The sequence below is a fragment of the Phocoena sinus genome, chromosome 11 (genome assembly GCF_008692025.1).
Source record: "Phocoena sinus isolate mPhoSin1 chromosome 11, mPhoSin1.pri, whole genome shotgun sequence".
Taxonomy (NCBI): domain Eukaryota; kingdom Metazoa; phylum Chordata; class Mammalia; order Artiodactyla; family Phocoenidae; genus Phocoena; species Phocoena sinus.
This window is the reverse complement of record NC_045773.1, coordinates 72,813,539-73,097,920: the sequence shown is the minus strand read 5'-3', so window position 1 is coordinate 73,097,920 and position 284,382 is coordinate 72,813,539. Positions and strand designations below refer to the sequence as shown.

At 48.0% G+C, this 284,382-nt stretch overlaps 10 protein-coding genes and 1 non-coding gene across 20 annotated transcripts; 5 read left to right on the top strand and 6 right to left on the bottom strand.

Moving 5' to 3' along the window:
• Positions 1-93,156: 93,156 nt before the first annotated feature.
• CDC5L (cell division cycle 5 like) lies at positions 93,157-136,872 on the bottom strand. Its single transcript, XM_032648872.1, has 16 exons — positions 136,689-136,872; positions 133,946-134,049; positions 132,369-132,530; positions 131,431-131,558; positions 129,925-130,024; positions 124,282-124,500; positions 122,053-122,197; positions 120,532-120,720; positions 117,226-117,374; positions 114,880-115,042; positions 112,687-112,851; positions 111,345-111,425; positions 109,979-110,221; positions 107,183-107,380; positions 94,597-94,809; positions 93,157-93,582 (listed from the first exon to the last, which is right to left on the bottom strand). The coding sequence occupies exons 1-16, from the start codon at positions 136,731-136,733 to the stop codon at positions 93,478-93,480; spliced, it is 2,409 nt and encodes an 802-aa protein (XP_032504763.1). The 5' UTR covers positions 136,734-136,872; the 3' UTR covers positions 93,157-93,477.
• Positions 136,873-142,556: 5,684 nt separating this feature from the next.
• On the bottom strand, positions 142,557-194,811 carry SPATS1 (spermatogenesis associated serine rich 1). Its single transcript, XM_032650179.1, has 10 exons — positions 194,692-194,811; positions 166,311-166,396; positions 165,197-165,366; positions 157,666-157,813; positions 153,533-153,657; positions 151,815-151,976; positions 147,306-147,426; positions 146,064-146,126; positions 143,379-143,494; positions 142,557-142,923 (listed from the first exon to the last, which is right to left on the bottom strand). The coding sequence occupies exons 3-10, from the start codon at positions 165,321-165,323 to the stop codon at positions 142,895-142,897; spliced, it is 891 nt and encodes a 296-aa protein (XP_032506070.1). The 5' UTR covers positions 165,324-165,366; positions 166,311-166,396; positions 194,692-194,811; the 3' UTR covers positions 142,557-142,894.
• On the top strand, positions 183,533-183,637 carry LOC116762952. Its single transcript, XR_004352379.1, has one exon. It is a non-coding gene; the product is annotated as a U6 spliceosomal RNA (small nuclear RNA).
• Positions 194,569-206,940, top strand: AARS2 (alanyl-tRNA synthetase 2, mitochondrial). 2 transcript variants are annotated; one of them, XM_032650178.1, is made up of 22 exons: positions 194,572-194,986; positions 195,623-195,814; positions 196,362-196,507; positions 196,712-196,879; positions 197,422-197,566; positions 199,713-199,858; positions 200,061-200,169; positions 200,544-200,582; positions 200,659-200,770; positions 201,225-201,358; positions 201,811-201,955; positions 202,192-202,364; positions 202,488-202,601; positions 202,700-202,840; positions 203,532-203,669; positions 203,769-203,878; positions 204,031-204,139; positions 204,437-204,559; positions 204,809-204,919; positions 205,496-205,579; positions 205,693-205,803; positions 206,247-206,940. In XM_032650178.1, the coding sequence occupies exons 1-22, from the start codon at positions 194,744-194,746 to the stop codon at positions 206,409-206,411; spliced, it is 2,958 nt and encodes a 985-aa protein (XP_032506069.1). In that variant the 5' UTR covers positions 194,572-194,743; the 3' UTR covers positions 206,412-206,940. The 2 variants fall into 2 exon arrangements, 1 of the variants encoding a protein (XP_032506069.1); XR_004352341.1 differs by lacking the exons at positions 203,769-203,878; positions 205,693-205,803; positions 206,247-206,940 and having other exon boundaries at positions 194,569-194,986; positions 205,496-205,526.
• A 10,230-nt stretch (positions 206,941-217,170) lies between these two features.
• TCTE1 (t-complex-associated-testis-expressed 1) lies at positions 217,171-225,122 on the top strand. The gene is made up of 4 exons (XM_032650414.1): positions 217,171-217,447; positions 218,443-219,011; positions 222,877-223,326; positions 224,913-225,122. The coding sequence occupies exons 1-4, from the start codon at positions 217,171-217,173 to the stop codon at positions 225,120-225,122; spliced, it is 1,506 nt and encodes a 501-aa protein (XP_032506305.1).
• Positions 225,123-228,624: 3,502 nt separating this feature from the next.
• On the bottom strand, positions 228,625-233,737 carry TMEM151B (transmembrane protein 151B). Its single transcript, XM_032649592.1, has 3 exons — positions 233,612-233,737; positions 231,052-231,492; positions 228,625-229,821 (listed from the first exon to the last, which is right to left on the bottom strand). The coding sequence occupies exons 1-3, from the start codon at positions 233,735-233,737 to the stop codon at positions 228,688-228,690; spliced, it is 1,701 nt and encodes a 566-aa protein (XP_032505483.1). The 3' UTR covers positions 228,625-228,687.
• Positions 233,738-239,436: 5,699 nt separating this feature from the next.
• Positions 239,437-246,293, top strand: NFKBIE (NFKB inhibitor epsilon). Its single transcript, XM_032647682.1, has 6 exons — positions 239,437-240,050; positions 242,389-242,491; positions 243,187-243,409; positions 244,618-244,706; positions 244,801-245,040; positions 245,724-246,293. Exons 1-6 carry the CDS (start codon positions 239,674-239,676, stop codon positions 245,787-245,789), a joined length of 1,098 nt encoding a protein of 365 aa, XP_032503573.1. The 5' UTR covers positions 239,437-239,673; the 3' UTR covers positions 245,790-246,293.
• A 1,320-nt stretch (positions 246,294-247,613) lies between these two features.
• Positions 247,614-251,382, top strand: SLC35B2 (solute carrier family 35 member B2). The gene is made up of 4 exons (XM_032647680.1): positions 247,614-247,760; positions 248,260-248,453; positions 248,621-248,775; positions 249,821-251,382. The coding sequence occupies exons 1-4, from the start codon at positions 247,750-247,752 to the stop codon at positions 250,757-250,759; spliced, it is 1,299 nt and encodes a 432-aa protein (XP_032503571.1). The 5' UTR covers positions 247,614-247,749; the 3' UTR covers positions 250,760-251,382.
• A 2,090-nt stretch (positions 251,383-253,472) lies between these two features.
• HSP90AB1 (heat shock protein 90 alpha family class B member 1) lies at positions 253,473-265,921 on the bottom strand. 3 transcript variants are annotated; one of them, XM_032647671.1, is made up of 12 exons: positions 265,529-265,921; positions 257,708-257,854; positions 257,173-257,379; positions 256,911-257,070; positions 256,628-256,761; positions 256,214-256,522; positions 255,630-255,795; positions 255,229-255,419; positions 254,968-255,115; positions 254,578-254,846; positions 253,959-254,292; positions 253,473-253,848 (listed from the first exon to the last, which is right to left on the bottom strand). In XM_032647671.1, exons 2-12 carry the CDS (start codon positions 257,852-257,854, stop codon positions 253,739-253,741), a joined length of 2,175 nt encoding a protein of 724 aa, XP_032503562.1. In that variant the 5' UTR covers positions 265,529-265,921; the 3' UTR covers positions 253,473-253,738. The 3 variants fall into 3 exon arrangements, with proteins under 3 accessions (XP_032503562.1, XP_032503561.1, XP_032503564.1); XM_032647670.1 differs by lacking the exon at positions 265,529-265,921 and adding an exon at positions 259,211-259,446; XM_032647673.1 differs by lacking the exons at positions 257,708-257,854; positions 265,529-265,921 and adding an exon at positions 259,165-259,169 and having other exon boundaries at positions 257,173-257,205.
• SLC29A1 (solute carrier family 29 member 1 (Augustine blood group)) lies at positions 263,767-282,034 on the bottom strand. 7 transcript variants are annotated; one of them, XM_032647676.1, is made up of 14 exons: positions 279,192-279,267; positions 276,936-277,040; positions 275,740-275,821; positions 273,743-273,824; positions 273,426-273,628; positions 273,182-273,321; positions 272,779-272,913; positions 272,581-272,678; positions 272,354-272,432; positions 271,833-271,930; positions 271,259-271,367; positions 270,925-271,010; positions 270,300-270,499; positions 269,285-269,973 (listed from the first exon to the last, which is right to left on the bottom strand). In XM_032647676.1, exons 3-14 carry the CDS (start codon positions 275,766-275,768, stop codon positions 269,862-269,864), a joined length of 1,371 nt encoding a protein of 456 aa, XP_032503567.1. In that variant the 5' UTR covers positions 275,769-275,821; positions 276,936-277,040; positions 279,192-279,267; the 3' UTR covers positions 269,285-269,861. The 7 variants fall into 7 exon arrangements, 6 of the variants coding, with proteins under 6 accessions (XP_032503567.1, XP_032503570.1, XP_032503566.1 ...); XM_032647679.1 differs by lacking the exon at positions 279,192-279,267 and adding an exon at positions 278,869-279,107; XM_032647675.1 differs by lacking the exon at positions 276,936-277,040 and having other exon boundaries at positions 279,192-279,277.
• A 1,698-nt stretch (positions 282,035-283,732) lies between these two features.
• Positions 283,733-283,987, bottom strand: MYMX (myomixer, myoblast fusion factor). Its single transcript, XM_032647669.1, has one exon. It carries the CDS (start codon positions 283,985-283,987, stop codon positions 283,733-283,735), a length of 255 nt encoding a protein of 84 aa, XP_032503560.1.
• Between the last annotated feature and the right edge of the window lie 395 nt (positions 283,988-284,382).

Genomic DNA, 284,382 nt, shown 5'->3' with positions numbered 1-284,382 from the left:
CATGAAGCTTGGTTCTAGAAAATAGCTACCTCATTCATGCAGTAGATGTCTATTGTTGCTAAAGGGATGAATGTTCCTGGTTCTTTTTTATTTCTTTTTCTTTCATTTTTTTTTTTCCTTTTTTCTTTGTTTCTTTCTTTTAATAATTTTTTTGCTGCACTGCACAGCCTGCAGGATCTTAGTTCCCCAACCGGGGACTGAACCCACGCACCTTGCAGTGGAAGCGTGGAGTCTTAACCACTGCACCGCCAGGAAGTCCTGTTCCTGATTCTTTGGTGGTGCAAAAGTGAAGTAGACTCAGTCCCTGCCCTCAAGGAATCTGATAGGAAATGAGACTCAGGCGACACTGCCACAAAACAAGGCAGATGTGAGTGCCGGGGAGACATGTGGAGAGCTGGGTCAGCCAAGGTCCAGCCACGGACCCACACCCTAACCGGCACGACTGACTCTAACCCATCGCACACGCACAGTCACACCACAAGCAGGTGTGGAGGCAACCAAAGGCTGACCAGGATCCCCCGCAACGAGGAGAGCTTGGGACCCTTCACCACCACCACCCTCATTTCCTGCTCTAGGATATTTGCACAGATGATCCATGAGGTTTAAGTGAAACAAAGAGGGAAATGAGCCCCAAAATGGCACACGTGTGTGGATGGGGCAGAGCAGGGTCACTGCTGTGGGGTCGTGTTTTGGAAGGGGGAGGAGAGCCGTGTTTATGGGTTGATGATATGGTTAAGAATGCCACTGCCACAGCAGGGCACCCCAGGTCCAGGGCCATGATTGATGGGCATATTTGTAAGCTCTGGGCTGCAGCATGAGAGCATAGGAAAGCACCAGATTTAGAGTCAGGCGGCACTAGATTCAAATGTGAGCTCTACCACTTACTGGCAGTGTCCAGCAAGTTGCTTAGCCTCACTTTTCCCACCTGTAAAATGGGGTTTACAATGAGTATCTGCTTCACAAGGCTTGGGCAGGTGGCTGCCTAACTCAGCCTCGCATAGAGTGGGTGCACGGTAAACGTTCCCTAACCCATCCACTCTTGCCCCTCGACAAGGGCACCTTTGGGTTTCTTCAACTATAATATCGAGAGAGTTGCAATGATGGCCTCAGAGTTCCCACTCCATGATTTTTATGCTGTCTGCTACCAACCCGAGCCCCTGGCAGGCATTCCCAGAGGTTGATGGACTAAACAGACATGCACTGCCCCAAGCCAGAAGCTGTATCCACTCCTCTGTCTGGTGGAACAAGAGACCCAGCTGTCCTCCCAGAGAGCAGCCGAGGACTAGAGGGCAAGATGGCAGCCAACAGAAGCTTAACAGCAGAGAAGTGAACTCGGGGGAAGGAAGCTGAGGGCAGAAATGGCAAAGCCAGATCTGTGTGGATAGAACCCCCAGAGCTCACAAAATCCATCCCACTTAAGACCGCATTATGCCCTTCAGAGAACACAGGCTACTTTTAAAGACCTACAAAAGCTAGACAACCCCTGACCCTATCACTGTAAATTACCAGCCATGCTGTCCTTAAAAGTCAGAGACAGAGAGAGGAAAAAAAAAGTAATTGGTCTATAGTTTCAAGCTAAAATATCCAAGCCTCAGGTAAATGGACAGCTCAGGGTTTCAGCCAGGACCCTCCAGGAGCTGCCTGCCCTCCCCATGAAGGGCCACAAGTTACTCAGAGGACCCTTTGCTTAGTCTCCCTCCTCTGGCTCCAGGCTCACTCGAGATGGTCAACAGCTGTTTGCTATTCTGAGTGGAGAAGCCTTTTATATACTTGACGACATATTAAATCATATCTTAATGATGACTGGGAAGACTTCTTGTTACAGCTACCGCATGGATAAAACGTGATGGGCTGTCCAGCACTGATGTTAATTTCATCTGGGCTGTGGACATGCGGGCACATGGCAGAAATTGAACAAGTAAAATCATTTGGTTTTTAACTTTGTCTTTAGGCAGAGAGACTATTTAAAAAAATGTACATTTCTTGAAAAGACTAAAATGTTAGAAGCAGCCTAGTTTGGGGTGGTGGAAAGGTAGGTGGATTTCATTCCTACGTATTTTCTAAATTATCTACCATTGAGCGTGAATAATTTTTACAACCTGGAAAAGAGAAATGATGTATTCTTCCAAACACATGTGGGTTCTTTGAGCAGGCCGTTAGTTTATACCTGCTGAGATTTTAATTCAGGGCTGTTTTTGAGATGGTGGTGAGACAGAAGTAGCAGAGAAGCTAAAGGAGAAAAGTCCAGAAGGAAAGGTAGCAAATTCCCCAGCAAGCACGTAGTGGGCACACAACAATGATTTGCAGGAAGCTATTACTTGCCCAGTATGTCTTAAACTCAAAAAGCTTCCCTTTATCTCAAGGAAATAGTAGTTGGCAGACAGACACAGCGTCACCTGAGGAAGCTTTAGAAGGAGCGATGTGTGTTAGAAGGCCTCTGACTATTCCTTTTATTTAGTTATTTAGTTACTTAGTTCCATGGGGTCTTAGTTGCGGCAGACAGGCTCCTTAGTTGTGGCACATGGGCTCCTTAGTTGTGGCATGTGAACTCTTAGCTGCGGCATGCGTGTGGGATCTAGTTCCCTAACCAGGGACCAAACCCGGGCCCCCTGCATTGGGAGCGCGGAGTCTTACCCACTGCACCACCAGGGAAGTCCCAAGGCCTCTGACTATTCTTACCGTCGAGTTAAAAATTGTCTCTAGCTTCTGGAGTATGACTCAGGTTTACGGGGATATCCACATTTGCATGGGATAGAGGAATCCCCCAAACATGAATGCACTCTCCAAAAAAACACGAGCTACAGAAATGTTGATAATAAAATGTTAAATGAAGAAAGCAAGTCATAAAATTCTATGTATACTAGGATCACAACTACGGAAACATTATATTCATAGAGACAAGGTCTCAAAAAAGTCAAAATAGCTGCTATTTGGGAGTAGTTGAATAATAGGTAAGATTTTTTTTAAGTTCTTAGTGTAACTGTTAGCCATTCAGGGGTTTTAGCCAACACTTTATGAAACATTTCAAGCTTACAGCAAAGTTGAGAGAATTTTGGGCTTCCCTGGTGGCGCAGTGGTTGAGAGTCCGCCTGCCGATGCAGGGGACGCGGGTTCGTGCCCCGGTCTGGGAGGGTCCCGCGTGCCGCGGAGCGGCTGGGCCCGTGGGCCATGGCCGCTGGGCCTGCGCGTCCGGAGCCTGTCCTCCGCGACGGGAGAGGCCACAGCGGTGAGAGGCCCGCGTAACGCATAAAAAAAAAAAAAAAAAAAAAAAAGTTGAGAGAATTTTACAGTGACTCCCCATTTACCTGCCACATAGATTCTGCCTTTAATGCTGCTTAGTTTTTAAACTATTTAAATTGTTTTAAATTGTTTTCCATTGTGTGATATTTGGCATTTACATTAACATGTGTAAATTATAAAGCCTAATTATAAAATGAACACCTACGAACCCATCACCCGACTTAGGAACCAAAACACCACCTTCTGTTTTGCATCTCCCCGTGTGCTCTTTCCTGTTCCCAATCCACTTTCCTTCCCCCAGGAACAGACGTGTCCTCAACTGTGGGTTGATCGTCATCCTTGCCTTTCTCACAGCTGTTGCATGCATCTGCGCTGGCTGGGTCACGCTGCAGTAACAAAGCAGACTAACATCTCAACTGCTTAACTCATCAGCCAAGGTTTGTTTCTGGCTCAAGCAGAATCCACTGCAGGCACAGCTGGCTCTCCAGGACAACTGTTCCACATCCTTCACAGTCCAGGATGCTTGAATTTTCAGTGCCACCATTTAAATAGGAGGCTCCCCCAGGATCACCTCAGCAGCAAGTAAATGCTTCAGCCCAGGAGGGCATGTGCCTCTTTGACTCACAGCCTATTGACAGAACTAGTCACATGGGCTGAGTCCACTGCAAGGGGATGTTCCCATGTGCCTGGGAGGAAAGGATAACAGGACAGGGGTCAGCTCTAGAAATCTCCATAGTACCCCCAAGGAACATATGGTTTACTTTTTGCTTGGGTTCTCTTAGTTTTTGAGCTTTACCCCTCAAAAAAAAGAAAATATATATATATATATTTATATATTTATATTTATATTTATATATAATAAATTATATATATTTATATATACATGGTATACAGTGCTCTGCGATCTGCTTTTCTCATTCACTACCATGTCTCTAAGATTTCTCCATGTTATTGTTGGTAGTTATATTGTCATTCATTTTCACTGGTGTATAATATTCCATGGTGTGAATACTATATCTCAATGTTTCGTCCATCCTTCTATAGGAACACTGGAGTTTCCAGTCTCTTCCTATTACAACAATACTGTCAGGGACAGGGTTTCCGGTGCTCATCACGCTCAGGAGTTTCTCTGGGGCACAGGTTTTTGGGTTTTTTTACGGCTAAATTTTTTTTTCTTTTTTTAAGCAGAGGTCTTCTTAGAAGCCCATATGATTTAAATTTATTTATTTATGGCTGTGTTGGGTCTTCGTTTCTGTGCAAGGGCTTTCTCTAGTTGTGGCGAGCGGGGGCGACTCTTCATCGCGGCGCACGGGCCTCTCACTATCGCGGCCTCTCTTGTTGCGGAGCACAGGCTCCAGACGCGCAGGCTCAGTAGTTGTGGCGCACGGGCCTAGTTGCTCCGCGGCATGTGGGATCCTCCCAGACCAGGGCTCGGACCCGTGTCCCCTGCATTGGCAGGCAGATTCTCAACCGCTGTGCCACCAGGGAAGCCCAACAGCTAAATTTTTTAACATGAAGGAAAAGAAAACAAAGAGGCAAAAGGTGGGACACGTTGCATTGGCATTTTTCCATTTTGCAAAGGGAGGTTGGGACACAGGATTATTTAAAGGGAGAAGAAAGGAAAGGCAGGCAAATGCCAGGGTGCAGAAAGATCACAGCTTTTTATGTTCCTCTTTAACAGGCACAGGTTGGGCTGAGGAAGAGTAAGTCAGAGATTAAATCCATGTCTGCATAAAACTGCAGTTTACAAAGAAGCAATAAATGATGAACCCACGCAGCTTTCTTTCACACAATTTGGAATTTTTAAGGCAGTGTTTCTCAATGTCAGGATGTCACCATTTCAAGAGACAACCTGAGTTCTCAGAAGATTTCAACGTGAAGTTAATTTTCATTTGCTTCCATTTTGAAAATAAATGCCATACTGTGATCTTTTTTTCCTTTTTTTACTGGAGGGAGGCATGTCTTGGAATCAAAGAAATAATGACAAGGTATTTCAACTCTCCAAAGATTGGTAATCACCAGCATATGGCCCTGGAAGGAAATAAATGAAGCAGGGGAAATAAGGCCATTGGTGACCAATTTTGACATGGGCTAAGGGACAACGCTAATCACATAAATTATCCTACCAGGTTCCTAGTAGGATCCCTCATGTTGGCAAGAGACTATGCCCTTGAGGAAATTTGTCTGATGTTCAATTTTGGCGGGTAGCAGGAAGAATCTGGCAACCCACCTCTTGAGAAGTCAAGAAGGAAACTGAAAGCAGTCCTAAACAGCTTTGGAGTAGATGGCCGATGGACAAATTGGATGAATGTTAGCAGAAGTCTGGGAATCTGTCACCCTTGGTTTTGCTGACAAGAAAGAAGATGGGCTGGGTCTTAGCACTAACCTTAGAAGACCAGGACACAGAGTTGGCCTCTGACCGAGGGCAGAGGAAGAGCTTCCCGAGAGCTTTCTATGGGAAAGGAAAGATGATCAGCTACCTGTGAATTAGTAGCAGCCATACTTGTAATTCAATGATCAAGAAATGGGGCTCTATCAAGATGAAACAGAAGTAGACATATTGTTCATTGTTGCTGCTACTAATGGGGCATTTCTAAGAGTCATCCACTGTGCACTGTTTCCTCATTTCTCAGGGCAAGCCAGTAAGGTAAGTGGAGTTATCACTCAGGCTTCTTGGTAGCAAGTGACAGAAGCCAGCTCCGGGTGGTTTCAGCAGAAAAAGCAGTTTACCGAGAGGATATTGGGCATCTCGGACAATTTCAGGGAATGTTCGGAAAACGGGAAGGAGCCAGCAGAAGCCAGGAGCTGAGTTCAAATCATGAGCAGCTAATGCCATTGCTGGATGGGTATGCCTGGTGCTGCGGCCCTACCCCCATCCGGAAGAGTAAATGTGGCCGCTGCCACTGTCTCTGCAGCTGACGCTGCTAACTCATCCTCCACCATCCCCGCCTCTGCCTCACATGTCCCAGATTCAGAGTTCTGGGGGGAAGGGTGGGCTTAGTTGAGCCTGGGGTACGTGCCAATGTCCTGAGCCAGCAGGTGGAGGTGGAGGCTGGCAGCCAGCAGGGAGAGGCAAGGGGCTGCCTTTTAAACTTTCTTTCTTTGAAGACACCTGCTTCCCACCCAGACCCAAGATGGGGAGAAATTCCCCAATTGTAGGAAGGATGTTCACATGCCGGGCAAAGGCAAAAAACTGGCAAGTGTCCCCCAAAGTAGGAGTTACTGTTATCCTCATTTACAGATGAGGTGTCCTGACATTTCCTGTCGATGCGTCATGACTGTGGTGATTCCTCACATCTGTATCTGCATCAGGCAAAGGAAGAAGTAAGATGCCCCCAAGTTAAAATGAGGCAGTGTGTAAATTGTAATGGCTAACGTTTTATGGTGCTTTACCAAGTGCATTCATCTATTTGGTTCACTTAAACTTTATCCCCCAAAATCCTTACGTCGACCCTGATAGGTGCAGAGGGCGGGCGTGCTGGTCCTCCCATTTGGTACATCAACACTGAGGCCAGGTGAACTCAATGACTTACTGTGAGTAGAGGCTAAAACTAGATATTTTGACCACAATCTTGATGCATGTGGTTATTTAAGTACTTGGTTGATTTTTGTTTGGTGTGTTGCTCCATTTAATGCTTTTAATGGTTATGAAAGCAGGACTTCTCGCCCTTTAATGTGCACAGGAATCACCCAGGGATCCTCTTAAAATGCAGGTTCTGATTCAAGGTCTGCAGTGGAGCAGAACATGCATTTCTGACCAGCTTCCAGAGAATGCTGATGTTGCTGGTCCAAGGACCACGTTTTGAATAGTGAAGACTTTTAGAGGGGCTTCCCTGGTGGCGCGGTGGTTGCGAGTCCGCCTGCCGATGCAGGGGACACGGGTTCGTGCCCCGGTCCGGGAGGATCCCACATGCCGCAGAGCGGCTGGGCCCGTGGGCCATGGCCACTGGGACTGCGCGTCCAGAGCCTGTGCTCCGCAACGGGAGAGGCCGCAGCAGCGAGCGGCACACGTACTGCAAAAAAAAAAAAAAAAAAAGACTTTTAGAGGGTTAGTGATAAGGATGACAAGGAGTACATGTTTAAATCTGTATCACACAACTGCTATATTTTAATAACTTAATGAAGAATTATTTGTGGTGTAGGTGAGAATTTTATTTCTTCCAGGTTTTGATCTTTTGTGTTATTTCTTGATTAATTTAAAAAATGGAGGCTTGACAGTGCAAGGTATTGCACAGATGAAGTGGTTCTTGTTTCATTAATGTTCTGGTCGAGAAAGAGGCGCAAGCAGAGGGTGACACAACAGCTGGTGGGGCCGGCCAGGTTTGGAAATGCAGCGCTACTGCTCAGAAATCTGCCGGTCATCAGAGCGGGAATTTCACAGATAATGTAACTCAGCATGCAGGCTGAGAAATTCAGAAGCAATTCTCTCATCTCAAAAGTAAGCACTCCTGAAAAGTTTATAAACACTCAATATCCCTGCATGGAGAAACACAAATAGAAGAGAGGAATAACAAGACAGATTTAAAAAACCTTCACAGGGAGAAACAAAAGCCACACAGCTCTGAGGGCCTCCATCAAGCTTGAAGAAACAGCTGGACAAAACCCAGCTGCCTTATTGGAGCCAGGTAGGTCACCGATAGCCCTGCAGAATGAAGGTAAGTGAACGGACGGAGACAGTTGAACAGGAGATGAAAACAATGCAAACCTAAAGAAAGCAGAGGAGGGTTAATAAAAGCGACGTCTCCTCGTGAAAGTAAACAAAGACAAAAAGGGAAAGAAGAAAAGAGCAGCCAGATGCAAGGTTTGCCTGAAACCGCAGCAGCGGTGGCAGAGCCGGGAACATCAGCTGGGGGCACGAGGAAGGGCTGCAGATTAGGAAAGGGGAGTTGACACCACCCAACCCTCAACAGCTGTGTTTGGGGACAGGGGACAATTATTAGAAAGCTATTTTTGTGTTTTCCTTTGTCTCTCGGAGCCACCAGCCGAAGCTCCACGTATGTTCAACTGTTTGGGGGCCTGAGAAAACAATGCTGATTTCACCAAAACGCTTGAGTTTTTAAAAATAAGAAAAGAAAACACCCTTCTAAAGCTTCCACGAGTTTCAGTCCTTTTCCAAAATACATATTTCTTTGCAAAAGGATATTACTCTGCAGTGTGGTTTGTTTTTCTCCTCTCTCTGACTAGATTGCCGCGTGTTTACACATCCAAGTAAGAAAACACGGGTGGAATATTTTTACATCCCTAAGTTGTAGCCTTTGAGGGTGGGGAGCATGCCAGGTCTCACCGTTCGGAACAGTGCCGTCCATCACAGAAAGGCTATCCTTCCCCCACAGACTCCAGCCTCCTCAAAGCGCCCCTTCCCACTGCATGACCCACACCCTCTCCGACTCCGCGAGGTGTGACCCGGGCTCTCTGGATGGCCCTCCACTCAGTCCTAAAGAACCAGCCACCTTCCCTCTCACCCTGGGCCATTCTCTTCCCTCCCATTCCCCGTCCTCCTTCTGTGATGTTCTCATCACCCTTCTTGGTCCGCATTTAGAAACGGTAGATTTTTGCCCCTACCAACTCATCCGCAAGTCCTGTAAACCCCACTCATGTTCTTACTTTTGGCTGCATTGGGTCTTCATTTGCTGCGCGCGTGCTTTCTCTAGTTGTGGTGAGCGGGGGCTACTCTTCGTTGCGGTGCGTGAGCTTCTCATTGCAGTGGCTTCTCTAGTTGCGGGGCACAGGCTCTAGGCGCGGGCTTCAGTAGTTGCAGCACGCGGGCTCAGTAGTTGCACTGTGCAGGCTCTAGGGCACGCGGGCTTCAGTATTTGTGGCTCGCGGGCTCAGTAGTTGTGATGCACGGGCTTAGTTGTTCCACGGCATGTGGGATCTTCCTGGACCAGGGATCAAACCCGTGTCCTCTGCATTCGCAGGCAGACTCTTAACCACAGTGCCACCAGGGAAGTCTCCCCCCCCAACCACTGATGTTCTTCAGATTTAATTGCTCCCAGTCTCTGCCTGTAGGTCAATACTGATGGGTGTTATTGTCTAGATACTTCCTCATGGGAAACTTCAGGCTCTTGTCTCAAGGTGTCGGGGGGAAGAGCTCCCCAGTGTAGCCTATGAGGGTGTCATCCATGAGCATCCTATGGGGTGTCATCCTATGCGGTAGGGGGATGTCCTCACACACCATGGGGGGGGGTGCCCTCCAAGTCTCTGCTCAAAGCATCATTCCCACCTGCCCATGCTTACCTGCCTCTTATTCAAATCCTACCCATCCTCAAGGTCCCCCTTAGGAGGTAGCTCTCTGAGCCAGCCATCGAAGCTTAGTCTCCCCAAGACACTATCCCCCGAAGGTGAGTTCCAGAAGCTTGTAACTCTGGGAAAGTCCAGAGCTCACCTCACGCGAGATCCATGTGTAACTGGACACTGTGGCGTCAACAGTCTGAATTGAAGAGTCTCACATCTGTACTGCTGGGGCTGCCTGCTCTGTGCTAGACCCACCTTTGGCCCTCCAGGTAGGAGGCAGACCTGGGAGGGAGTCTTTCTGTGTGTGGCCCCCAGATATTTCATCTTTTCTTGGCTGATCACCGGGGAGTGGGAGGAGAGGGACTACAGACTCGGCTTGATCTCCAGGGAGATGGTCAGGTGTGGTTATGTTAGACACTCTGGTTTTTCCTTTCTGAAATCCCATCAGACTGTAGAATAGCATGGTCTACTACTGACCCATGTCCACGCTGTCTATCCAGCACCCACATCCTCCACTAATCATCCCATGACCCTAATCCCTACAGATGTCTCCTGTCTATGAAACCCTAGAGCAGGAGTAGGCAAACCGTAGCCCACAGGCCAAACATGGCCTGCCATCTGTTCTTTTAAATAAAGTTTTATTGTAACACAGCTACACTCATTCATAGCCATTGCCTGTGGCTGCTTTTGTGCAACGGTGGCAGAGCTGAGTAGTCACAGCAGAGCCCATATGGCCCACGAAGATCAAATATCAAAATATTTTCTATCTGACCTTTATGGGAAGAGTTGTCCAAGCCCCGCCTGGGAGCATCTTCCATCACAATTTAACACTAAATACTTTGTGGTTTTCTGTGTAGTTATCTCATGTCTCCAATAAACACTTAAGAGCTCTGAAAAGCAGGGATGACATATACCATGTGCTCCGTTGTTTCTCTATCCTAAGAGCTTGGCATAGTGATGGTAATAACAAATACACAATTATTAAATAGCTGTGTCAGAATGCTTTCCCCTTCAGGTCAGAGAAACACTCTCTCAGACTCACTTAAATAATCATGGTACTTCAGAACCATTTTATTTTTAGATTCCATATATATGTGTTAGCATACGGTATTTGTTTTTCTCTTTCTGACTTACTTCACTCTGTACGACAGTAAAGCAATTATACTCCAATAAAGATGTTAAAAATAATCATCATCATCATGGTCCAGAGGGAGGGAAGAGGTCAGTGGTGACAGATTCAGCCCCTCAACCCAAGTTCTTCTCATTTCTCTGCTCTTTCAGCAGCAGTGCTGGATGCATCCCAATACTATTTCCCCTCATGGTCTCAAAATGGCTGCCAACAGCACCTGGAGCAACATGCTTCCCTGTTCACATCCAGGAAGGTGGAAGGAGAGGGCCGGTGGGACAGGCTGCTATTTCCCAGAAGCCCAGGGCTTCTCCCCTGGAGTCTCATTGACCCAAATTGGCTCACACCTGCCAAGTGGAGTGGAATTAGCACGACTGACTTAGGCTGCCTAATCACCTGGGTGCAATGGATGTTGGGGAGTCAACCACAGGGTTCCCACAACTGAGACGACAAAAATCGCCTTGTCACATCTTCACGTCCCAGTATACAATGTTTTGAAATATTTCAAAACCAAAGCCAGATTGGAATTTAATCACTAAAATGGTGATTTAATCACCATTTAATCACAGAATGTATTTTGTGTGTCACCTGCTCCTCATGGCATCATTAAAACTGTTGTGAACATTCACTTAGTCCTGTGATTCCCCAACACACGCAGGCTCTACCTTCTGGAATTTCACCTAAGATGACCCCAGAACATATATCCACATATTACACATTTATATTTCAAACCCAAAACACCTAATGCCAATATATTCTATTAGTAAACTTTTAAGTTACTAAGCCACAGAGATTTCCCCCCAAGACTTTCATTTCTAGAACATTGAAACAGGACCCTTTGCCACACCCCAACCCTGCAGCTAACTGGGATTCCAAAGGACCCTGACAACCATTTAAGGTCAAAGGAATATACCTGATACATCTATGAATGAAATGTTCAGCCTGCTTTAACATTCTGCTAACTAGCTCAGATGTTTTCCAGAAGTTGCTGGAATGTTATTTCATCATACAGAGAAAAAAAGAAAGGAAACAAACAAAAAATAAAATAAAACTAATAATTCCTTCCAGAAAAGAGCAAAAAGGGCAAGCCCACTACCACTTTGCCCCCCTGCATAGAAACACAAAGAAACACGGGGCCATGGCTTTAATTACACTGCTGCCCTGATTTCAGATTCATGCCAAGGAGGCTGTGGATTGGATGACTGTGAATATTCTGTCCATAAATGGTCAGTGAGGCCATGACCAAGCATTCATTCCCCTCAAGGAAGAACAAGGACTCACAGATAACAAGCCTGCGGTGAGTAAACGAGAAGCCCTTGCCAGAATGTGTTACACAAGATGCTAAAAATCTACCTAGAGGCAGCCATCTCGCCATCAGACACAGGCCCAGACTGAGCTTGAATTTTTTCCTAAAAATCAGGCAGAGCTGACATGTGCAAAAAGAGGGGAGCAGAGCTGTGCTGCTACACGTAGTAACATGTCAGTGGCTGGGCCGGATGAATTACAGGCTGGGGACCTGACAGTGGTCTTCTCACAGGGGAAGGGCATGAACCTACCTCTGAGAGTCATTCCCCCTCTCCCAGGGAAGCCGTATGTCTACCACCCCCAGTGAGGCCCCACTCTGATGAGGGGGCAGAGTGCTATTAAATTATGTCACTTTGATATAAGGGTCTCTGTCTAGAAATTCAGTGTTGACTCATGGCGGGCTTGGCTTGAACAGTATTGAGAGGGGCCGCCTAAGTCCCGTGGGTAGGTCAGCCCAGGTCTGGACTCCCGTGCAATGATGACATTGCTGCTGACGTAAATAATAAGTGTGATTTATTTGTCCAAGTTCCCTATTCCAGGCGGGAATGGCTTGTGGGGCTGATGACCTGCAAACTGCAAAGCAGAAAGTTCAGGGACTGATTTATGGAGAAAGTGAAGAACCACCTTTCTACACAGAAAACAACGAAGGGCCTCCAAGGCAAGGTCTTGTTCTTATCAGGCCAGCTTGCATCTCCCAGAGCCTGTCCTACCTGTAAAGGGAGGAGGCAGATGACCACAGAATCACTTTAGACTCTTACAGGTGCACAGCGCTCGCCATGATTCCCCCAGAACTGGCGCTAATATACCGACTGGGGACATCCCCATCACTGTCACCATCACCCACCGCCATCATTGTCTCTGGCACTCCTGTCGCCACTCTGATGACCACCAGCATTGTCCTCACCTTCACCATGACCCTGCCACCACCGTCATCCTTCCTGTCCATCTCCCATGACCACTGGCAATACCACTGTCTTTTCAAAACCTCCACCACAGCTTCACCGCCACCTTCACAATTCCCTCAGTCCCTTTGGAGGGTCGTAAATCATCTGACTTTCTCCAGTATGACTGAGCTGAGAACAGGCCATTCCAAAGAACGCAGCCCAGAAGAAGCAAATACATGTGTTTCCACTTCATTTCTTAATGGGTTCACAAGCCTTCATAGCATTCCCTACTAGGCTACAACTCACCATAGCAGGAATCGTATGGTTGTGGAAATGATACTCTTTTTATTACATTCATGTTGATAGAGGCTCCAGGAATCAAGACTATACACCCTCCGTGGGTCTCTCATGTTGCTAAGGCCTTCTATTGGCTCTGGGCCCATCGACCTCCCTGGGTTGTAGAGATGGAGTCCTGACCTTTTCTGGTACCCTCTCCTTCTGCTAGCGCAGGTCATTAACTCTGCAAAGCCTAATGGTGTCATTCATGTACAGGAGACCTCTCTGAGTTGGGAGCCCTTCCTCCCTAGGGATTTACTAAAGTTATACCTAACTACCCACCCTCATTACCAATGTCCTTCCCGCCATATCCATGACCGGTATTCTCATCTTCACCACCGTCACGTCACCATCAACACTGATATCACCCGGACCAACAGCGTCCGCAGGAAGGTTAAGTTTGAAGCTGCACCAGGCACTCTGCTAGGTACCTCACGGAAAATTTGAGAATCCTAGTTTCTAGAAGAGTGGTCCCCAAAGAGTATTCTTCAGAAAATAATCCCAGGAGACAGGCCATATGTAAGATGGAAAAAAATTCCAGTACCAATTGAGTTTGGGAAACACTGCATATTGACAATGGACTTTCGCATATTAAAGGCTCTGAAAATTCCTTCAAGACAGATATCTATTTAAGGCTGTTTGACCCAATATTTCTCAAGTATATTTTACCACTAAATCATGTTTTCCATCTAACGTCTATTAACGTCACACTGAACCTTTGCTCCACCAAACACACTTTGAGAAGTGCAGCTCTAAAAACTTAAAACTGGGGACTTCCCTGGTAGCGCAGTGGGCACATGGGTTCAATCCCTGGTCCGGGAAGATCCCACATGCCGCGTAGCAACTAAGCCCGTGCGCCACAACTACGGAGCCTGCGCTCTAGAGCCCATGCTCTGCAGCAAGAGAGGCCACCACAATGAGAAGCCCGCGCACCGCAACGAAGAGTAGCCCCCGCTCGCCGCAACTAGAGAAAGCCCGCGCGCAGCAACAAAGACCCAACGCAGCCTAAATAAATAACTAACTTTAAAAATAAAAAGCTTAAACCTGTGCAGGCAGTGGTGACACGGACACAGATGTACTCATGGGCCACCAGTGTGGATCCTTCTCAGGTGTACATTCTAGCACCCAGTCCCAAAACCTACTCTTCCAGCCTATTCCAAAAGGGTAACCTTCCCTTAGACCCTGGGAGATGGGGGTCGTTGTCATCTCGGCCTCCACAATATTCACTGTGTCCTCTGAGTCTCTTATGAGTACACGCATTATTCATCTGTCCTCAATACACCCAATTTCCCTTCCCAGATTTAGGACATCCCATACCTCTGTATGTGCATTTTCTGGGGCAAGAAGTAACTAAGGAACATTTCACTGGCAGCTGAACCTCCACACAGCCATCCCCAAGTGCAGGTCCCCCCAGCCTCCAAGTCAGGAGAGACTGAGGAGAGTTCACAGTCCAACCCTCAAGGACCTAGAGGCCCAAAGAGGGGTGAGGATCACAGGGCTCACAGTGGCTGCCACCCTCCCCCATGTCCTTCTGGCACAGCAGTGGCACCCCCAGCCCCAGTCCAGAGTAGGGGCTAGTCTGGGATGGTTTTCCATTGGCCCAGGATGAAAAGAAGAGAAAAATGCCCCTTTAGTAGATCTGGCATAAAGCTACATGCATTCAACGCAAAGGGTGTCTTGAGATTGTCCATCCTACTTTGAGGGTTAAAACATCTATAAATAAGGGAGATATTAGATGATGGGTATATTAGTTTCCCAGGGCTGCCATAACAAAGTACCACAAACTGGGCGGCTTAAACTACAGAAACTTGTCATCTCACCGTTCTGGAGGCCAGGAGTCCAAAATCAAGATGCTGGTAGGGCCAGGCTCCCTCTGAGGCGCTGGGTAGAATCCTTCCTTGCCTCTTCCCAGCCTCTGCTGGAGGCCAGGAATCCTTGGTGATCTTAACTTGCAACTGCATCAGGCCAGTCTCTGCTCTGTCCTGTGTCTCTGTCTTCACATGGCCTTTCCTTTCCTCTGAGTCCAAATTTCCCCTTTTTATAAGGACACCAGTCATATTGGATTAGGGGCCCATTCTACTCCAGCATGACCTCACCTTACACTTAACCACTTATATCTGCAATGACCCTATTTCCAAAAAAGGTCATATTTGCAGGTACCAAGAGTTAAGACTTCAACATATTGGGGGCGGGGTGAGGGGGGTTCACAATTCAGTCCATAACAGTGGGGTTTTTTCCTAGTGTCCTTACTGGGCAAAAGAAAACGCTGGCAGGTCCTTAAACTGAATCAAGATGTTTGTTTGCTTTCTATTTATTTTTCTTGTCTTATAGGTGAGTGAAATCCCACCACCTGGAAGATATAGGAGGGAACATTGTCCTCAGTATCCAGTCTCCCACCTCCTCACCCCACTTTGGCTGGGCCCCCGCCCAGGCCTCACCCTGGGTAGGTTGATGCTTGAGGCCTTGTCGGCCAGGTGAGCGAGGGAGCCCTCTTGTCCACTCTGGGCCTCGCTGGGCTGATAGCTGCCTGGCATATTGTAGGTGCTCAAGAAAAACTTGTGGAATTGAACGGAATGGAGCTGAATTTCATTTTCCCCATTTGCATTTCATTTATTTGAGAGGTCCTCCGGCTCCCTCAAACCAAGCCGCTCTGCCCACCTTCCCTGTGAGGCCCCCTCAGCTCCAACTCCCATCACTTTGCTCACTGTACCTGGTGCTTAGAACCTTTTCCCTTCCTCTGTCTGGGCAAATTCCAGGCACATCTGAAAGACCAGTGTAATGCCTATACCTCCTCCACAACCCTGCCAGCCTCCAGAGTCGAGAAGCTCCGCCCCAGGCTTTTGGGTCCAGTCCTTGGCTTGGGCTGGCAGCTACCTGCTTATTAAAACAAAGGTTCTCTCCCCTTTGCATAGGAAACACGCCGATGGACAACCCTAGAAACAAATGTTAGCAGCAACATGGATGCAACTAGAGATTATCATACTAAGTGAAGTAAGTCAGTAAGAGAAAGACAAATACCATATGATATCACTTATATGTGGAATCTAAAATATGGCACAAATGAACTTATCTACAAAACAGAAACAGAGTCACAGACATAGAGATCAGACTTGTGGTTGCCAAGGGGGAGGGGAGGTGGGGGAGGGAAGGACTGGGAGTTTGGCGTTAGCAGATGCAAACTATTACATATAGGATGGATAAACAACAAGGTCTTACTGTATAGCACAACAATATTCAATATCCGGAGAGAAACCATAATGGAAAAGAATATTAAAAAGAATGTATATATTTGTATAACTGAGTCACTTTGCTGTACAGCAGAAATTAACACAACATTGTAAATCAACTATACTTCAAAAAAATAATAAATTAAAAAAAGGAAACAAATGTCAAACACCACTGTATTCTCCTTACTCCTCCCCCAGGCCCTGGGGCACAATATCATGGGAAAAAGCAGGAGGCGTGGCTTCAAGCAGCCTTGAGCTCAAATCCAGCCTCTGCTTCTGACTAGCTGTGTGATCTTGGTGAACGTCATGCCGTCTATGAGCCTTATTTGTAAAATAAGGCTATGAAGACTGCCTTGTACATTGCAGACACAAAGATGCAACTCTCAGCTCCCCCGTCAAGGACACATTACTGCCCCTGGTTCTGGGAGTACAATTAGCAGACAGCCCCTAGCTGTTGGCACCTCAGAAGCTGGCTCCCTAGAGAGAGCTCTCGCCCTTCCCCAAGGTCACACCCTTCCCAGGACAGCCTGCATCCGATTACAAAGCCAGATGGGGAGATACAGGCCCAGCCACTTCGGCCCAGCGCTGGACACTCTTAGGGGGCAAATCTTGCTCTGTGCTCCCACCAGGCCTGTGTCATAATTCACCTACTTCTTCTGCACATCCTGCTTGCCTGCCCCTTAATCCTAATCCCTCATAAACATCTTGTTCCCCAAACTCCTTCTCTACATCCGCTTCTGAGAAACCAACCTGTTACAGAGTTTGTGAACTACAATTTATAATCCAGAAGCACCCATCACCCTGCCTGACACATAGTTGGTGCTCAGAAACATCACTCCCCCCCTTGCCCACCCCCCCATCCCCCCAGTCCCCACCCCCACCAGTGAAGAAGAAACAGAAGGCTCTCCGGGGGCAGTCTGAGTTGAATCTCTCTAGCGGAATAGGAGAGCCTCAAGAACACCACATGCCAAGTTCCCGGGGAGGCTGGGCAGGCAGGGCCCAAAGACATGCAGGGCCCTCTGATTAAAGAGACAGAAGTGGATTCAGATGGCCAGGAAATATCGAAACTCACCACCACAAGGAGTAGCCAGGGAGAAGTGGAAATCTATACGCGGAGTTAATGTTTTCCAGCTCCTGCAGACACTGCTGCCCTGCAGACTTCTGCTGTCTGCCCGGGAGTGGAGGGCTGCTCCACTTTGAGGAGTTTTTCCTATAAAAAGAGCCCCCTGGCTATTATTCTTTGCAGTGTGAAATGGAAAATTAACTGGATGGGTTTCACGTGAAGCAGCAAGTTGTTAGAAACGGTTGGAGGAACATCTGAGCTGAGAACAAGGTATGAAGCAAGTTCTTGGGGCTGCAGAACTAAAGGGAAGAGAGGAGAAAAAGGAGGAGCATGTGGATCTGACCTCATGTGCCTGGTGCCCGAGTCTCCTTGGCATGAGAAGCTGAGATCTGATTGGTAACAAGCCCTTCTGCCCCACTTTTAAGATTCCCTTTGCCCTCACATCAACTCTCCAACCTGAACAACGTGTAGGGTGGTTTCTATCAGAGACCCAAAGGAGTGTGAGTGACCCAGGCAGAAGGCACAGCTGATATGAGCACAGTCTTCAGAGCCGGGCAGCCCCAATCCAGCCTCGGCTCTGCCACTTTGTAGCTGTGTGACCTTAAGCAAGTTATTTAACCTCTCTGGGCCTCAACTAGCTATTATTGTCTTTATTATCATGGTATTCTTGCATCAAGAGTTACAATCTCTAGGCAAAAGGATGAACATGGCTGGAAACAAGGGCAAATAGTGTGCTCTGCCAAAACCAGTACAGGCCAGGCTGCAGCAGTCTAGGTGGACTTCATGAAGGAGGTGGCATTTGAGTGGGACCTTGAAGGGCAGGCTTTGGATGGATGTGGGAAACAGAGAGGAAGCGGGGGGCATAAAATATTCAGATGAAACCATAAAGACAGGAATGGGTGTGAGAATCTTGTGAGACAGAGAAGATCCTGGGGAACCACAGATGCAGCATCTGCTCACTGGTTCTGAGGATTCAAAAGCGAGTGATACAAGTCTGAGGGGCAAGAGAAGTGAACCTTCTGGGTGAATCAAGGTTCAGTCAGGGAAACAGAGACCCGCAGAGGACAGAGAGGTAACCTGGATTAGCAACATCCAGGAACCAGAGTCAGCCAGCGGGGGCCGAGGCCACGGAGGAAAGGCAGACCCTGCCAAAGGCTCCACCAGAAGAGAGTAAGAAATACCCCGGCTTCGTCCCTCCTCGTCCTCCAACCTCCTGCCATTGCCTCCCATTGATGAGACCTGACAGAAGCCATAACTAGGGAGGGAGCCTGGGAAACGTGGTTTGCAGAGGTCAACACCCTGTGGGGTGCAGCAGAGCAGAGGAAGGCACAGACAATATGGTGACGACCCTGACAGAAACATTCACAATTGCCACAAGAGTGCTTGGCAGGGTGACCACCCAGGGCTGAGGGCTTCTCAGAGGAGGCAACACCTGAGACCAAGCTGCCAGAGAAGACATCAACAAGGAGAAGACAGGGAGTCTCTGTGTCAGGCCAGGAGCAGCAAGTGGGCAGCCTAGAGGTGAGCAGCCATGGCGCCCAACATGCCAGGTGGGGCATGGTCCCAGGGAGGCGGGGAGGTGGGTGGAGGCCAGAGGCCAGAGATCTTCCTGCGGCACCTGGGCCCAACCCTGAAGCCTCCTGGGAGCCCTAGAAGGTCCGAAGCAAGAGTGGCCCAGTCGTGCCTGTGTGGCCATCACACGCTGGCCACACTGAGGGGCCGGGGAGTGAAAGGCTGGGGGCCCAGGGCTGCACTAAGATGCTGAGGTGGGCATAGGGGAAAGGAGCTCTCGGAGATGTTGCCGAGGTGAGAGCGCCAGGGCTTGAGGGGCAATTGGATGGCAGGTGAGGCAAGGGTTCACGTCAGGGTGACACCCCGGCTTCCTACCTGAGCACCCAGAAGCCAGGGTCTCTTCACACAGCACCTCACCTAACCTTCACATGCCTCTGAGTTGGTCGGTATTGTGATTCCCCACGTCCCAGGTGAGACAATGAGACTCAGAAGCGGGGATTTACCTGTTGGGTTCACCAGCCAGTAACATACATGAGGCCCTAGAACAGGGGCTCTGAACCTGGGCTTCGCGCATGTGGAAAAGTACACCTTTCTTCTAATTTCCACCCGAAGTTTAGCATTTCCTTCCATTACAGATGTGACCACAGACACTGAACGGCACCTGGACTTCGTCGCCGTAGCCGTCTTCCTGTTTGCACACCACACAGCAGTCCTCACAGACTCTCAGACACTGTCCATGCCCCTCACGCCTTCAAAACTCAGCCCTTATGACCTGCCGCTGGATCTGGTCATTTGATGCTGATGGAGCACAGACTGTTTCAGCACCACGTTTATAGATATTTCAGTACAATCGGTTTCCTTTGTAATCCTTTGCTTTTATCTTACGCTTTTGAAAATACTGTTCTGAGACGCATCCATACGATCCTCGCTTCACCAAACAAAGAGAAACCTGACCTAAAAATGGGCTCTTTGCACAACTCCACCGTTCCTTAGCTAACGGCCCATCAAGGTACCTAGAGGGTTAATGTATGGGGGAGAGGGCTGCCCTAATGCCCGTAAGGCGCTCAGGAAAGAATGGAGAACTTTCTTATTTTATTTCAGTTAACACCACGTGGATATGTCAGCTTCATCCCCTGCTTTTTCAGCACGGCCCATATTTGTCTTTGTCAGGCCCTGGGTCCCAGACCGGGGCTTAGGCGCCAGGGCCACAGAACCCAGGAACCCCTCAAGTGTATGGCCAACCTCCTACAGCAGCCGGTGGGCAGGGGAGGCAGAGGAAATGGGAGGCTTTGAAACTCAGAGCCTGGGGGACCCCATCCCAGGGCTCTGCCAGCAAGTGGGGAGCAGGTCAAGCTGGGCTCCCCCTGACTTAGGGTACTCAGGTCACCACCCGGTGCTTCCACAGCTGCCCACGAGGACCCAGTGACTCTCCAGGTGCCCGCCCTGAACCGCCTGCACCCGCCACGGCTCTCACTGTCGCTCTTCAGGACCAAAGGCATCCCACCTGGCAGCCAGCTCGCGCTTTCCCCTGGCAGAGGCCAAGGGGCTGCGAAGGGAGCCTTTGCCTCACATCTGACTCCCCCAGAACAATGCATCTCTGTCCACAGCACACTTCCCTGCAGAAGGGAAGACTGATGAAGGCTGAGCCCCCCACCTTGTCACCACGACTCCAGCCCCCTGTGGCCTGGTGCCACCCAGCCCCATCCCCCTTCTCCAGATCACTTCCAGAGCCCCGAGGGGTTCCCTGGGATCCAAGACCCAGCAAAGGGGCCCAGAAAGGAACATGATCTTGACGTTGCAGGGTCAGAGGCCCAAACGAAGGCAGACAAAATGTGAGTGCCCAGTGGAGAGTGGCCCTGGGCAGGAACCTGAGGAGGAAGCTAGAGTCTGTGAGTGTCATGGGGCAGCCCCGGGGGTTCACGAGGGCTGCGGGCACCTGGATAGACCATGCTGCACCTACCGACCCTCTTCTGTGCTCCATGCTAGAGGCACTCACATCACTGTGTCATCACCATCTCTGTCCCAGCAATGGCTGCAAGCCCCCAACCCCATGCCACACATGCTTTCATCTGAGCCCGTGAAAAGGGTGGAGGAGCAGAGAGTGGTTCATGCTCCTGGGGGAGCTGGGACACTGTCATGTACCATTCAGATCCCCCTTTGAGGAGAGACTTGCATCCTCAGCTGCTGGGAGCTGTCTCCTCCAGGTTGTGCCCTTTCCAGGCAGCCCACATCCATGACTGATCCATCTGGGGTCCTGGGAAGAGCCACTTCAGCCGAAAGCAGGTCTACCACAACCAGGCCATGTGGCTGCAGGGCCCCCCTGAGGGGTCACTTGCTTTCTCTCTCTGCCCATGCCTGCCTCCCCCTCCTGCCCGATCCCAGGCACCCAGGGTCCTCCTTACTCAACATCCTGCACACAAACTTCTTCTCAGAGTCTGCTTCCCAGGGAACGCAGCCTGCAGCATCCTTCCCCAAAGAGGTGGCAGCAATCTGCATGGCGTGCAGGGACCCAGGCAGGAGATATACACCTTGGTGGCTGCTTCCACTAGCAGCTGGCATCCGCATGCTGAACGAGAAGTGGTCCCCACTTTCTCAAAGCTGTGTTTAGTGGGCAGCCAGTGTTTAAAGGTCAACAGTAGGCCCGTTCTGGGGAGCACCAAGGGGTACCCAAAGGGGTGAGGGGTGGCTTCCGTAGGAGCTGACGTTGAACTCGGCCTTGAAGGAGGAGAAGAGTCCACAGGCAGAGCAGAGAGGGAGGCACAGGGTGGGGTCTCCCACCCCAAATATTTGCATCATCACAGATGCGTAGAGAAAAGAGGCCTGTTCGGGAAATTGTGAGATGATCAGGGAGATGCTTCCAGAAAGGCAGGCAGAGACCAGACCATGAGGGTCTTATTCAGACTTGACTTTCTGGACACTAGGGAGGCTTTTAGAAGTTTCAAGCAGTGGAACATCAACACCAGGTTTGTCTTCGGGGAGAATAACGAAGGTGGCAGAGACACCTGGAAGGTGAGAACCCCGTCATCAGAGGGCTTGAGGGAGAACCAAGGTGGCTGAACTCAGCAGTGGGGGAGGGGTGTGGGGTTTCGCAGTGACTGCTGATTGGCAGTTTAGAAACGGGAAGCCTGGGTAGGAGCCCTGCCCCTTTTTCTAGTTCTGTGAACTTTGACATCTTATGACCACATTGATTTCTACGTTCTTTCCCTCCTCAGTGAATGTCCACCTCGCAGCACCGCGGTAAGAAGCAAACTCAATGATATATGCAATAATGATATATGCGATAATATACGGCTTGCAGGAAATCCTCAATGCCTTTCATTTTCTATTTCTTTACTTTCCAAACAGGATTTTTTTCATCCCAGGCTACTGATGAGGAAACTGAGATGAGTTTATAATCTAGAGACTGAGAAACCAGGCTCCTGGCCTGCCCACGCCCGCCATGCCCCACTCTGCCCACTGGGCCCCCATCCTCACTGCCCGGGCCAGAGGTTAGGGTCCAGCAGACCCCAGAACACACTCAGTTCAGTTAGGAAACGGTCACACCCCAGGAGGCGCCTTCTGGTCTGGTCTGTAGCCCCAGAGGGTGCAAAGATGGGAGGGTTTATGGGCGCAGGTATTCAGAGGGTGGAGGGGGAAGTAGGGGAGGGCGGCTCCTGCCACTGCCTATCACCAAGTCTGGGAGTTAAGGGACAGGAAGGCCCCACAATGAGAAAGAAAAAGGGGAGAAATTAGAGGCAAAATGTGAAGTTAATAAAAATACTTTATTCAATCAAACTCCAAAAGCAGCTGCAGCCCTGTAACGGCAGCCAAAGCCGGGCACTCTGATTTTTCACTTTGGTTAATTACCTAATGGTTTGCAGGGCTCCCTGCTACTTTATGACTCCCACATTTTTCTCTTTCTTCTCTCCTCCCACCCCCACCTTCCTGCTCTGTTCTTCCTTCTCCGGAGTCTACCTTCCCTGGAAACCAGCTTTACCCAGTCTCCTCTTTGTCAAGGGGATGCTGAGTCATCAATGGGAATTTTCTGGACCTCAATCTGTTCTGATTGAGCAGGTGCCTCCGGGGAGCACAGAGAATTACAGATCTGGGCCCTGTCTCTCCAGAGTTGGTGTCGAGGTGAGGCAGTCTCTCACGCGCACACCAGGTACCGAGAGTGAATACACCTCCGTAACCAGCCATGCGGTGAGGGCTCAATGCATTCCGAGGGGCAAAAGGGCATCTTCAACTCTGACTGCAGCAATGGACACCATCCTGGAAGAGCTGCTGGCCGTGCTGGGTGCTGTGGGATGTGCTGGCCAATGGAGGAGAGGGCGGGGGTAATGTTCTGGGAGGACCGAGCAGCTCTCGTAAAGAGGCCAGGTAACAAGATTGCATGTTGATGGGGGCAAGTGGGAGCCGGCACTAAGTACAGGCTGGTGGTCAGAGGGGAGGCCAGAGCAAAGAGATCTTTAGCCAGTTCACCCTTGCAAAAGGAGCCAAACCACCAGGCTGGAAATGGAGCTGTGCCGTGCAAAGCGTTTGGGTCTCGATCTCATGGGCAACAAGAATAAGATATTGTCTTGGGCTGGGTACTTCTAGAAGCAGGGTTTGAGATGAGGATTTTGGTGCAAGTGGTTTACTTGGGAAGTGATCCCAGGAAGCATCGGTAAGGGAGTAGGGAAGTAAGACAGGGAAGGGAAGGGGTATAGTAATGAGCAGATGGCCGCTGAGGGTATCTGGGGCTCAGTGCCACTGGGACCTCTGAGATGCTGAGTAGGACATGTCTCAGAGTTGTCCCACCTGAGGGGCAAGGGAGCTGGGGTATTTATACACCACTGGCATCAATGGAGGGCTGCTGCCTGGAGTACAAATACCCCAGCATTTCCAGCCCAACCCTCAAGCAGCAAGTCACGAGTGAGTGCTGCAGCCGGCTGCCGCCAGCACATGGGAATGGTGAGTGCCAGGTGCTGTGGGCAGAGCACCAACTGTGTCCCTACAGATGCAACCAAAGGGAAATTCAGCTCTCCTTACGGCCCATGATACCAACACGGTCCTGTGAGAGGCTGGGGGGTGGGGGCCGGGAATCCGAGCTGAATGGAGAAATGCAGACTCCAGAGATATGGGAAGGAAGAGAGGAAATTCCTAAACAAGAGTGACAGTCATCTTTTAAAAGGCCTGAACCATTGGTGGAATGTGCAAGATTGTCATGGAAAAGACAATTTGTGATCGGTTCAAAGAGCCCAGGTTCACCCCTCCCGTTTCTGCTCAGTGGATAAACTGAGGTTCCCCCTTCTATGTACCAGGTGCCATAATGAATACAGAGATGCAGGGACAGGATGCAGAGCAGAAAGGGGGTGAAGATAAGCTGCCACCAAACCAGAGAGGACATATGTGAGGGACCGATGAGCTAGGAGGGTGCTCCACACCCAGCACGTGCGGCTCAGACATGGGAGCAGCGGGCGTGGTGGTAGGAGCAGGGTTCAGGGCACATTCAGGAATCAGCAAGGGGTCTCGAAGCAGTGGCGGGAGCAGAGGCCACGTGGAAGGGTGGAGGAGGGAGACGTTGGTGGAGTAGGTGGGACCAGCTTGCAAAGAGTCTGGAATTCCAGATCGAGTACCGTGCATTTAATTCAGAAAACAGAAAGAAGTTGAAGGTCAATTTTGGGGGGGGGTTGTTAAAACAGAGAAGAGACAGGCTCAGCTAGAGACATAGGGAATTGCTTAGGGAGTTCTAGACTGCAAATGGCTTCACCTCCCACTCATCTGGTCAATGTGGGTAAGTAGGGATTTATCTCCAGTGGAAGCCAGGCCAGGGCAGGGAGGAGGACATGAGCAGAGATGGAGATGGCCATACTCTGGGGCCACACGCCAGGGAGGGTTGACCTACAGGGGAAGGTCTTTGCCCCCTCGGAAAGTCCAGGTGGGAGTGGACACCATGGTAGCAGAGAATGAGGGCCGGGGGTTGGGGGGCGGGGGGGGAGCGTGCTGGGGAGAGGGTGGGGAGCGGCCCCCAGGGAGAGCTCATCAGGCCCACAGTGAAAGGAAGTCAAAGTGTGCAAGGCCTAGCGAAGGGTTTCAGGAGCAAGGACACCAGACCGGGCAGGAAGGACGGACTGAACCAGCCCGGGAGAGATGTGTGAGTGACACCTCCCACTCCCTGGAGGGAACTATTTCTCTAAATCCAGCTGTCAGCCTGAATACCAGCTCCCTCTAGCCCTCCCCATCGAGCACCTTTGGGCAAGGCCTGCCCCAGGGGCTCTGGCTGGGCCAACAGCCAGGCTCCGACCAGCACATCAAAAACCCACCAAAGATGATTAGCATCTGGATTTCACATGACATTCCTCCCCATTTACTCCTTCAGGTAACCCTAAACCTTAAGATGTCTACATTATTATGCTGAAAGCGAAATCCAGTCCTTTCTAGCAGCAGGCGGATGCTTCCCAGGGAGCGCATAGGCCGGCGAGCAAGGTAATAGTTACCAGATGCAGGTACAAACCCTCTGCCTACCCAGGTCAGCAGCCCCCAGACCCCATCTGCACTGATGTCCACCTGCACATACCTAGAGGCGCTTTATTCACATGAGGAAAGCTGGGGCCTAAGGAGCACCCAGTTTAGTACATGATGAAGTCATGTTTAGCTGTTGCTATAATCCTTCAAGGCCCTGATGTGGCCAGAGGATCCACAAATGTGACCTCTGGAAAAAACTACCTCTAAAGTATATAGTGTCATCCACTGGTTTAAAGAGTCTTGTTTCTTTTGTTTTGTTTTTTTTGTTTTTTTTTTTTGCAGTACGCAGGCCTCTCTCACTGTTGTGCTGTGGCCTCTCCTGTTGCGGAGCACAGGCTCCGGACGCGCAGGCTCAGCGGCCATGGCTCACGGGCCCAGCCGCTCCGCGGCATGTGGGATCTTCCCGGACCGGGTCATAAACCCGTGTCCCCTGCATCGGCAGGCAGACTCTCAACCACTGCGCCACCAGGGAAACCCAAGAGTCTTGTTTTAAAAAAAAAAAAAATTTAATATTATTTCCAGACCCCAGGTATAAGACAGAAGGGGAGGGCCCCTCCAGGAGGGGCAGAGGTAGGCTCCACGCCCACTCAGCAGGCCCAGAGGCAGCCACTAAGGAGACTCTGACACAATTCCCTGCATGGCTCAGAGAGAAGAGGGAGTTGGTAGTGATCGCACAGTCGGTTAACAGCAACCCGAGAACTCAGACCCAGGACTCCATGCTCCTAGTGCCAAATTTCTTGTTTCTACCACCCAGCCCTACCCAACCTCCAAACCAGGCCACTGAAAAGTCACATCACGCTGCTTTCTTCCTTGGGGTCTGAGAGACTACAGAGCATCCAGAAAGAACCAGGTTTAAACGCAACGGATGTGACAAGTGGCAGGTACAGAAATGTACACACACCGTGCCTCCAAAATCAGAAATGACCATCATTTCTTAACCACACCACTGATTGATCGCTGTAGTTTGATGTTTCCCTTTTTCTTTACTATCATTATTATTTTTAACAGTAGTAAAATTCATGAACCCTCCTCAGTCTTTCCAGGAAACCACCTTATCTCAAAACTGATGTCCCTTCAGTGATTCCCACTGTCTTTCACCTCCTGTGTCCAGCTGGTCACCAAATTCAGACAGATCTTTAAAAATAGCTTTCCCCCATCCCCCACCGCCATCCTGGTTGCTGCCCCGGCTCAGCTCCTCATGTCCCCTCAGAAGTCGCTTCAGCCTCCTCCATGGCTCCCCACCCTGCCTGTCCTGTGCCCAAGATTGGTGGCTGTCCCTTGAGGCATACAGCAGTGTCTAAGTACCAACAGGAACTTATGCCTCCCACCCTCCCTCGAACTCTGGGCAGCTCTCGGCACTCCTAGGACGAGGCTGTGCTCTGCAGGGAGAGCTGGGGACTCCACTAGGTGAGGTAGGGTCTCCTCCAGGATGTTAAATTCAAAAGGTGTAGGCACCTCCTGCCCAGAGCTCCCCTTAATACCCCTTTATAGCCCATTCATGGTTATCTCAACCAAGCCTTCTTGGAACTGTCGCCTGCTTCCAGCCTAAATGTCTTGTCAAGGTAGTAAGTTCTCAACATTTACTCTCACATCTGTGTTAAAATTGTCCAGAAACCATAAACAAAAAGAAAATAAAACCCACGGAATGTTTTGCAAACAAAGCAACCAACAAGAGATTAATCTCCAAAATATACAAACAGCTCATGCAGCTCAATATCAAAAAACAAACAAACAACCCAATCAAAAGAAATGGGCAGAAGACCTAAATAGACGTTTCTCCAAAGAAGATACACAAATGGCCAAAAAGCACATGGAAAGATGCTCAACATCACTAATTATTAGAGCAATGAAAATCAAAACTACAATGCGGGGGCTTCCCTGGTGGCGCAGTGGTTGAGAGTCCGCCTGCCGATGCAGGGGACGCAGTTTCGTGCCCCGGTCCGGGAAGATCCCACATGCCGCGGAGCAGCTAGGCCCGTGAGCCATGGCCACTGAGCCTGCGCGTCCGGAGCCTGTGCTCCGCAACGGGAGAGGCCACGACAGTGAGAGGGCCGCGAACCGCAAAAAAAAAAAAAAAAAAAAAAAAAAAATACAATGAGGTATCAATTCACACCAGTCAGAATGGCCATCATTGAAAAATCTACAAACAATAAATGCTGGAGAGGGTGTGGAGGAAAGGAAACCCTCCTACACTGTTGGTGGGAATGTAAGTTGGTACAACCATTATGGAGAACAGTATGGAGGTTCCTTAAAAAACTACAAATAGAGATACCATACGATCCCGCAATCCCACTCCTGGGCATACATCCAAAGAAAACCATAATTTGAAAAGATTCATGCACCCCAGTGTTCACTGCAGAACTGTTAACAATAGCCAGGACATGGAAGCAACCTAAATGTTCATTGACAGAGGAATGGATAAAGAAGATGTGGTACATATATACAATGGAATATTACTCAGCCATAAAAAAGAATGAAATAATGTCATTTGCAGCAACGTGGATGGACCTAGACATTGTCATACTGAGTGAAGTAAGTCAGACTAAGACAAATATGTGATATCGCTTATATGTGGAATCTAAAAAAACTGGTACAAATGAACTTATTTACAAAACAGAAATAGAGTCACAGATGTAGAAAACAAACTTATGGTTACCAGGGGGGAAAGGGGGTGGAGGGATAAACTGGACGGTTGGGATTGACATATACACACTACTATATATAAAATATATAACTCATAAGGACTTACTGTATAACTCAGGGATCCCTTCTCAATTCTCTGTAATGACCTATATGGGAAAAGAATCTAAAAAAGAGTGGACATATGTATATGTATAACTGATTCACTTTGCTGTACAGCAGAAACTAGCACAACATTTTAACTCAACTATACTCCGATAAAAATCTAAAAATAAAAAAAAAATTTTTTTTTTAATTGTCCAAACCCACCTTCTCTGAGGTTTAGGCAATGCAGGGTCTGGGTGTAGCTGAAGGTCCTTAACTCCAGTGAACAAGTTCATAGCCCCTTATCCATTCCCTTCATGATTGTTTCCACATCTGTAAAATGGAGATAAGTAGCAGCTACCTCTTAGGATGACTGTGGGGCTAAATGAGAGTAGGCATTCTAAGCACCAAGCGCCGATGCCTGGCCCAGGGCGAGTGCTCAATAAATGTTGCCTTAAAGAAACAGCACTCTGGATGCCTGTAAGACCAAAAAGGAAAGAATATTAATATTTCTTGAACTTCGCTACTGGCAAGGCATGGTGGCAGGTGTTCTCATAAGTTATGTCAGTTCATCAGCTCAGCTACCCCTACGAACATTTTTATCCCAATCTTTACCATTTCATAAACCAGGAAACTGAAGAACTGTGAGGTTTCTTGCTCAGAATTTCTAAATGAGTCAGACTTCTTTGGGTTGCAAATGATTAAAGCCAACTTGACCAACCTTACACACAAATGGACTCAATGTTTCCGAAAATACAGCTTCCCCCCACTGTCTGAAAGTAGTGCTAAAGCAAAGAGGCAATTACCTTAGGACTCATCTTGCTAAGGGATGCACAAAATAAATCAAGATAAAACACAGATGCTCACAGACAGTTCAGAGTTATGGCAGCTTGATGCTTAGATGCTGAGTGTAGTGTCCGGGGCAGGAGCTTGGTAGTGCCACTACCACTGCTTGGGGTGCATGCTGCCTCTACAATGCTGGCTGAAAAACAAACACTGTACACTATTTTTGCTTTTCCCTTTTTTCATAATAGCAAAAGTCCTCTTCAGATTTCTCTCGGTTAGCAAAAGCAGGTACTAATGCTTTGCTTTCATAAAAGCAAAGTCATGTAAAGTGAACTTTCAAAAAGCAAGGGATACCTATACAATCAAGTGTCTAAGAAGCAAACCACACATGGAGTGGCAAGGAGCAGCAGCCTGAGAGCAACAAGAAGCAGTGGCTCAGATACCCCAGGCCTCTCTCCCCACCTCCGGTCTTTGCTCTCACTGCACGTGGCAGGAAGTGTGTCTGCCTACATTCCCTCATGGCTGTCAACCACAGCCTTGGCCAGCAGAGGACCGACTCCATTCCTCAGCTCCAGTTTCAGAAATCCCAGGGAAAGACTCTGATTGGCTCAGCTTGGGCTAGATTCCCGCCCCTTAACCAATCAGCTGTGGCCAGGCAGGGTGTGGTCATGTGAGATGTGCTGCTTCCCCAGAACCACCTGATCAGCCTCCAGAAAGGGAGTGTGCAGCTCCCAAAGGACAGGGGCATGGGGCGGGCCACAAAATAGTAGCACATTCTAGTTTCATCGCCAATAAGTGGAAGAGTCTGGATTTATGCCCAGGTTTGTTGGGCTCCAAAGCCCACATTTATTCTCTGACGCATGCTGCCTCTCTGAGACTCTAAATGTCTACTTCTGTATTAGGAAATCAGACTTGGTCAGTCAGCCTCTCCAGAAAGTTAAAACAAATTTACTGACTAGGCAATAATAGCCATGGATACTTCTGGCATCCAAAGTCAGATGAAGGATGGCTCTAGACTGGGAGCCATGTTGTCCATCTTCTATTTCATAGTCATTGTTATCACCACCTCTATGACCACCTTTTTTTATCACCTTTTTTACTAAACTCTGTCCTCAACCTGGCTGGAAAGTGCGGGTTTCTGGCTAATAGAGAATTTCTTTAGGTATTATATTTAGGTTCCCAATTTTCTAAGTATGGACATCATAGATTGCTAGTGATATGAAGAGATCTCAAAACTATTGAATATCTCCTTCCTTCTCATTTTACAGATGAAGGAATGATGAAAACAATGTTCCCACAGCTAGTTGGTGGAGAGCTGGACTGCCATCCAGGTCTCCTCGTTCCTGGTCCAGTGCCCTCTCCCACTCTGTCTTTTTTGGAACACACTACAACACAATATTGTATTGTATTATAATTTTGTAACATAATTTTGATAGAAAATTTTATTTTTAATGATCCAATAAGCACTTCTGCTTTTAATGGTGGAACAAATCCCATAAATTCCTAAATTTCTCGTAGAAGTTCATAACATTCTTCACCTCCTGGCCTTACCTGAAACCCTGCTGGCCTCTGAAAACATCACTTCCTTTGAGCCCTGTCAAGTAAAAACCATTCATCCTCATACCTGGTGGACCAGAGGCTTGTAAGTGTTGACAGTTCTCCATGGGTCCTTCATCTTATAGCATGTCTCGCCAGCAGAGGCATTGACTCCCTTTATTCTGGACTTTCTTTTCAAGATGTTTGTATAGAGACCAAGCTTGGAAGATATAGATAGTGTCTCCCTCCAGAGCAGAGGGCAGGCCAACTTACTGCTCTTTATAAAAGAGTCAGTCTTTAAGCTCAGGGTTCCCATAACCCACTTCATGTGCACGTATCACTTGACCCTCTTTGCATCACCCTGTAGGAACTGAGGCTCAAAGAATCAATGCAAGTGATAATCCTCTGGCTACTGATATTGCTGTGAGTAATAAACTGTCCTTTGTCTCTGACCCAGGAGTTTCAAGTCTTCTGCCAGCATCCATGAAGCTGTGTCAGTCCAACTTAGCTTGTAAGTGGTGTAAAATCCCAGACCCTACATAGTTCTTGACACAGAGGTGAAATCCATCTCCTCACTCCCCAATGCCACTTCCAGATCACTTCTTCTCCGCTCCTGTTAGAATTCCTTGCTCCATTATGTACCAATCTCATTTGGCCAGACTACTCTAACTCTCTTCACCTCTGTCATCTAATAACCTTCCTCTCATCCAGTGGCCTCCTCACCCCAAGTCCTGCCATAATTCTGGATGAGTTCACAGGTCACATGAACAACTATCCAACCTCCAGGCCTCTCAGTTCCCTCATCACCTCTGCTCCTTTGAATGACTCCTGCACTCCACCTGAGCCACGTGCTTCCACTGGCCACGCTCTGGACAATGTCAACACTAGTAACTGCTCTGCCTCGGAAGGTAGATCATTCTCTATTTTGATTATTCTCTATTTTGATCAAACAGATCATTCTCTGATTTGATTACTGTATTTTTTAATTCTAAGAATTCTATTTGATTTTCAAATCTGTGTCATTTTTATGGTTTCCTGTTCCCTGCAGATATTTTTCAGCTAATTTTTAAAATTTCTTTAAACAAAATAAGCATACTTTTAACAATCTGTGTCTGATAATGATAATATCTGAAATCTGTGGGTCTGTTACAGCTATGGGTTGCTCATGGTATCTTATTTTTATGTTATTTGGTTATCTTTGACTGTGTGCTAGTCATTATATTTGAAAAAGTATTTGTAGAGAATATATATCTGGTAACCTTAGTCTAGAACCAACATTTAATCCAAAGTCAAGGTTTGAGTTTCCCTGGACCACCCGTGTAGTACAGATCTGAGCTGCAAGACCATGTAAGAGTCGGTTTAATTCAGTTCACCTGCCTTAAGGCTTCTTAGGAGGCCCAGCTCATAATGGGGAGAGACTCGTATCAGACTCCGCACTTCCGTGCTGCCTTTGACTTCAATTTTGTCACAGATAAAAACAAAGGTTCAGATTTGCTAAAGTGTCAGATTCCCTCAGGGCAAGAGCAGGTTCTGTGCTCACGTCTCTGGCTTCTTATTTTCCTTAAGTGTTGGCCTGGTAATTCCTTACAATCTTGTCTTTTCTTGTTACTTTTAAGAAGATGTTTTTATATTTTATCCAGCATTCTTGGTTGCTTTCAGCAGGCAGGATAGTCCAAAAACACTAACTCACTGTTACCTGGAACCAAAGTTCTAATAGCCCATTCTCTATCAACAATCACCTATTTCTTCTAGTACTTTTCCTCTACTAATTTCGTAGCATCTGTTTTTAACTTCATTGAGACCTCTAGACCTTTGGCTACTTCATTCCTTCTAATATATCAGACCCTCTGTCTCCATTCCCTTCTTTATACCATGATTCATCACTTCAGCCTCTGTCTTACAAAAACTGTTAATCCTTTTGCCCCATTTTCCTTCCTTTAGATCTACCTGGAAAAAACGAATCCCAGATTGAGGCAAGCTTCTCTGCGTTTATACTCATGCTGCTGAATACTTCTGGGGAAACCCACCCAACCACTCGTTTTGGTGCTACTCTTCTCTCCTGGTCCCTGACAACAGCTGGGCCCCCATCACCGCCCAGTAGACATCCTCTATGACACAGTCGGCCACCGTGTCCAGCAACTTTGTTAAAGTTTCCCCTCTCAGAAAGCCCTTCACCTTCTCCTCACCCCCCACACTCTCAGAAGATGCTCACACCTCCTGGTTCACCCAAAGCATCTTCCCATTCCTCCACCTCTGGTTTCTTGTCTGCCAGCTCATCTGCATCTGTGTCCACCCTTGTCTCTTTCTCATCTGCTTCACAGGCAAGGTTCTCCTTCCTCCTAAGGCTCTTCCTTCCACCTGGCTCCATCTCCTTCCACCTTCTAAGGAACCTCAGACCAATAACTGCTCTCAATCCTTTCTCTTTTCCAGTGGCTCCTTCCCACCATCCTGTAAACACTCTCAACTTCTTCCTATTTTAAAAAGGAGCTCTTTCCTTCAACTCTACAGTCTGTCCAAGGATGTATTCTTGGCTTTGCTCTCCCAATATAGAGTAGTTACTACCAGTTCCCACTGCACCCCAGAATTATAGTCTGTTTCCTTGTATTACAATTTCTCCCGGAAAGATGAGTTCCTTTAGGGCTGGGACTTTGTCTTAACCAGTGTTGAATCCCCAACATCTAGCATAGAACTTGTGGGAGGAGCTGAAGCATAAGCGGGGGTCACTGTTAGGCCCAGCAGCCCACATTAATCTCTGTGTACTAGTTACCAGGGAATTCTGCTTTGATGGGAGGCCAATTGGCCGAGTGCTAAATTTATAGCATTACTGATGCTATGTAATTCTTTTCAGTCTATGGAAATTCTGGCTTTATTTAGTTAGTATCTAATTTGCGGGTTAATAAGTCTTTGTCTGAAGGTCTTGGTGCACAGTGCAGGACTAGGATCACCTTTCTCAGACTCCCCTGGGGCTTGGGGTGGGGGGATAAACGTGTTTTGAGGCGCTGACTCTTTGTATAACTTACAGGATCTCAGTCTGGGTATATTACTCATTAGGGTTTATTTACCTTTTGTGGTGGCCTAGAAAAAGCCAAGCTTAATGAAGTGGTTAACAAAAGCCCCTAACATCATATTTTCCACAGAGTTCATAAAAATATTGACAGTGGACTTTGCTGGCACATTGGGTCTTTCAAAGAGATGAATAAAAATGATAGTAGGTACACCGATTTGGTTTTTTATAAAGCCTTCATAGCAAGAAGGCTGGTGGGCTTTATTCTCCATGACAGCAAGTAAGCCCTTCCAATGGATGATGCGTAAGTTGGCCGCATGGCCTTTGCTGTGCCACTTCCCCTCTCTGGGTCTCAGTTTCCTCACTATAAAATAAGGATCTTGGATAAAATGAGCTTTAAGGTTGTGTGTGTTTCAGAATGGAATGATACTATTCTTTCTAAGTTCATTCCTAGGACAACAACTGCCTTCGCGTTAAAGGGAGGGACAATGAGGAATATTATTTTTGTCTCTCAGATGCCCCACAATCAGCAGAGATGGCCATAAAGTTGAGGGAAATGGTGATGGTCCTCAAGACCCAAGTCCCATGCTGTCAGTAGGCTTTCTTGGTTCCAGCCTTCCTGGTTTACAGCCTGGCTTGCCCCAGGGCTGGCTTACATTGAACCTTTTCAGATCCCCTCACTTCCTGCTAAGGTGTCCTTGAGAGCCTTCCCTACAGACTCCTTGGTAGGGAGAAGAGAGAATGATCAGAGATGCCTTAAACCTCAGTGCTGGGTAAACCTTAGTGATCATCTGGACTGTGGTTTTCAAAATCACCTGAATAAAAGGTCCTCAGATGGTGATAATGATGGTGACGATGATGATGCTTATGATGGAGAAGGAGGAGAAGGGAAAGGCAGAAAAGGAGAAGTAAGAGGAAGAAGAAAAGAATGAAAAGAAGGAGGAGGAGACAAAAAAGCTGGTGTCAGTGATGATAACGTTGGTGATGATGATGACGATGATGATGATGAAGGGGAGGGGAAATGGTAAGATGATGTCAGTGATTATGCTAATTTGGATAATGATGATGTTGGTGATGACAAAGGTAGTGATGTTGATGCTGACGCTGACGATGGTGATAAAGACAGACCACTACAAAATGGCGTAAAAAGTAATAGCTGTTAGGCGTGTGTATCAATTAGTATGCATTTGGCTGCAAGTAATAGAAGTCCTAATTGTTGGTGGTTTAAATAATAAAGATTTTAATGATCTCACATCATAACAGCAAACCTTTATGCAGTACGTACTGCCTGCCAGCCTTTGTTCTATGTTTTCTTCAAGGGAAGTGCTGTATGGTCTCCATATTACAGATGAGGGAACTGAGCCTCAGAAAAGTTAAGCGCCTTGCCCAAGGTCAAGTGAGTGGTAGAGCCAGGACTTGACTGGTTCCAAGGTGGTGTGGCCTCGGGGTCTACTGTCTCCTGCTGCTTTCTCATTGCAGGGCTTGAGGTATGGGTTCTTGGTTAGATAGGAGCTCGGTGACGTCAGGGTGCTGAGTCAGTGTCTCTGTGATTCCCTTGGCCTTCCCCTCAAGGTTACCATAGCTCCATTGCCTCCCCCCACTACACGACAGCTTCAAGAGCAGAAAGCTCGGGGTGGAGGACACAAGGCTTTTCCTCACACTACCCTCACCTTTTACCAAGAAGAAAAATCTCTTCCCAAATCACCCAGAGAGTTCCCCTTCCATCTCATTAACCAGAACGGGGTCTCACGGCAGCCCCACACCAACCCCGGCAAAGGGAAATGGGGCAGCCATGTATAGCTGGTTTCAACGGAACCATTTTTGTCTCTGAGGACTAAACATGCTGTCACCTGAATACAACTGGGCTCTGTCTTCTGGGGGAAATGGGGATGGATGGTGGGTAGATCCCACTAGGACTGGCACAGCATGGGAAAAATGGCAAGAATATAGCAAATTGCACTGAGTGCTATGGAGGACCCATACAGGATGGTGTGGTAGATACTTTAAGAAGGGATCCCATTTAGAAGAGTCAAGCAAGACCACCATGAGGAGGTCACATTTAAACTGAGACCTGGAAGGTGAGAAGGAATTAGCCGATGACCAAGTGGGGAGAATACTGCAGGCACAAGGGACCATTTGTGTAAAGGTTCTGAAGCAGGAAAAATGATTCAATTATTTAAAGAATCCAGAGAAAGCCAGTGTGCCTGGAACATAGGGAAGAAGGGAGAAAGCTGAGGGCCAGAGCAGGCAGGTCCTGTGGGCCATGGTAAGGAGTTTAGCTTTTCTCCCAGGAGCAGTAAGAATCTACTAGTGGGCTTACGAGGGTGGTTAACAGCCGGTCCTTGGGTAGGAAGGAGAAGAGGTTGCCTTTCAGAAGGCAAAGGTGCCAAGTAAGAAAACAAAGGCCGAAAGTCTACGTGGGATGGTGTCTGAACGCTAACCAAGGAATTATTCACAACGTGCTTAAACCCTCCAAAGGACACAGGAACTGTCATGTGGGCTATTTTTAAGCTGTGTGTGTATGTCTGTGTCTGTTCCACAAAATCCTTGGAATTTTTAAGCACTAATAAAAAGAAAAGATACTGAGGAATTTTAGGAGACTTTAAACAGCTTTCACAATTCAAAACCACCCTCAAATCCAACACCCACACGCTTCCGGATAAATGTCAACTGCAAAGCAATTCATACTGAAGCCACACCCAGGTAAGAGGAGGTGGGGGGTCAGTTGAGCGTGCATAGCCATTCACAGACACCCCGACAAGGCAAGTGACAGGGGCTGGGTGCCCAGAGAGTAGCACAGGAAAGAGACTGCCTCTCCCCAGCAAACAAGAGTACTAAGTCCTCCACCCCATCACGTATGGAAAGTTCAGTGAGAGTTTGACGGTATTACGCCAGGATTTCTGGAAGCCAAGTGAAAACGACCTTGAAAATAAACCACATGCTGCTGCTAATTAATCTTAGTTCCTGGCTCTTTCCAATCAGACCCTGAACTATAATCCATCTTCATTACACTTCTTTTAAAGCAAAAATGGTGCATTTCCGAAAGTCTAATTAAGGAGGGAATATTATAAGGCCTTGGGTCATAACTCTCTTTCTGTCACATGTGCACGCGTCTGCTACACACACACACACACACACACACACACACACACACACAAACACACACAAACACACAAACAAATGTTTTTTAAAACCCTATATGGCCTGTTTATTTCAATCACAAGCAAGCCACTCCAGAGCTGAGGGATGAATGAGATAGCCAAGCTGGGTGCCATCATAGTCGTGTCAGCCAGTGGCCCTCCCTACTCATGTCCCCACCTTGCACACATCTACCACCATATTGCTGCATACACACCTAGTGGGCAGCCATGGGCTCAGGAAAGGAATGCCTGCCCCCAGCCCCAGGGGATGAAACAGGGTTAGTCTGAGCTGGGAATGGCAATCCAGTGCTCTTTGACAGTGGCTGGTTTTAAGGTGACATTTGATCAACTTCTTCTGACAAAAGGAAAGGTCTTTTGGAGGTTTCTGGGAAAGATTCTCCTCCATGAGAAAAATGATGAACGCTGAATGTGGTTGGGTGTATGAGGGTGAGACGCTTTTCTCTGTAGCAGCCAATAGAGTGAAAAACTAGTGACCACAGAGAGGAAAGTTTCCGACTTGTGTGGACCTCCCAAAGACATGACTTTGGGAGTTTGGAGAACTTGGGGGAAAAGTGTTGGGATCAAGTCATGCTGTCTTTGAGGATTTGTCTGGTTATCATTGTCTAAATCCAAGATTTTGACTTGGGATCCCAAGGAAAGGTTAGAATGGCCTAAGACTCATCTTTGGGTTGGACTTCACATCGTGGGTGGGGACCAAGGTCATGTTTGAGAGTCTAGTGATAGGTGTTTCCCAGCTTGGGATGGGTCCTTTCCACTGACATATTCCTCACACCCATTTCCATCACTACCCTCACAGCCCTAGATGAATCATAAGGTAGATTTGCATTTTCCCAATTGTTTATGATTAGAGGGTTCCTACAAGCCTCTCACAGATTTTATTCATCTAACCCCATGTACCTATTGACCCTTAAGGAGCCTCTGAGATTTACTGAAGTCTGACTCTCATTCACTCGTGCCCTGTCCACCTGAAACCCAACTACCCCTTCCTATCCCCTACTTATTGCCTCAGTTCCTATCCGTCAAACCCTGGAAGAACCCCTGATTCCAGTCCTAGTGTAAATTACACCAACAATTACACATCAAGAAGAGAGATACACCAACCCTTGAATTTCCTGCCTGGAAAATTTAACAATGCATCCAGATGATTCTCCCTCATCACATGACCAGCTCAGCCCAGAGCTGGTTTATTCACATTAAAAGAATATACACCATGGCAGTTTAGAAAGTGTCGAAGATATCTTCTTAGAGACCATATTCACACACATATATTTGTGTGTATTCACATGCATAGTGTGGGAATCTTCAAAGCCAGGCAGGAGAAGAGGGCTGTTGAGCTGTCAGCAGGTTATATTACAACTTAAAGGAACCCCTCACTATACAGATGAGAAGCTAAACCCCTCACTATACAGCAGAGAAGCTAAATCCCAAGAAGGAAAAAGTCTTAGCCAGCATCCCAAAGCCCCATGCTTAAAATAAGTGAAAACAAGTGAGTTAATAGTGGTGTTAAGGATGCTGGTTTCCTGTGTAATAAAGTGGTAGGAATGACTCTGTACACTACCCATACCCAAGGTCAAGCCTGGCTGTTGTGGTGGAATTTCACAGAGCACCATAGACACCTCTTGGGTGGCTCCCTGGAATGCCCCCTTCAGTAGTGGACACAGCCAGACATTTCAAGGTGGTGCCCAAAGATCATGCTGTGTTACATGATCTGGCCACAGCTGACTGCCCATGGGAGGATGCATGACCCATAGTGGATCAGAGACATTCTGCTTCCCAAGAATTTGACATCTGTATCAGCACACATGGGCTGGCGATCTTTGGGACTGGGTGGTGTTAATGGGAGCCCACCAACAGGATCCAGGAACTCCAGCTGCTGAGCCATCGGGGGCAGCCGCATTTCATTCCAGATCTTAGTTGTTCAAGTCTTCCTTTGATTTGAGAGGTATCCCATAGTCCCTCTAACAAATTATTGTTGTTCTTTGCTTAAGCTAGTCAGAGGGGATTTCTGTGGCATGCAACCAAGACAGAAAACAAAACAAGAGGAAAAAGAAGCTTAACTAACAGAACGACAAGCCTGGTGTTCCACAGCTGTCCCAGTTTGCTGCTCCATGGACAGCATGTCTGAGAGTTCCATGAAGCTGAACTAAATAGAGTCACAGGGCTTTAAATCCCCCAGAGCTATTTACTGGGGCAAAATTAATTAATTAAATGAATAAGGCTACAAAGCATCACCAACCCAATGTTTTAAAGAATATGTTGGGTTTTACTGAGAATATTTAACGCTGTACATAAACATTGTCCCAAATGGATGACATTTTTGTCTAGACAATGATTAAGCTTAGGAGGCAGACACTGGGGAATGGGTCATCTATTCAGAGACCTCAGGCCAAATGTCTGGACTCCAAATCCAGGGTTCTGTCCCTGTCCCAAGCACTGCAGACCCCCAAGTTAGGAGACTGGATCTCTGATCTTTATCCCATCACAAACTCACTCTCTAGCCAGAAACAAGCCATTTTGTCTCTCTGGAAACAATTTCCTCCTCTGTAAAATGGGAGTGTAGAAATCAATTACTTCTAAGTTCCCTCATAACTACAAAATCCCCCAGTTCTATTAAACCAGTCATCGGAAATCTGTTTATTCATATTTAGGCACTGATTCCAAAAGTGGTCCTTCTAGAGCTCATTGAATGGGCTATGTCTCAAAATATAATGATCTTAGGTTAGGTCTTTGTGGTCGCCAGCCTCCAAGATGGCCCACAGTGATCTTTGCCTCCTACTATTCATGCCCTGTGTGGTTTCCTCCCTCACTGAATCACAGTGATGTGTATGACTATGGCATATTGTGGAGGGGGATGGGGTGTGACTTCTGAAGCTAGCTTATCCAAGGCATTGTGGTTTCCTCGTTGGCCTCTTGGATTGCTCATGCTGAAGAATGTCTGCCGCCATTTTGTGAGGGTGCTCAAGCAGCCCTGTGGAAAGGCTTCTGTGGAGAACTGAGACCTCTTGCCAACAGCCAGCACCAAACGGTCAACTGTGTGAGTGAGCCACCCTATAAACAGCTTCTTTAGGTGGCTGCAGCCTGATCAACACCCTGAGTGCAGCCTCATGAGAGACTCCCAGTCAGAACCAGCCAGCTCAACCACTCTCACTTTCCTGACCCACAGAAACGATAGGAGATAATAAATGTTTATTGTCAGTTTAAGCCACTTAGCTTTGGGGTAATTTGTTGCCCAGCCAAAGTAACAAGTTTCATCTCTAAAAATTTATATCTGATTCATTTGATGTGAAAATAAGAAATTCTGATAAAGGTAACAATAATGATCAGATGGTTATGGTATTTTTTTTCTTCTAAAGGTCTGAAATGTTTACAAATATCTGTCACAATTTTCCCTGAAAGATTGTGGGAGGCAGTAGGTACCCTCCCTCTTGCTACCTGCGAAATCTGTATATTGCTTTTAAATTGTAGTAGGTTTGGTCAAACATCGATAAGCTGATGGGTACCTCAGGGTTCATTATGTTACTCTCTTGACTTTTGCGTACAATGAAAGAATGCTACGCTCAGAAAGATTGCTAAACCTTTACTAAAGTGAGTGGGAGAGGGAGAAGCCACTGGCGGTAGGCCTTGCTATCCTCCCCATCTTCATCTTCTCCCCTCTCTGCTCCAGTCTCACGCTTCTCCAGCTGCACTGGCTTCCTCACTATTCCTTGAACACACCAAACTCACTCCCTGATCTTTGCACTGACTGTTCCCCCTGCCTCCGACAGAGACCACTAGCTGTCCACCAAAATCCATCATCCCCTCATTCCCGGGCACATGACTACATTTCCTAGGCTCGCTTGCGGTTGGGGTGACCATGTGACCAAACTTACTGTGGTGGAACATGAGCATAAGTGATGTCTGTCATGGTCAGATTGGCCCATAGAGATATCCCATGATGCTCCTCCAAGCTCTTTGACCTTCCGGCCAATCAGGATGGTGATGCCTTAGAAGTCAAAATTTGTAGCCGATAGAGCAGTCTGGGCCCCTGAATGACTCTATAGAGGACAGCCATCCCATCAGCCTGAACACTCATCCTGCAGGGTTATGTGAGAAATAAAGACACTTATTCTTTAAACTGTTTGACTTTGAGGGTCTATTTGTTATATCAGCTCAGCCTATAAATAACATTATATGATTATAATTATATAGTTATTATTACAACATTATAACTATCCACATTGCTCATTCATTTACATCATTTAGACCTGCTCAAATGCACTTGCTCAGGAAGCCTTCCCTCTCAACCCATCTAAATTGGCCCCTTCTCTAAAACTAAAAATAGAGCTACCATATGATCCAGCAATCCCACTCCTGGGCATATATCCAGAGAAAACCATGGTTTGAAAGGACACATGCACCCCAATGTTCATTGCAGCACTGTTTACAATAGCCAAGACATGGAAGCAACCTAAATGTCCATCGACAGATGAATAGATAAAGGAGATGTGCTACATAGATACAACGTAGTATTACTCAGCCATTAAAAAGAGTGAAATAATGTCATTTGTAGCAACATGGATGGACCTAGAGATTATCATACTAAGTGAAGTAAGTCAGACAGAGAAAGACAAATAACATATGATATCCCTTATATGTGGAATCTAAAAAAAAATGATACAAATGAACTTATTTACAAAATAGAAACAGACTCACAGACTTAGAAAACAAACTTATGGTTACCAAAAGGGAAAGGTGGGGGGAGGGATAAACGGGGAGTTTGGGATCGACATATACACACTACTATATATAAAATAGATAACTAACAAGGACCTACTGTATAGCACAGGGAACATTGCTCAATATTCGGTAATAACCTAAGTGGAAAAGAATTTGAAAGAGAATAGATACATATATATGTACAACTGAGTCATTTTGCTGTACACGTAAAACTAACACAACATTGCTAATCAACTACACCCCAATAAAAAATTAAAATTTTTAAAAGTAGAAAATAAAATAAACTGGCCCCTCTCCAGCCTCTATCACATTACCCGGTTTTCTTTTGCTAAACAGCATGTACCCCTACCTGAAACTACACATGTATGTGTTTAGCTGTTCATTGTCTGTCTGCTCTACTAGAAGGTAAACTCCCTGAAGGCAGAGACTCTGCCTGTATCCCCACAGGGCCCAGCACAGAACAGGTGCTTGCTCAGTAAATATTTGTTGAATAAATACAGTGGGCCACGTTGGGAACCTAAGCTGGGAGGTCCTGAAGCATAAATAAACTTAACCAGTTGGTTTCCAAATCTTGGGGCCATGTCACCTCGGGATACTGTGCTTATTAAAAGCACAGTTCCTGGGTCCCATGCCCAAAGGTTCTAACCTGTCGGCTTCAGGCATGGGGTAGGGACAAAACCTCTGTGTGTTTATGTGTGACCCGGTTTGACAGTCGCTGCTCTGGCTCTGGTCAGGATCTGGACGTGCCCCTCAGAAAGGAACTCAGAGCATCCACACAGCGGAAAGGAGACAGCCTCCATCAGACCTCCAACGGCTGGGGGAGACTGAAGATGACCACTTCCCAGGAAAAAGTGCTCTTCACGGGCAAGTGGGCATGTTATTTAGGATACAGATTTGGCTATGATGAACAGAGGCCTCACCTAGCAGAGCTAAACATCATGGTCAATGGTGACACCATTTCTCTCTGAAGGAGAAGTCTGAGCTGGGATGGCGGCCGTACTCATCAGGGCCCAGCCTCCTCCCATCTTGTTGTTCTGCCATCTATAGAATGTGGCTACCACTCACAGGGTCAGGAAAGCTCTCCACCATGCCCACCGTGTCCATCGGAAAGGCAGAGGGGTATGCCCTCCCTTCCATCTAAGGACATGATCCAGAAATTGCTTTTCCCATATTGCATTGGCCAAAACCTGGTATACGGATGCACCTGGCAGGGAAATATCATCTCTGTTCTGGGCACCACAAGCCCAGCCAAAACTTCTCTAACAGCAGAAGGAGGGAGTGGAGATTAGGGAGCAATTAGCCTTCTCTGCCACAGAAGCCACGTGGCTGCTAGAGGGAAGCCAAGCGAAGGTAGTTGCACAATTACAGGCCTGGGAGTCAGACTGCCCATCCAGCCTTAAGCCTCTGCCCTCGGGTCTCAGAGGCCATCGGGGTGACAGACAAGCAAACAGTGAAACACCTGAGTGCACCATAAATGAACTGAAAGGCCTCTGGAAGCACAGAGGACCGTAGACTGACTTACACTGGGGGTTGGGAAGGCTGTTCCCCAAAAAAAGACGTTTCTACTGGTCCCAAACGGGTGAGTGGAAATTTGTAGGGGAGGGGGCCGAGCAAGCAAGAACCCCACAGGGGAGAGGCCGAAACAGACAAATGTCAAGAAGTCTAGAAAAGCCTGGGGTCTTCGGGAAAGAGAAATAAATTCTGGGTTTAGATCCCAGGGAGCTTAGGGGAACAGGAGATGGGGCTGGAAACGTAGGTGGGCCCAAACTTGATAGAGGCCACATTCAGGTGCCGGGCTGCCTGGGAGTTCAAATCCCGGCTCCCCATTTACTAGCTGTGTGACGTTGGCCGTGTTGACATAACCTCTCTGAGCCTCAGTTTCCTCGTCTACAAAATGGAAATAAATAATAATCCTTCATCCTAGGCTTTCATGAAGATTCAGTGAGTTAATACTGGTGGAAAGCTTAGGAGAATGTCTGCAGGTGCTGAGGGCTTTTATTATCGCCCTACAAAGGGATCTGCTTCATCCTCAGTTTCTTAGTAAATTCCCAGAGGGGAGTCTCAGAGATTTTGGCGGGACTGGGAAGAAAACAGAGAAGGGACTTTTTCCTCATGCTTATGTCCAGAGCATTAAAGAGCGTGGTCAACAATATGACTCAGAGTGAGGAGATCTGGAGAAACCCAAAAGGAGGGGAGTGGGGACAGTCTCCCCCTTTATCCCCAGAGAGCTGGGTGACTTCTTAGAGGCTGGTTTCCTCACCACCTCAAGCTGCTTGTGCCTGTTTTGTGAAAGAAAGACTATCGGCCCAAACAAGAGTGTGGCCCCAACACCCAGCCAGAGGAATCCTGGAGGGTTCTGCTGCTAATTGTACAACGTGAGGAAGACTCCACAAGGACGGACAGTGGGTGTCTCTTCACTTGTCTGCTTGATTTTTCTGCTCACACCTGACCAAAGCTGAAAGGCTGGGAGCCCTGGCTTTTGGTACCTTTGCAGGGAGAGAGACAAACCAGACAAACTGGCGGCTCTGAGGTGGGCATGGCGGAGGGCAGTGCCCTCCCCGCTTCCCGGTGCAGAAAAGAGCCGGCTCTGAATCCCACCTCCCTAATGCACAGGTATTGACTGAGCCCACGCAATGCGTTGGCGCCACGCTTCAGGGCCTCATGGGTTCTCGTTAGGGACAGACTGGGATGATGCAGCCAGCAGGTAATCAGGGAAGGGAAGCTGTTTCGCATTCAGCACCCAGCAAGGTGATTGTCCCATTACTCAGAAAAAGGGAGCTGTAGCTGGACACATCTTCTTCTTCTGAGGTGGCCGTCCTGGTCACCTGTCCACGGGGATCCAACCTACCAACCCACGAGTCGGCTGACCAGAGACAGCCTCAAAGGCCATTTCCTACAGAGGCCAGCCTGAATGGCACAGAGGATGGGCAGTCCCAGGACACACAAATCCCCACCAAGGCCATCGAGTGCCGGCTCCAGCACTTTTCAGAAAGACCTCCCGCTTGCTCCAGGGTGGGCAAGGGTTCATCCCCCTGAGAGATCGTAGCACTCCATTGCACTCTATCACCGAGTTTTACAACAGGCCAGGGAGCAGGCCTTCCACGTGTAGCTCTCCCTGACGAGCAATAAAAAACGTCCAAACACAAGAGTCGGATGTGCTGTACGTTAGGAGTTTTCTGTCTGCCCTCAGCCTCTGAGTGTCCGCCAAGTCCCATAAATTAGGCAAACGTCTCAGGAGCCACAGAAGACTTCCCAGCAGCCAGAGCAGCACATCCAGGGAACAGGAAGAATAAAAGCAACGTCAGCCTGGCCTCGGTGGAGGAGAGTTGCCCATCCCTGAATTTCCCGAGCCTCCCTCAGGAGGATTTGGTGCCACTTCAAAATTCTCCAGGATAAAAAAAAAAAAAAATTCTCCAGGATAGTGATTCTCAAAGTGTGGTCCCGGGCCAGCAGCTGGAAATGCACATTCCCAGGCCTCCAGCATCAGTGACTCTGGGGCTCAGACTGGCAATTTACGTTTAACAAGCCCCTTTAACCAGCCCTCCAGGTGACTCTGACGCCCAAGCGAGTTTGAGAACCAGCGCTTCAGAGGTTTTCCTGTGTAACTGAAATCAGCGTGAGGCCAGGAGGAGGGCGAGCAAGAGAGATGGGAAACGTTAAGGAGGAGCTCCTTTTCAAGGCCCTGATAGCCAGCGTGTCATCATCCCGGCTCTGGGTGGCGATAGTATATAGATGGCCAGAGCTTGTAGGGATGGTCACCGGAGCTGAGTGGGGGCATTTGGAGCCCAGGAGAGGCGGTGATCTCTGGAACCAGACTGCTCACAGCCCGGAGAAGGCTGGGGAGGCTAAGCGGGAAGGTTACTACATAGGGACGGCTGGTGAGGCCGGTAGCAGGGAGGCCACCTGGGGAAGGTCAGGGACCCGGCGGGGCAAAGACTCATCACCTGTGAACATCCATGGGGTAGCCTACCCGGGCCAGGCACTTCGCCCGTTATCCCACTGGATGCCCAGTGGGGGAGGACAGCAACCATCGCCCCACTTAGCCAAGGAGGAGCCCAAGGCCCTCAGAGGCCCGTCATTCACCTCAACTCATCCAGAGGTGAGTGGCATTGCCAGTTCTCCATCATCCTTGCCCACTGCCCCTGGGGTGACGGCTGTGCGGAAGGGGCGGAGAGAGAGTGCCTGTGCCGGGCAGAGAGAAGGTGCAGGAAGGAAAGAGGGAGACTCCCAGGCTGTCATTAAGGCAAAACCTCCAGGTCTTTCTCGTGATGGTTTTCAAGAGCCTTTCCTTCTCTCCACAAAACGCTGCCAGCAAATCTCATGTTATGGCTTTTACAACTCTTGTTTCGGACGTTGAACGCCTGCACAACAACTGTTTCCCTTCCCTTTGCTTCCTGCTCAATCAGTCCTCATCCCCACAAGGCCATGTGGACTCCACTGAGTTCCCGGGGGAGGGAAGCACAGAGCTGGAAGGAACCTTAGCGACGACCCTGTCTAACCCCCTCATTTTATACACAGAGAGGGAAAGTGACTAGCTCAGGGTCACACAGCAGATCGGTGATGAACTCGGGCTGGAGTCTGGACCAAGCTCTGTCCTGCAGTGAGGGACACATCCGACCTGGCACTGCTGCCCATGGCTGTCTCCATGGACCAGACGGGGTTTAGCACTCCTCTTCTGGGTCTTTTTATTATTTTTTCTCTTATCTCACTTGTGTTGCGTTGTTGTCGACATCTTTTCTTCTGAAACATGAGCTATGTATTAGTCAGCATGGGCTTATTCTGTGGTGCCAAGTAGCCCCAGAATCTCAGGGCCTTCACACATGTAAGCTTGTCCCTCCCTTCGCCATCCCTCCCCAGTGGGAAGTGGGTATTTCATCAGCCCAGAAGGAGAGAAGAACCAGACACGATTGAGTCCTATTAACTGAACCAGAAATCACTCACTCGCTGCTGGAATGTGTGAATGAATGAACAAATGAGACAAAATAAGAAAGGGACTGAGAGGACAAGGGAAGGATGGCCCTGACTCTCCTCTGTCTCTGATGTCATTTAGTCCCTCCTCTGCTCCTGGCTCCGGGCACAGAGCTCCTAAAACCCTGGTAATTTTCTGAGTGATAGCAGCATCTTTTGTTCTCACGAGGGGACTCTTAGTGCTCTCCTGGGTGCAGGCTGAACCAGAAGGACCAAGCTGTTTGAAGCTGGGAAATTTCAGCCCCACTCCTCGTCGTCTGGAGTGGGGAGAGGAGCTAGAAACTGAGTTAATAATCAATCATGCCAATGTGACAAAGCCTCCATTAAAATCCCAAAAGTACAGGATTCAGAGCTTCCAGGTTGCTGAACGCATGAAAGTGTGGGAGGGTGGTACACCTGCCTGGGAGAGGGCGTGGAAGCTCTGAGCCCCCTCCCATACCTCGCCCTATGTATCTCTTCATCTGGAACCTTTACCATATCCTCTATTATATGATAAACTGAGAAACATAGCTAAGTGTTTCCCTGAGTTCTGTGAGCTGTTCTATGACTGAACCCAAGGAGGGGGGCCGTAGGAACCCTGATTTATGGTGGATTGGTCAGAAGCACAGGTGACATCCTGGACTCCTGGCTGGCATCTGAAGTGAGGGCAGTCCTGTGGGACTGAGCCCTTGCTTGTGGGATTGGATGCTAACTTCAGGTAGATGGTATCGGACCTGAACTGAATGGTGGGACACGCAGCTGGTGTCAGAGAACTGGAGGGTGGGGAAACACCCACACATATGGTGAGCAGAAGTGTGAGTACGGCAGTAGCGGAGAGTAAAGGAAGAAGCCTTTTTCTTTACAATAGGTCACTTCCCTTCCCTGGGCTTCCATTTTCTTACCAGTAGACTGATACAGCCGGACCATCAGAAAACAAGCCCTAACGCTCTGAAGGTTCACAGCCATCCATGACCGGGAAGAAGCCGCGGGGTGGACTCCTGCCAGATGAGTATGCAGTTGGGCTTTTACAGGAGCACGTATAAGGATCTGCATTGGGGGAAAATGACCCAAACTCTGTGTCTTGCAGATCCTGTATTAATCATCGGTTATGATTCAAGAATTCCTAATGATAATGTGGCCAATATACTCTTTGCCCCGAAGGCAGAGGTTACTTGAAGGGGTGCCAGAAATTGGAGCCTCTCCTGACCCAAGTCCCCAGGGCAGTCGGGTCTGGAATGCCTCCTGTGCAGGGAGAGAGCTGGAGAGAGTGCAGGGGAGGGCACCGTGCCTTCGTTTACTGCAACCCCTGCACTTTCTGCCCTTCCCCCTGCTCCAGGACCCAGGGAACCACCCGTGGGCTACGTCCATGCCCACGTGTCCTCTGGCCTCTGGTTGGGTTCAGCCCGTGCGAGGCCCCAGCAGGAGCTCAGAGGACAAGAGAGAGTGAGGCTTGGTCCCTGTTCAGTTTCCCTCCCTGGGCCATTGCCCTGGGCTGGTGATGTCACGCTGCTTCTCCAGACAGCTCTCCTTCCCGGCATCAGTAACTGCTCCTTCCCCTTGGGCCTCAGAGTGGTAACAGCTGGCCTGTACTAACACAATCCCTATGGCTCCTCTACACCCACATCTTTGCACAGAAACCCTCCTCCAATGTCCTATTTTTAGCGTGCCACCAGTTTCCTGTGGGAATGTAGGGAAAGGTCACTGCTGATGCAGGTGTACTAAAGAGTGGGCCTGCCAGCCTGGAGGGGGAAGGGGTGAGGAGACGGCATGAGGGTCTGCCGAGCTAGAAAGGGCTGATCCTGGGGCTCACAGACTTGCTCCCCAGACCCTGGACCATGAGATCAGGGGGAAGGCTCCCATCAGCAGAACACAGTCCTGTGACAAATATGAGAAGGTATCATGCAGACAGCCCCCTTCCCTCAGAGTTGCCCCTCCCCATAACATCAGCTACAGATGGTCTAAGGGGCCATGTCTGGCCGTACAACCCAGCCCTCCCAACCTCACGGCCAGCCCTGGACCAGGCACGGACAACTGGCACAAGGGGGCCAATCATATTTACTCCATCTCAAACTAGGAATTACAGACCCAGCCACTGAGTCAGGCAGTAACCAACAGGTCTGATAGGATACACTCTATCACCTGGCTTGTAAACTTATAAAAGTGATCACTCTAGAAGGTGATAAAGACCAAAACCATAGAAGAAGGGATGGATTTGGAGTCTGGGATGAGCAGATGCAAACTATTATATAGAGAATGGATAAACAACAAGGTCCTACTGTTTAGCACAGGGAACTATTTTCGATATCCTGTGGTAAACCATAATGGAAAATGATATGAAAAAGAATGTATATATATGTATAACTGAATCACTGTGCTGTACAGCAAAAAATAACACAACACTGTAAATCAACTATACTTCAATAAAATAAATTTTTAAAACTAAAAATATAAATAAATAACTTAAATTTTAAAAATGACGAAAAACATAATGCAAGACAAAATGTTAGATATATCCAGGACCATTTACTAGAAACAGATTTGGATTTCACCCATGTCCTTTTATATACACAATAAAAATATATATAATATTTTAATATTATTTTGTATATTAATGTACATAACTACATATATAATTTCTCCCCAGCCTTTCCAGAATAGATTCTTCAAGCAGCCAGTTGTTGGAAGTGAATGGGAGTGTGGGAACAGGCCCTCAGGTTTACCGAGCACTGTTCTGCACCAGGTTCAATGCCATGTGCTGTACATAAATGTTATTACTTAGTCCTCACAACCCCCTGAAAGTGACAATAATCTCCCTCATTCTGGAGTTCAGAGACTGAGGCTCAGGCCCTGGGCAAATGGTTTTTGAGCTCCTACTATGTGCCCAGCACAGGTCCATGTGTCTGTGAACAAAGCTGACCAAGTCCCACCCCCACGGAGCCCACATTGCAGTGAAAGAGGGACAAGAGCTAAATACCTGGACCGTGTGGCCCCTCGGCTGACACATGTCATGAGAAAGCACGTGGAGTGGCAGAGAAGGGGCATGGGGTGTCTGTGATGGGGGGCGGGCACAGCAAGAGAAGGGCTTCAGTGGTGCCAAATGAATCCGGATTGCACGGAGGTGAGCATGTGAGCCGAGCATGTGAGCCACACAGTCCTCTGGGCAAGAGTGTCCCAGCAAAAAGGAGCTGTAAATGCAGGGCCTGAGGCCGGTGGAGGAGCAACAGGGAGGCCAGTGCATCTGGGCCAGAGCTAGCGAGGGAGGGAACTAGGAAAGGATGTCAGAGGTACAGGGGCCAGAGGGAAGCGGGTGCCATTGGAGGATCCCCGCAGAGGATCCCTCTGTGGATCCTCTGCAGGATCCCTGGGGTGGCTGTGTAGACAGTAGACTGAAGGAGGCAGTTAGGAGGCTGCTGCAATAACCCAGGGGAGAAATGAAGGTGCTGGCTTGGGCTAGAGTGACGGCAGCGGAAGTCATGGAAAGCGGTCAGATGCTGGATGCAGTTTGAAGACAGATGCAACAAGATTTGCATACAGACTGGATGTAACTGTGAGAGAAAGAGAAAACTCAAGAATGACCCTCAGGAGGTTTTGGTATGGCAATTGGGAAGAGGGTGGTGCCTCAGCTACCCACTGCTATGTAACAAACTACCCCAAATCTTAGTGGCATGAAACAACCATTTGTGTTGCTCATGATTTTGTGAGTCAGGAGTCAGGAAAAAGCTGGCTGGCTAGTTTGTCTCTGCTCCATGAGGTCCACTGGGCGGCTGGGGAAGCGGCTCCACCACTCAGATGGCTTCCTCACTCATGCTGACTGCTGTTTGTCTGTTTGTCTGTCCATCTGTCTCTCTCTCTCACACACACACACACACACACACACACACACACACACACACACACACACACACCATGGTAGTCCCTGGGGAGGCACACTTCCTACATGGCAGCTGCCTTCCAAGAGCTGTGAACTAGACTAGGCTAGTAAAGGGGTATGCCCCAAACTGACACAGTGTCACTCCCACCCTATTCTATTACTCAAAGCGGTCACAGGGCCTGGTCCATTTCAAGGGGGTGAAAAGTTAACTCTACTTCTTGATGAAGGTCACATTGCAGAAGAGCACATGGGATGGTAGATATTACCGTGACCATCTTTGGAAAATACGATCTGGCACGGATGGCATTAGCATTTTCTAAGATGGGGAGGGCAGCACGGATGGATGGAGCCCCTGCTGCCCTCCCCACACCTGCCTTTATCCATCCACCGGCCCATCCATCTGCAAGTCCTTTAGGGAACAACCAGGACTCGGTAGTTGGCCTTTCAGTGGCTGAGCAGTTTCAGAGACCTTTCATAGCTTTCCGTTGGGGAGGACAGGAGACAGAGATGAGAAGGGAGACCAAGACTGCTTCCTCCCAGGCAATGTCAGGCGCTTTGTACTATAGTTATAATAGACCCTTCTGCTGGCTCCATCCAAGGCCCCAGTACCAAGGTGTTGTAAAAAAAAAAAGGCTCTGAGTCAATGAGAGGCAGCTGGCTGAAGCATTTCCCAGTTTCTCATATGACTCATAAACTTGTTACATGGTGAGGAAATTCCCTGAAAGCTTTTTGGCAGTCTCGTCCAGTCTGACCAGTAGCTAAGAAACACATAACCTTCCAGTTGAGAAAAGGAAAGAAAACACACAAGGCTTTGACACAGGGCTTAAATGGAGGGTCACTTTTAAAAGCTTTCCTTCCACCGAGTTCACAACACCTTTCTGGGACAGATCGGAGATTTATTAGGAAGTTTGCAGTTAAAACCAGACTTGAAGCGGTAGATGGATCATGGGGAGAGGCATGTGTGAGTGTGTGTATAAGTATCCACATGCCTTAAAGACTAAGGCCTGGCTGAGGTAGATAAAAAGAGAATTAGTGCCCTGAAAGGCCTTTCTCCATTTGCTGAGAATGCATGACCTTCGCCCCAGACACACAGATGCCCAGCCTACCCCTCCTAAAGTCAGGGCCGGGACAGAGCCAGATTATGAAGTCAGCCCCACCTTTCCTGTCACTGCCCTCACAGGAGCACTGCCCACTCTGAGGGCTCATATTCCAGCTGGTAGAGAAGGCACCAGTCCCTTTACCCAGGGCGTAACTTCAGGCAAACTGCCTCACCCATTTGTTAGAAGCCAGGATGAAGGTTACCTTGGGAAAGGAGGGTAGTGCCCAGGAGGGACACAAGGGGGCGTTCCTGGGGCACTGGTGACGTTCTACGTCTTGTTCTGAGTGGTGGTCATCAGATGTGTTCACTTTGTGCTAATCCACCAAGATTTTCAATCAAACCTAGTGACTCTTTTAACGGTTTTTTAAGGCAAGTTGCATGCTACTTGACATCTTAACAGCACGTGGGTCTGTCAACCGATCTCTGCTCCCAGCTTCTGGGACAGAGCTTTCTCCATGTGTATACTTCCATTAGAAGTTTATTTTTTTCAATTACCTTTTCTACCTGCTCCTCAATTTCCTCACCTGCAAACTAGAGATAGTCATAAACACCTCTTGCCTCATGGGGGTGTGGCGAGGATTAGAGATGGAAAGTGTCCGGCACAATACCATCACATAGTAGACACTCAGTGCCTGGTGAAGCTACAGGTGACAAAAGGTGTTCATGTGTTGATCTCCTGTGATAGGACAGGATTGTCACAATAAACCATGGCGTCCACTGCCCTACCCTCTCATCCACTCCCAACCATTAACCCCAAGGTGTCTGTTGGTTGTTTGGCATTGGTATTATTTTCAGGGTTAGATTTTCAGAATTAAAATTAGTAGGACAATTAATAGGAATGAAGAAAAATTAAGGGTTTGAATATATTGGCTACTTAAATTGTATTTTAAAAAAAAAACGGGAACCATTGAAAACCCAGTGGGTGTTGCTAATGTTGGATAAGAAGCAGTGAGGATAGTCTTGTGGAAAGAATTCCTTGTACAAAGGCTTGGAGATAAGGAGGCAAGGAAGGGCCTGGAACACACACAGACAGAGGGGGAACATTAGTCCGAGCATCAGCTGATGGGCACGAAGGTAAACAGGTAACCCTACCTTTCCTGGTACAGAATTGGATTTCCCCTGAAGGCAGTGGGAGAGACTCTGGGTTTTAAAATAAGTGTCAGGGTTGGAGTTGCACCTCAGAAGGAAAGCAGGGTGGTGGGTGAAGATCGCGAGGAAGGGGCAGGATCAGGAGATGCTTAACTCACTTTGTTTAAATTGTGATGACATAGGCGTATAAAATTTACTATCAAGTGTGCAGCTCAGTAGTATAAGGTATATTCACATTGTTGTACAACCCATCTTTAGAACCTTTTCATCTTGCAAAACCAAAACTCTATACCCATGGAACAACAACTCCCCATTCCTCCCTCAGATCACTTTGATAGGACTTGTTGACTTACTGGATGTGGGGATAAGAAGGAGGGAGGAGCGAGGGGTGACTCCCAGATATGGGGGTTAGAAGACTGGTGAAGTGGTGGTGCCATTAACCACTTCCGGGGATACAGGATACTTCGGTTACCTATTGATAATAAACCACCCCAAAACTTAGTGACTTAAAACAACAAAGATTTATTATTGCTCAGGATTTGGAGGGTTAGCTGGATGCTTCCTTTGCTGGCTTGGTCTGGGCTCACTCACTGGGCTGCATTCAGCTGGAGGGTCGGTTAGGCTGGTTAGCTGGCCTCACTCGTGAGCCTGGCAGTTGGCACTGGCTGTCAGTTGGGGCACCTCAGTTCTCATCCCCCTCTCATCCTCCAACAGGCTAGACTGGCTTCCTTCCATGGCAGCTGGATTCTCTTAAAGTCTAGGCTTCAGAACTCTCGCGTGCCACTTCTATCACATTCTATCCATCAAAGCAAGTCACAAAGCCAGCTCAGATTCAGGAGGAAGGGAGCTAGATTCCCCTTTTGGATAAGAGAAGCTGCAAAGAACGTGTGGCCATATTTAATCTGCCATATAAGAGGAGGACCAAGTTTAGCAAAGAAAATAAGTTTATGGTCATAGGGATAGAAGAGAAAGTGAAAATTAACTCAAAGGAAGAGATTTCCCAACCCAAAGGGAACCATAACACTTAAAGGAATTTAAAAGATAGATGGAAAAGATGGACCCAAGGAGACACGACGAGATGGCCAGAGGAGTAGAAAGAACCATGGGAAAGCTCTGCCCTAGAAGCTGAGAGGAGAGAGTTGTTGACAGAATCATATGCTACCAAGATATTAAGTTGCATGCAGTTTGCCTTTAAAAAAAGAAAAAAGAATTATTGGACATGGTGATTGCAAAGACCTTAATGATCATGTTGAGAGACTTTGGGCAGAGTATGAAGAACAGATGCAAAACTGCTCTGGCTGGTGAGTCTGAAGGCGCCGAACGGTTCTTTGTATAAGTACCCAGGACACATCACACCCGTAAGTGGAGATGCTGAGCTAGAATCTTCTGGTAATAGGATTCTTCTTCTCCACCCCATTGACATCAGGCTTGTGACCAGCTTTGGCCAATAGGATGTAAAGAGTCATGTGTGCCACATCTATGCAGAAGTGTGAAGAACCACACGGGGTGCCCCCATTGCTCTTTTTCCCCCCACCTTGAGAACAGCAGGTCCCAGATGGAGGCTGTTCCTTCAGCCTGGATCCCAGAAGGAACAGGCAGTGTGACAACCAGCCTGCAGCTGACATGGAGGCTATTACCGTAAACCACCAAGATGGTGCGGGGGTTTGTTAACACAGTATAACCCAGCAAAAGCTGACTGATACGATACTCAGTAAATGTTCATGAAATCCTGTCAACTCAAGAGAAATTGATGAGAGCCCAGAATTGGGGGTACTTAAGTAGAACTGAGGTGATGATCAGAGAGGGACCCCAGAGAAAGGAACATTTGTCCCAAACCTTGAGGTCTGGCCAGAATTTAAAGAAGAGGCACGGGTGATGTGGTGTGATAATGTCCTAATAATCAAGACCACGGATGACTGTTTTTTTTTTTTAATGTTGTAACTCCTGCAGAAAAATTTTCTAGCTCCTACGATTCCTTGTTTTATAGCATGCTTTGGTTCTCTCTTGAAATACGCTTCAAAAACCTGTCACAGCAAACAGGGGCTGCGGAAGAATGGCTTGACCCAGCCACTCAGGGGAAGGAGTTCCAAGTAAAAGTGGAGTTTCAGAGCAGAGAACATAAAGAGGGATCTGAAAAGAGCTCCAGATTGTTGCCTGAAAAGCTATTCTCCTTTTTGAAAAACAGACATCTGACACCCACAAGACACTCATCCATAGAAGCTGAGCCCCCTTCAGAATGTGGGCAATTAGGGCCTTGGGGGGATGGGAGGGTTGGTTGACAGGGCTTCCCATGGCCCGGCTGACAGTTTCCCTCTCCCTCCTCAGCGCCTAGATGGCTTCAAAACGTAGCAGGAAAAGGCAAGCTGTGCCCAGGCTGGGGATAAACCGTCTGGAATTCTGAGGCTGAACCAAACCCTTGGAACAGAGAGTATGTTCCAAGGCCTTGGGTGAGCAGGCTTGGTGGGGGTGACTGTGTGTGTGTGTGTGTGTGTGTGTGTGTGTGTGTGTGTCCGTGCACACATGCACACACATTCAATTTAGCAGAGGAAGTCAAGGCAAATAGTTTAATCACGACCATCCCTCGGGGCAATTTGGAATAATTTTCTCATTAGAGAATATAACGTGCAGCATGACTAATGTTCAATCAGACAGTAGCTTCCAGCCCCCTCGCTCACTGCCATTACGCGGTCGGCTCTGATTAATGGGGGAGGGGTGTCTGTCTTTCCTCTGGGGCTGGGATGGTGGCTAGAGTCCAGTGATGGGGAGGGGAGAGGGGAGGGAAGGGGAGATCTTTTTTCAAATATAAACATGAGAAATAAAATAATGGGACCTCTCAGGGCTTGAAGCAGACCTGATTAAAGCTGGAAGCAGCGTCACCCCTGGGGGACCAGGATGCTGGGGCAGGGCTGCCATCTGCAAACTCCGCCCCGATGGAAGCAGAGCTGGGACCCTCCCCTTCTCCCTTTGCCCTCGCTCTTCCTCTCCCCTGCCCACGCTCTCCCTCTCCCCTGCCCACGCTCTCCCCCGGCCGTCTCCCTGCCTCCCTCACTGTTCCCAGGCCTCTCCTCCTGTCTTTTTCCCATCCACAGCATCCCTTGCAATGTCTACTCCTGGCCACATGGTGCCCACTGTCTGTTTTCCGGTCTTTCTTTCTGTCTCTGCCTCCCCTGGCGGAGTGCACGTGTGTGCGTGTGTGTGTGTGTGTGTGTGTGCATGCGCGTGTAACCTCTGGGCCCATGGCTGTTCGAGGAAGCCCAGCTTCTGTGCTCTCACTTCAAAACTGCAGCCCAGGACGTTCTCATTAAAAGAGCTCTTGGGGATTTTCTAGAGCTTTGCTCCCCCAGGTGTGGTCTGTGAACCAGCAGCATTGGCATCACCTGTTGCTGGTCAGAAAAGCAGATGCTGGAGCCCCTCCTAGGATCTACTGAATCAGAACGGGCATTTTGTCAAGACCCCCCGGGAATTCGTGTATACAGTAAAATCTGAGATGTGCCAGCCTCACTGCCTCACTTCACAGGAGATGCCTGAGGCCCAGAGTTACACAGCTCACTGGAGTTAAAGACTGTCACAGCCCCAAACCCAGGACGCCTGATTCACTGTAGTCCACGCCTCCACCGCCACAAAATAAGCAGCTCTGTTATTGTCGAGGTGCCTCTCATTTAAGATGACCAGTTTTCAAGTGTCTCCTTCAGAGATCACTTTAGAGAAGGTTTACCCCCTAATACAAAAGGGTCCCTCACTTTGCAGGGGCACCTCGGAGGTTTGGAGTTGGGGAGAGTCTCTAAAATATTTACACTCTGCAAACATCCCTGTTCTCCAAGAGCACTAAGTTCTGGGCATTCAGAAGACCAAATAACGCACACATGTTTTGACGCACCTATGGGGTACAGCAAATGCACCCATTTTTAGGCCATGACACAGACCCATAGAAAAACTCAGAGCTTGGTTCTTGCCCCGAAGAAACATTCATTCCCAAGGTCTATCACCTTCCCCAAGGTACACCAATGCCTCAAGTCAGGTGGGGGATTCCCCAGGTGCCACACACACTTGTGTGCATAATTAAGCCCATTTACACACACACACACACACACACACACACAGAGTCAAATAAATCAAATAGAGCCAGAATGGAATTCCTAGGGCAGATACACAGTTAGGCAGGCAAGACTTCCATGAAGCTAGAACCTTTCAAAATCTGGAAGTTGCTTTGGGGCAAATTGCCTCCTTCCAGCCCCAGTTTACCCAGTGTAAAAAGGCAGCAGGAGGGAGTCATTCATGATAGTGTCCTCTTTTCTTCCTCCTGGGAGTAGGTTTGCCGAAACACCAGTGAGACAGCAGCAGAGACGGAGCCCAGCCACCCCATCTCGGCTTTTCCCCTTCTCCCTCCTTGGCCCAAATGATTGACAGGTGATGGAATCTCAATTTATACCAAAGAGCTGCCAAGACCAGCACAGAGCCAGGCCCAACGTCTAACCTAAATCCTACAAAATCAAAGCGGAGGAAGCCGAGCTCTGGGGTCAGGCAGACCTGCTGGATCCCCGTCGGCCTCTTCCAGCATGGAACCGCATGTGTTCCTTGGCCTCACCAGCCTCGTCTGTGAAAGAGCAGCATCAAAGGGTGGGTGAAGGCCATAGCACGTGCCTGTGTGCATGGACCCCAGGAGGTGCTCCCAAGGGGTTGTTGGCAAAGCGGAAATACTTCAGAGCCCCTCTACAACTCCAGAGCCCCAAGGCACCAGGCCCAGAGGTGCAGGTAGACGCTGGGGTCTGCTGAGTGTTGATTGCCGTTAAATACTGCATGAGGCCTCAAAGGTCCGCCAGGCCTCCCCCGCAGCTGGAGCCTCACCTCCCAAGAGTCAGGGGCACACAGGAACTATCAGTGCCACCCCAGCTCCTGCAGGTTGGGGTGGGAGGTGGGGCATCAACACCAATGAAACCACTCCTGCCCACTGGCTCCCACCGAAGCTGCTGGACAAGGCCCCAAGTTCAAGGCCCAAGTTCAAGGTGCAAAGGTCATGGGGAGCACCCATGAGGTGAGTGAGGTTGGCTCCGGTGCTCCCACTCCCTTCACGTCCACATCTTTTGGGCAGACACCACCCACTGCCAACACCTCACACTCTATCTGCAGCTGCCCTCCCCTCAACATCCCCACCCAGAGCCTCCAGGCCCCGCAGGTGCCCAGACGCCCACCTGCACTTCCCAGGGTGCTCAGTAGCGCTCAACACTCATCAGCGACTAGAGTAACCCCCAGCTTAGTGAGGGACTGACCTTTTACCCGCCTCACTTAAGATTATTACCCCGAAGTCGCAACTTAAAAAAGCAGTTCAGCCCTAAATGGAGAGCAGGTGCAGTGGGAGGCCAGCGGGAAAGGCGGGCGGAGCAGGCAGGGTCCATCAGGGACATCAAGTCCGCAGCTGGAGGTCGCTACTCAGGCTCTGAACAGGGCAGGGAAACAGTCCTCAGGGAGAAGTGGGCCCCGCCCCCAGCCCTGCTCCCACGGGCGGCATGACTTTGAGCAAATCCCTCCCCAGTGTGAGCCTTGGGCTCCTTTCCGTTCCCCAGGGAGGGACTAGCAGGTCACTGAGAGGCCACTCCCCCACCAGTCCTTCACTCCTCACATCCTGAATCAGCTGGGCTATGAGCTTCCCCCCAACGGTGAACCCCCCATGGGAGCTCTGACGTGGCTTCCAGGGTCCCTTTTTCCCTCCTCCCTCTGAGGTCCCCATCCACGCAGTGCTTTCAGCATCTCCCCTCACAGACCGCTCCCAGGAAATGATGGTGGGGAGCACAACCGTCACCTGGACGTGGGTGGCTTGGTTCAACCACCATCCCTCCCAAGGGTCCAATCTCTGATTTTGAAGACTAGATGAAATGGACGATGTGAGCGCGACTGACTCTTGAGTTACCTCCCCCTCTCCAGGGCAAGGACCCTGATTCCTTCATCTTTGCATCCCCTACAGCTTCTAGGGCCATTCCTGGCACATGATAGGAGAGCAAAAGACATTTGCTGGCTGGATGGCTGGCTGGATGGCTGGATGGATGGATGGGTGGGTGGGTGGGTGGGTGGGTAAGTGGGTGGATGGATGGACGGATGGATGGATGGATAGATGGATGGATGGATGGATAGGTGGGTGGGTGGGTAAGTGGGTGGATGGATGGATGGATGGGTGGGTGGGTGGGTAAGTGGGTGGATGGATGGATGGATGGATGGGTGGATGGATGGATGTGTGGTCCCACGGCTGGGAGGCTGCAGCAGGCAGGCTGGCAGGCAGAAGACAAAGAAGCATTGGCTGCCAAACCCAGCGAGTGGTCAGCCCCCCTGCGGACAAGGCCTGGCAGTTGGGCCCAGTTAAAAGCTTTGAACAGCATTCTGTTCAGGAATCAATATGGAATACTTGCCATTAAATCCATATCAATCATTTTTTAAAAGGCCTCTTTGCACAGTTAGGGGCACCTTTGCTGTCTGAGGCCCTAGCCATCTTCCCTGGTTCAGCTCTTCAAATCAAGCTCTGCAGGCACAATGGTGAGACACAGGAAGACATAGGAAGAAGGAACTCGGACAGGGGGTGGGGATCGGGGTCCAGCAGCCACCGGCCTCCTGGGCCCACCCACGTGGAGAGGCCCGAGTGGGATGCAGAGCTGTGGCATCTGGCTCAGCCCTGGTTCCCCACTCTGGGGAACCTCAGCGTTCTGAACTTGCTGGCCTCTTGGGTCCCTCCTAGCTCTGACGCTGGGTGCGCCATGGGTATGTCTGGTCTTTTGGTGCTTGCAGTGATTATGGTCAAAGTGCCCACCAGCCTGGAGGTCGATGACGGCCCACACACCCCAACTGTGTCCCCTCGACTCCTCCTCTCCCCCTTAAAAAGCCTCTGGACACTTGTGATGCTAACTAAACAAAGTCTTGCTGCTCAGGTGTGGTCCAGACCATAGCATGGGCACCACCTGGGAGCTCGTTAGAAATGCAGAATCTCAGGCCCTCACCCCAGACCAACTGGATCGGACTCCCCATTTTAACACAATTCCCGCGGCATGCACACACAAAGAGAAGCGGGGCTCTAAGCCTCTCTGAGCCCTGGAGGAGACGGCCACGAGGATGTGTATTTGAAATACAAATTTAGGGGCTTCCCTGGTGCCCAGCAGTTAAGACTCTGAGCTGCCACTGAAGGGGACGCGGGTTCAGTCCCTGGTCAGGGAACTGACATCCCACATGCCACGTGGCACGTCGAAAAAAAAAAAAATACAAATTTAAGTAGGCATGCTGCCTGGTTTTATGTTATTTTGTTGTTTTGTTTGTCTCCTTGCTAAATCTGGCCAATCTAATCCCAGAACAATCTTTGGATGAGCAGGTAGTGAATATGTCATTATCCCTAAACCGCCGAGAGGAAAGACAGGTGCAGGACTGTCCACTGTATTCACACTCCCACAGCTGGTGAGCGGTGGGGCTGGGACGGGACCTCAGGTTTCAGATTCCAGCCTGCCCTTTCCCCACACCGATAGCTCCCCATCTGCCCCTGCACAGAACTTACGAGAAGTAAGAACGAGACGGAAGAGAAAGGGATGCACCCAAACTGTTGGTGGGTGCTTGAAGTGAAACAGGAAGGCTGTGCTTTTGTCTCACACACCTTCATAGAAGATTGGTTCTCCTTGGGCAGGCGCTGCTTTTGTGATTCTTAAAACGAAGGGAAAAAAAATGAGCAAATGCGCTCCGTATTGGTCAGGGGCAGGAGGTGGGTGCATTGGGGGAATGGAACCCAGCACAAGGGAATGAGCTAAGTATTTCAAAGTCTCCTCTGGAGCTTTCTCACACACCCGGGAACTCAGCTCAAGGAAGCAATCAGACATGCAGACAAAGATTCCTTTATGCGCAGCCTGTACAAACCACGCTTTCAAAAAATATTGAATGTCACGGGAAAACACTCATGATGTTCAAAAGGAAAAGGACACCGAAGTGAGTGCGTGGCACTCCAGGCAGAAGTGTATGTATAATGCTAGAGACTGGAAGTTTGCAGAAATGTTCAATGTGGTTTTTGGAGGAAGGAAACATTTATGGTGATATTTTCTTTCTTTCTTTTTTTTTTTTTTTTTGCGGTACGCGGGCCTCTCACCGCTGTGGCCTCTCCCGTTGCGGAGCACAGGCTCCGGACGCGCAGGCGCAGCGGCCATGGCTCACGGGCCCAGCCGCTCGGCGGCACGCGGGATCTTCCCGGACCGGGGCACGAACCCGCGTCCCCTGCATCGGCAGGCGGACCCTCGACCACTGCGCCGCCAGGGGAGCCCCGTGGTGATATTTTCTTAATTCTCTAAATGTTCTGAATGAACATAGAGCCTTCAAGATTTTTTGAAATAAAAGTAAAGACACTTGAGTCCCACCTCAGATAGACTAAACCAGAATCGCTGAAGGCTGTGAATCCTAGAAATCTGGACTTTTAAAGCACTTGGGTGTCCTCCATGTCTCCACCACGCCAGTGCTTTAACTTGTCACTAATAATCAAAGGCCGGAAGAGGTCCAGCTCCTGCCTGTGCAAGATTCAGGCCACCCGCCTCATTCTGCCCCTCCAGAAGGAAAAGCTGGGTGGAGAGGGGAGCCCATGGGCGGGGAAGATCACCTCCCAAGCAAATGCTCACCAGCAGGTGACTTCCTCTGACTTGAAAGAAAACAGAGCTCTTTGGCCCTATGGAAATCACTCTGCAAATGCAATGGAAAACAGGGCCTTGGAGACTGCCGCACAGCACGCCCCTCCCCTCGCTTGGAAACACAGTTAGAGCCAAACAGGTGGCACCACCCCGTGTAACTCAGAGTCTTCTCTACGATTCACACATCGCTCTGCCACGGGGCCACCATTCTGTGTTTTCAGTCCAGGAGGCCCTTGTGCTTCAAAAGAGGAAAGGCATTTGCACATCTTCAAACTGAGTCAATGATTAGATGGTCTGGAATCACTGGAGCCAGGGGTCTAGCGGCACCTGGACAGAAGAGGAGGCGGAACAGGCCAGCTTGGATGGCTGAGAGCAGGCTGACCTCTGAGGTCTCCTCCCACCTTGGCATCTCTTCCCCCTCCCCTGCCCCAAAGTGCCCAGAACCCCCTCCTGCCGGTTCCACCACACCTGGGCCCCACTGAACGTCTGTTTAGCCACAATTCCCTCTTTTTTTTTTCCTTTTTGGCCATGCTGCGAGGCTTGCAGGATCTTAGTTCTCTGACAAGGGACTGAACCCAGGCCCTCGGCAGTGAAAACGCAGAGTCCCAACCACTAGGCCCCCAGGGAATTCCCCCAAATTCCCTCTTCCTTAATCAATCTTGTCATCCAAACTTCCAGCCCCTCAACAGGCAGGACTCAACTACCTACCGAACAGAGAGAAAATGATCAGATCAATTCACGTGAAGGTGACAGACCAATGGACTGACCCCTATGAGCCACAGGAAATGGATGAGCCACGGAGAGAGGCTTGGCTCCCAACCCTCGGGGACGCCTGTGTCTCCCGGAGAGGTTGGGAAGAGAGCAAGGTTCTTCAGGATAACTTCCTCCATCTAGAAAGGATGCTTCTTCCCTGGCCGCCTCTGTGAGTATCAGCAGACCTGGAGCCCTGAGGAGAGACTCACGGGGCAATTACATCAGCACAGGACGCCTTTGTTTTGAGCTGAGGCTGGTTTTCCCACAAGCGACTGAAATAAATTAGAGCGTTTTCAACGAGGGCGGTTGAAAGCGGCACTCTTGGAAAAATCTCAGCAGCTGCTCTTTATTGGATTATAACTAGGAGCAAAACACCCCAAACCACACAATCGCCTGCAAAGGGGGGAAAAATCAAATCAAATGCAACATTGTTGTAGGCTCTGGAAAATGTTTCCCCAGGAAAGCCAGCTTGGGAACCTGGTCAATGTTCTCTAGCTGTGCTGTTTGGGGAGACAGACACTGCTCCTCGGGGGTCAGACGCAGTTTGTCTACACGTAGGCGGCCAGAGACACCGACAGACAGCCACACACAGGCGGGCTGGAGACGGCGGACAGGCGCCCCAGTGCAGGCTGCCACCACGGGGTGCACAGAGGCCCCAGGAGAGGGTCCCCCCTGCAGGGGCGGCCCAGCCCGAGACCCAGACACACCCTCTTTGCCAAGAGGTCTTTAAAAATAGGTGCAATCACCCTGCTTGTGGGGTGAGCAAATCCCATCGGGCCCTGGAAGCCAGAGGTGGGTACATTCCCTATGAAAGCCCGTGGAGGTATTAAATCCATTGTTGAACAGATGGCTGGAGATGGAAAGAGGGAACACTCGTCTGGGAGACCAGAAAGGTGGGTCGTTCTAACCCTGAGACTACCTAGCTCTATGAGTTCAAGGAAGTCATTTGCGTTTCTCTGATCCTCAGTTCTCTCATCCAGAAGATGGGTATTATCATATTTGTCCTCCTTCTTCCAGGGTGGGGGAGGAGGGCTGTTCATAGGGGATAGAAATGAGAACAGTGGTTGTCTGGGGGCGGGGCGGGGGAGGAGGGGATGGGCTGGGGTGGGACAGAGGGAACTCGAGGGGCTGAGACAAACGTCCTGTATCTTAACGGGTGGGGGAGCATTCCTTGAGTACATGCATTTGTTAAAATTGGTCAAAGTGTACATTTAAGATCTGTGCATCCCACTACATGTAAATTATACCCCAGTTTTTGAAGATGAGAAGTAAAACTGAACACACGAAGGCTACCATAAAGGAAGCTCTATTGGCCTGCTGTGAATAGGACAATCTCAAGCAAATAAAGTCTCACTTCGCCCTCGGATAGGAGATTATTTTGAAGTTCAGGTTCAATAGTTTCAGAAAACACATGTGTTTGTGTCTAGTTCCAACTGGCTTGGTTGGTATTTGAGAAAAAAACATTAGCTCAATTCAGAGTTCAGTCGAAAAATAATAATATTTGGATTCGGTTTTGGGTTCGGTGAATCAGGGCAGTGTTTTTCCAATTTGGGGGTCATGGTTCGGTTCAGTTCAAGTCCTTGTTAGAACAGCCCAGCATGGGGCTCGGCCCCCTGGGACACGGCCAGCCTGGCCCCCTAGCCATTGTCCGCACAATTTCAGCCCTTCCAGATCGGCATCAGTCGAGTGAGTTCTTTCCAGTCTCCTCCCTGAGTCTTCCAAAAAGTGAAACCAGAACTGAGGAGGAAAAGAAAATAGCTAAATTTCTTGGCTATGTAAAATCAAACTTGGTCCACACTCTGGCGCACATGCATACATGGGCAAGAGGCGGGAGCTGGCCCCTGAAATGCTGCCACCCACCAGGAAAAAGAAAAAGTAATCAGGACATCCGGGCAGTTTATGCCCTGGCCACTAGCTGGGCGGGAGCTGCTGTGCCTTTTTGCAGGTGGCAGAAGAACCCGGGGGAGGGGTGTGTGACTCCCGCAGTGCCCTAGGCAGGTCTACACAAGCAGTGGGCAGGCGTGAGAAGTCCGCCCAGATCACCCCAACCACAGCGACTGGCTCCTTCCAAGCCCCCATTGCACCCTCTGTCCCCTGTAAGTCCCAGCAGGCACACATGCGGGGTCAGGAGCTTCTTCTTCAGACTTGACATTTCTGCTTGAGAGGAAGGCTCCCAACAACTATTTCCAAGACTCCCAGCAGGAACAGACACGATGGGCAGAAGACAGAGCTCAGGACATTGACAGAGGTCTCTCGGGATGCCCTGTATGTGGTATGGGAATAAATATCAGGGGAGCCTACAAAGGGCTACCTCCCCACCTGGCCTCTCTTGCTGCCCCCTTCTCTCCAGCCTGGCTCATCCCATCACATCTCGACCACAGAACAATGTCCAGAAGCCCAGGCCCCTGCCCACCTCGTCCCCCACTGTCTCCACCTTGCTCCCTACTCTCCAGGCAGCCTGGAGATTTCATGCCTCCGTGCGGTATTCCTTTGTCCAGGAGACCCTTCCTCCTCATCTTCCCGAATAACTTCTCCTGAGTGCTTCCCAGGCGGAGTTGACCACTTTGTGCACAGAGGGGAGACAGGTGGAGAGAGCATCGCCCAAGTCTCAGACAACTCCAGCTTCACTCCTATGCCCACTCATGCCCGGCACTCTCCTCCTTTCTGATGAATTCCCTCCCAGAGGGCTTTTCAGTCCCTGACACAAACAGGCTTCTGTCAGCAAGACCACCATGTACAGTTGTGCAGTTTGTACACTGCACAAAGGCATCCAGCGGCGGGGGCTAGTGGGGACTGAACTCCACTTGCGAACTGTGCTGCTGAGAGCTGTGCCCACCCAGGGGGGACCCTTTTCTCTAATTCTCGCCTGCAAAGGCAGTAAGTAGCAGCCACACGCAGATTCCAGGAGCAGAGGGTTGACATCTTGGCCAGCTGCCTTGATAAGCCTGTCACTCATCCTGGTTGCGGTGACTTGCTGAGGGGACGGGAGAACTGGGGCTTATCTCTGTAACACTAGTCCTGAGCACCGCACCCAGCCTGGGCAACTGCCGGCTGACAAGAGCTGGTTCTCGGAATGAATCCAGGACCGTGGGAATCACTTCATTTGGGTTTTCATACTCAGGTTGAGTGTTTTTCCAGCTTCTCTGTCAGAACCTGATACCATTTCGTGACAGGCTGTGAAGGTGGCCGATGCTGTCCCTGCCTGCCCGCAAGGGAGACCACAGCGAGCTTCCATCAGGATCTGCTCCTTCCTGCCCACTCCAACCCCACCCAGCTCAGCCAGACAAACTCTCTTCCCTGTGCTCCCATACCCGGGGCCTGAGCTCACTGGGCTTGGGGCTTTTATTCTTGTACTAGAAGGTACTCCAGATAAATGTCTGGGCTCTAGGGAAGGTAGATGAAGTCACCAGGGCCTTCTTGGTGGTGTGGTCTGGACTCTCTCCACCTGATGGTATCAGGCCTGTCAGCCCAAACGTGCTCCCTTGGCCTGGCCTCCTGTGTGCTTTTCTGCTGCCTGTGCCCTGACCGCCAGATCTACCCAAGTCCCATCTCCCGCCAGTTGCCAACGGGCTGCTTCCCCCAGAACTCAAAACCCTTGAGGAGCTCCTGGGCTGCCGCCCCCACTCAGGCAACCACCACCGCACGCATTGTAATTATCTGTGCCCACGACCCACAGCTGCCTACCGTCTGGGCCTCACGGATTGGCCTGGGAAAGCCACTGCTCAGCTCCCAACCTCAGAGGCATCAGGAGACAGCGGCAGGGGGGCGGGCGGTGCAGCAGACAAACACACATCAAGTGGACCTGCGTTCAAACGTCAGTTCCTCCCTCCCCATCTGAGGGTTTGGGTAGCTTGTTGGGCCCCTTTGACACTCAGTTTCTTCTTCTGTACAATGGGGATGATAATACAACCACCGACGTGGAGTAAAAGAAATAATGTCTAAAAAGTGGCTGGTACCCAATTAGGATGACCAAGTTTTTCCTGCTGCCCTGGGGTTTCTGGGGTTTAGCACCAAAGTGTTGCATCCTAGGAACCCCTGAGGTGCTGGGCAAATGGGACAAGTGGTCACCCTACAACCCTATTCAGGTGAGCTGCTTCCTCTTCTCCTAATATTCAGAGGAATGGCTGAAAACCTGAGCAAGACCCTTGGTGCAGCCTCTGGAGTAGAGAAAACCAGGCTGTGGGGGAGATGGACTCAGCTCACTAGGCCTAGGCTGGGCCCCCTCTTTGTTACACTTGCTAACGCCCCTTCAAGTTATCCCACCTGCCTGTGGGATCATCAAGTCCAGAAGAGTGGTGCCCCCCATGGCCCTTCATCCGTGCACCCCAACGGCTCCCCAGGGCAGAGCAGGCAGTGGGGCCCTGGGAGCCAACTCCTGAGTGATGATGCCACACGCGAGGGCCAGCCTGAGTGAAGTCCTCCTCCACCTGCAGCTTCCCAGCCTTTTGGGGGAAGGAGGAGAGAGCGTTACACTCTTTTTCTTAGGCAGAAATTGTGGAGAGTGGGGTTGGGAATGGTGGGGACAGGTTTCTAACTCTGTCATTTTAGAAGCAAACCCTGCGAGGCTGGCACAGAGCAGCTTGATCCTGCGCGCCCAGCCCTCCGCTGGGGCGGCAGTGACACCTGCTGGCCGGGGCCGCGGTGGCTGCGGGCTCCGTTGGCCTAATGCAGACGCTCGGCAATTCCTGGGGGCCACCGTTCACTGCCCCAGTGAGCCTCCCCTGGACCCTCGCTGGCCACAGAGGGGAGGCCGGGCCTGCCTGACCTCCAGCCCTGTGGCAGAAGCGTGGCCGCAGGCCCTGGGGTGAGGATGCCCCAGCCAGGCAACTGGGCTGGAGATGCTCGCGGAGCCATGGCCTCGCGGCCTTGGAGAGGGAAGGACCACTGGCCGAGAGGTCCAGCTCTAGGGGGCGGGGCCTCCCACAGCCTTGAAGAGAGGCTGAAGCAGCGGACCCACCTGCCAGCCTTGCAGCCACAAACACCCTCTCCCCAGTTCACCCATTTCCTCTTCAAAGCTCCCCCAGTGCCCCTAGAGCACACCGTTTCTCCCAGGACATTCTTCATTGTGATGAAGAATCTGCGCTGTCTCTGAGTCTTCACTTTCTCTTTGTCTCAGTTCTAGCACTCATAGCTGGTTTTCTCTTCAGGGCTTCCTCCAGAAATTAGTATTTTGGCCGATCATGAGCACGCTGGGAGGGTGTCTCCCCGGGTGCAACCATGAAACCGTGTGGAGGTGGGGACACCCACCATCCGCTGCCTCCCGGGTGGCTAGGTGACCACTGCCCACACTCCAGCCCCCCGACAGCAGCTGTTCAAAGATGAGACCTCAGCAAAATCACAGGCCATCCCGCGTCTCCGGGGTGAATGATCGATACAGTATGCTGTTCCCATTGGACAGATGGGGAAACTGAGGCTTGGGGCAGTGAAGTGCCTGGCCCAGCATCTCGCAGCTCACTTCCACTGCTCTATGCCAGGCTTCAGGCTCCTGGAAGAAGTCATAGACGTGTCTGGGAATGCCATGATATCAAAAAGAAAAACTGAACACAACCCTAAATGCTTATCAGTAGGGGGACTGGTTACATAAATAATGCGTACCCACTCAATGGGATACTGTAGAATACTATGCTCATCTTAAAAAGCAGATCTAGGGCTTCCCTGGTGGCGCAGTGGTTGGGAGTCCGCCTGCCAATGCAGGGGACACGGGTTCGAGCCCTGGTCTGGGAGGATCCCACATGCCATGGAACAACAAAGCCCGTGCGCCACAACGAATGAGCCTGCGCTCTGGAGCCCGCGAGCCACAACTACTGAAGCCCATGCACCTAGAGCCCGTGCTCCACAACCAGAGAAGCCACCGTAATGGGAAGCCCATGCACCAACAACGAAGAGCAGACCCTGCTCACTGCAACTAGAGAAAGCTGCGCAGCAACGAAGACCCAATGCAGCCAAAAGTAAAAATAAAATTAAAAAAAAAAAAAAAGAAGTAAATCTAGGGAATTCCCTGGCGGACCAGTAGTTAGGACTCGGCACTTTCACTGCTGTGGCCAGGGTTCAATCCCTGGTTGGGGAACTAAGATCCCACAAGTAGATTTATATATACATTTATGCTACTTTCTACACACACACACATATATACACATATATATGCAGATTACAAAACAATATATTATCAGTCAAGGTCCTGCAAAAGGAGGGGGGTGATTTGAGGAGAGTTTAATAAAAGAGTTTCTTTATGGGGTTTAAGGGATGAGGAAGCACACAGGGGCCAGCAGCCATCCCTAAGGATGAAGGGTGAGGGAGGAAGCGGTTATGGGAATCCGGGAGGGGAAGCTGCCTGACAGGAGTTCTGCCCCACAGAGCAGCTGATCTGGCAGAGAGGGTGCCGGCCAGGGAATAAATATCCCAGCGGCCATGCCCGTCCCCTGCAGAGGCAGAGCAGGGGGGCAGGGTGGGTGGGCCTGGAGGAATGCTCAGGAAGAGACCCACGCAGGTTGCACACATGTGAAAATGACCAAAAGGATACCCACCAACGAGATAAAGTGTTAAAGAGTGTTCATCGTGGGGGGAGGGGGCGGAACTGCAGGAAGTAGGGGAAGTGACATTTTGACCTTTTACTTCCTATGTCTCTGTATTTGAATTTATAACAACTGCCATATATGAAATGTATAATCGCCAACGATAATTAAAATATTGCATTTGGGGAACAGCATATAGACCCACGGGAGAAGGAGGGTAGAGGTCCCACCTGTCTTCCCACTCCGACCACCCTCATCCCTCCCTGCTCAGAGCTCCAGTCGGGAGGACTGGAGCTCAGGTTGGGCTGTTCTGGACGGTTCCACTTCAACCAGGCACGTGTATCCACGGCCAGAGAGCAGCCACCACAATGTCCTTGCCAACAGCCCAGCGCTGGGCACAAAGGGGTGCCTGGTAAATACGCAGTCATGACAGACGGAACGTGCCAGCTCCCTGTCACCGTAGGAGTGACCTGGGCTGTGTGTCATTAACTTCGGAGCCCTCCTCTCTCGGGTGCAAAGATTGATGGAGGTCTTGCTCACCTCCTGGGGCTGCCGTGAATTGGAAACATTCTGAAAAGGCAAAAGCACATGTAAACCCAACGTGTCAGGAGTAACACACTTGGATTCATGCACCTTTGCGAATGCTTTTCTTTTCATTATTTTTTTTAAAGTGTGTTTAAGAAGAGTGATCGCCTCTCCTCATTTCCTGCCCTCTCCCCTTCACAGGGGCAGAGACGTTTCATTCAGGGTTGCAGATTCTGTTTCCGTCTGGGGGAGGCAGGCCTCCGGGGAATGACCCCCTTTAGGAATTTATACCGGCTGGGAAATATAATCCAGTGTTTTCCAGCCATCATTTAGCAAATAGTTGTCATCAGAGTGGTTCCCTCCTGCCTTCCCCGCCCTCCCACCTTACCCCCTCCCAGACCCCGAAGGACCGACTTGGTGACTTCGTAGTTATGAACAAGCAAATCTGCGAAAACTTAGGAGGCCTCGGCTGAACCGAAACGTTTTTCAAAGAAACACTTTCCAGCCCAAGAAAGGTAATATCCTGGAGGGCTGCCCGCCTTCCTGCAATTAACTAGAATACCACCCAACGGCGCTTTTGTTGGCTACCATTTCCCATGGAAATACCTCAAATGCTTTTCCTCCTGGTGGTTGAGCAACTAGAGACATGGAAACAGACAGCGGCCCTAAAATGGGACCTTTGTCTCTTTCCTGTTCAAGCCGCAGAAGGGCAGCCGGGACCAGCAAGCCCTTCTTCCACCACCCGCCGCAGCCCAGGCGCCTGGGCAAGGGGCGAGGGGCCTGGCTCCCGGGTGGGCTCTGGAGGCCAGGGGCACCTGGGAGGGGAAGGAGGGGAGCGGAAGGGGCACTGTCTTGAGAAAAGGCCGAGGGTTGAGACTCTACCCAATGTGCATTCAAGTGCAGCCCCACCAGAGAGCTACCAGCCCTGTGACCTTGACCAAGTAACTGCACCTTCTAAGCCCCCAAACCTCCACTCCTCCATCTGTTAGTTAAGTGGGGTTGTTGTGGAGATTAAATGAGGTGACGCTTTGCAAGTTCCTGACATGCTGTAGGTGCTCATTACACCCTAGTTTTTATTGCATTCTCTGGGTTAGAGCATTGCCCTCTCCTGCTGCCCTACTGTCTCCTTTGAAAATACAAATGCTCCAGGAAGGGATAACCTTGGAGGGTTTCCAGCAGCCTATCAGGAAGAGTAAAGGTGATGGTGGTGCCAGTCAGGGGAGCCAAAGGCGACGTGTCTGAGAACCAAGCTGCAAAGCAGCCTATCTCCTGCATTAGGGCCAGAGGCGGAGAGGTCCCCCGGGCAAGCTTTGGGGCACCTGAGCCCCCTGGACACCTACAAAATGCCCTCTCTGGTGCAAGGGCTGCAGGAGCCTGCTTGTCCCTTGGCCCAGGTGTCTGCACGTGCCATCGGAGTTCTACCAGTAATGAGGTCCAGAAGGGGAGCTGGTGTGGAGGTCATGTCCCTTCAACTTCACACCTGCCCTGCACCTCCTTCCAGGACCCCAACACCTACCCACTGCCTCCCTCCCAGACTGTCCCCTCCACTGGTCTGCAACAGCCCTGACGCTGCGTTATGGGCTCCAGGCCTCTCACTTCCACCAGGCCGGCCCTTGTCCACCCAGTGCAGCCTGACCAGTCCAGTGAGGAGCCCTGCCCAAGTGATCTAACTGCAATGTCCGTACCTGAAATGACAGCACTAGCTGTTTATTTCCTTAAGCAGGAAATACACTTTTTCTGAAGGATAGTTGATTTACAGTATTATATTAGTTTCAGGTATACAGCATAGTAATTCAGTATTTTTACAGATTATACTCCATTAAGAGTTATTACCAGATAATGACTATAATTCCCTGTGCTGTACAATACATCCTTGTTGCTTATTTATTTTGTACATAGTAGTTTGTACCTCTTAATCCCCTATCCTATCTTGCCCATCCCCACTGCCCTCTCCCCACTGGTAACCACTAGTTTATTTTCTGTATCTGCGAGTCTGTTTCTGTTTTGCTATATACATTCATTTGTATTATTTTTTAGATTCCACATATAAGTGATATCATATAGTATTTGTCTTTCTCTGACTTATTTCACTAAGCATAATAATCTCTAGGTTCATCCATGTTGCTGCAAATGGCAGAATTTCATTCTTCTTTATGGCTAATATTCCATTGTGTATATATACCACAACTTCTTTATCCATTTGTCTGTTTCAGGTACACATAATAGTGATTTGATATTTATATACATTACAAAATGATCACCATGATAAGTCTAGTTACCATCTGGCACCATACAAAGTTACTATAATATTATTGACTATATTCCCTATGCTGTATATTACATCCCTGCAACTTATTTATTTTATAACTGGAAGTTTGTACCTCTTAATCCCTTCGCCTATTTCACCCAACCCCCTACCCGTCTCCTCTCTGGCAACCACTAGTTTGTTTTCTGTATCCATGAATCTGTTTCTGTTTTTAAAAGTACAATTTGGTCAGAAAATAACAGATTTACTAACTGAACTGCATTTTTTATTCTGTGTGTGTGTGTGCGTGTGTGTGTGTGTGTGTGCACGTGGGTGAAACCAGGCTATAAACTGCTAACCTTTATAAATCCAGCATCTGGACTTTTGTCAGTTTCTGAAAAGCAAGTTAAAATTGGAATAAAAGAAGAAATGTTTGCTATTACAAAGCAAAACTTTGGATATTCATGTCCTTCGGACATCTTCAAGGAAGGAACAATTCTGAGCCCCAAAGAGAAAATAAAACAGCTGGGGGCTGAATGAAAAAGGAAGAACATCACACACCCGTCAATCACCTGTCTTGTTGTACAGAAAGTCAAGCATAGTCAAGTTCAGACAATGGGGAGCAGAAGCGGCCACAGAGATAGTGGTAACAAGGGAGTTGGGGGACACAGGAAACAAACCAGAGTGAGGAATTTTGAAGATAAAATTACCTAATTTGCAATTTTAGCAAATTGGTTAAGAATGCTGCTGGTGCCAAATGACACCTTAGTAGATTTGTTTATGGTGATTTTTGTTTAAAGATGTTGCACAATTGAGGCTTTCAAAAATGGTTTGGATGACCCAAGTTTTCTCTTTCTGGAAATTTTTTAACTCAATACAAACAAGTACGTATAAAGAAGAATAACAATCACTCAAATTCACACCACCCTGAATTAAGAGCTGTTCATTTTCACGGGGAATAAATACGAGGTATGATCATGCCTACCCTGCTTTTATTATGGACCCATGACAAGGCAGCTGTATTTAATAGTGCCCAGCTATACTGGTTGGAAAAAAGTTGAAGTTCTTACATGTTGGTTGGTGAACAGCCCTCGCCCTGGGCCCTTCCCTAAAACTCCTGCACCTGTCTACAACCCAGCACCTAAAGAGTTAGCACCTGGCACAGCCCGGGGCCCCAGGACCTAGGTTACTGTCCCACTGGCCCTTTGAAGCTCCTGAGTGTAAGATTCCGTCCCCACGTACCTCCTTGGCCACAGCAGCCTGGACTCCTTAGCAGTGATGCTGACATCCTGCATGGAAAAGACCATCCTTCCACCCCAACTCCCAAAGACTGTAGAGGCCCCTGCCCACTGCCGCTCCCCTGGAGTCGCCCTCACGTGGCCACATGTAGGCACTGCAGCCTCTGCAGGACTGACACTCAAAAGGCAGGAAAACAGGTGGGCAGCCAGCAACAGGGACCATTGGTCAAATGCTGCCATTTCCGAGATGGGTCACCTATGTGACAGGAGGAAGGGATACAGGATGGCCCGGACCTGTAGAGGCAGTTCAGGGCCAGAAGCCACTCGGAGTATAGGTCCCTCTTTCTTTTTTTTTTTGCGGTACGCGGGCCTCTCACTGTTGTGGCCTCTCCCGTTGCGGAGCACAGGCTCCGGACGCGCAGGCTCAGCGGCCATGGCTCACGGGTCCAGCCGCTCCGCGGCATGTGGGATCTTCCCGGACAGGGGCACGAACCTGTGTCCCCTGCATCGGCAGGCGGACTCTCAACCACTGCGCCACCAGGGAAGCCCCAGGTCCCTCTTTCTGTAATCCCTGTTGAATTTCACCTTTTTAATGGAACACCTGTTCATCCACTGGCATTAACAATCTTAATTTAATTAATAAAAATGAGAGCTGACACTTACATAGTACTATTTCACTGACAGGCACCATATTAAATGTATTGTACTTTATTGAGAACAATCCACATCATCGTTATCATCATCCCATTTTTACAGATGAGGAATCTGATGACAGAGATAAGTGGCAGAGCCCAGGAATCAAAACCAGGCAATCGAGCAACAGAGCCCATGCACCAGGCGAGCATGCACCCCCTCTCAGCCACCTGAGAGATTAGCCTTGACCTAACTAGACATGACATTTCAAGGACCGACTTTCAGTGATTTAGTCAACAATAGAGATACGGAATGTGTGGAAAGCTCGGATAGCTTTATAAGGCCTAGAAGATGTTTAATTGCTGTTAGTTTAGCAGAGTCTGAGACGAGATCAACGCCATTTATAATATCGTTGACATTCGGAAGGATTTTCCACTTACTGAGGCTACAAGTTACCTAATGACTATAATTTAAGAGGGAAATTGTTGGAAGAGCTTGATGCCATTTCCTGTATCAAATCATGGCCCAGACACTTGCATCATTTCAGTAGGTCAACCACACCAAACAAAAGCTCACACCAACAATTCCTATACATGAACAAATCATTTAGAAATTATCTGATTTATCTGACGAATCAACATTTGTGCTACCACTTAGAGAATAAAAGAGAATATATTTTTAACTTTTGATGTGTGTGTATATATATGTATGCCTGGTTTACATTATCATTCCAGTTAAATATTTGTGTATCAGCTCCTAGTCCTACCTAATGAACAAGTGGGTTAGATTTTCACAAATGCTTCTTGCTAAGTGTATGACTCTGCATCCCATTTTTCTCAGTAACTTCTTTCAATTGCTGCACAGCAATTCCTCTTGAGACATTTCCACATCCCATGTATCCCTTCCCCACTCATGCTTCCAACCCTGTACACTTCTCCCTGTGCACAAGCTGAAGAGCTTCTCTTGGGTATAAATGCTGACATAGAATTGCTGGGCCACAAGATACACACGTTTTCTATTTTACCAGGTTCTGTGGGGTCACTCTCTCCCACCTTCAGTGTCTGGAAATTACCATTTTTCTTTTTATCCTCATCAATACTTGATATTGTTAGACTTTAACTTTTTCAGTCTGATGAGTGGAAATGGTATCCCAATGTTGTTTTTTTGCTTTTTTTGTTTTCTTGGGGTTTTTTTGCGGTACGCGGGCCTCTCACTGTTGTGGCCTCTCCCGTTGCGGGGCACAGGCTCTGGACGCGCAGGCTTAGCGACCATGGCTCACGGGCCCAGCCGCTCTGCGGCATGTGGGATCCTCCCGGACCGGGGCACGAACCCGTGTCCCCTGCATCGGCAGGAGGACTCTCAACCACTGCGCCACCAGGGAAGCCCCCCAGTGTTGTTTTAATTTCAATTTCCCTGATTACTGGTTGGGCACATTTCCTGTGTATTAGCCATTGAGATGTCCTCTTCTATAAATTGCCCAATCATATTTTTTTCCCATTGAGTTATTTGTCTTTTTCTTTAATTGAAGGAGTTCTTTATGAAGTCTAGTTACCCATCCTTTGCCTCCTATATATTGTAGATTACAAATTTGTTCCTTGTCTTTTCATTTTTATGTGATATCTCTGGCCATTCTGAAAATGACATCAAATTGTTCTTTCCCTTCGTGGTTGGAGAGTGGGGTGATAATCTTATTTAACAGCACCTTCCCTTCCTAAGTTCTTAAAGATAGTTTTCTATTTTTTTCTAATAGCTTCAAAACTTATTTTTCATGTTAATTTCTTATGGCATCTGGAATTTATTTTTTGTGTATGGTATGGGGTAGGGAGATAAGGCAAGGAGACCCAGAAGGGAATTTTGGAGACAAGGTGGCAGCCGCAAAAAATAATAGTATGAATTTGATTTCTGCTGATTCCCAGTTCCCTGGAGACTGGAGCACTGGGTGTCGACAGCTCTGTGGGCCCAGGACACAGTGAGGATCAGCAGGGCCAGAGTGGGGTTCCCTGCTGAAGCCTCCACCTGCTTTCTGCTCTCCCACTGTTTCTTACTTCTCTCCATGTATTGACTCGGAGACAACTATTTCTGCCTTCCCACACCTCAGGGTGATAGAGGTCCTGGAGTACTTCTTTTACTCATCGGCTTCCAATTCTCCCCAAATCATCCCCCTTTGAGCATCTTCGATGGGGCCCAGGATTCAGGATGGAGTAAACTCCCTTGGGTACCACAGGTCTCTGGCCCACGTATGCTACAGAACCAGGGATGGAGCCCAGGACCGGCAGAGCTGGGGCAGTGCGGTCACTCCCACGGGCGTCCCTCATCCTCCAGACCCTGGTCCCCCACCCTGCCTCTAGAATCTCCTGCGCTTTTCTTTTCTCTTCCCCAAATTCCTCTTGTTAAACACCAGCTCCTCTTTGGGGACACATTTTGGACCACCTAACCCCCCCTCTCATCCTCTTCTGTCCCCTGTCCTCTTCCTTCTACCCCCACCCTTGCATCTGTCCAAAGCTGTTCTTAATACAAATAAAACCCACAATAGTCCATAAAAAAATAAATAAAAATAAAAGTAAATAATAGTACAGAAAAAAAAAGTAATGACATGAAAAGCTTTACCATATTATACATTTTTTAAGCCAATTACAAAACTGCATGTATATTATTATTGCACTTTTATTAAACTATACGCATTGAAGGATAGATCAGGTCATCCTTGGACTCGTCCTCCCTCCTGGTGGTCCTCATCTCCCCTCAGTGTTTCCTCTCCCGCAACCTTCTCCCAGGATTGGTCTTTTCTAGTCTCTGTGAAAAGAAGAACTGCTCCCCTAAGAATCATCCTTTGACCTTCTGAATAATGGGATAGCCAGTTTGCCTGGGACAGTCAAGTTTCCCCTGATTTCTCAACTATTACAAGCACCCCTCCTCACTCAGCATATTTGATACCCACAGTCATCATAGTTTAACACACCTCACTTTTTACATATTAAAACATTGATCTAAAATTTGCACTTATCAAATTTTGCACTTATCAAAATTTGCACTTATCAAACAGTGCAAATGGTGAGCTGTAAAAATATTACAACTCACCATCTGCACTGTTTGACTGTTTAATTTTTGAATACAAATAAAAATTCCAAGTGGTCACAGTGTCAGAACTGAGCTGGATTGTAGGACACCCAGTGGGTGTCTGGAGAATTGGAGAACAGGCTGGTGTTGGGGGGCAAACTACACATTTGGTGCCAGAAATGTAAGTAAAAACAGTGCAGAAAGAGGGAAGGGCACCCCGTCTCATTTTAAGAACACATCTCTGACATTTCTGCTTCCTCCCCTCTGGCCAGAACTGAGACACACAACTTTTTTATATGGGCTTGGAAAACTGGCTATTAAAAGTGCCGAGAATGTTCGCTGAGAGAACGGTAGTTATTTTGGAAAAATACAAAACAGGCTTAGAGGCTAGGCCATGTGTAGGAAGTTTGGGGCTTGTAACTTTGGATTCCTTTCCTAAGAGACGTGGAGAATTTATTCGTAAAGCAAGCGCATTAGCCAGGATTAAGTTCAGCTGTAACAGAAAACCCCAAAATAACAGTGGTTTGGTTCTGTATCCCGTTCCTGACTGTATGAAAGTGATAGTTAAACCTCCCTTGACTGGAGGGCCACTGTGTACCGGGCGAGGTCCCAGATGCTTTACATTTAATCTTCACAAGACCCTATAAAGGAGCACCCCACTTTACAGGTGAGAGACTGAAGCTCAGAGAAGGTAGGTAACTTGCCCAAGGTCACACAGCTCCTTTGTGGTCGAGCCTTCATGAATCCAGAGCTCTTTCCACTCAGGGGACAACAGGTGCCACCCTCACATCTCCCCCATTAGCGCTAAGGAGGGAGGGACAACACCCAGCTTCCGTGCAGTTGACAAAAGCGCACTTTCCCAGACTGGCTTTTCGAACATATGTGTTAATGGTTGAAAACTAAAACTGAAATGTGTTTCCACACTCATTACCACACTGCTCTGTTCATTTTTTTTAATCCCACAGAGCAACATATTTTGGTTGTGCCTCTGGTTCACCAAGTACAACTAATCAGCACATCCACTCACTCAGACAGAAACCAATGCCAAGGACATGGCGGGTCAAGACACCAGGGACGGTGAGACTGCAGGCGCTCCCAGCCTCCCCAGCCAGCCCCCTTCTCCTCCACAGACCACGCTGCAGCTCCGAATCTGGTGTGAGGCTCTCTCTAGGTTCTTTCTCTGTGAGCTCCAGTCAAGAGGTCATGAAGAGCCCAGGAGGCAGGGAAGCCTTGCAGGTGTGGGCACTCGGTGTTTCACCAACCACACCAACCTGACTCTCGAAACGGTCCTTCAGGAGAGCAGACACAGCCGCATTTCACACAGAGAAGTTCAGAGACATCAAGTAACTTGCCCTAAGTCACACAGCCTAAAAATAACAGAGGCAGGACTCAAACCCAGGACTTCTGACTCTGAGAACAGAGCTTGATCCTGTTCCCAGGAAGTTCCTCCTCAGTGCTTCCCCTTTTCCCACTCCCTGTTGTCAAGTGATAATTTCCAGAGTGAAGGCTTATCCTGCTGGTATGGGTGTCAGAGGCGGATATCTGGTATTTGTAGACCAGAGGCACCTAGAGACAAGAAGAGGAACAGAGAAACACACAGAGACACAGAGAAAGAAGCAGAGACAGAGAGACAGATTGAGGGAGCAGTCTTCATTCTGGGCAGAAGACACGGTTTAAGAAGCTTATGATCTAGCTAAAGAGCAAAGACACAACACAGGAAGGAGGACTAAAATACAAGAGACCAAGCACATGTTGGCACCATGGGTGACAGAGGAGGGCTGAGTCGGGGAGGGTGGGCTGGAACTGGCCTGGCTGGGTGTGGACAGAGCCCAGTAGGAGGATGGAGGGAAGACCAGCCCGGAGCAGGGTGAACGGGGGAGGCCCCTCCGCCCGAGGGTGCAAGGCTGCACAGTACTCCTCAGTATGGGTGTTGCCAGGATGCATGGAATCAACTGATGGACATCTAGGTGTTCCCAGCTTTTCACTTACAGAATGTGTAATGGATTTCCCTTATGTTGAAGGATAAATCCCCCAGGAAGACAGGGATTTTCCTGTAGGAAGACAGCCCCAGGGCTGCTCTTCTGTTTCTTCCCAGCTCAGGGACATGGTAATTTGTGCCCTGATCACGTATTTGAGAAAATGTAGAGAAATTAAGGTTTACAGACATATTCTAACCTTTTCAAATGTACCGGGTCTGTAAACTCCACATTGACTCAAATATAGTGGACAATCACTCTGTCTTTTATGTGCTTTGGGAAAATGTCCAAGTTTTCAGATGGATCGGTATTTGCAGGGCTTGTTTAAAAGGGTGTGAGGAGGGCTTCCCTGGTGGCGCAGTGGTTGAGAGTCCGGCTTCCGATGTAGGGGACGTGGGTTCGTGCCCCGGTCCGGGAAGATCCCACATGCCGTGGAGTGGCTGGGCCCGTGAGCCATGGCCGCTGAGCCTGCGTGTCCGGAGCTTGTGCTCCGCAACGGGAGAGGCCACAACAGTGAGACGCCCGCGTACCGCAAAAAAAAAAAAAAATAGGGTGTGGGGAGGACATTGTCCTCTCGCGGTGACCTCCACAACCCCAGGCACAAGATGGTGAAGCAGGTGCAAGACTGGGAACTGGGTGGTCACAGATCAGGGCTGGACCATGTCGGCCTCTTAGACTGTGTCACAATCCCAACCTTGTCTTTCATTGTCGATCCTGACTTGGACATCCCTTCTCTCATCCACTTCAGTGTCACTTAGAAGTGTGTACCTGTTTTCACAGCATCTACAAGATGTGATCTCAGGTGAGTTTGAAATATGTTGAGATATGCTATGAAAGACCAATGTACATTAATTTAAAAAAAGACCAGGTGTAAGACCACAAAAACAAACAAAAAATACATTTCAAAAAGCAGGACGAGTACAGATAACTCTCTAATCACAATGCATGAAACTAGAAAGTAACAGCGGAAACAGGAAACTGAAAAGCAATACAAAGTTCAAAATTAAACAAAAAGAAACAAACAAAAAACTATACCTGGATGGAATATTATTCAGCCTTGAAAAATGAAGGAAATTCTGACAACATGCTATGACATGCATGAACCTTGCAGACATTATGCAAAGTGAAATTAGCCAGGCACAAAAAGGCAAATACTGTAGGATTCCACTTGCACGAGGCATCTAAGTGGTCAGATTAATAGAGACAGAATGTGGAGTCACTGTTTCCAGGGGCTGAGAGGAGGAGGGGACGGGGAGTTGTTTAATGGGCTTAGAGTTTCAATTTTGCAAAATGAAAAAGTTCATCTTGCATACTGCACAACGTGAATATACTAAACACTACTGAACTATACACTTGAAATGGCTGAAACGATACATTTTGTGTTATGTGTATTACAAAAAAAAAAAAAAAAAAAAGACCAGAACACAGGCATAGGATTATTTCTTAGACGCTGTCTTACTTATACACAGGGAGAAAAGAAAAAAAGCTTCCCCTTAGTGACAGAGAAAAAAATGCAGGACAAGGTGCCCTGAATTTTAGGCAGGAAATGTATAGACACATTTTACATGAACAAACTCTTACCTACCTAAAACGTTGAGCTGTATAACAATGCAAATACCTTTGTGTTTTAAAATATCATTTTGCTGAACTGCCAAACTAAGATTTTGTGATGCAAAACAGCCAGCCTCAGGGTTTGGTTCAGACCCGTTAAAACTGAATCACAAAAGCAACACTAAACTTCTACAATGTCATATTTTAATACAGTTTAAGAAGCTCACTGATGCCATGTTCACCCTGAGTTTTCTTCTAGAGAGGATAATACGCACATTATGGGAAGTGCATGGAGGCAGGAGTGTATGTTTTGTTGTTGATGCTGTTTAATTTTGTTGTTGCTGCTTCCTTTAACCACATGAGGATTCATGAAGGCTTTCATCTTCTCAGCCCGTATGCAATTCAGAACTGCACAGTTGCTCTCTCCAGCACACAAGCACACAGCCTGTCAGGGACAGACAACGTCCTTGTATAAGGAGATCACTCGTGTTACCAACTGTCCAGCGTGACACAAGGCAGACAGCAACACTGGTCTTCTGGCTCTGGGCTCCGTATGTGGCCCGCGGCTCCTTGTCACTCCAAGAGGAAATGGGCACAGATGCCCCTTTTACTTCCTGCCTTCAAAGCACCAGAGTCACAAGGCACACTTACCCACCCAGGCCTAGCGAAAACCATGCAGTCTCTCAGGCCCCTTCTTGTGCAGTTCAATTTTGCATTAGAAATAAATCACTACATCTTAGCAGCCAACATGCCTTACCACCCGACATGACTTTCTAGAATAGCACTGCCCGACAGAACCTCCTTGAGGGTGGAAATGTGGCTACTGAACCCTTGATACGCAGCTAGGGTGAGTCAATGTAAATTTCTTTAGACTTATGTAAATTTGATTAATTAAAATGTTCGTCGTAACAGCTGCAGGCAGCTAGTGTCCATATCGGACAGCACAGTTCTAGAAGGAGCAGCACCTTTCTGAACCTTTATTTTTCCTTGGATTTGTCTGCGTCTTTGTCAAAGTACAAACATAGGAACTATGGATACAGCAAGAGCCCTTGTCCTCTCCATCCTCGCCCCCAACTCCCCCTGCCCTTTCTACCATTCCCCCTTCCACCCAAGTTCTCTAGAGGTTTCCAGGACCAAATATTATTTCTAATAACAGAGTTTTCTCACTCCAGTTATAATCACAAATCCCTCTGGGGAGAAAGTCTTATAGCGAAACAAACGGCCTATCCAAAGGTTTCAGAAAATTACTTTTGAAAAACTCTTTGGAGTGGACTACGCAGGGAAATGAAGTAAGTATCAGGTTGGTTTGAGTAAGTTATCACATATGCCCCATGAGCTTCAGGGCATGTTTTGAGAAGGTTTTTCTCCCTGCTCCCAAATAACGGACAAATTGTTGATATAACGAGTGATCGAAGGAAGGGCCAGTTGGCAGCCTTTGGAGCAGGAAGGCCTCTGCAGGGAGGAGAATATTAATCAAGGTTTCCCGAGCACGGGAGCAAGCCGGAGAAGAACAAGCTTCTCCTTCATGTACAAGGCAGCTCCTGGGGACAGTTCCAACACAGCTTCCCAACTTTAATGTGCACGCACGCCTCCCGGAGAGTCGTGTTAGAACGCAGATTCGCGTTCAGCAGGGCCAGGTGGTGCCAAAGATGTGGGTGCAGAGACCACACTTTACATAGTGAGCCTCTAGGCCTCGATGCTCCTGAAGTCCACTCAGGACATCTGGCAGGCGGCTGCCAGGGCCCTGACTCCCAGCCCACCCCTGCCTGCCGAGGGCTAGTTTCTCTTGAAATGATCATCTTGGAGCCTGTCTCCTAGGAATTCAGCCCCACTTTATAAACTCACCTGCTGCAACCAGAGATCAACAGACCTTTTCAAAGTTGACCAAACATACAGGACCAAAGCCCTGAGAGACCAGTGGGAGGCAGCAGTCTTGAGTGAATGCATCTGCTCCACAAATTCAGACTAGCCCACAGGGGGTCTGCTCTGAGGCCTGAGGGTCAGGGGGGTACCCGTTAGCACAAATCTAAGCTCCATCCTCCATTCTAGTTTCATTGATAATGACATTGGTGTTTTCCCTCATTTCTTCTTGTTCCCTACTACTGCTCACTTAATTCAGCCTTAATTCGGGATGAAATTGGTATAATCTGCCCTTTCAAACCACTTTATCTCCATCTACAAAATGAGGAAAATAGGGCACCCATACCTCTCAATTTCGTGAGGATTAAGCTAGCGCACAGAGGGGTTTAGCACTGTCCAAGTATGACAGATGCTTACTAAATGCAAGGTGTTATTATAGGTTATTTTATGATGTCTGTTCCATGAGTAAGTACAGACTGGGGGGCTTCCCTGGTGGCACAGTGGTTAAGAATCCGCCTGCCAATGCAGGGGACACGGGTTCGAGCCCTGGTCCGGGAAGATCCCACATGCCGCGGAGCAACTAAGCCCATGCGCCACAACTACTGAGCCTGCGCTCTAGAGCCCGCGAGCCACAACTACTGAGCCCGTGTGCCGCAACTACTGAAGCCCGCGTCCCCTAGGGCCCACGTGCCACAACTACTGAGCCTACGTGCTGCAACTACTGAAGTTCACACGCCTAGAGCCCGTGTTCCGCAACAAGAGAAGCCACTACAATGAGAAGCCCACGCAGCACAACAACGAGTAGGCCCAGCTTGCTGCAACTAGAGAAAGCCCGTGCACAGCAATGAAGACCCAACACAGCCATAAATAAATAAACAATTTTTTAAATTATTAACCAAAAAAAAGTACAGATTGGTCTCCAATAACAATCTCTCTCTTCACCTCCAGACCCAATGCCCGCTCGGTATTTCCACCAGAAGCAAACGTTTCATCTTTTCTCCAAAAATCAGTCTCCCTCGCCTTCCTGTCAGAGGTGCCATCACTGTCCCTCTCAGAGGCAACTAACCCACAGCCATCTTCTGTCTCCATATCCAAGTACAACACTTTTCAGTTCTACCTTCACAAAGCCTCTTGAATCCACCCTCTTCTGTCTCCACTGCTCACATCTTGTCACCTGTTCTTGGACTCCTGCAATCAATACCTTCTCACCAGTCTTCCTGCCTTTGCCTCTCTACTTTCCAGCCCCATTACAGGAACTACCTCCAGGTCAATCTTTCCCAAGCACCACTGGAGGTTTCAAAACGATCCCGATACATAGTTCCAAAGACTTTTTTTTTTTTTAAAGCAATGGAAGCATAGTTGCAATAAGTGCCTGACTTCCTAGGGGAGTACTTGGGAAAGGGCCACACACATGTATCCTGATGCTTATGAAATTACTCCACAATCACTGTGGTACCTTACAGCCACGTCGCAGGCACAGTTAGAGAGACGCAGATCTTCACTGCCGCACCCATACTCAGGGAGTTCCCTATAGTAGCTCAGTCTATTGAGGGAGACTTAAGTCTCAGGTTGGATGAAGCTGTTTCTCAGAGAGCACTGGTTTTGTTTGGGGTTTTCCCTTTACATATCTGCTGTGGTTTTGTCATCAAGCAAAATCATTGCTATTATTTCCTCATTAACTGCTAGGGATTTTAGGACCTAGTATTATTTTGGAATTCATCTAGTTCACAGTAAGTATTTCAGAAAGAGCAAGTTCACTTGAAGGTAGTGATGACACTTGAGGATGAACGTGCTCTATTTTTCCAATTTGAAGGGCCAGTCGTTGGTCCCTCAGTTAAAAGCAACTCCTCCATTCAACCACTAGATGGCATTTGAGCCCTGGTGACAGAGGAGTCAGTGGGAATTTGGAAGAGGTAGGCCACGACTTCCTTAACCAACCATAACAGGCCTGTCACTTCAGAACTAATTCTTATTAAAGGCAAGAACAAAACACTTGATTACCATCAAAGCAAGAGCGGAAAATAAAACCACAAAGGTGACGGGGAAAATAATTCCACACAAGAGTCTGTAAGTCATGAGGCTCCCTAGTCCCACCCTCTAGTTCCATTCCCCCTCCTTCTGAAAATGACAGATTCTGCAGGGTAAATGCCCCCAAATCCCTCTAGTTTAGTGCCTACTCCCACCTGCAGCCTCATCACTGCTAAGATCCCCACCTTCCCTCTGAGCTCAATCCTGTAAGTACTCAAAGGCAGTTCATTCACATGGGCTCCTCCTAACTCACCAAGCAGAGAAGCAGCTTGCTCCTGCCACCCCAACGGCTGTCATTCCCCTCCCACAAGATCTTATGAACCAAGTCTGAACTCTGGGGGCAGACACTGGATACGTCTATGGAGATTAAAAACTTCTAGATTTCTCAAGAAAGCACACAAATCCTAAATCTGAACAGGTTTTCTTGACCTCTCCCTCCTCAGGTGAAAAGAGGTTTTTTTGTTTGTTTTGTTTTGTTTTTTTAATTCGGCCACGCAGCTTTCGGGATCTTAGTTCCCCAACCAGGGATCAAACCCGGGGCCCAGCAGTGAAAGCAACAAGTACTAACCAGTGGACCGCCAGGGAATTCCCTCAGGTAAAGAGTTTTAAACACAAAACTACAGTTGGCAAACCTGACCTTTTTTATTGGTGAGCAGGAAGTTCTCCTTGGAGTAATCAAATAACCATCACCCACATATTTTGAACAGTTCTGCTCTCAGTCAGATATTAAGTTTCTTTGCAAGGGCTACTCTGGAAGCAGAGAGTAAATTATACATTTAATCTTCCAATTAACCCATCATACACCTCCTAGAGGCAAGCCACATACATCATTTTTAAAATCTGGTCCAACTTCTGTTTTTTAGCCACTTCATTACAGCAGGACAATCTTTGAGTACATTCAGCCAAATGTTCTCAGTGGTAGAGAGGGGCGGGGGCAGAACATCAAGTGATGTTTGGTGGAAAAGGATGACAATTGCTTTTCCATGAATTCAAAGGTTACCAAGGTTACCAGTACAAGATATACTCCCAAGATGTAGAAAGAACCTCCATAATTATTCATGAATCAAAAAGGTAGATTCATGTGTTCCAATAAAATTTTATTTACAAAAACAGGCATGGGCCATAGTCTGCTTTAAAACAAGCCTCAAAGGATTGTTTTAAAGTAAATTAAACGTAAATTAAGTAAATTAATTTTACCTTATTAATTTTACTTTACTTTAAGTAAATTAATTTTACTTTACTTTAATTTTACTTTATTAATTTTACTTAAATCTGCAAGTAAATTAACTACCTGCTAGAATAAAGCCCAATACAAAGAACACAAAAGCCAGCAATGTAACATTAACAATGTATACCATCCTTTGTAGGTACTAGACCTACAAAGAACTGGAAAATGACCTTCTGAGAGAAAAATCAGTCAATAGAAATAGACCCAGAAATGACAAATGATGGAATTAGCAGATAAGGACATTTAAAAAGCTATTATAGGGCTTCACTGGTGGCGCAGTGGTTGAGAGTTTGCCTGCTGATGCAGGGGACGTGGGTTCCTGCCCCTGGTCCGGGAAGATCCCACATGCCACGGAGCGGCTGGGCCCATGAGCCATGGCCGCTGAGCCTGCACATCCAGAGCCTGTGCTCCGCAATGGGAGAGGCCACAACAGTGAGAGGCCCGCGTACCGCAAAAAAAAAAAAAAAAAAAAAAAAAAAAAAGCTATTATAGCAAACTATTACATATAAAATGGATGGAAACAAGGTCCTACTGTATGGCACAGGGAACTATATTCAACGTCTTCAGATAAACCATAAAGGAAAAGAATTTAAAAAAAAGTGTGTGTGTATATATATATATGTACACGTATAACTGAGTCACTCTGTTGTACAGCAGAAATCAACATAACATTGTAAATCAACTATACTCCAATAAAACGATAAAAAATAATAAACTGATGCATTTTCCAATCCAAAAAAAGAGCTATTATAAACTTTAAATGGAGTATAAACTACAATAATATTGAATCACTATGCTGTACACCCGAAACTAATATTGTAAATCAACTATACTTCAATAAGAATTATATATATATTAAAAAATTAAAAATAAAAAGCTATTGTAAACATAGCTCTTTATGCTCAAGAATGTAAAGGAAAATACGAATACTGTTAGAGGAATGATGTAAAATAGAACACAGTGGGGGCTTCCCTGGTGACGCAGTGGTTGGGAGGCCGCCTGCCAATGCAGGGGACATGGGTTCGAGCCCTGGTCCGGGAAGATCCCACATGCTGCAGAGCAACTAAGCCCGTGCACCACAACTACTGAGCCTGTGCTCTAGAGCCCAGGAGCCACAACTACTGAGCCCGTGTGCCACAACTACTGAGCCCGTGTGCCACAACTACTGAAGCCTGCGTGCCTAGAGCTTGTGCTCCGCAACAAGAGAAGCCACCGCAATGAGAAGACCACGCACTGCAACGAAGAGTAGCCCCTGCTAGCCGCAACTAGAGAAAGCCCACATGCATCAATGAAGACCCAATACAACCAAAAATAAATAAATAAAATTTAAAAAAAAAGAACACACTGGAACTGCTAAAGACAAATGAAATATCTGAAATGAAAATTTCACTGGAAAGGAATAATAAAAAATAGATACTGCAGAAGAAAAAGATCAGTGAACTTGAAAGACTGCAGTAGGATTTATACAAGATGTGGAACAGAGGAGAAAAGGAATAAGTTTTTAAAAGAACAGAGCCTCAGTGACCTGTGGAATATCAAGCAGTCTTAAGAGACATGCCTACCACAACATGATAAAACCCACCGTAATTGTAAGGATAGAGAGGTCAAAAGTAAAAGGACAGAAAAAGATGCCTATTGACATAGTATCAGATAAAGCAGGCTTCAGGACAAAAAACGTTGCCAGATATAAAGGACATTTCACAATGACAAAAGGGACAATTCAACAAGAAGACATAATAATCCTAAATGTGAGTGCAGACAATAACAAAACTCCTGAACGGAAAAAGCAAAAACCGACAGAACTTATAAAGCAGAAACTAACACACCAGTGTAAAGCCATTATACTCCAATAAAGATGTAAAAAAAAAAAAAAACTGACAGAACTAAAAGGAGACATATATGCAAATCCACAACTGTAGTTGGTGATTTCACCGGTATCTCTCTCAGCAACTCACAGAACAAGTGGAGAGAAAAAAGCAACTAAGTATATAGGAAACTTGAGCTCTACCAATCAATGTGACCTAACTGGCATTTACAGAACATTACAGCCTGCAGAATACACATTATTTTCAAGTGAACAAGGAGCATTCACCCAAACAGACCATATGGTAGACCATAAAACAAATTTCAATAAATCTAAAAGTACTGAAATCATCCAGAGTATATTCTCAAACCACAATGGAATTAAATTATAAATCAATAACAAAAAAATTACAACAGTGTTTGGCAGTAGAAATATAATGCAAGCCACACACGTAATTTTAAATTTTCTACTAGCCACATTTTAAAAAGTAAAAACATGGGCTTCCCTGGTGGCACAGTGGTTGAGAGTCCGCCTGCCGATGCAGGGGACACGGGTTCGTGCCACGGTCCGGGAGGATCCCACATGCCGCGGAGCGGCTGGGCCCGTGAGCCATGGCTTCTGAGCCTGCGCGTCCGGAGCCTGTGCTCCGCAACAGGAGAGGCCACAACAGTGAGAGGCCCGCGTACCACAAAAAAAAAAAAAAAAAAAAAAAAAATAAAAACAGGTGAACTTAATTCTAATAATGTTTTATTTAACCCACTATATCAAAAATATTCTCATTTCAACCTGTAAGCAATATTTAAAAATTGAGATATTTTACATTTTTTCCATACTAAGTCTTCAAAATCCAGAAAGTTACTTAGAGCACAACTCGATTTAAACCAGGCACATCTCAAGTACTCAACAGTCACATGTGGCTAGTGGCTACTAGACAGTGCAACTCTACATAGTAGTTTAATAAATATGTTAGAGCTGGTAATTTTAACACCCATCTATAATAAGTTATTGCATTTTTCCCCCGAAAGGAAAAAATCTTGCCTTGAGACAGACTTTTGAAATATTTAGACCTATCTTAAAAAATGTTAACACATCAATCATCAAGGTTACCAATTTGTCTTCAGACTTTTACTCCCTTTTTTCACTCACCCACTATCCCAGTGGGCAGAACACTTCCCAATTTTATCCATCGTTCTCAAACTTAGCTACCACCTATTCCATGAATACCTGCTGGCTACTTTGGGGTTCTCCTGTTTTTACGTCTGTCAGATGCCCCACTGCCTCCCTTTTATTTTTCCTGCACAGACACTAGAGCACGCAGGTCCTGTGCCTGTTGGTGGTTTATCCCCACCCCCTCATATTTTGGAGTCCATGCGGATAGCTTGTCGTCTAGTTCTTAAACGTGTTGTCCAGGGGTTTTTAGTTGTTACATTTTTATGTAGGGAGTAAGAAAATTCAAAAATCTAAAAGATATTCCAGCCATCACCATCATTCCAGAATTTGATTTTCTAAACATATGCATGTATGACTGATAAAACTAAAAATTTTAAAGAGAGAATATTGTCTGCACTCCCCTCCTTGGCTTTATTTCTGACTCCGAATGTGGAATAAAGGGGACACAAAGAACGATACTGCCGTGTGATACTAGAGTTGTGACCTATAAACATTCCTCCTTTACCAGTGACACATTATTAGGCGCTCTCAGCAGAAGGGCACTGGAGGGGCACTACAAGTGGAAGGGGCTTCACTCCCGGTGCTGGTGCTTTTCCTTCTTGCTCCTAATGCATCCTTGTCAGCATGTGGCTTTCTTGCCAGCGGGAGGTTCTCCGCCAGCAGCACACACTCTCTGGAATTTTGCTGGCACCTCATGAAGCACCTTTCCTTCCGAGGGTCACAGGCACCCCAGCAAGTGACTTCCTAGCGAGTTTTCCTGACACGCTGCCTGCCACCTTAAACTGTGGCACCTCAGCAAACTTCTCCATCCAGTGGGCCACACCACAGTCCTCAATGAGACCTGAATATCAGCCTTGGGGGGAGAGGAGAAAGGGCTGTTTCAAGTTTGTTCCTTCCTTGGGGACTCTCTCAGTCTACAAGTAGTGGCTGCTCCCTACATCTGCTATTCAGGTATTCTTTAGAGATGTCTGCCCCTTAGTGGTTAATCCCCTGCTACCTAGTTAATAATTCTTCATATTGAAACTTCCCTGTTCAAATTACTGGTATTTCTTTCTCCTGAATGGATCCTGAACCTTAAATGATAACACAAATCATTTGTAAAATTTACAAGAGGATGTATTTTTTTTTTGAGGATGTATATTTTCTAAATCACTAAGAAAATTCAAACCAGGAAATTACAGTCCATTTAGGAAATGAGAGAAATCAGTGAGAAAGCATAAAACATAATCACAGAAGATCAAAGTCAGTAATTAACATAAAAGCAAATGGATTAGACTCCCTATTAAAATGCAAATACCCTCCAAATGGGTTGAAATATAAAATCCAACACGACGTACTGTTTAAGAGACAACTAGAAATTATATGAAAGTTAAAAATAAGAGGATAATTTATCAAGCAAATACAAACAAAAAAGAGGAGAAATATTCTAATATCAAAAACAGTAAAATTCAAGGCAAAAATAGCAGATAAAGAATAACTTTAGACTAATAAGTCTTCGTTATGAATTGTACCTAACAGACACAAGTATTTATATACTAAGTAACAGCATCAAAATATACAAAGCAAAAGCTAGACGGACAAGATGAAATTGAGAGAAATAACTATAATAGGAGACTCTAAGACAATACTATTACTCTATGGTAGTTTATTAAAAAAAGAAAGAAAACAAAAATTGAATTAAAGTGGTTGAATAGATAGATACACATTCACCTCTATCCCACACAAATTGAGTAAACTTTCATTTAAAACACCCATAGAACACTCTTAAAAAATGCTAGGCCCCCAAACCGCAATAAATTCTTAAAAACAGAAACCACATAAGCCATATTTTCTTTCAAGGTAAAAATCCTACAAGTAGCAAAAAATGAAAAAAAAAAAAAAGGCCAACCACACAGGAATTCTTAAATACTCTTAGTTACTGAACCAAAAACTTAAGACACAAAAATAAACTACTAGAACAAGACATATTAACATAGCTCGGACGTGAACATATTTGAAATTAGAAATAACCAAAAACCTTCAATGTATTCAACTGTATACAAACAAAAAGTATCAGACTCAAAAATACAGGGAGGGGGGCTTCCCTGGTGGCGCAGTGGTTGAGAGTCTGCCTGCCGATGCAGGGGACGCGGGTTCGTGCCCCGGTCTGGGAAGATCCCACATGCCATGGAGCAGTTGAGCCTGTGAGCCATGGCCGCTGAGCCTGCACGTCCGGAGCCTGTGCTCCGCAACGGGAGAGGCCACAACAGTGAGAGGCCCGCGTACCGCAAAAAAAAAAAAAAAAAAAAAAAAAAAAAAAAAAAAATACAGGGAGAAGAATCTAGAGCAAACAAAGGAAATAACAAACATAAAATGAGAAAGTAATACATTTTAAAACAAAATCACAATTGATAAATCCACAGTTTTCTTTTTTTTAAGGGAAAAAAAGATACCTTTAGCAAGTCTAATCAAGGGGGATAAAATGGTAGAACTAAGATAAATTTCTTACAACTTAGAAGTAGCAAGCTTAATAGAAAAGAGACTTTTTTATTCTCTATTAAAATTATCCAATGTTAAATTTCAACAAAATGAGAAGTTTTCTGGAAAAGTATAAACTTAGTAAATAATAAACACAAAAGGAGATATACATTTTAAAACAAAAAATTTTTAAGTTACTTAAACTTAAAAAGACATAACATACTAATTAATAGCCACAACAGAAACTGGTAGTTATCAAAAAGTTATTTCCTAAAAGGAGTCTGAACTCAGAAGTTTTATAAGCATGGTCCTTCAATTCTTCATGGAACAAATCACTCCCATGCTATAACTGCTATATTAACTGTTATACATAACTACAGAAAAATATATACAGTTATCCTATTCACTTTATAGAGCTAGCAAAATCTGTATGTCAAAACTTGGATGATAGCCCAGAAGACCAAACTCACTCATGTAAAAAAGCAATTTTCCTAAATAAAATATTAGCAAATCAAACTCTACAGTAGCAATAGGGCAGTCACATTTTAGGAGAAATGGATTCCAAAGGACATCCCATATTTCAAAACTAATTTTCCCAGGAAAATAAATGTAAAGATAGAGGATGCATGGTTGGAGAGCGTAAGTCTACAGTCACTGTAGTGTATTTTTTTTCTTTGAGGCTACTTTTTCTTATCTCACCGTTATTTCTAATATTGATAATCTCAAAAGAGAGCTCTCACTCATAGTGGTGGTTTCTTTTGGCTCTTTATCACATTTAATTTCTGCCCCAAATTTACTGAAACTTGAAAGTGCTTTTGAACACTAGTTTGTATACCACCACTGAATGAACGCCTGTAAGAGAATACAATAAAGGTGAATGTTAAAACAGCCACCCAAATTGCTCTCAGAGGGTGTCGGTAAAGAACCCCGAGGCATTACAGGACACTGACAAAGGATGGCACATCTGTTTAGCAGTTAAAGCTGCACTGCTAAAAGGCAAAATCATGAGCAGTTTACAATTGCAGAAAGACTGCCAGGTTCAAAACGATGAAATTCTTGGTCATTTTTTAGGATATGGGTATGTGCATTACTTCAAATTTCAAAAACAAAGTGACTCTTTATTAATATTATTTGATTGGCTATTTTTAAACCTTATAACTCAAGTCTACATACGAAGCAAGTAAACTGTAAATCTTTAAAAAAAAATTTTTTTAACTAACTGACCTGATTCCAGGAGTTCAAAGATGGTTTGATGTTGGAAAATCTATTAAAGCATCATTAACAAATCAAATGAAGAAAAAAACACACACAAAAAATAAGATCATCTTAATGGATACCCAAAAACTATATCTGACAAAAAGTTCCAGAGCCATTTCTAATTCAAATTCTTTAAAATCTAAAAATAGAGGGTATTTCCTCTCTAGATAAAGAAAAGAATACCTGACTCAAAACAGCCAACCTATAGGTAAAACACTACTGACACACCCATTAAAATGAGAAATAAAACAAGAAATGTCCACTATCACCATCGTCATTATTTAACATTTCAGCCAACAAAACATGCAATAAAAATTAAATAAAACTATTAGAAGAAACATTATCATTAACCATAGATCAAAGTATTTCCTAAAAATACATGTGAAATTATTGAAAAAAGTACTAGAATTAAGTGACTAGATACCTGGAAAACGTAAATTTATAAAGACTACAGATGAGACCACAGAATTATTACTGCTCAAATTCTTCCAACCTGTCTCCATCAGGACTGGCTCTATCCTAGTTTGAGTCGCTCTTGTTGTTTGCCTGGATTACTGCATCAGGCTCCTACATGAACTGGCTTCCCTACCTTCAGCCTGGTGAGACATTAACAGTAAAGCCACAGGATAAATCTGATAATAGTGTCATTCCTTTGCTAAAATCTTCTCACAGCTTCCCATCATAGTTAGAATAAGACCCAAATTCCTTACGACAGCTTCCTATATGGCCCTATCCAACCAGGACTCATACAAATGCCATTGTTGACACTCTAATCACACTGTCTTCCTTTCTGCTCCTCAAATACACCAAAGCGGCTTTGTGCTAGTTCTTCACTCTGTCGGCACTGCTCTTCCCTGAAGCTCACAAGGATGGCTCCTTCTAAGATGCCAACTACATCTCCTCAGAGAGCTCTTTGATCATCCAACCTACAGCAGCCACCCAGGCACTATCTCTCATCACCCTATTTTAATTCCCTCCACTAAATCTAAAGTTCACAATCTGATACTTTTCCCTGTATGTCTGGTATTCCTCCCACTAATGTCACCTACATGGGAGCAAGAACTTTGTCTTAATAACTGTTCATCTCCAAAACTTAAATAAACGCCTGGTGCGTAAGAAGAGTCGCTCTTCTTCCCTGAATTTTCATTGTCTATCATTCTCAAGAGACTGTAAACTCCACAAAACAGGAACTCTGCCTATTTTTAGTCACTGTTCTATCTCCAGGACTCAGACACTGGCTATATAATCAATAAATATCTGACGAGTGAATGAGTCCCTCCATCCCCTCCCCGTAATCCCTAGCAGTCTAAGATTAAGCAAACTTTCTGGTGAGTCCAACATATTACTGGCTTATATTGAACTGTAGCCAACTAACGATTCCATATGAATTGTTATAAAGTTAGATCTTCCCACCTCTATGCATTCCCCAAATTCTACACTTGTGTGACTGACTTGTTTAGATAAACAAGGAGCTTTAATAAAGTTTGATAGTACTGTTGAAATTAATCTTTAAAATGCCTTTGTCAAAAAAGTATTTACAAGAAAATAACAGGTCAAGAAAAATTAAATCTTTTGAGTCCTAATCCATGAACTGTGTAAGTAGCTGGGAAGAGAAGAGACCTCCCTAAAGTTATACTGAAAAAAACACTGAGGTATTAAAAAGTTAATCTATCTTGTCAAGGTATAGAGAAATGACCATCCTATGCAAAAATGGTCAAAACTAACAAAGCCACAAAAAGATTGCCTCTTAAGGATTTAAATTAAGATACTGGATCGCCATTTTGATCACCCGAGAGTTACTCATTAAATATGACACAGAGTACATACTTCCTGGTTTGTGGGCACTCTAAGTATCTAATTACTTCAAACAAAAGGCTACATTCTCAATTTTTTATATTTGTTTTTATTCGAGAGTTTACTCACAGGCAGCAGTTTAAAATCAGGCTTTTAAAATTAAAGGCCAAAACTAAAAAAAATCTGCAAATATGACACTTTTAAAAGAATGACCGTCTTAATAATTTAAACCCTAAAATGTCCTGTGGAGTTAAAGTCTTTATACATAAATGTGTAAGACTGATATCATTTAAAATAAACAACTGAAAAACCACAGATGGTGGGCAAATTTGTCAATGAAGATAAACATCAGTATCAGCCTTCCAGGGTATGAACACCAGCAATTAATTCATCTTGTGAGAGAATATGCTTCAGAATTTGGCCTTTAAAGTCTCTTTCTCCAGCAGCAAATCAGCATATCTATGCTGAAGTTCCTTTTCTCTTTCCTGTTGTCGCTGAACATCTTCTTTTAGACACTTGAAGAAACAAAACCATTAAATTATTTTTTCATATGTAAGCACAATGAAAATTAAAAATATCTTATGGTACTTTATCACCTTACAAACAGCTGAGTTAAGTCAACACTTTCAAGAGGTAAGTATTCCCCAAAGAGAAACAAAAATAGTAACTACTTCTGCTATAAAACCAGTCCTGGGGCTTCCCCAGTGGTGCAGTGGTTGAGAGTCCGCCTGCCGATGCAGGGGACACGGGTTCGTGCCCCGGTCCGGGAAGATCCCACATGCCGCGAAGCGGCTGGGCCCGTGAGCCATGGCCGCTGAGCCTGCGCGTCCGGAGCCTGTACTCCACAATGGGAGAGGCCACAGCAGTGAGAGGACTGCGTATTGCAAAAAAAAAAAAAAAAAAAAAAAACTCCTCCCCAATAAAACCAGTCCTGTGGCCATTCTTTGATTTGGTCATACAACTACCATCTTGTTATAAAACCTCTGCTGCTATCTCAAATAAACAAGCTATTATTGTCCTATCAATACCCACAAATGCACTTAAATAAGCCCTGGCTGCCCTTTATCTGGGCAGGGGCTATCATGCACACTTGGCAAATAAAGTTAAACCAAATCTGGCCAAAGGAACTTGATGCTCTGGGATGACTAGCTACTGATATATTCCCAGCATCCTAAATTACAAAACAAAACGACACTGGTTTAATGTACCTCAGAGAGCTATATGAATGGGATGCAATTAAATTTCGGGGGAAAAAAATCACAAGGGTTACTTATTCCATTTCACAGTGCATCTATATACAAAACAAAAAATTGGTACAGGAAAAGCCTGTGTATCCAAAACTGGCCTGGTCTATCCACCTACACACAGGCAATTCTAGACTAGAAAGTCAAAAACTTTAGGCTCTCATTGAAAAAAAGCCAGTCAATGTCAACTGCAAAAGACAGCCTGCACAGGAAAGGAAAAGAGGAAAGCCCTGATTATTCTTTGGAGCTCTCTTTCTAAGCAATGCTGCAAGCCAATAACGTTACCTCTAGCCTCCGGGGAATAGCAGAATCTTCATGTTTCTTGAGTTCTTCAAAAGTGCGTAACTCCAAGTAAGCCTGCTCAATTTGGTCCCATAAGTCATTCAACTGTTTCATGAGCCCCATTGCACGAGACTGGTAACCCCCAAGCAAAATTTTCATCTTCTTTTCCATCTTTGCAGCTCTCTTGGCTTCTGTCGTCATGTGACCCCTGTTTATCTGGGGGTCGGGGAAGATTCACATCAGCACACATGAGAAAAGCAGGCTAAATAACAGGACTAAAAAGGCACAACTGGTCATCTACTACCTCAAAGCAAAAGTACATTAGATGCAATCTCTAACAAATTACCCATGACATTTTTCACAGAACTAGAACAAATAATCCTAAAATTTATATGGAACCATAAAAGACCCAAAATTGCCAAAGCAACCTTGAGGAAAAAGAACAAAGCAGGAGGCATAACCCTCTCAGACTTTGGACAATACTACAAAGCTACAGTAATCAAAACAGCATGGGGGCTTCCCTGGTGGCACCATGGTTAAGAATCCACCTGCCAATGAAGGGGACATGGGTTCAAGCCCTGATCTGGGAAGATTCCCACATGCCGCAGAGCAACTAAGCCTGTGCACCACAGCTACTGAGCCTGCACTCTAGAGCCCACAAGCCACAGCTACTGAAGCCCACGTGCCTAGAGCCCGTGCTCCGCAACAAGAGAAGCCACCGCAAGGAAAAGCCCGTGCATCACAACGAAGAGTAGCCTCCACTCGTAGCAACTAGAGAAAAGCCTGCGTGCAGCAATGAAGACCCAACGCAGCCAAAAATAAATAAATAAATAAATAAATAAATAAATAAATAACAGCATGGTACTGGCACAAAAACACACATATGGATCAGTGGAACAGAAAAGAGCCCAGAAATAAACCCACACACTCACGGTCAATTAATCTTTGACAAAGGAGGCAAGAACATACAACGGGGAAAAGATAGTCTCTTCAGCAAGTGGTGTTGGGAAAGTTGGACAGCCGCATGTAAATGAATGAAGTTAGAACACACACTCACACCATAATAAATTCAAAATGGCTTAAAGACTTAAATATAAGACATGACATCATAAAACTCATGGAAGAGAACATAGGCAAAACATTCTCTGACATAAATTATACCAATGTTTTCTTAGGTCAGTCTCCCAAGGCAATAGAAACAAAAGCAAAAATAAACAAATGGGACCAAATCAAACTTATAAGCTTTTGCTCAGCAAAGGAAACCATAAACAAAATGAAAAGACAACCTACTTGCAAATGATGCTACTGACAAGGGCTTAATTTCCAAAAATATACAAACAGCTCATATAACTCAATAACAAAAAAACAAACAACCCAATCAAAAAATGGGCTGAAGACCTAAATAGACATTTCTCCAAAGAAGACATAGAGATGGCCAATAGGCACATGAAAAGATGCTCATCATCACTAATTATAAGAGAAATGCAAAGCAAAACTCCACCTCACACCGGTCAAAATGGCCATCATTAAAAAGTCTACAAATAACAAATGCTGAAGAGGGTGTAGAGAAAAGAGAACCCTCCTACTGTTGGTGGGAATATAAACTGGTGCAGGCACTATGGAAAACAGTATGGAGATTCTTCAAAAATCTAAAAATAGTTTCCATATGATCCAGCAATCCCACTCATGGGCATATATCCAGACAAAACTATAATTCAAAAATATGCATGCACCCCTATGTTCACAGCCGCACAATCCACAATAGCTAAGACACGCAAACGACCTCAATGTCCACGGACAGATGACTGCATAAAGAAGCTGTGATACATATATACAATGGAATACTACTCAGCCATAAAAAGAGTGAAATAATACCATCTGCAGCAACATGGATGGACCTAGAGATTATCATGTTAGGTGAAGTAAGTCAGAAAGAGAAAGACAGATACCATATGAGATCACGTACATATATATGTAATCTAAAATATGACACAAGTGAACTTACCTACGAAACAGACTCACAGACATAAATAACAGACTTGTAGTTGCCAAGGGTGGGCGGCGGGGGAGGGAGGGATGGACTGCAAGTTTGGGATTAGATAAACAACAATTCCCTACTGTATATCACAAGGAACTATATTCAGTATCCTATGATAAATCATAATGGGAAAGAAAAAAAATACATTAGAGTTTCTTATACTTCAACTACCTTAATGCAAAATTAGGCTTAAGGGCTTCCCTGGTGGTACAGTAGTTAAGAGTCTGCCTGCCAATGCAGGGGACACAGGTTCGAGCGCTGGTCAGGGAAGATCCCACATGCCGCAGAGCAACTGAGCCCGTGTGCCACAACTACTGAAGCCCGCGCACCTAGAGTTCCTCAACGAGAAGCCACCACAATGAGAAGCCCACGCACCGCAAGGAAGAGTAGCCCCCGCTCACCGCAACTACAGAAAGCCCACGCGCAGCAACAAAGACCCAACACAGCCAAAAATAAATAAATTTTAACAAAACAAAATTAGGCTTAAGGAGGGTTTCTCCTGCACTTGAACAGTTTTTACAGGTTAGTCCCAAATAAATTATTCATAATAACATCACCCATGATTCAATCTCAAAGAAGGCTTGAATTTCACAGTATGGGGAAAACTAACCTTTACCTCCAAAAATAACGTTTGCCATCATTAATCTGCAACAACTCTCGGACTGACAGCAATGTATCTTCACCATCTGTATCTCAAAAATGCACTTCTATATATTATACATCGACCACATTTTTAATAACTGAATAATATCCAATCAATGTACCAAAGCTGTGATCAAAACATAACCCCTTCAGGGGCTTCCCTGGTGGCGCAGTGGTTGAGAGTCCACCTGCCGATGCAGGGGACACGGGTTCGTGCCCCGGTCCGGGAAGATCCCACATGCCACAGAGCGGCTGGGCCCGTGAGCCATGGCCACTGAGCCTGCGCGTCCAGAGCCCTTGCTCCGCAACGGGAGAGGCCACAACAGTGAGAGGCCCGCGTACCGCAAAAACAAAAACAAAAAATAAAAATAAAATTAGGTGAAAAGAATTTAAAACGTATAAACTCAAAAGAGGACTGGAGAGGGACAATTAGCAGAAGGTTTCAACAAAACTCTAGAGCTGACGCAGAAGGGCAGAGAAAGCCCCAGCTTAGAGGGTCCAAGGAGAGACCTTTGAGAAGGGAGATGTGAGATGCAGAATCCCATTAGCATAACGCCTTCTCTAGGTGTACAGTCTACGTCCCACAATGTTATCACTTCATCATGATCTGCAAATGCTTGTTTCCAACATACAACACTTAAAATTGTGAGGTCAAAGCCTTAGGGATAATTATTAAATCTGTGTTAATTTCTTTGTATTTATCTGTTCCTCCCCCACCCCCCTCCAAACTGATTCCATCAAGTGACTTCTATAAGCAATCAAAACTAAGTAGTTTCAGGATAATATATACCCAAATGATATTCTGTAATTCATAATAATGTAACTGAGAGCACCCTGTAACAAGGGAGACAGTGTGACAATATTTTTTCTGAAATACTAAATGTGGCGGTGGGGGGGGAGATAAGCAGAAATGGTCCCATGGGAAAATACTGTCAAATACAAAATATTGATAAGAAAGCTCTTCATAGGATGTTTTTCTAAATATTTAGGAACAACATAATCACCAAAAGAAATATATAGCTTTCCAAGATAACAACTTTGAAACATGCACTTCAACGCATTACGTCTGATTTAAAAACAAACATGTCAATCTCAATGCCTTTTTTTTTTTAGAATATGTAAGAACACCAAGAAACACAGTGTTCCCCAAAATATAAAGTACACTTCTACTAGAAAAGTAGTACTTCATACCTATCCATCTCCAGCTTACTTTATTGAAGTCAAAGTCAAATAAGTCTAGGGCAAAAAAAAAAAAAAAAAAAATAAGTCTAGGGCAGAGGCGATGGCAGGGAAGGGACACGTTGCATGTGCGCCTTAAGAACATGAGATGGATCTAAAATTAATTTACATAAAGCTCTTTTAAAACAATTCCTATCTTCAGCATTTTATAAAAGTTAATAAGCTTTTATTCCTCTGCAAAGCACTTGAAGACTAAATCCATGAATAAATAATGTCCTTTATAAAAGAGCCATTTTCCTCTCACAGATAACAAATCAAAGTGAGTTCCACAGCAATGATCTGTCTTCTAAGAGTCAGGAAATACTGGGCCAAGTCAGCAGCACAGTGGAGTGGAGAAGTGAGTCACTCTTTCTACCCAGCACGGCCACCCAGCTGTTTTGAGTTGACGTAGGTTATTTAACCTCTGCATTTCCTTTTCCCCATCAGTAAAATGGCAGTCATTGCTAAAAGTTACTATGAACCCTAAGATAATGTGCAGAAAAGCCCTTAGCCGCCCAGTAAGTGACATAAAGTAAGCAGTCAACAAATGTTAGCTCTGATTACAATTATTATAGGTACTACGAGTTTAACCATTTTGCTCTCCTCTCTAACGGACCAAGGGACTATGGATGACACTTTAAAACCCTCCTTTAAATTCCGACTTTAATTTTAAAAATGATGGAGATCCCCTTCCTGGGACTAAAGCAAGGAAAAACAGCTGTTTCTTCTTGTAAGTGAGCCGTTTGCCTCTCGAGGACCACCACACCAAGTAACTGGTACTGGAGCACATCTTTTTAAGCTAATGCTATTCAACCCCAGCTAAACTTTAGAATTAACCATACAGCTTTTAAAGTCTACCGCTGCTATAAACCCAGAGACCCTTATTTCAATGGTCTCAGACTACTGTATTTTTAAAGCCCCCAGATGATTCTAATAGGCAATAAGGATGGAGAATCCTGTTTCAGCCACTGTCATTACAGAAGCTAGGTGTCAGCTGTTCTAACTAGACCTACCAAAAAGTCCTCATTCCCAGTAAAAAGTGAACAACTAAATCCATAAGTTAGTTGCATCAAGTTCCTTACACTATAATTCAACATGTTCCAAGAATACCAACATTAGATATTCTAATCACATGTGGATTCGAATACACATTCCAAAAACCTTAACAGCACAGAATTTCAAATTAATACATACTTTTTTAAATTAGTCATACAAATTATCATTTTTATTGGTTAAGATAATTCAGTTAGCTATTGGAAATCCAATTTCCAATTTGGTATAACAGCATAATACGCTCAGAAAGTGTTTAATTAGTCATCAAGGCACATTTATCTGGGAGTTACCTCACCTCACACAGTTGAGTCATTTATTATTCCCAAAACACCAAAGATTTTAAAACTGCAAAGTTGCTAATGTCAACAATTTTATTAATGCCAACAATTTTATTTCATTTAGCTCAAGCTTTATTAACGTCTTCTGGCTCAAATATTGTGCTAAGATTCCAAGCAAATATGGAAATAGATTATACCAAAAAATTAAAGTACAGAAAAAAATCAAAGAGCTATATAAGTTAGTATAAAAATATAAAGAAGAAATGGAATACAGCTTTTAATATTCAATTTTAGCTTACTTATCTTACATCTGCCATCTGATCGTTAAAACGTAAAGGAAGATATCTGCACACAGTACTTTGTAAAATGCTCAACCTATGACTGCTCGATACATTTTAGGAGGAAAAAAAACTAACCTATAACGTCTGGCCTTTTCCTAGCCGATAAATCTCAAGCACGAAACGCACATGCATGTATGGAACAGAACTACCTTAAATCAGCCCCAACTGCCCCGCCCCACATTCATACACAGAAACAACATTAAAGTCCAACAGAGTATAAAAACTTATTGTTTAAAATATGCAGAATTGAGGAGAACCAGACTCAGGTTTAACCAGATTAATACTTCTAAGCCCTTTTAAAAACTACAATTAAGCATTAGCAACTGCCCTGCGGGACAACTTATTTTGTACAAAACAGGCTTAAGGAGCTTGCACTGCCTCTTACAGCTGATTTACCAAAAGTTCTTCCAAAAAATGATTTTCAAACCACTGCATTTATAGCTGATTTACCAAAAGTTGTCAAAATCATTTTTTTCAAATCCTTAACTGCACTTAGAGATGATATACTTTAAAGTCTTCTTAAAACATCTAACGAAGTTAGTAATGGAATTAGGATTAAATACTCTGTTCACGTATCACCAGACAAGCCCCCCAAATATGATTATAATGGAAGTTTGTGCTTAAATATGTATCAGCACAAAATTTCTAATAATCTTAAATGAAGTTCACTATAACTATTAGGATTTTAAAGCACGACAACACTTGGTATAATTAAAGCTGACTACATCCAAAATGAAAGCATAAAGTTCAAGAGGGGATGAATGAGAATATATCTAATACAAATGTGTAGGGGGACCAAGTTGACGAATTTCATACATCATAATTCTGTTTTACAATATGATGTCTGGAATTTGTTTCAAATAGTGGGAGAGGGAGAATAACATGAAATAAGAGTGGCTGTCATAGCTGGGTGACAATACGTGAGGACTCATTACACTAGTCGACTTTGGCGTGTATTTGACAATTCCCATAATAAAAGGTTTTTTAAAATTCAAATTCAATATCTACTCTAAAGGATAACTATTTTGTTAAGACCATACACCACAAACCATGGAACATCAGTACAATGAAACATAATGGAGACATTAAAATTTATAAGTATGTCAACTACTTCAACATAACAAAATGTACATATGAAATGTTAAAATGCACAACTGTGTAAAATTCACTTATATTAAACAAAATCTGAGCCTTTAAGTATTACTCAAACCTCTCTCCTAAAATTGACCCATGTCTCATATTTCAGACATTCATCAAAATTCAGAGAACAGAAAACTTACCCAGCCCGTTATTCAAGGTGAATAACTTGATAAATATCAATTTAATCTAATTTAGCTAACACTAAGAATGATACGAACCTAAGAAAAATGGGAGAGAACTCCTATTCACTAAAACTTGCCAACTGCGAGGCACACAGTATCTCATTTAATCTTACATTGTCTCAAACTCTCATTTCCATGAGACTAAAAAACTATTACACACCAAATTTTACAGGTAAGAAAATTTGAGACCCAGAGAGGTTAAGTAACTTACTCTAGGCCACAGAGTCACTAAGAGATGAAGCTATGCAGTTGTGTCCCACTTGAAAGTCCAACACGTTAGGCTACACCACAGCTAATAAACCAGATGTCCTCCCTGCCTCAGCCCCTGAAATGCAAACATGCCTGAAGAAAGTCAAGCTGTGGGGCTAAATGGCTTAATGTCACCACACAGTTCACTGAAAAACAAATTATTCTAGAGACACATAAACAAGATCTCAATTAATGAATCTGCCCATCATTCCTTCCCTGATTTAGACATTAACCTGTACGTAGGCCACTTATAAGAATTTTGTTTGACACTGGAGAAAAGCATTTCCCCCGCTTATATTTTTTAATTCCTAATGCTTTTATTCATAACAAGCTATAAAACTATAGGAAAACAAACATCTCAGAAATTTTTACGGGCAAAAAAGGTTATTTAACAACTTTTTAAGAAGTTGAGCACAATATAACTAGAATAATTATTTACAGATTTCACCATAGCTAATCCTTTGCAACAGACTTTAAAAGAGAGCAAGTGATTTTTTTTTGAATGATACTTACAATATTATACTATTAAATGATCCCAATTTAGTTTTAAAGGCCTTCCATCTTTCACCCACACATAGATATGTGTAGATGTTCATATATTCATCTTTTTCTATCATATTTAATCTTATACATACACACACCGCAAGATGTTTAAGGTGATTGCATTTGAATGGTAGGCTTTTCTCTTTATTTTTTTTTTATTTAAAATTCTCTACAAAGTACAGTTATTATTTTTAGAAAGAAAAAAAGCCTACAAATGTTATTTTTTAAATGCATAGAAGAGAAACTGTCTAAAAAAGACTGGCCAGAGACCAATGGAAAACTGATGGTCCCCAGGAGATGAATCAGTAGAACCATAAGTGTTTCCTCGGGTCATTACAAAAGGGGGCTGTATGGGACTTATAAAAGTCTAATTGTTACTTTCAAACTCACTAAGTTTGTTAAGGTTACTAAGCTTAAGTAATTCCAAAGTAAACACATTATCCTTGGGTCTCCAATACTGTCTTCAGTTAAAGTCTGTTACACTGAGGTTCAGAAACATTAAGAGCATCCCTTACTGAAATTCTTGCTTGGGGACCCAGAATATAACCTTATACCACTAGAAAAACAGGTTTCAGGATACCTAAAATAAATATAGTTAATGGCAGCTCCACTTCCTAGTCCATCATTCCACAATATGATCCTATAGCAGTAAAGATGTGGTTCAGCCACTGAAACGTTTGCAAACAAGAGACCATGAGCGACTCTCCTTTAATCTCTATACTGTTCACTAGCATTAAGTTTTAGCAGTGAACCATCTCTGTATTGATGAGATGCAGGTCCAATTCAGTGATTATTGTCAGCATCTATCAGTTAGCAACCATCAGACTGCATCCCTGCAAAGCAAGCTAAGCAATAAGGCAAAACCTTACTAAACACATCTCCAAGGACAGTAATGTACCAATAAAGCAATGCCGAGAGCATTTTACATTTGCATAAGTTAGGAAATGAAACTCAAAAACTGCACGAAACAAATTCAACTCGACGTTGAGGCATAACAAAAGCAACACGGTTGTATCACAGGAGATCTCTGGTCCAGCTCCCAGAGTTCTTGCTAGAAACAACCAAGAAATCTGTTAATGCCTTTAAGGGTCATGGCAGAGGGCAGAACTTAAGGATGAGAGCGTTCCAGAGTACTGGGGACTTGTCTCCTGCCACCGCATCCACCCCCCACACACATACACTCACCCACAAGGGAACATAAGCGCAAACCTGCTGAGATACAACATATAATCCCTCCACCCCGAACTGCCCACCAACTTAATCCTTACCCTAAGTTTTCAACTCTTTAAAGTATTAAGGGAATTTTTTTCCTGTGTAAAAATATCTAACTTTATAATGAAAATCACTGAGAAAATGAGATCCATTGTGCAGCCAATTTTGCTGAAATATAACCATTCAGTAAAGTCAGGGGTCCCCAAAAGAGTTCTACAAATACACTGAGAAGGATTTTAAATGTGTTATCTGTGTTCTTTAAGTTACTTTATTTCCAAGAAGTCAATGTTACATAGTATTTCTTGACTAAATTGACTGTGCCAGTAAAATACAGGGAGAAGTATTACCTCTGGACCTAGTTTCCACCTCTAAGGAAAGCCTTTTTCCATTTTTACAGCTAACATGACAAAATCTACTTTTCAGCCAAACTTCCTCAACACAGCAGTTTAGATACTATTTCAAATACTATTAAATTTAATGGCAGGCCTAAATTCAGACCTCTCATTTCACTTTTGCACCTACTGGAAATTATTTCACTCAAAATAATTATGTCTTCAGACGATTTCCTATTTCCACTTAAAGTGGAAACAAATTAGAACACTTCAAATTCTATTTGCACTTCCCAAATACAGTAATGACTCATTTATCTGGCATCGGAAAATGAGGTTCTTCTCCATTTATCTGGAAAACGCTTAACGTGAAGTCCACAAGAGCACAGAGCTCATCTGCCTCGTTCCCTGCTATATCCCCAGGGCCTAGTACAGGGGCTGGCACAGAGTAGATGCTCAGTAACATTCACTAAATGTGTGATTAAATAAAGTACTAAAGCTTTTTACTTTTAACCACTTGATGAAAATTTTTCTACAGTTATAGCCATCCCTCTTTTTCTGTTTTTTAAAAACATAACACTGAACAGAAATGAAGCTTTTCTTATTAACTGCGGTATCACTATAAAGAGTAATCACTCTACCCCCCTACCATATACCCATAACACCCTCAAAGCTATTCAAATAACAGGGCATTTTGCTGCCATATTTAAGTGGCCTCAACTTGCTATGTTTTTATAACTTTTCCTTTTCTGATATTAGGTGTCATTTCTGTTTGCAACTGCTGCCTTATTTTACACACAAATGTCTGGTAAGGTCCTGAAATTAATTCTACCTCCTAAGCAGAATAAAATACATGGACTTGGTTACAATTCAGAAGCCTTTCCCACTTACTTCTGACCTGCAACTACACTGATTCTATTTATTTAACAGACTCCTTGTACCACCCACAACATTCTACATAAAATCTGAGATGGTTCTACTAGTTTTAAATGAGTATCTTACGGATTTTCGGTTAAGTTCTAAGTTTCAAATATTAATCAGGAGTAATGGCTCGAAGACTAGCTCCAATATAAACCTCGGGGCGTATTTTTTTAATCCATTTAGGAGACACCAACCACGACAAAGCTGGATTTCATCTTGCTTGATATGCTGTGATAGGGTCATAATTTAGATTCACTGTTCCAGAGTTCATGGCAGCAAAACTCAAACACACTGGCAGCCATGGTGTACTGTGCTTGCACAGCAAGGCATATCTCCCTGAACCTAAGAGTGGAAGGATAATTTAAGTACAGCCTTTAGTTTATATAATACAACTGGAGTTCCTTCCCCACAACAAACTTTGAATAATGTTTATAATTTAGCAATCAACTGAAATGATGAAAGAATTACCACAATTGAAATAAAATATTTATGTATTTCAAACCAGGAGAATTGTGTCTTCAAAAACTAAAATAAGCTAAGACAAACCTAGTTCTGAATTAGGGAATGAATACAAATAAAATGGGGGATTTGTTTATTTGGGTTTTTGAGTCTCTTTTCTTCTTTTTAAAGACTTAATGAACTTTCATTTGAAATAAGCATAGTTTACTAAATTAAAGGATTTGATTACATGTTCTTTAAAAGTAACTAGTTGGGTAAACATTAAAGCAAGTTATCCAGGAGTCAAGAAAAGAAAAATTACTTCAGACTGTTTTATGAATATTCTTCCAAAATCACCAATCCTTCAGCAAAAATAGTTCAACAGAAGATTTCAGTTCCTGGTACTGAACTGAACAAAGAGAACCACATGTTTTTAATGGTTGCTCATAAACGACCCAAATAAATCTCCAAAAGAACAGCAGTGGTTCTCTCTGTATTTTTCCCTTCAAAACTCACAAGACCAATTCAACATAGAAATAAAAATTACTGTACTTTATGGCACCACTCACTTTGTGACACATTTATTTGCTGTCATGAAAGTTAGTGCCTCAACAAAGTAAATGAGATTTAGGGAAAAACTTTTTTTTATATTTTAAATAGCACAAAATGTCCTTACCACTTGAGGAAGAAAGAGTTTACCCACCTCAAATGAGATTTTCAAACTAAGTGAGAGACCTAAGTATTTATGTATAAGTGTTACAGGAAGCTTTCCAAATAGCTTTCCAATCAATTATGATGCTGACCTTAGATCAGAATTACACTGCTAACTACCACTTATAAGAAATGAAGCCTGCGTAACAGAAAATATAACTTAAATTTAACCACTGATGTTCTTTTTTAGTTTCCCTGACTGTGAATTAAAACACAGAGCAACAGCACACCCTGCTGGAAGTTAGTAACACAGCTAGAGGAACCAGCAGCACTGGATTTGCTAAAATTTCACCCAAGATGAGAATTACTTCAGAAAGTCTGATTTCCCACTAAATGATAAAAGATGTGCACAGGCATTACCATTAGTGTCTATACATGTGACCTTAAAGGTAAAATCAAAAATGCTTATTTTAACAGGATATCGCTTTTTCCAGTTCATTTCCCTAGCCCCACACAGCCCCAAACACCCCTAAGTGATTTTACTATTTTTTTATTTTAACCCCAAATAAAAATATTTCCAAATCTACCTTCTGCAGAGAAACTGGTAATCACATAAGCGGAATTTGAGGCCACTTTGATTGCCTGAAGCACCCCTTTCTCCTTCCCATCCCAAGATATCCTGGCCTCAGAAACATCCCTGAAGACCACCATTAAGAATTCACAAGGCAGCCTAGCGGTCTGTGAACCACAATTTACATACCATTGGCAAAATGCATACACAGATTCTGGAATTCAAAACATGCAGACTACATTAAGAAACCACATGCCATGAAACTCCCATCTAGTATGTTTCAACATTTTCATAGACATGAAAAAATCACAGAAGCCATTGTCTGGATAATCCAGCTCAGTGCTCTCTCTGTAACAAACTGACAGGAACCCGAGGATGAGCAGAAAGGTACCAAAGTTCTGTAAGTGTGCCCTTCTGGCTACAGAAAGAAAGCTCCCTGGTACACTGAGAGCCCCCCTAGAGAAAACTGCATTGCTCTTGTAGCACTGCTCTACACTCTTCTGAGTGACCAGTGTTCACTTCTTGGCTCTTTGCCCCCACATCTAGAAGGTTCTGATTGACCTGTGGTCAACTTGGAGGGCACTCTTCATCACAAAGGCCAGCAGCTCTGAAAACCCAATGAAGAAGGCCAAGGAAGATCAAACACTTCAGTGTAGTTTTTCCTCAAGAAATTCGAAAACAATTACCTTAGATCTATTTTTCTGAAGTTGTCTCCAGTGGTATTATCTGGTTCATTATTTCAATCAAAGTACATTTAAATTAGAATTTTAAAAGGATACCAACCTCAAGCCTCTTTTCCAGTGACTCAATTCTGTCCTTTTTGCTAGCTAGGTTGGCCCGTGTGTAGCGGCTCTGCCCAGGAAGATATAAAACTTGACTGTAGCATTCTTCCCACACCTGGTTATAAGCTTCACTTGAGAGTTCTCCGTGGCTCATACCTTGTTTTACCACTTCCATCTCCTGTACCAGAACATCCTGGGCCTGTTCACAATAATAATAATAAGCTTGAGTACTAGAGATACCTGCCATCAACAGAAATAAAAGACTAGTTTTTACTCCTCTGGGCAAAGACAATGAGCTCTGGTTAACTGTTTTTTTGGAAGGGGGTTATAATACCTAAGCAAAATTAATTAAGAAGCCTAGAAGTCAATGCAGGTTGATCTGAAAAGCCAAGCATCCATGTATCATCCCTGATAATGTAAACGTCCTTTGCCTTCACTCATTAAAATAGCAGCTACCATTTCTCAGATACCTACTATGTGCCAGGAACAGAACTGAAAAGTTTTACCTACTTTATCTCCAAACAGCACACCACCCTTACAAAGCAGTCACCGTTAACCTCACTTTAAAGCTGATGAAACTAACGCTTAGCGAGGTTAAACCACTTGTTCAAAAATACAACACTAGTAAGCGGACAAGGCAAGGTCACACCCAAGCCAATGCTTGGGCACCAACGCGTGCGGGTTCGCCTCCCACTCTACCATCCCCCGCTATACTCTGGACTTCCCAGTATGGTGAAGGGGAAGTAGGCGTTTTTTTGACACCTGCCTTTTTTCTCATCTGAAAGAATGCCCCTGCCATTGTCAGAGAATAAGACTGGAGGCACAAATCAAATCATGATGGATCACAGACCAGCTTCTGTTCACTAGAAAAGATGAGGTTTAAGATGACAGAATGGGGATGGAGTTGGACAAGCCTGGGCTCCAATCACAGATTCAGCATTTAAGTAGCTATCTGAACTTGCTGAACTTCTGTGAGCCCATTTCTCATCTGTAGAGTGGAGATAATACCGAACATGTTTGTTATGAGAATTAAGTGACACAGTATACACAAAGAGCCAGCCCGACACCAGACACACAGACTCCATGAACATACCACGTGAACTTTTTCCAGCCCTTTGCTTCATGGCTCATGAAAAACTGACAATTACTTTTTGTGCTTTATAGAAAGCTTTCAATCACTCCAGGAACATCAGAAAATAAACACAGGCCAAAATACATAAAGTCAAGATAAATAACCAGCATATGAAAAAATTTAAACAAAAAAATGGAAAATCAAGTCTCTAGAAGATAAAGAATGGATACTTTTAAACAATACCTCTTAGGGGAAATAATGGAAACAAACCAATTTTAACACACTTAATGAAAATCGGGCACTGTACCATCAGAGAAATGGTATTTTGCTCTGAAACTGTACACAGTAAAAATTTACAAATTCAGCTCTTATAATAATTAGGAGAGAGTACAGCTAAGTTCTATTTAAACCATCCCTAAAGAATCTGCTAAGTAAATAGCTGCTTCAAATTCTTCGGAACAAAGAGGACTATAGATAGATAAATAAAATATGGGAGGATATTTAAACTACTGTGTAATCGTTTCAAATAATTCCAAAGCACTACTTACATTATTATCAAAATATTTATTAGAATTTGTCCCTTATAGAAGCTCTATTAGCAACAACGTGATCTTTATTTCAGGTTTCCATATATACAATAAATTTAGGAAAATTTATTTCCTAAATTCCATCTTCCCCTCATATTTTCACTCTAAAAAGAGGAAACTGTTCAAGCATCAAGTTCATTGTCTAATTCTCACCCGGTTCAGGGACTGAATGTGCCTGCCAAAGTGCAGGCACTCAAGAGGACAGCTTCCATGGCACTTACTAAAAGGCAGCAAGTCAAAATTACTCATGAATCAGGGGCAAACAAACACAAATCTAAACCCTCCTTCCTTTCTCTATCTTCTTTTTAAAAGTCCTATAATAAACATGTATCACGTATGCAATAAGAAAAAGAGAAAGTAAGAAAAAGAGAGGAGAGAGGGAAAGTGCAGGAGAGAAGACAGACAAAGGAACCTTACCGGTTTTCTCCCAAGTTAGCCCATTCTAATGGATGAGTCCATCTCTGCCCCTCAGGGCGAAAGACTAAAGAAAAAAGACTTTTAAGCTAATGACCACTCTGCTTCCAACCATGAAACTAACTCTATTATCTTATGCCACTGTACAGGTTTCTAGTCAAAATCACAGCTGTTTGCTCTGTCAAAGCAGAAAGAATAAAATGCATATGGAGGAAGAGGCAGGACAGACTTTAGACAAGAAAACATTTCTTTCCTTATCCAAAGGCGTAGGGGGAAATCATGTCAGGGGAATGAATTCAGTGAATATTTCCTTTCTGTGAACAGGTGAAGGATTGAATCTGTAAATATTTTTAACATATTCTTGTCTTTTCATAGTATTCTAAATAAGTGAGGTTTAAGTATAAAGGCATTCCACCCTATTCAGAGACAGCAGAGTTAAACACAGAAAATAGCAACTGTAGCAACTATCAATCAGGCATACACCCATGAGACAAGAACACCAGTGCCATCAAAGCAGTGTTTATCTGATAAAGGCCTGCCACTGAACACAGGAAGGGGTGGGGGGATGGTATGTCCTTTGCATAACACTTAATATGAATATTTATCTCTTAACCATATATTTCAGTTGCTTATGAACATCAATAAGGGAAAATGTTAATGTCTGTCCATGATACATGGTATCTAACAAATACTCAAGTCTTGAGACAGAAATATTCAATGATACCTTTTTCAGGTCTTCTTTGGAAAACTTTTCATAAGTGTTATGTTCCAGATAGGCAATGTGCTCTGCATTATTGGTACCAAATCCTATAGTTTTTCCTTTTTTATTTCCAGATGGTTCATAAGGGTGATGTAGAAGGTCATAATGAAGCATTGTGATCATTTCTTTTTTAATTAGTTCTTCACTTTTCTGTAAATCTGTCAGAGGTGGTTCTACATTTAAGGGTCTTAGAATAGTTTCATTTACCTAAAATTTTAAAACAAGTACAATTATTAAACATGTCACTGCAACATACTAATGTTATTAGTTCTACTAGCATGAATTAAATACAGGCACACCTTATTTTACCGGGCTTCACTTTACTGTGATTTGCAGGCAGTGTGTTTTTTCACAAACTGTAAGGCTGTGGCAACCCTGCGTTGAGCAAGTCTATTGGCACCATTTGTCCAACAGTATTTGCTCATTTTGTGTCTGTATCACATTTTGGTAATTCTTGCAATATTTCAAAATTTTCATTACTATTCTATTTGTTATGGTGAGCTGTGATCTTTAATGTTACTACTGGAAAAAGATTACAACTCAGGCTCCGAAACTTAGATGATAATTAGCATTTTTTAGCTGTCAAGTAGTTTTTAATTAAGTTACGTACTTTTTTTTCAGACATACTACTACTACACACTTGACAGACTACAGTTTAGTGTAAGCATAACTGTTACACGCACAAGGAAACCAAACAATTCGTGTGACTTGCTTTACTGCATGACATTCTCTTTACTACAGCGGCCTGGAACCAAACCTGCAATATCTCCGATGTATGCCTAAAGCAGTCTTACATTTTCAAAAGAAATTATTTTCCTTTATTCTTCAAAATTCTTATTTGGGGGCTTCCCTGGTGGCTCAGTGGTTAAGAATCCGCCTGCCAATGTAGGAGACACGGGTTCGAGCCCTGGTCCAGGGAGATCCCCCAGGCCACAGAGCAACTAAACCCATGCACAACTCCTGAGCCTGTGCTCTAGAGCCTGCAAACCACAACTACTGAAGCCCGTGCACCTAGAGCCCATGCTCCGCAACAAGAGAAGCCACCACAATGAGAAGCCGGCGCACCACAACGAAGAGTAGCCCCCACTAGCTGCAGCTAGAGAAAGCCCGCATGCAGCAGCGAAGACCCAATGCAGCCAATCAATCAATCAATTTATTTTTAAAATTCGTATTTGTACCAGTGAAGCATTTCAAAGACTGGATCTGGGAACTGCTTTACTATATTCCAGAAAGTAGATGAAATGTCTTTTTATAGACTTTATAATATAAAAAACATCAATCACATAAAAAGAAACTTAAAACTTCCTAAGCCAGAAATTCTAATACTTACTTCTGATGGTCTTGGCAGATCTTTCTGGACAGCTTTGTGCATTCGTTTCATTTCCTTTACACGCTCTGCATCTCGTATGGCCTAAAAAATTATTTTAAAAACCATTTTTGCAGCTATACAGTATTTGACACATTTCAGTAAAGCTGAAAACACTTTAGTCTATAAGAATATGTATGTTCAAGAGCTAAAGCTGTAGGAATCTGTGTTAAGTTTGTAGAAAGGCAATATAAGGCCACTAAAATTAATCAGCCTATTCATTCTCCTATTACAGTAGAAACTAAGAACTTCCAACGTCTACCAGGAGCATTCTCCAGATTTACATGGCTCCCTCCATCAGATAATCATTCTTTTCTTGTCTAAATCAAATCCTAAATGTAGAGGGGATGCTTCCAATTATCCCTCCTGCAACACAACCTTTCCCTTCCACCTCAAAAGCTACTGATTTTTAATTTAAAAAGCCAGCCAATGAATGTGTTGTTTCCTGATTCTTAAATTATGAATAATGTGGGTTAACACATTAGAACTTCAAACCAGTTCTGAGAGTAAATGTAACTCAAAATAGCTAAGAGAACTAAACACATAAAGTATTATCATCTATTCCCCACCAAAAAGCACATTCATGTGGTTTCCCTCTAAAATGATTTCCATTGATGCCATTCTCACTCCAACCCTGGGAAATTATTCAGTTTCTAAAACCATCCTGAAATGGACTGCAGCAAGAATGTCTGAAGTGGGTCACATGATCTCAGTTTTAGTTCAAGTTTCACCAGTTTCCAGCCACAAGACCTGAGAAAGTTAACTTAATTCACCTGAGCCTGTTTCCTCATTTCTAAAACGAAGCTGACACCTATCCTACTTACATCACCTGGTTGTTATGCACAAATGAGAAAGTAATTAACTAGAAGATATATTAGTACAAGGTGTTACTAATTTTATTCTGACCCAGGGTACATATCCAAAGCCACATTTTTTATTAGTTTACACTGATGAAAAACCATTTACTCAACCAATGCAAGATGTACTTGTTTTTAAGACTGATAATAACATCTTTTCTTGGCTAGAGTGAAAGCAATGTCTAAAAGACTACTTATATGTATTTTAAAGAAGCATAATGAATTTGACAGAGGATATTTAAATGGCTATCCATATAATTATACATTTTAAGAATACCTATCAAGATACCTAAGTATCTTGAAGTATTTAAGAATACCTATCAATATACCTAGAACTATGTGAGTGAATATTATTAATGATGTAAGTAATTTTCTTCAGTGTAATTTTTTTTTAATACCGAAAAAACTTTTAAGTAGAGATCTTGAGACATGTAGCAGTCATCACCCACCTGCTTCCGTGCGTCCACATCGGCAGCATCTTCAATGTAAGTATCATCTATTTCACGGTCTTCCAGTTCCTTCTCGGCATTTTCTGGTAGAACAATTTCAAAGTCATTCTTAGGGGCAGGAAGGCCCAACAACCCTAAACGGAGGTGTTCACGAGATTCTCTTTCCTGTAGAAAAAAATTGGTCCTTCTCAATTCATACACATTAAAATATGCAACTAATATTGTGTAAGAGTTTCTAAAAAGTAATTAGCTTAATTTTAATTCTAGAAAAATGACCCCTAACTTCAGAGTTGAAACAAGATTTCGTTTAATTTCTATCTCCATTTCTTCCCTACCTTAAGACCAACCATAGGGCTTCCCTGGTGGCGCAGTGGTTAAGAATCCGCCTGCCAATGCAGGGGACACGGGTTCGAGCACTGGTTTGGGAAGATCCCACATGCCACAGAGCAACTAAGCCCATGTGCCGCAACTACTGAGCCTGCGCTCTAGAGCCCACAAGCCACAGCTACTGAAACCCGTGCGCCTAGAGCCTGTGCTCTGCAACAAAAGAAGCCACTGCAATGAGAAGCCTGCGCACCACAATGAAGAGTAGCCCCTGCTAACCGCAACTAGAGAAAAGCCCACGTGCAGTAACGAAGACCCCAGCCAAAATAAATAAATTAATTAAATAAATAAATTTATGAAAAAAAATGAAACCTTTAAAACAAAAAAAAGGACAACTCATAAACTTTGATTTGTGGTCAACAAATTTACTCTGGGATAATCTAACAGAAGGTTTGAGAATTATCTCTGAAGGAGCAAAAAAAAAAAAAAAGTCCTTTAGGATTTCCATTTAAGGATTTCTGAAATTTAACAGCAAATGAAAAGAACAAGTTCAAAGGTAAATTTGTCCTTGGACTAATAAAACCTAACCTGAAAAGATGCCTGAATTTGTGTGTGTGTTTCTTTTCCACGCAAATACTAGATAATGTGAAAGCCAAAGAAAACAGTTCATACTTCCCAAGAGAAAGTGCCTGGTACCCAAGTTTTCCCCAGTCCATCCTCAGCTCACTTCTCTCATTCCCCACTGCTCCATTACACGTATGCTAGGTGGAAGGACCAGATGAGCTGCTATGACACAAACATGCTCCAGGTTCATTCATGTTAACGGCCTCCATCTGGGACAGCCCCCAACCCTCCTCTGAGCATACCTCCTCAATGAAGGTTTTCCTAGTACCCACCCAACAAATGTGATTATTTCTCTGGCCAGCCAAAGCATGTTGGTTTTCCTCAAAGGGCTTATTTTATTCATATATTACAATTATTTTTGGACCTGGTTTAGTACTGCCAATCTCTCCAGAGCATAAACTTCTTGAAGACAAAGGACATCTTTACTCAACTTTAGATTCCCTGAAGTGTCCAGATCCGTGCTTTGCACACATTAGATTCTTCATTTGTTTAATTCTTATGTAGCCACTCAGAGTCGGCATTACCTGATATCAATTTGGGCACTAAAAAAAATTCTCAAATAACCAAATCTATACATGAAGGTAGAATTAATTTGTAAACCAGAAGCAGACCATCATTGGAACTCATTTTTTTTTAAAATCTCACAATGATCTTCTGTGGCATAAATAAGAAGGCTCAACAGTGACGTAATAAAAGCAATAACGAGCAGAAACAAAACTATAACTCGTATAATTAGCTTTCTACATCACCTTGCAAAACATACAAAAGAAAACTTCACTAAGGTTAGCAACAAACATCAAATTAACGTGGCTTTGAGATCTAGACTGTCCTTCTAAAAGTGTAATGAAAACAGAGGAATCAGTGTTCAAAATCTAATTTATGAGGCATTCGAAACTCAAAACATTTTACAGAACTAGGAAAAAAATTAAATGTACCATTCAAGAAGGTAAAGTATTAACTAGTAAATGATAAAAATTAAAAATTACAAAAGATATAAGGAGCATTACTATCAGCATAATCATTTCTGAAAAATATATTAAGAATAAGAAAAAGTAAGCAATAAGACCATAAGATTTCCCTTCTCAAACCCTACAAATCATGTTGCTTTTCTGGTGTCCGCAGGTGTACAGAATCTTAAGGTATATGCGATACACACTGATAAGGGGAAAAATTTTAATTTGGTACCCATGAGATATTTTTTTTAAAACTTTTTTTAAAGAATACTAAAAGGGAATTGACATGTACCATCTGCTTCACATAAGAGGGATCACTGTAGTCTGCCATTCCATCCTCGGGATTAATGTTTAACTTGTCTCGAAGAGGCGTTCTACCCGGGGTGGAGTTAATAACTGGTTTGGGAGTTGTTCCACTCCGGGGAGTCAGGCCTTCAGATCCATGAGAAGGAGTTCTATAAAGACAGAAATTCCAATTAATGAAAGTGCCAATTTTATTTGGATTGTGCTTTCAAATGTTTTTCACATAAATTATTTTACAAGGAAAACAGAAAAGAAATAAAGATTCCAGAAATTCCATCTCCCTACCTGGTTTTTAGTTAGACCTCGAGGTTAAAATAAAGCTTTGGTTCAGCTAACTCAGTATTTACACAAAGTATATTTATCTTAATGACTTCAAATAAAGTCATTACATCTGATATTTTCTTACCTTATTAATAACTAGGTCCACCAAACATTTTTCAACCTTTTTTTAAAATAAATTTATTTATTTTTATTTATTTATTTTTGGTTGCATTGGGTCTTCATTGCTGTGCACGAGCTTCCTCTAGTTGCGGTGGCTTCCCTTGTTGTAGAGCAACGGGCTCTAGGCATGCAGGCTTCAGTAGTTCTGGCACGTGGGCTCAGTAGTTGTGGCTCGTGGGCTCTAGAGCGCTGGCTCAGTAGTTGTGGCGCACGGGCTTAGTTGCTCTGAGGCTTGTGGGATCTTCCTGGACCAGGGATCGAATCCATGTCCCCTGCACTGGCAGGCGGATTCTTAACTACTGTGCCACCAGGGAAGTCCCACAACCTTTTCTTGACACATCAGGGTGGCTGAGAACACACAGTGGACAGACAGGTTGTCCACCACACTCAAGATCCCAAATGACTCCTTTCGAGTTCAGTATTTTCAACTTAACATTTGTCTCCTCCCTGCCTGTAGCTGTTGGCTATCACATCATCATCATCATAGATGTGCATACCTGAAGTACTTCCTTCCTCTATATTTTGTTTGGAAACCAAACACCAGGCTTTTAGAATCACATCTAAATATGAATAGCTCTGAGTCAGATCTAAGAAACTCTCTAAGGAATAAAAGCCATAGACTTTGCACCTTATAGTTTAATTGTTCAAAGTCTTTTTCTTTTTTGGTTGATTACTTCCTGTATCTTGGCTGTGTTCCAGACAGGTGGTGCTGCCAGAGAGTTGTTCCCAGAGGTGAGGTGAGGTGTTACCATATAACACATGGTCCCTGCCCTCAATGAGCTTACAATCTAGTTGAGAAATGAGACACCCATGGGGAAAAAGAGATTAGGCTCTCTTGCAAGCCTTGCAATTAAATATTATATAAGGTTTTGGGTGCCAATGTTTCTTGATCCTGCTGTTACGTGCAATTGTAACAGTCTTCATATACTTAACAACCAGTAGGAGGACATATTTTAAAATTAAAAGTAAACCCTAAATATTTCTAACCTTAAAAGCTCAAATTCCATTTTAATACAAATTGCTTCTATAATGTTTGTATCTTAAAATTTTTTCTTTAAAAACAGTAGCTTTGGGGCTTCCCTGGTGGCCCAGTGGTTGAGAGTCCGCCTGCCGATGCAGGGGACACAAGTTCATGCCCCGGCCCGGGAGGATCCCACATGCTTAGGAGCGGCTGGGCCCGTAAGCCATGGCCTCTGAGCCTGCGCGTCCGGAGCCTGGGCTCCGAGACGGGAGAGGCCACAACAGTGACAGACTCGCGTACCGCAAAAAAAAAAACAAAAACAAAAACAGTAGCTTAAAACAAAAGAAGTATAAACAAATACTGAATTCTGAACTCCAGTTAATGATATACACAACTAGGAAGCGTTTAGGGTGAAATGGACTAATACCTGCAACTTGGAAATTATTAAAAATAAGACAGATTGATGGACGGATATGTGATTAAAGCAAACACTGTAAAATATTAACTGGAGAATTGGGTGGTGAGTATATGGATGCTTGCTTTACCATTCTTTCAACGTCTCTGAATGTTAGAAATTTTCATAATAAAATGTTGGGGGAAAAGCAACAGTAATACATACATAAAAAGGCTTAGAATTTTTATAAAATTCACCAAATCATCATTAACAATGGATTGATCTGCTCTTTTAAATCAGATTAAAAGTATTCAGAAACGAGGTGATAGCACCAGAAACCCTGAAAAAAAAAAGAAGCTCCATTTGGTATTTGACTATTTCCTGGATACTATAATGTTATTTGCTACTATGAGGAGAAATTAAAAAGCAAGTTAAACACTTATTTCCATTCTCTGCCAGCATTTCTAAAGCAAACATGTTGTCCAAGTCCTCGGATTCAAGTTTTTCTAAAGCAGAAAACAGTTATTTATTTACAATACCTGAATGGGGTAGAAAGAACTGTGTTTGGAGTCTGTACAACCTGCCGCTGTGGAGTCACACCTGAGAAGTCGCTCTCGTGCAAAGGGGTGTTAAGTCCACCTTTTAATGGGGTGTCCACGTTGGTCAGAGCCATGAGGTTTTGGGCTTCCTGATTAACAAGAAGGTAAAGAAGCACGTTTTAACAGTTTAGACAGGAGAGCAAATTCCTCTCTTCTTGTCCTACTACACAAATCTTGAAACAGGCAGAATTCTTATACATTTTTCTCAATGAAAACCAAGAGAGAAAACAAATACTGAGCTGTGGCAGAATTCAATACTTCCATTCCTTCTGTCAACCTAACATTAGCATGCCAGAAGTTCTGGAATAGGGCTTCCCTGGTAGTGCAGTGCTTAAGAATCTGCCTGCCAATGCAGGGGACACGGGTTCGAGCCCTGGCCCGGGAAGATCCCACATGCCGCAGAGCAACTAAGCCCATGCGCCACAACTACTGAGCCTGCGCCCTAGAGCCCACGAGCCACAACTACTGAGCCCATGTGTCACAACTACTGAAGCCCGTGCACCTAGAGCCCATGCTCCACAACAAGAGAAGCCACTGCAATGAGAAGCCCATGCACCACCATGAAGAGTAGCCCCCACTCGCTGCAACTAGAGAAAGCCCGCGCGCAGCAACGAAGACCAACGCAACAAATAAATAAATAAATAAGAATTCCCTAATAAATAAGTTATAGGGATGTAATGTATAACACAGGGAATACAGCCAATATTTTACAGCAACTTTATATGGAGTATAATCTATAAAAATATCAAATCACTATGTTGTACACCTGAAACCTATTCAATATTGTAAGTCAGCTATACTTCAATAAATAAATAAATACATTTTAAAAGTAAAACAATTTAAAAAGAAATCTCCCCAATAAAACATCCCAGCCAGTTCAGCCCACAGGAAAGTCTGGAGTCAAGGGGTCCTACCCACACCCAAGGAGTGTCTAGTCAGCTTTTAATTGCCCTACCCTTATTCCCTAGACATAGGCAAAGAACAAGATCAAAAGATATTCGAGGGGCTTCCCTGGTGGTGCAGTGGTTGAGAGTCTGCCTGCCAGTGCAGGGGATTACGGGTTCGAGCCCTGGTCTGGGAGGATCCCACATGCCGCGGAGCAACTGGGCCCGTGAGCCACAGCTGCTGAGCCTGCGTGTCTGGAGCCTGTGCTCCACAACAAGAGAGGCCGTGATAGTGAGAGGCCCGTGTACTGCTAAAAAAAAAAAAAAAAAGACTGTGCAGGAAAAAGAAAACTTATAAAAACAAGAGAAAACCATTATTAATAGCCTCAGAGGAATAAAAAGATATTAATTAAATGAGACATTTAAAAATTGAACACATTTAAAAAAGAGCTCTTAGAAATTAAAAATATGACAGTAGAAATTTTAAAAAAAGATAAAATTCAGAAAATCTCCTAGCAATGAAATCAAAGTCAATTAAGACAGAAAACCAGAGAGTAATAAGTAGCAAAATAAATTAATGAAAGGGAAGAAATTTTTTAATTTTCAAAATAACTTCCCAGAATTGAAGGCCATGAGTCTATAGAATTAAAAGACCCACCAAGTACCTAGCACAGTGGTTAAAAATAGACCCACATCAAGAAACACGCATGTGAAAAAGAGAAGATCATATAAGCTTCCAGAGAAAGAAAAAACCAGGTTTCCTATTAACAACCTGAATGGCACAGGACGTATCAATAACAACAATGAAAGCCAGAAGACACTGGAGCACTGCCTTCAAAACTGTGAACAAAAACCCTTTCAATCTGGAATTCTATACCCTGTTGTACTATCAATCAGATAAGAGGGTAGGACAGTTATTTACAGATATTCAAGGTCTTAAAAATTCCATCTCCCATGAAACCTTCCTCAGAAAGCTACTGACAGATACACTTCACCAACAAGGGAGTCAACCAAAAAAGCCAGAGACATGGGAGCCAAGAAAGAGGAGACACAAGGGACTTTCTAGGGTGACAGTGAAGGGAAAGCAAGAGAACAAGCTGTAGCAAGATCTAAAGAGTAATCAGTCCAGACTAGAACATTCAGAAGTTCTGGGAACGACTTCAAGTGTTGAAAAAGGTAAGAATACCTAAAATGTGACCAGATTACAGGAGATTTACAGTTAGTATAAAGTCCAGAACTGAATTTGTGCTAAGTAATCAGAAAATTTAGCAACTAAATAAAACAAGTATTAATTCAAAGAAAAACAAAATACTGTAGAGTAATTATAAGGCATTTTGTGGGTCAAGTGCAGTTTGACCCACAGTTTACGTAGTGAATGAATGCAGTTTACGTAGTCATAAGGTAAACCATAAATATGGAGCTAGCCAAAATTATGATTAACTATAATGGAAGATGGGAAAATGGAAAGCGTGTGTATGCACAGTAGAGGCAGAAGGTGTGAGAGAGCCAGGTGTTCAAATCCTTGGTGGAAAAATGCCTAAAACTGAAGAAAAACCAAAATGTAACAAGTGTCTTAGTAGTAAGGTGGTAAAAACAAAGAGCTATCACTGGTACCTCTAGAGCAAGCAATGAGGGGCACTGTTTTTCTTACAAAGTCTTCCAGGACTACTTGACTCCTGAATCAGTAGTCAAATTATATTTGACTATTAGAAAATTGAGATGTAAGAGTGCTAAAAGACTCAGTAGTATTCCGTTAGGTTTGTCTATTCTCAGGCATGCAGACACCCTAAAGAACACACAGGGCTTCCCTGGTGGCGCAGTGGTTGAGGTCCGCCTGCCGATGCAGGGGACACGGGTTCGTGCCCTAGTCCGGGAAGATCCCACATGCCGCGGAGCGGCTAGGCCCGTGAGCTATGGCTGCTGAGCCTGCACGTCCAGAGCCTGTGCTCCGCAACGGGAGAGGCCACAGTAGTGAGAGGCCCGCGTACCGCATAAAAAAAAAAAAAATAGAACACACAGAGCTGTACACCCTATGTGCTAAGGAGAGAGAGGGAAATAGTACTGAAGGCAGTCTATGCCAAGCTAAGTACAGAATCACAAGGAAGCTTTAAAAATTACTGACTACACGTGTTTGATTTTTTTTCCAGGACTGCTAGGCAATGTGAAATTTTTAAATGCTATGCTTTACTGACAGGATTTAGCTTCCCTACTACAGAAATCTCTAGCAGCTATGCATTCAGGACTGCTTCAAACTGCTTACCCTAAAACACACAAAACCAAACCATTTATAGTGTTCTCCTTTATAATACTTTTAAGGATAATAAACAAAGTGAAAGGCTCACTCTACCATATGGCAGCCTACCTGCAGAATTCTGTCCTGGGAAGCTGGTGTTCGTGGTGTTCTCAAAGCGATGCTGTTGTTGGTGACATTGTACTCAGACAAGAGAGTACTGGAAGCCGAGTTTGTTATGCCAGATTCCTCAGCAGTTTGACGTGCAATTTCACTTGCTTGGCCTACTTTTACAACTTCCTGGAGTTCTGCATCTGAAATCTAAAGACACAGTTATCACAGTAGCAATATTTTAACCAAGAATAACACAGCTTAAAACTTCCACATTCCAGAAGATGAATTGCTGAAGCTGTGTGATGAGTACACAGAGGCTCGTTGTAGCACTCTCTTTACTTTTTGTGGGTTTGAAAATTTCCATAATAAAGTTTTTAAAAGTCTTCCCTATTTAATGGGGGGGGAGGGGGGCAGAATTCCATATGTGACATAGAATCAAGCTGCAAATACTGAAATTCCTTTTCAGTATTTCCATACTGAAATTCTTTCAAACCAAAATATTTATAAATCAAGAACATAAAATAATAGTGTTTATACAGAGCCATTTATCAATTAGGGGGAGGGTGGGCACTAAAAACCAATTAAAATATCACACAGAGTCCACAAGGCCACAAGATCCCTAAGAAAATCAAAAGGTGTTATCCTTGTAATTTTACCAAACTAAATATCCTAAGAACTAAAAAAAAATTACAGGCAAAATCTCAGTTTAAGAAATATAACTACTACGAATAACAGCATCTAACAAAATTATTTTATGTTTATGCCCAAGGATTTTGTACTGATGCAGCCAGGGCACTCATTTGCAGAGAGAAGCTGTTCAAGCCTCCTAAATCCATCCCTCTGCTCCATTTAACTGTCCAATTCTACAAAGCTGTACTCGTCAAAACAAAACAAGAGCTTATTCAAAATCACCATGCTTCTGACCAACTATAATTCAAAGGAACAGAGCCTATGATGAGCTGAATGAATTTTCTCTTCTCCACAACTCCCATGTTGATTTTCACAGCTATTGTCTCAAAAAGAGAAGGAGGGGGCTTCCCTGGTGGCGCAGTGGTTGAGAGTCTGCCTGCCGATGCGGGGGACACGGGTTCGTGCCCCGGTCTGGGAAGATCCCACATGCCGCGGAGCGGCTGGGCCCGTGAGCCATGGCCGCTGGGCCTGCGAGTCTGGAGCCTGTGCTCCGCAACGGGAGAGGGCCCAACAGTGAGAGGCCCACGTACCACAAAAAAAAAAAAAAAAAAAAGAGAGAGAAGGTGTGACACAACAAAACATTCCCTAAAAGAAAGTGGCCTGAAATCCACAAGGCCAAATACCACCTTTATCAGCTACAAAAAAGAGGTCTGGAGCCCTAGCCTACTGAAAAATTGCTAAGAGCTGACAATTACTTACTAAACCATCATATGAGCAGTTCAAGGCCTGATATTTCTTAAAGGTACCAAGCACCCAGCAAAAGCCTGGCACATAGGCCCGCAAACATTTGCTGGATAAATGGTAAGCATATGAGTTCATACAATGAAAAACCTGCTTTTATCAGATTACCTGAGGGGCAGGTAGTACTAGTTTGCTTCTCTTTTTAGTAAATTCAGAAACACCACTAGTTTGAAGAATTGCTGACGGTAAATCAGATTCTTTTTTCCTTTTCAAATGCTGCTTGTCTTTTTTTCTATCTCGTCCTTCTTTTTCACTGTCATGGATCAAGGTGGAGAACAGATTTTTTAAAGTTACATATAGGCAGCAACATTAAACGCCATATAAATAGTCATATGCTCTGAACGAAATAATCCCATTCCTAATAAAATTATGACAAAAAAGACAAAACAATATACATTAAGTTGTTCCCTACACCATTACCTACCCACTATACTCAAGAGGAATGCAGACTTAGAATATCAATAGAATTACTAAGAAAATAAGATATACTAAGTAATTTAAGCACTAAATATTAAAACTATGTAACTATAGGGCTTCCCTGGTGGCGCAGTGGTTGGGAGTCCGCCTGCCGACGCAGGGGACACGGGTTCGTGCCCCGGTCCAGGGGGATCCCACATGCCACAGAGCGGCTGGGCCCATGAGCCATGGCCGCTGAGCCTGCGCGTCCGGAGCCTGTGCTTCGCAACGGGAGAGGCCACAACAGTGAGAGGCCCGCGTACCACCAAAAAAAACAAAACAAAACAAAAAAAAATCTATGTAGCTATAAAGACTATTATAAGCAAAATGTTACATATAACATGAAAAGAAAAACATAAAACTACTCCTATATTTGACTATGTTCACGTAAAAATACGTGTGTGCACATAGGAAAATGATAAAAGTATACAAAAACGGAAACAATTAAATGAAGGGAACAGAATTAAAACGTGAGTTTTAAAGTTTTCCTTTAAAACTATTCTTCAATTGTTTGCTATGATTTTAATTCATAAATTTTTTTAAAGGATATCTAAGTCCTGACAAATGACACCAGAAAGTTGTTAAGGTCTAAAGCCAGGCTCAAGGCCATCTTTTAAAGGACCAGGAAGGCCTTCTCCCCCTCTGCATGTCATCCTTTTCTTCCATCTAGTCTACTCCTTCCAAATGACTATTTTTTCTTCAATCTCTTTATTTGTAGAGGTTACCTAAAGCAAGGTCCTAATTTGAAAAATAAATACAATGGAGTACATCCAAGAAAATCCTGTTTCACAGTGACTGACATCTGTTGTTTACTAACAATTCATGTCAACAGAAATGGAAGGCCATTGGGGGAGTACTAAAAATCTCTGACAATCCTAAAAGGTTCTCCCCACAACATTCAGATATAACAATTTAAAACCTCTAAAAATCCCTAGAAATAAACAAAATCCTCTGTATTCTAAGACATTTTAAAAATATACCTACTAGGGCTTCCCTGGTGGCACAGTGGTTAAGAGTCTGCCTGCCAATGCAGGGGATACGGGTTCGAGCCCTGGTCTGGGAAGATCCCACATGCCACGGAGCAACTAGGCCCGTGAGCCACAACTACTGAGCCTGCGCGTCTGGAGCCTGTGCTCCGCAACAAGAGAGGCCGCGACAGTGAGAGGCCTGTGCACCGCGATGAAGAGTGGCCCCCGCTTGCCACAAATAGAGAAATCCCTCACACAGAAACGAAGACCCAACACAACCAAAAATAAATAAATAAATTTATAAAAAAAAAAAAAAAAAAAATATACCTACTAATCGCCATTAAGTGAAAAGATTTTAAAATGCATTGGTAATGTTTTTCCTTTTAATTTCATTTTAAAAAAAACAAGAGGGAATTCCCTGGCGGTCCAGTGGTTAGAACTCACCACTTTCACCGCTGGGGCCCAGGTGTGATCCCTGGTCAGGGAACTAAGATTCCACAAAGTCTCATGGCACAGGCAAAAAAACCCAGAAAAACAAGATAAGATTTTCACTAGAAAAAAAACTAAGAAGAAGCAGACCAGATTTTGACAGATTCCTTCAGGCCATTGGTAAAATAACTAACCTCTTCCCAAAGGTACATTTCGTAAATGTTAAGACTGTGATTCTGAGTAGACAGTTCACTAAGAGCCAAGCACTGACATTTCAAGAGCTTCGAACAGTGTTCTGTGCTAAAAGCGTTACAGCCAGGGTCACTGGTTTTCTCAGAAAGGTGAATCCATTCAATAAGTAAAAGCATTATGTAAACCACATTGTGCTAACTAAGAAATATCTGGCTCTGACAAGGATAATACTTGGCCCTCCATAAAATTACTACTATACTTTTCCATTTATAAAAACAGAAAGGCAACTTACGATCTCAGCTCCCCATCAAGATCCTGTTGTCTTAACTTTCTGAAATCGGCATCAAGAGCCTGGTAGTTTTCCTCAGAAGTATCATAGAAACCAAGAGCAGGCTTTTTTTCAAATGGGATTTCAGCGTTATAATCAACTCCTCTCTTCTTTTTTCTTTTCTTCTGAATTTCTATGCCAGCTGCTCGAAGTTCTCTTCTCTTTTGGAGGGCAGCAAGACGCCTGAAGAAAGAGAACACAAATCACCTTCAAAATCATACACCATTGGGAAAGGATGGCTCATCCATCAGAGTTAAGAAAACTACCCGGTCACTTGGGGAAGAAATATTTATTTAAATCCTCACTTCACACCGTTCACCAAAATCAATTCCAGTTTTGATTTAAAGGTACACACATACACTAGAGCAAAGAGAAAAGCCAGAAGGAACTGTAAGTAAATATGTATCCAATCTCTGGATGGGAATATACTCACTTAATATAAATTAAATAAAGGGTGAAAAAAACAATCAACAGCTTTGAATTTTAAAATTTATATCCCTGTAGCACCATTTTTTAAAAACCATAAAACAATATTAAAAGGCAAATAATAGGAAAAAATTTTGCACTTAGTATTAGGAATGGTTAGATATAAAGAATCTAAGCAAGTTTTTAAAAAATGTACCCAAGGGAAAGGAAGAACAAAAGGAAATAAACAGTTCACTAAGGGAAAAAAGTGCAAATAGCTAAAATGACAGAGTGTACTTTAATAATCAAAGAATCACAAATTAAATCAAGTACCATTTCTACATATCTAATCAACAGCCTTCAATTTTTGCTTTGTTTTAATGGCAAGGGTGCAAACAGTGGACAGTCTCTCACAATGGTAATGAGAAAGTACAGTGGTATAGCTTTCCCCAAAGAGAATTTGGAAATACACATTAATACCCCTAACTTTTTTACATTTTTAACCCAGCAATTTCACTCTTCAGTCTTAGCCTAAGGAAATAAATAGGGACATGTACAAGGCCTTAACTACAAGACTGGTTACCAAGCACTGTTCAGAAAAGCAGATAAACAGACACAACCTAAACATCCAACAATAACAAATTAGTTAAAATAATTTATAACACAGCTATAAGATAATATTATATGGCCATCTAAATAACCTTTAAGAAATCTGTAGGGCCTTACCTTGTGGCACAGTGGTTAAGAATCCGCCTGCCAGGGCTTCCCTGGTGGCGCAGTGGTTGAGAGTCCGCCTGCCGATGCAGGGGACACGGGTTCGTGCCCCGGTGTGGGAGGATCCCACATGCCGCGGAGCGGCTGGGCCCGTGAGCCATGGCCACTGAGCCTGCGCGTCCGGAGCCTGTTGCTCCGCAACGGGAGAGGCCACAACAGTGAGAGGCCCGCGTACCGCAAAAAAAAAAAAAAAAAGAATCCGCCTGCCAATACAGGGGACACGGGTTCGAGCCCTGGCCTGGGAAGATCCCACATACCGCAGAGCAACTAAGCCCGTGTACCACAACTACTGAGCCTGCGCTCTAGAGCCCACGAGCCACAACTACTGAGCCCACGTACCACAACTACTGAAGCCCGCACACCTAGAGCCCGTGCTCTGCAACAAGAAAAGCCACTGCAATGAGAAGCCCGCGCACCGCAAGAAAGAGTAGCCCCCGCTCGCCGCAACTAGAGAAAGCCCATGTGCAGCAACGAAGACCCAAAGCAGCCAAAAATAATAAATAAATAAATAGATATAGATAGATAAATAGAAAGAAATCTATAGCTAGATAGATAAATAGAAAGAAATCTGTAAATCTACTCTGACATGGAAAGATGCTCAAGACACACTGCTGTTTAAAACAATGTTACAAAGTTTACATGTTATGGAGCAACGTGTAAAATTATATGCATATCTATCAGTGAATACGTGCATGGGGAGATGTGAAGGATGTTCACCCGAACAGTAACAGTGATAATCATAGGAGGTTGGAATTTCATTTTTTACTTTTTCCTTTGTACTTTCCCAAGATGCTATAACGTTAATGATTCAATGATTAGAAAAGCTATTCAGAATATTAAAGAGGGGAAAAATCAAATTATAAAACAGTATATAGGAGCAATTTCACAAACCCACTCCCCAGCAAAACTGACAAAAATTATTAAAAAAAAAAAAAAAGTTAAGTCTCTGGAAGGGATCCTAAAGGAGATACAGCAAATGAAGAAACGTTTATTCAAGAAAATCTACAAAAATTTGATAAGAAAAGTGAGAGCCTGCAGTATTCAAATCAAGACCCACTCCCTCTTCTCTTCCCCCGTCCCAGCTCAGGGAGACAGAAACTCCACTCCACACTTGGTGCAGCCAAGAACACGGGGTTCTCTCTCCGCTCCAGCTCCCTGGCTTTCATTCCAGTAGGGGCAGGACAGCAGCATTTCTCATCCTGCCTCCAGGAAGCCACTGCAGAGGCTAAGTTCAGACAAGAGTGACTGAGAAGGAGGGGCTTCCTTCTTCTGCCCAGGGGCTTTACCTTGGGCACAGTGCTACTGGGAATACTGGAGCCCAACCTGGGCCTGTGGGATGAGGGTCAGGGTTAGGGGACCTGGGGCTGCTGCCTACCCCCACCCCTGACACTGAACACACTCAGCTCCTAAAGTGGGTGTGTCACTCAACGACAAGTACATCAGTGCTCCTGGATAGAACAGAGAATTCCAAACTCTCCCCAAAGAAACTGACTTCATTTGCAAAAGGAAATGGAGACATTCAGGCCTCAGGGCACTCTCAAAAACAGTGGAAGTCTCCATGAAAGGCAACTGTGAAGAAACCGACAGATTCTTTGGAGATGCAGCTAAACTGCAGGCCCACTAGTTTGCCAGAGAGAATCAATCTCTTTCGAAAAGTGGGAGAAGCCCTCCTGGGATGAGAACAACTACCAAACACTGACCTCAGAAACTATCCCTTCAAAGGAGCGAAGTTTGATTGGAACACTTTGTGGAGCAATTTATGCCTCAAGCCATTGTTGAAAACAATACAGCAATAAACTGGCAATTAGTAGAGTTTAACAGCTGGGTGTAGCCAGGGAAGAAGATGTCAAAGAAAGTCCTGTCAAAACCACCTCATCCCAAGGCGACTGTGAGCACACCCAAGACTGTGTCCCCATGAGGAGCAACAGCAGAAGCTTCACATTTCTGGGTGAGGAATGGGAGAACAGACTTCACTAAAATAATCCAGCTAGTCAGTAAAGGAGTAAGTAAGCAAGCAACAGTAACAAGGAGTGGATGGGGGCAACACAGTACCCAGAACTGCTACAATATATCATCCAAAGTGTCCAGTTCTTAACAAAAAAAGGTGAGACATGCAAAGAAACAGGAAAGCATGACCCACACCAGAAAATAAGCAGGCAAGAGAAACTGCCTGTGAGAGCAACCAGATGTCAGCTTTGACAGACTTCAAAGGAGACATTACAAGTACGTTCAAAGAACAAAAGGTAAGCACAATTAAAGAAGGAAGGTAGGATGAAAATGTTCATCAGATAGAGAAAATTAACAAAAATAAATAATTAAAAAGAACCAAATGGGGCTTCCCTGATGGCGCAGTGGTTGAGAGTCCGCCTGCTGATGCAGGGGACACGGGTTCGTGCCCCGGTCCGGGAGGATCCCACATGCCGCGGAGCGGCTGGGCCGGTAAGCCATGGCCGCTGAGCCTGCGCGTCCGGAGCCTGTGCTCTGCAATGGGAAAGCTGAAACGAAAACTTCACTAGAACAGATTCGAAGTAAAGAATTAGCCAAGATGAAGACAGATGGATAGAGATTATGCAATCCAAAGGAAAGGGAAAAAAAAAAAAAGAATAAAGAAACACGAACAGAGCCTCACAAAAAGGTGGAACACCATTAAGTGCACAACATATGCACAGTACGAATATCAAAAGGAAAGAGAAGAAAAAGGAGAACAAAACACTGGCTGAAAATTTCTCAAATTTATTGAAAATCATTAACCTACACATCCAGGAAGCTCAACGAACTGCAAGTAAGATAAACATTAAGAAATGCACAAACAGAAACATTATACTAAAAATGATGAAAGACAAGGAGAAAATCTTGTAAACAGAGAGAGAAAAATGATTCATCACTTACAAGGGAACCCCAGTAAGATTAACTTCTCATCGAAATAGTCTATACAGTATGATTTAATTTTATACACATGTTGCTGTATGTGTAGTACACATAAATGTATGTCTATATTGAGAAGAGAAAGGTTTGAAGGGACACATTTCATAAGTAATTTTATTCTTTAAATAAAACAAAGACTTCAAACGACATTAGAAAACCTTTACAATATAATGCTAAGTGAATATAACCAAGCTATATAGCATTGTATCAACCATGCCCCAAAAAGAAAACAGTACAATACTATATTTTGTAGGAAAAGTGTTATTACTTTTATAATCAATAAAAAGCTTTAAGTTATAAAACATCTGTAATTTAACATTTAAAGTAAATAGTCCTGCAGTACATTCTCCATACACACCAATCTAGTTAATGACAAGATATATGCACAAGTTATAAAGATGTTCTACAAGAAAATCTACAAGAAAGTGTAGGGTAAATTTAAATCTGGAAAAATGTATTTGTTAAAGCAAGCAATACCAACCATACTTGGAGATTTTCATATATATATCTGTCATATCCCTGGGCCAATCCACATGGTTAAAAGGCTCAAACAATTTTGGTCCCCAAACAACCATGGACAAAAATGGAAAAATGAGTTTTTTTACCTTACTCACATTACTTAACCCTAAATAGTATACGGAACAGAAAGGTGACTAAGACCCAGCAGAAAATTTAGAACCTCCTCTTAGCTTCTGTTTACTGTCCCAGGCCAGTCATACTCCCATCACAAGTAACTATTCTGGGCTATTGGTTGTCCAGCTATGCCAAAAAGCATCCTCTGGCATAAAAGAATCCTCCATCCCAGGATCTGGCACTTCACAGCCATTACTGGGGAAACCATCAACACAATGCTAGTTATTAGGTCAGGAAGTATCAATACTTCCCAGCTTAGGGACCAAAAAAGGTAGCTGTGGAGGCTGGGGAGGCTATTCCAATGCCTGAATTCCAAAAGCTAATAAGCTCTTATAAAGTTCAAGTTTTCCCTTTAACCACTTCATCTGGGTTTCTAGGCCATTAGAAATGATGTCAACCATGGATCTAACCAAAAGGGAGGAGAAAGTAGAGAAAACCTTGAGCAGAGGGCAATACTTAATTCCACTCACTTTTTAAATACAAATTTCTATGACAGCCTAAAATGTGGTTCAAGGCTCATTAACTCCCTCCATGTTCAGCTGAGTCTCCTGTTTCACAGCCGTTGCCTGCCCAACGCTAATCAATGAGAGTAGCTAACTGGCAGTCACACCACAGTCCCAGAGCCCCGTGTGTCCTCCAGCCATCTGATGCCAAGATGGCTACAACAAATGAAGCTCCCCCATGCTAACAGTTCAAATCCAACACACCAAGACATACATGTATGTCTACACCCGGGCATTACTTCTGCCATGTTGGAATTAGACAACTCTAGTTATCATTCACCCAACAGGGTTGATAAATCACACAGTTTTACTGGGCCTAAGGATGCATAGACTAATTTGTTCAACTATAGATGGAAAACGACCATACCTTGCTTCTTCCAACTGTTTCTCCCTCGCTTTCCTCTTGGCTTTCTTTCCCTGAGTATTAGCCAGGCGGGCTCTAGCTTCAGAAAGCATCTCCAATTCATCTGCAAAAATAAAGAGAACAAAAACTAACTTCTCCAACAGAAGCAAGGTGAGAGACATACCCTCATTTTCTCATTTTCTTACGATGAGAAAACCCATCAATATCGTCATTACATGGTGCAGCACGAAGGAAACAGCTCTTGGGTTTTTAAGTCAGAGAAACCTAAGTTAAAAATCGTGCCACCGCTGGACAGTCATGTGACTCTGGATAATAACGCTTCACCACGTATAAAATGGGAACAACAATTCCTACTTCACAGGGATGTTGAGAAGAACTAAGGGAAAAGAAATAGGTCAAGCATCTAGCAAATACTCATTAAACAGTGGCTATCATTATCATATCCTTCATTATCGTCAACTATCTGGCACAGCACGAATTGTGAAATATTGTAAAAACTACTGTTTAATTATAAGGGAACTGACAATCTTCACTATCATTTTTCCTTCATTTTTTTCCTCAGAACTATTTCTCTCCTCCAGTATATTTTCCATAGCTCCCCAGAGGAAAACAAATTTCATTACTGATACCTTAGAGCAATTCCTACACAAGGGTGTCCAATGAAATCACAAGGGAACTTTAAAAAACAAAAAAACCCTCAGATTCCAGGATTACCCTCCATTCCCCCCGCCCAACTTACTGACGCAGACCTCCTGGGGAAGCCCTGGTACCTTTATTTTTTAAAGTTTGCCATGTGACAGTGATGCAGCCAGCCTAGCCACAGTCTGCCTTTGGGAACAACTACCTTCAAACTTTTAAATTAAAAACTCAACAAATATTCACTGAATGCTTCACGACAACCCTGTGAAGTAAGATAGATATTATTACTCTCCATCTGACAGGAAAGAGAACCAAAGTTCAGAGAGATTATATGACTCACCTAAAGTCAAATAGCTAATAAGTGGCAGACATGGCACTAAACTAGATTAAAATCTAGCTCCTCTGATTCCTGAGTCAATGTCTCAAAAAGGCATCATATGTCTCCCTCATGGTATTGTAGTGTTGCCCTTTCAAGAAGATCAAACTTCCTGTCTGAAGTCAAAAAAGTAGTTAGTAAGAGCACTGGATCCCCAAATCCTGACTTGTTGCCTCTCTCCTCGGAATAGAAATGAGAACACAGAATCCTCAAGAGCTTACCTCTAGCCACCAGGAAATGTCCAGTGATATCACACTGCTTAACTTACTAAATGAATCGAAACATCAAAAGATAAAGGGACATTATACAAAAAGAGCAATTACTCTATGATAGAAGGTTGGACACACTTGGAAAGATACTTAGAGTAACAACTACAGACAGAACCGCAATTCGAAAAAGTCAGAGGAGTTTAGAAAGGAACTAAGAGAGTTAAAAGAAGGCCTGAGAAGTCTATGGTTGCCAAGGAAATAAAGTCCGCACAAAAATACACTTACCCTCATCCATATCAATCGGATCAGGCCGTGCTGGTTTTGTTTCTGGATTTGGATCTATTTCTCCAGGTTTAAGTTTTCGTGGATCATCTGTTGTTTCCTCTTCATTGTCTCTCTGGGCAGCTTTATCCCTAGGAATGAGCCCAGAGTAATCAGTCACACTACCACCCGTTTAGTCTTAGAAATACCAGGTTCCCTAGTGCTGGCACCCTTTTCTTTGAAAAACCCAACGGATGGGCATTAACAAAAATAAAGCATTTCTACTATTGCTTCACCTGAAAAGAGATGGTTTTAAATTTCTAACTTCAGTGTTTCCATTTACCATGAAACAGGATCCAAGCAGCTCCCTAAATCACAAATGCAGCAGAGCCACACAAAAAAACTTTTAGAGAAGAATCAAGATGTTCCAATGGTTAACTCTCAGCAGTATGACTATGGGTGATTTTTATTTGCTTTTTCACTATTTTTTTTCCCAGATTTTCTATGATGAACATGTATGATTTGTATAACTTTTTTTTTTAGTATTTATTTATTTATTTGACTGTGCTGGGTCTTAGTTGGGGCACGCAGGATCTTCGTTGCAGCATGCGGGATCTTTCAGTTGCAGCATGTGGGCTCTCAATTGCAACATGCGGGATCTAGTTCCCTGACCAGGGATCAAACCCAGGCCCCCTACACTGGGAGCATGGAGTTTTAACCACTGGACCACCAGGGAAGTCCCTGTATAATACTTTTTAATTATTTCTTTAAAAAGTATATAAAAGGAGACATAATCTTGATCAACCACACGAGACTTGGAATATACAATCCAATAGCTTTAGCTCCTCTGGCTTTATTCAGATCTGTAACTAATGTTTAAGGACAGAAAATGCTAAAAGTGTATTCAGCCTCATTCAGAAGATATACACACATTTTAATACTGCTTTTGGAAATTCACTTACAGAAGAAATTCATAGTGTTCCAAACACTGGGCAGCTGTTCTTCCAATGATTGGAGCAATGGTCCTCCACTGAGTTGGCATCAACTTGGCCAAGTGCAAGAGTTTTTCCTCTTCTTCTCTGGACCATTCCGTTTTCTTAATGCTGGGATCCAGCCACTCATACCTATTAAAAAGACATCATTTTATACCTTAACCAGTCACCCAGCATGAATATCCTCCTTACGTATTAGACATACTGGCTTCTAGTATCTGAAAAATGCAAGCTAACTCTCATCCTTCAATCACAAAAGCTGGTTTTTTTTTTTACAACAGAATATTCCCTATTTGGTTAAACTTACCCCATTCCAAATACCCTATCTCACTAAATTCTACTGTATCTTAATTATGCAAGGTTAGTAATGCTTAAGAAAGGTAACATGACTGAAACATGATCATATGCCTTCCTTCTCAACTACCAATTGCTTCCATTCATCTTACACTTTATTAGAGGTTTTGCATTTATAAATAAGACAAAACCACCTCATATTTTCATAGTGTTTCTAGTTTTCATAGTACTTTCTGGTGCTTTGACTTGATTCTTACAACACCTTGGCTTACTTCTTTTAAGCATTTGACTTATACTCACTAAATGCTTTTCAAAATTGTATTTGTTTGGTGAGTTTTTTAATTTAAGTAAAACTACTATGTCATCTCTGTCTTTCCTCATGCTCCACCTGACCCACCTTTTCTATCCAGTCTACTGAGCTGGATGAGAGGTCTGCAAACAATATATAAACCTTACCAAACAAAGCGGCAGGAGCTTAGCTCCACTAACAGAACCAGAAATCAGAGCCACTTATGCAGGCTGAGGACCATCTTCCTCTTTGTGGGCCAATCTCTACATTCTGATCCTTTCCCCTACCCAGGTGCCCAGGAAATTAGGTCACTCTTATACAATCCAAAATATGATCCTAGTACCACATGGGTCAGGGCTGGGGCCAGATCACTCATGCCAAAAATACATGTAAAGAACTTAATATGTCCACTACCCTGTGACTTAAAAGGGGGCACCACAGATGTAATGTTGGGTTATGTTATATTCTGGGGAAGCAAATATACAATGTTTCAACGATTCATGAGGAAACTCAACCACTGTAAGCTAGCCTAGAAAAGTAACCATTATTTATCATTTATTTCTTTGGGAAAGTAAGTTCTAAAACAATCCACTTAGAAACTTTTGGAATACAATCCATTTATAAGCTAGGGTCCATCTGTACCTAAAAGTCGTTTTATTTCATGCTTCACAAAGCACTCTCAAACAACATTAACTCATTTGAGCTTCACATCTCCATCAGTTAGGGCCAAGTATTATCCCCAGTTGGGAGAAAATAGTGGTAGGAAAGAGGGGCTAGAAAATGGCTTGCCTAAGATCACATAGGAAGCAAATGACAGCTAATTCTTAAATCTAAATTCCCATCTCCCACTCCGTACTTTGTTATATCACAATGCCTGCTTTCTTTGGTAAGGTTCAAAGAAATGACATTTCCCTCATCATAATTAAGGTCATTTTGTGTTTTCCACTCATTAACTGGTACGTACCATCTGGCTTTGCACTGCTTTGCTGATTTTCTATGCAGCAGTGAGGCAATCCTAGACCACTGGTTTTTCCCATATTTCATTACCGCTGCCTTCAAAATTTCATCCTAAAAATTGTTGAAGAAAAACAGTGTATTCAATCACAAAACTCCAAGTGAGAAAAGACAAAATTAAAATTAACTCTAACAGAGCTGTGCTATGGAGAAAGAGATATCAACACACACATATATCCTAGATTTAAAAAGAAAGTACAAAACTTCATTACAATAATTTAAAAAAAGCAAGCCAGAATCAGTGAAATGCAAGAAATTAAGAACTCCCTTAGAGGGATTTCCCCAGTGGCGCAGTGGTTAGGAATCCACCTGCCAATGCAGGGGACATGGGTTCGAGCCCTGGTCTGGGAAGATCCCACATGCCATGGAGCAACTAAGCCCGTGCACCACAACTACTGAGCCTGCGAGCCACAAATACTGAGCCCGTGTGCCACAACTACTGAAGCCCGTGCGCCTACAGCCCGTGCTCCGCAACAAGAGAAGCCACCGCAATGAGAAGCCCGTGCGATGCAACGAAGAGTAGCCCCCGCTCGCCGCAGCTAGAGAAAGCCCACGCGCAGCAACCAAGACCCAATGCAGCCAAAATAAATTAATAAAATTAATTAATTTTTAAAAAAAGAACTCCCTTAGAAGGACATCCTACCCTCCCTTACACACAACCCCTTCCCTATCCCATCCAGTAATTGGGAATGGGTACAGTGTGTGGCTGTTATTCTCTTCAAAGGAATATGGCTCATTCATTTATTCATTCATTGAAAAAACATTCCCTGAACACCAACCTTGTACCAGGTCTTGTGTACTTAGGGAAAGAGAATCAAATAGGACACATCCAGCCCTCAAGAAGCAAGTCAAGACTCAGGTGAATCCAATGTCTAACCCAGGCTTCCTGCCTCCGGCTTTCGAATAGCATTTTCTCTTCAGTCCCATAACCCCAACTCTGACCCAAGAATCCACATCTCAGGTCTAACCTAAGAATTAGTATTTCCCCCGAAGTCACCGGCCAACTCTGTCTCCAGACTCCCCCAGTCTCTAGACACTATTTCACCAGGGCACCCATTGCAATATGGAATTCACCAATCCCAGGAGAGCCCGGCAAGCTAAATCACAGACACCAGGGATATTAGAGACATAGATGAATGCTCTTGGGGCATTTTACTTTTAGGCTTTTTTCCACATTGAACTAGAGCTACATGCCTCATACATGAGCCACTCCACACCACTCCACACCGTATCATCACAGACTCAAAGACTGCAGGGCTTGGGCCACATCATAGGAATCCTGCTGTTACTTGATTTTTGTACATGTCTCTCCCACAGAAGTCATCTCTTCTCCAACTTAAACAGCCTGGTTCCCTCTGTGCAAGTTGAGGCAAGGTTCTCACTGACTTTATGTGTAACTTTGTTGCAGTACTGCTATACTTAATCACATCTTCAAGGAAGTATATACAACAATTATCTATTCTACTAGATCCATTCAGAAAAATTCCCCAAGCAAATTTTGTTTGGTACTGTCCTAGTTTCTAAAGATACCAAGATCTGGTCCTGCCCTCTTGCAGTGCTGTCTACTGAGGAAAAGAAATAGCAACTAGCACTTACTGCAAGATTACTATGTGACAGACCCTGTTCTAAATGTTCCAAATGTAGTGACTCATTTAGTCCCCAAGACAGGTAGGTATTATTATCATCCCCATTAGAAAACTGAGGCTCTGAGAGGTTAAGAAACCCTCCCAGCATCACACAGAAGGATGTGATGCTTGCAAAAAGACAAAGCAAACTATAACAAGTGGATGAAAGAGTTGTCATGGGACCACTGGGGGTGCAACTACTTTTTACAGGATGAACAGGCAAAAATTCCAGCAGAGTTTCTGTACTGGTTTTTGAAGGAAGGTCAGAAAGATGCCAAGCAGTAGGAGGATAGTCCAAGAAGGCATAAGATGTAAAATGACACAGAGCATGAAAAAATACGGTGTTCTCGGGAAACTGACAAATTCAGTGCACTATGAACACCAACTCCACTAAAACCTCGTTTCTATTTTACTCATTTACTGTTCTCTGGCTCACCAATGGCATGATCCACTACATTTCTGGAAGAAAAGAGACTACTGAAGGCCTATCTGGCTTCTATCCAAGCTGAAGCGGAATGACAGGAAGACACAGGCCTTGGGATCTGACGGGAGGGCGGACAAGTTATGCCTTGATCACAGATGACCGCAGGGATGCGGGCATAAACGGGCACTTTGAACCTGGCACTCAAACCGCTTCCCGTCTGCAAGGAAGTCAAGAAAAAAACAAAGTTGTCGCCACAGCACTTCTTCATTTTTGAATATCAGAGAGAGGCACGATGCCTGGGCTGAGGAACGGGGGTGCCCCGAAGACCGACTCTAGCGGTTATCCTAGCTCCCCCACCACAGTGAGTTCCACCAGGGCAGAAGGCGCGTCCTCAATTCAACAAATGTTCACTGAGGGCCTAACGAGTGCCCGGTAGGTAATCAAATGGTTAAATCACAGTCCCCGTCCTTCAGGTGCTCAGATAACGTAGGACCGGGCACACGGTAAAGGCCCCGAGGTTCGGCCTCGCACCGCCCCCCACGCAGACCCCGCAAGCAACCTCCCCGCCTCCCCGACCTCCGCGCGCCTGCGCACCAGCAGCCGGAGGAGCGGAGGGCAGCGGACGGCGGGAAAAGGGAACTTACCTCAGTATTCCTCCACACGCCCCCCTTGATCATAATTCGAGGCATCTTGGCGGCGGGGTGTCTCGGCAAGCGGCCGAGTGGAGCTTCTCAGAAGTAGTAACGGCGCTGCGGCCACGGAACCCAAAGCCGTCACTTCCTCCAAGCACAACCTTCTGCTTTGAAGAGCTCTGCGCAGGCGCAAGGCGGGGCTTGGGGTTGGGGGAGGAGTAGCAAGTCTCGCGAGAACTCGAGTGACGGAAAGGAAATAAGTGCTTTGCTGTTAAAGCTCTACTCTAGGAAGACTGACAGAAAGTCATCAAACCACTCTAAGCCTAAGCGCCCTACGCCGCACGCATGCCCAAAAATAGATTGGAAGAAGCCATGGCTCTCGCGAGATATCGGCAGTGGCTCTTGGCAGAGAAAGTAGTGCTGGGGTTGGTTGTGACGTCACCTGGTGGCAGAGAATAGGAACGTGGCGCGTGTAGAGTTTAAGCCCAGTTGGTCTAAAAAGAACTTTGTTAATTTATTAATTTAGCACTTTATTAGGCATTTAACTGATAGGAATTTATTCACAGAATACTCAGGAAAACGCAATAGCTTATTTAAGCCTAAATTTCCTAACCTGGAGGTAATAATAGTACCAACTTCGTAGGGTCGTCTTAAGGATTAAATGAGATCATAAACCTAGCATAGTATCTGATACATAATAAGTGATCACAAAAGTGGCAACTGTTACTACAAGAAGCGCAACCCCAAGTGATCAGTGGTTGTCTCAGAAATCCACAGAAATGTCATGTCAGAGTTTTTCATTCATTGCTATTCAGTCTGTGTGGATTAATAGTAGAGAGTTACCATCGATAGGTACTGGTATTAGACTCGTTCTGGGTTGAAATCTTGGCTCTCTCATCAGCTTGGGTAATAACCTTGCTGAATCTCAGCATCCTCATCTGAAAAGTGGAGTTAACAATTCATACCTCATAAATTTGAGGGACAAATTAGTTGAAAGATACCTAAAACCCAGTGAGGTAGGGATTGCCAAACTGCCATTCCACCTCCCCATTACTCACTTGGTCTCCTTCACCATTCAAAAACATCTCTTTGGAGCCAGCCCTGGAAGGCATGAAAATGCCTTTCTCTTTATAGTTCTTCATTTCTCCATTTGCCTCTTCTGAAAGAGCTACAGAACTTTCCAGTTATATATATATATATATATATATATATATATATATATACTGTTTTTCCTTGAAATGGAAAATTGTAGCAATAAAATCACTAGTTTGTTGAGAGGACAGTGTTAGATTATGAAGAACACACAGATGTGTGTGTTCTGGTGACAAGCCATATTTTCTGTCTCTGGACGGAGGTCCAGAGATAATGCTTCTCTGTAGAATGTGTGACCATTACTTCCTGCCAACCCCACCCCCAACATGCACTCAGCTACAGTGGTTACAAGTGTCTCTCTCTCTGTCTCTCTGTCTCTCTGTCTCTCTCTCTCTCTCTCTCTCTCTCTCTCTCTCTCACACACACACACACACACACACACACACACACACACACACACACACACACACTGGCCATTTGATTGATCTGATCAAAGTTGAACCAATTAAGTCTCCTCCCCAGGAATTTTGACACTGAAACCTAGAAGAAGCCAGTCTCTCTGCTGGCCAATGAATCTCTAACATGTGAAGCCCAGGAGTTGCCTGCCACCATGTTTTGTACAACGTAGACTAAGAAAGGAAGAAAGCAGGTCCCAGGTGCATTGAGAGGAGCAGAGAGGAGAGTACAGAAAGACAGAGGTAGGTCTTGGCTGCACCACTGTCCCTGGATCCAATATGTTCCTCTGTCCTTGGTGCATCCCTGTCCTTGAGTTGTTGTTGTTTTTTTAATATTATTTTACAATCTACTGTTTTCTTACTTTTTAAATTTTATTTATTTATTTTTGGCTGCATTGGGTCTTCGTTGCTGCGCGCAGGCTTTCTCTAGTTACGAGTGGGGGCTACTTTTTTTTTTTTTTTGGCTGCGTTGGGTCTTCATTGCCGCGCATGGGCTTTCTCTCGTTGTGGGGAGCAGGGGCTACTCTTCATCGCGGTGCACAGGCTTCTCATTGTGGTGGCTTCTCTCGTTGCAGAGCATGGGCTCTAGAGCGCAGGCTCAGTAGTTGTGGCGCACGGGCTTAGTTGCTCTGTGGCATGTGGGATCTTCCTGGACCAGGGCTCGAACCTGTGTCCCCTGCATTGGCAGGAGGATTCTTAACCACTGTACCACCAGGGAAGCCTCCTGTCCTTGAGTTCCAATGATTAGTTCCCCTTTTGGCTTCAGTCAGTTGGAATTGGGTATCTGTTATCTGTAAGCCAGATTCCTAACACATCCAGAGTTGAACCGGTCCTCTCTGAAGAGCCATTTCTTTCTTTTTTTTTTTTTTTTTTTTTACGGTACACGGGCCTCTCACTGTTGTGGCCTCTCCCGTTGCAGAGCACAGGCTCCGGATGCACAGGCTCAGTGGCCATGGCTCACGGGCCCAGCCGCTCCGCGGCATGTGGGATCTTCCCAGACCGGGGCACGAACCCGTGTCCCCTGCATCGGCAGGCGGACTCTCAACCACTGCGCCACCAGGGAAGCCCTGAAGAGCCATTTCTGATCTAACATTCCAAGAGCCCATGATGATGGCTTCTCCTTCCCACTCAGCACCACCTTTACACCCCCTCCATGTCACCTTTTCACCAAATAGAAAAAGTGACCCTTCCTCAAGACACTTTATTGACACCTGCTGGAAAATTGTCACAAAATACTGATGTTTTGAAAACAAGACACTTACTACAAGAAAATTAGCTCTCCCATGCCTGTGATACAAATTGCACCCCCTTAGGGGCATGCGTTTTACAACCTGCCCATTAGGACAGAGCAGCCCTGTCAAAAGTCCCCCAAGGCACCCTTGAACACGCAGACTGCATGTCTAATCGAAATTCTAGTTTCCATCTTGTCCAGTTTTTTACCAACAAGAAACTGTGCAGGGGACTTCCCTGATGGTCCAGTGGTTAAGAATCCGCCTTCCAATGCAGGGAATGCGGGTTCGATCCCTAGTTGGGGAACTAAGATCCCACACGCCATGGGGCAACTAAGACCACGCACTGCAACTACTGAGCCCGCGCACTCTAAAGCCCGTGTGCCACATCTAGAGAGAAGCCCTTGTGCTGCAACTAAGACCTGACATGAACAAATAAATAAATAAATAAAACGAAACTGTGCAAGAAAGGGCTAAAATTAGAGTCAAAAGCCTGTGACAACACCAAGGGATGGCGAGGAGCTGGGGCTAGCCACCCTCATCATCTTCATCATCTCCCCAAATAAGGATATGGAATTTAAGTAGAAATATTGCGCTGCTTTGCAAATACAATTTCAAGACAGGTCCTCCAGCCCTGCCCACATCCACCAGATTGCCACCCATAAGGCCCTCTCCCATTTAGAAACTCCTCAGCTAGTGTTAGGAAAAACTAATATCTTGGTGTCCAGTTACTACAAAATGGAATTCCATGCACCCTAAATGCTGGTAATTCATACCATAATGCTAACCATGGTTAATCATCTAAATTGGCTTGAGTCTCACCTACTGATACTCCCTTGTGGTGAGTCCAGTTGTAGCTTGTAATTTTTTTTCTCAGGTACCCATCTTCATGGTTGTTATTTCTGGGGAGTCCCCTGTGCCCTGGGGTGGGGAAGTGTTCCCAAAGAGACTATGCTTATTGTCAGGCCCCAGAGATTCAAGAGTGTTTGTGAGCTCATTTCTCAGTTTAGGATCAATATTCCAATCAAGTCATTTACAACTAACCCTGCATCCACAGGGCACAGGCTTGGGATTTACATTTCTCACAGGAGACTTTTTTTTTCCACACTCACATACCAGACCCCAGACTCATAAGCCCAGTTGCATACTGGACAGTTCCGCTTGGGTGTGTCACAGGTTTCTCAAATTCATCTTCCAAAAATTGAGCCCTCAGGAATTCCCTGGCTGTCCAGTGGTTAGGACTCCACGCTTTCACTGCCCAGGGCCCGGGTTCAATCCCTGGTTGGGGAACTAAGATTCCACAAGCCTTGCAGTGCTGCCAAAAAAAAAGAGCTGCCCCTAGAAAACCTATACTTCTCCAGCATTCCTTATTTCAAGGGATAGCACAGGACTGGCGTGTATGGTTGTGTAAAGGGTTCATTGCATAAGGGAAAAGTGGGGGCTGAAATCTAGCTTGTACATTGCTCACCAGGCAATGCGTCCACGGGACTGTGTCCACCAAGAGAGCATCTTTCTCTAGGTGTATGAAGCCACCACATGGGCTAGACACTATATGTTGCCCTGGCAACAGCACCACCATCCACCTATTGCCACTTTTCCTTCCCCCATAACTTCCTCCCACCCACATCCAAGTCATTCCAGAGTCTTGCCAATTTTATCTCCTAGGTAGCCCTCCAATCCATCTCCTTTGTCCACCTGTGCTGTAAGTTTCCAGATCGAGCAAATTAAAATACCAGTTAAATCCCAGTAAAATTTGAATTTCAAATAAACAGCAAGTGAATTTTAGTATAATTGTGACTCATGCATTCCTTTTGTCCTCCCTTTCCTAGAGAACCCTGGTTTTTCCTCCAGCCCACACTGCGCTCAGCCAATAGAACACATTTCTAGCCAGATGATAACTCCCATGCTCACACCATCATCACTGGAAGGTGCCCTCACACCCTCTCTGTACTTGGTAGAAACATACACATTTCCTCGGAAAACAAGCCATTGGGATTTTTGACTTCTTTTTTGATATGAGGCAGGGTCCCTCCATGTGCACCAAGAAATGTTTAATTTGCATGTATTTCTTACAAAGTCCAGGTTTGGGAGCCTCAGTGTTGACTCTTCAAGTCAGTAGTGGCCGCCCCATCCCCCAGGGAGGCTCAGGCCACAACCCCTCCTGGAGTTCCCCAGTGTTGGAAGGACAGAAGGCATCTCAAATGGGCTCCCAGTCCTTCCCCAGAGTCCACTGGGAACTTGGCCAGTAGATGTGCTAAATCAGGGTCAGAGCTCCTTACTGCAAGGGATGGGGGCTGTTCAGTGCGTTTCAGGCCCAGACAGGAAGAGAAGTCGCAGGGCATAAAGATGTGAGAGGGGCCAAGGCAGGGGGCAATGTGTGGCCAAACCAGCCAAGGTCAAGGCTGGTCAAGGGAGAGGAAATGAGTCCAAAGACCCAGTGGAGGCGGCAGCCCTGGTCTCATCAGGGGCTGGGCAGGACCAAGTGGTGCCCTGCACTCAGATGGGCACTCCTAGATGTCCCAGGTGTCAGCCCCGCACAGCTATCAGGTTCTCAGTGAACCACAAGATTACCCTTGACCTTAGGAGATACCTACTGAAGTATATAGGTATGTAGGAGTAAAGGGTTATGATGTCTGCCGCTCACTCTCAAATAATTGAGGAGGGACTTCCCTGGTGGCGCAGTGGTTAAGAATCCGCCTGCCAATGCAGGGGACACGGGTTTGAGCCCTGGTCTGGGAAGATCCCACATGCCACAGAGCAACTAAGCCCGTGCGCCACAACCACTGAGCCTGCACTCTAGAGCCCATGAGCCACAACTACTGAGCCTGCGTGCCACAACTACTGAAGCCCGCGCGCCTAGAGCCCATGCTCCACAACAAAAGAAGCTGCTGCAACGAGAAGCCCGTGCACCGCAACGAGGAGTAGCCCCTGCTCGCCACAACTAGAGAAAGCCCATGCACAGCAACGAGGGCCCAACGCAGCCAAAAATAAATAAATATATTTATCAAAACTGATAGTAATAATTGAGCAAAATAATAATAGTAATAATATGAGAAAAAGAGAATGTGTACAACTCTGGACAAATGTTAATTGTAGACTCTAGGTGAAGAATATGTAGGTGTCTGTTTATTGTACGATTCTCGCAACTTTTCTATCAGTTTGAAAGTTTTCAAAATATAAACTTAAGGGAATTCCCTGGCGGTCCAGTGGTTAGGACTCTGCACTTTCACTGCCGAGGGCCCCGGTTCAATCCCTGGTCGGGGAACTAAGATCCCACAAGCCGGGCAGCGCCGCCAAAACAAAAAAGTTAAAAGAGGCAAAACACAGTGATTCTGCATCCAAGTCAAACATTTGATTTAGAACAGTCGCACCAACAGAAGCAATTAACAGGAAAAGGCTCTCCAGAGGACAGTCGGTGCCTGCTTCCTGGGCCTGTTCCTGTTCAGGATTGTCTTGGAAAGTCCAAAGAACCTGTGGATAGAGGCACGGAGTTAAAGGCTGTGCTCCATTACAAGACTAACAGTTCTCAACCACACAAGGTGACACACGGCCATGACATCTGCCCAAGGGCCATCTCGGGGCAAAGGGCACCATCCACTCTGGGAGAGGCTCTCTGTCTCTCTCGTCTCCACTGTGAAGCCTCTCAAAAGCCTGCTCTTCTGGGCTTGCCTCCAGTTTTTATGCTACATTTTTTTTTTTTTTGGCGGTACATGGGCCTCTCACTGTTGTGGCCTCTCCCATTGTGGAGCACAGCCTCCAGACGCGCAGGCCCAGCGGCCATGGCTCACGGGCCCAGCCGCTCCGTGGCACGTGGGATCCTCCCGGACCGGGGCACGAACCGGTGTCCCCTGCATCGGCAGGTGGACTCTCAACCACTGCGCTACCAGGGAAGCCCTATGCTACTTTTTGAAGGTTCTTTTACCCACCAACAGGTAGCAAACTCTGTAGCAAGGGGACCGCTGGCTGCCAACTGTCAAGCTCTTCAACTTCTCTTATCTCATTCTTCAGCTTGTTGGCCTTCTCCTTCACCCAGAAAGGCAAGCTGTGGGAAGAAAACAACACCCTGAGTTGAGTTTGTCTGATGCAAAATTTACAAACACCTTCAGCAGACAAGGCACTACATCCTCCAAAAGTAAGAAGGCCTCCCATGCTGCAAGGAATCAAAATCAAATACCGTGTTAGTCTTCACCATTTGCCCCTGCCCCAAACCCAGATCTCTTTTGTATCCCTCTCTACCCAAGACGTTGACCCCAGTAGCCTGCATCACCTTGACTCCTCCCTGCCCCCACCTTTGAGCTGGGCTTGGCTAATGGGAGGCACCAACAGGAGATCAGAAGGTGGAAAGACAGAGGTGTGGGTATGTCTTATTGAGCTCCCGCCCTATCTCCTGAGGTACCCCAGTTCTGGAGCCGCTGTATTCTCCTCTGCCGCAGGTCCTTTCAGACAGCCCTTCTCCTTCTCCTGCTGCTCTATGAACCATGGGCCCTCCTCCTGCTGTTCAGATCTAGGAGCAGTAAGAGCTTCCCACTGGCGGGAGCCCCTGGGTGCTCCGCCCTCCCATGTGAGTTTCCTCAACCTGCTCACACACTGGTAAACAGTCCTTTCATTAAACTGTCTTCAGAATCCCACCTGAGTGTGCCTTCTGCTTTCTGCCGGGACCTCAGCTAATACAGACACCCAGCGTCCCCCCAGGTCTGTTGAGATTTGAAAGGGCATATGCTGGGCTGCAGTGTGTGGGTTCCGAGAGGTACCAGGAAGTGAGGTTCCTGGGATGAGTCAGAGCAGAAAGACGAAGAATGTTTTCATCTTTTGGCAGCTAAAATTTTCATGTTTTTAGGGAGAAGTGCATCACGATTGAGAAAATACCCTGATAAACCTGCTGGAGTATTACCACACATAGCAATAGGTGGGAGTAATGGTTATCATTTAAAGCTGACAACCCAATAGTAGAAGCCCAAGTAAGAAAAGAAGGACGACAGACTTCCCTGGCGGTCTAGTGATTAAGACTCTGTGCGCAGTGGTTAAGAATCCGCCTGCCAATGCAGGGGACATGGGTTCGAACCCTGGTCCAGGAGGATCCCACATGCCACGGAGCATCCAAGCTCATGCGCCGCAACTGCTGAGCCGGCACTCTGGAGCCCGCGAGCCACAACTACTGAAGCCCGCGCGCCTAGAGCCCGTGCTCTGCAACAAGAAGCCTGCGCACTGCAACAAAGATTAGCCCCCGCTCTCTGCAACTAGAGAAAGCCCGCATGCATCAGCGAAGACCCAGCGCAGCCAAAAATAAATAAATAAATAAATTTATTTATTTGAAAAAAAAGAAATCTATAAAAAAAACAGTAAAGATAGAAACACACTAATATTGGGACATTATAACACAACAACTCTTGGTCCAAGTGGACAAAATGAGTGGACAAAAATGAGTAAGAAACTATAGGGACTGAACAGAATAATCAATAAGATAAATCTTCTGGGTATGTATCTAACTTCGCATACTGATGAAATAGAATGTACTTTCAAATGCATGCTGAGAGAGTCCCAAAATCGAACGTATATTAGATCACAGGGAAAATTTTGATAAGTTCCATAGAGTAAAAATAATAAAAACAATATTTTCCGATCACAAGGTGATAAAAGTAAAAATGAATTACAAAATAAAAACCAAAAAGCTCTCCTACCTGGAAATTCAAAATCTCTCTATTAAGGAATTCTTTAACCAAAAGGAAAGTACCAATGGGAACTGCAGAATTCTTCAAAAAATAAGGATAACCTGCATATCAAAATGTATAAGGTTCAGAATGGAGCTGAGCTAACATATAAGATCAGAGGAATGATACTTCCCTCAAATACAGAAATACTCCAATAGCTTGCTCTCTACCTCTTCAAACTCTAACCGTCCTCCCTGGCTGCACTCATTTAAGCATATGCCTTTCTTTTCTTCTTTTTTTTTTTAAATAAATTTATTTATTTATTTATTTTTGGCTACATTAGGTCTTCATTGCTGTGCGCAAGCTTTCTCTAATTGTGGTGAGAAGGGGCTACTCTTCGTCGCGGTGCATGGGCTTCTCATTGCGGTGGCTTCTCTTGTTGTAGAGCACGGCCTCTAGCTGCGTGGAACTTCAGTAGTTGTGGCTCTGAGGCTCTAGAGCGCAGGCTCAGTAGTTGTGGCACACGGGCTTAGTTGCTCTGTGGCATATGGGATCTTCCTGGACCAGAGCTCGAACCCGTGTCCCCTGCATGGGCAGGCGGACTCTCAACCACTGCCCCACCAGGGAAAGCCCTGTCTTTTCTAACAAACTCTTATGTTTTGGAAAGCAGCGACCCTGACTTTTTGCGCCACGTCAAACCCCTCACAGTGCACACCTAGGACTACACATGGCATCTGGTATTTGTCAATCATACCTGTTGAAGATGTGAGCAGCCCAGCTGCCAGACTCCACAGACACTTGACCTTCGAAACCAAAAACCCTCCATTCAAACTGCCTCACCCACCTGCTGGGATTCAAAAGGTCCCTACGTGTTAGGTGTCTATGAGCTCCTCCATAGGAGAAAATAAACAATTGATATTTTCATAAAGATAGGATAATATGAAACATGCTGAGAGAACTCACTTGGGAATTTGTGGAAGAGGCTCAAGTGGAATAAATGTATCAAATTTCTTTTCATAAGGCATTCTGAAAAACAGAAAAGGCAACCATAAGATTGGTATGGTTTCTATGGCAAAGAGATCAATGCATCATTGTGTTCAATAAAATGTCTTATTTTCTGGTTTTAATTGTTACATATGGGCTTCAAAACTGTTAAGGGCCATAATTCTTATTATTTTTTTACCATTTTTAGTAAACATCATTAAAACAAACATGATTAATTTTTGTTGAGGTATAGTTGATTTACAATATGTTTAAGGTGTATACATAGGGATTCACAATTTTTAAGGGTTATACTCCATTTATAGTCCTTATTAAATGTCAGTTATATTCCCTGTACTGTACAATATGTCCTTGTAGCTTATCTATTTTATACATAGTAGTTTGTACCTCTTAATCCCCACCTCTGTCTTGCCCCTCCCCCTCCCACTAGTAACTACTAGTTTTTACCCTGTATCTGTGAGTCTGTTTCTGTTTTGTTATATTTACTAGTTTGTTTTACTTTTTAGATTCCACATATAAGTGATATCATACAGTATTTGTCTTTCTCTGTCTGACTTATTTCACTAAGCATAATACCCTCCAAGTTCATCCATGTTGTTGCAAATGGCAAAAGTTTCGTTCTTTTTTACAGCCAAGTAATATTCCATTGTATACATATACCACATCTTCTTTATCCATTCATCTGCTGATGGACACTTAGGTTGCTTCCATATCTTGGCTATTGTAAATAATGCTGCTATGAACATTGGGGTGCACATATCTTTTCAAATTAGTGGTTTTGTTTTCTTTGGAACATGATTGATTTTTTAAAATATTTTTAATGTACTATACCAACTGTTTTCTCTTTTAATTTAATGACCCTCTATTTCTCCTCAATGCTTAGTTGCAAGTACAAGTCAATCCAAACAGTAGTCACTAACCAACAACCTGATTCAGTATGAAAACTGAAGTCTTCATATTTGTTGATAATAACAGGAACAAAATTAACAACGACCTTTTTGTAGTCAAGATCCTGTGTATGATTTCAATTACACATATGTACTTGTACATACACTAAGGAACTAGGTACAGATTTTTTTAGAAATTCTCACCAAATATGTCTTGTTGAGATTCACCCCTTGTAAAATATAATTTATATGTAGTGGAAAGAAATACAATTCCTTTAAAGTTAACAAAATAACCCTAGTATTAACATACACTTACATTGAAAAATTCCCTGGTGGGAGAGTTGATCCTGCTTTGTGGAAGCCTTTACTCTGTTCTGGATATGTATATGGATTATCTCCTGGAGTTACCTTTGGGATTCCATTCCTGGGATCAATAACTGTGAATGGTGTTTGAAAACAAAATCATAAAAAGGGCTGAAGATGATCCACAGATTTGCTGTAAGAATTGACATGACAATGGAAACAGGATAATTTAGTGTTTTATTATGAGGTACATATAGGTATCTTAATGTTCTGTTTGTGATTGTCTCGCCTTGAGGAGATGAAAAGTGTGAGCCTAAAATTAAATTAAAATTAAAAATAAATTTTAATAAAAGAGATTTAAAAAAACAAATAAAGTGCGAGCCTATGTTTGAGACATTTTTTAAAAGGTGCTGTTGGGCTTCCCTGGTGGCGCAATGGTTGAGAATCTGCCTGCCAAGGCAGGGGACACGGGTTCGAGCCCTGGTCTGGGAGGATCCCACATGCCGCAGAGCAACTAGGCCCGTGAGCCACAACTACTGAGCCTGCGCGTCTGGAGCCTGTGCTCCGCAACAAGAGAGGCCATGATAGTGAGAGGCCCGTGCACCGCGATGAAGAGTGGCCCCCACTTGCCACAACTAGAGAAAGCCCTCGCACAGAAACGAAGACCCAACACAGCAAAAATAAATAAATTAATTAATAAAAGGTGTTGTTATGATTACCTCACCCTGGGAAAGAAGAATAGCTTAGGTTTGGATGGGATGTTTTGGTTTAAAATGAATGGTGAATCAAAAGTATCTGAAATGATTAGCATGAACTCTGACTTGAAATCTTTTCATTCCTGAACATTAGTGCACTTTGAATCCCTGAATCCCTCCGGGATTAGCAGCTGTAATTGGGGCTCTGCCTCTCCGACTGGGTCTCAGGAGGAAATCAACTAATAAGGGCTCTGCTACTCCTGCTGACTCAAAGACTAGGGTAGTGTAGCAGTAGGAGGTGGCCTTCCTGGTGAAGAGGAGTCACGAAAAAGTCTACTGATGCTGAGCAAACACTGCTTCCTCAGCCCATGCTCTGACACCCAACCCAGCCGCTTCCAATGCCCCAGGAATAAGTAACTAACCACATGGAGTCAGCCTGGTACAGGATGGTCGTTTAAACCTGCACCTCTTACACCAGATGCATCTCCTAAGGGAATAATCCTGGACTGCAAGACTAACCACCTTGGGATCAGAAGCAAGGATGCATGGCTAGAAGCACAACCTCCTTCTCTGCTCACACACCCAATGAACAGGACCCTCTTTTCAATTTTTAAATGCTTGTTTTGATATTGTTCCATTCACCTGTACCCACAAGATACAAGCCAAAGGGAGAGCTGGGGAAGATTTTTAATAAGCTGTTTGCTACCTGCCCAGATTTCTTTAGCTAACTCAGAAAAGCCATCTGCATAATTGGTGGAAGTACTTGAGTTACTGGAGTACTTGATTTTTTTAATTTTCTATTTTTTACTCTTTCAAAACCCTTTTCAATAGCTAAGACTCTTCAGCTAAACTTTTTATTAGCTCTTAAGTGCAGGGAAATAACATCAACTACATCTGTACCTTGAGTGCTTCCTGAGGATGAAATGCTGAGGATTCAAAGCAAGGAGAGTGGAGTGACCCCTATCTTTTGAAACCCAAACCAGGGTACTGACAAGTAAAGGTCAGGTGACAACAAGAAGTGGTGAGAAGGGCTTGAACTGTGAAATCAGTCACGCCTGAGTCCAAATTCAATTCTGCAATTTCTAGTTCTATGCCCTTGAGCAGTTTAACTTCCCTAAGCCTTAAAATCCTCATTTATAAACTGTTTATTTCAAATGTCTACTTTGCATAGCTATCATGAGTACTGAATGAGAATAACCTGTATACATAATCAGCACTCAAGAAATGGTAGCACTCTGTTTGGGGAAAGTATCCTAGGAACTTGTTTGGAAAACCAGAGCTTTTTGAAGAATGCACTAACCATTCTGTCTCTAGACTGCTCTTCTAATCTACAGATCCTGGACTTGAGCTGCAGCATTTCCAGCATCCAGCCAACCCTTCAGACTGGTCCCCACAAACCAAATTAGCAAGAGCCAATTCCTTAGTATCTATCCAGTGGCTACTGTTTGTCCTGAATTCAGTGGTTTTTGTATATTGACAGACTCCTTGGTTTGTCTCAAGTCTGAAGTCAAGGGGAGATTCCGTCAGCAACCAAGGACCTCTCTGTTCAGTCCTGAACAGGTTTTTCCTTCAATTGCATGGCTTATCCCTATACTTGTGCTACTAAATGTATAAAGGTATAATCTAAGTTGTTTAATATATATTGTGCAATGTTTAGTATGTTGCACCCTTAAAGCTATCTGTCCATTTATCTTTATTTCAAAAATATGAACATAGGGCCGGCATATACTTCTGTTCCATGTTTAATGGTGAAATTTAAACGTCAATAAATAAAAATAGTATACCCATGTAATGCTTAAAAAAAAGAAATGGGGACTTCCCTGGCGGTCCAGTGGTTAGTTAAGACTCTGCGTTTCCACTGCAGGGGGCTCGGGTTCGATCCCTGGTCAGGTAACTAAGATCCCACATGCCACACGGCGTGGCCAAAAAAAAAAAAAAGAAATGGTAGCAGTTGTTATTATTATTTGAAACCAGGACTAGGCTAATACCACCCGCATCCCAATTTTTTTTTCTTTTAATCTGGAAAATTCAAGGTTAGAGAATAGGGAATCTTATCTAGTTGGGGAGAAAAGACAATAAAAACAGTAAAGGGAAGGAAGGAAGGAAGGGAGGGAGGGAGGGAGGGAGGAAGGAAAAGGAATAATAAACACAAAATTCAGGACAATGTTTACTTTCGAGTTAGGAGGGAAGTGATGGGTTAGGGTTAGGATTTGGATCATCATGATAATCTCATTTACTTTTTTTTTTTTTTTTTTTTTTTTGCGGGTACGTGGGGCCTCTCACTGTTGTGGCCCCTCCCGTTGCGGAGCACAGGTTCCGGACGCGCAGGCTCAGCGGCCATGGCTCACGGGCCCAGCCGCTCCGCGGCACGTGGGATCTTCCCAGACCGGGGCACAAACCCGTGTCCCCTGCATCGGCAGGCGGACTCTCAACCACTGCGCCACCAGCGAAGCCCTCTCATTTACTTTTGATACGTACTTGCAGTTGGCCCAGTTCTGGCCAGTGAGATACGAGTGGAAGGAAGTCTCCCAAGGACCCTATGGGAAAACTTTTCCTTCCTTCTAAAAGGGGAAGGCAACAAGAGATTTTCTTCTTTTTCATGTCTTGAATATAAAAATGATTCTTGGAACTGCAACAGTTATCTTGTGACCATAAGGTGACAAGCATCAAGACAAGAAAATCCAACACTACGAAGAATGGTAACACACACACAAAAAGAAACAAAACGAGCCTACATCTTTGATGACATCACTGGGCAACCAGACTATATAGGTCACCTAGATGTCAAAGCTTCTTGTTAATTACATAATAAATATCTTATGATTTAAGTCTGTGATAATTTGATTTTTCTCTTACTTATAGCCAAGAGCATGCCCAAGCAATAGAAAGCTAAACACAATCCCTTCTTGATTTTTCTCAGTTGTTTTCATACATAAACCAGTTAAATAAATCCTTCCTGGGAATTCCATGGCGGTCCGGTAGTTAGGACTCCGTGCTTTCACTGCTGTGGCCCGGGTTCAATCCCTAGCTGGGGAACTACGATCCCACAAGCCACGCAGCGTGGCCAAAATTAATTAATTAATTAAAATTAAAAAATAAATCCTTCCTATTCTACCCTATGGCTGCATCTCAATTTGGAGTGGGAAGTCAGCCCTGGTCCGGGAAGATCCCACATGCCATGGAGCAACGAAGCCCGTGTGCCACAACTACTGAGCCTGAGCTCTAAAGCCTGTGAGCCACAACTACTGAGCCCACGTGCCACAACTACTGAGCCCACGTGCCACAACTACTGAGCCCACGTGCTGCAACTACTGAAGCCTGGGTGCCCGGCGCTCATGCTCCGCAACAAGAGATACCACCGCAATGAGAAGCCCACGCACCACAACGAAGACCCAACGCAGCTGAAATATAAATTAATTAATTTTTTTAAAAAAGAATGCACTTTAAAAAAAAGAGAATCTAAAGTACAATTTAAATGCAAATGACAGGCAGCATTTAAGTAAAACATGAATTATTTTCCTCGGACTTCAGTGGAGGTTTCTATTAATAAGTATCTGAGAGAACTTATCTGATGACTTAAATGTCACATTAGCATTTTATGAAATCCAGAGAAAAACAAAAATGTAGATCAGCATATGTTGTGAGTTCTATGCCAAAAAGTGCAATCTACCAACCATCCCCTTCACTTTCCTATCTTCCTGGCTGCACTTGGGTGACCTGGTGACCCCGCAGGGCTGCCCCCAGCCACGTGACGCCGGGCCTGCAGAATCATGACTCAGGAGTATTTTTGAACATTGCACAGTTAAGGTCCAGGAGGAAAACATTACCATATTTCTTCCTCCCAAAACACTTGTCCATCGTCCTCTCTGATAGAGACCTCCTGTTGCCGAGGAAGACCCCGTTAAAGAAACACTGCTTTCCAACATGGTAGGTGTGGATGTTGCTGCTAAGCCTTGGGTAAAATGTCCACTCAGGACGCTGCCCATCTTCTGCAAGACATCAGAAATCCTTCCATCAGCACTGTTCCCAGCGTCACAATGTAGTTGGATGACAAAACACTGTGAACCGCCCCCCAGGCACTATCTGGCTATAATGTGTATAACGTGTATAATTCCTTGGTTCTACATCGAGGGCAGTGTCAGACTCTGTGGAACTAGGCACAAAAGGCAGGGAAGCAGGAAGAAAGCTATCTAAGAGGGCTCTCTTTTTTTCCCTTTTTACCCTCCCCTTCAAAAATAAAGCCAGTTTTATGGTTGGAAGTGATGTATGGGTTAGGAAGCTCAGAGACAGTTTTACAACCACCTACAATCCAACCTTTCTCTAATAAGTGTTTAGGAAGAACAGAATGCCCATCAACCAGGGAAGGGCTGGAACACCCATGGCATCTTAACCGGATGATACATGGTGTTGGCAGCAACAGTGGCACATGCATGCACTACAGTGACACAGGGAAATGTGTACATATGATTTTGACCAAGGAGAAAGGCTGCTGTGAGACCTTAGGCTAATTACTGGACCTCTCAGTGTCTCTGTTTCCTCATTTGACCCTTTTCCTGTAAGATGGCTAAAGTGATTTTAAACAATAAAAGATCTCCTGACAGCTCTAGGGTTGCTTAAGAAACTCTTGTGCTCTTTGGTGGCCGAGAAGGAACACAGGCTTTGGAGGCAAGCAAGTTTGGGTTCTAATCCCATCCCTTCATTTCCTAGGTTCGTGTACTCGTATGGGTGACTGAATCTCTCCAAGCCCCAGTTTCCTTCTGTGTAAAATGGGTAGGTCTGTATTAGCCACATAGGTCTATATGTTTTTTGTTTTTTGTGGTTTTTTTTGCAGTACGCGGGCCTCTCACTGTTGTGGTCTCTCCCGTTGCGGAGCACAGCCTCCGGACGCGCAGGCCCAGTGGCCATGGCTCATGGGCCTAGCCACTCCGCGGCCTGTGGGATCTTCCTGGACCAGGGCACGAACCCGTGTCCCCTGCATCGGCAGGCGGACTCTCAACCACTGTGCCACCAGGGAAGCCCCGGTCTATATGTATTGACAAAGAAAGAGGTCCATGATCTATTTACTTTGAGTGAAAATAATTTGTGTACTATTTTCTACTAGTGAAAATAATTTGTGTATTATTTTCTACTAGTGAAAATATGGTGGTATATTACAAGCAATAAATATATATATACAAACATACATATATATAAACGTATACATACATATATACATTTCAAAATTCTCAAAGAATATATATCAAACTCTTCACAGCTATGGGGTAGAATGGGAAGATTATTGGAGAATATTGGGGTGTGGGTTTTTATACTCTACATACTTATTTATTGTTTTAGTATTTTGCTACAGTACATTTACGGTTTTTACATAAAAGCATTTTATTTTTGCAAAACACATAAAAATAGTTGCCCAGCAGAGTTGTTGTGAGAATTAGAGATGAAGCGTTGAATGCCTGGCACCTAATGGGCCTTCAGTGAATGGCACCCAACAGTATGGCAGCCTTCTGCAAAGACCCTGGGAGTGGAGGACGACCTGTGACTTACTCACTTGTCTGCAACTGAAGCAGGCTGAATTCCTGGCGATATTTATCCTTTCGGGCTTCAGGCAGTGAGGTTTCAGAGGAGTGATCAGAATGTGAGGAGGAGGATTTCAGATCCAAATCTGCAGCAGGGCTGGAAAGGAAGCAGAAGGATTAGATTCTTCAATGTGCTTAAATTGGAAGTTAGAAGCTGATCTTACACTAGAATTCCCCTCATCTATGAGAACTAAGACTACTCCTCGATAAAAGTCCATGAGCATATAATTTATATAGTCACAATTTGAGGGGACTGAAATATATTCAAAAGGTGCGTGCTTAAACAGTTTAGTGTCCAAAAGTTAAATATAGAATTATCGGGGAACTTCCCTGGTGGTCCAGTGGTTAAAAATCCACCTTCCAATGCAGAGGACGTGGGTTCGATCCCTGATGAGGGAACTAAGATCCCACATGCTGTGGGGCAACTAAGCCCGCGCGACGCAACTAGAGAAGCGCATGCGCCGCAACAAAAAGCCCATGCACTGCAACGAAGAAAAAGATCCTGCATGCTGCAACAAAGATCCCACGTGATGCAATTAAGACCCAACGCAGCCAAATAAATAAATATTTTTTAAAAATTATCATATAACCCAGCAATTCCACTCCTGGCATATACCCAAAAGAACTGAAAACAGACCCTCAAACAGATACTTATACAAGAATGTCCATGGCACCATTACTCATAATAGCCCAAAGGTGGAAATAACCCAAATGTCCATTGATAGATGAATGGATAAATAAAATGTAGCATATACATGAATGGAATATTATTCAGACATAAAAAGGAATGAAGTTCTGATATATTCTACGACATGGAAGAATCTTGAAAACATTATGCTAAGTGAAATAAGCCAAACACAAAAGGATAAATATTGTATTATTCCACTTATATGAAATACCTAGAATAGGTAAAGTCATAGAGACAGAAAGTAGATTAGATTAGAGTACCAGGAAATGGGGAGAGGGGAGAATGGAGAATCATTGCTTAATGGGCACAGTTTTCTGTTTGGGGTGATGAAAATGTTTTGAAAGTAGTAGTGATAGTTCCACAACAGTGTGAGTATAACTTAATGCCACTGAATTGTACACTTAAAGTGGATAAAGTGGCAAACGTCCTGTTACATAATTTTTACCACAATTTTTTAAAAAATGAATGATGCGAATTCCCTGGCAGTCCAGTGGTTCGGACTCTGTGCTCTCACTGCCAAGGGCCCGGGTTCAATCTCTGGTCAGGGAACTAAGATCCCACAAGCCATGCGGTGTGGCCAAATAAATAAATATAAAAATTAAAAATGCGTGATATACTGATACATGTTACAACATGAATGAACCTTGAAAACCTGAATAAAAGAAGCCAGACACCAAAGACCAGATACCGGTGATTCCATTTATATGAAACATCCAGAACAGGTACATCCATAGAGATAAAATATAGATTAGTGGTTTCCAGGGCTGGGGGGATAGGGGACATGGGGGTGACTGCTAAAGGGTACAGGATTCTTTTGGGGGGTGACAAAAAATGTTCTAAAATTGACTGCGGTAATGATTGCACAACTCTGAATACACTAAAAACCATTGACTTGTACACTTTAAACCGGTAAATTATATGGTATGTGAATTATGCTTCAAATAAAACTGTTACCAAAAAAGATACGTTTTCAATTAATTGACTGGAAAGAAAAAAATCAGTCAGTATAAAGAGAAGAGGCAGAAATAATCAAAAACAAACCTAGACTGAAATGGCTGTAATAACAGAGCATTATGTTTAGTGCCTAACTTCTTGGCAGTTAAAAAGGCATACAGCAAACTATTTTGAGTGTCAACAGAAAAAGCAATCACTTCTGGTCTAAGTGGCCTTGCATTTGATAGATGGCCTTGGACAATGCTTTCAGATGTAGTTAACTGTTATCAAGTCATAGGATCTTTTTTCATAATATTACATCACCCTGATATTTGAATCGTTTCAAACCAACTTCATACTGATAGTCTTGTTTGCTCCCTACAGACATCCTGTGATATAGGTGGGGCCAATAGAATCATTTCCATTTGCAAGGGAAGTGGGCCCTCAAGGCAGCTAACGATAAAACACACCCCAGACAGAGGCAGAGCTGGATCTCCAGGTTAAGTCTAGACTATGTTGCCTAAAAGTCATAAAGAACCCGAGTTCCATAACTCACAAGTCTTGTATAGCTCGATCTCTACTTTGGTTTTTTTTAATCTATTTTATTATTCTCATTATTATTTTTAATTTATTCTTGGCTGCGTTGGGTCTTCATTGCTGTGCACGGGCTTTCTCTAGTTGCGGCGAGCAGGGGCTACTCTTCGTTGCGGTGCACGGGTTTCTCATTGCGGTAGCTTCTCTTGTTGCAAAGCACGGGCTCTAGGCACACCGGCTTCAGTAGTTGTGGCGCGCGGGCTCAGTAGTTGCAGCTTGCCGGCTCTAGAGCGCAGGCTCAGTAGTTGTGGCACACGGGCTTAGCTGCTCCGCGGCATGTGGGATCTTCCCGAACCAGGACTTGAACCTGTGTCTCCTGCATTGGCAGGCGGATTCTTTTTTTTTTTTAACATCTTTATTGGAGTATAATTGCTTTACAACGGTGTGTTAGTTTCTGCTGTATAACAAAGTGAATCAGTTACACATATACATATATCCCCATATCTCTTCCCTCTTGCGTCTCCCTCCCACCCTCCCTATCCCACCCCTCTAGGTGGTCACAAAGCCCTGAGCTGATCTCCCTGTGCTATGCAGGGCTGCTTTCCACTAGCTATCTATTTTACATTTGGTAGTATATATAAGTCCGTGCAGGCGGATTCTTAACCACTGCGCCACCAGGGAAGTCCTCGATCTCTAGTTTTTAATAAACATATCTACACTAATAACTTTGAACTTTTGAAGTGTGCAGATAGAGCAAAAGTGCGACAACTCAGAGTCCCCCTCCCAGTTCAAAGCGTATCATAATTTTGACACTGGGGTGAAATATGTCTCTTCTAAATATTTTTTATGTATTTGTGTTTGCCAAACTAACTGTGTAGAAAAGATTGCAAGGATAAAGGAAACTTTCCGAAAGAACTTTAGAAATATCCACCTACTTTGTTTTACTCAACAAACATTTATCTGAGTACATTTTGTGGCAGACATTGCTCTAGACACTGGGGATCCAAACAGTCCCTGCTCTTGGGAGCTTAGGCTCAAGGGGAAGAGGACATGGACAGATAAACAGATGATTGTGGAAGAGTGGGTAAATGCAGAGTTGGAGAAAGCAGGTTTTGCAAAAAAGTAGTATAATATGATATTAATGTAAAAAATAAATACATACTTCTATGCATAAGAAAGAAATCAATTTTTTCTCATGCATATAAAAAAATAAAATGTTAACATTGATTCTCTAAGAGATAAGATTATTGTGACTGCTATTTTTAATACTGTTTTTTATATTTCAAAATTTCTACAACGAACTTATATTACTTTCTTTATAACAAAAATTGTTAGAAAAAGGTTTTCAAAACATTTGACCATAAAAGAAATATAAACACAGCAAAGTACAGAATACTTTTTTTCTAAATACAGTTTTACAAATAATTTTAAGGCCAACATCCACGAGAAGAAATAAAGTATGGCCAGCCCTTACCTCCCACTCCCCAAAAACCATCTGTGTGTCCCTTTCCCCGAGAGGTAACCACTATCCTGACTCTGACTGTTATGGTAACCATTTCTTTGATTTTCTTTAAGATTTACCACCTGTGTATGTATGTACGTATTCCCAAAAAATATGTAGTTTAATTTCACCTTCATAATAGCCAGCACTTGCACAGCCTGTATTGTATGCCAGGGAGTCTTCTAATCTCTTTACAGTGTATGTATTACCTCATTTAATCCTCACAACTGTGAAGTATTACCCCCATTTTGCAGATAAGAAAGCTTCACCAGGGAGGTGAAGTAATTTACCCAAATTCACTCAGATGCCAAGTGACAGAGTAAGATTTGAACCCAGTCTGGCTCCAGAATCCATGCTCTTGCCAAATATGTCACACTACCCCTCAGACTGTTGGCCCCTGGTCAGAATTGACCCCAGCATTTACAGCTCTTTCCTGGACCCTTACTTACTCTGGGTGAACAGACCCTCTGCCGGGGCTGAAAGGCCCACTGACGCTTAGACCTGTTTCAATAGAAGATGAGAGGCTGATACTTCTGCCAGAGGACATTATGTTGGCAAAGCATCCCTTAGATTCCAGAAAATCATTGAGTTTAGTACCTGCAACACATAGACATCACCATTTGATTACATTCATGAAAAAGCTCCCACTTTATCTTGTTTCCTAGATGATAAATAATTTCTTTTTAAAAAATAACATTTGTGGGAGTTCCCTGGCAGTCCAGTGGTTAGGACTCAGCACTTTTACCACCATGGCCCACGGTCAATCCCTGGTCAGGGAACTAAGATCCCACAGGCTGCATGGCGTAGCCAAAAAAAAAAAAGTTTGAGCATTTACTGTATACTTGAGATTGTGTTAACATCTTCACACATTATCTCATTTAATTCTCATAACAACACACAGACAGAAGTATTACTTATCCTTCCATTTTACAGATGAGAAAACTGAGGCTCAGAATGTTGAGCAACCAAGACCACATAGAAAATAAACATGTTGGCCCAGGTTGGATCACAGCTCCTATAACACTAAAGTCTAAAAAGGCTAATTTCTGTGTTAGATTGCTTGCCCCCCGGCCACACAGCTCACCTACTCTAACTAAACTAAGTGGAAGAAAGAAGGTCTGAATTGAGCTATATATCACTGTACATTGTACTGAGCATCTCAAGAAAATTCTCCAAAGGATTTATTCATAGAAAGACTAGCGAGTATAGCTGGTGATCACAATCCAAAGAACTGTCTTCAGAACATCTATGGGTTCCCCTCCCACCGCAGTGTCATCATTCTTTTATATCACATCTTCCCCACCAGACTGTGTCTTATTCATCTTAGTAGCACTCAGAGCAGTGCTTGGCACAAATAGATACTCAATAAGTGTTTGAGTGAATAAATGGCAAAGCATTATAACTCCCCAACCACCCACGATTACAAGTCCTGAAACCCAAGGACAGTCAGATAGAGAAGCACACCCACTGTCTTCACTCTGCTGTACTATAACTCCTATGCGAAAGTCGATCTGTTCTCTCCTCCCTTTATATAGGTGTGTGCGTTGTCCAGTCACTTAAAAAAAAATCAGATGACTGGATATTGCACTTCTTTATGCACACCTTCAGAGAGCACAGATGCTCCATAGATAAAATGTAAGCTCTCGGTTACAGGAGAATTTTAAGAAACAAGAGTCGGACTTCTCTGACTCTGGAGTACATTTTTAGACTGACTGCTGTTCCACCTACACAATATCATGATTCACATGTATGTGGCATATGCCAGGCACCTGGGCAAATTCCCACCATCTGTCAGAGGAACTGACCCTTAGCCAATTCTTTATTCGTTTCCTATCAACGCCCTCTCAAATTCATCTATCAAGTGAATCATATTTTTTCCACCTTTGTCAAGTCCCAACCCTACCAACAAACCCTTTACTCTTAAGAGGACTTCGCCTGTGACTCTACAAAGTTTAATAAAGGCCAGCTGAGCTACTTCCTCCCCTCACGATACCCCCATCCTGGGGTTTCTCAGGGTAAGGACTGTTGCATACAGAGTTAACAAAAAAAAAAAGACGCGGGTGGGGGAAGGAAGATAAAAACAAAAAGAAAATAACAAAAAATATAATAAATAATTAAAAAATACAGATTCCCAAATCCCATTACAGACCCATCAAACTGGAATCTCGTGTGCTGAAGCCTGGGAACTCACATTTTTAATAAGTCTCCCTCTACCTCTTAGGCTCATGCTTGGCAGTGAACTTCCTCCTCTTCAAGCCCAGTTCCATCACTGCCCTGCATTCTATCCTGTCCCTCTTCCTGACTCCCTATATGTGTCCAGTCATGAAAATCACCTTGAGGCACTTGTTCAACATGCAGATTCCAGGGCTCTGACCCAGACCTACAGGGGACAACCCGAGAATCAGTATGTTTAAGAAGCACCTCAGGGGACTTCCCTGGTGGCACAGTGGATAAGACTCTGCGCTCCCAATGCAGGGGGTCCAGGTTCAATCCCTGGTCAGGGAACTAGATCCCACATGCGTCCCGCAACTAAGAGTTCACATGCCACAACTAAGGAGCCTGCGTGGCCCAACCAAGACCCGGTGCAACCAAATAAATAAATAAATATTTTAAAAAATAAAAAGAAGCACCTCAGGTGATTCTCAGAGCCAGCCAAGTGTGGGAAGAGCTGCTCTGGAACATGGCACAGAGCCTAGAGCAGCCCTCAGTACATGAGGGCCAACTGGTTGCTTGAGGGGTGAGTAGCTGGGACGCAGTGGAGCCCAGTGGAGGGCAAAGCTGTGAAGAGAGAGCACAGGTCCGCAGCAGCCCCGGACACGGAACCACAAATGTGGTGTCAACGAATACAACACAGACCACACTCTCTGACCACAATGCAATACTATTAGAAATCCATAATAAAAAGACAGCCAAAAAACATCCATAAGCTTGGAAACTCAAACCACACCTCTAAATATTTCATATGATAGAAGAAAACATAACGGAACTCATGAGGTACTTAATGATCAATGACATATGTACAATATATCAAAACTGTGGGATTCAACTAAAGCACTAATTAGAACCTAGAACCTTAAATGCATAAACTGTATTTTACTGAATGTAAGACATTGTAATAATATTACTATTCTATGTACCACAAAGAACAGAGGCTGCCAATTACATCATGACACATGCTTTATCACTTAGGACTTTTACTTAATACGTATTGAAGCACCATTTCAGACTTACTTAGATATAGATTTTAATCACATACCACTCATGTGCATATTTAAAGAAGGAAAATATAAGCAAAATCAATTGGTTAAAGGGCTTCCCTGGTGGCGCAGTGGTTGGGAGTCCGCCTGCCGATGCAGGGGACGCGGGTTCGTGCCCCGGTCCGGGAGGATCCCGCGTGCCGCGGAGCAGCTGGGCCCGTGGACTGTGGTCACTGGGCCTGCGCATCCGGAGCCTGTGCTCCGCAGCGGGAGAGGCCACGGCAGTGAGAGGCCCGCGTACCACAAAATAAATTAATTATTTAATTAATTAATTGGTTAAGGCGTTCTTAAACCTTACATTCAAAAGTCTGATTACTGAATCACTTTTCAACTCAACCCCTAAAGGTCACATTTTCCACCTAAACTGACCTCACGCCTGCATTATTCAGTGCTCATCCAGCAAAGTTTATGACAATTACTTCACATGGGCTACTGGGCCCACAGCACTGGTAAGACCAATCCAATTTCAGAGACACAAACTGTGAAAAATATCTATCTTACAAGTAACAGGTTATAGTGTTAAAAAACAAAGATTCCAAAATTAATGACCTAAGCTTTCAACTCAAGGAATAAGGGGAAAAAAGGCAAACATCTCAAAATGATAAGGAAAGAAATCATAAAATAAAAGCAGAAATGAATGAAATAAAGAAGATTATCAGAATTATGGCTTCATGGAAAAACTAATAATGTAGATAAAGTTCAAGAAAAAAATCTTAATACAAGTAAACAGTATAAGAAATGAAAGAGAAGCCACAATTACAAATAAAATAGAAATAACTTTACCCATAAAGAAATTGAGTACGAGAAATATCAAATAACTTGCTCAAGGTTACAGAGCAATGGAGTATAATTTATAAAATGTAGTTTAGTGTTACTGACACACACCCTGACAGATAAATCAATAGAATAGCAAATGTAGATAGAATAAAATTTTATGTGATAACAGTGGCATCTTATCTCAGTGAAAAAAGGATAGATCATTCAAAAAAGATTGCTGGAACAACTAATTAATCATTTGGCATGAAAATAAAATTAAATCTCTCTTATCTCAAAATAAATTCCAAATGAATTATAAAGATATACCTGAAAAATGATAAGCGAATGTTTACATAATGTCAGAGTGGGGAGGTTATTTCTAAGAAAGATATCAAATACAGGCAAAATAAAAGAAAGATGCATAGATTAAATACATATACATTTAAAACTTCCATAGCAAACTCTAAACTGGGAGGAAATTTATAACATACACAATAAGAAAAAGAGTTAATAATCATGGCAAAGTATGAGTTTTTTAACATTTGTAAGATGAAAATAAATACCCAAGAGAAAAAAATGGGCAAAAGACATTATTAGGTAATTCATTAAACACACACACCCAAATAGCCTATGTACGCTTGGAAAAAAAAGTTCATCCTTACATTAGTAAAAGAGCTGAACGTAAAATGAGATACTATTATTCACTATCATTTTGCAAATACCCACAGCTGGCACAGCTTGGAGAAATGGCATTCTTGTACATTGCTGCTGAAAATATCTCCATCTCACTGAAGAGCAATTTGGCCATTTACATCCTCCAAAGCCTATGAGAAGTGCCTTTTTCATCCAAGGTTCTACTTCTAGAAACACATCTATGAAAAAAGGTGTGAAATGTATGTATAAGGATGCAGAAGGGATCCACACATGTGGAGAAAAAATAAGATCAAGAGCAGAGATGTCTTCTAGGTTGAGACCTGTATGTCAGTTCTGAGTTACTTATCATAGCATTTACTTATGATAGTATTTGCCCAGAGGTTTTAACAGGGGCTGCCTTTTCACAGCCCGGAAACATTTTACATTGTATATCGGCCACTAGAAGACAGGAGAGCTCATCAAAGCAGGGATTGGCTGCTAGGGATGGTATCAGAGGGGGCCCCTCACAAGATTTTGGGGTTTGTTTTTTTAATTTGAGGGGCAAAATGTAAATGTATTATGCGACCTTGAGTAGCATGCATTGAAATCACATCTACAAATGTAGCCTATTTCTTTGTTTGCTTAGAAGTTTCGTGCTGGCAACACTCTAGAAAGTGGCCTGTGCTTGCTATAAGAGCAGACTTGTCTGACCCACCAGGGCGGGAAGAGCAGTGGCTCTGCTCAAATGACACATTCTCTAGACCCAGCTGACTTCCGGGTCTTCCTAGTAGTAATTCAGCCTCAAACATGACCTAGAGACACTTAAGCATGACCTCAGGCTGCCCCTCCACATCTCCTCAGGTAGGAGAAGAGGACTGGAAATGCAAGTCTGAACCCACCCATTCTGAAACTGATGTTCCCACTGTGTAGAGTAACATCGAGTTACTTTCAGCAAGTCAATGACCTGTCGTGCCCAGCTCCCATTGCGTATCCCACCTCTCTATCTAGCACTGTAGGCTGGGGTGAGCTACTGTAACCTAAGGAACGTCCTTCTCAAAAGGGTCACCATTCATCTTGATAATTGTTACTCAAATGCAATTAAAATCCAGTGAGTCATAAGATAGAAAATCCTAACAAGTCGCTAAAACTCTATGAAATACGAAAAGATGGTCCAACCTTAAGGACCAAGAGAAGGTTCTGATGACTAGAAAGGAATCAGAAAAGAAAAAGAAGTTTAGAAGAAAGTCTGTTTCTGGGACTTCCCTGGTGGTGCAGTGGTTAAGAATCCGCCTGCCAATGCAGGGGACACAGGTTCAAGCCCCGCTCCAGGGAGATACCACATGCCGTGGAGCAACTAAGCCTGTGTGCCATATCTACTGAAGCCCGCGTGCCTAGAGCCTGTGCTCCGCAACAAGGGAAGCCACTGCAATGAGAAGCCCGCACATCGCAACAAAGAGTAGCCCCCGCTCACGGCAACTAGAGAAAGCCCACGCGCAGCAAGGAAGACCAAACACAGCCAAAAATTAATTAATTAATTTTTTAGAAAAAGATAGAAAGTCTGTTTCTTCGGTAACATCTGTGGAATTCACGATAATTATTTCCATTTCTTTAGGCAGGAATAACACCTTACATAACCAAGGCTCTTTCACACAATTGTCATCTCAGTAGATTTACACCATAGCACTGTCTGGTGGGGAGAAAATAATACAGCAAGCCAAGTTAGCTTAATGTGGGTACTCTTTAACCAAACACTCAGTTTCCCATCCCTGCTTATCTGCTCAACAAACAAACTAAAGATCTAGGATGATGGTTTTTAACCCTTTTTTGGATCACAGACTCCCCCAAGAATTAATGAAAGCAGTGGGCCCTCTCTGCTGGAAAAATGCATATATCCCCACAGTTATGCATTCATCCTTAGCTGGTTCATGGAGCCCCTTTCCTTCCTGAAGCCCGTGGGCTCCATGTGAAGCTGAGCTCAGATGTGGTCTCCTAAGTAGACACACCTACCCAGCAGAAAAAGAAGCCATGGATCTTTGGTTAATGTGGTCTGGAGATCTCAGACGCTGGTGCTCTTCCAGTACCCCTAACTCAGAAACCTGAAGCCCCTCCACCCACCCTTAAAACAGCAGGTCCCTCCTTTATCCCCCTGGTCAACCCGAAAACTGCAGGAAGGTCTGGAGCTTAAAGCTAGAATCCCAGAACCTTTTTCTCCTTGCTGAACTAGCCACGTTGGGCAATGAATGGCTCAAACTCCTACCGCTCTACTGGCGCCCGCTTGTAGGTGGGTAGTAAATCATACCTCCATCCTCTCCCAGCACTTACAAATTAAGAGATTACAGACCTGGAATACAGGAGACCAGAGACCAAGCTCAGATCTGATGGGGCAGACACAGAGCATTCTACAATCCCTTTTTGCAGCATGAAGGCCACCCACCTATCTGTACTCACTCAGAGGTTTTCTGAGAGACTGTGGCTGCTCTGCTCCATGGCACTGTTCTCTGAAGGCAGATGCGCTCCCAAACATCCTCCTCAGCCTTAAGAACCAATCATGCCATCCATTATTTAATTTAAACCTTTCATTAAAGTGTTCATAATTTCCACCTGAGTTGTCCCATCCAATACACAATGCCACAAATCTAATATATGAGCAAAGAAAAAAAAAAAGAAGAAGAAGAAGAAGAAAGGGCCTGGGCTTTGAAGACCGTAAGACTCATGTCAAATCCCAGTTTCACCGTTTATTGACTGAAGCACTGGGCAGGTCAAACCTCTGGCCCCCATTACTCTTTGTAATATACCTCTTGGCTGTTAGGAGATCCGGGGAGGTCATTTATGAAAGCTCTCCTTTGATGCTGCTCTCTGCCTTATCAGATCTTCAGTTAATACAGACAGTATTAATACAAGAAGTTCTTTCTACATGCTCCCAAACTAGCCTCCTTTTAAACTTCAACAATGTCTTCTTGGGCTTCCCTGGCGGCGCAGTGGTTAAGAATCCACCTGCCAATGCAGGGGACATGGGTTCAAGCCCTGGTCCGGGAAGATCCCACATGCCGTGGAGCAACTAAGCCTGTGTGCCACAACTACTGAAGCCCGCGGGCCTAGAGCCTGTGCTCCGCAACAAGAGATACCACCGCAATGAGAAGCCCGCGCACTGCAATGAAGAGGAGGCCCCACCCACCACAACTAGAGAAAGCCCACGCAGCAACGAAGACCCAATGCAGCCAAAAATCAATAAGTAAAATAAATTAATTAATTTTTTAAAAATGCCTTCTCACTCTAGTGTACTTGGATAGAGCAACCAAATCCCACCCAGCCCTCCTGATTTCTTAAACTCAACTGTATCTCCACTCTCCTGTGGTCATGCCAGAGTCTCCTTTCTCTTGAACCTTCTCCAGCTCACTGCTGCAGATCGCTGTGTAGATGGGGGGGAGTTGACAGCCCCGTGGACAGTTTCCAGTGTCCATGGACGGAGCTATGCATGTGTCGGTTTTAAATATTAAAAGCAACCTGGAGACAACGAAAAGACCTTTGTAAGAAAGGCATCAGTCAAAACAAACAGAAACTCCACGGGCCATTGAAAGTCAGGCGGGCAGGGTTGGCCTCTTAATAAGAGCTTCCCTCCCTCAGATTCCCTGATTGGGCGCTTCCCGGTTTGGATGCCCGCCGAGCTCCCCTGGGCTCTCGCCCCGCCCACCGAGATGGGCCTTCCACCCCTTTCCCCAGGGGAGGCCTGGCTCTACGCTCGGAGACCTCCAAGGAGGATGCAGCCGACATCAACGCACCAACCCCAACCGGCAGCCGAACTGTCGAACGCCAGGCCGAGGAACCAAGAGCCAAGGGCAAGAGGGACGCCGCCGCCACCTGCTCCTCCAGCGGCGGCGCGTTCTGGAGTTGCCAGGACACCTGCCCAGCAACGCGAGGCCGCCGCCTCCGGCCAGGCTGGGCTTCCCGGTCCTCCTCCCTCTGTATCCCGGGGCTCTTTGGGCCTCCGCACGTGATGGAGTCATTTGAAGGGGTTAGAACTAGAGTCTCCAGCCTTGGTGGGGCGTCGTGGGCAAGGACCGCTGGAAAAGCGGCTTGGTGTTTCTGGATTTTTTTTCTTTTCTTTTTAAGAGTTGTGGTTCTTCTCCAGGCAATTTTCATTATCGGGACTGTAGCCCCTGGTGGCAGTGAAGGATAAGCCCTCCACAGAGCTTGCAGATGCCCGCTTATAATTGGCTTGGATTAGACAAGATCACCTGCCACTTCAGAGCGCCTTTTCTGGGCCAGGCTCCCTGGTGGATGTTATCTTCCTTAAGCAGCCAGCTGCATTTTTCAAAATAGAAAGCTGAATTTGAGCAAGGGCTTGCTCAAGGTCACCCAGAAAGCTGAGATTCATTTCCAAGTTTTCTTATTCCAAATCTACCACTCTCTCCATCATACCAATTTAAACTTATCTTACTAATACTTACCAGCATGTAATCAATCGTGCAGGGAAAGATTTTTTCTCCAAGTCTGGTTTAAGTCCCTCAATTCAAATTCTGGCCTAATTCCTCCCCTGGTGGAGTGAAAAAAAAAAAAAAAAAAATCAGACTGTGTTTTTATTTTTAATAATCTTTTTAGTGACTATAAGAAAATTATTTACTGATTATTACAAAAAAGTGGTCATTGTAGAAATCTTGAAAAATATTAAAAAATATTGTTAATACTCATAATCCCACAATCTAGATAAAACACTTTTTTCTGGATATCTATTTCTGTATAAGAAATTGCCCCGAAATTGCTTTAAACAACAACAATCATTATTATCTCCTGATTCTGGGGGTTGGCTAGGCTAAGCTAGGCTATTTCCATTTGGGGTCATGTGGTTGCAGTCAGAAGGTGGCTGGACCTTTCTCACTCATATGTCTGGTGACTTGTGTTGACCATAAACTGGGACCTCAGCTGGGGCTTTAGCCATATCACCTACGCATGGCTTTTCCATGTACTTCTTCACAGCATGGCATCTGGGTCCCAAATAGGAGCATCCCAGGAGAATCAGGCAGAAGCATCCATAGCCATGGATGTAAGGAGAGGGAACTTTGACTACACCTCTCACTGGGAGAATCCAGGTCACATTGTATGAAGAGCCTAGGGGGTGGGGGACCTTGTTGTAACCGTCTTAGAAAATACAACTTACCACACCACTACTAATATTTAGGAGTTATTTTCTCCCTGTCCTTTTTTCTATGCACATAAGTGTTTCTGTTTTTGGTTTTGTTTTCGTTGGGGTTTTTTGTTTGCTTGTTTGTTTTTGGCTACGACACGCGGCTTTTAGGATCTTAATCCCCCAACCTGGGTTGGAACCCGGGCTGGGGCAGTGAAAGCTCAGAGTCCTACTGGACCGCCAGGGAATTCCCAACATATATGTTAACATAAGTGGAATTTAACTACATATACAACTTTCTAGAATGCTTTTTAAAATATCACATTATGTCCTGATGATTTCCTCTTGTTAAAGTTTTTTTTAAAACCACATTTTATCTGTTTAATTATCCCATGGTAGAAGAGGTAACATTTCTAATAGAAGTGTTAGCTGGGCAACAGCGTAGTTATTAAAATGCTGTAATGCCAAGAAGGCAGAGATTTTTGTCTGTTTTGTTCCCTGCTACATACCAAGCACCTAGCACAGTGCCTAGCACATATAGACACTCAATAACCATTTGTTTAATGAATGTATAAATGGGTGGATGGATTGTTGATTTAAATGGCCTGAGCTGAGCCCCTCTCCTATTTGCATCCTCCTGGAAAGAAAGAGACCAGGCCTCTAACCTGCATCACCAGGTTTCAAAACATCAAGACCTGTTGGTCTGGGGATTGTGGGGCAGCCGGGTAGATTGCAGGGCCGAAACTCTCTCTCATCCTAAGTGTCCTGCGTACTGCGGGCTCGTAAACCTTCCGTTACTCTGCAGATTTAAAGCCTCCCGGGACACTATGCATTCATCCGTTGGGCAAGTTTTAGATGCTTCCTGCGCCTGGTCGAGGTCTGGCAGGGCACGGGAGTCACCTAAGGGGTTCTCCGGGCGGCGGAGCCCCGGAAGCCTCCCACGTGCGCAGCTGGACTGCCCGGGTTCGGCAGCAGACGTGAGGGTTTGGGGTGCTCGATGCGTCCAGAAGCCTGAGACCTCCTGAAGCTCCCGGAAAGGCCTGCTGGTACAGCCTGGAGGGCGAGCGCCATCCGGCAAGACGGGCTTCTCCAGGGTCTCCCACTGGCGTCTCCTCTTTTGGCTGCGCCCCCCAAACCAAGCACGGCGTGGAGGTCACCACGGGACCCGCGTGGGTACAGAGGGTTGACGCAGTAAGTGGGGCCGATCCCGGGCCCCCGAAATCAACTTGACCTTCTTTCGGGCTGTAGGGCCCTCCTTGCTGCTCTGCAATCTGGGATACTTCCGTGCCGTGAGCTGGGTCTGAATGAGCCGGGGGAACTTGGGACTCTGCGGCCACCACTAGCACAAGTAGGGTTTACGTGTCTAAGTACGATGTTTTTCTGTTCTTGTTTTTGTTTTGAAATTGCTGTTTTTGAGGGTCACAAGTGGTTGCATATCGGCAGTTTCAGGATCCAACCTAATCGTAAAAGCCAAACGCTTCTAGCAGGTTCCATGGCAAGGTGAGAGCAAGGTGAGCTGGACCTTAGCCCCACTGACCCCTCTGCCCTGCGGAACCCCCCTTCTTGTTTACTGATTGGGGGCTCAGCTCTGAGAAGGGACAGCAGAGTGAGGCAGGTGGTGGAAGCCGGTGGACCCCCGCGGGTGTTGCAGGCACCGAATCGGGAGGGTCCGGACGTTGTCGTTCTTGCTTGGCCTGCTGCGATTCCAGACCCTTTAGAGCACAGAGTGAGGTAGCTGTAAGAACTAGGTGTCCGGGGATTAGAGGAAACCAGGCAGCAGAGGGGGAGTGATATCAAATAAACTCTACTCCTGTTCCTTTCGGGTCTTAGCAGAACAGCGGCGAGAAACTTTGAGCCTAGAAGGATGGCATTGTTTGATAGCCGGCAGTCAGGGACACCGGTAAAAAGCCTCTTGTGTCTGGTAAACCTCAAGAGTTTCAAGCTAAATTGGGGGGGGGGTCTTAAACATTACCTCTCCCCCCAGCTGCACTGCAAACAGCTCAAGTATGGGAGCCTCTCTTCCCCAAGGTGAAGAGTCACCACAAACCCTCATTTGACATGCTGTCCCATAAACACACACCAGAGGGCAGTGTAATCCAGGACATGGGAAATAAAATGTGATGGGAGATTTTCTACTGATGCCTTCAGGCGGAGGCATCACAAGCCTCCTACAAAGCGGGCGCTGGGGAAATGGGTGTTCAGTGGATTACTGATGCACCATCGTCTTTGAAAACCTTCCGTGGTAAGCAGAGGGGGCCTGGCAAAGATGGACGAGAGGGAGCATTAGTACCTCAGAACCTGTTACCACCACCAGCTCCCAAATGCTCAAAGGGCCGCACCACCAGTTCAGGTCAGGAAACAGTTACCAAGCACCTCCTATGTGCCAGGCACTGTGCTAAGGGCAGGGATTCAAAGGTGAGTAAAACCCAGTCCCTTCCGCAGTTGAGCGCCTATGATGTGCTAATCTCTTTACATTCATTATCCCATTTAACTCTTACAATGGTAAAGTGTTGTAAGAATCATCCCCATTTTACAGATGATGAAAAACAGACTCAGAGGGGTAAAGTACTAGTCCCATTAGTAACTGGCAAAGATGGAGTTTAAATCAGCTCTCTCTAGATTCAGAGGCAGGGCCCTCACTACTGTGAGCATTCTTTTTTTTTTTGCAGTACGCGGGCCTCTCACTGCTGTGGCCTCTCCCGTTGCGGAGCACAGGCTCCGGACGCGCAGGCTCAGCGGCCACGGCTCACGGGCCCAGCCGCTCCGCGGCATGTGGGATCTTCCCGGACCGGGGCACGAACCCGTGTCCCCTGCCTCGGCAGGCGGACTCTCAACCACTGCGCCACCAGGGAAGCCCTGTGAGCATTCTTAGTATGTGCTCTTATAAGGTTATTGAGAGGATTAATGAATAAACACAACGTAAAGCGCTTAGCATGACATGCACACGTTAAGAAGCCAGTAAGTATGCACTTTTGTTAAGAGCATTTCCTTCTATAACTGATTTCTCTAACTATGAAGTACCAGCTCAAATCTGATGCAAGAGGAGCTGAACAGCATCCGGCCTGTTCTGTTGGGGAAGGGGTGAGGAGAGAAAACAGTAGATGCAATTTTTCACTTCTGCAAGTTGTTTTAGAGCCAGAGGCCTTTGGGAAGGGGTCAGGTCATCCCCCCTACCCTGCTCACACTGCACTCTGTGAGGAGGGCTGCTAAACCCCCTCATGTCCCACTCCCACTCAGGTGTTGAACCAGGACCAGGGACAAAGAGCCTTCTGAAGCACCAGCTTTAGGAAGCAAATGGGGAAGACTTCCTCCTGGGGTGGATGGGCTCCACCACACAAACTCAAAGAAAAATGTAAAAATGTCTGGGTTAGGGAAGCCAGGCAAATCTAGGAAATTCTCCCCAGGAAAAGGAGGGTGCAAGCCAGAAATGGAGCAAATGTACACAGTAAACTCGGAAAATAAATTCGAGTTAGTGTTCAGAGGGACTTCCCTGGTGGTCCAGTGGTAAAGAATCCACCTTCCAAGGCAGGGGACGCAGGTTCGATCCCTGGTTGGGGAACTACGATCCCACGTGCTGCGGGGCAACTAAGCCCGCGTACCACAACTACTGAGCTTGCACACCTCAACGAGACAGCCCGCGTGCCACAAACTACAGAGCCCACGTGCCACAAGTAGAGAGAGAAAACCTGCACGCCACAACTAGAGAGAAGCCCGCACGCGCCAACAAAGAGACCGCGTGCTGCAACTAAGACCCGACACAGCCAAAAACAAAATAAAGATGAAAATAAAGAAAATAAATATTTTTTAAAAAGAATTTAGAAGAGAAAAATCTTAAAAAAAAAAAAAAAAGTTAGTGCCAGAAACCAGTGTGAGGAAAAATACCCCAGCTGATGTTGTGATAAAGGTCATGTGATCCATTTTATAAAACATTAGGTGTGACAGAGAGGTCACCTAGCTCATGGTGGAAAAGCCAACTAGAAAATGGTACGGCCACAGCCCAAGCTGGTGGTGAGATGGGGTGTCCCGCTCAGCTTTGCCCTCTTCCCCTTCAGGTCCACCTCCATGCTTTTTTTCCCTACAAGCGTAAGAATAAACAGACTTCCCCGAGAAAAAGAGAAAAAATGAAAACAAAAGCTGGGAGATGGGCTGACGTGGTATGAGGACCAAGGTAACCAAAGGTGGGAGGGTTGCTTTCTGCTTAGAGGATTGCCAGGGAGAGTCCAGGGCTTGGTCAGGTATCATAGTCCATTTGGTGGGACTCCTACCTTTACTAAATATCTGGGCTCAAGGAAAATAACATATGTCCATTTCTTACTCAACACCAGATATCCGTTCTCCTTTCAAAATGGCAGTACGGTTACTGGTATTGATTTATGGAGGGCTTACCCTGCGCCAGGCATTGTGTCAGATTTTCACTCTCGCTTACTCACATGACAGTCCTGTGGGATGGGTAATATTCTTCTTTCCATTACCTCCAAATCTCAGCCCAGAGAAGTTAATTAACTTCCTCAAGGTCAAAAGACCTTACAGAACCCAGCTCACACCAGGCATCTGCGTTTTGGAGGGCTGGTTCCCTGTGTTAATAACTGGTTAGAGTTAGGGAACATCCCAGCTAATGGAGCCAAGACACACTCAGCAGAGTTCTGTCTTTAGAGCACTCATTTTTTTCTTATTCTTTTTTTTTTTTTTTTTTGCTGGTTTATTTTTTATACAATTTTTAAAGGTTACACTCCATTTACAGTTATTACAAAATATTGGTTATATTCCCCGTGTTGTATATTATGTCCTTGTAGCCTATCTACACCCAATAGTTTGTACCTCTCACTCCCCATCCCTGTATTGCCCCCGCACACTGAAAACCACTAGTTTGTTCTCTGTATCTGTGAGTCTGCTTTTTTGTTGTATTCACTATTGTCATATTTTTTAGATTCTTTTATTGCTCCATTGATACAATGTGACCATAAGCCCAGGTAGACCCCAAAACTGGACATCTAGACCCTGTTAGGAATCAAACTTATACTCCCTGGAAACCTCTCAGACATTGGCAACACTGAACAAAGACAGCAGAAAGGCCCAGCGCTCACCAGAGGCATAGGGTGTGTGTGTGTGTGTGTGAGCGCACGTGCACGCACTGCTCCTTTCCCACCACCCGTCTGAGGGAGCTGCAGCTGCAGTATTCCTTTCCTCTCGTCCACCTCATTCTTCTTCTTGGAGGCCTTTCCCCACTTGCTCTATCCTCAGATCCCACCACCACTTCCTTCCTTACTCATACGTCAGCCACCTACTTCACTTACCCTTTTTCTCTCTGCTTCTGCATTTTGGTCTTTGTATGAGTCAGCTATTGCCCCAATAATGCTCCGTAACAAACTTCCCCCAAACTCAGTGACCTACAACAAGCATACATTCTTATCACCCATGGATCTAGAAGTCAGCTAAGATCAATCTACTTCAGGTTCAGGTCAGCCTGGCTCCAGGGTGTCCCTTAGATTCAGCTTCACTCCACAAGGATTTGTCTCATTCTCCTGAAATCAGCAGGAGGCATCCTGCTGAACATCCCCAAGGCATGTTCTTCTCATGTCAAATGGCATAAGCACAAGAGGGGTTGAGTGAATTGGCACACCATCCCTTCCACCCATATTCTGTTGGCCAAAGCAAATTATAATACATGAGAAAACTCAAAACCATTGAAGTGGGGACATGTACTCCATCCACACCAGCGGGGGATAATACAAAGTCCCATGGTACAGGGTGTGGATGTGTAATTCAAGCACAGGGAGGGTCTGATGAATTGAGAATGGTCATTTCATCCAGTGAATTTCACGTCCATCCTCGAGAGTTCCACCAAAACAGCCATGGGGTTAGGAGGCTGCTGGTCCTTGTTACCGCACAAGTGAAGGGAAAAACATCTTCCTCTCCAGTCATCTCCAACGCCTATAACAAACTGTGGTCCACTTTTCTGACACCTGTATCGCTCACTGGTTCACTCTATGGGGCTTTGGAAAGAGCAAGGCCTTGGCTGCAGGACTGCCCACTTCCTCCAAAGCAACATGCTCGTGATGTTCGTGCTCTGAAGTAAGGAATGGACATGTCCTCTCATCACACTTCCATCTTTTCAAATTCCTATCCTGCTTTTTTGTTTTCCAGAAATGTTCTAAACCAGATGTGCCTTTCTCCCGGATGCAACAGGCCTTGAAGAGTTCCAGATGTTCCTTCCTCAGCTAAACAGGATTCGGATTTAGGGAAGGGGTCAGGGCAGGAAAGAGGTAGAGCTGCATACTTAACACATTTTTCTTTTAAACAGACACTCTTGGATACAAAGCCCTCAGATTCAGAACGCAAGTCTTTCAGAGCAGAGGAAGAAACATTCAGAAATCATCATTATTGGAAGGCAGCATCCTTCAAACGTGACTTAGATTTATTCTAAAAGACGGCGTTCGTATCACCGACGAGCACGTAACGAAATCCACTTATTACTGAGGCGGGCAAGGGAAATTAACTGTGAAGTTGGCAGCTCCTATTACACGGAGGCCGTGATCTGACACTGAGACATCAGCTGCATAGCAGTTTCTCATGGTGACGACAGAAAATCAGAGAAAAATCCATGAGAACAGTCTTCGAGGCACCATTGCTGGCTGGGGACTGTCATCACACAGGTGGACATTAATAAACTTACACCAAATGAAAAGAAATGGGAGACAGATGGTGTCTGGTCTCAAGGCCACAGCCAGTCCACTTCATATTGAAAGTCCACGGACATATAGGAGGTCCCTGGAATGGTCAAATTTATAGAGAAAGAAAGTAGAATGGTGGTAATGGGGGCTGGGGGTCAGGGGATGGGGTGCTGTTCTTTAATGGGTATAGAGTTTCAGCATGGGATGGTGACAAAGTTCTGGAGACAGATGGTGGTGATGGTTGCACAACACTGTAACTGTACTTGAGAATGGTTAAAATGGTAGATGTTATGTAATGTATATTTTACAATAAAAATAAATGTTTTTAAAGTCCATGACCACTGGAAAATCCATCTAGCAGTTCACCTAAGTGCACCTTTCTGCACCTATGTTATACTTCAGTGACTTTTAAATTTTTTTTTATTTTTTACACAATTTTTAAAGATTACTTTATAGTTACTACAAAATACTGGCTATATTCTCTGTGCTGTATAGTGCATCCTTGAGCCTATCTTATACCCAAGAGTTTGTACCTTCCACTGCCCCACCCCTATATTGCCTCCCCACCTCCCCACTGCTAACCACTAGTTTATGGTCTGTATCGTCAATGACCTTTATATATATGTATGTATGTGTTTGTGCGTGTGTGTGTGTGTATATGTCTATATATATTATATATATACGTATTTTTTGTTGTTGGTTTGTTTGTTTGTTTTTAAATTTTGGCCGCACCGCCTGGCTTGTGGGATCTTAGTTCCCTGACCACGGCAGTGAAAACGCCAAGTCCTAACCACCGGACCACCAGGGAATTCCCTCCCATGACTGTTTTAAACAGCAGAACGATACGAGAATGAGAGAGAGAAATAAGTGCAGTGAAGACAATGAAATCAGGTAAAACAACAGAGAATGAAGCAGAGAGAGGCAGGGCTCAGGACACAGGGCTTGCTAAGGCTATACAATGGATTTCATTCTCTCTCCTAAGAACATCAGGAAGCAATTTTATCCTTTTTTTTTTTTTTTTTTTTTCTGGGAGAAATTAGATCGAAATTCAAGTACTTAGTGCAGCATGCTAAACAGTTACCGCTCCGTATATTTATCTATTATATCAAAGAGGACAATATTAACTCATCCAGGATAAATCAAAGCCTTCTCATTTATAATTGAAATTCCATTTCAGCAAAATTCAAGGGCTTTTTGCTTAGGTATTTTATTTATTCCATTTTTAGTAGCTTTTTAAAAAATCTGGTCTTGTTTGTTTTTTGCGGGGAACGGTTTGGCCACACCACTTGGCTTGCGGGATCCTAGTTCCCCGACCAGGGATCAAATCCAGGCCCTTGGCAGTGAAAGTGCTGAGTCCTAACCACTGGTCTGCCAGGGAGGGAATTCCCTAAAAAATCTGGTCACAAAGTTTTGCATGAAAAACAAATGTGATCAATCTTTGTTAAAAGTTAAATTAAAATACTGACATATATATATGTGTCTACAGATGTGTGTATATACATTTATACATGTCTATGTATGTGTATGTACATGTGTGTGTGAAAGAAAACAATTTTCCTTAAAATAAAATTATAGGCAATTTTTTTTCAGTTCATGAGCGTAAACTGCTGGCATTTGGCTTTGACTTAGGGCTCAGCTAAAATCAGGCCCAGGTCTTAACTTTGGGGACTGGAAAGGTCAGCAAAAAGTTTGGAGTGAGACCCCAAGGAAGCCAGCCTTGAACCACCATTCAGGGAAAGACAGTTCTCATGACCGCCCTACTCCAAGTTTCCTTGCTTCTCCGCTGTGTTCTGCAACTCACCCCTCTGCCCTATCATAATCTGGACTCTTTTCCGGAGTTAATACTGTCTGGGGAAAAGAAAACATCAAGCGTCTCTCAGGCATCAATATTTCTGCAAGACTGCTCTGAAGTCATTAATTACTGACTTTCAGTCTGCCAAGTGCCTTCCAATACCTTTAATTTATCATCCCCAAAGTCCCCTGCTCGGGGAGGGGTAATATCATCACCCACAGAACTGACAGCCAGACTGAGATAATTGGTCCATCGTCTATCAGCCTATCAGCCTGTCGTTGAGGACAAGAAGGAGAGAGAGAGAGAGAGAAAGAGAAAGAGAACGAGCGCTGACCATGCTTCCGTGGACACTGTTTTAATTCCTCAGGCTCCTGGCTGCTCCTTCCACTTTTACCACTATTTAAAGATGAAAGAAAAGATACTCAGCTGAAGACCCTTCTGATTCCTGGAAGGTATATCCTAGGGAGTATCTTTTAACCCACATCCCAAGAGGGCACCATAACACCCTAAAGTTTGCTAGAATCTGGGAGGGATAAATTAGGAATTTGGGATTAACAGATACACACTACTATATATAAAATAAACAAGGACCTACCGTATAGCACAGGGAACTATATTCAATATCTTGTGATAACCTATAATGGAAAAGAATCTGAAAAAGGATAGATATATGTACATATATAACTGAATCACTCTTGCACACCTGAAACACTGTAAATCAACTATACTTTAATAAATAATAATAAAGTAGAATTAAAAAGTTTGCTGGAATCTGTCCCACGGATGAGGGGAGCTTGGAAGAAGGAAAGAAGAAAGGGGGAAACTCAAGGTGTCAGTTTCATGGGTCACATTTCTCAAGGCCTCTGGATGAGCTTTTCCGCCCTAACTTCCATAAAACACAAGTACTTGTCTCTTTAAGGAAAACCTAACCCTGCCAAGAGGTGGAACAGCGGCCAGCAAAGCTTCCGAATAAGAGTCTTCTTTGATGTCCCAACTCAGGACGGGGTGTGTGCCCACCAGCGTTGATCACTTTTTATATCCATGTGCTCATCTGTCTGTGTTCCTGCACCCCCCAACCCCCAACCCTGACTGTCAGCTCCCTGAAGACAAGGACTCTATTGGCCTTGCCTGGCACGAAGTAGCTGTTCCATAAATATCTGTGGAACTGAACTGAATTTACATATTCTGCTTATCACATCAACCAAGTAGAGTATGCTCTTTTTTTGCCAGCATTTCGAAAGTTTCTGGGGATGTTTCCAAATAATTAAAGTTGCTCCCATTAGGCCTCAAAACTTGTTATCGTAACACTTTCTAAAATGCTTTGAATATTTCCTTGATTGTTAACAAAATACAGCAAACGTTAACGTAACCTTTCCCTGATGCCCTGGGTGTATCCATCGGCTTGTGAGTTTGGCTGCTCTAAGAGAGATTTAAAACAGCTTCAACAAGAGAGCTAGTTTCTCTCGCATGTAACAATGCAGCAATGAACAGTCCAGGGTACCCGTGGTGACTCCACAGAGTTGGAGACCCAAGCTCTTTACATCTTTTGCTATAATCCCTGGGTGTTTCCCTGTCCCCTGAGACCGCATCCCAGCCCACGGAGAGGAAAGGCAGAAGTGCAGAGCTTCTATGACCTGGTACATCTCACTTCTGCTCCTGGCCCAAGGGCTACACGGCCACACCTAGCAGTATAAGACCCAGCAGCATGGTCCATGGAAAAGCTGAGGGTTCTATTACTAAGACAGAGAAGGGGAAGTTGAATAGCAGGGACAGCTTAGAGTGTCTGCCACAGTCATCTTTATAAATTGAATCATGCTACTCTATTGTGTCTGGTGGTTCCTGCAAGGACAGCTGAAATGTGCAGGACTGACTGCTAGTAAGGACCAGACCGCTTGAGGTTACTGGTTCTCTGTTCCTCAGTCACCACCAGCCCACGAGTCTGCCTCCTGAGGTTATGCATGTGCTTGCTTCTAGTGGCCCCACTCCCTAGTCTGCAGAGAATTAGAAAACCAAATCCAAATATCAGAGCTTTGTAGAATTATATGTGCTAAACACACACACACACTCAGATGGGAGGTGAGTAGAGGTGGTTAATAAGCTAGGCCCGGGAGCCTGGTTGCGTGGGTTCAAATTCCTGCTCTACCACTCACTGTCTGTGTGACCTTAACCAAGTCACTTAACCTCTCTCAGTTTCTTCATCTGTAAAATGGGAATACTAATAGTTACTTATTTTGCTGGGTTGTTATGAGGATTAAATAAGTTACTACACAGAAAGCATGTTACCTGGCATACAGTAAATGCCCAGTAAGGGAGAGCTACCATTGTTAATATAAAATAAGTTACTGATTCCACAGACCAAGGGAGTGTGGCAAAGACCCTCCTTTGAATTGAGCCTTTTGAGCTTTATGGCAGCACCTTCACTGCTCAGAGGCTCTCTTCCCTCACTCTCAGGCTCCGGCCTGTGTCCCAGATGGCTAAAGCCGCTGGAAGCCAGAGGACCAGAGAAATGGAGTGTCAGTGTGAATTGGAATCAGCTTGAATTTTGATATGTTTTATCTCACTCACATCCTGCATACATTTTTAATGGCATCTCAAAGACGAGGGCAGTAAGCTGACAGCAAGTGCAAATTGCATTAATGTTGGGATTCCTAATTCTGTGTTTACTTTTCCACTCTCCAGACATCCTTACAGACAGACAGTGGCCCCATTTCAGGAAGGGATAATGGTAATCTGTGTTAATTTATTAAATACTTATTGCGGAAAGGGCTTCTCATATGTCTCTAGACCAAAGCCAGAGTGACTATCTCCATCCCTAAAAGCCCAAACGACAAGAAAGAAGGAAGCCGCAGGGAATTCTGATGCTCTCGCGAGTGAGCTGATTTGATTCCCAGGAGGCACAGCCATCAGACGATGCCGGCCTTTGCAGCATGTGTTCTAGAAGCCAACACACTTCTGCATCTCCAAATCGCACATATAGGCAGGGGTCTGCCCATATACCTTTGCGAAAGGGTAAGGGGGTGATGACAAACTTACCTGTAGAATACACGCACAAAATACAAAACAAAGCAAAGAGGGGAGTTTCCTGGTGATCTAGTGTCTAGGACTCAGTGCTTTCACTGCCAAGGCCTCTGTTCAATCCCTGGTCGGGGAACTGAGATGCTGCAAGCCATGTGGCGTGGCCAAAATATAAAAATAAATAAAAAAGCAAAGAGAAGTAAAACCAATATCAAAATAATGCACCTTGATGGCAGAGCCATGTGCACAATACTTCGTAAGACACAGAGTCCCTGATGCTCACGGTGTAGCTCACGGTGTAGCGCTGGTCTTTGTAACTGAAATTCTGATTAATCAGGGAATGCCAAAGCCTTAACATTTCCCATTTTGATGTGTTCCAAGGCACTGGAGAGCATTGTCTCATGTTATCCTATATCCTCTCTTTTTACATTTTATTTACTCATTTTTCAATAGGAAATGCATTTATATAGCTTGCAAAATCAAAAACTCTAAAAAAGTATACAAGGAAAGCCTCCCTCCCACTGCATCCCTGGTTGGGACAGACCCCACCTCCATCCACTCCTGGCAGAAACCACTGTTCTTCCTTACGTATATCCCTTCCAGAGCACTACAAGCAAATATGGATGTGTGGGTTTTTTCCATCCTTTGTACACAGCAGTAGCATACAATCACACTATTCTTTTCACTTTTGGAGATGTTTTCATAGCATTACATACAGAATTTCTTTAGTCCAGACACTCTCAAGGAAGGAAAAAACACTCCACAGGAACCACTGCCCTTGGTCAACTCTGATAGGAGAATGGATTCTTTCTCTTTTTAATTGAAGTATAATTGACTTACAATATTGTGTTAGTTTCAGGTATACAGCAAAGTGCTTCAGTTATACATATATTTTTTCAGATTATTTTCCATTATAGATTATTATAAGATATTGAATAGAGTTCCCTGTGCTATACAGTAAATCCTTGTTGCTTTTAGATATTTTAGGTATAAGTTTGTTAATCCCATACTCCTAATTTATCCCTCCCCCCCTTTATCCTTTGGTAACCATAAGTTTGTTTTCTATATCTGTGAATCTGTTTCTGTTTTGTATATAGACTAATTTGTATTATTTTTTTGGATTCCACGTATAAGTGGTATCATATAATACTTGTCTTTCTCTATCTGACTTACTTCACCAAGTATATTCTCTAGGTCCACCCATGTTGCTGCAAATGGCAATGTTTCATTCTTTTTTATGGCTGAGTAATAAATATTCCATTGTCTACATACCACATCTTCTAAAAGACAAAAACTCTAATTCAAAAAGATACATGCACCCCAATGTTCATAGCAGCAGTATTTACAATAGCCAAGACATGGAAGCAACCCAAGTGCCCATCAACAGATGATTGGCTTGAGAATGTATTCTTAATTGTGCAGCCCCTGGGAAAGCTACCCAGACACTTCCCCCAGGGAGCACTGTTGGCTAGTCAAGCGCACTGCCGAGCCACAGGGCTGGGCTCCTTGACACACTCTCCATATGTCTTACCTGCCTTTCCCTCCCCTCACAGCACCAAATCATCTCAGGCCCATGACACAACCCTATCACTCACAACCACGCTTAAATGAAACTACTTAATCTTCAGCCTTTTTACAATACACATGCTCTTCTTCTGAAATTAGAAAAATGTTAATAAATACTACTTTTTAAAAAAAATCAGTATCTAAATGATGGTGCTCTGTTATACATGGCCTGCAAGTTTTGAGTCCTCTTCCCCACTGTCTAAAATGAATACCTCTCAATTCATCCTATTTCTGATGCATTTCACAGCCAGTTGCAAATATCAGAACGCTTTAGCCCTAACCAGTTCAGCATGCGTATCATCAACTAGATTCAATATTGCTTTAGTTTTTTTAAAAATTATACACCATAAAATGTTTTTAATTGAAGTATAGTTGATTTACAATGTTGTGTTAATTTCTGCTATACAGCAAGGTGATTCAATTATACATATATATACGCTTTTTCATATTCTTTTCCATTAAGGTTTATTACAGGATACTGAATATAGTTCCCTGTGCTATACAATAGGACCTTGTTGTTTATCCATTCTACGTATACTAGTTTGCATCTGCTAATCCCAAACTCCCAATCTATCCCTCCCCCACTCCTCTCCCCTTTGGCAACCACAAGTCTGTTTTCTACGTCTGTGAGTCTGTTTCTGTTCACCATGAAATGTTTTGACATGAGTTTTGACAAACACCTACAATACCTCGGTTAGCCAAGGTAGTGATGTTGTACACTTTTCTACCTGCCAATCAGGTAAAGAATGCTCTGCTAGGGGCTGCAGCTGAGATGATGAGAGAAGATCCCATCAGATTCAACATTAGTGGTAAGTAGAGTCTTGCTTTAGCTGAAACCAAAAATGCATTTGTAGGAACAGAGTGCACAGAAAAATGCCACTCTCCAAGGTATCAAAAATGGTTCCAGGACTTCCCTGGTGGCACAGTGGTTAAGAATCTGCCTGCCAATGCAGGAGACACTGGTTCGAGCCCTGGTCCGGGAAGATCCCACATGCCGCAGAGCAACTAAGCCCGTGCACCACAACTACTGAGCCTGCGCTCTAGAGCCCGTGAGTCACAACTGTTGAGCCCACGTGCCACAACTCCTGAAACCCATATGCCTGCAAGAAGAGAAGCCACCGCAATGAGAAGCACGCGCACCGCAACAAAGAGTAGCCCCCGCTTGACGCAACTAGAGAAAAGCCTGCACGCAGCAACAAAGACCCAATGCAGCCAAATCAATAAATAAATTTATTTTAAAAATTAAAAAATAAAATGAAGGGGAAGGAGGAGGAATCATTCTTTAAAAAGAAAACGGTTCCATGTATCAGCTGGGAAGGGTAAGTGAGAGGCATGAAAAACTCATAGGATTAAAATCCAAACAGAACCCATAGAGATCAGAAACCCTGAAAAGGGTCTGACTTAAATAGTCTGGGGTACTTAACAGGTTATTTATCTCTACCATCACCTTTTCTACTTTCTTAGCACCTCCTGCCCCCCAACCACAGGTTATTTTATGTACCTCTGACTATTGCTACAGGTGGCATGCAAAGGTGTGGTTAAGAAGTCATGGAAAGACTTCCCTGGTGGCGCAGTGGTTAAGAATCCGCCTGCCAATGCAGGGGACACGGGTTCGAGCCCTGGTCTGGGAAGATCCCACATGCCACGGAGCAACTAAGCCTGTGCACCACAACTACTGAGCCCATGTGCCACAACTACTGAAGCCCGCATGCCTAGAGCCTGTGCTCCGCAACAAGAAAAGCCATCACAATGAGAAGCCTGCGCACCGCAACGAAGAGTAGTCCCAGCTCGCTGCAACTAGAGAAAGCCTGCACGCAGCAACAAAGACCCAACGCAGCCAAAAATAAATAAATAAATAAATATAAATTTTTTAAATAGTCATGGGATAATTGACTTGAGATGTCACAACCTAATCCATTGTGTCATATGAAGAAAAGATCTGTTAATAGAAGATGCATGACGTCTAGAAGCATAAGGTCTAGAAAGGAGAAGACCAAGGGTCAAGAACACAAGAGTTGGGACCTCCCTGGTGGTCCAGTGGTTAAAACTTCACCTTCCAATGCAGAGAGTGTGGGTTTGACCTCTGGTCAGGGAGCTAAGATCCCACATGCCTCGCAGCCAAAAAACCAAAAACATAAAAAAGATGCAGTATTGTAACAAATTCAATAAAGACTTTAAATATGGTCCACATTAAAAAAAAAAAAAAAAACTAATGAAAAAAAGAATGCAAGAGCGTGTCTCCAGCTCTGTCCAGGGGATGGTATATGCTAAGTTTGGCCCAGGTGAACATTCCAGTTGGATTTGCAGGCATGCATCTGGCCACCCGAGGTCAGTGATGTCAGCCACTAAGCCATCATCCTACTTACTCCCCTGGCTACCTTGTTCTGCTCACCAAGGACGCTTCTAAGACACTTGTTCTCATTCCCATGGGAGACAGAATGCAATGGCCATCTGCCTCAAGTGTCTGATCCACTTGGCAGTTCCATGTCTCCTCGTTCTGGCTTGTGTAGTAATCGCCTGTGAAGTGGGCCAGCATGATCCGGGCACGCTCAGTTGTTTTTTTTTTTTTTTGGCCGTGCCACATGCCTTGCAGAATCTCAGTTCCCCAACCAGGGATTGAACCCGGGCCTCCACAGTGAAAGCCTGGAATCCTAACCACTAGGCCACCAGGGAACTACCCAGATATTTTAGTTTCTGGATTTGCAATCCTGAGAACCAAACTGTAAGCCCTGGTGCTATCATGTCATTTGGAAATCCTGCCCAATCGGCCAGCGGACTTCCGCTAGCTCACATTGCTATCGTGACTCTCTATAGCTTTAAGTGCCTAAAACAATAGGAAAACCAGTAATATTTGTAATCTCCTTGTCCATATGGAAATTCAAAGGTGGATTCTAATTACCTTCCCTCTTTCCCACTCTTCATACCTGGTCCCCTTGATCCTTTTACTCTCTCCCCCTCCCACCCCAAAACACATATATACCTGAAGGGTCCGAATTCCACGCCAGTTGGTTCTACACGGTTTCCCCTTGAGGGCTCGGCATTACTGAAGGGGGTCCTTTCAGCCCTTCGCGTCCCACATTCACTAAAGGAATCTCAGTCCTTCAGAGCAAAACTTCTCCAAGACAAAGAAAATTTCATCCCCCAAAAAAGATTTATCACAAAAATTTCAAACATAAAGAAAAGTTGAAAGCATTTTACAGTAAGCACTCATATACACACCACTTAGATTCTACAATTGTTAACATTTTCCTATATTTGCCTTATCACCTTATCACACATCCATCCCATCCATCAATCCAATCCATCCAATTTTTGATGCATTTCTAAGTAAGGTACAAATACCAGGACATTTCACTCCTAAATATTTCAGTATGCATATCATCAACTAGACTCTATTTGTTTAGGGTTTGGTTTTTTTTTCCTAGCATTTTCCACCCTTACTCTTGTTAACAAAAATAGTTCAACTCTTCTTGCATGTTTAGAAGTTGTTGTTGTTTGTAAAATATATCTTTGGCAGCACATATACTAAAACTGGGATGAAACAGAGAAAATTAGCACAGCCACTGCACAAGGACAACATGCAAATTCTGTGAAATGCTCCATGTTAAAAAAAATACTGTGATAACACCTCACACCCACTAGGATGGCTACTATCAGAAAAACAGAAAATAACAAGTATTGACAAGGATATGGGGACCCTTGGTGGGAATGTAAAATGGTACAGCCATACTGTGGAGAACAGTATGGTCATTCCTCAAAAAATTAAAAATAGAACTACCCTATGATTCAGCAATTCCACTTCTGGGTATATACCCAAAAGAAGTGAAAACAGGGTCACAAAGAGATATTTGTATGCCCGTGTTCATAGCAGCATTATTCACAATAATTAAAATGTGGAAGCAACCCAAGCATCCATCAACAGATGAATGGAGAAGCAAAATGTGGTCTACACGTACAACGTAATATTACTCAGCCCTTAAAAGGAAGGAAATTCTGACATATGCTACAACGTGGGTGAACCTTGAGGACATTATGCTACAGTGTGGATGAATCTTGAGGACGTTATGTTAAGTGAAATCAACCAATCACAAAAAGACAAATACTGTATGATTCTACTTACATGTGCTACTTAGAGTAGCCAAAATCATAGAGATGGAAAATAGAATGGTGGTTGCCAGGGGCTGGAGAAAATGGGGGAACAGGGAATTATTGTTTAACAGGTACAGAGTTTCAGTTTTGTAAGAGGAGGAGTTTTGAATATGGATGGTGGTGATGGTTGCACAACATGAATGTACTTAATACCACTGAACCATACATGTAAAAATGGTTGAGATGGTAATTTTTATGTGTTTTTTAACCACATTAAAAAAAACTGGAAAAATTACATACTGAGAAATGTTTTGACATGAATTCTGACAAATGCATACAATAGCGTAAACCATCTCCTATGAGGAAAGAACATTTCCAGCATGCCAGAAAGTTCCCTCAAGTCCTTCCTAAGTCTATGTCTGCCCTACCCTCAGAGGCAACCACTTTTTTAAAAATCAGATTAGGGAATTCCCTGGTGGCCCAGTGGTCAGGACTCCGCGCGTTCACTGCCAGGGGCCGGGTTCCAACCCTGGTCAGGGAACTAAGATCCCACAAGCCTCATAGCACCACCAAAAAAAAAAAAAAAAATCAGGTTAAAAAATTATTTTCCCTGTTCTAAAACTTTGTAGAAATGGAATCATGAAGTACGTATTCTGTGGAAGTCGTCTTTTTTTTTCTCTTTTTTAAATATCTTGATCTAATTTAGTTTATTTTTATTTATTTTATTTATTTTTGGCTGCTTTGGGTCTTCATTGCTGCACGCAGGCTTTCTCTAGTTGCAGCGAGCAGGGGCTACTCTTCGTGTGGTGCACGGGCTTCTCATTGCGGTGGCTTCTCTTGTTGCGGAGCATGGGCTCTAGGCACGCAGGCTTCAGTAGTTGTGGCACGAGGGCTCAGTACTTGTGGCTCACGGGCTCTAGAGCACAGGCTCAGGAGTTATGGCGCACGGGCTTAGTTGCTCCGCAGCATGTAGGATCTTCCCGGACCAGGGCTCGAACCCGTGTCCCCCGCCTTAGCAGGCGGATTCTTTATTTATTTATTTATTTATTTTTTGCGGTATGCGGGCCTCTCACCGTTGTGGCCTCTCCCGCTGCGGAGCACAGGCTCCGGACGCACAGGCTCAGTGGCCATGGCTCACGGACCCAGCCGCTCCGCGGCATGTGGGATCTTCCCGGACCAGGGCACAAACCCATGTCCCCTGCATCGGCAGGCAGACTCTCAACCACTGCGCCACCAGGGAAGCCCAAGCAGGCGGATTCTTAACCACCGCTCCACCAGGGAAGCCCTGTGGAAGGCTTCTTTCCTTCAGCATGTTTTTGAGATTTATCCATGTTGCATATATCAGTAGTTTGTTCTTTTACTGTGCTAAGTTGTATTTCATCACGTGACCATACCACAATTCTCCTGTTGATGGACACCTGGACGGTTTCAAGTTCTTGGCTAATCCAAGTAAAGTTGTTATGAACATCCATGTACAAGTCTTTTTGAAAATGCATGTTTTCATTTCGTTTGGTTAAATATCTAGAAGAGGAATTGCTAGGTCATGGGATGATGTGATTTTTTTTTTTTGGTTGCACTGGGTCTTAGTTGTGGCAGGCAGCCTCATTAGTTGTGGCATGCAAACTCTTAGTTGCAGCACGCATGTGGGATCTAGTTCCCTGACCAGGGATCAAAACTGGGCCCCCTGCATTGGGAGCGCAGAGTCTTAACCACTGTGCCACCAGAGAAGTCTCGATGATATAATGCTTGATAAGGTTGGATTTAGGTCTACCATTCTATTTGTTTTCTCTCTGTCTCTATTCCTCTATTTGTTCCTCTATTCCTCCTTTCCTATCTTCTTTTTCCATTTTAACTTCTCTATTGGCTTTTTAACTATACTTTGTCCTTTTTTTTTAGGTAAAATTTACATAACAAAATTAACTGTTTTTTAAAATGTTCAATTTGGGGCTTCCCTGGTGGCGCAGTGGTTGAGAGTCCGCCTGCCGATGCAGGGGACGCGGGTTTGTGCCCCGGTCCGGGAAGATCCCACATGCCGTGGAGCGGCTGGGCCCGTGAGCCATGGCCGCTGAGCCTGCTCGTCCGGAGCCTGTGCTCCTCAACGGGATAGGCCACAACAGTGAGAGGCCCGCGTACCACAAAAATTTAAAATAAAATAAAATAAAATAAAATGTTCAATTTGGTGGCATTTAGTACATTCACAATGGTGTGCAACCATCACCTCTGTCTACTTCTAAAACATTTCCATCATCCCAAAATAAAACTCCATACTCATTAAGCAGTCACTACCTATTCCGCCCTCTCTCAGTGCCTGGCTACTGCCAATCTATACTACCTCTATGGATGTACCTATTCTGGACATTGTATATAAATGGAATCACACAACATGTGGCCTTTTGGTTTAGCTTCTTTCAGTTTAACATTTAACAGAATGTTTTAGAGGTTCATCCACATTGTAGCATGTATCAGTACTTCATTCATTTTTAAGCCTGAGTAATATTCCACTGGATGTATATACCACGTTTTGTTTATCCATTCTTCTGTTGATGGACATTTGCGTTGTTTTCACTCTTTGGCTATTGTGAATAGTGCTTCTCATTGCATTATTTTTGAGTGTTTGTTCTACAGCAGCTATTTTCAAGTGTTTTGGTTTCAGGCCCCCTTTACACTCCTAAAAAGTATTGAAGACCCCCCCAGAGAGGGGTCTTTTATGTGGGAGATATAGATAGATAAAATTAAACTAAAAATTTTATTTATTTTTAAGTAAAATAAACATGAAAACCATTACATGTTTGCATAAACAACATGTTTTTATGAAAAATTTATTTTCAAAAATATACTGAGAAGAGAGGCAATGTTTTACATTTTTGCAACTCTTTAACGGCTGGCTTAATAAAAGACAGATGAATGCTCAAATCTACTTCTGTATTCAATCTGCTGGGATATGTTGTTTGGGTTGGCATATATGAAGAAAATACACCTTACAAACATACGTAGTTGGGAAAAGGAGGACCTTGAAGACCTCCTGAATGTGTTTGGGGACCCCCAAAGTCTTTGTACCACACTTTAAGAACCACTACTCTAGGCATTATGACATATATCCTTAACTTTCCAGAGTCTACCTAGAGTAAATATTATACCACCTCATGTAAAATATAAGAACTTTGCAACTGTATAATTCTTAGTCATATATATTACATAACATAAAGGACAGGAGCAATTAAAAAAAACTATACAATTGCAAAATTCCTTTGCTTCAAACAGTTAAATGTGTTTTAAAGAAACTGAGGGAAAAAGATAGCCTTTTATATTTATTCACAGTCACCATCCCCAGTGTTCTCCATTCACCTAAAGACTCGACTTTCTGTCTGGTAGTACTGCCCTTCAGCCTGAAGAATTTCCTTGTGGTGCAGTTGGCTGACAATAAACTCTCTTAGTTTTTTGTTTTTGTTTTTGTTTGGTTTGGGTTTTTTTTGGCCCCGACGCACAGCCTGCAGGATTTTAGTTCTCCGACCAAGGATCAAACCCAAGCCCAGCAGTGAAATCGTCAAGTCCTAACAACTGGACATCCAGGGAATTCCCACACTCTCATTTTTGTCTTTAGCCTTAAAAGATATTCATCTGAAGTAAAGCATTGTTCCATCAAAAAAACCCCAAAAAACAAAAACAAAAGGGCCTCCCTGGTGGCACAGTGGTTAATAATCCACCTGCCAATACAGGGGACACAGGTTCGAGCCCTGGTCCGGGAAGATCCCACATGCCGCAGAGCAACTAAGCCCGTGTACCACAACTACTGAGCCTGTGCTCTACAGCCCGTGAGCCACAACTACTGAGCCTGCATGCCACAACTACTGAAGCCTGCGTGCCTAGAGCCCGTGCTCCACAACAAGAGAAGCCACCGCAATGAGATGCCTGCACATCACAATGAAGAGTATCCCCCGCTCGCTGCAACTAGAGAAAGCCCGCGCGCAGCAACAAAGACCCAGCACAGTCAAAAATAAAATAAATTTTTTTAAAAAAGTAAACACAACAGGAAAACAAAAAGATATTTATGCTGCATATGGCATTCTGGGTTGATAGTTTTTTTCTTTCAGCACTTTAAAGATGACTTTCCAATGTCTTCCGGCCTCTATCGTGACTATCTCTTTAACATAATTTTAAAATGTTACAGGCTAACACTCTCTTATCTCTTTCTCCACCTTAAACAACAAAGCTTCCGAAGGAGGGAGGGTGGGAGGAGCCATATATACATACATATATTTTTCATTATGCTTTTGTTTAAGGTTTGAGTTTTAAGATTTGAGCCATGATACTAACTAAGGCTCTTAGATGAGATGAGGGCCTGTATGGATAGTGTTTAGCACTCAAATACGGGCCAAGGTTCAGGGCTTCAAACACTTCCCTGCAAACACCCTTACTCATGCCTGCCCCCCTCCCTCCATCACACTCAGATGGCAGAACTGCAGCCCTAATTACACCCAATAATCCATCTGCTCTGTGCTTGCTCCTGAGCAGCTAAGCATGGATGGAGAAAATCCCATTGTGCTGATCAGTTTCAGTGTAAATCGAAACCTCAAATCTTAAATGAGCAGCCAATGCTACCAGCTAATCCTACCGCACTTCCCTAGTAAATCTTCTCTCTTTCAAGACAGCAATTTCACCTCTTCACCTCACTGCATATTCATTAAGGAAACAGATGCTTGAAGGTGAGTCCTCCCTCGCCTTCCCAGCCCTAGATCCACTGACCTATTGCATTTGTATCCAGATCTCCTCCTCTTATTGTAATGGAAGGAGTGTCCTTGCTTGTGGCTGCAGACTATCCCTCCACTTTGTACTGAATTTTTCAATCCCTTCAAGTACTTAAAAACTTGGCTACTGAAATGATCCTCTCATTCTCTTGCTTTGTCAGTTTCTTCTCCATACTGGATCATACCCATCTGCATACAAATAAGACTTAATGTTGCAGTTCTTAAAAATAAATATGCTGGGGACTTCCCTGGTGGTCCAGTGGGTAAGACTCTGTGCTGCCAATGCAGGGGGCCCGGGTTCGTTCCCTCGTTGGGAAACTAGATCTCACATGCATGCTGCAACTAAGAGTTCACAGCTAAGAGCCCGCATGCCGCAACTAAGAAGTCCTCATGCCGCAACTAAGAAGCTTGCATGCTGCAACTAAGACCCGGTACAGCCTAAAAAAATAAACATGCTCCCTAGAGCCCATAGCCTCTTCCAGACTCTACTTTTTTTTTTTCTGCTTCTCTTTTTCTGCAAAATCCCTCCAGAGTTGTTTCTATTTCCTGTCTCTACCTTCTCACCCCTGCTTCTCACTCCAGTTGGGCTTTCCATCCAACCATCTCACTGAAACTTCTCCCACTTTGCCCAATCCATTCATTAGGTCTCTGCTCTTATCTTGTTCAGCCCTCAGCAGCACTTGATACAGCTACTCCCTCCTACCTGAACATCATCTTCTCTTCCAGTTTTCCTCCTAACCCCCATGGCTTTCTCAGGCTTCCCTGCAGGGGTCTCCTCTTCCAGCTCCCCAGAATACAGGCCAGGACATGACTCTCCTCTCTTCTCCTCCATCCTGCTCTTCCACTAGGTGCTCTCATCCAGGACCACCAATGTACCAGTGACTCCCAAATCTATAGCTATAACCCTGATCTTGCTTCTGCACTCCTGACTTTTATATCCAACATTGAGTGACATCTCCACTTGGATGTCTAAACTTAATGTGTCCAAAACAAACTCTTGATTTCCCTTCCACGGACCTGCTTCCCCAGGCTTTCTGAGGTCAGTGAATGGAAACACCACCTACCTAGTTTCAGGTCAGAACTTAGAAATTGGTCTTTTCTCTTTCCCTGCATCCTATCCATCAGCTACATACATATATATATGCATATATGTGTGTATGTATGTATATATATATATATATATATATATATATATATATATAGTAGCTCTATCTCCACATATAGCCTGAATCCAACCACTTCTTGTCTCCACTGCTGCAGTCCTATCACTTCTTTCTTGGAAAACAACATCCTAATGTGCGTTCCTGCTTCCCCTCTTGTCCCCATAGTTCATTCTCTCCCAGGGGAAAGATCTTTCAAAGGCGTAAATCAGATCATGTTGCTCCCTTACTTAAAACCCTCTAATGGAACATTTTATCTGTAACTATATATTCTCCCTGTCTGTGTCCTCTATAAAAACCTAGAAACAATGATTAAACCAGTAGCAATGAGCATCCCCAGCACCCAGTTTGTAGTTCTGAACTATGGTTTCCCACTAAAAGTAACCAGGATTTTTGGAAATGGCTGATTCCAAGTCTGGGGTAAGAAATGTCTGGGGTTGGCAAACTTTTTTCAAAGGACCAGACAGTATCTTAGATTTTGCAGGCCAAGAAGCAAAATCAAGGATATAATGTAGGTACTTATATAACCATTTAAATGTAACCATTTAAAAATGCATAAGGACAAACCCGAGCACTGCGACCCTCGAAGGTCCACTAATCCTTGAATTTCCGATCCCAGGAGGCTCCGACCCTTCCACCCCACCATCTGCTCTCCCAGCTCTAGCTGGGTTCCCGAGAGCGCCGGGCGCCGCTGCCGCTACCCTCCCCCGCCGCTGGTCCTTACCACCTTCGCGTCTCTTAGCAACAGGCCGACGCAACCTCCACCCTCCCTAGACTCCGGGTGGGGAGGAGGGGAGCGAGCACGCATGCGCCCAAGGAGCTCCCGGCTCCACCCACCCTCTCCGGGAGAAAAAGGAGATCACTGGAGCACCCAAGCCCAAGGGCCTGGTCCCAAGCCAAAGTCTGTGTCCACACTCTTCCCACAAGTCCTCTACCACACCCTTGGCCTGGTAGAGGAGAGGCAGCAACAGCACCACCATGGAGCCTGGTAGAAATACAGAATTTCAACCTCACCCCAGACCTACTGAATCAGTGTCTGCATTTTTAACAAGATCCCGGGAGATTCCTATGCATATTAACGTTTGCGTTGCTTTCACAATAAAGCGTTGCTTTATTTAAGGCAAAGCCATAAATAAATACATCGGGGGCTTCCCTGGTGGCACAGTGGTTAAGAACCTGCCTGCCAATTCAGGGGACATCCCTGAAGCCGATCCCTGGTCTGGGAAGATCCCACACGCCGTGGGGCAACTAAGCCCGTGTGCCACAACTACTGAGCCCGTGTGCCACAACTACCGAAACCTGCGCGCCTAGAGCCCGTGCAACACAACAAAGAGTACCCCCCGCTCCCCACAACTAGGGAGAAGCCCACACACAGCAATGAAGACCCAAAGTAGCCAAAAATAAATTTATTAAAAAATTAGTAATAGGGGTTTCCCTGGTGGCACAGTGGTTGAGAGTCTGCCTGCCGATGCAGGAGACGCGGGTTTGTGGCCCTGTTCGGGAAGATCCCACATGCCGCAGAGCGGCTGGGGCCGTAAGCCATGGCCGCTGAGCCTGTGTGTCCGGAGCCTGTGCTCCGCAACGGGAGAGGCCACAACAGTGAGAGGCCCACGTACCGCAAAAAACAAAAATTAATAATAAATACATAAAAATAGGAACACTTCTTGTAGGTTGAACTTTTAACCTAGACCCTAAAAAACAGCCTTTATGATTTACAAGCAGAAGTTCCCACAGCCGAGTTCCTTATGCTTAGCAAGGGTGAAAATCCCCTCGTGTCTCCTCTGACCATCCGTCCAGGACGAATGCATCACTGACCTCAGGTTCCTGCTCTCAAAGTCAGTGGGGAAATCAGGAAGGCCAATTTCCATTCCCAGTGTAAAGGCATTACTTCTTATGAATAATGTGGAAAGAGAAGGCTCAAAGAATGGGCTCCTTGGGCTTGCCAAGATAAGTAAGTCAGACAGCAACATAAGGGCAATTCCAGCCCCAGGGAAGGCAGTACCCAAACCTTGCTGTACAGCAGCTCCCAGGAGACAGACCCCATTTCCATTTTAAACCCCCAAACGAAATTTCTATTATTATTAAGACATACGAGAACTCCTAAGAGAAGTTCTGAGGTCAGTAACTTCCCACTCTGGTGAGTTGTCTCCATATTCATCTGTCTTGGGAAACTGCAGAACTTAAATTTAACTTCCTCATCAGATGACAGTGGCAAATCAGAATAAGCACATCCCAATCCTAGAAGAACCACTTTGCTTCACTGGGGAATATCAAAAAGAAGAGACTGACTCACCAGAGGACACCACATTCCAAAAAAAAAAAATCATTTTTAATGGCAAGGACAAAATAACAAGATGGGGGGGAAAAAACATTCTTCAAACAGAAAACAACCCAAAATACCCATTTCTAAAAATCCATGATACATACTACAACATGGATAAGCCTTGAAAATATTATGCTAAGTGAAAGGAGCCAGTCACATAGGACCATATATTGTATGATTCAATTTATATGAAATGTTCAGAATAGGTAAATCTTTAGAGATAGAAAGTAATTAGTGATTGCCTAGGGCTGGGAGGCATGCAGGAATTGGGGGTTAATAGCTAAAGGGTATGGGGTTTCTTTTGGAGGTGATGAAAATGATCTCAATATTCTAAAAGTTAGATAACAACTCTGTGAATGTACTAAAAGCCATTTGAATTGTGCACTTTAAGTGGGTGAATTGTATGGTATGTGAATCATATTTCATTAAAGCTGTTTGGAAAAAAAAATCCATGGCTCCACTCTAGATCCACAATAGTCTAAAAACATGGAGTTCCTACTATGATGCAAAGACTTTCTGGGCAAAATCTGAAGGAGAAAAAAAGGTGACGTCAGTACTGGGTAGAGGACCTTACTAGATTTCTCTAGCAAAACGCTCCCATCTCAATTTGGGGAAGAATTCCACAGTCTTGTCTCGAGATCATGAATCTCACAGAAATCCCCATCTGGCTTTAGGTTCCTGTTCCAAAAATACTGGAAAAACCAACAGGCAAAACACTTTCAAAACAACACCTTTAATCTACGTGGGCAAGGGAAGAAACAGAGGATCACAGGATAGATGCCATGGGTTCTGTCAGAATACAAAGTCGAGAATTCATTATCACTATAGAAACTCAAGTCCAAAAAAAGAGTACACATTTCCCAAGGAAACTGTCTTCGAAGTCCCTGAAAAACATAACTCACAAAGAATGGTGGCCAAAAGAGCTCAGCTGGATGGCTGAAGCCTTAGAGGTGATCACACTGACCTCAGCTCTGCTGCCCCTATTGGGCTTTAACTTTATCAAATTCTCTTCTCTACCTGCTTAATTTCCCACACCAAGAGCAGAGGGTATCAAGAGAAGCCCGTGAAGAATCTGGCTCCACCCACAAATGCTTGTGTTGGCCTCATGGTCACAGCTGTTACCATGGAGAGTAGGACAGAAAGGGAGGTGGAAAAGGTGTCTCTCTTACCCTAAAGCAAAACACACAAAACCCTAGGGCATTGGGAGGGAGGGAGGGAGGGGGAGGGAGAGAGAGAGAGAGAGAGAGAGAGAGAGAGAGAGAAATCTCTTCAGCAATCATCCAAGAGCTTCGACCTGCCCTGATGGCCTGGAGTCTCTCTAATCCCCAGGCACATTAAAAGACCAAATGTTATTAAGCAGTTAATAATGGAACAGATGCTGCTTGGCTTCTGTCTTCGCTAAACTCCTGCTCCAAAGGGCCTGCTTCACTCCGTAAGAACAAAATGGCCATTTCCAATGCCAAGGGCAAAAATAACCAGGAAGTACACAGCACACTGTCTGACACATAGTAGTTATCAATAAATATTAGTTGAATGACTCTTGAATGAATGCTGATATCACCTCCCTTGGCCATCTCTGCCTTCTTCCCTCAGCCTGGAAACACACACACACACACACACACACACACGTATACATACACCACACAGAGTTGAATCCACACCTTTTCACTGCAACTGTATTTGTAACCTTGCAAAATTAATAAACATAACTGTATAAACAACAAGGTCCTACTGTATAGCACAGGGAACTATATTCAGTATCCTGTGATAAACCATAATGGAAAAGAATATGAAAAAGAATGTATATATGTATAACTGAGTCACTTTGCTGTACAGCAGTAATTAACACAACACTGTAAATCAACTATACTTCAATAAAAAATAAAGAAAAATAAAAGTAACATGGAAATGAAAAAATTAAACATAATTATCATTGCTATAATATATATTTCTGGGGAGCAGGGATTTTTGTCAGTTTTTTTTTTTTTTTTTGGTCTGTGCCTTGTGGCTTGCGGGATCTTAGTTTCCCCACCAGGGATCCAACCCCGCCCCAGCAGTGAAAGCTCCAGAATCCTAACCACTGGACCACCAGGGAATTCCCTGTCAGTTTTGTTACTAATGTACCTTAAGCGCCTAAAATAATGCCTGGCACACAGTTACCTCTCAATGAATATTTGTTGAATGCCAAATGAATTAAGGGCCTACTGTGTTCCAGGCCGCTTGTGTTAGATGGACTCTGGCAGGCGCCTCCTTCCCAATCACCTCCACCCGGAGGCAGAAGCGGCTTTGACTCTTTCTGTAGCCAGGGGTCGCTGTAGGAAACGCCTGGTCTCCTTCTCAAGTTACCTTCTATCCCGCACTGCCCTTTGACCCCGTGAAGTCATTGCCCCGAGTTAAGATGGCGGCGTCGGTGGCAGCTGCAGCCGGGCGACTTCGGCGGGCCATTCGAAGGACGCCGCAATGGCGGGGCCCCAGCCGTCGGGCGCTCTCATCCGAGGCCCCTCCAACCCAGGCCGCGGCCGTGCGGGACGCCTTCCTGAGCTTCTTTCGGGACCGGCATGGCCACCAAGTGGTGCCGTCCGCTTCCGTGAGGCCCCGCGGCGACCCCAGCTTGCTTTTCGTCAACGCGGGCATGAACCAGGTAGGGACTGAGCCACGCTGATCCGGGCGGAGTTTGTGACTTGTTCCTGAGAGAAAGGCGTTGCGGGATTGGACAAAAGAAGCGAAGGGCGGAGCTCCTAGCTTTCGGGGGAAAGAGGGCTGTGTGTGGTTAGGCTTCGAGATTGGGGCGCAAATTAGGGCTTGGAGAGGGCTCCACCGGGCAACTTCTGAGTTGAGGTTGAGTTTTAGGTCCAGGAATGGCGGATGTGGAGTCCCGTGGGGGAAGTCTGGCTTCATTTATTAGTTCTTTAAATAAAGATAAGTCATTCATTAAAATAGATGTTGAGCACATGCTACGTGCTAGACTGGGTTCTCTAAGCTTTTGACTTTGAGCACCACTAACCTTCTCTAGACTTGCTCTATTTCCAGCCACCAACACATTCCTCCTTCTTTTACCTTGCTTATTTTACTAGCAGAGTCTCTGTTTCATGATTTATTTACCCCTTGTCTGCCCAGACATACCAGAGATGGGTGCCCCCACGCTCCCAATGTGCCCCCCTGGCCTCTCAGGGGCACGGTGAGCCTTCACTCTGAACTACCATCTCTCTCCACACCCTCCACGTTTCCCTTCTGCTGAGGGTCTGGGCTATCTCTCTCGCCCTTCATCTGTTTCCAGTTCAAGCCAATCTTCCTGGGCACTGTGGATCCACGAAGCGAGATGGCAGGCTTCCGACGTGTGGCCAACAGCCAGAAATGTGTGAGGGCTGGAGGACGCCACAGCGACCTGGAGGATGTGGGCCGAGACCTTTCCCATCATACCTTCTTTGAGATGCTTGGCAATTGGGCCTTTCGGGGGGTATATTTTAAGGTGAGTCTCCAGGAAGCCCTGGAGTTAGGAAAGGGTCAGTGGTCAGCCAAGAAGGGGGTCAAGGTTAGTCCTGTCTCCACTCTTAGAGTCTGCTTAGGGAGGGCTTCAGACCAGACACAGAGGCAAAGTGCTAGATGAACACTTATAATAGGAATGTGTCTCGTTTCCCTGATTGGGTTGTAAACTCCTTGAGGGCCAGGACTATGCCTCCCGCCTAATGGCTGGTCAGTAATTATTGTATGAACAAATGGTGAGACACCAATACTGAAGTGCAGGAGTTAAAAATCATCCCAGGCTAGGGTGGAGAGAGGATTTCATGGAGAAGGTGGGACTTGAAAGAATGTAGGATTCAGAAGAGGGAGGAAGCTTTCTATGCAGGAAAAACTCAGAATGAGAAATAGTCATGGCTTGTTCTGGAAACAACGTGGGCAGTGGAAATGGTTTTGTCTTAAGCTGAGGGCTGAACTCATGTGGCTTGATTGGAACTTCAGTGGGGCCTTCTTCTCACCCATTTTCCTCTTCCCAATGGGTTTGCACTGCACTGCAGGAGGAGGCTTGCAGCATGGCCTGGGAACTGCTGACTCAGGTCTATGGGATCCCTGAGGACAGGCTCTGGGTCTCCTACTTTGGTGGTGACCCCAAGGCTGGGCTGGGCCCGGACCTGGAGAGCAGGGACATCTGGCTCAAGTTAGGGTGAGTCCACCCCCACTTATGTCCACTCCTGGAGCACAAGAGGACTGGAAAATAGAGACTACCAGCGAGTCTCGGCATATCCCGGGACGGTGTAGGGTCAGCCCTGTTCCGCCTCCTGCTGAGCTTAATGGAAGGGTTCTCCTGGCAGAGGGGGTCCCAGGTGCTGCCTTTGTCTGCCCACCACCCGTCTGGCTTCCTTCCCAGGGTGCCTGCCAGCCGCATGCTCTCCTTTGGACCACAGGAGAACTTCTGGGAGATGGGGGATACTGGCCCTTGTGGGCCCTGTACTGAGATCCACTATGACCTGGCTGCTGGGGTGGGAGCCCCCCAGCTGGTGGAGCTTTGGAATCTGGTCTTCATGCAACACAACAGGTAATGGGGTGCGAGAGCAGGAGGGAATTCCCTGACTGGAAGTGAAAAAGTCGGCAGTCAGGACACTTTCATCCATTTTTTATAAAAACAAACACTTAAACGGCATTTACAACGTGCCAGGCATATTTCTAAACACTTTTCAGATCCTCGTCTTTGCCCATAACAGTTGAAACTAGTCACTGCTGCTCTCCAGACTCTGCTCTCTTATATGATGGAGTTGAACTTGATCTCTTAAGATTTTCTACCAGCCTTGACATGTCTCTTTCTAAAGCAAAGAATTGTGTCCCAGAAAGGGGAGGCCTGGGTCCAGCCAAGGGCCCAAGCAGAGGGTGAAGGTGGAGATCACTCTTTATGAGAAAGGACGGGACCCAAGGCCATCGTCATCTGCTTTTGGGGGTGGGGGTAGGGGGATGATACTGCCCTCTGGTTCCTCCCATTGTCAGCGCCCCAGGACCCTCCCCCATCCCTTTATGCCACTTGAGCGTCTGCCTTATACCTGTAATCCTGTGGGGGGCCTCACCTTGCATACCCTTCCTGGCCAGAGAGGCAGATGGAAGCCTGCAGCCCCTGCCCCAGCGGCACGTGGACACAGGAATGGGCCTGGAAAGGCTGCTGGCCGTGTTGCAAGGCAGACGCTCCACCTATGACACCGACCTCTTTTCCCCACTGCTCAGTGCCATACACCAGGTGAGCCCACCTCTTCCCTTCCAGAAGCCCCTCTGACCTGCTCTCACCAGTGCTCACTGCCATTGCTTTCCATCTTTGTTGAGAACTCAGAATATTTTCTTGCCTGTGGGGACAGTGACCAGCCAAGGATACAAAGGTGTCAGATGTGAGGCTCCGATTCATATTTACTACCTGATGTTCCTCCTGACTCCTTCCTTCCTTCATTTGTTCAAAAAATATGTGTTGAGTGCCTACTTTGTGTTAAATCTTTGTGCTTGGTTCAGGAGATACAGCAGTAAAGAGAAAAGAGATCATGGAGATTACATTCTAGCCTAAGAGATAGGTAATAAATAAATGTATTAAAGAACAAGATAGCAGTTTACAGATTGTGAATAGGCAGTAAACCTGGGTGACAGTAATTGGCAGGGGACAGGGGGTAGAGAAGAATCTTAGATGACATGTTTGGGGAAGGCTCACCAAGGAGATATCTCTGAGCTGAAACCTGAAAGAAGAATCAGCCACAGGAAACTCATTCCAGTCAGAGGCAACAGCAAATACCAAGGCCCTGGTGCAGGAAAGGAACAAAAAGTGGCCAGCCAGCTAAAGTAGAATCACGTGGGATACAGTTGGAGTGTGTGTGGGTTCGCTCTTGCTGTATAATAAACCACCTAACATTTTGTGGCTGAAAGCAACGACCATTTATATAGCGTACGAGACTGTGGACAAGCAATGTAGGCTGGGCTCAGCTGGGTCACTCTTGGTCCTGTATGAGCTCACTCATACACCTGTGGTCAGCTGCTAGGCAGCTCTACTTCTGGGAGTTGGCTGGCTGTCAGTTTAGGGCTGTGGCAATGACCGGGTTGTATGTCTGTCATCCAGCAGGGTAGCTCGGGCCTGTTCACATGACAGGTTGGCAAGGTTCCAAGAAGGAGAGTGGAAGCACATGAGGCCTCTTGAGGCCTGGGCTCAGAACAGTGTCATTTCCACCACATTCTGTTGGCCAAAGCAAGTCACAAGTCTAGCCCAGATCCAAGGGATGGAGAAATAAATTCTATTCCTTGATAGGAAGCACCTGTAAAGTCACGCTGCAAAGTGGCATGCACACAGGAAAGGGAAGGACTGTGGCCAATTTTGCAAACAGTCTACCACAGAGAGGAAGGCAGGAGTCAGATCTTGTGGGGCCTTGAAGTCCAAAGTGAGTCTTTTATTCTAAATGTGGTGAGATGGGCTCCAAGGTGGGAGGGGCACGGTCTGACTGACACTTTTAAAAGGCCACTCCTGTTGCCGTGTGAAGGATAGGCTGGAAGGAGACCAGAGCAGAAGCTGAGAAGCCAATTGGGAGCCTATTTCATAGTTGAGGAAAGATAATAGGGTGTGGCTTAGGTTGGTAGCAGTGGAAGTGGAGAAAAGTAGATTGATTTGAGAGATCTCATGGAGGTAGACACAAAAGGCCCCACTGATGGATTGGATGGGGAGAGGAAAGAAAGGCAAGCCTGGCTCCCGAGTTTTTGACTTGAGTAATGTGGTGAATGGCAGGACTGTTTATTGAGAGGGGGAAGCTTGGGGACGAGACAGGTTTGGAGCTGGATGAATCAAGCACTCTGCTTTGGGGCACAGCTTAATGTATTCACAGCTCACACACTCCTTCCCTGCGCCCATAGAGGCTGTAGAGGCAGGTGTGGGGAATGAAGAGCACCTGGGTGGGACGGTCCTGGTTCAAATCTCGGATCTGCTCTTGAATTGCGTGCCCTTGTAGAACTTAGCTTCTCTGAGTCTCACTTTCCTCTTTTTTTGTTTGTTTTTATTTTTTTCCACTTTTTTTTGGTCTAGTCTTTGTTTTGTTTTGTTTTTCTTCTCCACTTTCCACTTTAACACCTTCCAGAACAGGAAGTTTTAGGGATTAGACACCGTATCATTCAAGTACCCACCCGGTTCTGATAATAGAAATTCAGTAAATGATCACAGCTGTGCTCCTTGCCTGTGCTGAATGTGGGCCCCAGGAGGCAGGGACTGGCTCTCTTTCACCTTTGAAGCTTCTCTGGCCCAGGCCATTCCAGATGCGGTCAGCTTTAGGGGTGAGGGCAGATGCTCCAGGAGTGATGGAGAGTGTCCCTCCTGGGCCAGGGCAGGCAGGGCCGGCAGCCATGTCTCCTCTCCTGCTTCCCAGGGTTGCGGGGCACCCCCTTACTCGGGCCGGGTCGGGGCAGCAGACGAGGGGCACACAGACACAGCGTACCGTGTGGTGGCTGACCACATCCGCACGCTCAGCGTCTGCATCGCCGATGGCGTCTCTCCTGGGATGTCTGGTGCACCGTGAGTCTGGAAGGAGGGCTACCGCAGGGGCAGGGGCTGCTGGGGGTTGCAGGGGAGAGGAGGGAGGAGACGGAGAGGTGGGTCGGGTTGAGATGGCAGGAGGAGGGGGAAGCGAGCACACACTCTGGACCTTGCCCTCCCCTCGCCGCTCCCTGCTGACCAGGGGCTGCTGGGGGCTCATCTGGGCTCTGAATCCTTCTAGGCTGGTACTTCGTCGGATCCTCCGTCGAGCCGTGCGGTTCTCTACAGAGTTGTTGCGGGCACCACCTGGCTTCCTGGGCAGCCTGGTGCCTGTAGTGGTGGAGACACTGGTAAGGGCAGAGCTTCCTCACTTCCCTGGGCCTCCCTGGGGTCTCAGGGAGCCTGTCGCTGAGCCCATACAGTGCCCCGGCCTGGGTTCCCCACCCTAAATGTCCAGCCCAGCGTCCTGTCAGTGGGCTTACAAACAGCAGGGAGCCTTCAGGAGGCCTTCCGGCCCAGGCTGCTGAGCCTCTGACCTCGGGACCCCCTTCTGCCCGTATCAGTGCCCCTCCCCGCAGAGAAACTGGTTCCCCATTTGGATCCCTCCCCCGTCCATCAGCCTCTCTGAGTCTCCATGGCAGGTGTCCCCAGGGAGGCCCAGGGTGGAGGTGCAGAGTGGGCTGGTTGCTTTTGACACCTCCTCAGCCCTGTCTGCCGCCCCCAGGGAGGTGCTTATCCGGAACTGCAGAGGAACTCAGCCCAGGTACTAGACTTGGATGGGGGACGGAGGGGCTCCCCCTCAGGAGACCTGGCTCCAGCCCTGCCCTGCCCCCATTCAGATAGCCAGCCTGGTGACAGCGGATGAGGAGGCCTTCCTGGCCTCCCTGCAGCAGGGTCGGCGGGTCATCGAGCGGACCCTGAGGCGCCTGGGGCCTTCCGATGCGTTCCCTGGTGAGCAGGGCACCTGGCCGAGGTGTGAGGGACCCACTTAGGCGAGCCAGGCCCAGGCCTCACATCCCGCCTCCTCCCCCACGTCCCTCTCCCCGTACTCTCTCTCCAGCACCCCCTTGCTTCTCCTCACTTACGTGCTGCCCAGCTGGCCCTGCCTCTGGTCTCTGCTTTCCAAGGCTGGCTTCATGCCGAGAATGAGCTTCTCACCTCCTTTGAAATCCCATATGCCAAGGGAGGACCCTGGGCTACCCCCAGCTCTGGCTTTGGGGCCTGAAGGTGACCCCTCTCCCGGGCCTGCCCAGTGTGGGGAGGGGGCACTTGTGCTTGGCACCCAGTGGCTTCTGTGTGGTCAGAAAAGCCCTGGCCCTTACTACTCCCTCACTTCTTCTCCCTCCCTCCATCCTGCCCCTCCTCCCTCAACACCCATTCTGTCCCTCGTCTTCCTTTCTCATAGCCGAAGTGGCCTGGTCCTTGTCACTGTCTGGGAACCTGGGGCTCCCCCTGGACCTGGTGAAACTGATGCTGGAAGAGAAAGGGGTGCAGCTGGACTCTGCTGGACTGGAGCGGCTGGCTCAGGAGGAGGCCCAGGTACAGGCTGGGGCACTTCCACACAGGGCTTTGCTGGGACAGGTTGGCCCCTTCCCCAGCCCTGAGTTCTTGTGGGAGGAGCTGCAGCTATTGAGGGAAACAGGAGTCTGAGGTAGGGTCTGTCCCCTCACTCAGGCCCCGCCCACAGTCCATGGAGGGGAACGCTAGTTCAGTGGGCCACACAGAGTAGCAGAAGGGGAGAGGTCAGCACAAGGTCCTAGAGAGGGGCCGTCAGGGGCAGCAGTGGGTGAGGGAGGCCTGGTCCTGAGACCCTCACACGAGGGTGGTTCACGAGCCAGCCCAGGGTCTCTAGCAGCCAGCCCAGCCTGAGGGCTTATTCCAGAGGGGTGCAGTGTTCACACAACTGTGTGGCAGGGACAGGGCTCTCCGGAGACTCAAGTCCCATTGCACTCTCCATGCACCCCTTCCGTGCACACACGCCTGTCCCGCAGCACCGGGCACAGCAGGCCGAGCCAGTCCAGGAGCAGGGACTGCGGCTGGACGTCCACGCGCTGGGGGAGCTACAGCGCCGAGGGGTGCCCCCAACCGATGACAGCCCCAAATACAACTACTCCCTGCGACCCAGTGGCGGTTATGGTGAGAGCCTAGACTGAGGTGGGTGGCCACAGGCTTGCCTGACCGTGATTGGGAAGGACATCAGAGACCAGCTACCAGGCCTGTGCCTTCCCCGGGGTAGCCACTGGGGTTCTCTGGGGGCCCCAGCTGGAAGTGCCCCCCCAGCCCTGTGCCTGTTGACTTCAGGGAAGGCACAGACCCACATCCTGCATCCCAGTCCCCTGCCTGGCACTGATAACCATCCTTGGCCCTGGCAGAGTTCGGCACCTGTGAGGCCCAGGTGCTCCAGCTGTATACAGAGGACGGAACAGCCGTGGCCTCTGTGGGGGAAGGCCAGCGCTGTGGCCTCCTCCTGGACAAAACCAACTTCTACGCCGAACAGGGAGGTCAGGCTTCTGACCGAGGCTACCTGGTGCGGGTGGGACTGCAGGTGAGCCCCCCCAGCACCCCCTCACACACAAAGCCTCCAGCAGAAGGCAGACCTGAGCCAGAAGGGAACCAAGGGGAGGGAGAGGCTGCAAGCACTCAGTGCCTTGGCCCTGCCCTCCCCCAGGACGTGCTGTTCCCAGTGGCTCGGGCGCAGGTCTGCGGAGGCTTCATCCTGCATGAGGTGGCAGCCCCTGAGTGCCTAAAGGTGGGGGACCAGGTACAGCTGCACGTGGATGAGGTGAGGACCCCACCCCTGCTGTTCGTGATGTCCTGCAGCCCCTTTTCTCTCCCCATCCCCACCTACACCCAGGACCCTGGGTGACAAAAGTGTTTCAGGCCTGGCGTCTGAGCTGCATGGAGAAGCACACAGCCGTCCACCTACTAAACTGGGCGCTGCGGCAGGCCCTGGGCCCTGGCACAGAGCAGCGAGGGTCCCATCTCAATCCTGAGTGGCTGCGCTTCGACGTGGCCACGCAGGTGAGCAGGGCACAGAGGGGCAGCCTTCAAGTGAGGCGACGGGCTTAGAGGGAGTCTGGTAGTGTGGGAGTTTGGCCAGTAAGGGGGCCTGGGCTGCCTCTCGCTCAGTCACTGGAGGGCGTTGGGCGGGGGGCTTCCCATCAGGCTCCTCCTGCACCAGTGAGGGTTAGGCTAGCCAGTGTGTGGAGCCATCCCTTCACCTCCAGCCACCCAGCTTCCTTGTCCCTGCTGTCACCCAGGCCATTCTTGCTCAGGCTGAGCTGCCCTCTCCCTTTACTGCCATCCTGTCTCCTTGTACCTCTGGCTCAAATCCTCTGGGAAGTGCTCACTGACTAAATCTCGTTCCACCTGATTACTCCTTGCTCCTGCGTCTCCCCCATCCTGTATTTCTCTTCCACTGGCTGACCCTTGTTGTAAGCTCCCTGAGTCCAGAGCCTCCATTTTCTGTCTCTTCATCAACTTTCAGTGCCTAGTGAAAGGCCTGCAGCTTCCGATAGGCCCAACCCCCAGGTAGCTTTCTAAAGAAAAGAATTGTCATCTCTACAAATGTGTATTGAGCACATGTTATGTACTAACCCCTGTTCTAGAACCTGGGGGTAGTTCAGTGAACGCTGACCGCTTCTTCATGCATCACTCCCAGGCATGGGGCTGACTGCCTGTTGGTCTGTCTGTTTCCCCCCAACGCCCCTAGGCCCCATTGACCCCAGAGCAGCTCCGGGCAGTGGAGGGCACTGTGCAGAAGGCCGTGGGGCAGGATGAGGCCGTGTACATGGAGGAGGTGGCCCTGGCATGCACTGCCCATGTCCCTGGCCTGCGCTCTCTGGATGAGGTGTGCTGGGGGAGCCCACAGGATGGAGGTTGCCTGCCCGCCCCCCCACCCTCCCCTCCCCTCAGGTCCCTTAACAGACCTGTGCCCTCTCACTGTCAGGTATACCCAGACCCTGTGCGGGTGGTGTCTGTGGGTGTGCCTGTGGCCCAGGCGCTGAACCCAGCCTCCCAGGCTGCACTGCAGACTTCTGTGGAGCTGTGCTGTGGGACGTGAGTCACTCCTCTCTGCCTGCTCTGGCCTGGGGCCCTGGACCTCCTCCCTTCCCTGGTCTTTGGAGCCACCAGCCCCTGGTTTGGAGCTCAGGCTGCTCTTTTCTCTCCCGTCGTCACCCCGGCTTCCTCCTCCCTCCCTCTGCCCACAGACACCTGCTACGCACAGGGGCTATAGGGGACCTAGTCATCATCGGGGAGCGCCAGCTCGCCAAGGGCACCACCCGCCTGCTGGCCATCACTGGGGAGCAGGCCCAGCAGGTCAGCACGCCAGCAGGGCCTGGGAGGCTTCTGGGTGTGGATGGGGGTCAGAGAGCACACAGCAGATGCTCTCAGGCCAGGGGATGCCCAGCAGCAGAACCAGTGTTCATACCTGAGCACCAGGACGGCCCTACCAGCTGCTGGTAGCTGGCACCTGTTGTGATTATTTGGTACCTTGATGGGTCCTGATTGTTCAGTGTTTCTAACTTGGTCCTGCCCAGGAACGGGTTGAGAGTGCCTGTCTTGGAGAGGGAAGGTAAGCCAAGCAGTCCTGACCATCCGGTTCCTTCCCCGCAGGCCCGAGAGGTGGGCCAGAGCCTGGCCCAGGAGGTAGAAGCAGCCGCGGCGCGGCTGAGTCAGGGCAGCCGGGATGTGGTGGAGGCTCAGCGGCTGTCCAAGGAGATGGGACGACTCACTGATGTGAGGGCCACCCCCAGCATGGAGCTGTCCCCTCCCTCTCCTGGCCATGTTCCCTTCCCCGTGCATTCCTGGACCCTGCCCGTCTCTCCCCAGCATTCCTGTTAGACTTCAGCTGGCCCAGATATTTGTCGGTTGTCTGCAGGGTGGGTTGTGGTGGGTGTGGTCTCTTCCCTGGCCTTGCTGGTGGTCCCTGCCTCAGAGACCGTGGCTCAGGGAGGGCAGGGATTGTTGTACTGCTTCTGACCATAGGCCGTGGACACTGCCGTGATGCCCCAGTGGCAGCGGCGGGAGCTTCAGGCCACACTGAAGGCGCTACGGCGGCGTGCCAACACTGCTGTCAGGAAACTGGAAATGGTGCAGGTAAGAGGAGGTCCATCTGCACCCAGGGGGGGCAGATGCCAGGCACACCCAGCAAGGGTCAGAGATGCTCTAGCACGCACGCTGAGAAGCCTCAAAGCCTGGCAGGGGGTTGGGGGTGGGTGGCAGCTCCCCCCTCTCCTGCCAGCTGAGTGCCATCATCAGGCCATTTCCCCACTTCGCTCTCTGCCAAACTGGGTATCTCCCCCAACTCCCAAGTCTGGCTCAGACTCTCCCTCCAGGAAGCTGACTTGATGGCGCCATTCAGCCCTAATTGCTCCTTGACTGTGGATCCTTCCCCTCCGCCCCCTCCCACCCATCTGTGCTCCAGCCTTAGTCCTTTCACCTTCAGCAGCTTATTTGTAGGGGCCTGGAGCTATGATGAAAGGGAGGAGGTGAGGGGGGAGAGGAAGAACCCAGGGGGAACCCAAAAGAAGGAGGCCATTCTAGGCAGAACCCCTGGCACCTTTGCTGGGGGAAGGGGGCCGTGGGAGGGGATTTCTGGACTGGGGCTCAGTTCAGAACTGGGGGCTGATTGCCTCCCAGCCCGACCCCCGTGCTGTCCTTCCTGCCTCACAGGCTGCACAGAAAACCCAGGAGCTGCTACAGCAGCACTCGGAGGGGCCCCTGATTGTGGACACAGTTCATGCTGAGTCCCTCTCAGTAAGTGTTGCGATTGGGGATGGCCCCAGGGTCTGGGGAGGGGAAAGTCCTGGCAGGGAGGAAGCTGGGAGTGCGGGGAGCTGTGAGGTCACCATCTCCCCTCCCTTGTGCAGGTGCTGGTGAAGGTGGTCCGGCAGCTGTGTAAGCAGGCGCCCAGCACGTCTGTGCTGCTACTCAGCCCCCAGCCTCTGGGGCAGGTGCTGTGTGCCTGTCAGGTAGCCCAGGTAAGGAAAGAGGGAGGGCAGCTCCCACCCCACCCGTCTCCTGGTCCAGCTCTCTGATTCCACACCTTTTATTCCTTCCACACGAGGGAGCCACAGCTGGGTAGAGGCCATCTCTGCAGATACCCCAGGGTGGGGATAGGACCACCTCCTTCTCCCTAACCCACCCCCTCCCCCACCCCACCCGCGAAGGCACCAAAAGACTCCTTAATTCCTACCATGCCACCTCCAGGCTGCACATTTCTTGCGAACAGGTAGCAGCCATTCATCAACCTCCACTCATTCCCAGCCTGTCCCTCTCGTGTCTCCTCGCCTGATTACCCCCACCATGTGTCCGGCTCGGGAGAGGGTTCTCATCGCCATGACTCCATTCTCAAAGGTACATTGAGTGGATGGTGGTAGGGAGAGCTGCTCTGCATCACTGCCCCTTCTGTTTCTGTCCCCAGAGTGCCACGCCAGCCTTCACCGCAGAGGCCTGGGCGCTGGCTGTGTGCAGCCACATGGGGGGCAAGGCCTGGGGCTCTCGAGTGGTGGCCCAGGGCACCGGAAGCACTGCTGACCTGGACGCTGCCCTCAGTACAGCCCGAGCCTATGCCCTCAACAAGCTCTGATCCAGGCTCACTCAGGGACTCACAGAGACTAAAGAGACAACAGACAGGCCAGTGCCTGGAGCCCTGAAGGAGCGAGCAGAACCTCCCCGGAAGGTAAACAGAGGACTAGAGCCTGGAGGCCAAGCAGCTGAGCCGAAGAGGACTGCCCTGGGCTAGGCTCTGAGTGGACACAAGAAGATGTGGGCTGGGGGAGGCAGAAGTGGGCCTGGCAAAAGGCCCCTGCTAGTTGAATGTGAAGACATGGCTGTCCCGTCTGTGATCATTAAAAAGTATTTCACAGCGGATAGGAAGCTCCAGAAGGTTCTTTTGCCTAAAAAAGAGTAGGCTTTCTCCTCCCAGCAGCCTGGAATGGGTGCCCCGTGACTAGTCTGACCCCTCACACTGGGCTGAAAGGCCACCCCGCCTCCAGATCAGAGCTCTCCTCGTCACCACGAGTGCTTGGACAGGCCCTGTGTGCCAGCCTGTTCTGGGCGCCCACCAAGGCCTCCCTGGCCACCAAGATCCATTCACTGTCACATAAAAGTCATGAGAGCCAGGTACATCCTCTCTGGTGTCACTTATTCCATTAACAACAACTTCTCCTTTTAATGAAGTCTCCGGTGATTTGTTGACAAAATGACAGGTACTGGTCAGTTGCTGAGAATGCAGCAAGAACCCACCAGACTTCCTGCCCGTGTGGAGTTTGCTTCCAGTGGGGAAACAGCAACGAAGAGCAAGAAGAGGGTGGCAGACTGGGATGAGGTCTGCAGAGAGAGCGCAACCAGGCAGTGGAAGGGTGGGGGTGGCATCCGGGGCCGGGTGTGAGCCACGTGGACCTCCAGGGGAAGAGCCAGCGCAGGCACCTGAGTGGGTAGTGAACAGGCAGGTGGCAGGCCTCGGGGCCAGAAGGGAGCGCAACCAGAGCAAGCCTACTCTTAGAACAGGTTGCACGGCACCTGCCCCAAGCCTGAGCTAAAGCTGAAGCTGAAATGGCAGCTCAGAGCAGGAGGAAGCCGGGATGGAGCGCAGCCCTCCCCCGCTACCAAAATGAATCCACCCAGGACAAAGCCAGACACAGGGGCTCCACGTCTGTTCGCAGACCTCTGTCGCTGGATGAAAGAAGGGACCTCAGGGGACCCATCTCCAAGTCAGAGGCTCCCTGGCTGCGAAGTTCTGTGGCCATTTAGTCAAAATTATTAGAGCAGAGCAGGCCCTCCTGACAACATTTCCTGCATGATTTCTTATTCTAAGTGAGGCACCAGTGATTCGTTGGTAAATCACTGATGAGGGCTTGAAAGGAACCTGAATTCTTGGACCCTGGCTGCTTGCAGCCCTGGGGAGTTGCAAAGCTTTCCCTTGGGATTGTGGCAACTGCAGCAGTGGCCACTGTTCAGTGGTGGTCAGCAAAGACCTGTCTCTTTACATGTGGACACCAAGGTGAGGAGTTGGGGGTATGCATTTTATTAATGAGTTAACTTCTAAGGTGCTAACCTGTCCAGGGTAACCAACTAGTAATCATCAACAGAGCTGAAATGAAAGCTAAGCTCTGTCTCCAGTGAAACTTCCCACCACTCTCAGTTGCTCTTCCCCTCTTGAAGGACAATTTCCTTTTCTAACTAGCTAGCCCCCATGAAGTTGGTCATTCCTGGTGTCAGGCTTGGGGCTGTGGGAGGGAGCACCGTGGAGGCCTGGGCCTTCCTGCCTGGTGCCACTCTTCAGTCTTGCTGACACCCTGAAGAAAGGCCAAGGGTACCTCTGCAGGGATGCCGCAGCCCACTGCTCCCCTGCAGGGCCTGGAGTCAACCGGGGACCTCAGGGGAGTTCAGGAACGCCTACAGGTGCCCTTCCACCCTTCTCCTCTTCCAGAAAAGACTGGCTGCTGATGCTTTTCCGAGACCCTCTTTCCATTCGTCATGCCAACCTCCATTTCCACACAAAAGGCTCCCAGAAGGAAGAGCACTGTAGCAGTCCAGGAGCCCTGCCACCATCCCCCACTCCCCACCATCCCCCTCAAAAGCCCATCCGTTCCTAAACATGTCCCCAAGACGCACAAAGCGTGCCGCACCGCCAGGGTTCCCACTGCCCTCTTGACGGCCCCACACAGCGCCTCAGACGGACACTTCTTTGCGTCGACCCTGGACCAAGGCGCGCTAAAACAGCCTTCCAAGAGCAGAGACCGGCTTGCACAAGTGCGCACGCGCACCCGTCGTCTAGGACCCGGCCCCTAGCGACGCAGGGCGTCCCTAACGACCTGCGCCGCGAGGGCTCTGCTGGAAGGTGAGCGCTCAGGCCTCGGAAGCGGTGAGGCGACCTCGACCCCGGTCTCCCCTAGCGGGCTGAGCTCTCCCTGCCCCGACTCCCACCCACGGGACGCGGGAACCCCTCCAGCGTCCTCCCACCCCTCCCACCCGGAAGTCTGCAGGCTGCCGCAGCCTTGGCTCCACATTTCGCGTGGGGAGGAAGGACGGGTCTGTACCTACGAGAGGCCCCCAGCCCACCCCCATTTGAAGCCCAGGGTCTGCGAGTCAGGGGAGGGAGTCCGTGAGATGGAGAAAGGGGAAAGTGGAGCAAGAATAGGTCGTGGGGGAAAGCAGTCCCAAGCCCCCGGGCCCCAGTCTTCCCATAAAGGCCGACCCCTATTCCCAGCTCCTGCTGGCTGAAGTCCCTCAAGACAACAGACATAAGTGGGCCTGGCCCAAGGGTGTGATAAGACTGTTTCACCAGCCAGAGACCAAGGGTGGTGGGCCAGAGAGCTGTCAGAGAAACTTTTGTGCCCCTCATTTGTGATTCTGCAAACTGTGAATTCCCAAATGCGAATGTGCCAGTGACTTGGCCTGAGGTAGGGTCTGATACAGTACGCATGAAAGGGATCGGGGGGGAAATGTAGACAAAAGCCCAGGGCCCTGAGGAGAAGCTGGGTGAGAAGGCAGAGGAAGCACCATCAGAGAAGGTGGGGGGGTGAGGGGGCATCAAAACCCAGCCAGCCCAGAGGGGGCGTCCAAGGCCACAGAGGTGCTCACAGGCCTAAAAAAGGCCAGGTGCTTCTGCCTCTCAGTTCTGAGGGAGGGAGGTGAGGACCAGGGATGTGGTGAGCAGGAAGGGGAGAGGCCACCCGCTCCCCTAGCATCTTCAACTTTCCCATTTGGGCAGGCAGGAGGCGCCTCTGCACAAAGTGGTTGGATTTAACCAGGGACTTGAGAAGGATGGAGAAGGTCTGAGAACTTTCTGAGAAGAGGGAATGTGCTGGAGAGTCGAGCATTGAATCCTAGGTCTGGGAGGAGCATGGAGGGCCCGGTGTGGACCATGGGGCAGGAGAGCACAGCTCTGCAGTATCTCTTGGGTCCTCGTGGGGCCTCAAAAGCTTAAGGATACAGGTGATAATCCAGTTTTGCAGAAGGACCCTGTGCCTGGAAGTGACTTAGGGGGTGAGGGAGCCTGGGCTGTTTAGGTCAGCAGCAACGAGGGTAACCCTGGGCTCCACGCTGGAGAGAGTGGAAGGCCCACTGGAAAAGTGCTGTGACGACTGAGTCTAGGGCAATTTAGGAAGCAATCCCAACATCTCATGATTTGTCTCTGCTTTTGTGCAAACAAGTAAGGGACAGCTTTGGACAGACATCAGCTCAAAGCTCAGCTTCTCCACTTACTCGCTGTGTGATGCTTAGCAAGTTACTTAAGTTCTCTAAGGCTCTGTTTGCTTTGTTTTCCTGTTTGTGAAATGAGGATAATAGAGTTATCATAATAGTAATCCTCAATAATAAAATTGAAGATTTCACAGGCTTACATAGGTACAACATCTAACATCTTCGTCATAATACCTAACACGACTACTGAAGCCCGTGAGCCACAACGAATGAAACCCGCACGCCTAGAGCCCAGGCTCCGCAACGAGAGGCCACCGCAATGAGAAGCCCGCGCACCGTGACAAAGAGTAGCCCCTGCTCGCCACAACTAGGGGAAGCCCGAGCGCAGCAATGAAGACCCAACGCAGCCAAAAATAAATAATGAGGACACTCCTGGCCAAACTGAGGCATCTCAGCACTTTTTTAAAAAATTTATTATTTTTTGGGCTGTATTGGGTCTTTGTTGCGTGCGGGCTTTCTTTTCAGCTGCTGTGAGTGGGGTCTACTCTTTGTCGTGGTGCTCGGGCTTCTCACTGCAGTGGCTTCTCTTTGCTGCGGAGCACGGGCTCTAGGTATGCGGGCTTCAGTAGTCGTGGCTCGTGAGCTCTAGAGCACAGGCTCAGTAGTTGTGGCACACAGGCTTAGTTGCTCTGCGGCATGTGGCATCTTCCCGAACCAGTGCTCAAACCCATGTCCCCTGCATTGGCAGGTGGATTCTCAACCACTGCACCACCAGGGAAGCCCCTCATCACTTTCTGTTGCTGTGCTTGGACATGTAGAGAGCAGACCTTAACACCTAACCCTTTGAGTTATGGGTTGAATGTGATTTCAGGACCCTGGACGCTGGTCCTGAGGACACAGGGTTGGGACCAGGGAAGGAGGAGGAGGATTTACCTTTCTTCAGGGATTGTGGCCCTGGGTTGGCAGGGTTGATGTTAAAGACATAGCATGTGAGGCCCCACAGGCCCATGAGACAGGTGTCAGGAGATGAAAGATCACTGGGTTGTCACCACTTTCCCATCTGAGGGCAAGGTGTGCCCTTAGAGGGGGACACAGATGGCGGCACAAGAGGCACTCACTCTCGGTGACACTCACCTTTCTGGAACGTCAAGAGGATTCCTGCCCCAGAGAAGGACAGAGTCTTGAACACCCTTCCGGTCTTCAAACTCTGGGATTCTCTGACAGCCCCACTGGCTCCCCAGGGAGAGAAGGCTCCAGAAGAGAAGGTACCCACTCTGCCACTTCTGGGGCTGTGCTCTATGGGCCCTTGGGGGCTGTGGGAGGCTGGCTAATGGGTGTCTACCCATCCACAGGCTTCTAGGGAAGACAGTGTCGCTAGAACCACCTCCAGCTGCAGACTGGTGATGCCCAGGCCAGACTAAGGCTGCCCTGGGAAGTAGGAGGAGTTACCTCAGTTCTCCTGGCTTCTCATTCTCCTGTGAGCCCCACCCAGTCCCCCCGACTCAGCGGTGCATTCTCCTTGCCCCCTTCCCAAATTTGCTTTTTGGACCTGAAACTCATTCACACTGTGGTGTGGACGACTGATAAGAGGGGAGATATACCTATATCCCCTTTCTGACTTAAACTGTCAGATAGGATAATATATTGCATGACCTACATTTTTTTAAAGTTTGCTACATTAATATCGGTATATATTTCATAATTTACTATGCTTCTGTTTGACCTAAAATGATGAGATGCATTTTCATAATTTTTTTTTTTTTTTTTTTTTTTGCGGTACGCGGGCCTCTCACTGTTGTGGCCTCTCCCGTTGCGGAGCACAGGCTGCGGACGCGCAGGCTCAGTGGCCATGGCTCACGGGCCCAGCCGCTCCGCGGCATGTGGGATCTTCCCAGACTGGGGCATGAACCCGTGTCCCCTGCATCGGCAGGCGGACTCTCATCCACTGCGCCACCAGGGAAGCCCTACTATGCTTTTGTTTGACCTAAAACGATGAGTTCAGTGAATACCCTGGTGGTCCAGTGGTTAGGACTCAGCGCTTTCACTGCCATGGCCCAGGTTCAATCCCTGGTTGGGGAACTAAGATTACGCTAGCGGCATGGCCCGACCAAAAAATAAAATAAATAAATAAGTAAGTGAATAGCAGTTCAAGGTTAACATAGGGATATATACACACGCATGTATGGACTGTTAAGATTTCATTTCATTAGGGAGGAAATGCATTTTAATATAACAGGGATGAAAGCCTTATGTTAGGGACCTGAAATTCCCATAGTGGGGTCCCAAAACCCTCCTGACAGATCCCTGGGACGCCTGCTTCCCAGGGAACGAGAACAGGCTTTTTCTTTCCTAGTGGAGGCAGGGGAAGTGACTGGAAGAGCAGGGAACTGTGGATAGAGGCAGCCAAGGCCCTGACCCTGGCCCCAGCCCTCCTAGATATCCGGGGGCCCATTACTTCCTGGTCTGGTCTTCGGTTTCTTCATCCATAAAATGGGGGTGAGAAGCCTGCCCTGACTCCAGTATAAAGTGGTTGTAAGACTCCAATGAGAGAAGCGTTCTGAAAGAAACCTGTAACTGGTAAGTGCTGATACTGTCCTGTGGCTGGAGAGATGGGAGATGAGGTCGGAGGCTCAGGTGGTCGGGAGAGGAACAGGCCTCCGGAGTTAGACATCAGGCCAGGTGAGTAATAGCCTGGCGGCCCCTGGCCAACCCATTGAACTAGTTCATCTACCAATTTAGGATTTTTCCTGTAATTTCATTCACCAAATGGTGAACCACCCAAATGGTCAGGACCCTTTGGTCACAAAGGGGCAGAAATCCAACTCTTAGCTTCAGCAAAAGGGACTTGTCAGAAGGCTGTCGAGTTAGGTCTCAGAACTGAAGGAAGCCCTCAGAGGGCCCTCGGGGACGAGGTCTGGGGACCAGAGGTGCCCAGCGTGCTCTGTCCACCTCCCATTCCTACCGGTCTCACCAGGCAGCATTTCCTCCTGCCTCAGAAAGGCCTTTTCCGTGTGAAGGGAAACAGCTTCCAGCAGCAGGGGATCTGTATCCTTCAAGGACATACGTCCTTTTGTCTACCTCCACTTGGACAAATCCCAAGAAGGACTCTGATTGGCTTACATCAGGTGCACCCCTGAACCAATCACTCTGACCAATACAGGGCACTTCCTATTGGCCAGAATCTATGATCAGAAGGAGGTGGGGTAGCCCCAAACACCAGCTGCCTCCCCAGCAGACCTGACACGGGGTTAGGGATTAGAGACGAAAATGAGTAAGAAATTGTCCCCACACCGGGAGGAGCCCACAGTCCAGTGTGGGTGTGGGGAGAGGGTGGTCAGTCACCACCGAAGTGACACAGGTGCTGGGGTGGGGGGGTCTGACAAAGGGAAGGTGGGGCACAAGAGAAGCTAAAAGGCTTCAGAGGGAAAATGGTGCTTGAGCTCAGGCTCACAAGACCATCGGGGGTCCGTTTTCCAGGCCAAGACCGTGAGAAAGGCATTCCAGGAAGAAGGAGCAGCTTGAGCAAAGGCTGGGCGGCATAGACTGGTCTGCGGTGTTCCAGGCAGAGAGGAGTTTATTTCAAACAGAGCGTCCGGTCACGGAGGGCCTTCTACACGGAGCTAAGGAAGCTGGGCTGCACCCCATGAGTGGCGGGCTTACACGGAGGCCTGCCACGGCAGCTCTGGGAAGGCTAGATGCTGGATGACACACCCAGTGCTGGGCAGCTGCAGCTAAAATCCAGGTGGACACTGAGGCCCTGAGCTAAGGCTGCAGCAGGAAGGGAGCGGAGGGACGCTGGGGTGGGAGAAGCAGAACTGAGGGGAAACAGCAGTAAACAGGTTGGGGGGCCTGAAGGAGAGAGGTGGTTCCCAGCTCCGGGGTTCAGGCACCTGGAGGGCTCCCGGTACCCCTGGCCGAGGTAGGGAGCCAGGAAGAGCAGCAGCTCACAGGAGGCACTGCGTTCTCTTGGGGGGCAGGTTGAATCTGCGGGAGCCGGGAGGCAGGCCAGTGGCCCTGAGTCTGGAGCTCAGAGGAGACGGGAGAGCTGCAGCCCAGCAAGAGGATGGAGTGAGGCCGCCGGGCAGCCACAGCTAAACCCTGAGGGGTGGGCCGAGTCAGAGAAGCCTGCGACGGAGGCTTTTGGAGAATGATCCGGAGGCCCCGAGGAGAGTTGAGAGAGTGGCAGCCGCGCAGTGGTTGAGAAGGGCAGGGTCGGGCATGGGACTTGATATCATCTTTGTAACATTAGTAACTGGGAGGCAAGGAGTTCGTCTTGCTCATTAACCTTTGAAACATACTTTGTTTTATATCTGATTGGTTCTTTTAAGTATTTTTTTAAAGCAACTTTTGGAACTAAAATCCTTCTTAGAAGAATCCTCTTTCTGGTAACAATTTGCTTGCCAAAAATATTTTTGTAATGTCGACTTTAAAAAAAAATCAGGAAGTGATGAGTGAAAACTATCAACTCTGACCTAATTATGAGGTTAATGTTGTCAATATTTGCCTTAAAAAATGACATCAGACCTCGTGGTATGGAGGTCTCTGCAAACGTTGCAGGACAATAGGGGCTCTTTTTTTCTACCAGTAAAGCATGCTGAGCACATGGAGGGCCGCCCTGCCCCTTCTTTCTGAGGAGGGGGCTCAGGGCCCTGGACCAGCCCTGCGGGGTGTCCTGCAGCGCCCTGCCCGGCCAGAGCGGTTAGGCCCAGACCTTAGGAAGGGCTGCCAGGTCCTAATGCCTAAGGCAATAGGCAGTGAGAGCAGAGCCACCCCGTTCCAGAGAGCACCCCACCAGGCCCCAGGTGTGGTCTCCCAACATGTGGCTTCCTGAGAGGAAGAAGGGACCACCAACCAGGACGGTGAGGCCTGGCAGTGCTGTGAGAAATGCCTGGAGAGCCAGCTCCCTGGGCCAAGCTGGGTTCTGCTCCCTTGGGCGTGGCCCACAGGGTGTCCTGGGATGCATCTGGGACCAAGGGGAATACCGGCATGTCTTAGGCCAGAACTGTGGAGGGAGCCCCAGGCGTCCAGGTGCGGAGCTGGCAGGAACAGGGCTGGCCTGTTGTCCCTTTCCTCCTCCTCTTGCCCAGACTGCCAAGGCCCTCGTCCTTCTATCCAGACCCGAACACCACCACCACCTTGCCCTTCACGTGTCCCCTGGAGACAGGGAAGGGCCTCACTCAAAGACAAAGACACCATCTGAGGTCGGCACTCAAGAAGCAGGTCTCCAGGGCTTTCCCTCCCCAGCCCAAGACCCCTGTCCCTCAGGACGCCTTTATCCTCCACGCACCCCCTCCAGTACTCTTGTCAAATATTATCAGTATGATTCAAATACCTCGGGGGAATCTCCACCACAGCCTGCAGAGAAAGATATTACTCTCCCCTTTTACAGAGAAGGAAACTGGAGCTCAGATAAACTAAGTAACTTGGCCAGGGTCACACAGCAAGTCATTGGCAAAGCCAGAAATGCAAAGTCATCTGGTGCCTCTAAGCAGCACCCCCTCCCAGCCACACCCTCTGAAGGACCGTTAGTCAAAAAGCACCAGCTGCTTATTCCACAATTCTGGACCCAATCTGTTTGTCAATTTGCATTTGATTTCCATAAGTGTGCCACAAAAATACCTAGGTATCTTCCTTACACTGCCCCCTCCTGCCTCTACTCTCTCCCTCCTCTCTCTCTCTCTAACACACACACACACACACACACACACACAGAGCCAGGCTCTTCCTCCTTGAGATGCCTGGAGGACCAGGGAGCACCATCTGGTCCCCTCCATCTGCCAAGGACACCTTTGCTGGTTCAGATTGTTCCTTCCCACCGGACACTACACAGTGCATCGAGCCAGGGAGCAAACCCAGAGCACGAGCTGTGTGCCAGGCCGAGCGGCCCCTGTTCTGCCTGCAGTCTCGGGGCAGGGACACCTGCAGCAAGGGTGCAGGAATGGACAAATGGAGGGGCGGGGGCAGCCCCGGACACATTCTCTGTCTTCTGACTTCAGCCCCAGATTTAGCTGCCTTGTCGCCTCCCACTCCTTCCCGCTGCCGTCTGGAATGCCCGGAGGCTGGGACAACTAGGAAGACTAGGATGGTGAGATTGAAGGGAGGGGGCTGAGCTGGAGCCCTCAGAGGGTAGAGGAAAAGGTGCTGGCACCCTGGGCAGGGCATGAGTCCAGTTCCCCTTCTCCTTCCCCTCTCTCCTGTACCACCCAGAACAGTAGCCACTAGCCATCAGATTTTGAAGGCTTAATATAAATACATATATAGTATCTCATTAATAATTTTTATATTGATTACATATTTAAGCGATAATATTTTGTTCATATTGGGTTAAACATAAAACTAATTTCACTTGTTTTCTCTTTCCTTTTTTAATGTCTGGATGAGAAATTTTTAAATAGTATATGTGGCTTGCATTTTGGCATTCATTATATTTCTATTTGTATGTTTCTATTGGCCAGTGCTGTTCTCGACCCCATCCTCCTGGTCAGGCAGTTGCTGTTCTGTAAAATACTTAGTGCAGGGAGCTGTTCTGAACTAAATGGTTCTTTATCATACCTCAGTCTTTTGGCCGAACTTGATAGACTGAGTTTAAATCCACCTGTGTTATTTATAAGCTTTGTGACATTGGGCAAGTCAGTTAACCTCTTTGTGCTTCAGTTTCACATCAGAAAAATGAGTCTATCAGTGCCTATCTCAAAAAGGCTTTTGTGAGAATCAAATGAGCTGATATGCATAAAAAACTAAAAAAAGGGTCCAGCATACAGCAATTGCTTGTAATTGCTGTGCAGCTATTACTGTCTAAAATGTGGGGCTGTTGCTTGCCACAGTTTTGTGTGTCACAGTATGCTATGCCTCCTTGGATGCATTATTTTTATTCACTCCTCCCAATCAGCTTATTGGTAATTGTTATCCTCATTTCACAGAGGAAGCATCTGAAACTCAGAAAGTTTCAGTAACTGGCCCAAAGCCGCCCAGCTAGTGGGATTTGCACCTGGATTTGCTCTAATCCAGAGACTGACCCTTAACAACCACCCCTGCTACGTCTCTTGGTAAAAGCCCACCGAGACCGTCCAAAGTAACAACTCCATCCCTTCCTCTTGCTCCAGGTTCCCGCCGGCATCCAGGACCCGCCTGTCTGAGAAACTCCCTGTCACAAGGCCATCACCAAGAGGCCACTTGTCCCTGTGTTGTCAGTCCCCAGCATGGAGGAAACCCAGAGAACACCCTCACTGTCGGTCCCCAGCTGGTCCTCAGCCTCCACCCAGGACCAGTCCTCCAGTGCCGGCCAAGCTTCAAGCACAGGCCCACAGCCCTCGAAGTCCTCTGTCATCCCACCCCCAGTGAAGTCCAAGGGCCCGAGTTCCGGGGCTGGGGGACGTCGGATGCGCAGGATCATCGCTGAGGATGCTGAGTGGTCAGTGGCCACTGTGCCCCTCCTCACAGAACTCTGCATTCAACACATTGTCAAGAACTTCCAGAGTGAGTCTGTCCCTGCCTCGGTCTGGAGACAAGGCCAGGAGTGGGGCCCAGTGGGCGGGGACTGCCTGGAGGTGAGGCCTCAGAGCTGGGTCCTGGGGCAGCCCCTGCCCTCCCACACAGCATCCTCATCCCCACTCAGCACCTCCCTTCCCCCCTCCCCAGAGGCCAGGACAGTTTCTCTGGCCGTCCCCACTTCCAGGTCCCACCAGGCTCCCCCACACACTGTGCCCTCCATGCCTATGCCCGTTCCTCACCTTTCCCACTCTCTCCAACAAAGCCCAGCCCAAGCCATACCTACCTCCTCCTCCAGAAAGCCCTCCCTGATTGACCGTCCTCCACTCTCTCGGAGTCTTCCATGGCGTGTATAGGTTCTTGGTTTGTTCTGTACTTTAGTCTCTGTAAATGTTCGTCCTTTTCAAAGATGAGTTGCCAACCTCTCTTACCAGATGGGGAGCTCTCTGAGGACAGGGCCATCATTTTGTCTACAGCACTTGTCACCACCAGACCTGCAATATATTCATTTGACTTGTTTATAGTCTGCCTCTGCTCATAAGATGGAGCAGCTTCCTCTGTTTTGTTCACTCTTGTATCCTCGGCACTTAGAACAGTGTGTGGTGCATAGTAGGTGCTCAAAAAAACATTTTGTCTTGAAATGAATGAATCAAATCAAACTGGGAGCCTCTGAAGTCAGGGATTGTCTCCTCTACTAGATTAAGGAATAACTGAGGGCTGGACCTGAGATTCTGCCTCAGACTGGGAGCTCCCTGAGACCAAATGCTAAGATATATACCTTCAACTGGGAACAACCCAGAGTCAGGGGTGATGTCTCCCTCCTCAGATTGAGCCTCCCTGAGAATAAAGTCTGCCTCCTCTCTCAGCCTGGGCTTCCCTAAAGACAGGGGGTCTTCCCTTTCCTGGGTGCCCCCAGACAGGCTCAGCTCAGGGTAGCATGTGCAGCGTCCCCAACACTGTGACTCCTATTTCTGTTCCCAAAGACAACCCTATCCTGAAGCAGCTGCTCCCAGAGCATCAGAAGAAGGTCCTGAACCAACTGTCCCCAGACCTGCCGCTGGCTGTGACTGCCAACCTGATAGAGGATGAGAACTACTGGCGCCGCTGCTGCACGCAACGCTGGCCCGTGTGCCACGTGGACGAGCACGGCGGCAGCTGGAAGCGCATGTTCTTCGAGCTGCACCTGGAGAACCTGCTGAAGCACTTCATCCCCAGCACCACGGACCCCGAGGTGATCCTCAGCCTGCTGCCGCTCTGCAGGAACTACGTGCACACAATCCGGGTGGATCAGTTCCTTCCGCCCGTGCAGCTCCCGCCCCCACTTCAGGGCGAGGATCAGTCCGACTCGAGCAGTGAAGGAGAGATGGAGGAGCCGGCCACGGGCCACTACCAACTGGGCGACCTGGTGGCTGGCCTGAGCCACCTGGAGGAGCTGGACCTGGTGTACGGTGTCAGGGACTGTGGCATGAACTTCGAGTGGAACCTCTTCCTCTTCACCTACCGCGACTGCCACTCCCTGGCGGCCACAGTCAAGGCATGCCACACGCTCAAGGTACCACCTGCCATTCTCAGCATCTCTCTGATTTGATTCCCTCTTCCCTTCCCTTCCTCTTGTATCCCCACCTTCTTCTCCTATTTCCTTCTCGCTCATTGACCAAGTGTCCTTTTTCTTTCTTTTTTTTTTTTTTGGCTGCGTTGGGTCTTCGTCACTGGGCGCGGGCTTTCTCTAGTTGCAGTGAGCAGGGGCTGCTCTTCGTCGCGGTGAGCGGGCTTCTCATTGCGGTGGCTTCTTTTGTTGCGGAGCACATGCTCTAGGCACGCAGGCTTCAGTAGTTGCAGCACTCGGGCTCAATAGTTGCGACACACGGGCCCTAGAGTGCAGGCTCAGTAGTTGTGGCGCACGGGCTTAGTTGCTCCTCGGCATGTGGGATCTTCCCGGACCAGGGCTCAAACCCGTGTCCCCTGCATTGGCAGGCGGATTCTTAACCACTGTGCCACCAGGGAAGTCCCTGACCAAGTGTCCTCTTATGCACTCTGCACCAATCTGGGTTCTGGGGATGCAGAGATGCACAAGGCACTGCCCTGCCCATTCACCAGCCATTTAGTCATCCAACACACATCTGCACTCCAGGCCCTGTCCTAGGTGCTGAAGATTCAATCATGAGCACAATTATACCATTTGTGCCCTCCAGCTAACAGTCTGGTGGGGATAAAAGGCAGTAATCAGCAATCATATAAATGTAAAATTGCAACTCGAACAGAGTTGCCAGATTTACCAAATAGAAATATAGGACATCCAGTTAAATTTGAATTTCAGATACACAACGAATATTTTTTTAGTTTAAGCATGTCCCAAATATTCTGGTTGGAAGAGAGAGAGCCTGCCAAGAAATCAGAGGTGGGAGAGAAGAAGGACACAGCACTGTGTCCCAGAGCCGAGGGAGGGATGCTTTTCAAGAAAGGGGTGAGCAGCAGGGAAGTGGGATGGAGCTGAGGACTGGATTTAGCAAACTTGGAGGTCACTGGGCGGAAGCTGTGTCAATGGAGTGCCAGGAGCAGAGGCCAGATTGGAGTGGTTTATGGAGAGAGTGGGAAGTGAGGAAACGGAATGACCATGATCAGCTTTTTCAAGAACTTGGCTGTGAATGGGGGAGAAAGGTAGAGCGGTAACAGATGAGGGGGTTAGGTTTTCTTAAGAAGAAATTTGCACGTGTTTAAAAACAATGTATAAAAATAAACAAATAATCAAACGTATAAGCTTTTGCACAGCAAAGGAAACCACAAACAAAATGAAAAGACAACCTACAGACTGGAAGAAAATATTTGCAAATGATGCAACCAACAAGGGCTTAATTTCCAAAATATACAAACAGCTCATACAACTTAATAACCAAAAAACAACCCAATCAAAAAATGGGCAGAAGACCTAAAAAGACATTTCTCCAAAGAAGACATACAGATGGCCAACAGACACATGAAAATATGCTCAACTTTTCTAATTATTAGAGAAATGAAATCAAAACTACAGTGAGGGGGCTTCCCTGGTGGCGCAGTGGTTGAGAATCTGCCTGCCAATGCAGGGGACACGGGTTCGAGCCCTGGTCTGGGAGGATCCCACATGCCGCGGAGCAACTAGGCCCGTGAGCCACAATTACTGAGCCTGCGCGTCTGGAGCCTGTGCTCCGCAACAAGAGAGGCCGCGATAGTGAGAGGCCCTGCGCACCGCGATGAAGAGTGGCCCCCGCTCGCCGCAACTAGAGAAAGCCCTCGCACTGAAACGAAGACCCAACACAGCCAAAAATAAATAAACAAATAAATAAATTAAAAAAAAAAAAAACTACAGTGAGGTATCACCTCACACCAGTCAGCATGGCCATCATTTAAAAGTCTACAAATAATAAATGCTGGAGAGGGTATGACGAAAAGAGAACACTCCTACATTCATTGCTGGTGGGAATGTAAATTGGTACAGCCACTATGGAGAACAGTATGGAGGTTCCTTTAAAACCTAAAAATACACTTACCATATGATTCAGCAATCCCACTCTTGGGCATATATCCAGAGAAAACTCTAATTCGAAAAGATATATGCACCCCAGTGTTCACAGTTGTATTATCTACAATAGCCAAGACATGGAAGCAACCTAAATGAATGGATAAAGAAGATGTGGTATATATAAACAACGGAATACTACTCAGCCATAAAAAAGAATAAAATAAGGCCATTTGCAGCTACATGGATGGACCTAGAGATTATCATGCTAAGTGAAGTAAGTCAAACAAAGACATACCATATGATATCACTTATATGTGGAATCTAAAATATGATACAAGGTATTTACAAGACAGAAATAGACTCACAGACATTGAAAACAAACTTATGGTTACCAAAGGAGAAGGGGTGTGGGAGGGTTAAATTAGGAGTTTGGGATTAACAGATATACACTATTATATATAAAATAGATAAGGTCCTACTGTATGGCTCAGGGAACTGTATTCAATATCCTGTAACAAACCATAATGGAAAGGAATATGAAAAAGAATCACTTTGCTGTACACCAGAAACTAACACAACATTATGAATCAACTATACTTCAATAAAATAATGAAAAATTAAAAATAAAAAAAACAAAAGTAAAAAATGAAACCAATGTAAAGCTCCGCCCAATTGCAAGAAAGGAGCTGAGTACAGGAGAGAGGTACAGGTTCACTGACCAAGGAAGGTTCCTGAGAAGACAGGAAGAATGGGGTCTAGGGATGAGGTAGGGCGGTTGGCTCCGGGCAGAGGGGAGAGTGGATGTGGTGGGTTGCAGTGGATTTATGTTTGGGATTAGGAAAAGGAAGGGTTCCTACTCAATGGCTGAGGAGACTCACCTCAGGCTGTAGGGTGAGGGGCTGGAGAAGGTTGAAATCGTTGTTGTTGTAGATTATGACAGAGTATATTGTCCAGAGAAGCAGAGTTGAGTTGGCACTCAGCACTGAGGGCCTATTGGTGGTTCCAGTGATACCAGCCAGTCCTGTGATGTGACGTTTTCCATCATGTCAGTTGCTTGGGCCCAGACTTACAGGAGATAGAGTGGGGTTGATCCACAGTTGGAGCTTTGCCAGATAGAGGCAATAAAAAAGAGGGACAAAAGATTCTGAGCTGGCTAAGAGGGATGTAGAGAGAGGAGAGGACTGAAGGACGGGGAGGCCAGCCACTCAGAGGTCTCAAGGCAGAGGGAGCAGCGGGCCAAGCCAGTGAAAAGGAAAGGGACAGGGGTCCCACCTCCGATCTTCATAATGCTAGTTCCACCCCCTTTCTTTTATCTTTTTTCTTCATCCCATCCATTTACTGTTTCTCAACGTTTCCCACTTTCTCCCTGGTTCTTACCCTGGCACTCTCCTTCAAAGAGTTCCTCTCCTTGCCACGGTGGAGCTTAGCTGGCTGAGGAGGGTGCGGTGAGGGGCTGCAGCATCCAACAGGCCTGGATTCAAAACCTGCCTCCACAGCTTAATCATTGTGTAACTCTGGGCAAATGATGTATCTGCTCAAAGCCTCCATTTTCTACTGTAAAATGGAGAGAACTTGTGCCATCTCACTGGGATGCTGAGGGTTAGGGATATGGCTATGGAATATTCTAGCAGCATGCCCAGCACATAGTCATTTCTCAATAAGTGGTAGTCTTTTCCCCCTACTAGCTGCCACCAGTTCTGTACCACTGTGTCATGCTGGGTAGGCCTGCCCTGCCCAAGAGCCAGCCAGGTGGCCGAACCCCTCATCGGTTACCGCTCTGCCTTTCTCCCCCTTCCCAGCCAAGTTCTTGAAAGAGAAGAACTCCTCCTCCCTGGGGCTCCCTCCTCTACCTGCAGGAGGTAGGTAGGCAGGCAGATTATTCCTGGTTGCAGGGTGCTGTGGCCCCTCTACCTGCCCACAGATCTTCAGGCTGACCCGAAGCAAGGTGGACGACGACAAGACCCGCATCCTAGCCTTCAGCCTCCTGGACCACGCGGCCCTAGAGGAGCTGGACCTGTCACACAACCTCATCGGAGACCGGGGCGCGCGCGCCGCCGCCAAGCTGCTGGGCCACAGCCGCCTGCGCGTGCTCAACCTCGCCAACAACCAGGTGCGCGCGCCCGGCGCCCAGTCGCTGGCTCACGCCCTGGCGCACAACAGCAACCTCGTCTCCCTCAACCTGCGCCTCAACTGCGTCGAGGACGAGGGCGGCCAGGCGCTCGCCCACGCCCTGCAGACCAACAAGTGCCTCACCACACTGCACCTCGGGGGCAACGAGCTGTCCGAGCCCACTGCCACACTCCTCTCCCAGGTGCTGTCCATCAACACCACGCTCACTAGCATCAACCTGTCCTGCAACCACATCGGGCTGGTGAGCCACCGCTTCTGGGACAGGCAGGGCCAAGGGGAGGCCCTGGGGCCTTGGGAGGCGGGAGTGGAATCCGATTGCTGTGGGGTACGTAAGGGGATAATTGTTAGGATCACAGCCTTTACCCCCGGTTATCAGCCCAGCTCTGCCATTTAGCACTTGGTTAAGTTATTTAACCTTTTGGGGCCTCCATCTCCTCCTCTGTAAAATGGGAATAATATTATAGCATCTACTTCTAAGTGTTGTTTCTGGGAGGATTAAATGAGTTATGCTTGTAAAGCAGTTATCCATTGCAGGCACTGGCTAGGTCCTCAGTAACTGCTAGCTGTTACTATTACTCGGGGTTCTATAGTATGGATACTGGGTGCCTATGCTAGGCACCCAGTATCCATTGGTTATTCTTTAACCCTCGCAGTTATCTAGTAAAATGTGTATTCTTAACCCCACTTTACAGATGGAAAACTGAACCTCAGGGAGGTTAGTGAGTTGCCCGAGAGCATCCAGTCAGGTTGAAAGCCTGGATCCTTTCCAATAAATGCCTTTCAAATCTGGACCGAGTCTCAGAGTAACAAATGCAATTTTCATGAACACCTAGTGAATGTATACATCAATATAACATAATTGAAAGTTACTTGTACTGCTTGTGATGTATACTGATGATTTCCTTTATAATGTACACGGCTTCATTAAAAACAAAAATGCTCTGTGACCCACTGAATTGACTTTGCAACACGCTGTTGGCTTACAACCTTAGAACACCAGCATTCTGCCTCCCAATGTGGAATTTTTCGTATTAGGCCTGGCCCACCCAACCCAGAAGGGGCTGGAGCTGTAGGAACTAGCGATGACAGCCCTCCATGTACTCCAGTTAGGGCCCTGCACCCTCTACCAAACCTCCCCCGAGGACAGTCTTACTCACATAGACACTGTCTCCAGAGGGGGTGCTCTTGGCTACAAGTAACAGAAAGCTTAATCGGGAAATGGCTTAAACAAGAGGAATATTCATCGTGTCCCATAATCAGAAGCCGGGGGGAAGGGGGCTCTGGGGTTGGTGAGACCCGTGGCTCAGCACCGTCCTCTGCTCTGCCCACCTAACCACACAGCCACGCCCTCTCTTGTGCGACTCTCATGAGCCCAAGATGGTGGCTGCATTTTCCATTGGGCCACGCTCAGAGGCAGAAAAAGGGAGACCACTACTCTCTTTTGTTCTCTTTTATGAGGAGACACTTCCCAGAAGTCACTCCCTCCAAACTTCCTCCTCATATCTCACGAGCCAGATTTGTCTCACGTGCTCATGGCTGAACCAGAGGAGCGGAATCACCATCACTGACATAGCGCCATGTTTTTCAAACCACTGGGGTTGAAAAATCAATTTAGTGAACTTTGAGCACCATTTTTCTCAGGGAATAGGATGGAACAGGATAGAATAGGATAGAAAATGTCAGTGCCACACAAATAGGTTAAGAATAGTTTTGTGAACCTGTTGTTTCAGTCACATCTGTGTAAATATGTGTATGTGCGCACACACCCGTGTGTGTGATCCTGGGTAGTGGCGGAAAGTGATGCTTTCCTTTGTATTCCTGAACCAGGATGGCGGGAAGCAGCTTCTAGAAGGCATGTCAGACAACAAGACCCTCCTGGAGTTTGACTTGCGCCTGTCAGGTATCGCCCAGGAGAGCGAGTATCTCATCGGCCAGGCCCTCTGTGCCAACCGCGAAGCAGCCCGCCAGCGGGCCCTGAGTCCCAGCCACTTCATGTCACCAGCCACGGCCAAGGGCCCTGAGAACCTGGCGGGATAAGATGGGGACAGGGCTGGGGCAGTGACCAGACCTGGGTCACTGCCCTAGCCCCATCCCTCATTTCATGCCCCTGCCATGCCTGCTGCAGAGTGTCACACTGGTCTGGAGGGAGTGGGGAGGGAGACCAAGAATATCCTTGGGATGAGTGATCAAGGGTTGTGCAGATAAAGATGTGAGGAGAGGAAGGGGCCTGGGATAGGGGTAGGAAATAGGACTTAGCCCTGGTACGCAGGGAGAGGATATTACCGGACTCACTGAAATGACTGACTTCTCCCAAGAATGGGGAACGCAAAGCAGACTCTAAGGGGCTGTGCCTGCGCAGACTCTCCCACAGGGGTCGCCCATCTCCCTGACCACCCTCCTCCCCACCATTTTTCTCTCTACCAGACAGATCCTTGACCTCTTGACCTTCAAACACACTCTCTCTCTCCATCCCCCCCCACCACCCCCCACCCCCACCCCCCCCGCCAGGCTACAGCATAGCTTTGCCTGGCTCTTCCACCATCACCCCTGCCGGTGCCACCTCCCTCTTGCTTAACTCCCGCCTAAGTCATCCAGTTCTACAAGCCACGCCATCCCTAATCCATTCCCTTCAACCTGGGAAGGGGGAAACAGAGGTGACAGGAGGGGCTCAGACACATCGGCCTCCCCAGATTGCTGCTCACGGACGGGGAGATGGCGAGAGAGGTGCGACACTGGGAAGGGAAGTCAGTGAGTCATCTGCAACTTTATTATCCACCGGTTTGATTTATACAATCTTTGCGCTTGGAAATCCACGACAGAAAGGCCACAGTGTGATGCACCCAGTTGACAGAGACCTGTCTTCTCCCCAGCCAGGCCCAGCCCACCCCACAAGCCCTTGTCCCCAGGACACATGAAAGCTTGCAGGCATCCTCCACGAGTCCCCGTCGCTCTGTGGCCGCCCGCCTTGGGGCCACACCCACGGGAATCACGTCTGCCCACGGGGCCACAAGAGGGCCTGATGATGGATTCAGGTAGAGCCCCATCTCCCATCCTCCTCGGGCTGAACCTCCAGCCCTGTGTTCCCAGAGGGTGTGTCATGGGCTGCACCCACAGCCTTGGGGCGCTTTCCAGGGACTCCTTCCAACACGCAGAGCACCAAAGGGGGCTTGGCAGTGACCGCACGTGTGTGCCTGTCTGGGCAACCTTGAGTCTGTCTGTGCCTGACATCCTCTGACAGTTCCGAGTGCAAACGTGTAGGTGTGAGGGTGTGTGAGTGTGTGTGTACATAGCCACAGCTGCTAGCAGAGGGTCTAATTAGAGAAACAAGAACATTCAGTGTAAAGTTTAATTTTAGAGATTAGTTAATTTTCTGGTTTTGTTTTCCCTGGCAATCAATAAAGCTACCAAGAAAACAGACCAAAGAACTGGTTTCTCTCTAAGTCTGTGCATATGTGGGAGGTGTGAGGCTGTCTGTGTGAGAAGACCTAGGCAGAAATGGTCAATACAGGCAAAAATAATAACAGCCCCTCCCCTTTCCCCCTCCTCCCAGCTCAGGTTCTGTCTGAGGAATGGCCCTGAGGCAGGAGGAGCTGAGTTCCCCCCTCCTTGGAGCCATGAGGTGGCCAGGATGCCCCACACAAGGGCGTGACATCCGGGTGCCAGCTGGCCGAGAACTGGGTCCTGAGGCCACAGCTCACCACCTGTACCTTGAAGATGTCCGTTCAGAGGAAACGGGTGCTCCAACCCCCAGGCCCCTGGAGAGCACAGTGCTGGCGGGTAGGTGGCACTGCTGCCCGGGGAAACCTAGAGGGCAGCTGTTCCCCTCCTCCCCAAGCCGCCTCTTCTCCGGCCTCCTCTCTCTTCCCACTCAGCCATCTCCACCTGAAAGTTAGGCTCAACCCTGATGGGCCACAGGCCGTGGTGTCCCCACAATCTGTGGCCCCCAGTCTCCCAGGAAAGGTTAGGGGAGCCAGAAGAGATGTTGCATAGGTGGAGGCCATACCCTTGGCGGGTACAGGCCTGGCTAGGCTGGAGGAAGAGGGGAGAGGCTGGAGGAGGGAAAGGGGCAGCTCTGATGGCTCAGGTGACATGAGAAGCATCAGGGGTGAGCCAGTGTTGGAGGCCTGAGGGTTTTCCTCTCCAGCTGGAAATGTGAGCTCAATCCCTGGGCACTGTCAGCTGGGAAAACATTAGCCAGGGGATTTGGGAAGGCAGGGGGTTTGTACACAGACATGCACACGGAAGCACATCAGGGTAGGAGTAGTGGGGGAGCAGCACACAGGGCCAGCGCCCTGCGGCGGAGGCAGTTTGCCCCTTTGAAGACCCTGGGACACACAGCAGGGCTTCAGCTCATGGGCTAGGGGAGGACAGAGGGGTCGGGCAAGATTTAGAGAATTCCTGCCTCTGACCCTGCCACTGGAAATGAGTCTTTCTCCAGCTGGGGTTCGTGACAAGGTCCTCAGCCCTGCAGAGGCTCTGCTTGCACACGACCACTCTCCACTCTTCCCCACAAGTTCGGGGGAGGCAAGGGCCGTCCCCCACAGACACTCTGACCTTTGGGGGGTCTTTTCACGACCCTCTCCTCTTTGACTCCCACTAGCTTCCTGAGGTCCCCCTTGTCACCCAGGCCTATCTCCTGCTCTCCCCACTTAGTCATTCATTCACCTTGGTCAGCTTGAAGGAATGCTGCCTGGGTGGTCTCCCACCCTCTCTGAAGGGAGTGCCCTCCCAGAACCCAGGTGATGAGGCTACAGTTTAAAGGACTGAGGTGCACTGCCCTCCACAGTTTGCCTTGCCCCTCACCCCTGGCAACAGCTCTTCAAAGCCAGGGAGCAGGAAGGGAGGGAGAAGTGTGAAATCTGCGTGGTGAGTACAGTCCCCCCCAGGACCCAGCCTGCCAGGGCCCAGTGAGATAAACAACAGCAGAGGGAGTGGCAGAGAGGAAACCCCGGGCCAGCGCCAAGAAGAGATCAACAATTCCATGGCTTTGAGGCTTTGAGATGGAGTATCGCGGCTGACACCTGCCCAGGCCTCAGACCCACTGAATTCGTTAGCTTGGATGGAAGCCAGCCCTGCTCTTCTCCAAACCACTGCCCCCTCGGTAGAGAGAGGCCCCAGCGAGGCCAGGCTGCGGAGGAAGGAAAGCCCCAATTGCCCTTCCCCTGGCCTGTAAACCTCCCCAGCTGCAAAGCGAGGGCCTCTCCCTTGAGGCGAGGCCCAACGCGGGTCCCACGGCAGTCTCCACGTAACAGTCATTAGATCCGTTGAAAGGCGGGACTGGAAATTCCGAGTGTGTGAGTATGAGTGTGGGAAGTGGAGGTGTCCCCCTAGGAACTCAGGGGCGGGGCTGGAAGAGACAACTCTGCCGGGGCGGGATTCCCTCCCCTCCCCACAGCTGTCTATGTTCAGGAAAGGCGGGTGTGGGGAGGTGCTCGAATCGGCCCCTTCGGGGTCTGTCCCTTGCCCCCTCGCCTCCCCCCACCCCACCCGCACCGTGCCCAGCACAGCCTCGGCCACATTCTTGACTCCCCCTGCTACACGCAGGGAGTACCAACGGCGAGGGGCAGTGAGGAGGCCGGCGGGCCGGTCCAGGGCCCCGGGGTCACAGTGAGGTCTCTACGCAGGAGCCGTGGCGGTGCAACGGCCGGTGGCCATGGCCCAGACATCCCTCCTGCCGGTGCACGATGAGCACGGGGAAGTAAAGGGCGTCGTGGTAGGGCGGCGGCGGCCCGCCCTCCTCCTCGTCTTCGTCGTCCTCGTCGTCCCCCATGCTGGCCTGGCTGGACAGCCGCGTCTGCTCGGTGGGGCAGCTCGCCTCGTTGACGCTCCCGCTCCGGCTACGCCACAGGCAGCTGCGCCGGGAGCCGTAGAGGCGGCCTAGGGAGAAGCGGCTGCCCCCGCAGCCCGCCCCGCCGCCGGGCCCCGGTCCGGCCCGAGGACTGGCGCAGATGCTAAGAGCGCTGCGCGAGAAGATGGACGAGCTGCTGACGGCGCGCTGGCAGTGCTCGCAGCTGCGCCTGTACGGGGCCAGGCCCGCTGCACCTGGGCCACCCACCCCACCGTAGCGGCACGTGGGCGCGTAGCCGCCCGCCGCGCCCCCAGCACAGTGCGCGCCCAGCCCCGCCAGGTCCATGAGCACCGCCTCCGAGTAGCTGGGCACCAGCTGCTGGTTGGAGCGGATGTGCCACTCGAGCTCCGTGCTGTCCACCGTGTTGACCCGCGGCAGTCGGTGCGTGAGAGGGGGCAACAGCTCGTCGCTGGGGCTGAGGCCGCCGCCCGCGCTGCCACTGGCCGAGCTCGGGCCCTCCAGGCCGAAAAGCTTCTCCACGTGGTAGTGCGCGTAGGCCGTGCGGTACTCGGCCAGCACGCGCAGCGGCCACGACAGCGTGAGCAGCGCTGCAGCCCAGAAGGCCGACGAGCAGGCGTACCAGGGTGGCCTGGCTGGGTCGGGGAAGGCCACCATGAATTCGCGGAAGTCCACGTTCTTGAGGTGCATGCCTTCGCGCGCCTCCATGTAGTCGTCCAGGCCCTCGTTCTCGGCGAAGAAGCGCGCGCGCTGGCACAGGTACGCGTTCTCGGCCTCCACGCTGGCGAAACTGAAGCACTTGGTGAAGCGCAGGCGCGTGGCAGGCGCGCCCTCCAGCCCCACCAGCGCCTTGGACACGTCGCGGACGCCACAGCGCTCGTAGTCGAACTCGGCCTCGGCCACGTGCGTGTTGACGCGCTCATGGTAGACCTGTGGCGCCGGGGAAGGCGGCAGGAGTCGCTTCTCTCTGCTTACCCTCCTCCGCCCCATCACTGCCCTTGGCGCCGGATCAAACCCTCAGCCTGTCCTGGTTTAGCTCCCGGTTGGGGCCAGGTAAGAACTTATCGGGTTTACAGAGACATTGAGGCCCTCAGCTTCATCAGTGAGTTAGAGATGAGGGCGGGGCTAGGAACTCATCCCTACTTATGTGCCTTCTCACTTTAACTAAGCCCTGCTCTGTCTAGGGGTCAGTCCCAGGCCCTGAATTGTCCCTCCGGCTTGCCTGATCCTTTTGCCACTGCATCTTTTGTCCCACGCTGCCCCCTCATCACCCCGAACAGCCTACCCGTCTTCCCTTTTACAAGTGTGTTTCCAAATGGGCCCCCCAGAGGAGGTCCCTGTGGACCCCCTTTGTCTCTGGTCTCCCTGCTGCCACCTTTAGCTAGTACCCGGCCTCCCTCCTGATCCTCACAGGGCCCAAGCTTTGTTTACCCAGCCCAATACTGAGACAGTGGAGAGGTCCCCCTTATCTGGGAAAATCTCCTCTTCCACCAGGGCTCTAATATGCCTAACCCCAGCAGGTATACGGAGTGCTGCTTGACACCCTCCATGCCTCCCAGGCCCACCTCCACCTTTTTGCCAGCTGACCCCCACCTCTGGGAGCCTCACACTTGGGATCCACAGCCCTGAGTTTGAGTCTAGCACTACCACTTAGAAGCTGCAGAACTTGGGCAAGCCACTGAGCTCAGGTCTCTTTAACTGTGAAAGAGGACTCGGTAGCAGGCACCTCACTAATCAGCCTGTGAGGCTGTGCCTGTGAAACACCTCCAACCATTAAGCACTAAACCACACCGACCCTGGAGCCAGACTGCCGGGGTTCAAATCCCAGCTCCACCACACACTAGCTGTTTGACCTTAGGTAAGTTACTGAACCTCTCCAAGCCTCAGTTTCCTCATCTGTAAAATGGGAGTAATAGTTACCTACCTCATAGGGTTATCATGAGGGTTAAATAAATGATTTGACATCTGTAAAGTAGTTAGAACAGACCCTGGCTGCTAGTAAGTGTTTGCTGTTATAATTTTGGTGGGTGTTCTTGTCCTCCTGTTGCAGTGCCCACAAGAGCTCACTGCTGCCTGTGCTCCTCCCCCTAAGGACAGTCGAGCAGGGTCCCAGCACCCCCTCCCATCTGGACTGGCCTCTGCTCCCCTCCAGCTCCTCACCTGCGTGGTGGTGTAGGCGTCTCCATTGCGGTATCGGGTGACCTGGCGGGTGCGGCGGACATAGTGGTAGCTGATGGCCTTCCACCAGATACATGGCGTGGCCTGCTGCATGCGGCCCACGCGCTCCCGCACGCTGCTCACATCCACGCGGTGCTGCAGCTCGTGGCGGGCTTGGCAATGCCAGCACTCCACCAGGTAGACAGCGTACAGCATGAGCAGGAAAGCCAGGGGGATGTACACATAGCCGTTGGAGCAGGGGCTGTCGTGGTACATGAGGCTGTTGCCCTGGTAGGCGCTGCTGAAGGTGAGGCGGGTCACCGTGGTGACGTGGCACCAGGCCACGGCCCCCAGGCAGCCGTACATGAGCAGCGAGAGGAGCAGGCACTTCCAGTGGGACTCACGGCAGAGGGACTTGGTGAAAGAGGGCTGGATGGGACGCTGCTGCTCAGAAGGGCAGGCAAAGGGGCCAAGATGAGTGCGGAGTGAGACGGAGTGGCAAGTTCCAGCACAGAGATGGATGGCGGGCCAGAGGCCGACACCGGCGATGACAGGCAGAGACAGACAGGAATGTGCAGAGAGAGTCAGACCAAGATGGGAGGCCAGGACCAGAGATTAACACAGAAGTAACCCAGAGTGAGCCATGAGGACAGGAAAGAGGGACGGAATACCAGTATAGAGAAGTGCAGAGGCAGAGGGATCAGAGCCAGAGATGGAGGGAGAAGGCCCAGGTGGCAGAGAAGACACAGATGGATAGGATGGCACCCAGAGAAACAGAGTCCAAAGACAGACACAGAGATGGCAATGAAACAGGAGAAGGTGTGCATAGGGAAGACAGGGAGTACAGATAGGCATCAGAGAAGGCAGGTCCCCAGCCTGGACCCCTTCCAGGTATTCCAGGAAAGGGGAGAGGGGCCCACTGACATCACCTTCCCACTTCACAGGTGGGGCCCTCCCTTCTTCCAGAACCTAGGAGGAGCCACTTCCTCTGACCCATCCACCTCCCTGTCCCTCACAGACAATTAGCCTCATACCTCCCAGGAAACCCCAAGCCCTGTCTCCTTCCCCATACTCTGGACCCCAGGTCCCCTGTGAGTCTCCCTAACATCTACCCCTGTTCTAAGATAAAAGGCAGGGGGGTTTGTGTCCCCGAGCAGCAAGTGGTCCAGGAGGATATATCCAGAGGGCAGAGGCGTGTGGCTGGGGAGAGGGGATGTGGGACAGGGGCGGGGGGGCAGGGAGGGAGATGTTCGCAGCCCAGCCATTTGTCAAGAGAAAACGATTTTTGGTACGGGGGTCTATTAAAGCACTTATCATATTCTGGCCCACAGTTGTCCCGGTGAGTTGTTTACGTGTGTGGCTCCTCCACTAGACTGGGTGCCCCTGAGGGCAGGGCCTCATTCCCTTTGCATCCTGGGTGCTGGCACCCACAGCCGCTCAATGATGAGTACTGAGTCGTATTTCTGGTGGCAGCCTGGGCTTTCCCTCTCCTCCCCCCACTGTCTAGCTTTAGGAACCCTCCACACACCCTCCTGCTGAGATCCTGACTTTTTCTTTCAATTCCCCAGGCTGAACCTGGAGGCTAGCCAAGGGAAGGGAGAGAAAGGTGGAGAGGAAGGGCACAGTAACAGACAGCAGGCCCCGGACCCGGTGTGAAATCCGAGGAAAGATCTGGAAGTACAGATAGGTAGGTGGGCTGGGAAACAGTACTAGCATATGCAAACAAGATTGGGGGATGTGTGCCTTTCAGAGAGCCTTGTCCTGCAAGGGGGGCATATGTGCCTCTTGGTGTGCCTGAGTGTGCACTTGTCCCAGTGAGAGGGCGTGTGGAAGGGGCTCTGCCTGCGGGTCCTGCCTGTGTGCTTCTGCCCCAGTGCCGTGTGCAATGTGTGCACGAGTGTGCATGGGAGATGGAGGAGCCCCTGGTACTCTCTTCCATTCCTTTTGTCTCCAGATTCAGAGGACTGAAGAGTAGGACCCCCAACAAGGGATGTGCTGGTTACCAAAACTGGGAAGGATTCCTGGGCTCAGGACTCCCTGGAGGGGGGCCTGCATGGATATGGGGAGAGAGAGGCGCACATCCCCCACGCACACACTCCCAGTGACTCCAGGGGAGAGATCGCCTCTGCACACATTCGACCTTTTTAGGGCCCCAACTCACGTTAACACTACCATTTCCCCCGTGGAACTGGCAGGTACTCTCCTGCCTCCGCAGCCCCTACACGTCACCCTGCCTGGCCTTCAAGATAGCATCCCCTCCGTGAGATGGGATCCCGGACACCATCCCCATCCCCACCAGCCCGGGATCCGCGAGGCTCCGCCCCTAGGCCCCTCCCCCTGCCCGGGACCCCCCGAGCCCCGCCCCCGGCGCGGCCCCTTCCCTGCCACCGCGGACAGCTCCGGCCGCCGGGTGGGGGCAGCGAGGCGGGACTGCGGCTGCGGCGGCCGGCTCGGGGTGCGGGGCGCCGGCCGCGCTGCGGCGGAACCGGCGGGGGCCGCGCGCGGCGGGGGATGGGGGCCAGGCTGCGGCCGCGCCGGGGGAAGGGATGCCGCCGGCTCTCACCTCCTCTCGGGCGGGGCCCTCGTCCGCCGCCGCCGCCGCCGTGGGCTCCTCCGGGACCCCGGAGCCGCCACCACCGCCGCCGCCGCCGCCGCCGCTCTCGCCCGCGGCCGAGCCAGGGGGGGACATGGCGTAGAGGGGGCGCGTCGAGCTCAGGGCCTCCCGGGGGGCTGCCGGGGGCCGGGGGCATCCTGCGCCGGCTCTGGGGAAGGGGCGGGAGGGGGCGGGGCCCTCGCTGCTCCCCACCCCCCGCCGGGGGGAGGGGGCCGGGAAAGGGCACCACGGGTAAGGGGCTCGGGGATGGGGATGGGGAGGCGGGCTGGGGGGCCGGGCCGGGGGGGGCCGGCGCCGGGGGTGGGTGTCACCTTGAGGCCCTCGCGGCGCCGCTCCGCCTCCCGCCCGCTCCCGCCGCCGCCTTTTGTCTGAGCCGAGCTGGAGCCAGCGCGCCCCCCCTCTTCCTCCCAGCGCAAGAGCCCCGCCCCCGGCCCCCCAAACTCCGCCTTCCCCAAGCCTACCTAATGGCCACCCCAAAGGGGAAAAGCAACAGGGGCTCCCCGCACCCCTTCCCCACTCCCAGCCCTGCTCACCACACGCACCATCCCAGGAAGATCTAAGCCGAAACTCCTCTCGGTCTGTTTGTGGAGGGGGCGCCAGCGGTTCAACCAACATCCCTCCCCATCTTTGGTTCCCGCAAGTTCCCGGGGCTGAGAGTGGGGAAAGGAAATTGAGTCTTGGAACCCTAGGGAACAGCTTTATTCCCAGTTGGATGGTAAAGGGTTAAGGCAGGAGCCAGACTTCAGAGGCCAGACCCATCTGAACAAGGATGGGATAGGGTGAAAAGGAAAGGATTAGAGCTAGATGTGAGAAAGGACTAACAGAAGGCAGAAGAGGGGACACTGAAACCAGCCTTCACTGAATCATCTTCCTACCCTAGGAAAACAGCCCCAGAGAAGCAGTGAAGTGTGTACATAGCCCTAGGCTGGAGATCAGGAAACCTGAGTACAGATTCTTAATCCTGGCTCTCTCATTAGCTGTGTGACCTTGGGCAAGTGCCTTCCCCTCTCTGAGCCTTAGTTTCCTCATCTGGGCAGTGAGAAAGTTGACTGGACAATCTCTAAGGCTCTGACTTTCTTCTGTGGGTGTAGGAGACAAAGTCACAGGCCACAGGCCAGGCTGAGTGACTGCAGGTCGCCTGTCCCTTCATGCCATCCACCCACAGTGCTTTTCCCTGTCCCGCTTAATGGCAGAAAGGAAACTGCCATTCATTCATTCCTGAATGCATCCATTCAATAAACAGGTATTAAGGGACTTCCCCAGTGGTCCAGTGGGTAAGACTCCATGCTCCCAATGCAGGGGGTCTGGGTTTGATCCCTAGTCTGGGAACTAGATCCCACATGCATGCCACAACTAAGAATCCACATGCCTCAACTAAAGATCCCGTATGTCCTGATGAAGACCCGGCACAGCCTCAATTAATAAATAAGATAAATATATTTTTTAAAGAATCACATTTAACTTTTAAAAAAAAGGTATTAAATACCTACTGTGTGCCCTGTACAGAAATGCAAACATACAATTTCCTGTCCTCAAGGAGCACGAAGTCTAATGGGGAAGGAGGACATGGAAACCAATCATTATGATAGAATAGGATAAAGGCTACACTTGATCAATCTATGTGTGCACAGTCACTGCAGAATCCTGTTGTGTGTCATGTGTTACATTAAAGTCTTTGACATATAGTGACTTTCCCCATTTACCCACAAGAAACCAAGGCAGAGGGAGGGTTAGTGACTTATTCAAGGTCACTTGCTAGTACTCAAAGAGTGGTCCTAGAATCCAGACCTTTCCATAGGGGTCTTTGGGGGTCAGAAGTCAGCTTGAGGCAAAGCCTGGATATCTGATCTTTGGGAATAGAGGAAAAGGCCACTGATGGTCCTGCCTCTCCTCTGGGACAGAACAGCCTCTGTCTCCACCCACATACCCACCTCCCACTCCTGGTCCTGCCTCCATTTTCCTACTCTTCCCTTTCCAGGGAAGGTGAAGGGGGCTCAGCCTGACTGTCACTTCAGAACTATCCAGCCTACATGATCCTCCCCAGGTCAGTGAGTCCATCCTCCCTGCCAAAACAGAGGAAGGGTGTGGTCCCAAAAGGCATGGTTCTCCTTCATCCCCATGGCAGAGGAAGAATCTCACTTGATGGCTCATTCCAGTGTCTCTCTCCTACCCATGATTTTTGGGAAGTCCTGCCTACAGCTAACTCCAACCCTTCTTCTGGTGTCAGTTCACTCCACCTAGTTCAGTGCTTACTGCAGATGGAGAGCAGAGGTCCTAACCCTGGCGTTTCCTAACCCAGATGGGATCTTCACATTCACCATTTAGTTGTTCTAATCTTCCTCCTGTCCCCCAGCCCCACTGCCTTCCTGACTCCATTTCAGGGGGCTTTGGAAGAGAGGTAGCCCAACTTCTTTTGGCCAACCCCAGAGCTCCCAAGAGATAAAAGACCACCTCCCCTTTCTCCATACACACACATGCCCCCTCCTTGGAAGCCCCGAGAAAAGAGGGGTGAAAGGAGGGGGCTGTGGAAGGAGCCAGCTAACCGGCTGGTCACCTTGGCAACTGGGCCTGTTTCCTGAAGATGAGCCTGGCTGGAGTGGGCATAGATGGGAAGTGAGAGCACCACAGAGGGAACCAGAAAACAGAGAAGAGGACTGGAGGGGCCCAGCCTTGAAGATTGGAGCTGAGGGAGTGAAGTCAGGACCCTGACCATGCTGTGACCTGAGTCAAAGTCCCCAGGTCATCTTTCCAGATGGCACTGCCATGGTCCCTGTTCCCATTCCTAAATTTTCCCCAGAAGGGCTTCCTGTCCTAGTACAGGCTACATTCTGGAAGTAGTCAGTGACTCAATGCTGACCTCATGTGGCCAGAAAAGGGGCTGCCAAACACCTGTTATGGTTTAGAGCCAGACACTGGACTGGATTGGGGTATGTTTTTCCTTAAAATCAGCCTCTGTACGTATGAGAGAGGCGGTCCCTGCACGCTCCTGAGTTCCTGTGTCCTTGCGGAGAGCTCAGATGTCCCCAACCCCTTAGACCTTCAAAAAGGAAAGGAAGTTTCACTGAAAACATTTTTAAAGTTTTGGATTAGGAACAGGAAAACGCAGCTCTACACTTTCAGATTGTTTGACCTTGGGCAAGCCAACTCACCTCTCTGGGACTCGGCTTGCAACTTTAAAATGGAGGTGATTTTGAACCCAAGTGGTTAGGGTTGTACTTTTTGCTCCAGCCTTTGAGGTTGGGAGAGGAACAGGTCAGGGGAGGAAGTTGAGAACATCTGAAGTCACGCTGACTCCAAGGGAAGGAGATGCCTCAATTTCCTTGGGCTTTCCCCTCACGGCTCCTCACTGCTTCATGCTCAACACATCCTCCCCACTCTGGTCGTCGGTGGGGATGGAGAGCAGTGGGTCATCTCCTCCCTTCTGCCCTTCCCCCTCTCTTCTCCATCCACTCACGCCCTCCCCAAACAGAGACTAGGTACTTCTCCCAGCCCTCTTCCCTTCCCATCTCCAGTTCAAACAGAACCCCCTTCCTCTCACCCCACTGGGTAGTTGGCCCCATGCTGTGCCTCTCTAGCACCCTGTTTTCACTCCTATCTTAGCCCAATCACTGTGTTGTAACTTTGAGGGGGCTTTTTTTTTTTTTTTTTTTTGGGGTTATGCGGGCCTCTCACTGTTGTGGCCTCTCCCGTTGGGGAGCACAGGCTCCGGACACGCAGGCTCAGCGGCCATGGCTCACAGGCCCAGCCACTCCGCGGCATGTGGGATCTTCCCGGACCGGGGCACGAACCCATGTCCCCTGCATCGGCAGGCGGACTCTCAACCCCTGCGCCACCAGGGAAGCCCTGAGGGGGCTTTTTGAAGGCTGGAACCATGGGAAAATTTTTTTGTGGGGGAGGGGGGTTGTTGGTTTTTACTGTTACTGTGATACTCGGTTTTGCTTCCAGCAGAGAGAACGATGTCAGGCATTTAGGAGAATCTCCATACATGTTTTTCAAATGAATGAATAAAATGAGGTTTCATGGGGATGGTGGTAGGGAAGCTGCTTAGTAGCTGCCCGTACACACCCCAGCTTTCTTCCCCCAATGCCAGAGATGGAAAAGGGAGATGTTTTCTTGGGGATGACCTTATCAGTGCATTGCTGGAACTTGGGGTAGGGGATAAATCATGGGGCAGTGATCACCACGTGAGTGGGGTTTGCCTACAGCCTCCTTAGCCCCAGGGAAAGTAGGGATGGGGAAGGAGGAAAGATGTGCTGGGGCTGGGGCTGCCGAGGGAACCTCAGCTGAGTGCTGCTCAGCATATCTCGGGCCTCCCCATCCTGGTCCCACCATAAGGAACTAAACTTCCCTAACCTGATGTCACCACCGGAGGCCACTGTTTCATCCCTGTGAGGAATGACCCCTCTGCTTTTTTAGACAACAGTTTTCCTGAAAAAAAAACACTTTCAGGGCTTCCCTGGTGGCGCAGTGGTTGAGAGTCCGCCTGCCAATGCAGGGGACACGGGTTCGTGCCCTGGTCCGGGAAGATCCCACATGCCGCGGAGCGGCTGGGCCCGTGAGCCATGGCCACTGAGCCTGCGCGTCCGGAGCCTGTGCTCCGCAACGGGAGAGGCCACAACAGTGAGAGGCCCGCATACTGCAAAAAAAAAAAAAAAAAACACTTTCAAAAAGCACATCCTGGGCTTTCCTGGCGGTACAGTGGTTAAGAATCCGCCTGCCAATGCAGGGGACACGGGTTTGAGCCCTGGTCGGGGAAGATCCCACATGCCCCGGCGCAACTAAGCCCGTGGGCCACAGCTACTGAGCCCGCTCACCTAGAGCCCAGTGCTCCACAAGAGAAGCCACCGCAATGAGAGGCCTGCGCTCCGCACCGCAACGAAGAGTAACCCCTGCTTGCCGCAACTAAAAAGCCTGCGTGCAGCAACCAAGACACAACGCAGCCAAAAATAAATAAATATTTTTTTTAAAAAAGCACATCCTCATGTCCAATTCTATGTGATCTGGGAAGTTGACACAGGTGACTCTCTATCCAGGACCCAAAGGGAGAAGTTCTCCTTTAAAGACATGGGTGTCCCCTTTGTCTCCTGGAAAAGCAAGAGAAATTGAGAGCAATGGTCAGGAGACAGGTAGCAACGCTTCCCCGTCCTACCTCCCACGTGCCCTCCCCAGAGGATGCCCAGCTTGTGCAGATGATTAATAAATATTCCTTTAAAAACAAACTAATGGGGTCTTACCTGGTGGTCCAATGGGTAAGACTATGTGCTCCTAATGCAGGGGGCCCAGTTCGATCCCTGGTCGGGGAACTAGATACCGCATGCATGCCTCAACTAAGAAGCCCGCAATGAGTCGGCATGCCCCAACTAAGAGTCCGCATGCTTCAACTAAAGACACCGAGTGCCACAACGAAGATCCCGCGCGCCGCCACTAAGACGCGGTGCAGCCTAAATAAATAAATAATTAAATTTTAAAAAGATCCTAGGAAGCATTAAAAAAAAAAAAAAATGAATGAATGGGAAAAATGAATGAAGAAACGGGAAGTGAAGGAAAGAAAGAATGCATGGAATTAACAAATGGAATGAAGAAGGAAGGGGAAAAGAATGAATGGATGGTTGGATAAATGAATGAATGAACGAATGGGTGAATTAACGCACGAGTGAGTCAGGACCGGGGAACCCCTGACTCGGAGCCAACGCAGAGGGCGGGGTAAGGGGGATTCCGAAGGGCGGGGCCTCGGTCCGGAAGCGCGGCGCCTGCCGGGGGCGGGGCCTGAGGGCGGGGCGAGCGAGCGCCTCAGACTGGGCTACCCAGCTGCCCGGAGTAGCGGATGCCTAGGATCCCGCCAGCGTTCCGAGCCTCTCCACGCTTCTCGCCGATCACTCGGGCCCCCGCAGCCCGGGAAGAAGGCCACTCCGGGCCCAGCACCCACTCTGCAAGGCGGACCTGCAACCCGGAAAGGCGGCGCGGAGTCGGATTCTGCTCGGACCGGGCCCCGGCGGGCCGGCGCCGCGGGGATGTCTGAGGCGCGGAAGGGGCCGGACGAGACTGATGAGAGCCAGTATGACTCGGGCATCGAGTCTCTGCGCTCTCTGCGCTCTCTGCGCTCTCTGCCCGAGCCCACCCCGGCCCCAGCCTCTGGGCCCTCAGACGGAGGGGGCCCCCAGCCCTGGACTCATCCTCCGGGAACCGCCAAGGAGCCAGAGGAGAAGGAAGATACAGACGGGGAGCGGGCTGACTCTACCTATGGCTCCTCATCGCTCACTGAGCCCCTGTCCTTGTTGGGGGACCCCAAGACCGAGGACCCAGCCCCAGACTCGCGGCTTCCCGCCGCGGGGGCGCTGAGCCCTCAGCAGCTGGAAGCACTCACTCACATCTCTGAGGACGGAGACACGTGAGTATGGGGGCTAGGCTAAGACAGGATCCCTTCCTCCCTCCCAATGCTAACTCGGGGTCGCCCCCAGGAGCCGCCACCCCCTATGTGAGAATCCCTCAAGGCACCAGCTCTGGAAGGGGCCGTCCCCACTCTCTCTTTCAAACTTAACTCTCAACCCACTTTTGAGCTGTATCCAGGACCAGTCCGGAGGACCTGGCATCGTCTGCATGCCCCACCTTTTGGCAGGGCCCTTACCAGGCACCTGGAAACACAGCTAGCATCTTGGAAATCTATCAGTAACCCATCCCTAGGAAGAGAAAATTCCCCTGACCAGCCCAGTTTTGTTTTGTTTTGTTTTTTCCTTACTGGGGGACAGGGCGTCCTTGTTTGCTCAATATCTGGGATTCCCGGCCTCTGACCTCAGAATGCCCTGTCTCAAGGAACAAGAGGGGCCAGTTACAGGCTGCCAGTGGGTCCAGGAAGCTGGGGTTGGGGGTGCTGCCAGGGTGCATTGCTGAGGCTGGCCCTAAGGAGGAGGAGGTGAGCCAGGCTGGGGCACTCTTGCCCCAGCAGAGAGACAGGCGGCTGGCTGCCCCAGCTAACTTCCTCCTCTGCTGAGAAAGGGGAAGTGAGGGCTAGAGTCAGCCTTACCGACACTCTCCACCTCCTGAGCCCCACAAGTCCCCCTCACTGTCCTGTGTGACCCCTTTACTTCATCCTTCCTCCCCAGGCCCAGGTGGAGCTTGGTGGAGACTGGGCTGCGGGGCAGTTGAAGTAAGAGACAGTTATGTGGCAGGGACTGGCCAGTTGAGGATTTGCCCCTCGGGAAGAAGAAAACACCGACAGGAGGGGGGTGGCTGGGATTTGGGGGGGTGAGAAACAAGAGTGGAGGGGGGCTGGGGTCCCAGATCTGGGATGCTGGAATGAACGGGGCTGAGGAGGCAGGAGATATCTGTCTTGACCTGCTTTTTTGGAGATGCAAGCGTCCTGGGTGGCCTTTGAGAAAGATAGTCTCTTGACCCAGTGGGTGACCCTAGGCCTTTTTGTACTCTGTGTCCAGATCACCAGCCCTCAGGCCCACAACCAAGATTGTGCGAGCTCCGTGCAGAATACCTATGGCTGACCTTTGACCCAGGGAGTGGCGGCTTCTGAGCCCGCCCTCCTTTGTTAACCTCCCAGCCCCTGCCTTGACCATCTCTAGTAGAGACAGATGTGGTGTCTAGACCCAAGGGGGGTTGGGGGGAGAGGTGTCAAGACTCCCCTGGGGGTTCCCTGAGAGGAGGGGGCACCTTCTTCCCTCCAGAGGTGTCTGGGCTGTGGGACATATGGAAATAGGAAGAGGAAGTGGGAGGAGGGGAGACTGAGGGAGAGAGGGAGGTGGCTGCAGGAATGTGACCAGAGAGCAGGCCCTGGCCGAGGGGATTTCCATCGCGGTTCCTCCCTCTCCTCCCTCCCTCCCTCCGTCACTCTCTCCTGGGCCTCGCCTGCCACCAGAGCCAGCGCCCCTCCCGCCTGAGCAGCCCCCTCCCCAGCCCAGACGGGCCTTTCAGCTGAGCTACCCGCCTGTCGAGTGCCCCGAGGCAGCTGTCCCTGGCCTAGACCCTCCAGCTCCGGCTTTCATTTTCCCCACCTGATGTGGGGAAACCCCAAGGCTGGAACTTCCCCTCCTAGCCACCCCCCGCCCCCCAGGTTACGGCTCTTTATCCCCCACCAAGCACACATTTTCTGCACTGCCAGGCCTCCCCTCAGAGGCGCGCACGGGAGCGGGGGCCCTAGGTCAGGCCCCTCCCACGCCCCGCCGTCTGAAGAGTGGCCCTCTGGCCGCCCCGTGGAGGGCAGCAGGATAGGGTTCTGCCCTGCTTCCTGCTCCTCTGCCAAGAGCTTCTGTCTCTTGGAATGTGTTTCTGAGGGGGGAGGGGAGTGATCCCACCCCTGCCTTCTCTGTCCTCCCCGCTGAGGCGGGCAGAGATGGGGAGCCCAGCCCTGGAAACCCCCTCTGCACCACCCCAGCAGCTTTCAGTTTGGCTTTGAGCCTGCAGCTGCCCGGCAGGGCCCTGGAGCCAGAGGGGAGCGGGGTGTGGGCAGGCTGGACAGGAAGGACCTTGTCCCGTCAGCACCCTGCCCGCACTCTCACTCAGCCAAGGCCCTCCTGAAGGCCAGAGATGGGAACTTGGAGCTCCCACCCCCAGGATCCTGGCTTCCCGCACCAACCCTCACTTCCTGGCCCAAACTCTCACTTCCTGCACCTACCGTATGGGTGGCAGCTTAGACATTGATGTGTTCCTTCTAACCCCAGGACCCCAGCCCACTCTCTGTGGCCTGGGCCCTGACCCCAAACCTTGGCTCTTCCTCCCAGGCTGATCCACCTGGCGGTGATTCATGAGGCCCCGGCTGTGCTGCTCTATTGCCTGGCTTTGCTGCCTCAGGAGGTCCTGGACATTCAGAACAACCTTTACCAGGTGGGTGGAAAGAGTGGGCTGAGCCCAGATACCTATGTCTGTCCCAGCAGCCATCCCCAGCAGCAGCACAGCGTCCTTAGGCTGCTCTCGCAGGAAGTCATATGCCAGACACTGGGCTAGAAGCTGAGGATGGAGAGAGGAGTAAGAAACAGCCTCTGCCCACAAGGTGCTCAAGCCTGGGCTAGGGGACTCGTGTCAATACCTAATTACACAGCATGGTGACAGAGTTGTGATGGAGATGCGTGCCAGCTGCTGTGGGAACCAAGTTCTGTGGGAAGCAGCCAGGGAAGGCTTAATACGAGAGGTGACTCTGCATAGAGCATTCAAGCAGGAGTTTGCCAGGTGGAGACTGCCTGGTGCCTCTGTCTCCTCCCCCCAACCTCTCCCCATTACCTAAGGTAACAGAGGTCTCCCCAGAAGGTGAGATACTAGACCCTGCCCCCCACTCCATCCTTTCTCCAGGGGCTTAGGCGACCTAAAAGGAGAGCAGGGGGCCACTCCCCTCACCTTGCCTCCAGAATTGGGGTCCCAAGAACTTGGTGGGGGGGTAACAGAAGGAAGACCAGGACCATAGCCTTTATAAGCAGTCCTCAAAGAAGGTGCTGGCCTCTAGCAATTTCTGTGCCCACACTAGCATGTTCCTGGAAGTGGGAGCATGCTGCAGTGGCCCCGTGACCCTCTCTCTGTGCCTGCAGACAGCACTCCATCTGGCCGTACATCTGGACCAGCCAGGTGCAGTTCGGGCCCTGGTGCTGAAGGGGGCCAGCCGGGTGCTACAGGACCGACACGGTGACACGGCCCTGCATGTGGCCTGCCGGCGCCAGCACCTGGCCTGTGCCCGCTGCCTGCTGGAAGGGCAGCCAGAGCTAGGCAGAGGACCGCCTCACTCCCTGGACCTCCAGCTGCAAAACTGGCAAGGTGCGGGCAGCCTCAGGGCCCATGAGATGAGGAGGGGACAGGAGACAGGGACCCCACTCTTAGGGAAGGGAGGGTCACAGCTTGTCCACTGATGAAGCATCTCCAGTTCTAAGCACATAGGTGCTCAGAATACCTTTGCTTAAAGAAAGAATGAATGGACGAATGAATGAATGAATGGGTTCTATTTCGAATTTATTGAGAACTTACTGTATGCTAAGCAGAGAGATAAACTTTTCCCTCAAGGTATTCAGTTTAATAGAGATTAGATGAACTCATTAATTTATTCAACGAAAATGCACTGAGGGCTTTCTATGTGCCAGACACTATTGTAGGAGCCAGGCTTGCATCTGTGAGAAAAGCAGAGAATGTCTGAGGCAAACAATAAACATAAGACGTGAGTCCTCTAGGAGGTTAACGGGCAGTCACTGCTGTGGAGACAGTAGAGCCGAGTGAGGGGACTGGAGTGGCGGGGGGGTGATGTGATTTTTAAACAGGGTGGTCAGGGAAACCCTCGTGGAGCCCGGACATTTGAGCAGAGATTTGAAAGAGGTGAGGGGTGTGAATTTGAATCTAGTTCTCTAAGCAGAGAGGGGCCCAGGCCAGAAAGGAGCTAGCAAAAAGGCTAGGGGAGCTCATGGGAGGAGGTGGCCCCTGGGGAGGGGCTGGGGGCCTGAGGATCCAGAGAGCTCTCAAGAAGGTGACTTTGGATGCGGCCTGAAGGCAGGTAGAGTTTTAGAAAGAGTGAGTGAGTGAGTGTGTGTGTGTGTGCATGTGTGTGTGTGTGTGTGTATGGGGGAGGGAAGTGTGTGTATGGGGGTGTGGGGGGGACAGGGGGGTGTGTTGGGGGAGGGTGTAAGGGGGAGGGTGTGTGTGTATGGGGAGGGGAATATGTGTTGGGGGAGTGTGTGTGTGTGCATGGAGGAGGGTGTGTGTGTTGGGGGACGGTGTGTGTGTGTGTGGGGGTGTCACTCAGCAACCTGACCCCTGAAGCGTGAAAGTTTCAATAACATGACTGAAAAGGTGGAAACTTTGAGTTCCTTTCCCCCCAGACTTTTGAGGGGGTTTTTGGGTTTGTGTTTTAACAGTCCTGTGATCAGAGGCACTGAGTGGGCAGGGGGTCCCTTGGGACTGAGGGGTAAGGGAGGCCCCTGAAGAAAGGGAGAGAGAGCTAGCTGGTGGATGCAGCCCCCACCCTCACCCCATCCCAGGTCTGGCCTGTCTCCACATCGCCACTCTGCAGAGGAACTGGCCACTTATGGAACTGCTGCTGCAGAACGGAGCTGACATCAACGCACAGGTGAGGCAGCCAATCAAGGTGCTGCCCAGCCCAGGGCCCAGGCCCGGGATGCTTTCTCTTGAGGGCCTTGGCTGACACCCTTCTTTCCCCCCAGGAGGGCACGAGCGGGAAGACAGCGCTGCATCTGGCCGTGGAGACCCACGAGCGGGGTCTGGTGCAGTTCCTTCTCCAGGCTGGGGCCCGGGTGGACGCCCGCATGCTCAACGGGTGCACACCCCTGCACCTCGCCGCGGGCCGGGGCCTCAGAAGCATCTCATCCACCCTGTGCGAGGCAGGTGCCGACTCCCTGCTGAGAAACGTGGAGGACGAAACTCCCCAGGACCTGGCTGAGGATGTAAGAGGCGGACACTCAGCTCTGCTGTCCAGGACCTCCCTCATGGAGACAGACGCTGTAATAGCTGAAAGGGTCAAGGAGTTAGGAGCCCAGGGTGTAAATCACGGCTCTGCCGCTCACCAGCTGTGGGACCTTGGGCAAGCCTCTGCCGCTCTCGCAGTCTGTGTTCTTAATTGGTCAGGACCAGGGGCCCAAACTTGGACTCCTACGGGAGCCGTGCAGCTAAAGCGCATCAGAGAAGCAGGCTGGGTGTGAGAGAGCCAGGTGATGGGGCCTGCGGGAGACCAGACAGTCTTTTTGTCTGAAGGTCACTCTACTGAACTTCAGCGGATACTTGCAGAGGAGGAAGGTGGGCCCAATATTCCCAGGTCTTGGAATTTTTTAAGAGAGATGAAACCTAGGTTTTCTGTAGAATCTTTCCCATTTTTAAATGTTTGATGTAAAAAAATATTCAAAATGTTTTGTGAGTACCCTTTCCCAACACCCTCCTCCCAAAACAAAAACAGGCCCTAGAAGCCCTGGGGGACCACTGTTTTGGGGGTTAGTAGGAAGATTTGTTCCCTGATGTCCTTCAACGACACTTGGTGGGGAGGAAAGGGCCCAATAGGTCTCCCAGCCCCCTTCCCCCACCACTGCCTTTGTCCACGGGCCCTGATCTTGCTTCTCTCCATCCTCTTCCTCAGCCCTTTGCCCTTTTGCCCTTTGATGACCTGAAGATCTCCGGGAAGCCACTGCTGTGTACTGACTGAAGCCGGGACAGGCTCTAGAGCCCCGGACACTCCTCCTTTTCCCATCTGAAAGCTGGAGCCACAGCTGCTACAGTCTGGGCCCAGGCCATGTGCCCTGGGGACTGCTGAGGCCAGAGCCTGGGGCCAGTACGGTCCCGAGCTGAGAGGAGGGACCACAAATAAGAGCCAGTCTGGAAGGAAGAGCTTCCAGGTGGATGGAAGGACCCCCAAAGCCCCAGGCAGCCTGGGCGAAGCCTGTTTACCTCTGTTGAAGATGGCGGGGCTCTTGCCTCTACCCACGTGGGGTCAGCTTGAAGCTGCCAGCCGGTATAGGCAACATGGACTCTCCTGAGTGAGGAGAGACACTGAACTGTGAGTGAGCAGGGCCCTAAAGGGTTCCATCTCACTGCTGAGGAGAACTTTGAAACACTGTTGTTTAAAGACTTCACACAGAAGGCCCTGAACTGAGCCTTTGGGGATGGAGAAGTTTCAAGAACATGACACTAAAACAGCAGAGACTTTTAAACACCCCCCACCGCCCCACTCCCGCCCCGAGTTGTTCTGTGCGTGTGCCTGTTTGTGTGCATTGGGGATTTTGAGACAGGCCTGCCCTGTGACCTTGTGGTGGAGGCAGAGAGAAGGAAATTGTCACTTGAGCAGGGTAGGGCCTTGTAGGGAGGGTAGGGAGCCTAATGGTCCTCAGGCCTCTCTGTCCAGCACAGACCCTTGCCCTTTCTGTGGAAATGCAGTTGGATGGAGGAAGAGAAAGAGGAGTGAGAAGATGCAAGTGAGAGGCCTCACCACGGCCCTGGAGGACCCTGGAGAGAAGGGCTAGCCTGCGGAGGGTGACACGAGGGAGCGTGGCTTCGTATGTTGTTTTCTCTCATTCCACATATGTTTGAGGCACCTATTAGGTCAGGCCTATGCTGGGATAGAATATGTGGGAATAAAACAGTTTCTGGCCACTTGGAGACTTAGTCTAGTGAGGCAGCCATTAAAATCATAAACATCCAAATAAATATGTAATTGCAAGTCGCGATGGAAGGAAAAGAATCGTGAGAGGGGGGCTTCCCTGGTGGCGCAGTGGGTGAGAGTCCGCCTGCCGATGCAGGGGACACGGGTTCGTGCCCCCGTCTGGGAGGATCCCACATGCCGCGGAGCGGCTGGGCCCGTGAGCCATGGCCGCTGAGCCTGCGCGTCTGGAGCCTGTGCTCCGCAGCGGGAGAGAGCACAACAGTGAGAGGCCCGCGTACCGCAAAAAAAAAAAAAAAAAAAAAGAATCGTGAGAGGGAGAGCAGTGGAGTGGGTGTAGGGCCATACTTTGGGTGGTCAGGGGAGGCCTGAGTAGGGGTTAGGGGGAGAGCTTTCAGGGGAAGGCTTTTGGTGAATTAGAAGAACTGAGAGCAGGGGGGTGGGTGAGGGGGCGAGGTAGACGGGGGCCAGGTCACGCAGAAAGAACCTCCGAAGGTCATGAGGATGCGGGGACAGAACTGCTGGCCCAGCCCCCGAAGGAAGGAGACATCTTCCTGCCAGAAAACGGGGAAATGGTAACATAAGGGGATGTGCCTGGGATGCAGAACCTGTGTCCCCGTTCCTAGGATGGCAGTGGTCACCACCACCTCCGGGCCGGTGGTGGGGGCTAAGGGCGATGACGAAGCAGGGGCGGCACCGGGCTGGAGCTCCCACTCCCCCGACCCCACCCCACCCCACCCGCCCACAGAGGCAGCCTGCCTCCCGCGCGCCGAGCCGCGTCTCCCGCCGGGCCGCGAGGGGGCGCTGTGGCCCGGCGGCGGCCCGGGGCGCTGCGTGGTCGCGGCCGGGGGCGGAGGGGCGGCCGCGGGGAGGGAGGCGGGAAGAGCGCGGCATTTCCGCTAGTCGGTCCCTCGGCTGCTGCTCCTGGAGGCGACAGCGGGAGTGGTGGGAGCGCGCGGCCCGGGGACCCGCATTCCCCGGCCCCGCTCCGCCCCACGCGGCCGGGACCATGGACGCCAGGTGGGGGGCTAGGGGGAGTGGCGAGCCCACGTGACCGAGCCCCGCGCCACGTGACCGCCGCTCCTCAGCGCGGGGGGACGGGTGGGGTCTCATATGCCCGGCAGGAGGCCAGCCTAGCGCTGCCCGGACCCGGCGCGGGGGCGGGGGGGTGGTGGTGGAGGCGGGCGCCGTGGCGTTGTGCACTTCGGGGGCTCCGGGAGTGTCGGGCGAAGAAATCGGGGGACCCTGGGTCTCCGCGAGCCCCGAGGGCGGGGTCAGGGAGCGCAGGAGGGAACAGAGAGAACCTGTGTGGCCACAGGGGCGGGTCCGCTCTCGGGGATGGAGGGATCCCTGCCTGGCTCGCGCCGGCCACCCCGAGAGAGAGAGGCTCTTTGTCCGCGCTGGGCTGCAGCTGAGGGGGGCGGGGAGGAACTCCGGGCCCTTCTCCAGTGTCGTCCCCTCCGGAGGGCCCAGAGGGTGAGGAGCTGGACCCTGATCCTTCTGCCCGCGGTCCCCGCAGGTGGTGGGCAGTGGTGCTGCTGGCTGCGCTCCCCTCCCTCGGGGCAGGTGGAGAGAACCCCGAAGGCCCTCTGGAGTCATGGACCCAGCTATGGTTCTTCCGCTTTTTGGTGAACGCGGCTGGCTATGCGAGCTTTATGGTACCTGGCTACCTGCTGGTGCAGTACTTCAGGCGGAAGAACTACCTGGAGACAGGTGTGTGGGGAAGTTTGCTCAGTCTGTATTATGAGTGTTGGCCAGCAGTGCAAAGGGGAGGTGGCGTGGCACGGGAGGAAGGGAGGCCAGCAGGGCGGGCTGGCAGCTGTGGGGGAGATGAGGTGCTAGGGAGAAGTTTGGGGTTTCACCTTGTGTGCTTTCTCCAGGCAGGGGTCTCTGCTTCCCCCTGGTGAAAACTTGTGTGTTTGGCAATGAGCCCAAGGCCCCGGATGAGGTTCCTCTGGCTCCCCGGGCAGAGCCAGCAGAGACCAGTCCCACTTGGCAGGCCCTGAAGCTGCTCTTTTGTGCTGCGGGGCTCCAGGTAAGTAGGCAGGCTCTGCGGCTCTTCCTGGGTCGGTCCCCGCGGACAGGGACTCTGTGGAACCAGAGCTTTCACCCCACCGGTCCCAGCAGTTTGCTGGTGGTGGTTGTGTGTCCTCCTCCTCCCAGAGGCACACCATCTTCTTGGGAGTGGTTGGAGGAAACGCTGTCTTTTCTGTCCTCCTGTCTCTACCCTCTGTGATTTCTCCCATCCCCTTGTAATGATGTCTCATATACCGTAAACCCACTGTTAAAAGTTTCAGCCTTACCCACTACTGCGTGTGAGAGGGGTGCTTAGATGCTGACCTCATGGCATTTTGGAGTGGGCACTTCAGGTTCCGCCTAGTGTACCATGTTGAACTAACAGGTGTGCAGTCTTCTTTAAGAACTCTCCCCCCCATGGGCTTCCCTGGTGGCGCAGTGGTTGGGAGTCCGCCTGCCGATGCAGGGGGCGCAGGTTCGTGTCCCGGTACGGGAGGATCCCGCGTGCCGTGGAGTGGCTGGGCCCGTGGGCCATGGCCGCTGGGCCTGCGCGTCCGGAGCCTGTGCTCCGCAGCGGGAGAGGCCGTGGCAGTGAGAGGCCCGCGTACTGCAAAAAAAAAAAAAAAAAAAAAAAAGAACTCTTCCACCCACAGTTGGTTGAAAATAGAGAAGAAAATACTTGGGATGGAGTCGGCTCTAACATCCCTACTGTGGGGACAGACAGGGTCTGGTCAGTCCTAAAGCATTTGTTGTTGGCGTTTCACACACACTTGATTGCCTGCAAGGTGAATCCAGATTTGGGAGAAGAAGAGGAAAGTAACTTCTAGTTACTAGCGATATTTATGCTGTCCATCCTCATCATTTTCGATATCATCCTGAGGAAGGAGTAGCTTGTTGCCCTTTTTGGCCTGCCTTTTCCTTCTCTTGCTTATCTCCTCTCCCTCCGCTCTCCCCCATCCAGGTGTCTTTCCTTCTCTTGCTTATCTCCTCTCCCTCCGCCCTCCCCCATCCAGGTGTCTTTCCTTCTCTTGTTCATCTCCTCTCCCTCCGCCCTCCCCGTCCAGGTGTCTTATCTGACGTGGGGAGTGCTGCAGGAAAGAGTGATGACCCGCAGCTACGGGGCCACGGCCACATTGCCAGGTGAGCGCTTCTCGGACTCACAGTTCCTGGTGCTAATGAACCGCGTCCTGGCACTGACGGTGTCTGGCCTCTACTGCATCTTATGCAAGCAGCCCCGGCATGGGGCACCCATGTACCGGTACTCTTTTGCCAGCCTGTCGAATGTGCTCAGCAGCTGGTGCCAGTATGAAGCTCTCAAGTTCGTCAGCTTCCCCACCCAGGTGCTGGCCAAGGCCTCCAAGGTGATCCCTGTTATGCTGATGGGAAAATTGGTGTCTCGGCGCAGCTATGAGCACTGGGAATATCTGACCGCCGGCCTCGTCTCCATCGGGGTCAGCATGTTTCTGCTGTCCAGCGGACCGGAGCCCCACAGCTCCCCGGCCACCACGCTCTCAGGCCTCATCCTGTTGGCAGGTTACATTGCCTTCGACAGCTTCACCTCCAACTGGCAGGATGCCCTGTTTGCCTATAAGATGTCATCGGTGCAGATGATGTTTGGGGTCAACTTCTTCTCCTGCCTCTTCACAGTGGGCTCCCTGCTAGAGCAGGGGGCTCTCCTGGAGGGCGTCCGCTTCATGGGGCGACACAGCGAGTTTGCCGCCCACACCCTGCTGCTGTCCATCTGCTCTGCATGTGGCCAGCTCTTCATCTTCTACACCATTGGGCAGTTTGGGGCTGCCGTCTTCACCATCATCATGACCCTCCGCCAGGCTTTTGCCATCCTCCTCTCCTGCCTTCTCTACGGCCACACTGTCACTGTGGTGGGGGGCCTGGGGGTGGCTGTGGTCTTTGCTGCCCTCCTGCTCCGAGTCTACGCCCGGGGCCGTCTAAAGCAGCGGGGAAAGAAGGTCGTGCCAGTCGAGTCATCTGTGCAGAAGGTTTGAGGGGCCTGAGCGATGAAGTGAATAGGACCCTCTCACCGTACCAGTTTTCCTCTTCTACTGTAACTTCTCGGAGGCGGCAGGCTCTAGGGCAAAATGCAGGTTCCTCAGTATCACAGACCAGCTCTGCAGTTGGGGGTAGGGAGCCCAGGAGGCAGCCTTCCCCTTTGCCTTAAGTCCCCCATCCTCTAGTGGGCAGGATTCTTCCCAGGGTGGCAATGACAGTGGGAAGGGGCAGGGGGCAGTATTGAGAAGGCAGAGGCACCTTCCAAAGCCCCTCCCTCCAATTCCCTGAAGTCTTGCCCTGTAGGCTCTGCCAACACCTCACCTGTGCTTGTCCTCTACCTTGAATACCCACCCTTTCAGACTCCGAGAGACCTGCGTTTCTTACTCTGGCGAGAGAAGCACAAGTGTTGTAGGCTCCAAATGCTGCTTTCCCAGGAGAGTAAGTGAAAGACGGTGCTGTGCTGCGGGAGGGTGTGGGGAGTCCCGCCCAGCACCACCCCCGCCCTCTGCTCCTGGATCCCTGGGCTCTGCTCCATGAGCCAGTTGCAGGTTTTGGTACTTTGGAAATGTAACTTTTGCTCTTATAATTTTATTTTATTAAATTGCTGCAGCAGGCTCGGTCCTGTGTTTTGGTTGACTGAAGTACAGACTTTCAACTTCAGATGGGCTATGTCCGGTAAACCCATGAGAAGCTGAAAATGTGTTTAACACACCTGACATAGCTTACCCTACCTAAAACTTCCATCAGCTCAAAACATCCTACAGTTGCTGTTTAACAGGTGTCAAATATCTCATTTAACTTGTTTAATACTGGAAACGAAAAGACAGTGGTGGTTACATCGACCACTTGTTTGTGGCCAGGTGGTGGCTGGGAACTGCAGCTCAGCACCCAGCCACACCAGCGAAGGTACCTCATACTGTCAGTCCAGGAAAAGATCAATCAAAAGTAGTTCCTACTGCATGTGTGTGCTTTTGTATCAGCACAGTAAAGTCAAAAAACTTTGAGTGGAAGACCCTCTATGTGCTTTAGGAAAGGGACTTTATTTAAAGTGTTATATGGTAGTTCAAAGATACCATTTATACCTTCAGTGTTTTTTTTTCTTTTAATCAGTGTTTTTTAAAATTGAAATGTAGTTGATTTACAGTTAATTTCTGCTGTACAGGAAAGTGATTGTTACATTTTTTTAAAGTACTGTTTTCCATTATGGTTTATCATAAGATACTGAATTGTGCACTATACAGTAGGGCCTTGTTCATCCATTCTTGTTCATATAAAAGCTTCCATCTGCTAACCCCAACCTCCCATTCCATGCCTTCCTCATCCCCCTTGGCAACCACCGGTCTGTTCTCTGCTTGATTTGATTCAGAGGTTCATTTGTGTCATATTTTACATTCCACATGTGATTATCATATGGTATTTCTTTTACTTAGCATGGTAATCTCTAATTGCATCCCTGTTGCTGCAAATGGCATTCCATTTTTTTATGGCTGAGTAGTATTCCCTTGTATATATGCACCACATCTTATCATCTGTCAACAGACGTTTGTTTCCATGTCTTGGCTATTGTTAGTGCTGCTGCAGACATAGGGGTGCATCTATTTGAATTAGTTTTGTCTGGATACATGCCCAGGAGTGAATTACGGGATATGTAATTCTATTCTTAGTTTTGTGAGGAACCTCCATACTGTTTTCCTCGGTGGCTGCACCAACCTGCATTCCCACCAACAGTGTAGGAGGGTTCCCTTTTCTCCACACCCTCTCCAAGCTTCTGTTACTTGCAGACTTTTTTGTTTGGTTTTGTTTTTAATTTATTTATTTACTTTCAGCTGCATTGGGTGTTCATTGCTGTGCACAGGCCCTCTCCAGCTGTAGAGAGCAGGAGCCACTCCCCGTTGCAGGTCACAGGCCTCTCACTGCCCTGGCCTCTCTTGCTGCGGAGCACGGGCTCCAGGCACGCGGGCTCAGTCGTTGTGGCTTGTGGGCTCTAGAGTGCAGGCTCAGCAGTTGTGGCGAACGGGCTTAGTTGCTCCGCGGCACGTGGGATCCTCCCAGACCAGGGCTTGAACCCGTGTCCCCTGCATTGGCAGGCAGATTCTCAACCACTGCGCCACCAGGGAAGCCCCTGGTTTTGTTTTTTGACCACGCAGCATGCAAGGATCTTAGTTCCTGAACCTGCGCCCACTGCAGTAGAAGCACAGTCTTAATCGCTGGACTGCCAGGAAGTCCTGTTATTTGCTTACCTTTTAATGTGAGGTGGTACCTCATCATCATTTTGATTTGCATTTCTCCAGTAACTATGTTGAACATCTTTTCATGTGCCTATTGGCCATGTGTATGTCTTCTTCGGAGAGATGTCTATTTAGGTCTTCTGCCCATTTTTTAACTGGATTTTTAAAAAATTAACTTGTATGAGCTGTTTGTGTTTTTTTGGAAATTAAGCCCTTGTCAGTCGCATCATTTGCAAGTATTGTCTCCCATTCTGTAGGTTTTCTTTTTGTTTTGTGGTTTCAAGTTTCATTAGATCCCATCTGTGTGACTTTCTAAACTTATCAGTAACCTTTTAAAAACTTTTAGAGTCCTACTATGTATCATGTTATCTATACTCAGGATGATGGCGACTTGGGAAACGGAAACTAGGGGAACTCCAAAGGCAGCATTATACCTACTTGGGCGGGGGGGGGGGGGTCCACATGATTTGAGAAAGAAGCGTATAAAAAACCTGCATCATCTTTATTTTGCATACTTTAATTTCAGAACAAAACAAACAGAAACACAATACACAACATTCAAACCCCATGTCAAATGTGGAAAGGAATAGGGCTTGAGGCCCTTATAGCCTGCCTTAGACAGAAGAACAGAAATAAAACCACTAGACATCAGCAGAAAGAACCAAGTGGGCCAAGGCCACTGGGGCTGCTGCTGGGGGAGCCATGGGGACACTATACAGAGAGAACAAAGTCTGCAGGTAGAAATTCCTAATCTACTTCTTCCATGCGAGAGGCATCCTCATCGCCCTCAAGGGGGGGGATCTCATCAGGAACAGCAGTACTGGGCTCCTCTGCTGTCACTTCATCTTCATCAATGCCTAAAAGTAGGAAGAATGCCACTTGAGATCTGACCCAAAAAGCAGTCCAATCTGCCCAGCAGACCAGTTCCTCATCTCCTTGCCACACTCAAGAGGACAAGAGTACTCACCCAAGCCTAGCTTGATCATGCGGTAGATGCGGTTGGAGTGGGTCTGGGGATCCTCAAGCGAGAAGCCGGAAGAGAGCAGTGCAGTCTCGAACAGCAGCACCACCAGGTCCTTAACAGCCTTGTCATTCTTGTCTGCCTCTGCCTTCTGCCGCAGGGTCTCCACAATGGGGTGGTCAGGATTGATCTCCAGGTGCTTTTTGGCCATCATGTAGCCCATGGTCGAGTTGTCCCGAAGTGCCTGGGCTTTCATGATGCGCTCCATGTTGGCAGTCCAGCCATAGGTGCTTGTCACGATGCAGCAGGGTGAAGACACAAGCCTATTGGAGATTGTCACCTGTGGACAGTCACAAAAACCTTGGGTTCATATTAAATCAAATTGCTACCTTGAGGCAAATGTGATACTTAAAAGTTCTGTTCTTGGGGGAAAAAATACCTCATCTTTGGTAAGTTTAATAGAAACAGCAACCTTAAAAAATCTGCCTGGTCAAGAAAACAAAGGGTAGGATTGGCGCTAAACAAATTATGCTGCCCCAAACCACTAATTGTATAGCAACCAGAGACTGACGGAAATAGCCCTGAAGGCATCTGTTACAAGTAACTTAGTTCCAGAGTTGCTTACCTTCTCCACCTTCTTATCCAAGATCTCTTTCATGAGTTTGCAGAGGTTCTCAAACTTAGCCTTGCTCTCCTCCATCTTCTTCTTCTCCTCCTCATCCTCAGGCAGCTCCAAGCCCTCCTTGGTAACTGAGACCAGACTCTTCCCATCAAACTCCTTGAGCTGTTGCACACAGTACTCATCTATCGGCTCCGTCATGTACACCACCTCGAAGCCCCGCTTCCGCACTCGCTCCACAAATGCAGAGTTGGCAACCTGCTCTTTGCTCTCACCTGTAGGATTACTTAGTGTGACTCAAGGGCCAGTTCCCAGATATCCTTGAGTGCCCTCCCCTTCTCCCCACACCTCTAAGGAGAGGCTTTGATCATTGATCAGATGCAGACTCCAACGCACCAGTGATGTAATAGATGGACTTCTGGGTCTCCTTCATGCGAGACACGTATTCTGAGAGAGAAGTCATCTCATCTCCAGACTGGGAGGTATGATAGCGCAGCAGCTCAGAAAGGCGTCGCCGGTTAGTGGAGTCCTCATGGATTCCAAGCTTTAAGGGTGGAAAGAAAAATACAATCTTGCTAAGAAATAATTTATCCTCTATGTGAGTAAAAAATAATCCCTCATAATTATTAAGTAAAAAAGTACTTGCTGCCTCTTTACCTTTAGATTTTTAGAGAACGCCTCATAGAATTTCTTGTAGTTCTCCTTGTCTTCTGCCAGCTCCGAGAAGAGCTCAAGGCACTTCTTAACAATGTTTTTGCGAATGACCTTCAAGATTTTGCTCTGCTGGAGCATTTCTCGGGAGATGTTCAGGGGAAGGTCTTCAGAGTCAACCACACCACGGATGAAGTCTGAAATCAAGTACGTAAGCTCAGTTTAAAAAAGGGGAGTGGCGAGAAGAAAGATAAAGGTATATACACAGGGTTATCTAGATTCAACAGGACCAATTTTCTCACTGAACCATCACATGTTACGTTGCAGAGGATCCTTAATCTAAGATAAAGACTTCAGTCCCCTTGAGAATGCTGAACGCAAGTGCATTAGGCCAAAAAGATACTCACTGAGATATTCTGGTATTAATTCATCACAGCTGTCCATGATAAACACACGGCGGACATAGAGTTTAATGTTGTTCTTCTTCTTTTTGTTCTCAAAGAGGTCGAAAGGAGCCCGACGGGGGATGAACAGCAATGCTCTGAATTCCAACTGACCTTCTACAGAGAAGTGCTGAAAGAAATCCAAGATAATACAACTGTGTATTTCAAAATAACGGTGGCTTTTTGTCCCAACCCCAAATTATCCAATATTTGGAACTAAAATCTTCCCCCTAAGCACCAGGAATAGAGTGGACGCTAAGGCAACTGTTGAGAAAATTTAAGCTCTAACGCCCTAAATGAACCCAACATGGTACAAGCTGTGTATAATCCCTGGGTCAATGAGGAAATCGTCAAACCAGGACCCCGGATGGGTAAAGCTGCCACAGAACAAGTGAGGTAACTGGGAGAAATGTCATTTCTCGACCCTGGAAGGGTCCATTAGCAAGTGAACCCATGGCATTCACAGCTCCCAGCTACCAACCAGTTGGGTAAGTCGCATTTGCCCATCATCGGCTCCTCCTATCGAGCCAACAAGGAAGGCTTCTTACCTTCACTGCCAAGTGATCTTCCCAGTCATTGGTGAGGCTCTTATAGAACTCTCCATATTCCTCCTGGGTGATGTCATCAGGGTTTCTGGTCCAAATGGGCTTGGTCTTGTTCAGTTCTTCCTGATCAATATATTTCTCCTTGATCTTCTTCGTCTTCTTTTTCTTATCTTTGCCGCTATCATCCTCCTCATCTGAGCCCACATCCTCAATCTTGGGCTTCTCCTCATCATCTTTATCTTCCTCTTCTTTCTCACCTTTCTCTTCTTCTGCCTCATCATCACTGATTTCCTTCTCGCGTTCCTTCTCCAGCTAGAAGTATCAAAGATGATAAATGCAGAATACAGAAAGCAGAAAACCAAAGGTCCATTTAGACTCTCTAAAGCATCTTCACTCGAGTTACCAGTCCATACTTACATAGAGTGTGATGGGATAACCTATGAACTGTGAGTGCTTCTTCACCACTTCTTTGACCCGCCTTTCTTCTAAGTACTCTGTCTGGTCTTCCTTAAGGTGGAGAATCACTTTGGTACCCCGCCCAATGGGCTCACCTAGAAAAAAAATCAATCCAAATGGAATAAAAAATGAAACTAAACGCAAAACTATAAAAACAACTGCTTTACAGATAAAATGCTCAAGATCTTTATTACTGTTTCCCCAGAATTCTCACCCAGACACCTTAAGAGGAAAGCTAACTTACCATGGTCAGCACGTACAGTGAAGGAACCCCCAGCAGAAGACTCCCAGGCATACTGTTCGTCATCATTGTGCTTTGTGATCACAACCACCTTCTCTGCCACTAGGTAGGCAGAATAGAAGCCAACACCAAATTGCCCAATCATGGAAATGTCTGCACCAGCCTGCCAAAAAGTTTAAGGAAGTCGAATGCAAGTTTCAAAGAAACAGCAAACCAAACACCAAAAAAATACGAATGGTGTGTGCCTAGCTAAAATACCACATACCTGAAGAGCCTCCATAAATGCTTTAGTACCAGACTTGGCAATGGTTCCCAAATTATTTACAAGATCAGCTTTGGTCATGCCAATGCCAGTGTCTACCAGAGTCAGGGTGCGCTCCTGGGGGTTGGGGATGATGTCAATTTTCAACTCTTTACCACTGTCCAATTTGGAAGGATCTGTCAGGCTCTCATAACGAATCTTGTCCAAGGCCTGGAAATACAAATTTCAATTTTACAATTCTGCTTCCTTAAAGCCCATTTCACCCAAAAGAGAAAACTTTTTTTTTTATTCCCAAATACCCTCAATCTGATTACCCATTTAACTTGTAGTTTGACCACCACATCAAACTATAGTCTCTATCCACATCTATCCACCTACCCACCATGGAATAAAGCAAACCTTTTTGTAACTGCAGCAAATTTATATCCCCTTCAACAATGAACACCACAAAATGCCAAACCACCCCTTCTCCTTTTTTGCGTGTGGAGTACTTGAAAAACAAAAGACAAACGCCAATGAAAACACCCAAGGCACTCACATCGGAAGCGTTACTGATCAACTCCCGAAGAAAAATCTCCTTGTTGGAGTAGAAGGTATTGATGATAAGAGACATGAGTTGGGCAATTTCTGCCTGGAAAGCAAAAGTCTCCACCTCCTCCTCTCCATGGTGCACTTCCTCAGGCATCTAAAATAAGAAAACTCAAGAATTTAAGACTACTAGAGTTCACCCCGGTTACAATAAAAACATTAAGAGATTCAATTCAAACTCTTCTGAGCTGTGTACCAAGACAAAATCCTTTCCTGTAAAAATTTCAGGCTGCATCCTTAGACGGAAAACAATGGGGAGAGGGGGTGCGCCTAACACTCGATGAAACGTGTAAAGGTTTCTTGTACTTTGGAACCAAACCACTGTTAAAATGATCCCTAGATCAGCATCACCTGGTAATTTGTTAGGCCTGCAGAGTATCGCCCCTAACCCAGGTATCTCGAATGCAAGTAATAACCCCGGTTAATTCACACACACTTAAATATGCAAATCCCTACAGTTCTACCATTTTGGGTGGGGAGACCTCCAACATGACTAGTTTTACGTTAAAGGGCAATGACTTGAAACTGCTCTCCCATGAGGCATCTCCAAGCAGATGTGGGATTACTGTCTCACGTGGTAGGGAAAGCTAACTCGAGAGATCGGTGGGATGCCCACCCAGGGTGGCTATTAAGACAAAGAACCGATAAAGTAAAAGCTCCTCCGTGACCCCTGAGCACACGCGAGTGAAATGCAGGTCCAAAGCAAACACAACTAAGATGGTGGCCGTAATCGGCTGGGGCGACTCTAGTCCTTGCCGGACATGCGTCGGCCAGGACCACGCGGGAAGGGGGCGCCACCGCGCAGCCTCCCTTCGCCCCAGCATCCGGGCACCAGGGCGGGGCACTGGGCTCCAGAAGCTTCCAGAACAATCTCAGCTCGAGAAGGGGCGGGGGAGGAATAAACCCATGAATCCCAGAGCCTGCCCCCTCTCCTCTCCCGTTCCTCCTTCTGCACCAAGACCGCAGGCCAGAGGCGACGGAAAACATCTCTCGCCGCAGACCCGCCCGGAAAGCACCCGAAAAAACTTAAAAACCGCGTCCAATAGAAAAGATGGCAAAACCTTATCAGGACCGGGCTGTGCTGAGTCACACCGAGCGCGCACACCCACAACCCTTGGGGACCCTCCGGCGCCCCGTAGCCGCGTCCGGAAGTGGAGAGGCAAACATGGCAGCGTCCCGGGCCGGCGCGGCCACCACGTGCAGCTGCCCACTAGCCCAGACCCACTCCACGGCCCACCTCGCCCATAGCTAATACCTGCCTAGAAGCAGCCCCGCCACCAACACAGAAAAGAGGCTGAACTCAAGAGCTCCCTCCCACCCTCAACAAAAAATAGGAGCGTTATCCCAAAAGCCGCCCCAACACAACAAAATGTGGGAGTCAGAAAGGACACGAGAGACGAAAACAACTCGGAAGACCAATCTAACCTGAAAAGCCCGAAGACTGCAGCCTTACCTTAAAGAATAAGAATCGCAGACACTAGAGAGCTGAGCGGGCAAGGACCGCCTCAACTGCACTCGCCGCAACAAGGGCGCACGGGGGTGACTCAAGAGAACGGCTGTGCGCCCCCAGTCGCCTTATATAAGACGAAGCACAGCCTAGCTGCCCGCCCCCGGATCCCTCCGCCTTAAAGGAGGATGCCTGTCAGCACCGCACCTGCCGCCGCCCGCCCACCTTGACGTCATGGTCCAAAATAGGGGAGGGGGCGGTGAAGAACGGGAGCAGCCGGCCTCAGTCTGCACGGGGAGCGCACGTATTTACTCGTTTTCATAGCCCTGTCTCTGCGCTTCCAAGACAGGACACCATCAAAAATAGATGTTGGGAATGCTCTCATGACGTAAGCGGCGGATCAGGGGCGAGGATCCCCACTGACCTCCGTAGAAAGCTGTAGTGCAGGCGTCTCCACACCCAAGAGTCCCGGCCTCGAAGGACGCCTAAAAAGTGGCCAACCACTCCCACCTACGCTCCCAGGCTCGATCTCCCTTTAGAATCTTCGCTACACATTCCAACAGCCCGATAAGGGGAAGGGGGTCTTTTCCGCGGGCGGTGCGGAATCGGAAGCCCAACTCTGGGCAGCCCGGGGAATCCCGGGCAGCCCGGGGAATCCCGGCCCTCCCGGGGGCAGGGCCAGCGTTTCGCCGCAGGGCGTGGCTCCGGCTGCTGGAAGGTTGCCGGCTCCGGCTGGCGGGGGACTCTTTGCCTGCATGCGGCGGAAGGAGCCACGGCGGCGGTACTGCGATGCTTCCAGCAGGTTCCAGGCCCGCCTAGGCGGTCCCGCCCCGCCCCCTTCCCTCGAGGCTCCGCCCCTCCCTCTGCGGCCTGGGCTGTGCCTCTGCGGCGGCTCCGCCCCGCGACCGTTCTGCTAGGATCCTGGGGTCGAAGTGGGCTGCCCTAATCCCGTTTACTGTAGGAAACTGCAGGGGGCACCCTTTACCCCACCTGCCAGGCCCAGCTAGTCCAGCACTGCGTCTGGGGTTGGGATTGACCCCACTTCTACCCCATCAATCACACGGGCTGTTGGGGCAGCTCTAAGGGCGCCGCCTTTAGAGAGCGGAAACTGGGGATGGGGTCGCTACGCGATGGACCCTCCCCAGCTAATGCAGCCTCCCACAGGTGTGGAGCGCAGAGACATGCACATCGAGTTCTCAGTCTGGTTTCTTTTTTTCTTTTTTTTTCCCCCACTCTTCTCTCTTTCTGCAGCTGCTTAGATCTGGGGAGGGTCTGGTCTCCAAGGACCCCTCTGCAGGGTGGCAGAAGTTCTTGGAGGCAGCATGAAGACTCTGGCCAGAGTGTAGCCCGCTCCAGGCGGTTGGAACCACGTCGTTCCCCTTCAGCGGTGGCGCCGGAAGCTCCAAGCCACGGGCCTGCCCAGCGAGATGCGGGACGCCGTGCCTCTTCTGGCTCTGCCCCTTTTGCGTTTCCTCCGGCTGGTGAGCTGTCCTTGCCTTTCCAAGGCCTCATCTTGGAAGCCTACTGGACCCACAGACCCTCCAGGAGAGAATGGCCACCCCCTACGCTGTGACCTTGTGGATGTCCAGCAACTCCCTTAGTGGCCCACTTTGTCGGCCCCTGGCTTGCTGTGGAGGGCTTCCCCCACTACCACCCGCGGACCTCCCTCAGCAGCCCTGGTGCCCAGTCTTATTCTTTCGTATCTTCTTCGTTTATGTGTTCAGTTTCAAGGAACAAAGGACCCTTGCTTTCTTTTTCCTCGTCCCACACTCCAGACCTCATCAACCCTGCCATCACTACCTCAATTTCATCTCTCCTTACACTTCCACTCCCCTTCTTTATGGTCTGGGAGGAGTCAGTGAGTGGGGGAAGGGCCGTGGTGCTGCTGCTAGGAGGCCCCCCGGATGCTGTGTTCCTGATGGAAACCTCAAACCAGGAGCGTCACCCCCCATCACACCCTCCCTCCCCCTGGGCAGAAGGGGGCTAGTTAATTAAACACCTGCTCCCTGGTTCACAAAGAGGATTCACAACATCTCACAGTCCTTTGAAGAGGTGGGAGTGAATCTGCACATTCTAGAAACTGGGCGAGGAAGGCTTCAGTGAGTACCCCAGGATGGGTCAGCTCAGAGCCTTTGCTCCGCTAACTCCCTTGCTCCCTGATCCAGAAATGGAGTGGGAGTGCTGTTTCTTCTCCCAGGACTCAAGCCCAAAGCAGAGCAAGAATCACTCCTGTGGACCAGTGTCAGGATCAGAGATTCCTCGGGGGTTTCCTAATGGGAAAATCTCAAATCTCGCACCAGCACAGAAATTCTGCTTTCTCTTCCAGAAATCTTCAGGATGACTTCTCCAGCTCATTGACACTCACTAATCCCCTGTGAGCCTTGTCTGAGGATACAGGGATGCATAAACAGGACAAGGAGCCCCTAGCCCACTAGGGGGAGCTGCAGCAGACCAAGTGCGAATCAGAGCAGCTGGCAGCAAGGGAGAAGCCTCAGTTTCCCAGCTCAGCCTGGGTAAGGGGGCAGGCTCAGGGCTACGTGGCACAGGTCTACTCCCCAGCAAAGGGAAAGCATGGGAAAGGCACAGCCCTGCCAGAAGGACCACAGCCCAGGAACCCTCAAGGGAGGCAGGAGTCACTGAAAGTGACCCTGCAGGCAGGGATTAGGTTGCAGAGGGCCACAATGCCATGACCTTAACTTAGGGTCAGGGAAGCCACTGAAGGATATTAAAGATGACTTAACCCCCCCCTGAATCCCCAGAAGCCTATTCCTAGCAGCATTTGCAACCCTTGATGTTCCCGAGATACCCTTTATTCCCGACCAGGCCTCAAAGACCCAGCCCAACCTTCTGCTGTTTGGAGGGCAGCCAGGTGAAGCAAGGACTGATAAACTATGGCCTGCAGTTGGTGGGCTTATCACTTGTTTTTGTATGGCCTGTGGATAAGAATGGTTTTTACATTGTTTAATGGTTGAAAAAACATCAAAGGGAAGATAATATTTTGGCATGTGAAAAGTATAGGAAATTTGAATTTATGTCCATAAAGTTTTACTGAAACAAGCTCTACTTATTTGTTTACACGTTGTCTTTGGCTAGTTTCACACTGTAATGAGGGAGTTGATAGTTGTGACAGAGACCATATAGCTTGCAAAGTCTAAAATATTTACCCCCCTCACCTTTTACAGAAAAGCTTTGCAGACCCCTGATCTAGCTAAAGCTAAGTAGGGCCTCGGAGGGAGCACAGACTCAGCCTGGGCAGAGGCCTCCGGCTGCCGCTCGGACTGGGACTTCTCCTAGTTAGGAAGCACCACTGGCCTTTCAAAGAGGTCACGGGGGCCACTGAGGGGAGCTTAGATAAGGGGCCATGGATGAATCAAGCAACCGGAGGCATCAGGACGTCAGGGCCTATTTAAGCATGGGAAGTAGCTCTGGCTCCTTAACCTCCAGAACCAGCAGCCTTCCAAGCTCAGCACCTGCCAGGCGTGCCCTGTCAGTTCTGGTCTTCCCAGTTCCACCAGGCTTACATCTCTGAATTCCTGAGCTGACATCCTCCTGGGCCAACAGACCTGATGTTCAGATATGTTGGGCAGCTGAGCAGGTCTGCATGGCCAACCAGGGCTCCATCTCTTTGCCTCAGTTTCCATGTTCTGCAGGGACATGTCTCTTTGCACCACTTTCGCTCATTTGATTGTTAGCATGTTATTTTTTGATGCAGTGGCACGTGGAAATGTGCCTTCATTTTCTGTTTCCTGGAGAGTTTGAAAAACGATGGTTGTGTATCGATCCCACAACTTGGTAGGCTACCTTACTAATTTTTAATTCGTCTGTCAGGCTTTTGTTGTTTTCTGGTGCAACCCTAGCTATCATCTGAGAACAGTGACAGCTTGGTTTCTGCCTTTCTAACCCTTGTATCTCGTATTTCTTGTTACACTGCAGCAGCTAGGACCAGCAGAACAGTGACGTGTGGAAACAGTGATTCTGGGCATCCCTGTCTTTCTGATTGGAAAAGGAACACTTCATCATTGAGCATATTTTCTTTCTGCTCTTAACTTGTTCTACATCTTAATCTGAATGGGTGTCAAAATTATTTTCTGCATCTATTGAGAATATTGTTTTTAAAATTTCCTTAATCTATTTGTGTTTAATTTGTTAATAGACTCACATTAGGCTGAAATTATCCATTTCTTTAAAGTTTTGTAGAACTCACCTATAAAAATGCCTGTTTCTGTTGTTTCCTATATGAAAATATTTTAACTAGGAACTCAAATTTTTAAATGGCATAGGTCCATTCAGATTTTCTACTCCTCCTTGAGTGAATTTTAATAATTTTTCTGGATGTTCCTTGAAAGCTTTAAAGATTATGGCATACTATTTCCTTTGACTATCTTTTTAATCTCTGTTCTATCTCAAGTATGTCCCCTTTTTTCACTCCTAAAATTGTTTTTCATGTCTTTTCCCTTTTTTCCTGATCAGTTTCACCAACAATTTATCTATTTTATTACATAATTTGTTTTCTGTTTCTTTAATTCTTTAATTTCTTTATTCTTTTTTTTAATTTCTGCTAAACTTTTTCTCATTATTTCTACTTTTTGAGGGTCAGGTCTGTTGTTCTTTTTCTATTTTCTTAACTTTAATACTTAGCACATTAAATTTCATCCTTTCCCCTTTTCAGGCATAAGGATTTAAAACTATAAATTTCTTTTCAAGTACTATTTTAGCTATATCCCACAAGTTTCAATATGTAGAATTTTTTATTATAATTCAGTTTTAAGGATTTTGATTCCCCTTATGGTATCTCTGTTGATCAGAGATCAGTGGTATCTGTTTAAAATGTTCAGTTATTTTTATATTATCTTTTCATTATGTTGTAGACATACAATGGTGTGTATGATACTGAACTTTTGTATTTGAGACTTCCTTTGTAATCTAGGATGTGGTTAATATTTATAAACACCCCATGTGCGCTTGAGAAAAATATCTATTGATACTACCTAGTTGTTGGATAGGTCTAAATATGTTAAATCTATTAAATCAAGCCAGTTAATTGTGTTGTTCCAAACAAACAAAAATCCCACTTGGAGACTCCCCAGGACGAAGCTTGGAGAAGGGGGAGGATGGAGGTGTGGAGCTCACACAGGGGTGGGGAGGCACGGTGTACACATTCTCTAAGGTAGGATGATAAAAGTGGGGCTGAGGGGAGGGGAGGACCACTCTGGGCTGGAGGGGTCAAGAAGTCTGTTTTAGGCATTGTGGGGCACCAAGGAGAGATTGTCCAGGAGGCAGAGGCTGATGGCTGAAGTCATGGGGAAGAACAAAATCTCTCAGGGGAGTGGGGTGAGAAAGCCAGAAATTGTGGTCTAAGCCATTCTGGAATTGTAAATGGAGCATCTTTGGTAACCTCCTCTTTAATACCCATATCAGCGTATCTTGACTCTCTAATGGCATAGTATCTGTGGCCTGGGGGTGTGACTGAGTCCTGCCTACCTGCCGTTGCCAGCCCAGCCCAGAAATGTCTGTCCTCTTCCTGCCGTCACATCCACCAGGCATCACTTTCTGTCTTGGGCGTTATTTAGTGTTCCAGGCCCCCTTTGATGAAGAAGCTAAAACGTAACCCTAAATTGGTTCAGCCCAGAGCAGATTATAGGCAGAGAAAGGTGCAGGGGGCGGGTGACACCACAAACAACCCTGACCTACTTAACTGTTCTGCCTGCCACCTGTCCTGCCCGAGGCACAAGTCACTGCTCAATGTGCAGGTCTCAACTGGCTGGATTTCTAGGTCATCCACTGGGCCCAGTGCCTGCCTGGCCCACCTGCACCAGATAAAGGATCGGTAGGGCTGTGGTACTTACTGCTGGTGGGTGGTGAGGAACTCACAAACAGGAGGCACTGAGGTTACACATCAGGAAGGACCTTGCTGGTTTCAGCTGGGAAGGATGTCATGCGAGTTCAGGATCCTAGGAGGCTTAGGATCCCTGGGATGTGAAAAGAGAAGATGCCTCTCTGGAATGTTTTGGAGGCTGGGAGGAAGGTGCACCAAGCCTGCATTACGTGCCCCCCTATCTCATGAGGCCGTGTACCTTTCCATGCTCTTCACTGCCTGGGAAGTCGTGTGTGTGTGTGTGTGTGTGTGTGTGTGTGTGTGTGAGAGAGAGAGAGAGGGAGAGAGTGTGTGTGTGAGAGAGAGAGAGAGAGGTGTGTGTGTGTGTGTGTGTGTGTGTGAGAGAGAGAGAGAGAGAGAGAGAGAGAGAGAGTGGGAGGGAGGGAGGGAGACGGAGAGGGAGAAAGACGAGGACTGAGAGACACAGAGAAACAGAGACTTAAACTTACCTGGTGCTTTGCAGTTTACAAAATATGTTTCTGTCCTTTAAACTTTTCAGCCTCGGTTTTCTGGAGTAAAACAGGCATGGCAATAGTCAGCACTCCATAGGATTATTAGCTCAGTGGAGTCAGTATATGTACGAGGAGCGACAGGTGAACGTTATTCATTAACTCAGTGGAGTTTCACAACCGGGAGAGGTAGACAGGGCAAGTAGTATTACCCGCGCTTTACAGTTAAGCGGCTCCGAGATGGAAAGTGCCTGGCTAAAGGTCACCCGGACTTAAGGGGCAGTAGAGTCTGGACCCCCATCTGCCAGGGGTCAGATGAGAGGGGCTGCGTGGATAGAGGCCGCGCTCCGGCCAGGGGGCGCGCGCGTCACGGGTGACGTCACTTCCCCTTCTAGCGGCGGGCGGGGCTGAGCAGAACCCAGGTTCCTCTCGTTCGAGCCCCGGCCCAGCGGTTCTCGGCTGTCCCGCCCGAAGGCTGTGGCCGTTCGCACTTGGCTGGGATGAAGGAAATGAGGCCTGGCTCTCGAAGCTTCGGGGGCTGAAGATGCGGGGGAGGGGGCCGAACGGCATGCAGCGGGAGCAGCTAGCCCACCAGGCTGAGGTCATCCTAATGACTCTTGGCACCACGTGTCTCTAGGGTCCTCATCTCCTGCACCCAGGCTCTGCCGCAGACCCCCTTAATTTCCTTAGAAAGCCGTACGTGTTACCCCGTTTAAAGAACAAGGGAGCTGGGCCACAGAGGATATAGGTGGCTCGTGCAAGGTGACACAACTGGTACTTGGCAGGCCCAAAATGGAATCCTAGGCTCTGAATCTGAACCATCACCCAACCTGCAGGAAGGCATGGGAGGGGGTAGCTGTCATGAGCAGAAGCCCTTGCTTTGTGGGGTCCCGCTGACTCATTTAGCACTTGCCCGGCTGTCTGGAGCCAGAACGCCAGGGGCTGACTGGCAGGTAGCACCAGGACCGCCGAAGCTGAGGGGCTCTAGTGAGCACATGCTCTCCCAGAGGGCACCCGTGCAGGAAGCCAGGTCGGGCGGAGATGAGCTGGAGAAGCCAAGCTGCGACAAAGGCCCCTGATGCGTTGAGGGGCGGAGCAGGGGGAACGCCGACCTGCCCCAAGAACCAGCCTGGCCCCTCTCCCTCCGACTGCCACTCTTCCAGTGTCAGGACTTGGGTTTCAGGCGGGGCCTGCCGGCCACAGCCGGGCTATCTCTTTAAGGTGACTCTGCACTTCTCTGCTCACATCCATTTTGAATCCCTATCAGAGTTTAACATCCTGAGGATAATTTTCCCAATAATTGGGGGTTTCCTGTCAAGCACCTGCTGCCACCATACTCTTTCCATGTTCACCCCAAAGAATATAAACACAGGTATATTGCAATTCATCCGTTATACCCGACGCTTCACTTCTATTTTTAAGGACGACTGCTAATTTTACTGGGGCTCTTAGCTTTTCAAAAGTTTGAAGCTGCAACAATTCACCACATAAGATTAAACAAGAGGGAAATTTGTGTTGCAGTGGCAGCCACTCCAGGGAATACAGCCGCCTAATACACAGACCACCGATTGGGGCAGAAATGTCGCACGGGAGGAAGGTGACGACCAGCACAAGTTTAGCCCATGCCCACCTTACAGGAAGCAATGTGCTAAGAGGAAAAGTGGCGAGGCCACACAGCGGCCTGCTTCCCACAGGCGGTGTTGTCTGCAGAGCGCCCACCTGTGGCCGGAGGCTATCACTGCAGTGGGGTCGGCAGGAGCTACTTTTTTTTTTTTTTGCGGTACGCCGGCCTCTCACTGCTGTGGCCTCTCCCATTGCGGAACACAGGCTCCGGACGCGCAGGCTCAGCGGCTATGGCTCACGGCCCCAGCCGCTCCGCGTCATGTGGGATCTTCCCGGACCGGGGCACGAACCCGTGACCCCTGCATTGGCAGGCGGACTCTCAACCACTGCGCCACCAGGGAAGCCCTGGCAGGAGCTACTTTTCCTAACCCCCAAGAGCTCCCCATTCTCAGGTGAGGACACTGAGGGCATGAGTGACACGAGTGAGACTCATATTTTTTGGCATTTGCATTAGAAAAATTGGAAGAGTCTAGTCACTTTCTTCATCAATTCCAGTTCAGAAAGATGCGACTGTAATCTAAATTTGCCCTTCAAGCCATTGCTGGAGTTGTGAGAAACCTACTTAACACCCATCTCTATCTCGTGGGAACAGGCATTGAAATGAGTGCTACCACACAGCTGGAATCTGGCCTGTGAAGACTGTGAGGCTGGACAAGCAGATGCAAGGAAGCAAACATCTTCGAGTACCTCTGGGAGCTTAAAGAGTGAAAACAGAGAATGTAGACCCAAACCTGAAAAACATGACAGTCTGGTAACTGGAGTTAAGAACATAGTCCCAGTTACAAAAGTTCTGAGGTGCAGAGGGAGAAGGAAAGGTAGAAACTGGCTGTCGCTGGTGGTGGTAATCAGGAAATGTTTGGCGTGCCCCAGGGAGAGGCCCGCCTGTGACTGAATGTGTTTTCAGCTTATTCTGCTGTCGTGGGTGGGATGGGCTGCAGGAGACCTGGCAGGAGTCCTGAAAGGCCAGGCAGGAGGCAAGAAGCGACCCAGGGAAGAAGCACAGGGTCCCTGAGGGGCTGTGGTGCTGAGGAAGGAACCCAGTAGGACTCTCAGAAGTTGAGATGGAGTGAGAGGGAGCAGAGCAAGGGTGCAGTTTTCTCCCCGCCTCGTGGCCAAAGGGCACCGCAGGGACGAGAGAACACTCAGGGCACCCTCTGCTTTTGAAACTGATAGGAAAGAACACCTTGTTTCCCACCAACCTCAGATTCTGTACCCTGGTTTGGTGTGTACACTGGGGTATTTCTGTGGACTCCAGTTCCCCCTATGATGATATATTTAACTCCCCTGTTAGGACTTCAGAGCTCATCAAAAGCCCTTAAAAATGTGCTAACAGCCCTTAATGAAGCCTGAAGCCTTCAATTAAACTGTCAGAAATAAAGCCCCGACAGCAGTGCCAAGGGTGTGGGGGGTGGGGGCAGTGGCAGCTCAGAGGCCAGAGCTCTGGTTTCACTTCCTATCTGCCAGAGTCCTTTTTGAGAAGGGGGACCCAGCAGTATGGTCCCCTCCACTGACGCCTCTCATGGTCCCGAGCCACCGCACACCTCCCTTGGCCAAAGTTTGGGAAGAGAAAGGGGGCCCAGCTTCCCTGAGGACACACAGGCCCCTTGTTCGCCAAGAAGTCTGCCTTGACTTCGATGTCAGGGCTGAGTGCCAGGCAGGGCAGAACCTTTGGGCTGCAGCCTCTTCCTGCCGGGAAGGTGGGAGTGCAGCCAGGAGCTTGCGGGGACAGGGTGGTGGAGCTGGTCATTTGTAGAGAACTCAGTCTCCGGGCTGTGGGGTGAGGACAGAGTGGAGGGGATGACCGTGAATACAAAAGGAAGATGGGGCACTGTCTCCACCCCCAGGCCTATGAAACAAGGGGTGAACCGGCAAAGGAAAATGGCCTTTCTCCGTCTCGGCCAACAGTCTGGGTGTCCTGGCTCCAGGCCTGTCCCTCCTCTGCGGCCCCAGCAGGAGGTACTGTAGTCACTCTGAGACTAAGAGGACCAACACCCACCCTCACCCCCGTCTTGGACCCCAGCCCAGTGCTGGCCGAGGCCCATCTGGGTCAGGCCCATCCCCCCGGACTCAGGCTGCCATCCCTCCAGCCTCTCCAGGGCATGAAGCCATGGCTGGAGCACACAGGGAGCCATGGAGAGGAGAAAAAAAAAAAAAAAAAGAGTTTATTTAATCAGAGAGCCTTTGAAGGCACCTGGTTTGAGTGTAAAAAAAAAAGTCAGTAAAATGGCGACTGTACAGGGTTCATGATGGGCAAGAACATGGGGAGGTGGAGGGAAGAGGCACATGGGGAGAAGGGGGCAGAAGTATCAGATAAGACTTCAGAACGAGCAGTCCTGACCCCTAGCCACCCCTGGTACAGGCAAACAGGTAGACACATGACACACACACTCTGAGACTAGGAGCCTCTGCCGCTCTGCCAGGCAGGGATCGATCAGAGCTAAGTGCGGGGGGGGGGGGGGGCGGGGGGGGGAGCACATGAGCAGACACAGAGGCCGTGTCCCCTCCCTCAACTCTGACTCTCAGGCCCACAGTGTCCCCACCGTCCATCCTCAGAGGCTCTCTCCTCCAGGCCTGGATGCTGGGCCCAGCACAGGCCGTGGGACAGCAGAAGTCGGCTAGAAAAGAAAACCTCCAGAGGACCCCTGCCCATCCCTGAAGGAGAAGGAAGGCAGGAGCAGGCGGCCGGTGCCATCCTTCCGTCCATCCTCGGTCACACGATTGCCCGGAACAGGAAGGAGAAGACAGCCCCCAGCGCCAGGCCCAGAGACAAAAAGAAGGCCATGATGGCTCCAGCTGTCTCTGCCTCGGCTGGCTTCACTTTCCTAAAGGAGGGAGGGTGAGCCTACCTTAGGATGGCCCCTACCCCAGCTCCACCCAGAGCATCTAATTCTGCTTACCCACCTGTCGTACTTCCCCTCTTGGGGGGATGTGTACTGGGGCTGTCTCTACCTTTCCCTGGGAGCCCCTCCCTCGCCCGACCCCTCTCCTACCCACCACTGCCTGGGACCCTAGGGCCAGTGGGCTCCTCTCTCAGTCTGGAAACCCTGAGCTCCAGGATCAGGAATCTTCTTTTGCCCTCTCTCCCTCTACTGAGTGTCTCCCATTGGAGCACTAGTCCCCTCTTGAGACCACCACACTCCCCACTCACTTGGGCCCAAAGCACATGCAGAGACTGGCGAGATAGCCGTTGGAGAAGGCGAAGGCAGCCATGAAGAAGATGAACCAGGCATCGTGCTCAAAGACCACGGCCAGGTTGTGGCGGGGCTGGACGTTACACAGCAGCAGCAGAGGCACGAAGGCCAGCCGGGCCAGCACCAGGATCGGCAGCCAGCGGCTGTCCTTCCCAGGCTGCGGAGACCAGGCAGTGTCTCAGTCAGGCTGCGCCAGCCCCCAGGGCACACCCAGGCCCCCAACCAAGGCCCCCGGGGCTCCATTTGGGGTCCCTCAGGATCTGAATTGAAATCTCAAAGCCTAATTACCCTTCAGGGGTACTGCCTGGGAGGGGGCATGATAGAGCCTTCTAGAGTGCTGGCCATGTTCTATATCTTGACCTAGGTGGTGCTTATCAGGGGGGTGTGTATGTTTACTTGTGTGTGTATATACAGTCATTAAACTGTACACCTACAACTTGTACGTCTTACTATACGTAGATTGTGTCTTGGTTTTTAAAAAAGCATGGTGGCCTTTTCACCATACTTTCTTGGTTCCCTCTCTGGGTCTCAGGCTGGACTCTCCCCTCTCACAGGGTCTTGGTGCCCCCTTCCTTCACTTACCCACATGGTGAAGGCTGTGAGGCTCCGGCCCAGCCAGTCAAAGATATTGAAAGTCAGGAAACAGGACACAGGAATGAAGTAGCCTCCTGGAAGAGAAAGAGTAGATTAGGGAACGGTTAGCAGGTCCAAGAGAGGCAGAATCTACAACCCTGACCCTCACTGGGACTCAGTTTTCCCAGCTATAAAATGGAGAAGATGCTTCCAGCCCAGGGAAGGGCAAATGGACCAGGAGAGTCTGGCTGGGGAGACAGCAGTCCAAGCTCCCCTCCCCTGGAGTCCTAGCCCTGCTGGAGCCCCTGTCCTTCCCCATCCTGGGAACCCATAGGGTCCTCACTCCAGGCGCTGGTGCCCGCAATGCTGGACTTGACCTCGGCAGCCACGGCAGGAAACATCCCAATAGTGATGGTGAAGACGAAGCAGACGGAGAGAGCCGGGACTAAGATCTGGAGGAAAGGGACTCAGGTCTGTGTCTTCATGGCGGTTGTGCATCATTAAAGAACCAAGATTCCCCAACACACACACACACACACACACACACACACACACGAGAATCCAGGAAAGTGGCCAGTCTCCAGTCAGAAACGGAGGGGATGGGGTCTTCCCAGGTGGTCCAGTGTGTAAGACTCCGCGCTCCCAATGCAGGGGGCCCGGGTTCCATCCCTGGTCGGAGAACTAGATCCCCCATGCATGATGCAACTAAGAAGCCTGCATGATGCAACAAAGATCCCATGTGCCGCAACTAAGACCTAAGACCCGGAGCAGCCAAAATAAATAATTAATAAATTTAAAAAAAAAAAGAAAGGGAGAGGATGGGCAGTGCCGGGAAGGGGGAGGGTGGGTTGGGGAAAGGAACAAAAGGAGAGAAAGAGGGTGAGGGGTAGAAGGCAGGATGCCCAAGCCCCACATACATTTTGGAGGATGGCGCAGACAGAGTGGCTTTCGTCGGCGGGCTGAGAGTTGGGGGCTGAAACTCTGGCCTCCTCTTGGCCTGCTTTTGACTCCTCTCCTGGGGGGTGACAGGTGGTGGAAGGATCTTCAAGTTGTGGGAATCCCCAAAAGGGCTGGGGTCAGCTGAGGGTGGACATTCCCTTAACCAGTGCACAGCCGCGCCCTGACACTTAGCCCAGACGGCCTTCGAACTCCCAGTGTGCAAGTCCCCTGACCTCTCCCAGGAGCCTCAGGTCAGGTTACGCCCTGTCCAAGAATCTGAAATTGCTTCCCAATGTCCTCAGGCATTCAAGGCCACCCAGGATCTCCCCACCCCCAACGCTTCTCTATCCCAGCCCCTATTTACTATTGTGACCCCTCACCCCATCCCTGATCCCTCTCGCCCCTGGCATCACTGCAGCAGCTCATTCTTGCCCTCAGCTCATGCTGCCCCCTGCTGGGAAGACTGTCCTCCACCCCAGCTTCCTCAGTCTCTTCAGACCTTTGCTGATGAGGTCCAGCTTGGTCTCCTGCTCCCCGGGCCCTTCGAGCTTGAGTTGCTGGTAATAGCGGTAGAATTCCTATCAAGTGAGGGAAGACCAGGAAGGTGGATTCAGAAGCGGAATCTCCAGAATCTCCACCTCCCCCAGGTTTCACACCCACAACACCCTTGATCTGGAGTCCTGGACCCGCCCTAGACCCCAAACCGGGTGTTCTCCAAGAGCTCACCAGCCTCGGCAGGCCCAGATAACAGGCGATCGTCAAAATGATAACCCCACAGGCTGTGATAAAATAGCCAAAGGCACTTTCCGACAGCTCCGAGCCACCTGGGGTGGAGGGTGTCAGCAATCAGAGACAGGCCCCCTCCCCTCCTCCCCACAACAACCACCAGGGCGACAGGCAGACAGACCAGACGGCAAGACTTACTGGCGATGGCGCAGATCATGGCCACAGAGGCAAAGAAGCCTGCCAGGCCCTGACCACTCATGATGGGGGCTGTGTAGCTGGCGGGCAGGAGGCCGGCCAGGCCAAACAGGCTGCCCTGCAGGATGGCACCGAACACTGGGGAACAGGGTGGGCATCAGCAGGGGAGGGAGGAGCCGGGTGGGTGGCCGGGGCCCCTGTAATTCCTGCTTTACTCTCAGTAAGTCTTGACGCTGAGCGGCCCTTCTCTCCCCACTCCCAGGGCCTCCTCTCCCACACCTGGTCCGTGCCCGCTCAGGCTTCTGAATCCTGACCACCCAGAGGGAGGAAGAGACTGTGGGTGTGAAAGCAAGGGGCGGGTATGTGGGAAGACCGCTGCCCCAGGTCCCCACCCAGCCCGGCTTACAATTGATGAACATGATCTTCATCATGGTGACGACAAAGAAGGGCAGAGCATCCAGGGGCACCTTCACCAGGATGGCAGTGATCAGGAACACCAACAGGATGGCCACCAGGCTGCCCAGGATCCGCACAGACTGGGGGATCCTGCCAGAGAGGCCACGATGGCAGACGCGGGTGGTAAAGCCAGGGGCTCAGCCCGGGGAGGGCACGAGGCGGTGAGCGGTCAGGGTGGGGGCCTGGGCACTCACCTCCGGAGCAGGAAGGAGTTGAGGCAGGTGAAGAGCAGTAGGGGCAGCATGGCACATAAGGTCATGACGTTGTTGAAGATGGCGCCGAGATAGTTCCGCTCTGGCAAGGGTGCTGAGGGGCTGGCCGAAGCCCGGATGTCCTTGCTCGGTTCAGCAGGGACCAAGGACGCATTCTGGGACGTGTCCAGGCGGTTTGTGAAATACTGTGAGGGTTGCACAGAGGAGTGTTGGAACCTCTCTCCCCGTGCCCACAGCACAGATCCAGGCCCTACGTGCCCAGTGGACATGCCCCTGGGAGCCCATCCCCCACATCTCACCGCAGTGGCTGTCATGAAAAAATTCCAGGGCAGCAGCGTCCCCAGACCCAGCATGAAGAAGATAAGCCAGACGGCTTTGTACCTGGGGATGGGAGAGGAAAGTGAGGCCAGGTGACTCACCATCCCATCCTCCTTCCCAAATCAAACCTGGGGCAGCCCCCTCCCCTTCTATCTCTCCAGCTGTCCCAGGGCACAGGGCATGCGTCCTCCTATTTGTGTATGTATGTGGAGGGAGAGGTGGCCTGGGATGGGGGAGAGGGCACAGATGAGTCCCGAGAGGGAAGGGGACCAGGGACATAGGACCGAAGGGCATGGCCCAAAGGACCATTCTCAGCCCCAAAGACTCAGGGGACGCTGCAGGCTTGGGAACCAGTGTGACCCACACATCCGGAGGTGGTTTTGGAAATCCTGCTAAAGGCTAGGGGTGGGAGGGTGAGTGAGAAAGCAAACACAGTTCTTCCACCCCCGCCAGACAGGCTGGAAGTGATTACACTGTCAGGGCAGGGCTGTGTGGCTCTCCAAAGAGGATTCTGAGGTCAGGAAACTCCCAGACCATTCTGGATCTAGGAGGGCAGGCAGGCAGGGAGCCTTGGGACATCTGGGAAGTGAGGGAGCTGTTTTCTCCTGGCCTAGACAGGACCAGCTTTGTAGTTTGCACCACGTAGGAGAGGCCAGGAGGGACCAGGCCACTGGACATCATCTGGGCCCCAGAGTGTAAATAAGCGCCACCCAGCCTAGGCCAGGTCACTGCCCCAAGCCCTACCCCTCAGGGCCTGTCTGGGACGGGACAGCTTTCCCCAGACAGCCCTGGGCCCTCCCACTGTGGTCTCCAGATGTGTCTGCCATACTTTCCCCAGAGCCCACACCCGCTTTCTTCACAGAGCTGGCAGGGACAAGCCCAAGGCAACGAGCAGACGAGTCTAGCCAGAGCGCAGGGCCTGGCCGCACCAGCTGGAGGCCTGGGTAGGCACCCCAAGTGGGCAGGTCTGAGCCCTGACAAGTTCAGCCCCCCCATCTCCCTCATATATTCCCCACCTTGAGGAAGAGAGGTGAGGCCTTGATCGAGAGGCCCAAAGGAAGGGAGAATTCCCAGCCAAGGTCCCACAGGACAGAGGGCCAGAGTGGGGCTGGGTGAGTGCCACAAGGCCAGTGGAGAAGGGGAAAGGGTTCAGAGAGCTGCCACCAGATGGGGGTGCTGAGATAGGGTGGCAGGCAGCCTGGGAACAAAAGACACCGCGGAGGAAACCAACCAAACAGCTTGGGGCCTGTACTTACTATGTGTCCTTAAATTCCCTCCCACCCAAGTAAACCTCACATCTCTTTTACAGGTGGGAGATGGTTTCAGAGACATAAAGCTAAGTGCCCAAGGTCCCACAGCTAGAAGTGGCCTAGTTCCATGGCCTTTGGCACAGGGGGGCAGGATGGGCAGGGGAGCGGTGATGGGATTGGGGGGCCCGGGTGGAAGGCTGTTTTGGACCCCAGGCACGGCTTCATCAACTTTTTGGGGGCCTAGACTCCTGGGAGAACTTGCATCCAGCTACAACCTCTTCCCCCAAAACACACATGCATGATCATGGATGCAGGTCTAACTGGAGGGAACTCCTAGGCTCCGGAGGTGGGGAAGTGTAAGGGAGGTCAGAGTCAGGATCAGGGTGAGGCAGAGGCCAGGCCCGCCGGCCGGCCAGCTCAGAAATGAGGGGTGCTGCCAGATGTCTCCCCACAGTGGTGGCAGGAGCTGGAAGCTGCTGAACACTGGAAACTCTGACAGGCCAGGGAGGGGCTGCTGCCCACCACCCCGGGCCTCACCGGAGACACCCCCATCAGCACCCAGCCACAGCACGAAGGGCCCCCACCCCTGATGCAGACCCGACTCATAGCTACCTCATAGCTGGAAGGCCCGTCAGTGGTGGCAACCCCAAATTCCAAAGGATATGGCACCCAGCCTCCTGGACACCCCTTTCCACTCCCCTGGATTCACAGCCCAGGTCCCCCAGTACCTGTCCTGAGGCTGGTGACTGGTTGTCATGGTGACGGCGTTCTTGGTTATGCCTGGCTGATGCCCTCCTCCCTCGGTGATTGCTGGGGGCAGAAGCAGTGTGAGCTCCTGTCTCGGCCCTGCTTCCCCACAGGCCTCTTCAGACTCTTGGTTTCGGGGGTGAGGAGGGCAGGGCAGACAGACCGGGCAGGCTGAAGAGTCCAGAAAGCCCCACTCCCGGCCCTGCCTCTCAGGACTGCTCCCTCTGACCCCTTGGGCCTGGCCCGCTGGGCTCCCCTGCCTGCTCAGGCTCTACCTGGCTCCCGGCCTGGCCTGGCCACTGCCACCGCTATTTTTATCCAGCAGTTGAAGCACTTTGTAAGCAGGGAAACAGGAGGGTGGAGCGCAGGAGGGAAGGAGGAGGAGGTATGGTTGAGAGGGAGAGAAAAACAGTTAAATGCAGGGGAGACAGCGGGAGGGGTCAGGGACAGTGATGACAATGAAGTGGGGACAGAAGGAGGGAAACAGAAAGGAGATAAGAGCGAGAGGATAAGGGGAGGGAGGAGGGAGGACACAAAACAAACAGATCCGCAGAAGCAGCAGCCTCAGGGGTGATGACCGAGGCCAAACCAGCGAGGCCTCCCTCCCCAGCTCTCTCTGCAAGTCTGACCTCTCTGCACTCCCAGGGAGCCCCTGGGCTCATGGTTAGGGTGGGATTTGGAGAGCCTGTCCCCTCCTGGGGGCACCCCAGACTCCAGCCTCTCTGCTGGTGGCACCCTAGCCACTGCCCAGAGGCTCCCTGGTTCCTGGCCAGTCTTCCAGGAACATACTTCAGGATGTGTGTGGGGACCCAGCCTCTCCCCTGACCCCCAGTCCTGGCCACAGGGTCATCCCATCCCCCCCAGATTCCTCTCTGACTCACTCCCATGTCCTCTTCCCCTTTCTGAGAACAAAGTTGGAGGGAAGACTGGAGGGATGGGAGCAGAGGCTGCCTAGTCCCCAGGCATCCAGCCTCCTCCCTCAGTATCCCTTCCCTGCTCGGGCAGGGAGAGGCTCCCTGGCACCAGGAGAGGAAACATCTTTCTCTTGGATGGCATAGAAAGCCAGGCAGGCGTGTGCTGGCGTGTCCCCAACGTGTGGGCCTAGCTCTGGAGCCAGTTCTACCGTTCTGGGTGAGGACTGGCTTCCTTGCCCACCAGGACCAGCACTCAGACTTGCCAGCAGAAGGGTGGGGGCAGAGGGGGCCCGGGCGGTCCGTGGGAGGTGGTCCTAGCTCAGGCTCAGGCAGCAGGCCTTGTCCATGTGCTCCTCCAGAGTAAGGGTCTAGAATGAACGTGGCGGCACAGGGCATATCAGGAGAGAACCCCCCAGGCCTCACTGTGGGAGGAATCAGCCCCATTCTGAGAAGCCTCCCCACAAACACAACCAGGGAGATAAAACCCAGCCCTGTAGCTTGGGAGATAAGACAGCCAGCAGTCTCAGCAGGGGAGCTGAGGGGGTGGGTCAACTCACAGGTGCAGCCAGTGCTCCAGGCCCCAGCCTGAGACCACAGCCCTGGGGACCCCAAGAAAGGACCGCGATGGGCCTTTCTACCCCCCCTCCCAATAATTCCTCTCAACCGCTCCCTGGGTAAACTCCAGCCTCTCCAAGGCCTTCCTCAGCCCCCTGGCCCACATCTGGGCCATAGGACAGGGAGGGGAGGGGCAGACCCACATAGCTCCAGATGGAGGCACTCTTCCTTTCCACAAATATTTACCGAAGACCTCTGCATGCCAGCCAGGCACTGTTCTAGGCACTTGGGACAGTGGTGAATGACAGTTTATACATTTTCTAGAAGGACGGGGACGAGAGGGCTCTACACTGGGGTGTGGGCAGAGGAAGTGAGGGGAATCCCCAGCTTCTCACCTCACCCTAACCTGTGCTCCATCCTCACCCCCCACAGGCAAGATTCCTGGCAGTAAAGAGCAGGTGCAGCTTCAACGCGCAGGCGGGAGATGGGGCGGTGCGGAGGATAGAGTATCTCCCCTTCCTCAGTAAAATCTCTCTTAGGCTCAGAGGAGTATTTCTTTCTGCTACACCCCTGCTCTCTGTTCTCAACTGTCCTCACCCCAGTCCTGGGCACAAGTCAACTCCAGGGGCAGCCCGCTCCCCCTGCCCACATCCTGACGTTCAGCCGACCAGCCCAGGTATTTTGTTTTTGTCTGCCTTTGCCCGGTAGCAATCGGGGATTTGATACCAGCTCAGAGCATCTGGTGCTCCTCAGCAATGCCTTGGCCTGCCGAGATGAGGCCTTGACAGCAGCCACTAAACTAAGCACCTCCCCAACCCCAGGCCCCAAACACCTCTCATGCACCGCAGCTTCTAGAGACACCCCTGTGGTAGCATCAAATTCACCACTTCCTTGGATCCCACATGGGGCCAGCCACTACCTGGAGATACCTTCTCCTGCCCTTGGCTGCCCTCGCGACCACCATAAGCTAGTACAAAACTGTCTCCACTAGAACAGACGAGGACAGCTGAAGTTCACAGAGGTTGAGTCATTTGCCAAAGGTAACAGAGCTAGTGAATGGGTGAGCTGGAATTCAAACTCAATGTGCAGCTTACTCTAGGCTCCTTCCTGGGTGGGGAGGGAGGTATAAAGGCTGTTTCCCAGCCAGCCTCCTATACTGGGAGACAGGGTAACTCTACTCCAAGTAAGGGATTAAAAATAAGGTAGGGGTCGAGGTCACCTCCAGCCTGAACTAAGTGTCAGCTGTAAGGCACTCCCCCACCCCATTACACACACTTTCTGGCAAGGAGAGCTCACACTGGCAGGACAAGGCAGGAAGGTCTGGAGGTGATCGAGAGGAATGGGCAAAGGGACGGCCCCAAGAGGGGTGAGGGGCAGGGGTAGGACCAGCCCTCCTCCACCACAGCTCTCCGCTGGGAAGAAAATCTGGGGTATGTCTTTGTTCTTTCTCTGAGTGAAGCAAGGGTACTCTCTCCGGGAATAAATCAGGACGCGCCCAGGAAGGGAGGCCAGGTACACGAGTTCGGCCAACAGAAGGCGGGGGTTAAAGAGACAGCTCCTCCACCCCCATTCCCTGCACCCAGCGCAGTTAACGGCGCGGCCCCTCCCCAGTACCAACGACAAGAATTGATCGAGATTAACCTTCAACTCGCCCGCCCCTTGCAGAGGTCAGCTCCGCGACAACCGGTTTCAGGCCCGGGAGCCAGGTCGTCCACGCCCGCTCGGGTCCGGGTCCCCGCAAGGTGCCCCTGCGCCCGGGCCTCGGCGCGCCACGTGCTGCGCGGCTCCGCACGCTCAGCGCGGGGGCGGGGTGGGGCTCAGGTGGGGCCCACCCCGCGTCCCCTCCCCCGGCCGCGCAGCTGCCAGGCCCGGCCTCCCTGCTCTCGTGGCAGGCGGCAAGCGGCGCCTTCCACCCCGGCGACCCCCGGCCCCCGGTTCCCCGGCCCCCAGTCCCCGGGTAGCACCTGCTGGGAAGGAGTCCTCCCGCGTGGAGGTTTGCGCGCTTTTCCTGCCACTTCCCGCGCCCGCCTGAGCACATTCAAACCCGCCCTCCGTTCGCCCCGCCCCGGCGCGCCCCGGCCCGCGTCCGCTCTCCGGCGTCCGCCGAGGCCCCGCCCCCGCCCCTGCCCCCGGCACGCCGGCTGCCGGCTCAGAGGGAACCCCTGACCCGAGACCCTCCGCCGCCTGGCCTACACCTTGCACTATTTCTGTAGATAGGACCTCTGGGGGCGCTGCCACGCCAAACCCTGCCCTATCACGGAGCACGTGGGGCTGGAGGGTATAGCAGCACACTGGGTACCCCCGGTCTCCGCGCTGGGGTTACACGAACTCCTACACAGCTGTCTCGGGACTCTCCCAGCGACAAACCCGCTCAGACAGATCCGGACGGCCCCCGCGTCGCCCCTACACCATCTCAGACGTTCTGTTATGGCTCCCCAAGCCCCCTCTCACACCATCTCTTTCACACTGCACCTTTTTCCTTTCCAGCGCCCCCTTCCCTTTTCAGTGACACTTTCTTCGAGTCAGACTATCCTTTCCTCTCCCCAGACCCCACGCCGGGGGATCCCTCCGACGGAATCAGCATGATGTGTGACCTGGGTTTTCCCACACAGATCCGCTCACCGACAACTTTGACTTAGAGAGGGATGTGTGTGGCGTGGTGGGGGGAGCCACAGCCCTGTAGCCCTCTCATGATTCACCCTTTCTAAATCCAGAACATTGGAAAAGCTGAGGCACAGCTGGCAACGGGAAGAGAAAAAGCCCGTAACAGCCTTATAGCCTGAGTGAATCCTATGGTCCTGATACTCAGAGGTGGAAGCCTTGCGGAGCCCCACATCCTCCCTGGCTGAGGAGGAAGGGGGTGGGCATGCTGAGGAATGATCAGTCCTTCTTGAACCTCCAAGGGAGGGGGAAGGATTCCCTCCTTTTTCGTTGGTCAGTAAATCTGGGGGATGGGGGGATCACTGCCCCTACAGCAGCCCTCACTATAGGAGGACAATCCAAAGGCTAGAGAGATGCTGAGGACAGAAAATCCAATCCACCCCCCACACCCTTGCCCCAGTTACCCAAGAGGCCTGTACCCTGGAGAAGCCATAAACACTAATTAACAATTAGCAGTACTAACATCGTAGGGATAAGGCAGAGTCACGCCTTCTCCGCAGAGAACAGACTGGGCTCTGAGGGGAAGGGTAGTTTTTCTACTTAGGATGGATCAGTGGATGCACCCCAAGATACTCAGAAGGGCTGTTCCCAGCCTACTGGCTCAGGGCCCCACAGAGACATGACATACCAACATCTCCTGGTCTTAACCAAACAGAGGGCAGGAAGAGGGGTATGAGTGGTATTTTTCTAGGCACTGCCCCATGCCTTGAGGGCAGCTTCATGTCTGGGTCTCCCTCCCCCCATTCCTACCCTGTGTTTGTCCAGCCTCTCTCTTCCTCTCCTGGCCCTCTTCTCCCTTTTTGCTCGGCCCCTGTCTCTCTCCCCATCCTCACTTCCCGTCTCTAAGTCTGTGGAGGTGGCAGGCCTTCGTGGTCAAATGGATCCCCCAGGCTGGTGGCCATTGGCTGTAGCTGTGTGCAAAGGGGGCTGGAAGTGGAAAGAAACTGGAGGGAAGTGGTGAGGGTCACAGGCCAGACAGCGGAAGGCTGGTTTACCTCCCCACCCCCGCTGAAGCTCAGCCTGCTCACTAGATGGCAACAGCCTGGGCTGTTATTGCTGGACAGAAGCCTGTCTGGCACTCTCCCCGCCTGGGCCCCCAGCCAGCACCCACACCCCTCCAGAGCCACCTCCCTACGCAGAGATGGTTGCTGGGTGCCAGGGCCCTCTGCTGGACAGCCTCGGAGCCCGACTCACAGTGGCCTGTGCCCTCCAGGCCCAGCCAGTCCTTGTCGCCCTCTGCCCAATCATTTGGTTCCCTCAGGTCCCGGGTACAGGGGTAGGGTGTGAAGGGCTGATCCAGCTGCATCCCACCCCCACCAGATCCCCCACCTATTTGAGCCTGTGGCTTGCCCTGATTCCCTCCTCCCCCTTCCAGGCCCCAAGCCTTCCTCATCACCTCACACAACCAGTCCTATCCTTCCCCAGCCCTGCCTCCATCTGTGTTTGCTGGAAGTGGATTTGCTTGGCTCCGCAGTTTGTCACCAACTCGTCTCGTGACAGTTATGTTCTTAGTCCTGTTTGCGACTCTATCTCTGTGGCCCTCTGGCAGGCTGGGACTAGGGAGAGGCCAGAGAGGCAACTTGCCTGAGTTGCAATATTTAAGGGGGCGCCCAAATATTCCAGAATCCAGATAAATAATGTTTAAAGGCAATATTTTTTTTAAATCAAAGTTAATGCAAAAAAAAAAAAAAAAAGAAAAAAATCCATGATGAACAAAACATCAACTAAACTAAAGCCAGAATCCAGCCCTCTCAGGGTCGGACACCCTCAAGTTCCACACCTTTCTTGTGGGTGTGTACGGGGATCAGGGTTCAGGAAGACTGGGCTTGGTTTTCCAGCTTCATTTCTCAGACCTCTGCCCCTATCCTCTGCTCTGGGAAAGTCTCCGACCTTGGAGACAACTGAATGTGGTTAGGGTAGGGTAGTCATCTCACCACGGCTTCCAACGTCTGGGAAAATGATCTCCTCCGCCAAAAACCGCAGATGCAGACTCCGTTGATTTCCCCCGCCCCACACGCGCAGACCCCGCCCCCTCGCCGCGGCCCCGCCTCTGCTCCCAGCGCACCTGCAGGGACTTCTGAGGGCTCATCCGGAGTCCGGGAGTGCGGACGGAAATTCACAGGCCCCAGTTTGGCCTCCTCACTTCGGGACTGGGGCCGTCGTCGTGGCCGGAAACCGCAGTCCGCGCCGGGTCTGACCGGCCTATACCGCCGGGCGGCAAAGGGGCTGCAACGGGCGATCCCGGCGCCAGCCCCGCGCCCCGCGGCTGGCTCGGTCCCGCCGGCCCCGCTCGGGAGTGAGGAGCGCTCCGGAAGGCCGGCGGGAGGGGAGGCCCGGAGCGGGCGAAATAAATAAATAAAGGCGCCCGTGACCCTGGAGGGGACCAGGGGTTCGAATCCCCTTCACCCCGCCCCTCCCCCGGGCCACCTTCCCGAAGGGGTCGAGCACGTGCACTGGCTTTTCGGGACTCCGGGAAGAAGCAGATGGTGCCGGGGTGTGGGGAGGCGGGGGTCTGGCGGAAAAGCCCGCTGGGCCGGCTTGGGGGCCCACAGCTCTGGTCTCGGTTCTTCCCCCAGGCCAACCTTCTGAGGGGTATGCTAACGGGGTGAGGGTCCTGAAAGGAGCCTGTACTCCTCACTTTCCCGCTTTGAACCGAGAGCCCAGGACTCGCTGGAGGAGGGTGGGAGGGAGGAGTATTGCATGGGAACCGTAAACAAATTATCCGGAGGCTGGCATGCAAATACCTCTGACATCTCTTATTTGATCCCCGAGGGGCCTCCCACTGGGGAGGGGAAATAGGTGAATTCCTCAGATCACACCTCACCCACCCCCTACCCTTTAGATCCCATCCTGAGCAGAGGACCCCTCAGGGGTATGCATTTCTACACTGCTCCTCTGGGCGGCTGCCCACAGGGTCCCTCAGCAAACAAATCTCCCTCTTCCCACACCACTAGCTGCGAAGAGTGTCCACGCTTGCTGGAGGACGTTTACCTCCTTACCCTGAACTGGCCAGGCAGACCCAAGACTGCTGGTTTACAGGGTAATATACTCAAATTAGGCAAGAGGACGTACAAACCGAGAGGGACAATGGAATAGGTAGCAAAAGGAAGCCTTGAATTGTTTCCCCATCCCACCCTCTGGACAGGTTCGACTGTCATGCAGTGCAGGAGTGTGACAAAGACTGTCAAAGACGTCCCAGGCATTCAAAGCAACAAATATTTATTGAGCACCTGCTGCATGCTGGGCTTTGGAGGCAGGACTGACTCCCTAGGGAACCAAGGTCTTACTACTTGGTAAATCACGAGTCAAAGACAGACAGTCTGGATTAGCTAGGTTAAGCATTGTCCCTCATTGGACGTCATGTCCCCATTTGCCTGCGGGTGGGGGTGGCGGAGGGAGGAGAGTCAGTTCCTCTCCCCTCACAGGCCAGAGGTAATTAGAAACGTTCTTGGAAAAAAAATTTAAAAGATGGGACTTCCCTGGCGGTCCAGTGGTTTAAGACTCTGCACTTCCAATGCAGGGGGTGCAGATTCGATCCCTGGTCCGAAACTAAGATCCCACATGCTGTGCGGCCAAAAAAAAAAGAAAAGTTCTTGGGAAGAATGCAGGGGCAGGGAGGGAGGGATAATGATGGGTTTTCTGCTAAATGCAGAGCATCCTTCCAATCATCTCTGCTGGGAGTCGGGGGAGTGGGGAGGCATGTCCTGGCCGGACCCCTCTCATGCTCAGTCCCCCACCATGTCTTCTGCCCACTAGGCAGGCTGTAGTCAGTGATGGGGCCAGGACTGTCTTACTCCAAAAGAAAGCGTTTCAGTGGATACAGCTGCTACCAGGATTCATGGCCTCATTTTTGGGAGGCCAGCCTGTCCCTCCTCTCCAGGCGGGCCACTCTGGAGGCCTCCCCAGCATCCGGCGAGTGTCTCTGGCTGAGGACAAACAACAGACAGCCCAGCAAAGCCTCTCGCATATCCTGAGAGCCCAGGCGGTGGGCCAGCCGGCGCAGCAGGGGCAGGAAGTGCCGGCGGGCAAGGCGGGCAGCAGGCAGCAGCAGGCGGGCCAGCAGCGTCCGCAGCAGCAGCGGGAGCAGCAGAGTGGGCATGGCCAGTGACTTCCAAGGCGATCTAGACTCTAGGCTTGCCTTTCCTGCTCCCTCCTCACCTGGCAAAGACATGAGGTGGGCAGGATTTAATCCCCGCTTCAGTTTATACCCTCCCGCCCCCAGATCTCAATTCACAGGTCATTTTTGCTTTCCAGATGCCCTTTCTTTGGGAAGGGTGGCTGGGTCAGGAGGACACTCACCATAGCACAGATGGAGACAAACAGCCAAGGTAAGAGTAAATTCGGGGCTACAGCTCTCCATTCCCAGCCCCCTCCAGGGGCTCTTACTGTCCCTTAAACCCTCCCTTCCTCTAGTCACCTCCTGTGTACTCTCACTCACCTGACATTCCCTAACCCCTCTCCCTCAATCCAACAGGAGTTCTTCCCTGGGCAATT

What these genes read in the sequence shown, in the direction of transcription:
- AARS2 (XM_032650178.1), top strand. Translation starts at nt 194,744, where the DNA reads ATGGCGGCGTCGGTGGCAGCTGCAGCCGGGCGACTTCGGCGGGCCATT. An exon ending in TGCTCAGTGCCATACACCAG is followed by an intron (nt 197,567 to 199,712) that starts GTGAGCCCACCT and finishes CCTGCTTCCCAG; the next exon opens with GGTTGCGGGGCACCCCCTTA. An exon ending in GCCTTCCGATGCGTTCCCTG is followed by an intron (nt 200,771 to 201,224) that starts GTGAGCAGGGCA and finishes CCTTTCTCATAG; the next exon opens with CCGAAGTGGCCTGGTCCTTG.
- SPATS1 (XM_032650179.1), bottom strand. Translation starts at nt 165,323, where the DNA reads ATGGACACTGGAAACTGTCCACGGGGCTGTCAACTCCCCCCCATCTAC. An exon ending in AGAGGGTCTGTTCACCCAGA is followed by an intron (nt 153,658 to 157,665) that starts GTAAGTAAGGGT and finishes CTTCCTTTCCAG; the next exon opens with CCCTGCTGCAGATTTGGATC. An exon ending in CCTCTTCCACAAATTCCCAA is followed by an intron (nt 143,495 to 146,063) that starts GTGAGTTCTCTC and finishes TTCTTCCCACAG; the next exon opens with CTTGCCTTTCTGGGTGAAGG.
- MYMX (XM_032647669.1), bottom strand. Translation starts at nt 283,987, where the DNA reads ATGCCCACTCTGCTGCTCCCGCTGCTGCTGCGGACGCTGCTGGCCCGC.
- CDC5L (XM_032648872.1), bottom strand. Translation starts at nt 136,733, where the DNA reads ATGCCTCGAATTATGATCAAGGGGGGCGTGTGGAGGAATACTGAG. An exon ending in GCGTGTGGAGGAATACTGAG is followed by an intron (nt 134,050 to 136,688) that starts GTAAGTTCCCTT and finishes AACAATTTTTAG; the next exon opens with GATGAAATTTTGAAGGCAGC. An exon ending in TCCGATTGATATGGATGAGG is followed by an intron (nt 130,025 to 131,430) that starts GTAAGTGTATTT and finishes TTATTTTTGCAG; the next exon opens with ATGAATTGGAGATGCTTTCT.
- NFKBIE (XM_032647682.1), top strand. Translation starts at nt 239,674, where the DNA reads ATGTCTGAGGCGCGGAAGGGGCCGGACGAGACTGATGAGAGCCAGTAT. An exon ending in ATCTCTGAGGACGGAGACAC is followed by an intron (nt 240,051 to 242,388) that starts GTGAGTATGGGG and finishes TCTTCCTCCCAG; the next exon opens with GCTGATCCACCTGGCGGTGA. An exon ending in CCCAGGACCTGGCTGAGGAT is followed by an intron (nt 245,041 to 245,723) that starts GTAAGAGGCGGA and finishes CCTCTTCCTCAG; the next exon opens with CCCTTTGCCCTTTTGCCCTT.
- TCTE1 (XM_032650414.1), top strand. Translation starts at nt 217,171, where the DNA reads ATGGAGGAAACCCAGAGAACACCCTCACTGTCGGTCCCCAGCTGGTCC. An exon ending in CATTGTCAAGAACTTCCAGA is followed by an intron (nt 217,448 to 218,442) that starts GTGAGTCTGTCC and finishes CTGTTCCCAAAG; the next exon opens with ACAACCCTATCCTGAAGCAG. An exon ending in AGGCATGCCACACGCTCAAG is followed by an intron (nt 219,012 to 222,876) that starts GTACCACCTGCC and finishes ACCTGCCCACAG; the next exon opens with ATCTTCAGGCTGACCCGAAG.
- SLC29A1 (XM_032647674.1), bottom strand. Translation starts at nt 277,116, where the DNA reads ATGGGGCTGATTCCTCCCACAGTGAGGCCTGGGGGGTTCTCTCCTGAT. An exon ending in CTGCCCCCACCCTTCTGCTG is followed by an intron (nt 275,822 to 276,935) that starts GCAAGTCTGAGT and finishes TTCTGCCCCCAG; the next exon opens with CAATCACCGAGGGAGGAGGG. An exon ending in AACTCCTTCCTGCTCCGGAG is followed by an intron (nt 273,322 to 273,425) that starts GTGAGTGCCCAG and finishes CCTCTCTGGCAG; the next exon opens with GATCCCCCAGTCTGTGCGGA.
- TMEM151B (XM_032649592.1), bottom strand. Translation starts at nt 233,737, where the DNA reads ATGTCCCCCCCTGGCTCGGCCGCGGGCGAGAGCGGCGGCGGCGGCGGC. An exon ending in AGGGCCCCGCCCGAGAGGAG is followed by an intron (nt 231,493 to 233,611) that starts GTGAGAGCCGGC and finishes CCTTCTGAGCAG; the next exon opens with CAGCGTCCCATCCAGCCCTC. An exon ending in ACGCCTACACCACCACGCAG is followed by an intron (nt 229,822 to 231,051) that starts GTGAGGAGCTGG and finishes CCGGCGCCACAG; the next exon opens with GTCTACCATGAGCGCGTCAA.
- HSP90AB1 (XM_032647671.1), bottom strand. Translation starts at nt 257,854, where the DNA reads ATGCCTGAGGAAGTGCACCATGGAGAGGAGGAGGTGGAGACTTTTGCT. An exon ending in CATTTATGGAGGCTCTTCAG is followed by an intron (nt 257,071 to 257,172) that starts GTATGTGGTATT and finishes ACTTTTTGGCAG; the next exon opens with GCTGGTGCAGACATTTCCAT. An exon ending in GTCCATCTATTACATCACTG is followed by an intron (nt 254,847 to 254,967) that starts GTGCGTTGGAGT and finishes GTAATCCTACAG; the next exon opens with GTGAGAGCAAAGAGCAGGTT.
- SLC35B2 (XM_032647680.1), top strand. An exon ending in GAAGAACTACCTGGAGACAG is followed by an intron (nt 248,454 to 248,620) that starts GTGTGTGGGGAA and finishes TGCTTTCTCCAG; the next exon opens with GCAGGGGTCTCTGCTTCCCC. An exon ending in TTTGTGCTGCGGGGCTCCAG is followed by an intron (nt 248,776 to 249,820) that starts GTAAGTAGGCAG and finishes CTCCCCGTCCAG; the next exon opens with GTGTCTTATCTGACGTGGGG.